The sequence below is a fragment of the Mustelus asterias genome, chromosome 9, assembly GCF_964213995.1.
Source record: "Mustelus asterias chromosome 9, sMusAst1.hap1.1, whole genome shotgun sequence".
Lineage (NCBI taxonomy): Eukaryota > Metazoa > Chordata > Chondrichthyes > Carcharhiniformes > Triakidae > Mustelus > Mustelus asterias.
In genome coordinates, this window is record NC_135809.1 from 48,724,721 (window position 1) to 48,984,776 (window position 260,056).

At 43.0% G+C, this 260,056-nt stretch overlaps 5 protein-coding genes across 10 annotated transcripts; 1 reads left to right on the forward strand and 4 right to left on the reverse strand.

The window, feature by feature from the left end:
* Positions 1-65,729: 65,729 nt before the first annotated feature.
* LOC144498676 (V-type proton ATPase subunit S1-like) lies at positions 65,730-115,442 on the reverse strand. The gene is made up of 10 exons (XM_078220149.1): positions 115,333-115,442; positions 105,859-105,985; positions 105,696-105,764; positions 99,164-99,345; positions 94,957-94,997; positions 92,491-92,576; positions 81,449-81,690; positions 74,908-74,970; positions 69,225-69,462; positions 65,730-65,939 (listed from the first exon to the last, which is right to left on the reverse strand). The coding sequence occupies exons 1-10, from the start codon at positions 115,440-115,442 to the stop codon at positions 65,730-65,732; spliced, it is 1,368 nt and encodes a 455-aa protein (XP_078076275.1).
* A 2,990-nt stretch (positions 115,443-118,432) lies between these two features.
* iqub (IQ motif and ubiquitin domain containing) lies at positions 118,433-167,104 on the reverse strand. Of its 4 annotated transcripts, none has more exons than XM_078220146.1 (18): positions 166,918-167,104; positions 164,836-164,964; positions 162,744-162,854; positions 159,527-159,646; positions 156,156-156,239; positions 148,401-148,535; positions 146,245-146,379; positions 145,619-145,753; positions 141,793-141,960; positions 138,716-138,891; positions 137,320-137,475; positions 134,227-134,437; positions 133,218-133,393; positions 130,989-131,159; positions 123,999-124,175; positions 120,442-120,690; positions 119,447-119,632; positions 118,433-119,057 (listed from the first exon to the last, which is right to left on the reverse strand). In XM_078220146.1, exons 1-18 carry the CDS (start codon positions 167,102-167,104, stop codon positions 118,884-118,886), a joined length of 2,880 nt encoding a protein of 959 aa, XP_078076272.1. In that variant the 3' UTR covers positions 118,433-118,883. The 4 variants fall into 4 exon arrangements, with proteins under 4 accessions (XP_078076272.1, XP_078076271.1, XP_078076273.1 ...); XM_078220145.1 differs by having other exon boundaries at positions 156,156-156,242; XM_078220147.1 differs by lacking the exon at positions 159,527-159,646 and having other exon boundaries at positions 156,156-156,242.
* A 9,944-nt stretch (positions 167,105-177,048) lies between these two features.
* ndufa5 (NADH:ubiquinone oxidoreductase subunit A5) lies at positions 177,049-185,456 on the reverse strand. 2 transcript variants are annotated; one of them, XR_013498742.1, is made up of 5 exons: positions 185,059-185,456; positions 184,142-184,186; positions 180,609-180,725; positions 179,323-180,160; positions 177,049-177,249 (listed from the first exon to the last, which is right to left on the reverse strand). XR_013498742.1 is itself a non-coding variant. In XM_078220153.1 (5 exons), the coding sequence occupies exons 1-5, from the start codon at positions 185,077-185,079 to the stop codon at positions 177,148-177,150; spliced, it is 351 nt and encodes a 116-aa protein (XP_078076279.1). In that variant the 5' UTR covers positions 185,080-185,456; the 3' UTR covers positions 177,049-177,147. The 2 variants fall into 2 exon arrangements, 1 of the variants encoding a protein (XP_078076279.1); XM_078220153.1 differs by having other exon boundaries at positions 179,323-179,388.
* On the forward strand, positions 185,156-219,247 carry asb15a (ankyrin repeat and SOCS box containing 15a). 2 transcript variants are annotated; one of them, XM_078220151.1, is made up of 10 exons: positions 185,156-185,240; positions 190,584-190,728; positions 192,358-192,410; positions 192,577-192,708; positions 194,288-194,446; positions 199,585-199,830; positions 200,569-200,740; positions 205,420-205,963; positions 213,682-213,835; positions 216,963-219,247. In XM_078220151.1, the coding sequence occupies exons 2-10, from the start codon at positions 190,616-190,618 to the stop codon at positions 217,133-217,135; spliced, it is 1,746 nt and encodes a 581-aa protein (XP_078076277.1). In that variant the 5' UTR covers positions 185,156-185,240; positions 190,584-190,615; the 3' UTR covers positions 217,136-219,247. The 2 variants fall into 2 exon arrangements, with proteins under 2 accessions (XP_078076277.1, XP_078076278.1); XM_078220152.1 differs by lacking the exon at positions 199,585-199,830 and having other exon boundaries at positions 185,162-185,240.
* A 29,606-nt stretch (positions 219,248-248,853) lies between these two features.
* On the reverse strand, positions 248,854-257,538 carry lmod2a (leiomodin 2 (cardiac) a). Its single transcript, XM_078221194.1, has 3 exons — positions 257,067-257,538; positions 251,327-252,718; positions 248,854-250,014 (listed from the first exon to the last, which is right to left on the reverse strand). Exons 1-3 carry the CDS (start codon positions 257,340-257,342, stop codon positions 249,988-249,990), a joined length of 1,695 nt encoding a protein of 564 aa, XP_078077320.1. The 5' UTR covers positions 257,343-257,538; the 3' UTR covers positions 248,854-249,987.
* Positions 257,539-260,056: the final 2,518 nt, after the last annotated feature.

The window sequence follows — 260,056 nt, forward strand, 5'->3', positions numbered from 1 at the left end:
TTAGGATAAATGGGTCTTTCTCCAAATGGTGATCTGTAACTAATGGGATCCCGCAGCGTTCAGTTCTCAGACCACAACTACTTACAATCTATACCAATGATCTACAAGCAGGGATAAAGTGTAACATAGCAAAATTTGCTGACGACACAAAAATAGGTGGAAAAGCAGGCTGTGATGAGGAGAATAAAAGTTTACAAATGGACATTGACAGGCTAGGGAAATGGGCCAGAATCTGGCAGATGGAGTTTAATGTGGATAAATGTGAGGTTATCCATTCTAGCTAGAAAAATTAAGGGGCAAATTGCTATTTAAATGGGAAACAGATTCAAAAGGTGTCTGTGGGGAGGTATCTGGGTGTCCTTATGAGTCTCAGAAAGTGGGTATGCAGGAGCAGAATGTTATAAGGAAGGGAAATGGAATCTTGGCATTTATTGCAAAGGGTCTCGAGTATAAAAGTAGAGAAGTGTTGTTACAATCGTATAAGGCATTGGCGAAACCACACTTGGAGTACTGTGTTCAGTTTTGGTCACCTTCTTTGAGGAAGGATGTGATGGCACATCCTTTAAGATTCTCCATAAAACCCACACCTTTCACAACTGAAGGAACATAAATTAAATATTGAAGTTTTTAATCACTCCTCTTGTCATCACGGTCTTTAGCTTAGCATCCATTTTTGCCAATTCTATGCCTGTCCAGCCCAGGGAGTTTAGGCAGGCAAGGCTATGCCTGATCCTAATTTTGCCTGAACATCCCATTTTTTGTCCAGTGGGAATGCCAGCTGTCAAGACGGAGACCTGTCTGAAAATTTGGAGTGAAAAGTGGTGCAATAACATGACTACCAGTCTCTTTATTTTGGTCCCATTATTTTTCCATTTCTAAGCACAAGTAGAATAGCAAAGACAAAAAATTCACCCTCTTGCATAGGCAGAGACAGACCAAAACAGCAAAAACAAGGAAAACATTGTTGGTGGAGAGAACCAGAAGTCCAAAGTCACCTGATTCTCCAAAACATGTCACATGTACCATTTCAGTTCTCAAATTACTGATACTGAGGCATAGAGTCACACAGTGCTGAAGAGACCCTTCATTCATCAAGTCTGCTCCGACAAAACTACAGCTGGAATTCTCTGACTTTGTCCATGACGGGGATCCTCCGGCTCCGCTGCAGTCACCGGAGATTTGGCTAAGCACCAAATTCTCCGTTCTCGCTGGCAACAGTGGCGGGGCAAACAGCATCGGAAAATTCCAGCCTACACCACTCCCACGTTCCAGCCCACAGCCTTGAATGTTATGACGTGTCGGCTGCTCATCCATGTACTTGTTAAAGGTTGTCAGGCTTCCTGCCTCTACTGCCCTCCCACACTGTGCTGACATACTGAATCCCAAAATGGCCGTGATTCTCCCATCGCGACCCGCAACTTTCCTGGCGGGTCGCGGTGGGAGATGCGCATCGCCGGCCTTGTTCCGGTATTGCATGCGCATCTCCCAGAGCCAGCAAACAGTCACCAGTCAGACCATGCTGGAAACCGGCGGGAAGGCAGGTAAGTCATTTGAACCTTTTAAAAATGTATTCTAAGTATGTTTAGCAGTTCATTATCGGGAACATTCAGGTCCCGATTGAATCTCCCATCCCACCAGGAGTACTTCATTCCAGTGGGGTTTACACTAGCTCCCCACGTTCAGGGAACTAGTGGACGACCCCGCCGGAATGAAGGGGGGGCAATATCTGGGCTCGCCAGGGTTTGGGCGGTGGGGGGGTGGTGCCCCCTGGTCATGGGCACCCTGGCAGTGCCAGCCTGTGCCCCCTGGCACTGCCCAATGGGCAAAGTGCCCATACCAAGGGCTCACCTTGGCACTGCCCATTGGGCATCAGGCAGTGCCAAGGGGGAGGGGCCTATTGTGGGTGGGACCTAAGGTGATCGATAGGGTTGGGAGGTCCCGCTGCCATTCTGCAGACAGGATTGGTCTGGGATGGAGGGTGGACAGCGATTGGGGCAGACTGGGGGGAGAGGGGGTGGTCTGCCGGGGGTGCTGCCTTTGGGAAGGAGGGGTCTGACCCCAGGGGGGAGTCAGCGGGGGATGGTCTGCCAGGGTGAGGGGGTTGGGGATCGCCACTGCTGGGGGGGAAGGGCTGTGCAACGCAGCGCTCCGGGATGGGGTGGGGGTCAGGGCTGGCCCTGGAATTATTGTGAGGGCTGTGAACGGGCCGTGGGGGGGTGGCTGGAGGGGCAGCACTGCAAGGGTCCTGGGCTGGCCAGCGATTGAGCTGGCCAGCAAATGGGGAGACTGACAGTTCGGGGCCTCTGTGCATGGGCAGAGTTCCAGAACTGTCAGACTCCGGTGTGAATAGACCCCGCACCCCTGGGTTTTTAATGAGATTACCGATTGGGACCTCTGCATTGCACAGAGTGCAGAGATTTGGGTGAGAAGCTGAACTGACAAAACAGTTGGGATTTAAAACAGTTTTCCCACCAATTCAGCACTTTCGGGAGAATTGCGGCCATTATTCTTGGAAAGAAAAGCGATCCAATTTGCATTGAATTAATCAACTGTTCCATAGATTAGCCATTCTGTCACTGATTGTTTTCACCAAATAAGTTTTACATTTATCCCTCTTCAAGCACAGGCCATATCTTCTGATTTTACTGTTCGAGACAACACGTCTCTCAATGTATCACACAGTTATGTGAGAGTCAAAAGAGTACTCAAGATCACATTGAAACCGAGGAACTCCTACAGCACCTCCCAGAGGTATCACAGGAAATGGGATTTGCTTTGAAATTTTTAACACTAATATAGACATAATTTCATGTATAACATGTAATTTGAGTGTTTCCAGAAGGGTTATGCCACATTACTCCTGTCATGCTTGGTGAGGTTTGAATCTCCATGCAGAGTAACCTTTCAGTTTTTTTCACTTACCATTCTGTATCCCTCGGGTAAAGAATGGCCTTCGCATGTTGCTTATGTCCCCTGGCACGAGGTTCTCACCAAAAGGTTTTTTTTAGTTTACTTATTAGTGTCACAAGTAGGCTTACATTCACACATCAATGAAGTTACTCTGAAAATCCCCTAGTCGCCACACTCCGGCACCTACTCAGGTACACTGAAGGAGAATTTATCATGGCCAATCCACCTAACCTGCATGTCTTTGGACTGTGGGAGGAAACCGGAGCACCTGGAGGAAACCCACGCAGACACAGGAAGAATGTGCAAACTCCACACAGAGAGTGATCCGAGGACAGGAATCGAAACAGGGTCCCTGGCACTGTGAGGCAGCAGTGCTAACCACTGCGCCACGGATAGAAAAGCTTAAAGAGGCAAGAAGAAAGGGGAAAAAAAGAGAAAGGAAGAGAAGAGGGAGCAAAGAAAAGGGAAAGAGGAAGGAGGCGAGAGAGGAAGGAGGGAAAATAGAAGCAAACAAGTTGAAGAGTAAAAGGAGAGAATGAGAAAATGAGTCTTCTGACTTACGACGAACATTTCCAACTGAGACAGAAATATCTAAAAAATCACACACACACTTAATTCCGGTTTTATTGATGATCACTTAGTGTGCACAGTTTTCCTCCATTTTATTCAAGCATATAGTCTCCTACCATAAACAACATCAAAAATACATTAACCGTTTCTTTCTCTCTGCTGTTTGTATGATTGCTGTGAACAAATGTGACTGGCATGTTTCCTACATAAAATCAATAAGTACTCTTTGAAGTAATTTGTTGCATGAGAGAATTTCTGGGAGACAAGATATAGCAGAAAATCATTTATGTCTTTCCCTCCTTACAACTGACAGGCTTATAAAATTCAAGCTTTCATATCATCTCAGCATCATTTCCTGATTTACTCTTCTTTTCTCTCCAATTCTTTTCAAATTTGGTGACGTGCGCAATATAAGCTTAGGCCCATCGAGTAAATTTCTCAATTAAAAGTAAATTCTTAGCTCGCACCTTTGTAGTTGGTGTAGGCAAACCTTGGGAATACCTCTCTTCCAATACCCCTACAACTTGTAAACCGGTTACTGTAAATGGGTTCCCTGTATTTTATCAGACTTTAAAATCAAACCAAAAAACTGTTGGAAATCTGTGAACACAAAACAGAATAAGTTGGGATTGGCAGTCAGGAAACATCTGTGGAGAAATAGGAGTCAGCCAGGCACCATTTCAACCAGCACAATTACATTTCTGCCTTTATTATTTTTTTGGACTTGGATGAATTGGAATCTTCCTACAACATAGGAGCCACTGTCTTCTGTCAGGAATGTAATGACAGCATCCGTCACATACAGGGTTAATGTGAGACTGAGTACAGGACCACCCACACAATGATGTAAGAAGGCACATGACCCGGACTTAGGGCAAGATTTTCTGGCCGCACTTGCCCCAAGACTGGAAAATCCTGCCGGAGGTCAACGGACATTTGCATGGTCTGTGTCCCGCCCACTGTGATTCCCGTGGCGGATGGGATGAGAAAATTCAGATTCTAGGGTCAATATAATGTTGAGCAGAGGTGTGTAAAGACACTGTTACGATCTCAGTTGGTGTTACGACTGGACAGGAAGATTCCAGAATGAAATCCTGGTTCAAAAGATTGTAACTTTTACTTTATTTAGGAAACGTGGAGGGCCAGAGTCACATGACTGCTAATTAGTTTTAACAAGAAGAAAACATTTATTAAACATGAAAAGCTTGACGATGATACAATAATCCTTTATTCTCCTCTTAACTTCCCAAATGTATACAGTTTTCAAAGAAAAGACTTCACTTTGAACTAAATGGCTGATGCCACTCAACCGGTATTCCGTGGATTTCTTTCACAAACATTTCAGATGAGGGTTTCTAAACTCCATCCCCAAAAAAGATACACTTTAAAATCTTCTTTGAAACAATGCTTTCCTTCAACAGTTTGCATTAAGAATCCATTCCAGGTTTTCCAAATTATCTTTCCAAATAAAGTTCCGACTCCACTGTTAACAAGGAACTCAGCACCAGATTTGCTACCTCTTCTTTTGGGTTTCATTTGTCTTAAATGCCTCTACACAAATTCTGGTACTCAGTCCCCAACAGAATATTAATGCATCAAATAAGGACACCCAACCTTATGATTGCTTCAGATATGTGGCTAGTTTGTAGCAAACCTCTGACTTTAACTTTCATAAGTAGTATCTTGCTCTCAAAATGCTCTTTGTTCCTTTAACTTCAGACTTTGTGAAACCTTTGCTTCACTTCTCTAGTTTCCTTAATTGCTGCTCTTTAGATCTCTGCACTTGTTTTCTTAACCATTCCTTCATGGTATGGCTTTTCTCCTAGCAAAACTGAGAGAGATGTTCACCCTCTAGCTTTTTAAGACCAACTACTTCCAGCAGAGCTGTGAGAGCTGCTATCTCTCTCACTATCAAGCTCCAACTGTTATATACCCAGCTAAAACCAAACTCTAAAAGCCTTCCTACAGTAAAAGTGCCCCCGGTTGCTAAGCAATGTCTTTATACTTCTCCTTGCTTGTTTCACTTTTCACACCATAACCCTCTCTAAGCACAATGGAAGCACAATGTTATCTGAAACTAAAAATTGCCAGATGCAAACACCTTTGTCTGGAGTGAATCTAACTATAGGTTCATCCTTCCTAACACCGAGACACTAAATGTAACCCACTTAAAGCTACAGCTCATTTCTAATATTTAATAATGGAAATATAGATCAAGTAAAACTATCTCTCTGTTTTCCTGACAACACATATGTGGAGATAACTCCAATAGCTCCATGCTTGTCCCCTTTACTGTATATGTGTAGTTACAAATAGTTAGTAACAACTTGCTATTAACCTACTGAAGATTACAAAGACTTGTTTAAGAGATACAATGCTGTAACCAACTCCCTCACAACAAGGAAAGGATGTAGTAGACAATTCCAATGACTACAACACTCTGTTTTATGAAATCCTTCCTTCTGAAGGTTTTCCAGTACTTGCCCAAGTACTGTCTCCAGAAAATTGCGGTCACACTGTCCATACATCGTATGGTCAATTCCAGATAATTTTACTCTGGATAGCTGAGAGTTCTCTGCTTTGTTCTCAAAATGTATCTGCTCTTTTTGATGCTATGTATTAGGACTGTCTGCAATCTTTTATAATTTGAATCATAATCCATTCCCACATAATCCTATCATCACCCCAATCTGTTCTAAATGTGAAGAGCTTGGGCCACATGAGGTCCACCCTATGTTTGAGAGGCAGTGCCAACTTTTGGAACAAGAACAAACACAGACCACAACTTCCTTGTTTTAACACAGTGTTTTTAACAAGTCAGGCACATTTGCGGCAAAGTAATACGTTCACTCTACCAGAAACCCATCAATACAACTTGCGACATGATCAAAACTCTCTGAATTCAGAAGCCAGTTGGTCAGTTGGGCAGTCGTTTGTGTGAATTGTCCACATGCAAATGTTTTGGCTGAGAACACCAAACAGAGCAAATTGTAATGGAACATATTTGAGAGCTTTGCTGGAAGTAACAATATCTAACAATATGGCCCAATTCTTGATGTTATCCTGCATTGGACATATTCTATATTAAAACATATTTCTGAAAGATAGTGCTGGAATTATCCAGATTCCTTTCATTAGAGTAAATATGCAGCCTGTGATAGATAGCCTGCTGGGATTTATGCAATATACTCACATTCTTAGAGCTCCAGTTACCATGGGAATTTATTCAAGTGAAGTTGGTCTATGCAGTAAGCAACTGATGACAAAATAATTCTCCTGCAAAATAGCTGACTTGTTTGGATTAAGAAATGTGTGCCTCGGAGTTGTCTGTGGTACCTTGAAGACACGGTCACTCTGGGACATATTTAACTATAATTTCATGAGCATTCATTCAAAGGGGTACAAGAACAAACAACAATGATTAAATCCTTATTGTCTATCTTTGTATTTCCGCTGGCGTCTGCTTTTACGAAGATTTAGCAATTTATCGAAAATGTTCCATTTTTACAAGGTGAGCATCTACTGTGGCCATTAGTCCCAGCAGCTAAGTAACTGGGATATGAAATCAGAACCGAACCTTTGAAAATAAAAACAAAGTACCGTAGATGCTGGATATTGGAAATGCACAGTGGCACAGCGGTTATCACTGCTGTGTCACAGCACCAGGGACGGGGGTCCGATTCCTGGTTTCGGTCACTGTGCGGAGTTTGCACGTTCTCCCCATGTCTGTGTGAGTTTCCTTCGGTTTCCTCCCACAGTCCAGCACGTGCTGGTGAGGTGCATTGGCCATGCTAAATTCTCCTTCAGTGTACCCGAACTGGCGCCGGAGTGTGGCGCCTTGGGGATTTTCACAGTAACTTACTTCATTGCAGTGTGAAGCCTTGTGACACTAATAAATAAACTTAAACTTAAAATAGAAAGTGCTGGAAATGCTCAGCGGGTCTAACAGCAATGCTGGAATGAGAAGCAGAGTTAACATTTTACATCGAATGAATTCTTCAGAGCCCGAGACCTGCTGAGTATTTCCTGAACTTCTACTTTTATTTCAAAAACTTTGAAAATACCCTTTTGATAAATCATTCAGCTAGGTTTAATGCTGTGTACCTGTACAATATGCCATCCTCACACCAGCTTCTTTTGAGTTAACATTTTATATCTCCACCACTACAGCTGAAATACAGGCACTACAATAGCATTACAAAGGAGATCACAAGATGTAGAGGGATCTACATATCTCAACATGCAGTGGAATGCATTGCCACAGAAAACACAAATTTATCTTTTAAGCTTGAAATTAAAAATGCTCGCTGGTTATTGGTATTTTGATGAACAGTCCAGAGATTTTGTTGGAAAGCTAAACATCTTAGAATAGGTAGCCCACACTTAGGCCACCAACCCCATCACAGCCTTGATTTTGAGTTTTAGGTTCTGCTGTGTGTACTACATTCAGCATCTCATTAAAAGATGTAGATGGTACAAACTAATTCAGCAAAGTGGCAGAGTTCCCAGTATCAGAAACATAGAGAGAAAATGCTGGAAAATCTCAGCAGGTCTGGCAGCATCTGTAAGGAGAGAAAAGAGCTGATGTTTTGAGTCCAGATGACCCTTTGTCAAAGCTGTATCAGGAACATAGAGTCCTCACAAGAGAAGCAAACAAATGACTTTGCTTCCAGTTTCCTGTCTTAGAGAAATGTATTTCTTCTTCTGTGTTCCTAAGTTCACTGCTCCTGGTGTCAAAACTGAAGTTAGGAGTTCAGTTTGGAAAATAAAATTAAGGATCAAGTTTAACTCTCCATAGAAAAGTGAGTTTGAAATTATTTATAAAATACTTTTTTTATTTTCGATGATGTATTTTAGCTACAGCTACATTTCTGGAGACATGCACGCAGTGAAAGAAATGCAAGACAATAAAAAAACTAATAGAATATTTCTTTGGTAAATTATCTGTGGCACCATCAAGTGACAGATCTTTTCTATACAAGATGGTTACAGAGCTGGGAGAGACACCTGCTACATGGTGCCACTGAGTGGCCAGAGGCTGTAATTACATCTTGTCCATTGACATAAGTAAACGTGGGCAGAAAAGCATGGCCAAAAATTGTGCAGATTAGGTGGATTGGACAAGATAAGTTCCCCCTAGTGTCAGGGGGATGAACGGTAAATACGTGGAGTTATGGGGATAGGGCCTGGGTGGGATAGTTGTAGGTCAGATGCTCCTTTGGGGAGTCAATGCAGACTCGATGGGCTGAATGGCCTCCTTCTGAACTGCATCGATTCTATGATGACATGAAATTTGTGGACAGAAGTACAGACAATACACAATAATAATTAATATGCAAAGAGAGGATACATCTTATTTTGAAAAATGGCTGATCTGTCCCTATTTCCTTTTTGAAATTTCCCCACACTATGCACCTTTTCCCAGTTAGGATATTATGTTCAAGATTACAAATAACCATGAACAGCAGACTAGAGAATGGGCTCACAGTGAGTTTAGAGTCATAGGGCCCTATTTTACCATTTTGATTCCAGATGCTGGGCGGACTTGAAACTGGGAGTGTTTCAGACCTGACTTTTAGACCCGTTCTCAGGCGCCCACATACGCACTCTGCCTGAAAAAATTTCAGCATTTTGCGTTGCAGAAGCCTGTGGGCGGGGCATAACACACCCAAAACCCTGCAGCTCCAATCGGCGCCTCCAACTGCGCATGTGCAGAAAAGAAATGATAGAAGGCAGAGTGGCAGCGAACCCCCCGTCACCCACCCCACAATCTTAAGCAGAGAGCCGTCGGACCCACCTTCCCCCCGGCCTCATGCCCGACTTTACCAAGTTTTCGCGCCCGAAAACAGGTGTAACTTGATGGCAGAATTGGGCCCATAGAGTCCCTACAGTGCAGAAGGAGGCCATTCAGCCCATCGGGCCTGCACCGTCAATAGTCCCACTGAGGCCCTATCCCTGTAACCCCACGCACTTACCCTGCGAATCTCCCTGACATTAAGGGACAATTTAGCATAGCCAATCCACCTAACCTGCACATCTTTGGACTATTGGAGGAAAACTGGAGTTCCCGAAGGAAACCCATGCAGACATGGGGAGAATGTACAAAATCCACACAGTCACCCAAGGCTGGAATTGAACCCGGGTCCCTGGTGCTGTGAGGCAGCAGTGCTAATCACTGTGCCACTGTGCTGCCCCGGTTGCTCTCCAATCATTTCGCATGGCCCGAAAAGAAACAGTTAGTATCTTCTCAGTCCCCATCAGGCTGCAATATTGTCAGCATATTGTGTAATCGCAAGTGTGAACCTGCCAACTCTTCTTCACAGTACTGTTTGTTGAAGTACAACACATTGTACCAACTACCATCTAAAAAGCAAGAAAGAATTTGCAGTTCTGTAGCACGTTGTATGATTTCTTAAGTCCCAGAGTACAAAACTCACAGCAAATAATGGTCTCTTCAGTTAAGTCACTTCATGTATTAAATACATTTTCTGGCAAAATGTGCCAGGGTTAATCAGCAACAACTTGGGCTGGAATTCTCCAACTCACCTGCAGCTGGGATTCTCCAGTCTTACTGTAGTGAATGGAGATTTAGCTGAGCATTAATGTCTCTGTTCTCACTGGCAGCTCACCACCACCTTCTCAAAGGCAATTAGGAATGAACAATCAAAGCTGGCCCAGCCAGCGATACCCATAAATGAATTTTAAAAGTTTACAGTGCAAAAAGAGGCCACTTGGCCCATCATATCTGTGCCACCTTTGACTGAAGCATTGTCAAACATTCCAATTCAAAGGGAAAGACATCTGATTTTGATACTGAATCTCACCACATACATTACATTACTTGCTCAAATATTGACTGCAATTAATAAGATTGGACGTACTGGCAGGAATTATCCATTTGATTGGCTTATTTCTTCAAATTCTCCTCTTCAAAAGGTGGTGACTCAATCACTGTGGCAAAAAATCCTTATTGGTCTTACACTTCTCTCCCTCTGCATCTTCCTCCCACACAGTGGCTCAATGTTCTAACTTATCCCTCAGCCTTTTTGAATCTAGACTACCAGCAGAACCGTCATCTGTTACAGCCATTCAGTCCAAAATTACTTTCTGAAAATGATCTGTCTAGCTAGATCTTGCTCCAATTTCCAAACACCTCCTCAAAACCTACCTCCATAACATTGGTCACGCCTCCTAAATGTTCCACATTGGGCATGATCTTATGAAAAAAATTCTAAGTGCTGTACCAGCGAGAAATGAGACAGTTTGGCCAGCTGTGGGGTGCATTCTTCTGGTAATTAGTGCCAGGACATGATTCTCGCCAGTGGGGGATGGAGGGGGGTGGGCAGTGGAACCTAAGCTCACCGGTGAAGCCAGCCTCTGAGCTCTTGGGGTACCATTGCGTGGACATCCAGTATACTGAGTGGTGATATTGGGGATTTTAATTATCCAAATATTGACTGGGATAATGTTAGAGTAACAGGTAAGGAGGGAGAGGAATTTCTGAACCATGTTTAGGAGAACTTCCTTAATCAGCATGTTCTTGGTCCAACTACAAAGGAGGCATTGCTGGATCTGGTAATGGGAAATGAGATGGATCAAGTGCCTGTGGAGGAACACTTGGGTAGGAATGATCATTGTATCCTAAGGTTCAGACTAATAATGCAGAAGGGCAAGGAACTATCTAAAGTAATACATCTCTACTGGAGAAGGGCTAATTTCAGTGCAATGCGAAGCGATTTGACCCATGTAAAATGGAATCAAAGACTGACAGGAAAAAGTTTAATGGAACAATGAATGATCTTTATGAAAGAGATGCTTCAGCCACAGGCTTGATCCATCCAGTAAGGGCAAAGGTTAGGGGAACAAAAAACAGGGGTTTTTTGGGTGCCATGGGAGATAGAGATTATAATGGAACAAAAAGAGAGGGTGTATGATATACGTCAGGCAAATTCTTCAACTGAGATCCAGATTCAATACAACAGTTTGAGAGGGGAAATAAAATGGAAAATGAGACTGGCAAAGAGAGAGTATGAGAACAGAATGGCAGTCAACATCAAAGAGAACTCCAAAATCCTCTATCAGCATTTAACTAGTAAGCAGATAGTAAGACGTGGGATGAGTCCTATTAAGAATATATGCTTAGAGGCGTATGGTAAGGCTAGAATACTTAATGAATTATTTGTAACGGTGTTTGCTAAGGAAGGGGAATATGACAAAATATCTGTAGAAGTGGAGATAGCAGAGGCAACGAATAGGGTGAAAACTGAGAAGGAGGTGGTATGGAAACTCTGGTTATACCTGGAATAGATACATCACATGGTTTGGATGACTTGCATCCCAGCTAGTGGGGGTGGAGATACTGGATGGGCTTGTCTGAACCTTCCCACTTTCCCTAGATATGGAAGGGGTGCCAGAGGGTTGTAGAGTGTGTAAAAGCAGTCCTAGCAATGACAGGCCAGTCAGTTTAACATCAGACTGGGTTAGGTTTTATAAACTATAATTGGATTTGTAAAATGCAGATCCTTCTTGACCAATTTAATAGATTATTTTCACAAAGTAACAAAAAAGATTGATGAAGAGAATGTGGTAGATATTGTTGATGCGCGTTATCACACACGAGGCTTGAGATGCTCAGGAAATAAAGGCTTTTATTTACTGTTACAACGAAGCTACCATGTATAGTACACGATCCCAGACTGAGGGGTCCCAGACAGAGCAGTGATCTTTATACCTCTCCCAGGAGGCGGAGCCCGACTGGGATGTACCATAATAACTATAATACAGGTGTAACAGCCCAACCCTAACCCCAACAGCAACAAGTAGAACAACCCATCCCGAACCCCAACAGCAACATATGTACATACTTGTAGTACTGGCCAGACCCTGGCTCAGTACTATCCAGTGGGAACCAACGATGGTTCACCACATTCACCCCTCCTTTGAAGACAAAGGCCGGCGGGGTACAAAAAAAACAGAATAATTTGTCATCAGTCTATAAGTTCAGACGGTCAGGGGGACCGCACCGTCGTTGTGACCTCCTCAACACCGGTGATGACACCGGAGTAGGCACTCGCGGTGGCGTTCTCCCCAAGGCGATGTCCAACGGTTCCTCCACAGTCTCACGGGCCAGTTGACCCCGAGGTGATGATAATCCGTTGAGTTCCGACACGCCCTGAAGTGGCGACCATCCCCTGGACTCAGGCAAGCTGTACATGGGAGTAAAAGGGTTAAGTAATGGTCCCAATGCTGCCCGCGCCGTGTCCGGAGGGGAAACAATAGTTGGGGGGTTTCTAACAGGGGGTACGGGAGCGGCAGGGGTTTCTACATCCCCTGCTGGCGCCAGGTCTCGGATCGAGACCGTGTCCTCTCGCCCGTCAGGGTATGCCACATAGGCATACTGAGGGTTGGCGTGGAGGAGATGGACCTGTTCGACCAACGGGTCGGACTTGTGGGCCCTTACATGTCGCCGCAGGAGGACAGGTCCTGAGTACGTCAACCAAGACGGTAATGAGGTCCCAGAGGAAGACTTCCGAGGGAATGAAAACAGCCTTTCATGGGGAGTAGCGTTGGTTGCCATACACAGGAGTGAGCGTATGGAATGGAGCGCATCAGGGAGCACCTCTTGCCAACGGGGGACTGGAAGGCTTTTTGACTTCAACGCCAGTACGACAGCCTTCCAGACTGTAGCATTCTCACGTTCCACCTGTCCGTTACCCCTAGGGTTGTAGCTCGTGGTTCTACTAGAGGCAATCCCGTATGAGAGCAGGTATTGCCTCAAGTCATCGCTCATGAACGACGAGCCCCTATTGCTGTGAATGTAGCAGGGGTACCCGAACAGGGTGAAAAGATCACGGAATGCCTTGATAACCGTGGCAGCGGATGTATCAGAGCAGGGGATAACAAAAGGGAATCTCGAGTACTCATCAATGATGTTGAGGAAGTACACATTCCGATCTGTTGAGGGAAGGGGGCCCTTAAAGTCGACACTCAGTCTTTCGAAGGGACGAGTGGCCTTGACTAGTTGTGCCCGGTCAGGTCGGTAAAAGTGTGGTTTGCATTCCGCGCATACCCGGCAGCTTCTGGTTATGGACCTGACATCCTCCACCGAGTAGGGCAGATTGCGGGCTTTTACAAAGTGGTAGAGCCGAGTGACCCCAGGATGACATAGGTCATTATGGAGAGCCTGCAAACGGTCCTCCTGTATACTGGCGCATGTTCCACGCGACAGGGCATCCGAGGGCTCATTGAGTTTCCCTGGACGATACATGATGTCGTAATTATAGGTGGAGAGTTCGATTCTCCACCTCACGATCTTGTCGTTCTTGATCTTGCCCCGCAGTGTGTTATTGAACATGAACGCCACGGACCGCTGGTCCGTGATCAGGGTGAACCATTTTCCCACCAAGTAATGGCGCCAATGCCTGACGGCCTCCACAATGGCCTGGGCCTCCTTTTCCACCGCTGAATGTCGAATTTCGGGGCCTTGGAGGGTGCGGGAAAAAAAGGCGACGGGTCTGCCCGCCTGGTTAAGTGTGGCGGCCAGGGCGAAATCAGATGCATCGCTCTCCACCTGAAAGGGGATGGACTCATCAACAGCATGCATCGTGGCTTTCGCGATGTCGGCTTTTAGTTTATCAAAGGCCAATCGAGCCTCTGGTGTTAGGGGAAAAGAGGTGGACTTGATGAGCGGACGGGCTTTGTCCGCGTAATTGGGAACCCACTGTGCATAGTAAGAGAAGAAGCCTAAGCATCTTCTCAGTGCTTTTGCACTAGTGGGCAGGAGAAGTTCAAAGAGGGGATGCATACGGTCTGGATCAGGGCCAATGACCTCGTTTTCCACCATGTATCCGAGGATGGCTAAATGGCGCGTACGAAATACACACTTCTCCCTGTTGTAGGTCAGATTCAGGCGAGATGCAGTGCGTAGGAACTTCAGGAGATTTGTGTCGTGGTCCTGCTGGTCATGGCCGCAGATGGTGACGTTATCCAGGTACGGGAAGGTAGCCCGCAGCCCGTTCTGGTCCACCATTTGGTCCATAGCACGCTGGAAGACCGAGACCCCATTGGTGTCACCAAAAGGAACCCTGAGAAAGTGATACAAGCGACCATCCGCCTCAAAAGCCGTGCATTGTTGGTCCTCTGGGTGAATGGGGAGTTGGTGGTAGGCAGACTTGAGGTCTATGGTGGAGAACACCCGGTACTGCGCAATCTGGTTGACCATGTCAGATATGCGCGGGAGGGGATACGCATCCAGCTGTGTGTATCTATTAATGGTCTGACTATAGTCAATGACCATCCGGGGTTTGTTCCCACTCTTGACCACCACGACCTGCGCTCTCCATGGACTAGCACTAGATTGTATGATCCTTTCCTTGAGGAGCCGCTGAACTTCAGATCGAATGAAGATCCGATCCTCAGCGCTGTAACGCCTACTCTTAGTCGCGATGGGCTTGCAGCCTGGCACAAGATTCTGGAACAGGGAGGGTGTGGTAATCTTCAGCGTCGAGAGGCTACAGGCGTTGGGCAATTTGGAAGCTGCTGTTCTCCCACTGAAAGCGGAGGGAGTGGCCCACCGTACTGTAGGGTTACACTCTTCAAGTGGACCATGAAATTTAGTCCGAGGAGTATTGGCGCGCAAAGGTGCGCCAATACCAGGAGCTTGAAGTGCTCGTAAACCGTGCCTTGCATCGTTAAATTTACCACGCAACTCCCTAGCATGGTGACAGACCGGGACCTTGATGCCATAGAAATTGTCTGTTTGACAGGTTGGATCTGGAGGCCACACCGTTTCACAGCGTCTGGGTGAATAAAACTCTCAGTGCTCCCGCTGTCAAACAGACAATAAATCAAGTGGTTGTTTACCTGAATGTCCATCATAGACTTGTCGAGTCTGTGAGGCTTGGCCTGGTCCAGGATGATCGACGCCACCGTTGGTTCGTGAGTGCCACTGCAGGCAGCTGAGATAGACGAAGACGACCCCTGGTGGTCACGCATCTCCGACTCCGTCGACTGTAATGGCGTCGTCCTGGCCTCGCACGTGGACGAAACCCTCGACGATGCCGACGACGAAGAACCGGGCTCCGGGGAGTCGCAGGCCGCACTGCTGTTCCTGGAAGTAAGTTTAGATCGGCATACTTTCGAATAGTGCCCCTTCTTACCGCAGGCGGAGCACAACACAGCTTTAGCGGGACACCGTTGCCGAGTATGCTTCGCTCCCCCACAGAAGTAACACTGCGGGCCGCCCGGAGCTGCTGCCGTCGTCAGGCCCGAGTGTGGGCACGCCATCATGCAGCTTTTCGAACCCGAGGGACGAGGAGGGATCAGCGACTGCTCCTGCCACGTTGTCTCCACGTGGTCTTCAGGATACAATACTAGGCTTTTGGAGGCCGTCTCCAACGTATCCGCTAGTTCTATCGACTTAGTGAGGTCAAGATTACCTTGCTCCAGCAGTCTGAGTCGGATATAAGATGATCCGATTCCCGCCACAAACGCATCTCGAGCGAGGTCGTTCATATTCTGGTCTGCCGACACTGCTTTGCAGTTACAGCCCCTGGCTAGCTGTAGGAGCTCATTCGCGTATTCTTCTGTCGTTTCGCCGGGCTGCCGTCGTCGAGTGGCTAAGAGGTATCGAGCATGCATTTCGTTTGGCGGTTTAATGTAACGCTTCTTAAGAAGCTCGAGGGCCCTTGTGTAGTCGGTGGCCGCACGGATCGCGAGGTATACGGTGTCGCTTACCCTCGCGTGGAGGACCCGGAGTCTGTCATCGTCTGTGGTGACCGCTGTGGAGGCTGCCAGGTAGTCCTCAAAACATTTCAACCAGTGGTCGAAGGTGTTAGAGGCGCCCGCCGCACGTGGATCCAGTGTAAGACGTTCAGGTTTTAACATCTGCTCCATACTCTCTGTATCGTTTTCTTTTTTTTACGATGAGAGTTTACTTAACAGTAAATAAAATTGATGCGCGTTATCACACACGAGGCTTGAGATGCTCAGGAAATAAAGGCTTTTATTTACTGTTACAACGAAGCTACCATGTATAGTACACGATCCCAGACTGAGGGGTCCCAGACAGAGCAGTGACCTTTATACCTCTCCCAGGAGGCGGAGCCCGACTGGGATGTACCATAATAACTATAATACAGGTGTAACAGCCCAACCCTAACCCCAACAGCAACAAGTAGAACAACCCATCCCTAACCCCAACAGCAACATATATACATACTTGTAGTACTGGCCAGACCCTGGCTCAGTACTATCTAGTGGGAACCAACGATGGTTCACCACAATTGTCTATTGTGAAATTCTCAGAAAATATTTGACATGGTACTGCACAAAACGTTGGTTAACAAAATTGAAGCTCACTGAATAAGGGAATCAGTGACAAATTGGATAAAAAAATTGACTTAAGGATAGAAAACAGCAAGTCGTGGCGGATGATTGTTTTTTGGATTGAAGGATGGTAGAAAGAGATGTTCCCCAGAGTCAGTGCTTGGACTGCTGTGATTTGTGCTATGTATTTGGATCTTGGAATACAGAGTAACTTGGATCTTGGAATACAGAGTAACTTGGATCTTGGAATACAGAGTAACATTTCAAAATTTGAAAATGATACAAAACTTGAAGGAGTTGCAAATTGCCTGCAACGGGACATAGATAGGTGAATAGAATAGGCAGTTAAATGGCAGACAGAATTTAATGTAAGAAATTTAAGGTGATATATTTTGGCAGAAGGGATAGGGAAAGGCAATCCCCTCCAACCTCCTTTAAATGTTAATGACTCACACCTTGTGCTAAATTGAGTGCAGTCGCATATTCACCATGGTTCACTATGATCTTGTTCAATATTAGAACTCAGTAAGTATGCAAGTCCTTTAAACTGTCCAATCTATATCGCAGGCAAATCATGTTAGTACGAACGTGACTGCTGTGGTGCGGACGGTATTTACAGTGCTCACACAACATCAGCATTGTTCTGACTGTTTAAACTGTGGGTTATGGTCTCATCTGCTGTTTTTAGTCCAGCCCTTCATATTCTTTCAATCATCTGCTTTTGTCTAGTAACAGAAAATACAGTTGTCAGCCGATGCAGAAAGAATTTATACGCTGCTTTTTACATCCTCAAGATGTTGCAGCCAATAAATTACTTTAGCAGTACAGTCACTCCTGTGACGCAGTACAGTCACTCCTGTGACGCAGTACAGTCACTCCTGTGATGCAGTACAGTCACTCCTGTGACGCAGTACAGTCACTCCTGTGACGCAGTACAGTCACTCCTGTGACGCAGTACAGTCACTCCTGTGACGCAGTACAGTCACTCCTGTGACGCAGTACAGTCACTCCTGTGACGCAGTACAGTCACTCCTGTGACGCAGTACAGTCACTCCTGTGACGCAGTACAGTCACTCCTGTGACGCAGTACAGTCACTCCTGTGACGCAGTACAGTCACTCCTGTGACGCAGTACAGTCACTCCTGTGACGCAGTACAGTCACTCCTGTGACGCAGTACAGTCACTCCTGTGACGCAGTACAGTCACTCCTGTGACGCAGTACAGTCACTCCTGTGACGCAGTACAGTCACTCCTGTGACGCAGTACAGTCACTCCTGTGACGCAGTACAGTCACTCCTGTGACGCAGTACAGTCACTCCTGTGACGCAGTACAGTCACTCCTGTGACGCAGTACAGTCACTCCTGTGATGCAGTACAGTCACTCCTGTGATGCAGTACAGTCACTCCTGTGACGCAGTACAGTCACTCCTGTGACGCAGTACAGTCACTCCTGTGATGCAGTACAGTCACTCCTGTGATGCAGTACAGTCACTCCTGTGATGCAGTACAGTCACTCCTGTGATGCAGTACAGTCACTCCTGTGATGCAGTACAGTCACTCCTGTGACGCAGTACAGTCACTCCTGTGACGCAGTACAGTCACTCCTGTGATGCAGTACAGTCACTCCTGTGACGCAGTACAGTCACTCCTGTGATGCAGTACAGTCACTCCTGTGATGCAGTACAGTCACTCCTGTGACGCAGTACAGTCACTCCTGTGATGCAGTACAGTCACTCCTGTGACGCAGTACAGTCACTCCTGTGACGCAGTACAGTCACTCCTGTGATGCAGTACAGTCACTCCTGTGACGCAAGCAAACACAGCCGGCAGTTTGAGCTCAGCACAGCACCGCAAACAAGAATGGGAGAAATCACTCGTTATTTGTTTTGCTGATGTTGTTTAAGGGATGAATGTTGACCAGGACATTGGGAGAACTCCACCATTCTTCTTGGAATAATGTCATAGGACTTTTTACATCTGCTTAATTTGGAAAATGGGATAATGGGGTCTCTGCTCAGGGTAACTAACTATCAGGGGCGGCACGGTAGCACAGTGGTTAGCACTGCTGCTTCACAGCTCCAGGGACCTGGGTTCGATTCCCGGCTTGGGTCACTGTCTGTGTGGAGTTTGCACATTCTCCTCGTGTCTGCGTGGGTTTCCTCCGGGTGCTCCGGTTTCCTCCCACAGTCCAAAGATGTGTGGGTTAGGTTGATTGGCCATGCTAAAATTGCCCCTTAGTGTCCTGGGATGCGTAGATTAGAGGGATTAGTGGATAAAATATGTTGGGATATGGGGGTAGGGCCTGGGTGGGATTGTGGTCGGTGCAGACTCGATGGGCCGAATGGCCTCTTTCTGTACTGTTGGGTTTCTATGAAATGAAGGGATGGGAACAGGGCTGCAAGGTGAGTGCTGGGGAGCCTGTAAGGGCTGGAGTGTGGGGACGTGAGGGGTGGTGGAGGGGGGACGTGAGGGGTGGTGGAGGGGGGACGGAAGGGAGTGAGCCTGCAAGAGCTAGAGAGTGGGGTGGGAGGTGGGGGAGTGAGCCTGTAAGAGCAAGAGAGTGGGGGGGAGGGGAGTGAGCCTGTAAGGGCAGGAGTGTGGTGTGGGGGAGGCAGGGAGTGAGCCTGTGAAAGCAGGCCAGCAGGAGGAGCAGTACCTGAGAGCTGCAATGGAGGAGGCGTGTAGTATAATGGATTAATAATGATGGTAGAGACTTAGCGATGTGTATCATGATGTAACAGAGACATCAGCAGTCATGTGCTAGAGACTGCAGAATCACTTGTTCTCAAGAGAGATGTGCCTAATTAGTGGCTTGTCATGTATACAGTTCACAGAGTGTAAATAAAGTAGTTTGAACTAACTACCTGAGTCAGACCAGATTTACCGAAGATAATGTGGGACTAACATACAAATGAGTCACGCACATCGAATCTGATTCTGTCTGTTTGCAACCTGCCCCTCCAATCACTGGTAGGGCATCCCAGACTCAAAAACTCAAGCCACATGTGCCAAGCCCGATGTATATGCAGAATCAGAGCTTCCGGTGAGGGAGGAAATCCACGGCAAAACACATCCTGTGGAGGCCTGACCCGGGACACAGGACAAAAAGCCAAATTATGGGACAGTCCCAGAAAATCCAGGAGGTTTAACATCCAAAATACGGCATCTCCCTCCGTACCACACTGAAGCATCAGCCAAGTCCTTGTATGGGGCTTGACCCATACCTTTTTGACTTTCTGAAGGTGCTGTCTCTGAGCCAAGTTGGAATGATAATGCAATATGCAAGCAAGGACCCATCTGGTAGATATGCTTGTCAAGCAGGCAGTGTGATAATTCATTTATAATATGCATTCAAGGTTGAAAGGTATATTAGTACATGGTGATCTTCTGATAGAGAGATCATCTGTCTGGGGTTATAGATCACTGGATTTTCATTCTATTGATCTCAACAATTTTGAAAGTGAAAGTTTATGAATTTATGCATAATGGCAGTTTATTATTTGGTCTTCCTGCAGAAATGGCATTACAAATTGTTCAAAAACCTTAGTGATTATCAGTCACCATTAATTTCTGCTGCTTCGTTTACCAGACATGTCAATTGTGTGACCTCAATAACTGTGCAAAAGCACAGCTGGACAATAGCGAAATTTTTGAGTAATGTAAGAATATAACAGGAAGTCACAGAAAATTATTTCAGGGCTATTCAAGGACATCATTAGAGCTTCTACTCTTATTCTTTTACAGAAAAAACATGTGGTACATTAGGGGGTGATTCCACCAGCTGCAAAAGCAGCGCAGTGGACCAGGAGGCCATTTAGTGAGTGCCCCGCTGGGCGCCACGGGTCCGTGAGTCTCCGGCAGAAATTGGCATGGAGCTGTATAACTTATTCAAATCGTTGTTTAAGTATATTTTACATCTGATTAGCGGGCCTGGGACTGAAGACTCCGGGCCCGCTAGCCTCTTCACACCCCCCCTCCTTTCACTCCAGCAGAGTTTACAACTGCTCCCCGCTTGCAGGGAGCTGGCGGCCTGACCCTACTGGAGTGAAGGAGGGCCATCAAGGCCCCCCAGGAGGTTGGGGGTGAGGGGGGTGCCCTCTGGGCATTGCCAGCTTGGCAGTGCCAGCCTGGCCCCCTGGCACTGCCCAAGAGGCAAAGTGCCAATGCCCACATGGGTATCTTGGTACTGCCCACCAGGCATCAGGCAGTGCCAAGGGGGTCGGATCTAATTGGAGTGGGGCCTAATGAGAATGGGGCCTCGGGAGGGGGCAGTTGGTAAGGTTGGGAGGTCTCGCTGCCACCCTGCACTCGGCGGTGACAGAGGAAGGGAGGCCAGCGATCGGGGCTGGCCATCTGGGTTGGGGGGGTGGGGAGTTGGCCTGCTAGGGGGGATTGGGATTGTGGTAGGGGGCGGAGTGGGGTCAGGGCTGCCGGTGGGGGGGGGCGGTTGAGGGGGGAGATCGGGGCTGCGAGGGTGGATCAGGAGATTAGGGCAGGCAAGAGGGGAGGGTCAAGGCTGGTCGGACATGTTCAAAGGGCCATTGATTGGGTCTTGGGTGGGGTGGGGGGGGAGGGTCGGGGGGGGGAGGGGAGGTCGGAGGGGCTGGCGATGTGGGGTCATGGGGCTGGCCGGCGATCAAGCTGGCCAGCGATTGGGAGGCCAGCACTGCGCATGTACCGATCTCGGTGCTGACAGATTGGTGCATGTGCAGTGGCCCACTTAGTGCTATGCTGCTGGTCTCTTCAGCGGGAATTAGCCCTGCCCACTGATTTCCGATATGATTCATGCAAGTGCATTCTGCAGTGCACAGTGTGTAGGAGATTCATTTTGAACATCCCGCTGAAAAAAAACAGCGGAATTTACTCCAGTGTTTATGCAAATTCGACACTTAGAATTTTTTTGGCAGAATCACCCCTGTAGACTGTATTGCTTCAGAAGCCTCTACCAGGGCAAAACCACCACCAACAAGCACCTTTCATTTCCCAAGGCATGCACGACTGGAACTCTTTCTAGGTAATAAGTGTAGTGTGTCCTTTCATTCCTGTAAAAGGATCAGAGGCAGGTCGCAAAAGACATGGAAAAATCTTGATATGTCAGCTAACACATGCATTCCGTGACAATAGCCTGGTTTAAAACCCATTGCTATAGATACGTTACAAATTGAAATGCCAAACTATCTTTTCTAAAAAGCAAGGTTTCTCTTTGATTTTGTACAATGCCCACCCCTCACCTGCCTTGTCCCTTTCCCAACTGCCTCATGTTCACAGATGACAAATCTCAGTAGATTTCTATCACCTGTCTCAGTAGCTCTCAAAGATAATGGGTGAGATTTTGTGGCTGTTAAACCTGCCAGCGGGGAGTGGATTCAATGGGAAATCCTACTGACAGTGGCGGGACCCAAATATCCCATTGTCAGCCAATGGCGGATCGCCACCTGCCACCAAGAAACATGCAGTGGGGGGTGGGGGGATGGGGGGTGGGGGTGGGGGGCTTGGGGGGGCTGGGGGGGAGGAAGAGGGGGTACAGAAAATCCAGTCCAATGGATTTTGATTTTGACTGGACCGCTTCAGGAAATTTGCACACATGACTTGTGTATAAAGTATGTCAAAAGTTCCTCCTTCTGTGTTTAACTGTTCTTTGAGGCTCTCATGTCTATTCTAGGAAAGCAAGACATAAAATGCTTAAGAGAAAAGCTGAAAGACTACTTGAACTCAGAAATAAAGACGATTGGCATAGCACATTGCAACATGAAGTGCTTAATATGAGCTACATCATGGGATGTGTTGAGTGATAGTTAAGCGTGGGAAGGGAGTAGAAAGATAAAGGCGGTATTATGTACTTCTTCGATCTTTCTAATACTATATCCAGTACACACACTGCATTGACATTGTAACAAGTCATGTGCTTCACTCATGTATGAATAACCTAAACACCCTCAGAACCATTTTCCAAAAGCAAGAACCTTCAACGTAAACAAACAGACATTCAGATGAGAATAAAATTCATGAATAAATTAATCGATAAAATACTTACGAAGAAATAAAAAGGCCCATTGTAACTTTCATTGTTCAAATACACAACATTTGTGGATGAAAGGAATGGGAAGGAAGGTATCATCAGGAAAAGGCACCTGTCTCAATTCATGAGATTTTCAACTTTAAATTGTCCTTGTTACTCAGTGATTCTGAATTCCCCTCAGATGAAAATAGCTAAAATAAAGAAATGTTCTCACTTCTCATTCTTTACAATGCCCCCTCCCCCTACAATATTCAGTGTATTGTAACTGTTGGCATTGCCAAGAAGGAACTGTAGTATTCAGCAGTTTAGAAAGCAATTAAGTCTGCTTTATAGGGTTTCAAAATGCTTCCTCTCTGATGTTAAGGTCACAATTGGTAATAATAACAAATGATTATGTCATTATATAGCGGTCTACTTTAAACTGTTACAGTTCATGCAATCATTGAAACCTACAGCACAGAACGAAGGCCTATTGTGCCTGTACGGGCTCTTTGAGAGAGCAATCCAATTAATCCCACTCCCCTGCTGCTCTTCCATGCCCCTGTAAATCTCTCCTTTTCAAATATATAATGAATTCCCTTTGAAAAGTCACCATTGTATCTCCTTCTACCATCCTTTCAGGCAGCGCACTCCAGATTATGACAACTCGCTATATATAAGAATTTCTCCTCATCTCGCCAGTTCTTTTGCCAATTATCTCAATCCATGTCCTCTGGTTCTTGATCCAGCAGAAACAGTTTCTTCCTTTGCAACATTTGTGGGGTGGTGGGGGGGGGGTTGGGGGGAGGAGGTGGGGGAGGAGGGGGGAGAGGAGAGGAATGTGCTATTGTGGTGATTGGGGGTGGTGACAAGGAGAGTCTGCAAATGGGGACATGGGGGAGAGCGGGAGTATGGACATGCAATCTGGGGGAGGGGGGAGTGTGGGCATGCAATTGGGAAGATGGGGGAGAGGGGGGGTGTGGACATGCAATTGGGACATGGGGACATGGGGGAGAAGGGGGAATGTGGACATGCAATTGAGACATGGGGGAGAGGGGAGAGTGTGGACATGCAATTGGGATATGAGGGTGAGGGGGCAGTGTGGAGATGCAATTGGGGAAGGGGGTGAGTATGGATATGCAATTGGAGGGAGGGGGAGAGGGTCATTCTAGTCATTCTACAATCAGCAGGTGGGGGGGACAAGAGGGAGAGTGTGTGAGGGTGGTATTCCGGGGGTCCATGGGGGGAGGTGGGGGTTGAGAATGTGGAGGAGGGTCCTTGATGGCCACAGAGGGAAGGGGGAGGCTGTGTCCACTGTGGGGCCGGGGGGTGGGGGGTGGGGGGGGGGGGGGGGGGGGGGGGGGGTTGCCGGCAGGAGAGCTGCCATTTTGCTGCTTTCTGCACGCATGCGTATTTCGAACCTAATCCGAGCTGTGGCTTGCGGGTGATTTAAGCCCCTCCCCCTCCCCTACTGGCGAGAAATGGTTTGAAGGTTATTTTCATACAGTGAGTGCATAAGATTTGAACTCGCCCAAAAAACAGATCAGAAACTTTCCCGTTTACGCGCTCATCCTGGGCATAGAACATTTTCCATAAGATCGCACCCCCCATCCATTGTCTTTAAATCCCATCATGCATTTTCTCCTTGTATTGCTAAAACCTTCTCCACTGTTACAATCCCCTGCCATCCAGCCATCGCACCCTCACCTTATCACCCAAGTTGTAAACAAAATATTCTCCGTGTCCACACTTATGATGAATTACCTTTTTCATTCCTCTTCTATTCCTCCAGTTTATAACATTGTCATTATGAATAGGATCCCTAAGGAACATCATCACTGACAGAATTGAATGGAAAATAACAAAAGACCATTAATGATGCTGTACTGGAGAGACAAAATATACTTGCACAAATCTTTCTTCAACTTCATTTTGACCATGTGTTTTCCCACTTTACATCTCACAGAAGATGCATAATACATTTGAAATTTCTTTGCCGAGATTAACCAATCCCGCCATAGATTCCTCTTGTGACAACCACTAATATTACTCCATGTTTTGTTATTAGGAGATGCATTTGATCATTGAGTACACTTACTAATTTTCCAACCCTTCATAATACAGATTGCCTTCTTATTTTATGCAGCAACACTGTTCCCAGGACTGCCAATGAATTTCAATGACAGGCAGAACTGCGAATTTAATTTGTGGCTATGACTAACTAGTGCGCAAAACAGGGAAGCAGAAACTCTACCATCTGGGTGAACAGCCCTTATGCCTGTTCATTACTGACAGACTGCCCAGTGTAACAACTTTTTCATAAACGCACATTTCAGTTCATCAACATTCATTTATACTATACTGTACAGTCTGTACTAAACATCAAATAACTTAAGATTGAGAAGAGGAGCTTTATGGATGCTGGAGGTTTGCTTGCTATGTCAACCCAATTAAATATCAATCATCTATTTTATTCCTACATTAATAAATATTGAGAAAAGTCAATCCTCTCACTATAAAGGACAGATTCCTGAGCATTATTCCTCTCCAAAGTTTTCTTGGAAGGGGAGTTCTCACTAAGACAGAAATAGTTTACTTCCCAACAGAATCATGCAACATGTTGTGCCAATTGCTTTTTTGCAATGGTTCTGTGAGATGTGGCATACTGATCTTGGTGAATGACTTAAGGTATTATTCTACCTTCACAAGAACAATTTCTCACAGGTTAAGCATTGATTCTATCGAAACATATGAATATACAAACAAGCAAATTAGATGCAGGATTAGGCCATTCGGTCCCTCCAGCCTGCTCCTGATTCAACTCCATATTCCTCCTATACCCGATATCCTTTGATTGTCTTCTTAGTCAAGAATTTATCTACCTCTGCATTAAAAATATTCATTGACCCTACCTCCACTGTTTTCTCAGAAACAGAATTCCAAAGATTCAGAGGGAGAGAATTTCTGCTCATCTCTGTCTCAAATGGGATAAACACAGTAAGAAGTCTCACAACACCAGGTTAAAGTACAATAAGTTTATTTGGTAGCACAAGCCACTAGCTTTCGGAGCACTGCCCCTTCATCAGGCAAGTGGGAGTTCTGTTCACAAACAGGGCATATAAAGCCACAAACGCAATTCACAAAATAATGGTTGGAATGCGAGTCTTTACAGGTAATCAAGTCTGTTCCGACACGCCACAGCGAAAAACTGCACTGACCTCCTCAAAAGACAAACATGGGACACGGGACACGATGGACAGAGTACCCTTTGTCGTCCAGTACTTCCCCGGAGCGGACAAGCTATGACATCTTCTCCGGAGCCTTGTGAGTGGAGAGGCGGTTAAGCACAGGTTAAAGAGATGTGTATTGTCTCCAGCCAGGACAGTTAGTGAGATTTTGCAACCCCAGGCAAGTCGTGGGGGTTACAGATAGTGTGACATGAACCCAAGATCCCGGTTGAAGCCGTCCTCATGTGTGCGGAACTTGGCTATCAGCCTCTGCTCAGCGACTCTGCACTGTCGTGTGTCATGAAGGCTGCCTTGGAGAACGCTTACCCGAAGATCAAAGGCTGAATGCCCGTGACCGCTGAAGTGTTCCCCAACAGGAAGAGAACACTCTTGCCTGGTGATTGTCAAGCAGTGTTCCTTCATCATAGCATCTGCATGGTCTCCCCAATGTATCATGCCTTGGGACATCCTTTCCTGCAGCGTATCAGGTAGACAACATTGGCCGAGTTGCACGTGTATGTACCGTGTACCTGGTGGATGGTGTTCTCACGTGAGATGATGGCATCTGTGTCGATGATCCGGCACGTCTTGCAGAGGTTGCTGTGGTAGGGTCGTGTGGTGTCGTGGTCACTGTTCTCCTAAAGGCTGGGTAGTTTGCTGCGGACAATAGTCTGTTTGAGGTTGTGCGGTTGTTTGAAGGCAAGAGTGGGAGTGGGGGATGGCCTTGGCAAGATGTTCGTCTTCATCAATGACATGTTGAATGCTCCGGAGAAGATGCCATAGCTTCTCCGCTCCAGGGAAGTCCTGGACGACGAAGGGTACTCTGTCCACTGTGTCCCGTGTTTGTCTTCTGAGAAGGTCGATGCGGTTTTTTGCTGTGGTGCGTCGGAACAGTTGATTGATGAGTCGAGCGCCATATCCTGTTCTTATGAGGGCATCTTTCAGCGTCTGGAGGTGTCTGTTGCGATCCTCCTCATCTGAGCAGATCCTGTGTATAAGGAGGGCTTTTCCGTAGGGGATGGCTTCTTTAACGTGTTTAGGGTGGAAGCTGGAGAAGTGGAGCATCGTGAGGTTATCCGTGGGCTTGCGGTACAGTGAAGTGCTGAGTTGACCGTCCTTGATGGAGATGCATGTGTCCAAGAATGCAACCGATTCCGGAGAGAAGTCCATGGTGAGTCTGATGGTGGGATGGAACTTGTTGATGTCATCATATAGTTGTTTCAGTGATTGTTCACCATGAGTCCAAAGGAAGAAAATGTCATCGATGTATCTAGTGTATAATATCGGTTGAAGGTCCTGTGCGGTGAAGAGGTCTTGTTCGAACCAGTGCATGAAGATGTTGCATATTGAGGTGCGGATTTGGTCCCCATGGCTGTTCCGTGTGTCTGGATGAAGAACTGGTTGTTGAAGGTGAAGACATTGTGGTCCAGGATGAAGCGGATGAGTTGTAAAATTACATCTGGAGATTGGCAGTTGTCGGCGTTGAGTACTGAGGCAGTCGCAGCAATGCCATCGTTGTTTGGGATGCTGGAGTAGAGTGCCGAGACATCCATTGTGATGAGGAGTGCTCCTGGCTCAACTGCTCCATGTGTGCTGAGTTTCTGTAGGAAGTCCGTAGTGTCACGACAAAAGCTGGGGGTTCTTTGTATAGTGGGTTTCAGGATGCCCTCGATGTAGCCGGAGAGGTTCTCGCACAGGGTCCCATTGCCCGATACGATGGGACGGCCGGGTGTGTTTGCCTTGTGTATCTTCGGGAGGCAGTAGAGATCTTCAACGCGGGAAGTACGTGGGATGAGAGCACGGAGGGTGCTCTGAAGGTCCGGATCAAAGGTCTTGATCAGTCTGTTGAGTTGACGGGTATGTTCTTTGGTCGGATCTGCGGGTAACTGTCTGTAGTGTTCCTCGTTGTTTAGTTGTCGGTACACTTCTTTGCAGTAATCCGTTCTGTTCAGTATGACGATGGCCCCTCCTTTGTCTGCTGGTTTGATGACAATGTTGCGGTTGGTCTTGAGAGCGTGGATGGCGTTACGTTGTGCTTGGGTGATGTTCGGGGCTGTCTTGTGAGTGCGGCTGATGAATCTGGTATTGACGCACCTCCTGATGGCTTGGGAATACATGTCAAGTCGAGGGCAGCGGCTTTCCGGAGGAGTCCAATTCGACTCTTTCCTCTTCGGTTGCTGCACCGCGGATCTCTCTGTCGGATGTTCCGGTTCATTGGCTGTCTCATTGTGTTCGCTGTTGGTCTCTTGGGATTTGTGGAAGAACTCCCGCAGCCTCATTCGTGTGATGAATTCCTCTGTGTCTGCTGCGAGACTGATGGGGTCCATTTTGGTGGTGGGATAGAAATTGAGCCCTCGGCTGAGAACTTCGATTTCATCTGGTTGAAGGGTGTAGTCCGACAAGTTGACAATGGACTTCCCTGCAGTGGTATTGTTTTCTACTATGGTATCAGGGGAGGCTTGGTTGCTGCTGGTGGTGATGCCGAGTTTCTCAAGTTGCTTGTTCTTGGTGCGCATGTAGATGGCGTAGTTCCTTTGTCTCATTCTGCTTGGCAGAGTTTTGCAGCTGGTCTGCATCCTGAGCGCAAGTTGAGAATATGGACTCTATCTTGGTTTCCAGGATTCGGCATTTGCTGTAGAGCTAGTGCATGGGGTGGCTGAGGAGTGTGAGAGAGGTGCATTGGTGCAGAGGTGAGAGAGGTACATTGTCTGTACCTTTAAGACTTGATTACCTGTAAAGACTCGCATTCGAACCATTATTATGTAAATTGAGTTTGTGTCTTTATATGCCCTGTTTGTGAACAGAACTCCCACTCGCCTGACGAAGTGGCAGCGCTCCGAAAGCTAGTGGCTTGTGCTACCAAATAAACCAGTTGGACTTTACCTGGTGTTGCGAGATTCTCACTATGTTTACCCCAGTTCAACGCCGGCATCTCCACATCAAAAGAGATACCCCTTATAGTGACCCGTTGTTCGAGTCTCTCCCACAGGGGAAACATCCTTTCAGCATTCACCCTGTCAAGTCCCCTCAGGATCTTACATGTTTCAATAAGACCCCCTCTCATTCTTCTAAATTCCAATGGATACAGGCCCAGTTTGTCCAACCTGTCCCCAGAAGATAACCCCACCCCCCACTACAGATATTATATAACCATGTAGCCAAGCCCTGCAAGCTAAAATGGTGTTTACAGTAATATCCAAAATGGCTTCAATGGTTACACTCTGAGAAGTTGGGTCATTCATATGATCTCAGATCCTTACCCATAGAATTCAACTGCCTAGGGAGGATATCAATGCAAAGCATTGTACTATTGTTGACTCCAAGAAATGTTGAAGAACTAGTATTAATCTGGGCCTGTGTTTAGAAATCAGTGTGTGTCTCTATATTCCTTGGGGTGGCACGATAGCAAGCACTGCTGTCTCACAACACCAGGGGCCCAGGTTTCATTGAGTGGGTGTGTGGAGTTTGCATGTTCTGTCCATGTCTGCATAGGTTTCCTCCAAGGCCTCTTTCTGCACTGTAGGGATTCTATGATTCTATGACTCCATAGATATCAATAACAATTAAAAAGAAATTCTAACTTCCAGTTAATAGCTAAAAGGATTACAAAAGATTTTGCATGTTAAGACTTTTACTGTGACACAAGACCAAAAGCACTATTGACTAAACACTATTTTGTAGGTAACTTGTACTTTAAGCCATGGAACAGAACTTCTCCATTTTAGCGCAACTGAAAAGCACATACTTCATAGGCACACTTTACAGTCCTCAGTCCTTTTAAGTAAACATTCAATTCTCCTATAATTAGTCCAGAATGACTCTTAGCTTCCTTTCCCATTGAACCTTTTAACTCCAGAAATGTCTTCCATGGTGCAAATTTGCCTGGAGACGTTTCCCTCAAGTTAATTTTCCAGCCTCATTTTAACTACTTATTAATCTGGTCCTCTCGATCAGAGCACAATTTCCTACCCATATCCTTGCGCAGGAGCTGCTTTTTCTCTCTGGATCCTGGCAAACTAATCTTGTCTATGATTTTTCAAATCTTAAAACTTCTCCCTCTCAAAGCCCATCTCCATGGCAACATGCACCACCTGAGCCTTGAATCCAGATAGAAAATGTGATTATCTATGTTTGAAATGCCAAGTCTCTTTTAACTTGGAAATAAATGGATAGCTTAAAGCACAACAACTGTTAAAAGCTGGCATTGTCAATACTTTACTGGGACTTTGGAGACTCATAGTCTATCCATTGTTAGCACACAGGCTTTGGCCATTATCTCCAACTATAAATATCATGCACCTTCTGACCAGTGAAACAATCTGCACCCGCCCCCCCTCCCTGCCCCCCCGCCCCCCTTTAACAATCAAACCACTCAAGTTTGTTGTTATACAGACTTCAGGATAGCTCCCTTTACCTCCTTCATTTTAACATAAATTAAAGACACAGTCCCAAAATGTAACAATTTTGTAAACCTCATAATTCCAGCAGTGTGCAGTTATTAGCATCCTACATCATGGGAAAGTTTATAATTGCTGTAAACCTCTCCATCTACTCCTCTCTGTATTGGAAGCCTCAGCGGCCATCCTTACGCAGCTTTGCCCTTCAAATTGCCAAGACATTATTAATGTTTTTAACAAGAGCCTGGAAAGAACCAGCTGCCTAAAGATTCACAGCCACAGTCACCTTTACAACCAGTGGTGCTTGCCTGACCCTGAGGTTAGAGTGTGTCCCCAGATTTCAGTGATGAGCTCCTCAGTGAATTACAGGAATCACAAACCATGGGTTGTCCCTGTTGTTCAGATGTGGAGATGCCGGCATTGGACTGGGGTAAGCACAGTAAGAAGTACTGAAGAAGGAGTGACACTCCGAAAGCTTGTGCTACAAAATAAACCTGTTGGACTTTAACCTGGTGTTGTGAGACTTCTTACTGTATTGTAGTTCAGGCCAGAGAATTGTTCCCTAGTTACCCTGCGTGGATATGGCCTCCTACTCAGAGTCCTTCTCCCACTCCTCCTTCTCACTTTTCTAACAGTATATCTATGGGGCCTCTGCTCATTCATCCAGTCCAGAGGAAGGCCACGTCTGGGAGAAATTGGCTTGCGTAGAAACCTTAAAGTCAATGAGAAAGGACTTCAGAACCTGCCACATCACTGACTGTAGATTTTTGAAAGTTTGACCAAAATATGTAGTGTTGCCATAACAGCCTGAAGAAATAAACTAGCGACCAAACTGTAAGTAGTTGACAATTAAATAGAGCTGCTTAGCATTGTGTTCAGTTGTGTGTCTTTGAGTTGGAGTGTGAAGCTCCAAAATGTCAGCGTGCACGTCAGATCAGAGTTGTTTACCTCTTGATGTCATGATCCTCCTGCTCTTACTTCTGATGTCTGCTAACCTCTTTACCAACCTGGCATCCAGTGAATTTCATTTCAATCGTGCATGTCTGTGTGTGTGTAAACCACGATTGCTATTTTGGAACTTGAATGATGCTTGTAGCTTAGGCGCCACCAAGCCTGACTTCATCTCCAGTGAATTGAGTTGGATTTGAGAAAATATGGAAACAAAACTCAAACTAAAATGTAAAACAAAGCAAATAAATCAGAAAAGAGGACATTTATTTCCAGGAGAAAACAAATGAGAAACATGAATGTTGAAAATGTGTTCAATCGGGTATTAATGAGCTTTTAAATATTGACCGTCCTTCATCCCTTTCATTTCTTGCTTTGTGTCTACTCTGTAAAACATTTCTCTGCCCAGAGGAATGCAGGAAGTGGGGGTTGAAAGTTTGATTGATTCAGTGGTCAGAGGTTAAAGATAATAGGTAGGATTTTCCGTGCCTCGCGCTGTGCGTTTCACAGGTCTTCCATTGGCCGGTGACGGAATCTTCTGGTCTCCCTGTTGTTAATGGGCCTCCGGTTCTATGCGACAACAGTTGCCATGGTCACCTCTGTAGCCACTGGTTTCAGCCCTAGGGGAGTCCAACGTTGATAAAGTGCTGCCAGTCTACTTCGATCACAGCCCCCGCCAAGCACCAAGCTTAGAAAGGTGAAGACAAGGGTATGTCCTGACACCCCATGGAAGCACACACAGTCAGTAGATTATGATGTCAAGCAGAGATTAATGCTGATTTAGCACCTGACTTACAATATTGGACTTTGCAGGTTCTGCCAACGTCTTCCCTGAAACATGCATTCGGCTGCACATGGGACACTACTCCCTTACCACACTACCACCACTAATGCTTTGCAAAAAGGATCATTATGCATCTTTCAGATTTTTAACTGTCTTCTAGACGGCACGGTGGCATGGTGGTTAGCACTACAGTGGTTGCCACTGAGCACAATGACTGTCCTCAGTGTTAGGGCTGTGGTTGGAATCCTGTTTTAACTACAGCACAACAGAGAAATGGAGCAGAGAAAGGACAATCTGTGCAGAGAAAGAATTGACCTATCAATGGAAGGTCATAACCAGCTCCAATATTCAGAGATCACCTCGATCCCACAGAATCATTGCAGTGCAAAAGGAAGTCATTTGTCCCATCGTGTCTGCAACTGCTCTTCAAATTAGCACTTCGCTTTTCTCCTGTTGTCTCCTCATAACCCCACACAAATAATAGTCTAGTTCCCCTTTGAAAGGCTCAACTGAACATGCCTCCACCAAACTCTCAGGCAATGCAATTTGGACAATAACCACTTGCTAAAGGTTTTCCTTCCATCATTTTTGTTTCTTTTACAAATTACTTTAAATCTGTGTCCTCTCATTCTCGGCCCTTTCACAAGTGGGGGCAGTTTATCCCTCCTGACTCTGTCCAGACCCCTTATGATTTTGAATAGCTCTATCAGATTTCCTCTGAACCTCCTCTTCTCTATGAAAAGCAGACCTAACTTCTCCAATCTTTCTTCCGAACATAAGCTCTTCATCCCTGGACTATTCTTGTGGATCTTTTCTGCATTCTGTCCAATGATTTCACATCCTTCCTAATGTGCGGTGCCCAGAACAGGTTGTAGATCTCAGCAGAGGCTAAACTACTGTCTTATACAAATTCAACATAACCTCCTTACTCTTGTACTTTGTGCCCCTATTAATAAAGCCAGGACACTGTATTCTCCAATAACTGAACTCTCAACATATCCTGCCACCTTCAATGGCTTATATAAATATATACCCAAATCAGCCTGCTTCTACAACCCCTTAAGAGTAGTTGTACCCTTTATGTTATATAGAGGGGAAGTTTCCCGTCCCGCCCACCACGGGAATCGTAGCGGGCGGGGAGCGGACCATGCAAAGATTCTCACCATGCAAAGGTCCGTTGACCTCGGGCGGGATTTTCTGGTTTTGGGGCGAGCATGGCTGGAAAATCCTGCCCAGTGTCTCTCCATGTTCTTCCTCCGCTTTGAACTTCACCCTGCTACCTATCCACCCATTCCAGCAACTTCTCTATGTCCTTTTGAGGTCTACATTATCCTCCTCACAGTTCACAATGCTTTCAAGTTTTGTATCATCCGCAAGTTTTGAAATGGAACCCTGTACACCAGTCTTGATTACCAACAAATGACCTCTCTGACCGTGAAAGTTAGATTTTACTGGGATTGAGTCTCATATATATAAAATGTAATTACTGTTGGAGATTTAAAACAAATGGAGAGTTAAAATAAATTACAAAGTTTTAAAAAAAACCTTATTCACTTCGCATAATCCCATCTTTCTCTTCCTCTCTTCATTTCACTTTTTTGTGCAAAGTTTTATATTGAATTCAATTCCTGGCACTTAGCTTCAGGCAATAAGTTGCAGTCCCTCTTCTGGCCATTACAGGGCTCTTCCCGGGTTGGCTGGAGAGCTGCCAGGCAGTTTGACTGACGGCAGCTTTCCAAGGTGGGGCTGATGCACATCAATTTTGACACAAGGCTCGAGGCTTCAGTAAATGAAGGCTTTTATTTACTATTAATGAAGCTATCAGAACTTATGTACACTATCCCAGACTGAAGGGGTCCCGGCCAGAGCAGGGACTCTTATACCTCTCCCAGGAGGCGGAGCCCGACTGGGATGTGCCACAACAGTAACATACACAGGTGTAACAACCCCACCCTAACCCAACAGCAACAATAGCACAATCCAACAGTAACATATGTACATCCTTGTAGTCCTGGCCAGCCCCTGGCTCAGCACTATCCAGTGGGAACCAACGATGGTTCACCACATTCACCCCTCCTTTGAAAACAAAGGCCGGCGGGGTACAAAAACCAGAATAAAATGTCATCAGTCTATAAGTTCAGATGGTCAGGGGGACCGCACTGTCGTTGTGACCTCCTCAATACCGGCGGTGACACCGGAGTAGGCACTTGCAGTGGCGTTCTCCCCAAAACGGCGTCCAGCTGTTCTTCCACGGACTCACAGGCCAGTTGACCCTGGGGTGACGGTGGTGCAGGGGATCCTGACACGCCCTGCGGTGGCGACCATCCTCTGGGCTCAGGCAAGCTGTACATGGGAGTAAAATTGTCAAGCAATGGTCCCGATGCTGCCCGCGCCGTGTCCGGGGAAGAAATGAGAGATAATGGGTTTGTTACTGGGGGTATGGGAGCGACAGGGGTTGCTACGACCCCTGCTGGCGCCAGATCTCGGATCGAGACCGTGTCCTCTCGCCCGTCAGGGTATGCCACATAGGCATACTGAGGGTTGGCGTGGAGGAGATGGACCTGTTCGACCAAGGGGTCGGACTTGCGGGCCCTTACATGTCGCCGCAGGAGGATGGGTCCTGGGTACGTCAACCAAGACGGTAAAGATATCCCCGAGGAAGACTTCCGAGGGAATGAGAACATCCTCTCGTGGGGAGTAGCATTGGTTGCCGTACACAGGAGGGAGCGAATAGAGTGAAGCGCATCAGGGAGGACCTCCTGCCAACGGGAGACTGGAAGACCTTTGGATTTCAACGCCAATAAGACAGCCTTCCAGACTGTAGCATTCTCTCGTTCCTCCTGTCCATTACCCCTAGGGTTGTAACTCGTGGTCCTACTAGAGGCAATCCTGTATGAGAGCAGGAATTGCCTCAAGTCATCGCTCATGAACGACGAGCCCCTGTCGCTATGGATGTAGCTGGGGTACCCGAACAGGGTAAAAAGATCACGGAATGCCTTGATCACCGTGGCAGCAGATGTATCCGAGCAGGGAACAACAAAAGGGAACCGGGAGTACTCATCGATGATGTTTAGAAAGTACACGTTCCGATCTGTTGAGGGAAGGGGGCCCTTAAAATCAACACTCAGTCGCTCGAAGGGACGAGTGGCTTTGACCAAATGTGCCCGGTCAGGTCGGTAAAAGTGCGGTTTGCATTCCGCGCAAATCCGACAGCTCCTTGTTACCGACCTGACGTCCTCCACCGAGTAAGGCAGGTTGCGGGCTTTTACAAAGTGGTAGAGCCGAGTGACCCCAGGATGGCACAGATCATTATGGAGGGCGTTCAAACGATCCTCCTGAATACTAGCGCATGTTCCACGCGAGAGGGCATCCGAGGGCTCATTGAGTTTCCCTGGACGATACATGATATCGTAGTTATAGGTGGAGAGTTCAATTCTCCACCGCAAGATCTTGTCATTCTTGATCTTGCCCCTCTGTGTGTTGTTAAACATGAACGCCACGGACCGCTGGTCCGTGATCAGGGTGAACCGTTTTCCCACCAAGTAATGGCGCCAGTGTCTGACGGCCTCCACAATGGCCTGGGCCTCCTTTTCCACTGCTGAATGCCGAATTTCGGGGCCTTGGAGGGTGCGGGAAAAAAATGCAACGGGCCTGCCCGCCTGGTTAAGTGTGGCGGCCAGGGCGAAATCAGATGCATTGTTTTCCACCTGAAAGGGGATGGACTCGTCTACCGCGTGCATCGTAGCTTTTGCGATGTCGTCTTTCAATTTCTTGAAGGCCAATTGGGCCTCTGGCGTTAGGGGAAAAGTCGTGGACTTAATAAGCGGACGGGCTTTGTCCGCGTAGTTGGGAACCCACTGCGCATAATATGAGAAGAAGCCTAGGCATCTTCTCAGTGCTTTTGCACTAGCAGTCAAGGGAAGTTCAGCAAGGGGGCGCATACGGTCTGGATCAGGGCCAATGATCCCGTTTTCCACCACGTATCCCAGGATGGCTAAACGGCGCGTACGGAACACGCACTTCTCCCTGTTGTAGGTCAAGTTCAGGCGAGATGCAGTGCGTAAGAAGTTCTGGAGGTTTGTGTCATGGTCCTGCTGATCATGGCCGCAGATGGTGACATTATCCAGGTACGGGAAGGTAGCCCACAGCCTTTTCTGGTCCACCATTCGGTCCATAGAACGCTTGGAAGACCGAGACCCCATTGGTGACACCAAAGGGAACCCTAAGAAAATGGTACAAGCGACCATCCGCCTCAAAAGCCGAGTATTGTCGGTCCTCTGGGCGAATGGGGAGTTGGTGGTAGGTGGACTTGAGGTCTATGGTGGAGAACACCGGTACTGCGCAATCTGATTGACCATATCAGATATGCGCGGGAGAGGATACGCATCCAGCTGCGTATATCGGTTAATGGTCTGACTGTAGTCAATGACCATCCGGGGTTTGTTCCCACTCTTGACCACCACAACCTGTGCTCTCCACGGACTAACACTGGGTTGTATGATCCCTTCTTTGAGGAGCCGCTGAACCTCAGATCTAATGAAGATCCGATCCTCAGTGCTGTAACGCCTACTTTTAGTAGCGATGGGCTTGCAGCCTGGTACCAGATTTTGAAATAAGGAGGGTGTGGTGATCTTTAACGTCGAGAGGTTGCAGGCGGGGCGCATTGGGCAATTTGGAGACTGCTGCTGTTCTCCTACTGCCAGCGAAGGGAGTGGCCCACCGTACTGTAGGATTACACTCCTCAAGTGGACCATGAAGTTTAGTCCGAGAAGTATTGGCGCGCAAAGATACGGCAACACAAGGAGCTTGAAGCGCTCATAAACTGTGCCTTGTACTTTCAAGGTTACCACGCAACTCCCTAGCAGGTCAACAGACCAGGACCTTAATGCAATAGAGATTGTCTGTTTGGCAGCTTGAATCTGGAGTCCACACCTCTTCACAGTGTCTGGGTGGATAAAGCTCTCAGTGCTCCCGCTGTCAAACAGACAATAAAGCACATGATTGTTTACCTGGATATCCATCATTGAACGATCGAGCCTATGAGGCTTGGCCTGGTCCAGGATGATCGATGCCACCGTTGGTTCATGAACGCCACTGCAGGCAGCTGAAATCGATGCGGAGGACCCCTGCTGGTCGTTCGTGGTCAGTGTCGACCAACATGGCTGCCCCCATGAATCGCACGTGGGTGAGGGCGCCAAACTCAGCGACCCCTGGTGGTCATACTCCTCCGACTCTGTCGACCGTAATGGCGTCGTCCTGGACTCACACGTGGACGAACCCCGCGACGACTTCGACGATGATGATGATGATCCAAGCTCCGAAGAATCGCAGGCCGCACTGCCGTTCCTGGGTTTCAATCGGCACACCTTTGCATAATGCCCTTTTTTACCGCATGCGGTGCAGATTACCGCTTTAGCGGGACACTTTTGTCGGGTATGTTTTGCTCCTCCACAGAAATAGCACCGCGGGCCACACGGGGCTGCCGCCGTCGTCTGGCCCGAATGGGAGCACGCCATAAGACAGCATTTCGAACCCGAGGGGCGAGGAGGGATTTGCGACTGCTCCTGCCACGTTGTCTCCACGTGGTCCTCTGGATATAAGACTAAGCTCTTTGAAGCCGACTCGAGCATTTCTGCTAATTCGATGGCCTGGGTAAGATTAAGGTTACCCTTTTCCAGCAGTTTGAGACGGATGTATGATGATCCGACCCCGGCCACAAACGCATCTCGGGCGAGATCGTACATGCTCTGCTCAGCCGACACAGCTTTGCAGTTACAGCCCCTGGCTAGCTGCAGGAGCTCGTTCGCATATTCCTCCACCGTTTCGCCCGACTGCCGTCGTCGTGTGGCTAGGAGGTAACAAGCGTGTATCTCGTTAGGTGGTTTTGTATAGCGCTTCTTTAGAAGCTCGAGGGCCTTAGGGTAATTAGTGGCCGCACGGATCGCGAGGTAGACTGTGTCGCTTACCCTCGCATGGAGGACCCGGAGTCTGTCATCATCTGTAGTGACCGCTGTGGAGGCTGCTAGGTAATCTTCGAAACACTTCAGCCAGTGGTCGAAGGTGTTAGAAGCGCCCACCGCACGTGGATCTAGCGTCAGACGTTCTGGCTTGAGAATTTGCTCCATACTCTCTCTTCTTTTTTTTTTCTCAGTCGAGAGTTTAATAATAGTAAATAAAATTGATGCACATCAATTTAGACACGAGGCTCGAAGCGCAGTAAATGAAGGCTTTTATTTACTATTAATGAAGCTATCAGAACTTATGTACACTATCCCAGACTGAAGGGGTCCCGGCCAGAGCAGGGACTCTTATACCTCTCCCAGGAGGCGGAGCCCGACTGGGATGTGCCACAACAGTAACATACACAGGTGTAACAACCCCACCCTAACCCAACAGCAACAATAGCACAATCCAACAGTAACATATGTACATCCTTGTAGTCCTGGCCAGCCCCTGGCTCAGCACTATCCAGTGGGAACCAACGATGGTTCACCACAGGGGCGTCCTCATGACGACCAGTGAAAGTCTCGTCTGTCAATCAATGATTGTTAGAGTGTGAAACGTCATCAGGCCTGCTGGAGTCAGCAGGGCCCTCATCATTCTGGAAATTCAGGCCAGATCAGCACTAGTCCGTTATTATTATCAAAAAAAGACATTCAGTTGGCTAAAAAAATCTACAAAACAAAACAAAAAATGGGATAGGCTTAATATTGTGTTTAGTTTCATAACTCATGATTATTCAGGGGCTGAGGAGGTTCTATTAACGGTGGGACACAGAAAAGAAGAATCCTCTAGTACATTTGCCATCCTTTTGGCAGTTTATATCATATTATATTTAGGAACCTTCAACCGCTCCATGATTTCCTATTATAAAGTTTATTTATTAATGTCACAAGTAGGCTTATATTAACACTGCAATGAAGTTACTGTGAAAATCCCCTAGTCGCCACACTCCGCCGCCTGTTTGGGTACACTGAGGGAGAATTTAGCATGGCCAATGCATCTAACCACCACATCTTTTTGACTGTGGGAGGAAACCGGAGCACCCAGAGGAAACCCACGCAGACATGGGGAGAACGTACAGACTCTGCACAGACAGTGACCCAAGCAGGGAATCGACCCCGGGTCCCTGGTGCTGTGAGACAGCAGTGCTGAGCACTGTGCCACCATGCCGCTGTGAAACATTTACACAAATGGCTTAATATTTCTTTTAATATTCCATTACATCATTGCCTACTAGCCTATTTAACTCTTTAAATTACTTTCTTAATCTACCCTATCTTTTTTGTGTGCACCACAGTTCACCATAGCACCAGAAATTTTATGTAGTAGAAATATCTGTTTTATGCCCTTATTTCTTGCAAAATGTCAACTGTTGACCATTTAGGATCTTTGCATTGTAAATATTCTTCCTTTGTGGTTTATATCTACTTTGCATTCTGTGTACAGTCGTTTTCAACATGATTCAATTCCTTTCATGCTTTTCCGCTTTAATAGTGCTGTCCAGTCTAATTTCCTTTGTGCGTATCTCATTGCCTCAATATCTGCCATTTTATTGTCCTTATTCTCCTTTCTACCATAAATCAAACCTCCAGCTGCATTCACCTAGTTAGCAACAACATAGCTTCAAAAAATAATTGATTAGCTATGAAATGCATAGAGATCTCCTGAGGATGTGAAAGGTGCTATGTAGATTAAATTTCTTTCTTTTTGTTCCAATGTTCCACTATCTTTGTGTCAGTATTCAATTCCTGAGCTATGCCATAAAAACATGCCAGCTTTTTCTCCATGATTTAGACCACTTCTATCTTATTTTCTCAGTTTTACCTCAGTGAAATGGTACACTGCAGCACTGATTGAATTGGACATTATTCATTATTAATATGTAATAATAAAATCTAAGCACTGCTGAGACATATTCACTGAGGGTTACATTTTACCTTCTATTTCCAGACTCCAACACAAGACTAATTTTGGGGACTGGCTCTTCAGTTTTTCCGAAGTTGGCTTCTTAAGTGGCCGCTTCTGGGCTTGGCATCAAATTAAGGAGAGAGGTGCGATATGGAGGTTGCCTGCCCAATCAGAGAGTGAGGTGTTTTTGCAATAGTTGTTAATACTGAAGCCAATTCTCTATGGAGAGGGGAGGAGGAGGTGGCGTAGGAATGGTGGGGTGGGGGGAATGCCGAACGGATGTGGACTACAGGTGAGGATTGGACTGGATAGGGTCCAACCTCGGCGGTGAATAACTTGACAAAATTCAGCCTCCGGCCTTGCACATGAGGAGTGACCTTTTTGAGAAAGTTACTGAATGCGCCTGTAACCATTGAACCAAATGCCAGATTGAGCACCTTAGGGAGAGGAGGGAGTGTTTCAACACACAGGCTATCAGATAAAGAGTTTATTTATTAGTCACAAGTAGGCTTACATTAACACTGCAATGAAGTTACTGTGAAAATCCCCTAGTCGCCACACTCTGGTGCCTGTTCGGGTACATGGAGGGAGAATTTAGCATGGCCAATGATCCTAACCAGCATGTCTTTTGGACTGTGGGAGGAAACCGGAACACCTGGAGGAAGCCCACGCAGACATGGGGAGAACGTGCAGACTCCACACAGACAGTGACACAAGCCGGGAATCGAACCCAGGTCCCTGGCATTGTGAGGCAGCAGTGCTAACCACTGTGCCACCCTGCTGGGGTAAAAATAAAACCAACAAGGTTGCATTTATATACTTTAAAATGTAAAATGAAAAGAGCTTCTGCAACAAAATTGGATTGTACATGATTTTAGCTTTAAGTTAAAGAGCATTATAATAATAAAATGATTTACCTCTTCAGATTCTATTTTGTGTTCACAAATGTCTGCATCAATGTAACAGCTGGATATAAATGTGACTTGTGATGCAGATATTACCTGCAGTAGTGTGGTGCTCCACATGGCTGACCTTCAGCCGCTCCATGATTTCCTATTATAAAGTTTATTTATTAGTGTCACAAGTAGGCTTACATTAACACTGCAATGAAGTTACTATGACTCTAAATCATCAGCTGTTAATTCTGGTGTTAGGTTGAATTTCAGCTTCAGTAGGCATGTAGAATTGGCCATGAATGTGTGACAACCACAGCACATCATTGGCTTTGCTGACTGAAAAACTCACAGGCCACAGTAATTACATTTCCCTTCTGCCTCCACAAGTGGAAATTAATGAAATGTCGTGGATTTTCACTTGGCATGTTTTCTCACATAATACAAATTATCAAGTTAATGGAAGGAGAATGGAAACAAAGAAGGAAGATCTCTATTGAACTCCAGTGTTATCTCACCATTAAAACACAAGTAACCAAACCAAGGAATCACCACGAAGGTGAAATGTAAAGGCGGGATTTTCTGGTGCCCCCAACAACTCCTCCCCCACCTGTTTCCGTTGAGAAGAGCAACTTTCAGTCACATAATGATAAAAATAACTTCAAAACCCAATGCTGAAATCCAACTTTACAGTAAGCACCACTGATTCTGAATGGTGTCAAGGAATTTCAGATCAACTTCAAAATGATAGTTATCAGTTGGTAAAATTTTACCACAGCAATTGGTCATCAGAACCTTGACAAGCTTAAACTCAAATTCTATGAAATCTCAGTAGGGTTGACTGGATGAATATTTTCAGAACTGACGTGGGGCTGGTCATAGAATCATAGAATCATATAGTGCAGAAGAGGCCCTTCAGCCCATCATGTCTGCACTGACATGTGGAAAAACACCTGACCTCCCACCTAATCCCATTTACTAGCACTTGGCCCATAGCCTTGAATGTTGGGTCATGCCAAGTGCTCATGAGGTGCTTTTTAAAGGATGTGAAGCAACTCGCCTCTATCACCCTCCCAGGCAGCGCATTCCAGACCGTCACCACCGTAAACCTCCTGCCCTCACCTTGAACCTATGTCTCCTTGTGACTGACCCTTCAACTAAGGGGAACAGCTGCTCCTTTTCCACCCTGTCTCATAGGTCCGCTGCCACTCTACCAGGTTAAATATGTGCGGTTGTGGGAATAGGGCCTGGGTGGGATTGTACTCGGTGCAGACTCAATGGGCCGAATGGCCTTCTTCTATGATTCATTACTCTCTGTCTCCTACAATTGAGCCAATTTTAAATCCACCTTATCAAATGGCCTGTATCCCATGTACATTCGCCTTCTTTATGAGCCCGATTTTACCATCAAGTTGCGCCCGTTTTTGGGTGAGAAAATTTAGTAAAGTCGGGCATGAGGCGAGTAGTGTGATCCGGGGGAGTCGGGGGGAGGGAGGGGCGGTGTAGAGGGGGAGGTGGGGCATCTGCTGCCAATCTGCCTGCGATCAGTGGAGGGGAAGGGGGGTCAACTGCCACTCTACCTGAGATCAGTGGGGGGAAGGGGGAGTCCGCTGCCACTTTGCCTGAGATCAGTGGAGGGGAAGGGGGGGTCCGCTGCCACTCTACCTGAGATTAGTGGGGGGAAGGGGGGGGGTCTGCTGCCTGAGATCAGTGGGGGGGAGGGAGAGGGTGGATCAATGAGGATGAGATCAGTGGGGGGGAAGGGGGGAAGTGGGGGAGGAGCCCATGATCGGTCTGGGTGGCAGGGGGATTGGGGGGATAAGGGGGTCGGTAATGTTGTGGGGGTGGGGCAATATCTGTGGGGGCCAGGGCAAGGCATTATCTGGCCCAGGAGGGATGTGGCAGGGGCCTAGCATTCTATCATGTTTTTTTGTGCATGCGCAGTTGGAGGCGCCAATCGGAGCTGCAGGGTTTCGAGTGTGTTAAGCCCCGCCCACAGGCTTCTGCAGCACGATTTAGACTCGCTGATATTTTTGCAGGCAGAGTGTGTATGGGGGTGCCTCAGAACGGGTCTAAAAGTCAGATCTGAAACATTCCCAATCCGCCCAGCACTTAGAATCAAAATGGTAAAATAGGGCCCCATAAGTTTTCCATGTGGGACCTTGCTGAAGGCTTTGCTGCATCAACTGTACTGTCCTCATTTACACACCCGGTCACCTCCTCAGAAAAATACTTAATGACTCTCACCATTTGAAATTTTGAACTTAGGAAAGTTCTTGATGCCAAAGGTATGATAAACAAAGGCAATCTGTTGATTTTGGGTTGTGCTATTTTTGTAGCGCGATTATCATAAGACCAGTCTAACATCAAACACTCATGCCTTTTTTCTCTCAAAGTCTTTACATTTTAGGATTAACTCCCATCTTCAGAGCTATTCTCTTATGTAGATTCCATTTTTTTTTAAAAGATGTGCCAAGCAAATAACTCCAATTAACAAAAGGTAGAAACCTTTGAAGGAGGTAGGAGCAACCTGAAAGCATTGAACAGTGATTTTAAATAATGATGTAGAGAAAACTCTGTCTGTCTATGTGAAATGTGCAAACATGACTGCTTGGGCAGGATTTAATGTGATTCCATGAGGGAATGGGAAATGCATGTTGCTTTCATGGGCAAGGTCCAAAATTATTAAGTGCTCGTCAGGCACTTAACTGGCCAGCCAGCGTCAAGCCTTCCCCAGGATTTAGGCCCCTGTTGGTGGAACACCCGCTTGCTTAGCGCGGCCAGTCAATCAGAGGAAGGGTTTGCATTACTGGTTGCAATGGCTGCTGCTGATAGTGCTCCAGGGACTAGAGCAGGGATGGTCACGAGATCCCTGGACTCAGGTGAGTGAGGGCAGGATGGGGTCGTGGGGAGAGGATTGTGGGAGTTGGATAAGGGAATCAGAAGCAAGGCAGGGTGGCTCTCAGCATGTTCCTCCTTCCCAATGCTGAGTCCCTCTATCGGGCTCAGAATGCCTGACAATGAACAACATCCCCTGCCTGTCACGGCCGACTGCTGGCACACCTGGTGGACTACCCAGCAAACCCCTCAGAAGGCACGGGAAACCTTGCACCACCCATTAATCCCTGAACCATCATTAAATTCCAGTGGACTCAGTGATAATTGGTGTCAATTTGTTCATTAATGAGCCGAATTGACATCCCAAAATCATTCTCACATTTTCCCCCCAGAAGACTGAATTGTGTCATTTCCTGCGGTTAAATTAGAAAGGTTGCCATGTTTCGTGCCATGAATGGATTAATTTTCACCCATTATTTTTTTACTATAGTGCAAAAGTGAACAAAACTGGAGTGTATGCCAACTTCAATTTTTACTCATTAAACAAACTGTGTGTACACACAGTGGGCCCTATTTTACCATTTTAATTCTAAGTGCTGGGCGGACTTAAAACTGGGAGTGCTTCAGATCCGACTTTTAGACTCATTCTCAGGCGCCTCCATATGCAATATGCAAAAATATCAGTGATTCTGAATCGCTCTGCACAAGCCTGTGGGCGGGGCTTATCGCACTCGAAACCCTGCAGCATGTGCAGAAAAAAAATGATAGAATGCTGCTCCCCTGCCACATCCCTCCTGGGCTGGATAATGCCTCCCCCGGCCCCACAGACATTGTCCCACCCCCCCCAACATTCCTGACCCTCTTATGCCCCCGACCCCCACCGCCATTCAGATCGATCGCGGGCCCCTCCCCCCTTCCCCCTCACTGGTCTCAGGCAGAGTGGCAGCGGACACCCCCTTCCCCCTCACTGATCTCAGGCAGAGTGGCAGCGGACACCCCCTTCCCCTTCATTGATCTCAGGCAGAGTGGCAGCGGACACCCCTTTCCCCCCTCAGTGATCACAGGAAGAATGGCAGTGGACCCCCTTTCGCCCCCCCCCCACCAATCACAGACCTAGAGTGGCAGCGGACCCACCTTCCACCCTCCCCTCCCCCCCCACCCCCCCACCCCCCACCGATCTTAAGCAGAGAGCTGTTGGATGCTTGGCACTTACCACCTCACTAACCTTCACTGACAGAGTGCCCGAATTGGACTTATATGGAGCATGTCTGTTTCGCGCCAATTCCGGATGGGTGAACACGGTGGTAAAGGGGGAAGTGCCGGTAAGTTTGGCCATGCAGCCCATTAAGTCAATTTAAATGCATGCAAATGCATGGTCCCAATCGTGGCCATTTTCGGGCCTTGGTAAAGGGGGAAGCGGCACGGAGGTGGGCACTGATCGCACTACTCGCCTCATGCCCGACTTTACCAAGTTTTCACATCTGAAAACAGGCGTAACTTGATGGTAAAATCGGGCCCAGTGTGTACACTGCTCATTTTCATGAAAGCTGTAACATTTTACTTATTCGGAGCGCCTGATGCCAAAGAGACAAAATATGAGTGCTGGGAGAAAAGCTGTGATGAAAGAGACATTAGTCCATGAGCCAATATATTGCCACCTCAAGCATCGTGTATGCACACTGATTCCCATTGACCAGAAGAGAAAACAAGTCATATCCTCATTCAAAGCATATAAAGATGCATTAAATTTGATCCTTCATGTTCAAAGGCCGCTGAGAATTTCCTGAGGCGTTCTACCCATCGACTGCAGTCATTTCAGCAGAGGATTTGCAGAAATTATATTTAGCTGTCCTCCAGATATTACTTTTAAATTGAACTTACTCCCAATCAATTTCTACTGTGCTGGAGTAGCTTTGCCTGATTTTCAACTTCCTACACTAAGTTCTAATGCTGTTGTAAAACCACCTCCCGAATGACCACATCAGATATCGGTTCCACTTTTCACATGTACACAAAATATTTGTTCGATGCTGAATGTACTAACACCAAATTGACAATATTTCACTCGAAAATGGTATAACATAAACTTGTTCAAGATATTAATTTACGGAAATCATGAGAGTTTATTATTTGCTCCTTTTTCCTTTCAAATGTTATATTTCAGATTTTGGTGTAACGATTTCCATGGGGGAACTAAACCAAAATAATCAAATTTACTAAACAGCCCCCAAATGAAGAAATTGCCGGAAATATCTCACTTCATGTAACTTTTACTTTAACGTGAATCAGAACCAATGCAACTGAACACAAATTAACAGGCAAATGATACTTGAAATTAAAAAGATAAATTTCACTTTAGTTAGTCAAAACAACAAATATACATTTACGCAACCATGTGAACTTGTATCCCTCCTCACAGGCATTGGAACTATGGAGCTGCACAGACCCACAATGTGCTATTCTTTATTCACACAGGGTAGGTCAGGAGAGCATCTGACAACAGCTTTCACCTTCAAGTTGCACAGGTATTATTTTCATTGCAAGGTAGACTTCTATAAACCCACTCTCCCTCAGGTCACAACAGTCCTGTTGGTATAGCTTTCCAGAGTCCCTTTACAACCAACCAATCAATCAGTTCACCTCAGTTCATGGATTGGTCATTTCTGGGAAAATGTCCTAACAATGTTAGGGGTTGTGAATTTTAATAGAAAAAGAAAAGACTTTGTTTGCACACATAGGGCCCGATTTTACCAAACGGGCGCGAAAATGTGGTAAAGTCGGGCGTGAGGCCATTAATGCGATCTAATTAACAACTAATGTATTACGTTATATAGTTAAGAACAATTATACATGATATTTATAAACCAAACATCATTACATGCAGTGTTATTTGACAACTTTATAAAACCCAATACATTCACCTGGCTTAAGGCATTGTTACCATTCTTTGTTCTTTATTCTCAACAGGGCATCTGCAATTAATTGTTTCAACTTGCAACATGCACATTTTCTAGTGTAAATTGCTGCAGCCTCAAACTCCAATGAAACAACCTCTTGGTTCATGGTTTTAAACTGTTTTATGGACACCAGAGTTATGGTTTGCACAAACTAGTACATTGGTTTTGTACTTATCATGTTTTCTTAATGTTTGTATTGGATTGTGTACAGTCTAGACCCAGGGATAGTATTTGTGATGGGCTGAAAGGTTTTACAATGGATCTAGTCTGAATAATAGCCAAGAACAGCATTGCTGATTGTTGGCAAATGATTTAGCCTCTGGGTGCTGGTGGTTGTAAATTGGAATCCAAGGAGAAATCCCTTGTCATGTTGCTTATTACCTTCAGGATTCAGCAATTTTATTTGTTCTCCTATCAAGCTAGATGTTAAATTGTCATCAAGGTTTCCAATGTTTGAAATAGACTCTGAATCACTCTGTTCAGTCTTTAACTACTGAGCTCCATTTTCTTCTGTGCCTGTATGTTCCTTAATGCAGTAAGAAGTTTAACAACACCAGGTTAAAGTCCAACAGGTTTATTTGGTAGCAAAAGCCACACAAGCTTTCGGAGCTCTAAGCCCCTTCTTCAGGTGAGTGGGAATTCTGTTCACAAACAGAGCTTGTTTGTGAACAGAATTCCCACTCACCTGAAGAAGGGGCTTAGAGCTCCGAAAGCTTGTGTGGCTTTTGCTACCAAATAAACCTGTTGGACTTTAACCTGGTGTTGTTAAACTTCTTACTGTGTTTACCCCAGTCCAACGCCGGCATCTCCACATCATGTTCCTTAATGTCCAAGTCTTGGGGAAAAATATTTCAAGAAACCAAACATCCAAGTTGTTCTTTATAACAATTGAATTCACCTCATCCTTTTTAAATTCATGATCCTTCTTAACCTTAAGTTCTTCGCCATGATTCAACATTTCAGTTCCTTTTCCACCAGATGCAGGTTTAGCACAGCCTCTTTTGTACAAGGAAAGTGGTCATTTTTCTGCTGAGTGAAATTCTTTTTAGCTGCTTTAAGAACTTCATTCAGTTTTTGTTGATGTTCAGCTAAACGCTTGGGTAATCTTTTCTGTTTACTTAACTCATTTTCTTAGATTGTTTTTGCTTTTCAACTTCCCACAACTTTCATGCTTTGTCTAATTATTTTCTAGCTAGAGCAATTGCTTTTTTGTTAGAAGTTTTAATTTGCATACAATAACACTTATCCTTCCTTGCAGCTCTATAGTGTCAGCACTGGACTCAGATTTTTAACTCTCCTGCAAATCGTGTTTTCCCTCTGCTTCATCATTAGCTTTGATTCTGGTTGCCATTTGCTTTGCCTCATTTTGCTCATTCTTTTTCTGCATTTTTAATTCCGATGGCTTTCATTTTTGTCCAATTAAACACTACCTTTTTCTTTTCATCCTAATACGCCAATGTCCTTTAAAATTAATAGCCTGAGTGTCTGATGTTTGGTCACATCTTTAATCAAAACATTATTTTGCACAGCAGAATTACAGCAAGTTATTGATTCTATCAAATCAATTGACTTTTACTTCCCAATTTAGGATCAACAGCCTCAATGGGCTTTCCTGAAACCATTAGACAGAGATATATAAATTATCCCTAACCATGTTGTTTCCAAATAAGAAATCAACACTTTCAACAGGTAAACTAGGAGTGACACCCACAGTAACAGGACCACTAACTAAGCCAAATTGTAAGTTAACAATATACAAAGAACCAGGCAAATAATTTCCATCCATATCCCACATCAATACACACACTTTTATTCAATAAATCTTTGGAGCTTCTTGTCAGCTGCCAACATCAATGACTCTGTTGATTCTTTAAAGATAGTCATCAATTTGATTGCTTCAACAATGAACATGGGGATACTTGACCCTTGAGGAAAAAATGTCAATAGTTTTCTTTCACCAAATTTATTCTTTCAGTGAATGTGGGGGAGACTCCTTGCTTGTTGTCAGCTTTTCCAGCCAGGACAGTATCACCTGGAGGAGCACCAACTAACTGGACAAATGTAACAGGCTTTGTTTTTAACTTCCAACATTCAGTCTTCACGTGCCCTTTTTTTGTGACTTGAATGTTCCACATCTCTGACACATAGGCCGGAACTCTGCCACCTTGCCTGCCGTGGAATCGAGGCGGGCGAGGATCCGACAACGGAAATCTCCATTGACCTCGGGCAGGAATTTTCAGTCTCACCCAAGTGAGGCTGTAAAATCACGCATATTATCCTGTTTGATCACTTCAAACTTAGCTTTTGTAACAGTCACATAACAAGATATAAATAAAAATATTTGGAAGGGAAAGTGCTGTAGTCATTAAGTTACGATGTGGAGATGCCGGAGTTGGACTGGGGTAAACACAGTAAGAGTTTTAACAACACCAGGTAAAAGTCCAACAGGTTTATTTGGTAGCAAATGCCATTAGCTTTCGGAGCACTGCTCCTTCGTCAGATGGAGTGGATATCTGCTCTCAAACAGGGCACACAGTGACACAAAATCAAGTTACAGAATACTGATTAGAATGCGAATCGCTACAGCCAACCAGGTCTTAAAGATACAGACAATGTGAGTTGCTCCCACTCACATTGTCTGTATCTTTAAGACCTGGTTGGCTGTAGAGATTCGCATTCTAATCAGTATTCTGTAACTTGATTTTGTGTCTCTGTGCCCTGTTTGAGAGCAGATTTCCACTCCATCTGACGAAGGAGCAGCGCTCCGAAAGCCAGTGGCATTTGCTACCAAATAAACCTGTTGGACTTTAACCTGGTGTTGTTAAAACTCTTACTGTCATTAAGTTAGACAGCGCAGAGTTGGAGCCCTGAATACGTACTCAGCACCAAAGGTTTAGCAAAAGGACATAGGTACTTAGTTACCAAAAGCAGGAAATATTTGCGAGAAGAGTGCCATTGATACTTAGAGTGTGTCATCTGATTTTTATTCAGTTTATTAAATCAGAACCCCAGAGGAAGAAAGATTACTTTGAAAAGCCTCATAATTTTCAATATCTTCAGAAACCAGATATTTTCTCTGACACATTTCCCGTGTTCTGCTTTTATTTATGTGCCATATTAGATGAAAATGCTTCAATTTTAGAAATGTTGCAAAATGGAAAGAAAGTGCATAAAAATAACGAAATCTCATTCTCCTTGGTTTGACATTGTTATTCCTACTTAAATAACTGACTGACTAGCTGATCTTGATTTTGAGATGAATGTGTATGGAAAGCCCTACTCGAATAATATTATCTATTGTATTTGATGACAACAGACAGGCCAGAATTAGTGTCTTGCAGGCAACATAACATCATGGAAAAAAATTGTCTAACTGTACAACTGCTTTAAAATTGACTACAAATTGATTGACTCCAGATTGCTTTAATATAATGTTCAGGCAGTAAGATTTTTGGAAATTATTTTAATATGATCAGTTTTTTGAACATTTGTTTCTCTGTAACATGGTACATATCTTTGTAGCCCCATCATCTTCTTTGAATAACTTAGGGAATACAACATTTAATTTTGTAGGGTATTTTGTTATTGTTTTGTTTTGCATTTCACAAACTAGAACAATGGAAAACTTGCCTTAAAACAACTGAACATGGATAAATAATAAAAGTTTTTAGATTCAAGGAGAAGGAGAATAAAATCAAGTAAAAATCATTGACATTATCAACTGAGTAAGTGTTGCCAATCTGTATGTAGAAAAGACAATGTAACATATGCAACTAAAGTGGCAGTATCATGCTAAGTATATAGAACTGGTTTACAAAAAAGTCAGGAAAAATAATACATAACTATCCAGCCTAGCCAACATTTCAGTAACAAATCACTTATTTACTACAGTTATGAAAGCCCACCAACACCTCTAATTTCTTAGGAGACTCAGGAAATGTGGCAGGGCCACTACAATTCTCACCAACCTTTACAGATGCACTATAGAAAGCATTCTTTCTGGTTGTATCACAGCTTGGTATGGCTCCTGCTCCGCCCAAAACCGCAAGAAACTACAAAGGATCGTGAATGTAGCCCAGTCCATCACATAAACCTGTCTCGTATCCATTGACACAGTCTACACTTCTCACTGCCTCGGCAAAGCAGCCAGCATAATTAAGGACCCCACACACTCTGGTCATACTCTTTTCCACCTCCTTCCATCGGGAAAAAGATACAAAAGTCTGGGGACACGTATCAACGAACTCAAGAACAGCTTCTTCCCTGCTGCGATCAGACTTTTGAATGGACCTACCTCACATTAAGTTGATCTTTCTCTAGACCCTAGCTATGACTGTAACACTACATTCTGCACTCCTTTCCTTCTTTATGGACGGTATGCTTTGTCTGTATAGTGTGCAAGAAACAATACTTTTCACTGTACGTTAATACATGTGACAATAATAAATCAAATCAAATCAAATTATATCAAATAAAGTGGCAGTATCGTGTTAAGTACATAGAACTGGTTAACAAAAAAGTCAGGAAAAACAATACATAACTATCTAGCCAAGCCAACATTTCAGTAACAAATCTCTTATTTTAGTCTTGAGAATGAGAGGCAGTGGTAGGAGCAACAGTGGAGTCAGTAAAATGATTATCAATCTCTGATAGCATCGGAGATTCTTGAGAAAATCCATTGCTCAAGGTGAATTGACAACTCTATATCTGCCTCTGATCCATTGGCTCTCCACAAGATTAAATAGTCCTCCACAAGTCAATCTTTAAGGAACATCTCACTATTAGTTGGCTCAGCGACAAATAGCAGAACTTGATCCTACAGCAAGTTGAAAATCAATCCTTGCTGCCTCAGATGGCGAAAGCCAATTTCTGCAATGAATGGCTGATTCCTCCATCACTAATGCAACTGAGCTTTGGCATCATATCTTTCACATTGTTTACTGGAATAGATAACACTGAGCTGCCTCGAAACGCTAGATTTTAAATTCTCCAACATTTATTTTCTTGCTCTGTGCAGCTGGGTGCTGGAGAGTGTCAGATGCGTTAACTCATCCTTTGACTGTCCCTCCCTCTCCTATAGTAAAGCCCCCACTGCATGAAGGCCACACGTGAAAATAACTGTCATGTTAACTTCAATTACCTGTGATGGTTAGAAAGGAATAAGAAATGATCATTGAGCCCAGTTAGGCATAAAGCTGTACCTGCACAGCAATTCTTTTATTGTTGTACTCTCGATTTTAACTGCCCATGATTCCTACCATCCCATTATCTTGTACTCACTGAGACAGGCTCTGAATTGTGCAGCCTCTTTGTTGGATTTGATTCCCATCTTAAGTTCAAAGCTAATATCCCATCCATCACCAAGTCTGCCGAATTGCATTGAAGCTATATTTTCTTCTTGGATGTCTAACATTCCAGCCCTGCTCCACTGCTGAAATCCTTATTCATGTCTATTACTTAAAGTCTTGACTTTGCCCATCCTCTCCTGTGCAACTCCCTAAGTTCTAGATATATCAACTCCAATTCATACAAAATTCTATTGCCCATGTACTGTCCTGTTGGAAATCTCAATCCCTTATTCAACTTTTCCAAATCAGCCTGTGTTAGCTTCCCACCCCATATGTTGAAATGTAAATTCTTGCACTCATCTACAAATTGCTCTCAGTCATACCCTGCTACTTCTCTGTAACCTCTTTCAGTTCCAGAACATTCCCCATCTTCTTTGTTGCACTTCCCCCTTACCGTACTCTACCTGTGGTAGTGGACCAATTACCCATCCCTTTGAGAAATTCATCTTTAAAGGCCCCTGCTTTGCTGCCTCTCTCGTCATCTTGAAATGTCTCCTCAAAACTTGACTTGTCTTCAGCCACCTCTCCTAATTCTTTGGTTACTGCTTGGTGTCTACTTTGCCTCTGAAAAGCCCCTTGAGATTTTAATGGCACAATATACATGTATGATGGGGTAAAATTTGATGCAAATTTCTTATAAAAATAACAAATTTGCTCGGTGCTGAAGGAGCAGGTCTTTTGTCATTGGCATGCTTGGGAGTATTGTGTAGAAGGAGTGAGTCCTTCTCAATAAGAATGATTTGCTAAAGTTCCTGGCTTGGGACCCATTTTTCTTACATACATATGTGAAATAAGCTGGAGCTAAAGGGAGTATAATAAATTCAAGTTGTTTTTGCTGAGTTACGTGGTCTTGACCAGGTTGATGGCAGGAACACTACAACTGGTATGAATGTTCCTCTGTTACGTGGGGAAAATCTGCTGTGGATCCAGCTCTTGGTCATCAAAGCCACTCATTCGTGATTCATTTCTGAAGAAGTCACACTGGACTCAAATGCCGGAACTCTACCACCTCGTCCGCCATGGAATCGAAGCAGGTGAGTGGCCGCCAGTGGAAATGTCCGTTAACCTCGGGTGGGAATTTTCGGTCTCGCATGAGCAAGGCTGTAAAATCCCACCCAAAATGATAAATCTTCCCACAGATGCTGCCAGACCTGCGAGGTGTTTCCAGCACTTTCTGTTTTTATTACCACTGATAGATGGGGCTTGATTTTCAATCCAGGGTCAGGAACCCAACAAGATAATTTACAGTTCCCAACTCCACACTGCAAGCTTAGCCCTTAATTGAACTGGAGGAGAAATCAACACCCAATTTGTGATGCTGGGCACTTCTTAGAGGAAAAAAACAAGTTCTGGAGTGTAATGCTCAAGGGCAGGTGGCAATCTGCAAAGCAATCTGCTTTGCAGGTTGGAACAGGCAAAAGAGCAGACAGCCAACAACTTCAGGGAGCAGACAATTGTCCAAATGTTAATCACACAGCACTGCTGCTTCACAACAGTGCCAGGGATATGGATTCGATTCCCAGCTTGGGTTACTGTTTGTGCGGAGTCTGCACGGTGTCCCCATGTCTGCGTGGGTTTCCTCCAGGTGCTCCAGTTTCCTCCCACAGTCCGAGAGACGTGCTGGTTAGGTGCATTGGCCATGCTAAATTGTCCCTCAGTGTACCTGAACAGGCACCGGACTGTGGCAACTAAGGGACTTTCACAGTAACCTCATTGTAGTGTTAATGTAAGCCTACTTGTGACATGAATAAAAAATAAACTTATTAAAAAATATATAAATAAACAAGTTACCCAACCCGCTCTGTTCAGGTGATGGCAATTTGGTGTCATCACTTGAGTTCTTCTATTTCAATAACCATTTTTTCCAACACTCTAATTCAGCAGGAGCAGCACATGGCTGTAAATTGGGAGGTGGAAGAGTGTAGCGGGACCTGGGTTTCTTTGTGCACCAGTCGCTGAAGGTAAGCATGCAGGTGCAGCAGGTGGTAAAGAAGGCAAATGGCATGTTGGCCTTCATTGCGACAGGAGCAGGGATGTGTTGTTGCAATTATACAGGGCCTTGGTGAGGCCACATCTAGAGTATTGTGTGCAGTTTTGGTCTCCTTTTCTGAGGAAGAATGTTCTTGCTCTCGAGGAAATGCAGCGAAGGTTTACCAGGCTGATTCCGGGGATGGTGGGACGGATGTATGAGGAGAGACTGACTAGGTTAGAATTGTTTTTGCTAGAGTTCAGACGAATGATGGGGGGATCTCATAGAGACTCATAAAGTTCTAACAGGACTAGATAGGGTAGATGCAGGGAGAATATTCCCGATGGTGAGGGAGTCCAGAACCAGGGGTCACAATCTGAGGATTCAGGATAGACCATATAGGACGGAGGTGAGGAGACATTTCTTTACCCAAAGAGTGATGAGCCTGTGGAATTCATTACCACAGGAAGTAATTGATGCCAAAATATTGAATGTATTCAAGAGGCGGCTGGATATAGCTGGATATGGGGAAAAAGCAGGATTAGGCTATTGAATTGGATGATCAGCCATGATCGTAATGAATGGCGGAGCAGGTTCGAAGGGCCAAATGGCCTCCTCCTGTTCCTATTTTCTATGTTTCTATGTCACATTATGTGTCCCCGCAGTCCTGCAGTCAGGCATGCATTAAGGTGCACCAGACCATTCGTTCCTCTCAGTCACCATTTTGAAAATTTCCATCCAGCCCTCTCCAGGTCATTAATAGACTTTTCAAGGGCTTAACAGTCAATTATTTAGAGGCAAGCAAGTCAGTGGCTCCCCCTTCCCCTTCTTTCAAAATGGCAGCTCATTCTGGAAGCATCGGAACCTGGCACGTCTTCCGGGAACACAATTTTCAAATCACACCCACACCTGACCTCACTCCTCCGGGCGTTCGAATATCTGGTCCATGGTGATTGAAAGGGGGTAACTCCTGTCTAAATGCCACTGGTGGTATAAGGAAAATCACAGATCTATATAGTGCATGCTCACAGATTTCTAATGCTGGAAATCTGAAATTAAAACAGAAAGTGCTGGAAATACTCAGCAGGTCAGGCAGCTTCTGTGGAGGGAGAAACACTTCAGGTCAATGACTCTTGTTCAGAACTGAGGAAAGATAGAAACGTAAGAGGCTTTGAGCAAGTGGAAGGGAGGAGGGGAGGCCGATGATAGGGTTTACATTTAATCACTCCTGCTCTCCACTCTATCACAAACCTTCCTCCACCTCCAAACTTTCACTTGCCATTCACAACTTAGAATACTTGACATGGTGACATTGTTTCTTCTCTAACCAGGGACCATAGAAATATCATAGAAACCCTACAGTACAGAAAGAGGCCATTCGGCCCATCGAGTCTGCACAGACCACAATCCCACCCAGGCCCTACCCCCATATCCACCCACTAATCCCTCTAACCTACACATCTCAGGACACTAAGGGCAATTTTTAGCATGGCCAATCAACCTAACCCGCACATCTTTGGACTGTGGGAGGAAACCGGAGCACCCGGAGGAAACCCACGCAGACACGAGGAGAATGTGCAAACTCCACACAGACAGTGACCCAAGCCAGGAATCGAACCCAGGCCCCTGGAGCTATGAAGCAGCAGTGCTAACCATTGTGCTACCGTGCGTTATTTAAAGACACTGTAACAACGTGCCTTCACACAGCTTCGAAGCTCCCCTTCAGGGAATTGAACCCCGGTCTCCCCCATGACAGGCAGGGATACTAACCACTAAACAAACGAGGGACTGCATTCCATTTGCAGTTATTGGTCCCAGCGGCAGCAGGCCCTTAAATATTAATTAACCTCAATTAAGGGCCTCAATTGGTGCCAGGACAGGATGATTGATCATGGGTCTTCCCATCCAGAACTGAATTCTGCTGGAAGTGATAAGGGTTGAGTTACACCACCACCCTGTCTAATTACATGCTCTTCCTGCTCACAAGTGCACCACCAGTAGGACCAGGAGATTCCAGCCAGGAACTCCAGCCGCGATTCTCCCAAAGCACTGAATTGGTGGGATAATTGTTCTGGATCTCGACTGTTTTGTCAATTCAGCTTCTCACCTGAATCTCCACATTCTGTGCACTGAAGTGGTCCCAGTCATGAATATCATTAAAAACCTAGGGGGGCAGGGCCTATTCGCGCTGGAGTCTGACAGTTCTGGAACTCTGTGCATGCGCAGTGGCACTGATCTGTCAGTCTCCACATTTGTTAGCCAGCTCAATCGCTGGCCAGCCCGGGACACCCGCAGTGCTGCTCCTCCAGCCGCCCCCCCCCCCCCCCCCCATGGCCCAATCGCGGCCCCCACAGCAATTCCTGGGCCAGCCCTGACCCCCTCTGTCCTGATGTACAGCCTACTCCCCCGAGCAGTGGTGATACCCCCACCCCCCTCACCCCAGCAGACCCACCCCCCGCTCCCCACTGATACCCCCCAGGGTCAGACCCCCCCCAGAGGCAGGCCCCCCCTCCGGCAGACCACCCCTCCCCCCAGTTGCTGCCCTCCCTCCATCCCAGACCGATCCCTGTCTGCAGAGTGGCAGCGTGACCCCCCAACCCCACCGATCACCCCAAGGCCCCACCCACAATAGGCCCCATCCCCTTGGCACTGCCCGCTGCCCGATGGGCAATTCCAGGGGCACAGGCTGGCACTGCCAGGGTGCCCATGCCCAGGGGGCACCACCCCCTGCCGCCCGACCCCCTCGAGGACCCCGATTGCCCCCCCTTCATTCAGACGGGGTCTCCTGCTAGTTCCCCAAACGTGGGGAACTAGTCTAAATGCCGCCGGAATTAAGTACTCCTGGTGGGGTGGGAGATTCAATCAGGACCGGAAAGTTCCCGGTAATTAGATTGAAAACATATTTAAAATACATTTTAAAAAGATTCAAATTACTTAACTGCCTTGCTGCCGGTTTCCAGCGTGGTCTGGCCTGTGACTGTTCACCGGCTCTGGGACATGTGCATGTGTTCCCAGCGCATGCGCAAATCCTGGAACAAGGCCGGCGACGCGCATCTCCCACCTCGACCCACCAGAAAAGTTGCAGGTCGCAATGGGAGAATCGCGGCCTCTATTTCTCACTACAGGTGCTGCCTGCTGAGTATTTCCAGCCTTCTCTAATTTGATTCCATTCAGCAAAGTTGTGTTTTCATTGCAAGTTGCTATTATCACTTTTGAACCATGTTTAGTTTTAGTTTGTTTTTTTATTAGTGTCACAAGTAGGCTTACATTAACATTGCAATGAAGTTACTGTGAAAATCCCCTTGTCGCCACACTCCGGCACCTGTTCGGGTACACCGAGGGAGAATTTAGCATGGCCAATGCATCTAATCAGCAAGTCTTTCTGACTGTGGGAGGAAACCAGAGCACTCGGAGGAAACCCACACAGACACAGGGAGAATGTACAGACTCCGTACACAGAGTGACCCAAGCCAGGAATCAAATGCGGGTCCCAGGCACTGTGATGTAGCAGTGCTAACCATTGTGCCACCGTGCTGACGGACAATGATAATGTTCAATTTATAAGTTGGACCTTCAGTTTCTCATGACTGGATAAATCAATTTAGATGGCAATCTGAGATTGCTACTGAAGACTTGATATTCCGTAATTCCATTTTCTTTTCCCATGAAAATTCATCAGTAGTCTGGCTGTATTGGACCTTGTTTTGTTTCATTCCCCCAACAAGGAATAACCTGTTCACTGTCAAGGGTCACATATGGATTAATTACCTCCAGACTGTGGAATCTTACCCCAGTGAGGAGTTGATGCATTGAGCTGAAGGGACAAATTTGGTGCAAAACGTATTGTTGACAATCACTGTGACAGACAGGATGCACGAAGCAACTTTCGCCTTTTTTAACTTCACCCCGACACAAGTAGGTAGTGCGAGCATGGTCACAACTGTGAGCACAGTGCGAGCATTATGTGCTTTGCTGCCTAAGAAAGCCTCTTAATTTTCGGCACAATGCATTCTTGTGGAACATAAGTCATCCCTGAAATAAAATATATCGCAAGGTCAATAGGAGCTTCTTTCAAGGGGAATTTTTCAACAAGATACAGTTTGAGACTAAATGCAGAGAAGGTTTACCAGGATGTTGCCTGGTGTGGAGGGACTTAGCTATGAGGAGAGATTGGGTAAACTGGGCTTGTTCTCCCTGGAAAGACGGAGAATGAGGGGAGGCCTAATAGAGATGTACAAAATTATGAAGGGTATAGATAGGGTGAACAGTTGTAAGCTTTTTCCCAGGTCGGAGGTGACGATCACGAGAGGTCACGGGCTCAAGCTGAGAGGGGCGAGGTTTAACTCAGAGATCAGAGGGACGTTTTTTACACAGAGGGTGGTGGGGGCCTGGAATGCGCTGCCAAGTAGGGTGGTGGAGGCAGACACGCTGGCATCGTTTAAGACTTACCTGGATAGTCACATGAGCAGCCTGGGAATGGAGGGATACAAACGAATGGTCTAGTTGGACCAATGAGTGGCACAGGCTTGGAGGGCCCAAGGTCCTGTTTCCTGTGCTGTACTGTTCTTTGTTCTTTGATTTTTTTCCCGCAATCATCTTCACATTTCACAAAAGAATAGCATTTGCTAGGATCTGAAATCTGAACTGATAAGTCTGAGGAGCATTTCAGAACTTTGCAGAATTGTCTAATCTGTGGAACAGTCTTGAACCAAGACTGGCCACAATTTCCAGCCGCGTTGTGCCTGGTGCAGATTGCAATAATCCGGGAAAATTGCGTGCGAGCTCAAGGATGGGTTTTACGCCTGCCGCCAAATGGTTTGAGATCTTCCCGGTCTCTTTCTGCTGCCGCAAACTGGATCTCGCTCAGAAAGGGCATGAGGCTGATTAGCATGAGATTGACTTGATTTCTATCTCATTAGAGAGTTGGGCACGTGATCATCCCCCCTCCCGGAATATTCCCACCCCCCACCTCCCCCCACCCTCCAGTGGGAAGTCACACAGGTTGCAAATCACTACTGGTCCCTTGAAGTGTGGTCCAGGTGCCATGGATTGCAAGGGCAAGTGAGGAGGTGATTACTGCTTAGCACTAACCTCCAGGGTGAAGAAGGGCACGTCAGCTGCTGCCACAGTGCAGGATGGCATGGGGGGGGCCTTCAAGGCTGCAGGACTTGGCGGGGCTGGACGTCCGCAAGTTGAGGCACACCCCTGGGTTGGGGCTTGTGTAGTGAATATTCTCAGTGGCTGCTGAGAGATCCTTGAGGGACTGCCTATGATGCCAATTGCAAAGCCCACTAATGTGCCCTCCACAACCTTGAGCATCAGCCCGGCGACATTCTGGAGGAGGACCATACGTATCCCTCGGAGGTGGAGGTGGACCAGGAGGAAGTGAAGGGAGAGCCAGAGGAGGACTTGAGGATAGAGGACAGGCATTGGCAAGGGTCCAGCATGCCAGGAGGACCAAGGAGACCGTGATTGCCACCAGATGCTCCGATTAGGAGGCTTGGTATCCAGCAGCTCCATCAGTCCGCCCGCCCACCACCCCCCCTGCCTCCCACCAACCAGTAGGACCTGCAATCCCAACCCACTTCCAAGAGCCCTGTGTAACCTTCCAAGACCCTCACCAGAAGCCTTGTCCACACTCCCCAGAATAGCACTTCCCCCTCTTCCCCTCACCCCTGGGGGTCTCCTTGACATTACACATGGCATTCTTTGACATTACACCATGGTTGTAGTTGTGCCACTCTGTTCAACCCACTGCCCTCGAGATGTACTGGTGTTACAAAGAGGGGATTCAGAAGGGCTGGAGAATGCCAGGTGGAAGGACTCAGGATGGCCTCCAGTGTTTCCACCTCCCATGGGGAGCTCCTGGGCCACTGGGCACTCCATGGGCTGGGCTGGATTGAGATCCAGAAGCCTCAATGTTGCCTGGCACTGCCAGTCCTGGAGGCTCAACATTGTCTACACTGTGGTGTGCGAACCCTCAGCAATAACCCTCTGAGTCTGGACCAAATCCTGGAGCCCCTCTACAATTGCCCACTGTGTCTGGAGCATGCTTCCCGGTCCTTCAGCCATGGTCCTCGGAGATTCAGCCATGCCTTGGACCCTGCTACCCATGGCTACAAATTCCTGCCCCGGGCTTTCCACTGTAGTCATCACTCTTGCAGTGTTGGCTTGGGTGCCACAGTGCCATTTAATGCAAAACTTTCAATACAAAATGCTGACCTATCTACACTAGTGCCTATATTCACCTGTGCCCACCAAGTACCCAAGCTTTCTTAATCTTCCTCACCCTCACACCAATCTAGGTGTATCCCATGATCCACAGCTGTGGTTGAGGCAGCCTGCAGACTTCCTACTGCCTGAGATGAGCTTGGCAGACATCCCCTGGCGGGTTGGGACCTGGGAGAGTGCAAGCCTACTTTTGTGCAGCACGGATGTTTGACTGCTACCCTCTTTGGTGTCAGGAGTGTGCCGCTCACAGGAAGGGGGGCATCATATGGACTGGGGATGTCCAAGGTCCTCTGGCTGGAGGGCCCCTGAGCTATACTCCTGTTGATCCTCTTCCCATTGGGTTCGCGGGGGCTCCTGGGCTCCTCCATGTAATGGAGGGGCAGCTGAAGTGAGATCCAGATGCCCCGCCATCCTTTGGCACTGATACTCATGGATTCCCACCAGTGCCTGTACCATGCAGTCGAAGCGCAGCACTATGGAGCTCACACCCCCAGACATGGAGGTCATGAGCTGAGCCACGATACGGGCATCTCCTGCCATGGAATGCAAGTCCTGCGCCAAGGTCTCCGCGGTGGACATCACACATGCAAATTAATTTTATAAAGGGTTTCAGAAGGTATGCATAATAGAGAGAAGGGAGGCTACATTCAATTTCATTCTTAGATTAAGACAGTATAATGTTCTAGAGACAGTTTTCTTTTGGTTTCCTTGCAAATAATTTCTTAAGATAGTACGTGCTGTGAATGTGGAAGTCAATGCCACACAGAGTGATTGAAGCAAATAGCTCCGACATACTTAAGTGGAATCTTAGCTTTTGCATATGAGAGGATCAAATCGAGGGACAATGGGGTTAGGGTGGTATGATGAAATTAGCAGTGTAGGAAACTCACGTGAAACATAAACATCGACACAGACCAATTGAGCCAATTGACATATTTTTGTTCTGTACACTCTTTGCAATTCCACGTGTTTGCAATGATCAGGTTCCATCTGCACAATCACTTTAATAAAGAACAGATATAGATCCTGGGAAGAGACAATGTCGCGAGGTCAGCACACACACTCGTATTCTCAAATAAACTCATAGGAAAGCAGAGAATGAAAATTTGGAACTGGATTGGCTCTGCATCAGCAAAATGGTAAATCCATTTGCTTTCAGGCAGCCGGGGAGTGGGGGGGGGGGGGGGGGGGGTGAGATTTTTGGTCTTTTTGTTATCTTAGAAATGGGCAGTGTTCAAGTTGTATTTAACAAAGGATAAAGACATGGATATGTGACTGGATTAATAATCGAGAAAACAAGAGTTCAAATCCCACCATGGCTGTTTGAGTACATGAATTCAGTTTAAAGAATCTGAAAATAAGAAGTCGGTAAAATAATCACAGAGCTCTTAGATGGTTATAAGAGTTGGTTGTTGTTTCTTTTCCAGCACCCAGTGATGCACAAGGCATACTTCCCCAGCTGTTACCATGGCGAAGTTTTTCCTGCAACAGGTTGCTAGAGACTCGGTTGCCAGAGACTTAGAACCTGAGAAGCACCAATCCACATCAAGCATGGCTGACCAGGAGTTTTCAGCTGTCATTGGCGTGTGTTGGGAGGATTTTACAGGTTGATATTCAACCTGTGTGGCCATGTTGTGAACGCACCTTTGGCCATCAAGTTGTGGAGTGGGACTCAAACCCGGAGCTTCTGGCTCAGAGGCTGGGATGTAACCATTTCACCACAAGGCCTCCCAGCAACAGCTGAACAAGTTCCTTAAGGGAAGGAAACCTTCCACATTCTGTATATATCTATTGATATGAGTTTTAACCCACCTGGCAACTAGAGATGATCAGTACATGCTGGCCTTGCTCATGAAGAACATCTCAAGAATTAATTTTAAAAATGTACTTACAATTAACATGGTTTTCTGAATAAATAAGGTATCAATGGGTCAATGTCAGTCAAGGTTAATGTCAGTTCTGGAAATGACTGAATTTGTCCTCTGATGCTCACACCTTATTCAACTGATAGCAATGCAGTTCAGCTGATACCACAAATTGCGGAGAAAAAATAAATGATGTCTGCAATTATTAATATTTTCAATCGTGACTTCCACTTTTTAAAATTATGAAAGAACTCATCTGGCAATAGAATGATTTGGAAACCGGAATGTTCGATTTTATTTGTCATATTTTAACTCAAGTCACGTAAGTTGTTTCCACTGTGAATAAATTCCTGCACATTTATAGATTACCAGTCAAAGCGAGGGTCACATAATTGTGAGTTGACATGACAATCCAAGTATGTTTCAGCTTCTGATTCCATCACCATCAGTTTTAATTTCCCAACAGAAACACAGGAGGTTGCACCAGCATTGAGCTTTAACTGCCTCTTGCAGCCCAGTCCCATGATCAGGACACAGTAGTATGTAGATGCACCCCCGGTTTACTACTTGCAAAAGTAACAAGATGTTGAGGAAAGCCCAGTGGGACAAACCTCTTTCAAATTTGGCTGCGGAGGTAGACAGAGTGAAGAGGAACTTGTTAGAGTCTATTTTTTTTACTCCAGTTTAGTGCAGTGACAATGGAGGCAGCGCATCAGGGCTCTATTATACAGGAGTTACATTTATACCAGACTTGTAAAACAGACACCAGCTTTTATCATGTTTGCTCTATTCTCACGTAATGAAGATGCAGAGTGGCTAAGTCTTACATTCTATGGGTGGGATTTTATGGCCTCATTCGTCCTGAGACTGTAAAATCCTGTCTGAGGTCCATGGTTCGCCCCTCGCCCGCTCCAATTCCCGTGGCAGGTGGGCCGGTAAAATTCCGGCCATATGATCACCTGAGCAAAATCAGCGAATTGAGATTATTCTGTGTCTAATTTTGCAGTCAGATTAACAAATGGAGACATGAATGTGATGTGTCTGCACAGATTATTGTGTTAACGTCACTACCAAAGACAAAACAGATGGGCAAATGTTTTATTTGTGCTTCAGAATTGTTGCAAAGTGGCCTCCGCAGCTCTGGGTTGCCTTTTAGAGTCAGCGACCCTCGCCAATTCAAATCTGTAACAGGTTAGATTTACAAACAATATAATGCTGGACTATAATCAGACGTTGCAGCCAATGATGCTTTTCTTTCTGAGCAAGGTTAAAGTAAAATAATTTTGCCAGGCGGTCCTCCAGCTAAATCTACATTGTCATTTTAAAACCTGTGCAAATAGCCCCTAAAAAAATTAAAATAAATCCATGTGGTAGCATTCCACCCCATACTATGTTATAGTACCCAGTGCCTGTACTAAATTTCTAATAATAGCCACTCAATTAAATTAGCTTTTATCTAAATAGATTAGTAGCATTTAAATTTACATAAATATATTCACCATTTAGCGCTCTCAATTCAACATTCTCAATTGGAGGCAAATAAGATGATTTAGCCAAGCTACATTATTTAAGGAGTACTTGCCAAGATCATAGAATCCTACAATGCAGGAGGCCATTTGGCCCATTGAGTCTGCACCGACCACAATCCCACCCAGGCCCTATCCCCATAACCCAATGCATTTACCCTAGCTAGTACCGCTGACACTAGGGGCAATTTAGCATGGCCAATCCACCTAACCCGCACATCTTTGGACTGTGGGATGAAACCGGAGCACCCGGGGGAAACCCACGCTGACACGGGGAGAATGTGCAAACTCCGCACAGACAGTGACCCAAGCCAGGAATTAAACCCTGGTCCCTGGCACTGTGAGGCAGCAGTGCTAACCACTGTGCCACTGTGCTGCCCTGTTGTACCACTGTGCCAACCTGTGGCAAAAATATTGGAGAAAAACAGACAATTTAACCAGGGTACCATACCAAATTGCCAAGATGGCACGAACATTAGAGAAAAAATATTCTATTTAGACTCAGTAACACAATGTAAGAATTCCAATACTTGGCTGACCATTCACCATTAAATATGGAAGGGCACAGTCCACTGCAGCAGTGAATGTTCACCTCCCACTATTGTTTCCCTAATTTCTGTTATTGATAGTCTTCCATATTGTAGACGCACATTAATATGTATTCAGAGAGCCTTGGGCTATTAAATTTTACCTGCTGGTAACAGGATTTTACCTGAAAAAATTCAGTGCTGCTTAAGGCCATTGTAGAATAAAGTTCTAATTTCACCTGTTTGTAATTGATGTGAACCCAACTTACAATATAGCAGTAACACTGGCCGGAACTCTACCACCTCGCCCGTCATGGAATTGGCGCGAGCGAAGGGCTGACAATGGAAATCTCTGTTGACCTTGGGCAGTAATTTCCGGTCTCGCCTGAGCGAGGCCATAAAATCCTGCCCAGAGCATCTGTCAATGCAAATGAATTAATTGTACAAGTGGAATGTGGATGACAGATTTAATGGTTCCATCTTATTAGTCAAACCATTCCCAATCTGGCTTCATATTTTGAAATGTTTTATTTCAATTTTCTTTCTGAAAATAAGTTTCCCCTGACTATACCATCTCTTATACCATCATCATGGTTAGTTTAAATTTAAATTAATTTAAGTTTAATTAAGTTTAACTTGTATCAACAAAAATGCACAGTAATCAGTGCTTTGTATAAAACAATTCATCATACCACTAGTATTGATCAGTTGTTCTGTATTGTTTTTTGAAAAATTACTTTTTCCTCATCCTATGTCTGAGGGCTTGTAACACAGTGGGTAATGTCCCTACCTCTGAACCAGGAGCTCTGGGTTTTAGTCCCACTCCAGGATTTGATGGCCAAGGGAGGCGCATTCATAATGCGGTCAAACAGGTTGCATGTGTCAACCTTCAAATCTTTCCAACACGCTAATGGCTGGCAGAAAGAGCAGGAGATCTCCAGGTCAGCAACACTTGATGAGGTACCCTTCAAGCTATAAGCCCCTGACAACAGCCGAGCAACATGTTCTGGGAATTACTAGCTATGTAAATAGACAAAAGTCTTAGTGCACCACGAGGTGCGGGAAGAGAATTGTGAAATTCCCTGTGTACATATGAAACAAGATAAGACTTTGGGCTCTTTTCGTTACTGCAGACCCAAATTAGCTTCAACAAACACATTTCATTTGCATTTGTTCGTGTAATTTTATCCTCTATCTTCTCCCTACTTTCTTGCTCTGTCAAAAGGTCTTACTACACCCGTGAACATTTTTACAGCTGTTCTTATTCCTACTCTTTGATAGTTTGAACGCCAGTGATTGAGAAATTTGCGTGGTGTTTCCTCTGGTCAATTTTGCCCTGAGTTTCCTGAAGGTCCAGTACAAATATACCTTCAGACTGAGTCTATGACTAATATCATCACACTGTGAAGGATGAAATCTGCAAAACAATATGTGGTGTGAATTTGATTCGGGTAATGGAAAAGACTATTAAAGGAGATACAATGGATTTGGTCAAATCACAAACTTAATCAGTCTGGGGGACTGTTAGAGCCAGGCCTTTGGGATCATCAAAACGGTCATTGGTTGTCAACTGCATGATCATATGGATGCCATAGGTAAGGATGTACAAAAGAACTAGCGATGTCATCAGGGCCATCCAGATTGCACGAGTGAAGAAGGATGTGCAGTCATTTGCATAAGCAAATATGTCGTTCTCCACATTGAAACCCTGAATCTGTTGACAGAAAAATAAAGATATAAAGACAAGAACATTCAAAGCACCGATCAGTATTTCAGTCAAGACCAAATATACTGTACATTACAATGCATCAAACTTTGCAATCTGTTTTTTTTTATTCGTTCATGGGATGTTTGCGTCACTGGCTGGGTCAACATTTATTGCCCAACTCTGAGGGCATTTAAAAGTCAACCACATTGCTGTGGATCTGGACTCACATGTAGGCCAGACCATGTGAGGATGGCAGATTTCCTTCCGTAAAGGACATTAGTGAACCAGATGGGTTTTTTTACAACAATGGCTTCATGGTCATCATTAGACTTTTAATTCCAGATTTTTATTGAATTCAAATTTCACCATCTGCCATGGTGGGATTCGAACCTGTTGCACAGAGCGTTACCCTGGATTACTAGTCCAGCAGCAGTACCACAACGCTATTGCCTCCCCTTCACTCGGAAGCATGAAGCTCAGAATAGGCTTCACCCAAGGTGCTTCCATAACAAACTTCAGGCTTTCATCACCAGATGTAGTGTAAAATTAGATACAAGGAAGAAACTATAAGAACAGCAAAGTACTGCAGGTGGAAATCTGAAACAAAAGTAGAAAATGCTGTAAAAACTGAGCCGGTCAGGCTGTAACTGTGGAAAGAGGAATGGGGTTAACATTTCCACCGACTTGAAATGTTAACCCTGTTTCACTTCCTATAGATCCTACCCGGCCTGCTGAGTATTTCCAGCATTTGTGTTTCCAAGACTTTTTGGTACACCAATCCCTAAAGCACTTTTTTATTCTGAGGCAGACCAATGCTATGTGAACAAAATAATACTTATGAGCTGGCCTTTCACAGATCTAGTTTCACTGGCCACCGTTCAATTTTGACCAGTTAGACATCAGTTTTAGCTCAATGGAAACACTCAGCTCTGAGTCAGACAGTTGTAGGTACAAGACTGCTTCCAGAGATTGAAGTACATAATTGAAGTGGACAGTTCAATACAGTACTAAAGGTACCCCCTGCACTGGCGGAGATGTCACTTTTCCAATGGCATGTAAAATTGAGGCTCAATTGCTCTCTCAAGTTGACCTTAAAAATCCTCAGGCACTATTCAAACAACAATGGGAGAGTTCTCTTGTTATCCTGTTCTCCATGGCAAACGTTTTTCTCTCAACCAACATTACTAAAAGAAACAGATCATTATTTGTATCATTGATGTTAGTGGGACGTTGCTGTTTGCAAATTGGATGTCTCATTTCCATCAATACAACGGTCACTATGTTTCAAGTACTTTCTTAACTGTGATATGTTTTGGGACACATCCTGAGGTTGTGAGGTGTGCTATATAAATTTATCTCTTTATAATTAAAGAGCTACTTCTTCAATTCTTCTTAATTACCAGGAACCAAATGCAGACAGACACCAGTGAGATGTGCCTCACTCATGCATTAGAAAACACAATCTGCCATTTTCTACTGGAGATGTAATGGCAGCTTCTGTTCACCTCTTGACGTGAAAGTCTCAGTAATGGACTCACAGGTGGATGAAGCAATATCACTACACCTTTTGTTGAAGGTGGTTTAAAGGATCATTGTTCAGAGTACAGTTTACAGTTTCTCTGGTAACAAAGGGAAAACTCTGAAACTTGATGCGACCATTTGATGGCAGTGATGCAACCCGATCTTTATTGCCCTCTCATACCATCCAAAACTATTGTGAAACTAAGATTTCAACTAGTGTTTCCAACGGAAACTGTTGACAATGCCAAATATATACCATTGTGCTGTTGGGACTTGACCATCAGGTTGCTATTCTGGTTCAGACCACAGAGGAACTAGGCTAAATCAATTGCTAATTTTAAAACTGAGACAGATCGACCTTTGTTTGGCAAAGGTAAAAAATTAAAGTTTATTTATTCATCACAAATAAGCTTATATTAGCACTGCAATTAAGTTACTGTGAAAATCCTCTAATCGCCACACTCTGGCGCTGTTTGGGTACACTGAGGGAGAATTTAGCATGGCCAATGCACCTAATCAGCATGTCTTTCAGACCACGATACCAAGTCATATGGGGCAAAGGTGGATAAATTGAGTTAGATTGCATATCAACCATAAACTCATTAGCCGGAATTTTGCCACCATGCTCACCCTGGAATCGGGGCGGGCGCGGTTCACAGAATGAAATTCTCTGTTGGCCTCAGGTGGGATTTCATGAACCTCACCCGAGCAAGGTCATAAAATACCGGCCATTATATGGTGGAGCGGGATTATGGAGCTAAATGGCCTAATCATGTTTCTGTGTTGATAAGCAAAATCTCTCAGTCCCTGCAGAAGAAAAATGCATTGCTCCTGTTGTTGTTAAATCTGCCCTGGGCCCAAACATGGAAACTGAGTCAAGAACTGAGTTGCCAACCCTCCCAGATTTGTTCTGGAGTTTCACAAATTGAGGTCTGATTCCTGGGAGATGGGCAGCAATGAAAAGAGGCATTGCTTTGGTGGGTCAGTGCTGAGGACAGTCCTCAGCAGGGTTGATTCAATACATTTTGGGCCAGGCCATGAGGATGGCAGTTATCCAACCTGGTTGGGACTTAATATAACCAAACAAGCTGATTGGTTCATCCTCACCACCTGGCAATGGATGAGAAGTAGGATTTATCAACTGTGGAAAATGGTAAAATCATCAGCAATGAAATTAGCTCTTGGACATAACTCACACGCTTCAGATCCTGAAAGTCCACTAATTTGGTTAAAATTGCTACCACATCTGCCCGATAGGTAGGTTTTGCTTATTAAACAGATAGTTTTGTATAGAATCGCACGTTTGAAAAATAGATTCACCGAACCCAATTTGACACATCTCAGGACAATAATACAGAACAGAATTAAACAGAGACAAAAGGAAAAGTATCAAAACATTGGTTTTCACACCTCTCACAGAGGTGTGAAAAATCACATTGAAATGGCAAGCTCGCAAGCCAGAGATTCCAAACATATAGCCCTTAGTATGCTGAGAATTTAAATCATAATGTTTCTGGATCAATTTTCTACTTTGCTTTCAAAAGAGGTATGAATATTGTAAGTTCCGAAGAGTTTTTTCCCACAGATAGACCTGCTAACATTTTCATTTCAGATTTTGAGCATCCGCAATATCTTACTGCTATTTATATAATGTACAGTTTGGTAGAAAGTAACTACTTTTGCATTTCTCACATCGATCATTAAATCAACAGTTGCATTTGTTAATATCAAGAGTTGCACAGGTTCATTTGTTCAATGTCGCCTATTTACCTGAAATTCAGAAATGGTGATGGTCCAGGCTTCAGCTGCCTTGTTAGCAGGAATAAATGTTGCACCATAAAGCCGACTGGTCCCCACTAACTGACAGTGGAAGGAATACTCCTGTGGTGCTGAGATACTGGAGACATTAAACATTGCGACATTTTGCTTGTCCTGCACAATTTCAACAAAATCCAACCTGAACCAGTTTCGAGCCGATCCAACATAGAACTTGTTCCTCATTAAAAACCTTTGAAGGAAAACAAAACATTCAAACTGCTTTATTTTTGCAATGTCTTATCGCTTGGTAAATTATTTGTTTTTAAAAGAATTCAGTTTGTCTGGAATATGCCACAAAAAATATCTTGCTCAAGTGACAGATTCAACGCTGGATTGTTAGGCCCTCATGACAAATTTTCATCTAATGACAATGCAAACAGTAAATAAATTAGCATATTAGAAACAGTCCTGGGTGAGGAGCAGAGGAAAGACAGAGAAATATCAGCAAAAAGACACAAACAATAGTTTAAAAAGGACCACATTCATCGATTTACTATGTACAATGCTGTGACACTGAACAGTAATGATATGAAATTAAAGTAATATATAAAATTAGGGTCAAAATAAATGACTTCAAAATTGGGACAGAGTAATCATAGAGCCATAGAATCCTTACAGGGCAGAAGGAGGACATTTGGCCCATTGTGTCTGCACTGACTCTCCAGAGAATCCCACACAGGCCCTATCCCTGTAGCCCCATGTACTTAGCCCACTAATCCCCCTAACCTACGCATCTTGGGACACTAAGGAGCAATTCAGCATGGTCGACCCATCCAACCTGCACATCTTCGGACTGTGGGATCAAACTGGAGGAAACCCACGCAGACACAGGGAGAACATGCGAACTCCAAATAGAGGGTCGTATTTTACCATTTTGATTCTAAGTGCTGGGCGGACCTGAAACTGGGAGTGTTTCAGATCTGGCTTTTAGACCCGTTCTTAGGTGTCCCCATACACACTCTGCCTGCAAAAATATCAGCAATTTCGAATCGCGCTGCACAAGGTGGGCGGGGCATAATGCACCCGAAACCCTGCAGCTCCGATTGGCGCCTCCAACTGCACATGCGTAGAAAACAAATGATAGAATGCTGCTCCCCTGCCACATCCCTCCCGGGCTGGATAATGCCTCCCCCTGGCCCCCACAAACATTGCCCCACTCTCACAACATTACTGAGCCCCTTATCCCCTACCCCCTGCCAACCAGACCGATCGTGGGCCCCTCCCCCCTTCCCCCCACCGATCTCAGGCAGAGTGGCAGTGGACCCCCCCTTTCCCCCCCCACTGATCTCAGGCAGAATGGCAGCAGACCCCCCCCCGTTACCCCCCCCCCACTGATCTTAAGCAGAGTGGCAGCGGACTCCCCTTGTCCCCTTTCTCCCTCCCGTCCCCCTCCACCAATCCCAAGCAGAGAGTCATCGGACGCTAAGCACCTACCTCCCCACTAACTGGAGTGCCCGAATCGGACTTTTGTGGAGCATGTCTGTTTCACACTGATTCTGGATGGGCGAACGTGGTGGTAAAGAGGGAAGTGCCGGTAAGGTTGGACATGCAGCCCATTAAGTCAATTCAAACACATGCAAATGCATTTAAATGGCCGTTGTGCCCATTTTGGGCACAGTCCTGATCGTGGCCATTTTCGGGCCTTGGTAAAGAGGGAACCGGCACGGAGGTGGGCATGGATTGCACTACTCGCCTCAAGCCTGACTTTACCAAGTTTTTGCACCTGAAAACGGGTGCAAAGCGATGGTAAAATCGGGCCCAGAAAGTTACCAGAGGTCAGAATTGAACCCGGGTGCCTGGCGCTGTGAGGCAGCAGTGCTAACTACCGTGCCATCGGTTTATGTTGACACGTTTTGGTACCATTATTTCCTGGCCTTTAATCCCATTGTACTTAAGAGTAACATTTAGACTTCATGATCTATGAATAACATGGGAGGTCAGCAAGTAAAATATTAAACATTTTAACATAATTCCTGGTCATTTCTTGCACCATAAATTTTCTATGTCCACATTTATAATTGGAACTGTCCTATAAAATTTTTAACTTGTAAATGCACATCCTCCCAGTGTCAGATAATACCAAACAATCCTCTATTCTCCCCATAACAATTTTTTTTTAAATTGTGCTCTAAAAATTTGCTTCTTTCTGCTCCAGACATCAGTTCCTGTTATTTAAGAGTTGCTACTGTGGACAATGCAGAGTCACACGATTCAGGGTAGTTCCTTTCTAACCAGTTCTGGCAGAGGTGGGATCTGTACAAATTGTACGAGCTTTCAGATAAAGTGACCTTATGCTAGTTTTTGTACCTTCATTTTGAATTCTAACACTTCCATTAATAACATCTCCTGAGTTCTCGTTCCTTTTAACTTTTTTCCTGATTTTTGATATAGTTGGAACCTTCTCCCCACATTTTGTCCTTGCTCCCTCCTTCTCCTTACTATTTCTAGGCGTAGTTTATAGGCCAACAAATAATAACATCATGGTGGGGTGAGAAATAAACAAAGAAATAAGTGATGCATGTAAAAATGGTACAGCAATTATCATGGGGGATTTTAATCTACATATCAATTGTAGATCGGTCAAGGCAGCCTTGAGGAGGAGTTATAGAATGTATCTGCGATAGCTTCCTTGAACAGTATGTAATGAAACCTACAAGGGAGCAAGCTATCCTAGATCTGGTCCTGTGTAATGAGACAGGAAAAATTAATGATCTTACAATTAGGGACCCTCTCGGAAGAAGCGATCACAGTATGGTTGAATTTAAAATACAGATGGAGCATGCGAAGATAAAATCCAATACCAGTGTCTTGTGCTTAAACAAAGGAGACTACAAAGGGATAAGGGAGGCGCTGGCTAAGGTAGACTGGGAGCAAAAGCTTTATGGTGGGACAATTGAGGAACAGTGGAGGACTTTCAAAGCGATCTTTCACAGTGCTCAGCAAAAGTATATACCAGTGATAAGGAAGGACTGTAGAAAAAGAGATAATCAGCCATGGATATCTAAGGAAATAAAGGAGGATATCAAATTAAAGAAAAGGCATACAAAGTGGCAAAGATTAGTGGGAAACTAGAGGATTGGGAAATCTTTAAATGTCAACAGAAAGCTATGAAAAAAGCTACAAAGAAAAGTAAGATGGATTATGAGAGTAAACTAGCTCAGAATATAAAAACAGATAGCAAAAGTTTCTACAAATATATAAAACAAAAAAGAGTGGCTAAAGTAAACATTGGTCCTTTAGAGGATGAGAAGGGGGATGTAATAACTGGAAATGAGAAAATGGCTGAGACATTGAACAGGTATTTTGTGTCGGTCTTCATAGTGGAAGACACAAATAACATGCCAAAAATTGATGACAGGAAGGTTATGGCAGGTGAGGACCTAAAAACTATCATTATCATGAAAGAGGTAGTGTTGGGCAAGCTAATGGGGCTAAAGGTAGACAAGTCTCCTGGTCCTGATCGAATGCATCCCAGGGTACTAAAAGAGATGGCGGGGGAAATAGCAAATGCACTAATGGTAATTTACCAAAATTCGCTGGACTCCAATCATTGCAGATTGGAAAAAGCAAATGTGACGCCACTGTTTAAAAAAGGAGGTAGACAAAAGGTGGGTAACTATAGGCCAGTTAGCTTAACTTCTGTAAATAGGGAAAATGCTTGAATCTATCATCAAGGAAGAAATAGTGAGAGATCTGGATATAACTTGTCCCATTGGTAAGACGTAGCATGGGTTCATGAAGGGAAGGTCATGTTTGACTAATTTGGTGCAATTCTTTGAGAACATTACATGAGCAGTGAACCATGGAGAACCTGTGGATGTGGTGTATCTGGATTTTCAGAAGGCATTTGACAAGGTGCCGCACCAAAGACTGCTGCATAAGATAAAGGTGCACCGTGTTATGGGCGATGTATTAGCATGGATAGAGGATTGGTTAACTAACAGAAAGCAAAGAGTGGGAAAAAGGGTATTTTTATGGTTGGCGATAAGTGACTAGTGGTGTGCCTCAGGGATCAATGTTGAGACCGCAATTGTTTACGATTTACATAGATGATTTGGAGTTGAGGACCAAGTGTAGTGTGTCAAAATTCGCAGATGACACTAAGATGAGTGGCAGGGCAAAGTGTGCAGAGGATGCTGAAAGTCTGCAAAGGGATATAAATAGTCTAAGTGAGTGGGCGAGGGTCTGGCAGATGGAGTACAATGTTGGTAAATGCGAGGTCATCCACTTTGGTAGGAATAACAGCAAAATGGACTATTATTTAAATGGTAAAAAATTGCAGCATGCTGCTGTGCAGAGGGACCTGGGTGTCCTTGTGCAAGAATCACAAGGAGTTGGTTTGCAGGTGCAGCAGGTAATTAAGAAGGCAAATGGAATTTTGTCCTTCATTGCTAGAGGGATGGAATTTAAAAACAGCTAGTTTATGTTGCAGCTGTATAGGGTGCTGGTGAGGCCACGCCTGGAGTACTGTGTACAGTTTTGGTCTCCTTACTTGAGAAAGGATATACTGGCACTGGAGGAGCTACAGAGGAGATTCACTGGGTTGATTCTGGAGTTGAAAGGGTTGGCTTATGAGACAAGACTGAGTAGACTGGGGCTATACTCATTGGAATTCAGAAGAATGAGGGGAGATCTGATAGAAACATATAAGATTATGAAAGGAATAGATAAGATAGAAGTAGGGAAGTTGTTTCCATTGGCGGGTGAAACTAAAACGAGGGGGCATGGCCTCAAAATAAGGGGAAGCAGATTTAGGACTGAGTTGAGGAGGAACTTCTTCACACAAAGGGATGTGAGTCTGTGGAATTCCCTGCCCAGTGAAGCAGTTGAGGCTACCTCATTGAATGTTTTTAAGGCAAGGATAGATAAATTTTTGAACAGTAAAGGAATTAAGGGTTATGGTGAGCGGGCAGGTAAGTGGAGCTGAGTCCACGAAAAGATCAGCCATGAAGAATGGCGGAGCAGGCTCGAGGGACCAGATGGCCTACTCCTGCTCTTAGTTCTAATGTTCTTATGTTCTTATTAACCTGTCCACCTTCCTGCTGCTCAAGATGTGTTATTTAGGTTGTGGGAATTGGCTCCAGTTCAGCCTCACTCTCTTAACGCTGTTTCTTCTCCCACTTCAGGTTCCAAAGCATTTTTAGCCTCATTCTCCTCCTGACTGTCTCCAGTTGGATCACTTATTGCTCACTTGATTAATTGCCTTATCCTCTTAAAGGCCTCCACAAAGAAGGTACTTCTCAGCCTCTAATGGGTGGAAATCCTGATTAGTTTGGCCCAGCTCCACTCCTTGCTTCTCAGAATTGCCATTTAGGCCATGTCTCCCACTTATAGAGATTTGCATTGGTGCAATCAGCATGCTCCATGTCTCCCAACTGAAATCTGTTCCACCGTCTTTGGGGCCTACACTTTTTCTCAGTTGCTTCCACACAGCCTGTCCTTTGCTACTCAACTCCCCAGAAGCGCAGCTGAATCAGGAAGACAGGAAGCATTAATATTAGTAGCCAAGATCCCACTTTAGGTCTGGTGTCAGCCTAGTTTAAAGGCTGTTCCTATATTAAAGAGTTTTTGAAAACCTTTTGATTGTATTAAAGTAAATCTCTGTCACTTAATCAGAATCAGTAGCTAAGCTTACCTGATTTCCAAAGTGTTAACATGGATACTTGGATTTTTTTGTAGTGAATACTTGAGGGATAACCTAAAGTAAGGTACATAAAAATATGAAGTGTCGTTATTAAAGCAAAGTTTAAAATTGAAGTTCAAGAATCTGAGCCCAAATTTGAAAGCACAAGACAATACAGCTTGGATGACTCGAGAATGACGAATGAAAACAGTAATAGGAAATTAGAATAGAAATATTATTGAAAAGTCATATTGGTGCAGTTATATGTGTTCAAGCCTCTCTTCAGGACTTGAGAACATAAAATCTAGTCTTACACTTCAGTTCAGACCTAAGAAAGTACAGGAATGATATTTACAACAATTTACACAGTGCCCAGGAAGAATCATAGAATCATAAAAACTCTACAGTGCAGAAGGAGGCCATTTGGCCCATCGAATCTGCACTGACCACAATCGTACCCAGGCCCTATTCCTGTAACCCCACATATTTTCTCTGCTAATCCCCCTGACACTAGGGTCAATTTAGCATGGCCAATCAACCTAACTCGCACTTCTTTAGACTGTGGGAGGAAACCGGAGCACCCGGAGGAAACCCACTCAGACACGGGGAGAATGTGCAAACTCTGCACAGACAGTGACCCGAGGCCGGAATTGAACCCGGGTCCCTGGTGCTGTGAGACAGCAGTGCTAACCACAGTGCCACCGTACTGCCCTCGTTGCCGAACATAAACATTCCTGATCATTTATAAAAAGAAAAAGCTAACATGGTCACTGTGATATTATGCACCAAATTCAGAGTAAAATGTAGTTCAGGAGCACTGCAAGCCAACATTAAAAAGCAATGCACACACATTACCACATTTACCTCACCATCCTTGTGCATGTGAGAAATGTGTTCCTGGTTTATAGCCAGATTCTGAGAGTAGGTAAGACGGTATTCCACTGTTAATTCCTGCTGTGCTGGTGCTGCTCTTTGTTGCAGGGCAGCCATCACCCCCAAAATAATCCTCTCTTTGTGGGATATAATTCAGCTGGACTTCCAAACTTATGAAACAAATTGTGTCAGTTCCTCCCTTTGTCCGTTTCCCACTTTGTGCTGGATAACTTTACAGGTGATCGGTGATCCTTTTAGTACCACTGGCATCCATTCAATAGTTTTTCACTTTGTAATACTCCCAATGTTTGTGCTCTAGGATGGTCGAGTATATAGTGAGCTACCCTCACACTACAGAGCAAGTTAAGAAGTCTCACAAAACCAGGTTAAAGTCCAATAGGTTTATTTGGTAGCACAAGCTTTCGGAGCGCTGCTCCTTCATCAGCTGAGTGGGAGTTGTGTTCACAAACAGGGCATATATAGACACAAACTCAATTACAAGAAATGGATGGAATGCGAGTCTTAACAGGTAATCAAGTCTTTACAGGTACAGACAACGTGAGTGGAGAGAGGGTTAAGCACAGGTTAAAGAGATGTGAATTGTCTCCAGCCAGGACAGTTAGTGAGATTTTGCAAGCCAGGTAAGTCGTGAGGCTTACAGATAGTGTGGCATGAACTCAAGAACCCGGTTGAGGCCGTCCTCATGTGTGCGGAATTTCAGCTATCAGTTTCTGCTTGGCAATTCTGTGTTGTCGTGTGTTTTGAAGGCCGCCTTGAAAAACATTTACCCGAAGATCAGAGGCTGAATGCCCTTGACTGCTGAAGAATTCCCCGACAGGAAGGGAACACTCCTACCTGATGATTGTCGAGCGGTGTCCATTCATCCATTGTCATAGCGTCTGCATGGTCTCGCCAATGTACCATGCCTCGGGACATCCTTTCCTGCAGCACATCAGGTAGACAACATTGGCCGAGTCTCAAGAGTATGTACCGTGTACCTGGTGGATGGTGTTCTTACGTGAGATGATGGCATTTGTGTCGATGATCAGGCACATCTTGCAGAGGTTGCTATGGCAGGGTTGTGTTGTGTCGTGGTCACTGTTCTCCTGAAGGCTGGGTAGTTTGCTGTGTACAATGATCTGTTTGAGTTTGCGCGGTTGTTTGAAGGCAAGTAGTGGGGATGTGGGGATGGTTTGATGAAACGTTCATCTTCATCGATGACATGTTGAAGGCTCCGGAAAAGATGTCGTAGCTTCTCCTCTCAGGGAAGTATTGGACGACGAAGGGCACGCTGTCCGCCGTGTTCTGTGTTTGTCTTCTGAGGAGGTCGATGCGGTTTTTCACTGTGGTGCGTCGGAACTGTCGATCGATGAGTCAAGCGCCATATCCTGTTCTTATGAGGGAGTCTTTCAGCATCTGTAGGTGTCTGCTGTGATCCTCCTCATCTGAGCAGATCCTGTGTATACGGAGGGCTTGTCCGTAGGGGATGGCTTCTTTAACGTGTTTAGGGTGGAAGCTGGAGAAGTGGAGCATCATGAAGTTATCTGTGGGCTTGCGGTACAGTGAAGTGCTGAAGTGACCATCCTTGATGGAGATGTGTGTGTCCAAGAATGCAACCGATTCCGGAGAGTAGTCCATGGTGAGTCTGATGGTGGGATGGAACTTGTTGATGACATCAGATAGTTGTTTCAGTGATTGTTCGCCGTGAGTCCAAAGGAAGAAAATGTCATTGATGTATCTAGTATATAGCGTAGGTTGAAGGTCCTGTGCGGTGAAGAGGTCTTGTTCGAACTGTGCATGAAGGTGTTGGCATATTGAGGTGCAAATTTGGTCCCCATGGCTGTTCCGTGTGTCTGGATGAAGAACTGGTTGTTGAAGGTGAAGACATTGTGGTCCAGGATGAAGCTGATGAGTTGTAGAATTGCATCTGGAGTTTGGCAGTTGTCGGCATTGAGTACTGAGGCAGTTGCAGCAATGCTGTCATCTTGGGGGATGCTGGTAAAGGGTGCCAAGACATGCATTGTGACGAGGAGTGCTCCTGGTTCGATTGCTCCATGGGTGTTGAGTTTCTATAAGAAGCCCGTAGTGTCACGACAGAAGCTGGGGGTTTTTCGTACGATGGGTTTCAGGATGCCCTTGACATAGCCAGAGAGGTTCTCACACTGGGTCCCATTGCCTGATACGATGGGACGGCCGGGTATGTTGGCCTGGTGTATCTTTGGAAGGCAGTAGAGGTCTCCAACGTGGGGAGTATGTGGGATGAGAGCATGGAGGTGCTCTGAAGGTCCGGATCAAAGGTCTTGATCAGTCTGTTGAGTTGATAGGTGTGTTCCTTGGTCAGATCTGCAGGTAACTGTCTGTAGTGTTCTTCATTGTTCAGTTGTCGGGACACTTCTTTGCAGTAATCCGTTCTGTTCAGTATGACAGTGGCCCCTCCTTTGTCTGCTGGGGTTGGTCTTGAGAGTGCGGATGGCATTGCGTTGTGCTTGGATGACGTTTGGGGCTGTCTTGTGAGTGTGGCTGATGAATCTGGCATTGACGCACCTCCTGACGGCTTGGGCATACATGTCGCCTCGAGGGCAGCGGCCTTCCGGAGGAGCCTAATTCAACTCTTTCCTCTTCGGTTGCTCTGTCAGCTGTTCCAGTTCATTGGCTGTCTCACTGGGTTCGCTGTTGGCCTCTTGGGGTTTGTGGAAGAACTCTCAGAGCCTCATTCGCCTGATGAATTCCTCTGTGTTCGCTGTGTGACTGATGGGGTCCATTTTGGTGGTGGGTAGAAATTGAGCCCTCAGCTGAGGATTTCGATCTCGTCTGGTTGAAGTATGTAGTCCGACAAGTTGACAATGGACTTCCCTGCAGTGGTACTGTTTTCTACTGTGGTACCGGGGGAGGCGTGGTTGCTGGTGGTGATGCCGAGTTTCTCAAGTTTCCTGTTTTTGGTGTGCATGTAGACGGCGTAGTTCCGTTATCTCATCTGCTTGGCAGTGTTTCGCAGCTGGTCTGCGTCCTGAGCGCAAGTTGAGAATATGGACCCTATCTTGGTTTCCAGGTTGCGGCGTCTGCTGTAGAGCTGGTGTATGAGGTGGTTGAGGAGTGTGAGAGAGGTGCGATGGCAAAGTCTTTCAGCACAGTCTGTGTTATAGGTTGACCTGAGTGGGATAAAAGGTTCTTTCTCAGAATGGCAACCGGTGACAAGTGGTGTCCCGCAGGGTTCAGTGTTGGGGCCACAGCTGTTCTCTTTATATATTAACGATCTAGATGACGGGACTGGGGGCATTCTGGCCAAGTTTGCCGATGATACAAAGATAGGTGGAGGGGCAGGTAGTATTGAGGAGGTGGGGAGGCTGCAGAAAGATTTAGACAGTTTAGGAGAGTGGTCCAAGAAGTGGCTGATGAAATTCAACGTGGGCAAGTGCGAGGTCTTGCACTTTGGAAAAAAGAATAGAGGCATGGACTATTTTCTAAACGGTGACAAAATTCATAATGCTAAAGTGCAAAGGGACTTGGGAGTCCTGGTCCAGGATTCTCTAAAGGTAAACTTGCAGGTTGAGTCCGTAATTAAGAAAACAAATGTAATGTTGTCATTTATCTCAAGAGGCTTGGAATACAAAAGCAGGGATGTACTTCTGAGGGTTTATAAAGCACTGGTTAGGCCCCATTTGGAGTACTGTGAGCAATTTTGGGCCCCACACCTCAGGAAGGACATACTGGCACTGGAGCGGGTCCAGCGGAGATTCACACGGATGATCCCGGGAATGGTAGGCCTGACATACGATGAACGTCTGAGGATCGTGGGATTGTATTCATTGGAGTTTAGGAGGTTGAGGGGAGATCTAATAGAAACTTACAAGATAATGAACGGCTTAGATAGGATGGACGTAGGGAAGTTGTTTCCATTAGCAGGGGAGACTAGGACGCGGGGGCACAGCCTTAGAATAAAAGGGAGTCACTTTAGAACAGAGATGAGGAGAAATTTCTTCAGCCAGAGAGTGGTAGGTCTGTGGAATTCATTGCCACAGAGGGCTGTGGAGGCCGAGACGTTGAGCGTCTTCAAGACAGAAATTGATAAATTCTTGATTTCTCGAGGAATTAAGGGCTATGGGGAGAGAGCGGGTAAATGGAGTTGAAATCAACCATGATTGAATGGTGGAGTGGACTCGATGGGCCGAATGGCCTTACTTCCACTCCTATGTCTTATGGTCTTATGGTCTTATGGTTTGTGATCTGTAGTCCTTTTGATATCTTGTCTGCTTTCTTTGTAGAAACTTGATATCTGTGTTGATATGCGTGATTTTCTTGGAGATCCTCTCCACTTTTATTCTCTCCACATATAGAGCAAGGTGAGCCTATGGCTCCACAGGCATTCAGAATGCCTGTGCACACTCTGAATGCCTGTGGAGCCATTGGCCTGTGCACTGGTGCCATGGTGTGAGGTGTGTATTATCTATCCAAAAAAAGTGAATAACAATTGCACTTCATCTATTACTTATTATCATTTTGCTGGTGTCATGATTGGGGCAGCATGGTGGCACAGTGGTTAGCACTGCTGCCTCACAGCAGCAGGGACCCAGGTTTGATTCCCAGCTTGGGTCACTGTCTGTGTGGAGTTTGCACATTCTCCCTGTGTCTGCGTGGGTTTCCTCCGAGTGCTCCGGTTTCCTCCCACAGCCCGAAGATGTGCGGGTTAGGTGGGTTGGCCATGCTAAATTGCCCCTTAGTGTCAGGAGGACTAGCTAGGGTAAATGCATGGGTTTGTGGGGATAGGGCCTGGGTGGGTTGTGGTTGGTGCAGTCTTAATGGGCCAAATGGTCTCCTTCTGCACTGTATGATTCCATCCTATGATCCCCTTGTTTGAATTATAAAGACTTAATTTTTAAATTCCTGACGTCACATGAAAAATACCCTACATTTACGAAGTAAGTTGGATTTTTAACTACAATGATTACCAAAGGTTTCTTGGATGAAGGATCTTAGCCTCAAGGTTAGGTTTGAGAAGCTGGGGTGCTTCACCTTGGATCAAAGGGGATTGATGAGAGATCTGATTGAGGTGCACAAGATGTTGATAGGTTTGCATTAGTAGACAAGGAAAAGCTGTTCCCATTAGCTGATGGTACAAGGACCAGGGGGGCACAGATTTAAGGTTTTGGGCAAGAGATGCAGAGGGGATGTGAGGAAGGATTTTTTTACACAGCAGGTGGTAATGACCTTGAATTCACCACTCATGAGGGTAGTAGAAGCAGAAATAATCAATGGGAAATTGGATAGACACTTGAAGGAAATAAACTTGCAAGGCTAAGGGTATAAAACAGAGGATAAGACTGACTGGATAGCTCCACAGAGAGTCAGCATTGGTTTGAAGGGCTGATTGGCCTCCATCTGTGCTATAAAGGATTCAACGTTACAATATGAGGTCTATGTGCAGAGGAAGAGTTATACCTTAGAGTTATTACCAAAACATGAGATGCAATGTAAAATAAATAAGATAGCTGGAATCTTCTCTCATTCCACTCATTTCATTAATCTATATCCATGCAGGTAAACATAAGTCAGTTACAAAGTTAATCAGGAACATGTCTCTAAACGTGTATATGGCTTTACGTTGCAAAATGTTTGGGGGGAGAAAATCAGCTGCTCAGGCTGAAAAAGCTTTAACTTTAGTATTGCCATTTCTTCAACTTACGTGGTGTTAGTGGTTGAACATACGGAGCTACTGGAATCCACTGAATTGGAAATAAAAGTTTCATTGGTCAAGTCGATTAATGTTCCATTGGCTTTTAGCTGCAGGCTGGTAGCATAAAAGAGAATGCAGGTGTTCGTGCCATTTGTTACATTCAGGGGTGGGTATGGGACAGAGCTGGTTGAATCTGTGGTCATTAATCGCCGTCCAGTTTGAATCAGACCATCATTAGACTTTCTATTAACCTGAAAGAGTAAAGAGACCGTATCTGATAAAGCACTTTGATGACAAATATTGGCAACCATTGACCCTGGCAAATGACCCACTCTCTTGGACCAAGGAGGGGCACAGGCTTGGAGGGCCGAAGGCCTGTTTCCTGTGCTGTACTGTTCTTTGTTCTTTGTTCTTTGAAGGGGGGGAGGTTTAACACAGATATCAGAAGGACATATTTCACACAGAGGGTCGTGGGGGCCTGGAATGTGTTGCCGGGCAAGGTGGTGGAGGCGGACACACTGGGAACGTTTAAGACTTATCTAGACAGCTATATGACCGGAGTGGGAATGGAGGGATACAAAAGAGTGGTCTAGTTTGGACCAGGGAGCGGCGCGGGCTAATTGTTCCTTGTTTCTCGTTTCAAGGCTTCATTCTATGATCATCTTGCTGGTGCCAGTACAGAGCGAGACTGCGGATAGTTGGGAACCTGTCTCGGGGGCAGGGAATTCATATGGTGTTCATGGAAGTGGAAATGACTAGGGTTGGGAAGCATTTTCCGATCAGGGCCATTGTGATCTCCTGGACTCGTTTCGATCGCCTCAGGGGGTCGGAGAGGAATTTCCCAGATTTTTTTTTTCCCCATATTGGCCCTGGGGTTTTTCACTCTGGGTTTTCGCCTCTCCCTGGGGATCACATGGTCTGGAATGGGGGGGTGGGGGTGAGTTAATAGGTTGTAATGAACAAAGCATCGTAGCTGTGAGGGACAGCTCGGTGGATAGGATATTGGTATGTAGATAGGCTGGAAAATTGGGCGGGGATCCTGGATTCAGGATTCAATCCTGGACCGGGGAGCGGCGCGGGCTTGGAGGGCCGAAGGGCCTGTTCCTGTGCTGTATTGTTCTTTGTTCTTTGTTCTTCTGCACCAGCTATCTGTATCTGGATCCTTACTTTGGCTAAATAAACTATCGATGCCATGGTGCATAGGCTTACTAAATAGTCCATGTGGTGAAATTTGTGGCCCCTCTGCTGGCATATCCGAAGGGGGTGTGGTACATAAAATAAAACAGGTGGCCAACCTGCCATATTCCCCACCTTAGGGTCTCAATCCACTTCCATCACATTTCTTTGGTCTGTAGGGGAATGATGAACAGCTCAGCAGCTTCAGCTGCCTGAGCTATTGGTAGACAGGAAGGGCTAGTACTTCCTTTGGGGGTGTCCCCTGTGTCCGGCGGGCACACGCTTTAAGGTAATTTCTCCCTCCACTTTATCCAACCACCATCCACCCCATCCCCCCAACTAATAAAACCCGACCCCCACACCTCCCCCCCTTGCCTGGTTTACCAGGCTGACCAAAATCCCTGGACAGACCTCAATCAAACAATGACTAGGCAGGGTACAGGAAAGAGATCGACAATCTAGTGAAATGGTGCAACGACAATATTCTCTTCCTCAATGTCAGTAAAATGAAGGAGATAGTCATCAATTTCAGGAAGCATAGTGGACAAAATGCCTCTGTCTACATCAACGGGGATGAAGTGAAAATGGTCAAGAGCGTCAGGTTTCTAGGTGTCCAGATCACCAACAACCTGTCCTGGTCTCTCCATGCCAACCCTCTAGTTAAGAAAGCTCACCAATGCTTCTACATTCTCAGAAGGCTACGGAAATTTGGCATGTCAGCTACAGCTCTCACTAATTTTTTCAGATGCACCATAGAAAGCATTCTTTCAGGTTGTATCACAGCTTGGTATGGCTCCTGCTCTGACCAAAACCGCAAGAAATTACACAAAGCTGTGAAAGTAGCCCAGTCCATCACGCAAACCAGCCTCCCATCCGTTGACTCCGTCGACACTTCCTGCTGCCTCAGAAAAGCAGCCAGCATAATCAAGGACCTCACACAGCCCGGGCATACTCTTTTCCACCTTCTTCCATTAGGAAAATGATACACAAGCTGAGATCGCGCACCAACTGACTGAAGAACAGCTTCTTCTCTGCTGCCATCAGACTTTTGAATTGACTTACCTTATATTAAGTTAATCTTTCTCTACGCCCTAGTTATGACTGCAACACTACATTCTGCACCCTCTCCTTTCCTTCTCTCCTATGTTCTCCATGAATGGAATGCTTTGTCTGTATAGCGCAAGAAACAATACTTTTCACTGTATACCAATACATGCGACAGTAATATATCAAATAAAAAAAACTCCAGAAACTACTGCATTTTGTCTTCAGGGACTGCCTATAGTGCCAGCATTAGCCACTACTAAGTCGAGTGCTGCTGAGACAACAGATAAATGTCATAAATGTCACCATTGCCAATGGCCGTCATCATTTATGCACAATGACTGTAAGGAATAGGGAACAAGAGTACTTGAGTTCATGAGTACAATATTAACAAGTCAAAACTAGGTAAGAAAATAGAAAGGAGCGGAAATGTGTGAATAGATGCAAGTAACAAGCAATTAGTCCTGCTCTGATTCCTTTAATGTACAACTGATTGAACGTCTGGCACAGGATGAGATTACAGGTTGCAAGTTTTGTCATAGATGCTCTGAAACTACAAAAAATACAATAGATCCTGTGCTGCTGAAAATATTAATGATGGTTTTTGAATGGAGGGTGCATTATTAGATTGTTACAGGATAGGTCACTCGCTCATGAATCAAGGCGAAACTTCACAAATTCACTGCTTTGGAAGTTTCACTGTGATTATTCAGAGTCATAGGTGGGACACAATCCATGACATAGTAAACCTTTCATGGTTCCTGGTTCCCTTGATGGAATGAAGGGACTTTTCTTATTCTGTACTTCATATCTGTGTGCTCTCTCTGAGCAGGTTACCTGGCTGGCTGATCTGCGGAGTGTGCTGTTAAATACGCAGTGTAAGCTGGACGCATTAACTTTAAATGTATATAGAAGGCCAGGAAAAAACATGCTAAATTTATGACTGTGAGAGCAGATGTTTATGGAGATTGTGTGATTGAAGGGAACAATGAGACAGATCTTCCAGTCTCTAGATCATCGTACCCTAGATGGACCCCAGAAAATGCACTGAGGGACCCCTCAGAAGACCCAATGCAAGGACTCTGTAGGAATTGCCCAGAAATTTCAATTTCCAATGGGCAATTTCCCAGCTTCTGGAACCCCTCTGAAAAACTCTCCAACTCTGAGTTACCGTCAGAGATGTCAGAGGGTTCTGACTCACTTCCCTGGATAGTTAACCAGGAAATATTAGACAAGAAGAAACCCATAACTAACTGTAGTTAATAAAACTAACACCCCTGATTCCCCACTGACACTGCTGCCCCTCACCCCCCCACCGCAATTCTCCAACACCCACCGACCCTCTGCCTATCCCCAATTCAAAATGATGCAATCTCAACACCCTGCCATCTAACTCACCCTACCACCCTGTGACCCCACCACTCTAACTACTCACTCACCCTCATTTAGTAACACAGCGAAAAGCTATTTAAATGTTCTAAAGCTTTTCACTGTGTTAGTGAATGAAGAATTACCAAAATATGGCAGCTAGTGCTGTAAAAAGAGGGTTTGGCTTGGCTTGGCTTCCCCCAAGAAGCCCTACGAAGAAGGTCTCCGAGAACACGGAACTGGGAGCGGCACAGTGGCACAATGGTTAGCACTGCTGCCTCACGGCACCAGGGACCAATTCCGGCCTTGGGTGCCTGTCTGTGTAGAGTTTGCACATTCTCCCCATGTCTGTGTGGGTTTCCTCGGGGTGCTGGTTTCCCCCCACAGTCCAAAGATGTGTGGATTAGGCAGATTGACCTAAATTAGTGTCCATAGATGTGTAAATTACGGGATTACTGGGATAAATGTGGGGGGTAGGGTGGAGGGAAGGCAAAACAAAGAAACAGTTACCCTCCTCATTTCTGAAGAGGCTCGGTTGGGAAGTCCAGGCCAGAAATGCAGAGCTCTGACAGTGGTTGCCATTCCTTGGAGGATTCAGCCCAAGGTTGTGGATTTTAATCTGTCATATGCTTCAGATTTCTGAAACAGATGTTGAATTTTAATTTCTCCCATTTGTGAGCGTTTTCTCTAAAGATGCTGAGGTTTCAGTAAGTGCAGGGAAGGTGGTAAAAGAGGGGGAGGTGTGGCATTGTTAGTCAAGGACAGTATTACGGTGGCAGAAAGGACATTTGATGAGGACTCGTCTACTGAGGTAGTTTGGGCTGAGGTTAGAAACAGGAAAAGAGAGGTCACCCTGTTGGGAGTTTTTTATAGACCTCTGAAAAGTTCCAGAGATGTAGAGGAAAAGATTGCAAAGATGATTCTGAATAGGAGCGAAAGTAACAGGGTAGTTGTTATGGGGGACTTTAACTTTACAAATATTGACTGGAAAAGCTATAGTTCGAGTACTTTAGAGGGGTCGGTTTTTGTCCAGTGTGTGCAGGAAGGCTTCCTGACGCAGTATGTAGATAGACTAACAAGAGGCGAGGCCACATTGGATTTGGTACTGGGTAATGAACCAGGCCAGGTGTTAGATTTGGAGGTAGGTGAGCACTTTGGTGACAGTGACCACAATTCGATTACGTTTACTTTAGCAATGGAAAAGGATAGGTATATACCAAAGGGCAAGAGTTATAGCTGGGGGAAAGGAAATTATGATGCGATTAGGCGAGATTTAGCTGGCATAGGTTGGGGAAGGAAACTGCAGGGGATGGGCACAATTGTAATGTGGAACTTGTTCAAGGAACAGCTACTATGCGTCCTTGATAAATATGTACCTGTCAGGCAGGGAGGAAGCAGACGTGTGAGGGAACTGTGGTTTACTAAGGAGGTTGAATCTCTTGTGAAGAGGAAGAAGGAGACTTATGTTAAGATGAGACGTGAAGGCTCAGTTAGGGCGCTTGAGAGTTACAAGTTAGCCAGGAAGGACCTAAAGAAAGAGTTAAGAAGAGCCAGGAGGGGACATGAGAAGTCTTTGGCGGGTAGGATCAAGGAAAACCCTAAAGCTTTCTATAGGTATGTCAGGAGTAAAAGAATGACTAGGGTAAGATTAGGGCCAGTCAAGGACAGGAGTGGGAAGTTGTGCGTGGAGTCTGAAGAGATAGGAGAGGCACTAAATGAATATTTTTCGTCGGTATTCACACTGGAGAGGGACAGTGTTGTTGAGGGGAGTACTGAGATGCAGTCTGTTGGACTGGATGGTATTGATGTTCATGAGGAGGAGGTGTTAGCAATTCTGGAAAGGGAAAAAATAGATAGGTCCCCTGGGCCGGATGGGATTTATCCTAGGATTCTCTGGGAGGCTAGAGAGGAGATTGCAGAGCCTTTGGCTTTGATCTTTGTGTCGTCATTGTCTACAGGAACAGTACCAGAAGACTGGAGGATAGCAAATGTTGTCCCCTTGTTCAAGAAGGGGAGTAGGGACAACCCTGGTAATTATAGACCGGTGAGCCTTACTTCTGTTGTGGGCAAAGTATTGGAAAGGATTATAAGAGTTAGGATTTATAATCACCTAGAAAGGAATAATTTGATTAGGGATAGTCAGCACGGTTTTGTGAAGGATAGGTCGTGCCTCACAAACCTTCTTGAATTCTTTGAGAAGGTGACCAAAGAGGTGGATGAGGGTAAAGCGGTTGATGTGGTGTATATGGATTTCAGCAAAGCATTTGATAAGGTTCCCCATGGTAAGCTTTTGCAGAAAATACGGACACATGGGATTGAGGGTGATTTAGTGGTTTGGATCAGGAATTGGCTAGCTGTAAGAAAACAAAGGGTGGTGGTTGATGGGAAATATTCATCCTGGAGTTCAGTTACTAGTGGTGTACCGCAAGGATCTGTTTTGGGGCCATGCTGTTTGTCATTTTTATTAATGACTTGGATGAGGGCGTGGAAGGATGGATTAGTAAATTTGCGGATGACACTAACGTCGGTGGAGTTGTAGACAGTGCGGAGGGAAGTGGCAGGTTACAGAGGGACATAGATAAGCTGCAGAGCTGGGCTGAGAGGTGGCAAATGGAGTTTAATGCGGAAAAGTGTGAGGTGATTCACTTTGGAAGGAGTAACAGGAATACAGAGTACTGGGCTAATGGTAAGATACTTGGTAGTGTGGATGAACAGAGGGATCTGGGTGTCCATGTGCATAGATCCCTGAAAGTTGGCACCCAGGTTGATAGGGTTGTTAAGAAGGCGTACGGTGTGTTAGCTTTTATTGGTAGAGGGATTGAGTTTCGGAGCCAGGAGGTCATGCTGCAACTGTACAAAACTCTGGTGCGGCCGCACTTGGAGTATTGCGTACAGTTCTGGTCATCGCATTATAGGAAAGATGTGGAAGTGTTGGAAAGGGTGCAGAGGAGATTTACCAGGATGTTGCCTGGTATGGTGGGAAAATCGTATGAGGAAAGGCTGAGGGGCTTGAGGTTGTTTTCGTTAGAGAGAAGAAGGTTAAGAGGTGACTTAATAGAGGCATACAAGATGATCAGAGGATTAGATAGGGTGCATAGTGAGAGCCTTTTTCCTCGGATGGTGTTGGCTAGCACGAGGGGACATAGCTTTAAATTGAGGGGTGAGAGATATAGGACAGATGTTAGAGGTAGGTTCTTTACTCAGAGAGTAGTAAGGGCGTAGAATGCCCTGCCTGCAGCAGTGGTGGACTCGTCAACGTTGAGAGTGTTCAAGTGGTTATTGGATAAACATATGGATGATATTGGAATAGTGTAGATTAGAGGGGTTTTAGATTGGTACCACTGGTCGGCGCAACATCGAGGGCCGAAGGGCCTGTACTGCGCTGTAATGTTCTATGTTCTATGTACACGATAGTCTGTTGGATATCTGTCAAATTGGAAGCTGAAAAAGGCCAATGCCAATGATCATTAGCTCTCATTGTGCTCACTCTGGATAAGTAATTCATTATGGTTTCAAACTAGAACTCAAAAACCAAGACCAGGATAAATGCTGGTGACAGATGATAAAGGAAGGATTATATTTTTAATGGGATGTCTGATCTACATTTGTACAGTGTGTTAAGTTATAGCTGTAGCATTTCTGCTTTTGGGTAAAAATGTCATGTGGGCCCAAGCAGCTTTTGTTATGGGTTCCAATACTTGCAAGGTAGATTGCATTGGTAACATAACGCTATTGGACACTGATAACCAATAAAAGCAATTTTGAATTTAAAATGTGTGGATGATGCAATAACCAGCGGTGAGGCTGCTTCCCAGGGTTGATGGACTGAGTTCGAAGAAAACATCAGGAACTTGGCCTCTTCAGCCTTGAAAGGACATGACTGAGAGGGCATCTTTACTGGTGGTAAGTAGGGTAGAAAAGGTCAAACCTGTACCCTACTTCAAAAGGATATAGGTTGAAAATGATAACAAAATGATAACAAATAAAAGCAGGAGAAGGCAATTTGACACAATGAACCTGTTCCACCATTCGATAAGATCACAGCTGATTTGATTCTACCAATAACTCCACTTTCTTGTCTGTCTCCCCAACTCTTAATTCACTTGTTGATAAAATTGCCCAACACAACCTTGAATACGCACTTATTTTTATTTGTGCGAACACTTTATCCGTCTTGTAAGGAATGCTGCAATGCATTCCAGATAAAAAGCCTTAAGTTCTGTCTTTTAACTATTTTTCCCTACTCTGTCGTTATTTGCTGGTGCACTCTTATGTTTCTACACTCTGTCCCTTCCTGGCACGCCCTGGTTATCATTACCCTCATTGTCACCCTGCACTTATTATTGCCTTATTCTATCACCTTAGGTTTCCAAATTTCCTCTCACATGAGCACCACCCCCCAACCCCAGCCTCTAATTCAGCTATTCAGTTTAAAGAACTCTCTACAGTCCCAGTTATATAATTCGCCAATACACCAGTCCCAGTGTGGTTCAGGTGGAGGCCTCCCTCTTTTCCCATTACTATTGCGAGCACCACATGAATCAAAATCCAGTCCTCCCGCACCAATCTTTAAACCACACATTCAACTCTGATCTTATTTAGCCTTTGACAATTAGTACTTGGCTCAGGTAGTAATCCAGAGATTACCAGCTTTGTGGTTCTGCTTTTTAATTTAACCTCTAGCTGCACATACTCCCTCATCTGAATTTCTTTCTTAATCCTCCCTATATCGTTTTTACTACATGGACTCTGACAACTGGATCCTTTCCCAGCTACTCCAAGTTCTTCTCTAGCCCAGAGGAGATCAAACCATAGAACCATAGAAAAGTTACAGCACAGAAGGAGGCCATTTGACCTTTCTTGTCCATGTCAGCTCAAGGACACCCAGGTGCCCTTTCTAATCCCACCTTCCTGCGCCCAGCCCATAGCCCTGTAGCTTACAACCCTTAAGGTGCAGATCCAGGTACTTGAGTTTAGGGTTTCTGCCTCCACCACCAACTCAGGCAGTGAATTGTAACCTAAAGCTTTCCTCCTTGATATTTACCATGCCACCAATTTTCATGTCATCTGCGAAGTTACTGATGCCTCCTACTTTCACGTCCAGATTGTTAATGTACACCACAAACAACAAAGCACCCAGCACCAATCCCTGCAGTACACCACTGGAAGAAGTTTAACAACACCAGGTTAAAGTCCAACAGGTTTATTTGGTAGCAAAAGCCACACAAGCTTTCGGAGCTCCAAGCCCCTTCTTCAGGTGAGTGGGAATTCTGTGCACAAACAGGGCATATAAAGACACAGACTCAATTTACATGAATAATGGTTGGAATGCAAATACTTACAACTAATCAAGTCTTTAAGATACAAACAACGTGAGTGGAGAGAGCACCAAGACAGGCTAAAAAGATGTGTATTGTCTCCAGACAAGACAGCCAGTGAAACTCTGCAGGTCCAGGCAGGCTGTGGGGGTTACAAATAGTGTGACATGAACCCAATATCCCGGTTGAGGCCGTCCTCGTGTGTGCGGAACTTGGCTATCAGTTTCTGCTCAGCGACTCTGCGCCGTCGTGTGTCGTGAAGGCCGCCTTGGAGAACGCTTACCCGAATATCAGAGGCCGAATGCCCGTGACCGCTGAAGTGCTCCCCAACAGGAAGAGAACAGTCTTGCCTGGCGATTGACAATCAGGAAGACTGTTCTCTTCCTGTTGGGGAGCACTTCAGCGGTCACGGGCATTCGGCCTCTGATATTCGGGTAAGCGTTCTCCAAGGCGGCCTTCACGACACACGACGGCGCAGAGTCGCTGAGCAGAAACTGATAGCCAAGTTCCGCACGCACGAGGACGGCCTCAACCGGGATATTGGGTTCATGTCACACTATTTGTAACCCCCACAGCCTGCCTGGACCTGCAGAGTTTCACTGGCTGTCTTGTCTGGAGACAATACACATCTTTTTAGCCTGTCTTGATGCTCTCTCCACTCACGTTGTTTGTATCTTAAAGACTTGATTAGCTGTAAGTATTCGCATTCCAACCATTATTCATGTAAATTGAGTCTGTGTCTTTATATGCCCTGTTTGTGAACAGAATTCCCACTCACCTGAAGAAGGGGCTTGGAGCTCCGAAAGCTTGTGTGGCTTTTGCTACCAAATAAACCTGTTGGACTTTAACCTGGTGTTGTTAAACTTCTTACTGTGTTTACCCCAGTCCAACGCCGGCATCTCCACATCATGTACACCACTGGACACAGGCTTCCAATCATAAAAGCAAGCTTTGACCATCGCCCTCTGCCTCCTGCCACTAAGCCAATCTTGGATCCAATCTTCCAGATTGCTTTGGATCCAATGGACTCTTATCTTCTCGATCAGTCTCTCATGTGGGACCTTGTCAGAAGCCTTACTGAAGTTTATGTAGACTACATCAATTGCACTGCCCTCATCTACACATCTAGTTACCGCCTCGAAAAATTAAATTAAATTTGTTAGACATGATCTCACCCTGGCAAAGCCATGCTGACTATCTTTGATTAATCCTTGCCTCTTCAAGTGGAGATTAATTCTGTCCCTCAGAATTCTTTCCAATAATTTCCCTACCACTAATGTCAGACTCACTGGCCTGCAATTATCTGTTTCTTACCTACTTCCCTTCTTGAATAATAGTACTACATTAGCTGTCCTCCAGTCCTCTCGCACCCCTCCTGTGGCCACAGAAGATTTGAAAATTATCATCCGAGTCCTTGCAATGTCCTCCCTTGTCTCACACAGCAGCCTGGGATACATCACATCTAGGCCTGAAAATTTATCCACTTTTTTGTCCACTAAAACCATTAATACCTCCTATCTCCCTCTGCTAATCTGTTCAATTATATCATAGTCCGCCTCCCTGATTTTTATATCTACATCATCCTTCTGTATCATGAACACAGATGCAAGAATCTCATTTAAAACTTCACCTTCGTCTTTCGGCTCCATACACAGGGGGCGGAATTTTCCCGTTCCACCTGCCTCGGGAATCGTAGCGGATGGGTCACGGACCATGCAAACGTCCATTGACCTCTGGTGGGATTTTCCAGCCTTCGGGCGAGCGCGGCTGGAAATTCCCGCCCAGATTGTCACTTTGGTCCCTAATGGGTCCTACTATATTCCCGGTAATGTAACAAATGCTTAGATGAGTTTACAATTGCTGCCAATAGTTTTGTACTTTCAACCTATTAGCTAGTTCTTTCAACATAATGTAATATGTCTGAGAATGACTACATTCTTAAATGGGGTACCAAGTCGAATCAAGATTGGGAGAGGATAAAAATATTTAGATACAGCGTTGGCATAGAGAGTTGAGACATTTCTTGAAACTCAAGTGCTCATTACTTATGTTAGCATATGAATGGCTAATGGGTTAATGCTACATGTGAAAGAATTTCCAGCCATAATTGGAACACCAAAGTCTTGTTTCTGTGTTATTACTCACCACACTAGGTCTCAGAGCTGTATAAATGACAGAAAAGTGTAGTCGTTTCTTCCTCAAAGTACTAGTTGCCATCCCAATTAGGTTATCTAGAAATGGAATTTAAATGATTTGTGAAATTCAGAACGTACACATTTAAACACAAAAATAGGTCAGTCAATGCTAGCATCGTTGAAATGCATTTCGTTTATCAACATGATGTGAATGAATACCGGCCTGGCTTTCTGAATGAATCTTCATCTGAAATGAGATATTGGACTGAGTTTTCACTTGTAAATGTTGATACAGATAAGTTCCCAAATATAATTGGTTAAAATTCACAATTTTGCAGTCAAGCCCATGACATTGTATTGTATTTTACCCAATTTTTAAACATGTTGAATGAGAACAACTAGAATGGTTGTACCCCTATACACTGATGAGTTAATCATTCCGACAACACGTTAGTGTAATGGTTTTGAGAATTAACACCTTCTTTGCTTGGACACTTAAAATATTGAACTGAGGGGTGGTGTGTTTGGGTAGAGAGAGAAGACAATGCAACATTGAGATCTTGTCAGCAAATCTATCAAGACAACTGCCATCTTGCCAGCAGAAGAGACCCAGCTAGAGAATGAAATGGGATAGCAAGCTTTAAACTTACATGTGATTTTAGTTATTACTTTTTTTGGAGGAGATCAGCGATGACGGGGGTGGAGAGTATGGGTGGTGGTGGGTGAATAAACAGTGGTGAGAGTTGCAAGCAATGTTGATGGTAAAATTTTGTCTAATTTACATCACAGTCTCACTGAAATTTGCTTCCAGAATGCTATGGAATGAAGCAAGCAAAAATGCACTCCACTCCTTGCTTTATTCATTTAAGAGTACCCATATCACACCTTACACAAGTACAGTGCAAAGTGGAAAGGTGATGCAAGTCTATCCCATCTTTCAGCGACCCAATTTATCCTGGAATGCAGCTTAAAATTAAGCTCTGAGAAAGCAGTTGAAACCAGTTCCAATTTGTGTTTTAAACTTGCTCAGAGTTCTGAATTACAGCAAAATACATTTGCAAGGTATCAAATGGAACAATAATACTGATTTACTAGTCAATTATAAACAAACGTTGTAATTAGATAATGTAATCTTCAGTAGACAATAGCTCACCTATTTATCTTTGGACTGGAAGATCATGTTAAGGATTTACATTGTGAAGAAAGCAGCTTCTTAATAAGTAGTTAACTATGACATAATTTATACAAAATTAAACACATTTGAATATTTATTTCTTTTGGTTTGAGAGAACATTTGGAGTCATGTGAAATTATGCCATAATTCATGTAAATAACAGGGCCATTGATATCAAGAGATGTATAATCATTATTCATCAGACTCTGAAAACATTACATTTCCTTCCCAAAAACTTTTGATTCATTTATTTTTATAAAAAGTAATTAATTCTTTCTTGCAAACCTCAATATCTAACCATTTGTTTTCCAAAGCAACTACACATACATGAGATGCACCTCCCGTTCCCTCAATCCTATTCCCATTAAACTGTTAATCATTCGACTTCCCCTCCTGGTTTCCCATGTTAGCCAATATTGTTAACAATTCTGTCTCTTCAAGTGTTGTTCTCGACATGTTTAACAGCACATTACCTAGACAGCTATTGAAAAGGATCTACCTTTAAACATTGACCATGATTGGCTACGACAGGATGCCAGGTGGCAGTGCCAGGGCACTTCACTGCCATGTCCCTAACCACCTGGGGGCTACACTGGCCTCAGTATCCCCGCCCTGGTCATCTCGACTGCTGGAGAACAGTTGTGATTCCTGCCGGCGTGATGTCACATTGGAGGGGGAGGGGAATTATCTGATGTCCCCAGAAGATAAGTGTTAAATACATTTAAATTGATGGTAATCAGGTTTATGCCCCATCGCAGTGGGAGCGTGAAGAACATCTCATTCTAATATTTCCCAAGTGCAAATCTGGTTATTTATTCATTTATTAGTGTCACGAGTAGGCTTACATTAACACTGCAATAAAGTTACTGTGGAAATTCTCTAGTCGCCACATTCCGGCGCCTGTTCAGATACACTGAGGAAGAATTTAGCATGGCCAATGCATCTAACCAGCACATCTTTCAGACTGTGGGAGGAAACCAGAGCACCCGCAGGAAACCCACGCAGACATGGGAGAATCTGCAGGCTCTGCACAGACAGTGACCCAAGCCGGGAATCGAACCCAGGCCCCTGGTGCTGTGAGGCAGCAGTGCTAACCACTGTGCCACCGTGCCACTCACATCTTCACTATTACCTCTGTCATATTACCTTCTATAGCAAAACCCTCCTCCCTCCTAGCTTTGCTTGTGCATTAATGATTGTGCTTTGTGCACTGTTTATGTACATCTCTCAAAACTCATTGGGGTGGCGGTAAATGTATATTCAGTCTTTAACATTTCTAAACTTAGAAAAAATCAATCTTACCATTGTCAACTAGAGTCTGTGCCAATTTCAAATCAATTGTCCTGTCAATTAAGACATTGGTTAATATCATTGTGTAACAGTGATAATTATTAAAATATAAGTATAATTCAATTACTTGCACTCTTTGAGGTTGATGTTTCAAAATGCATTCATGGCTGCCTGAAGCTGAACTCTGGGTGTGAGGGAAGGGTAGCATCTTTTACAGGTGAGCTGACTACAGTTTTATGAAATGGCTCAATCTGTATTGGTCCTCACCTTCATCCAGCCCCACCTGTGAATCCAAGTAGTTTTTGGTGTGTGACAGCAGCCATACCCTGGTAAACTGCTTTGATGGCAGGTCACACCAGGTTGGGTGTCCTAACCTCAGTGATTTAGAGACTTATCTACCTTGGCACACAAATACTTTTAAAAAATTCATTAATGGAATGTGGGCTTCGCTGGCGAGGTCAGCATTTATTGCCCATTCCTAGTTGCCCTTGAGAAGGTGGTGGTGAGCTGCCTTCTTGAACTGCTCCAGTCTCTGACTTGGGCAGATGGGACCAAATTAAGATCCAATGACTGTGAAGGCAAGTCAGCACTGTGCTGTGGAACGCATAAAGCTTGATATGACGCAAAAGATGTCCTGATCATCTGCTGCATCCGCTGCATCTATCTTCAGCCATCTAGATTCATCTTGTCACAGGACCAACAGAAGTTAGATTGAGAGAGTGAGACTGCTGAAAATCCAATTCACATGCAAGTCATGTTCATCATCTGTCGCCTAACAGCTATCTGTCACAAGTCCTGTGGTGCTGGGCAAGCGATGTAGCATCAGCTGTGGATTCACAGGGGACTGCAGATGTGAAACTGCATACAAATGGTTCAAGCCATATGGACATTTTTCACTGAAGGAAAACAGAAATGGAATGCGGAAGCTCTGGCAGGTCAGCTCAAGGATATTGATACTGGTTACACATTCTTCTATAATAGGCACAAAAAGAAGACTGGCAGGAGACTGGTTTAATGACATGAACCATCCTGTGACACTAATAAATAAACTTTAAACTTTAAAGTCAAGAATAAATTCTGCAATAACCTCCACTCAGACAAGCTAATCATTCTTGTTGACATCAAAGAAAGAGCTTGTGCCAATCACTAGGCATGGAAAGGGGTCATCAAAAAAAGAAAATGGGGTTGACAGTTGCAACAGCAATGGTTTTCCCTTGTTGAAGACGTGTTAAACATGAGTTCTTAATCATCAATAAGTTTTCCATAATCATAACAAGACGTCTTGGATGCACACTTGTTTAACATATTGGCATCTAATTGACTATGCCATCCTCAGACAGAGGATCTGGCAGGATGTGTAACAAATGCCTTGTGTGGCGCTGACAGTTGGACTGACCTCTGTTGTATAATATCAAAGCTAACCATCAAGATTTATCCTCTGGGATATTCCCAGGACATACTGGTCCTCCGGGGACATGGTGGTGTCATGGCATTGTTACTGGACTAGTAATCCAGACACCCAAGGTAATAATCTATGTTGAAATCCATCTGGTTCACTGATGCCCTTTAGGGCAGGAAATCTGCCACCCTTACCTGGTCTGGTCTATGTGTGATTTTTAAATGCCCTCTGAAATGAACTAGCAAGCCATTCAGTTCAAGGGCAATTAGGGATGGACAATAAATGCTGGCCCAGCCAGCGACACCCACATACTGAAGACTTTTTAAAAAATGTACCTCAATGTCTCCAGCCTCAAGCAGGCAGTCAAGAAGAAATCTCTCTCGGCGAAACTTGAGAGATGGCAGTGCAGAGAAGAATGGACACTCACTGCACTAAGGATGGGTGCAAGGGTACCCTGATGCCTTCCATGGTAGTGATCCTTAATATCGCATGGACAGGGAGCTACTCAATCAGAGATGACTAAAAGCAAAGACAAAGGTCTCCAAGGACATATTTTGTGATTTTTTTAATGTGTCAATTACCTGCTGGTTCAGAGCTGGACGCTGCCAGAACTTTACTGCCATGCCCTGGAATTGGGGCAGGTGAGGCTTGCAGAACAGAATTCTCCGTTGGCCTCGGGCGGGATTTTACGAGCCTTGCCCAAGCAAGGTTGTAAAATTCCAGCATGCCCAACACATGGGACTTCAGCCTGACCATCAGCACAAAGAAAAGTGAAGTAAAGTACCAGCCTACTCAGGAAAGCTCTATCTCCAGCCAAGGTTTCAGTCCATGGCCAGAGACTGTCAGCTATGGATAAGTTCACTTATCTCGACAGCACACTGTCACGAGCTGTCTATATTGACAATGAAACACTGAAGGGTTTTTTGTTGGATCCTGGAAATTAAGTTATGTTTCTTCTATAGATTGAAAATTAATAAGTAAAACTTCAGCTCCATAATAAATACATATCTGCTGGAAACATTATTCCCTCAGCTCTGGAAACTGGAAATATCAGGAAAAGTATAAAATTTTAGAAAATATCACAATAATTTGCTCCTTTGTTAAGAAAACTCAGAGGCATTATTCAAATTACCAAAATATTCTACATTAATTTCCATGTTTAAGGTAAGAGTTTGACTCAGAGGGCAGATTAGTTTCCCATTTATAAAAATCATAGAATCCCTACAGTGCAGAAAGAGGCCATCCAGCCCATCGTGCCGGCACCGACAATAATCGTACCCAGGCCCTATCCCCTTAACTCCTTGTATTTACCCTGTTTGTGCCCCTAACACGAAGGGGTAATTGAGTGTGGCCAATCCACCTAATCCGCATATCTTTGGAGTGCAGGAGCAAACTGGAGCACCAGGAGGAAACTCACGCAGACACGAGGAGAACGTGCAAACTCCACACATACAGTCACTCGAGGCCAGAATTGAATCCGAGTCCCTGGCACTGTGAGGCAGCAGTGCTAAGCACTGTGCTACTGTGCCGCTTTGTGCTGCATTGTTTGCACCCGCCTCTGGGGATCCCGTGGTGGGGGGGGTCACCGTTGGTGGGACCGGAAGATTCTGTTGGCCGGAACAGCCAGAAAATCCCGTCCGAATCTTTCTCCAGATTGTATTATGTGGGGTGGTGTGTTCCAGCCGTCCCCGCCAGCGGGATCTTCCAGTCCTGACGATGGCTACCCCCTGTCATGGGTTCCCTGATGACAGAGGGTTTGAACAACAGGAAACCCCGTTGACAGTGGCAGGACTAGAAAATCCCACTACCACAAAACGCATTGTGTTCCCACTTGTTGCGATTGATGTTGGGGGCCTTCCAGTTTCTTTTGACAGCATCCTTGAGGTGGAGCTTTGGACACCCTGCCCTGTTGGCATTGTCTACCTCCCCGCATAGCATTTCCTTGGTTATGCAGTCATCTTCATTCTGCATTCCAATGCAGATACCAGCTCTGCAAACAAGGCATTGGCAGGGATCATCTCAAATTACTGGCAAAAACCAACCTCGTATGACACTTTTGACAGATTTACCTTTCCAGAATCACATTTCCAGCCATCAAAAATATACAGAAGCCGACCTCGCCAAAGTTCTGAGGCTGCAATCCCATCAACTCTCACAGATGGAAAGATATCAACCTATTACAGACTGAATAAATATGAAGTACTTATAGATTAGACAGGGACTTAATTAAGAAGTGATGCTTTCTCTATTCTGTTCCAACAATGTGTCTTTGATAGAACTTCAGAACCTTATATTTGGAGAATGCAGTGCAGGATTTCATGTCCTTCTCCTCATTGGGATAGCCCCCCTCTGGCTCCAAGTCCTCTCACATTATCGACTAATGGACACAAAACTAGGAACCAAATAATGAATGAACTAAGTGTATTTACTGTACGTCATCAGGTTCAACACTTTAGAAATCTAGTGATGAGCATGTCTATTTAATAACTTAACATTTACTTTCAGTGATAATTAAAGGATCAAAGACGAACACTTACTGGAATTTATTGAAGGAATTTTCACAGTACTGGAGGAAATTGTTGAGCTGGGACATTGACAACATTTAAAAGGCGTTTGGACAGATACATGGATAGGAAAGGCTTAGAGGGATATGGGCCAAATGCAGGCAAATGGGGTTAGTTTAGATGGGTATTTTGGTTGGCATGGACCAGTTTGGGCTGAAGGGCCTGTCTCCATACCATAGATTCTATGATTTTATATTGAGTCACAATTCAAAAGATAAGTGCCTATATATATAAGGTTCGGAATTTAAACACATACCTGTTGACTGGTCTTAAATTTATGATGATTAAGTTTGGTTTTGAAGGATCTATATCCAGGTCAGTCTCTTCAAAATGGTCAATTTGAACTTTGGTCCAATTTTGATTTTCCTGCAGATGTTTCACAGCCTTCCAATCAACAGCTGGCAGAACCAGGGATGAGTTTGAGGATTCAAGCAATTGCTGGAAAAAAAAATATTCCACTAATCAGATTTCAAGAATAAATGTCACAAATCCATTAGCCTGTAAAGGGGAACATTCAAAGAACCTGATAATATACAAAACCTCACTCAGCAAAGCACATCACTTACATCTTTTAATTCATTTTGGAGTATAACTTTCTCTGCTTGTTTATGGATCTAGAAGTACACAGACTGAACAGATATTTATTCCTTTATTACTAGTCATATTAATTCTGCACCTAATCTAAAGCTGGTGCAATATCTGGTAAGGCCTTTGTTAAGAAACATTTAAAGATTTATGCTTGGAGGGGAATTAAACAGAAAATATCTCCTAAACCTAAGAACATAACATTAAAAAGTAGGAGAAGGAGTAGGCAATTCAGCCCCTCAGGTCTGCCCCGCCACTCAATATGATCATGGTTGATCTCATCTCGGCCTCATCTCTACCTTCCTGCCTGCTCCCCATAACCCTTCAACCCTCTACTAATCAAAAACCAATCAATCTCCTCCTCAAATTTGTTTAGCGTTCCAGCTCCACTGCACTCTGGAGTAAAGAATACCACTGAATTTCCATTTCAAAAATTAGGATGGAGTAATGGAGTAGGGCGGCACGGTTGCATAATGGTTTAGCACTGCTGCCTCACAGCGCCAGGGATCCGGGTTCAATTCCTGCCTTGGGTGACTGTCTGTGCGGAGTTTGCACATTCTCCCCATGTCTGCGTGGGTTTCCTCTGGGTGGTCTGGTTACCTCCCACAGTACAAAGATGTGCAGGTTAGGTGGATTTGCCATGCTAAATTGCCCCTTAGTGTCAGGGGATTAGAAGGGTAAATAAGTGGGGTTACAGGGATAAGGCCTGGGTGGGATTGTGGTCAGTGCAGGCTCGATGGGCCGAATGGCCTTCTTCTGCACTGTAGGGACTCTAAGATCTTTCTATGATCTTCCTATGAATGTAAAGGAAAGCCAAGTAGGTTTCCGCTCAGTTGGTCTGCCCTGCTGCTGAGGGTTGTATGACATGCATTTGCATATACTTCCCCTACTCTACTACAATCTCATAGCAGTTCTCTGTGTAATGCTGCGCTCCATATTTCAGAACAGTTGGGTTTGGAAGACCCTGGAAGAAATGCAGAGCAGCATTGGGTTGGGAAAATTTCCGGATGCAGTGCCAATCCGACAATGACTGCTGCTCTTTGGAAGATCCAGACCACTACCTGAAATGGTGGTGGAGGTGGATTCCATAGAAACTTTCAAAAGGTAAATTGACGGGTACTTGAAGCCAGCTAATTTGTAGGATTCTGGGGAAAAGCTTGGGCCTCGGGCTAGACTGAATAGCTCTTTCAAACTGATAGCACTGGGCTGAATGGCCTCCTTAGGTGTTTAAAATTCTATGATTCTATATTTTCACATCTTACAATCTGCTTACGCAGTCCAAGTATTACAATATGCATTTAATAATACTTTACAGCAAAGCAAAAGTTATGGAAGCTCACAGTGGTGCCTTTCCTCCACAGTTTTCAACAATACCACAAAAGTATAGTTGAGAATATGATCAATACCGGTTTCACTGGCAATGCGGAGAATTCTCTTCACTTAAAGGGTTAGGAATCTTTGGAACTCTCTGTCCGCGAGAGCTGTGAGTGTTCATTCATTGAATATATTCAGTGAAGAGGTTGGTAGAGTGTTGGTTCTTAAGGGACTTGTGGACAGTGCAGGGAGATAGTGTTGAACTGTAATCTTTTTGAATAGCAGAAGGGCCAAATAGCCGACTGCAACTTTTATTTCCAAGTTCTGTTGTGTTAAATCATTGATTGTAGACATCCACAGGTTGCACACCTGGGGCTAATTTCCCTGACATTTAATATGCTCTACAAGTTTTTCCTCAATTTCTTGCATACCAGGCTGTAAACTATAACATAACATTAAGCTCTGGACAGAAAATTTACGATGTGGAGATGCCGGCGTTGGACTGGGGTAAACACAGTAAGAGTTTTAACAACACCAGGTTAAAGTCCAACAGGTTTATTTGGTAGCAAATACCATTAGCTTTCGGAGTGCTGCTCCTTCGTCAGATGGAGTGGAAATCTGCTCTCAAACAGGACACAGAGACACAAAATCAAGTTACAGAATACTGATTAGAATGCGAATCCCTACAGCCAACCAGGTCTTAAAGAGACAGATAATGTGAGTGGAGGGAGCATTAAGCACATTAAGCACAACCTGTGCTTAATGCTCCCTCCACTCACATTATCTGTCTCTTTAAGACCTGGTTGGTTGTAGGGATTCGCATTCTAATCAGTATTCTGTAACTTGATTTTGTGTCTCTGTGTCCTGTTTGAGAGCAGATTTCCACTCCATCTGACGAAGGAGCAGCGCTCCAAAAGCTAATGGTATTTGCTACCAAATAAACCTGTTGGACTTTAACCCGGTGTTGTTAAAACTCTTACAGAAAATTTACAGCATTACAGACATAAATGTTATTAATTCACAATCTTTACAACTAATGAGTTGAATATACTGAGTCTAAGGATAAAGGACAAATCAAAATCTTAGTTCCCATCTTCCAGTAGGTAACACAGAACAAAGATTTTTGAAGATAAACAAATGGTTGATCACAATTGTTCAGCTAACAGTCCTGAGATTCTCCATTCTTCCATATTTCCTGTGAAGGTTAAGCCTTGGGATTGATCAGTTGTTTGACCCTCTAAATGAAATAAATAATTCAAAATGACACATTAATTAAGGCAATTCCAACATAAACTAAATTATTTAAAAGTTAAGCTGTCAGTGTTATCAGATTTCCAGCCTTCACATGTCCTTCTTACCATATTTTGGCTATTTGGGGTGATTTTTCTTACTCTCGTTCCCATAATTGAGTGTGTGCACCACAACTTCAATCGCAGGGAAATTACTGCCAGCTCAGATTTTGAATGTCCATTTCTATAGTTTCATTTAAAAAGAAGAACTTTTCTTCCTCTTTGTTTCCCCTTCAAAACGAGTCAGTCATTTTGTCTTGAAGAAGCGTCAGGTTGAGCAATGCTAACAAAAGCCATCAAGTAAATTCTATTCGCGATGACTAGCTGCAAGCCACTTCAGGAGTATAAATGAGCATGGTATTTCCCATTGTTTTTCGTTGTTTCCCATTTGCCACAGGAGCTAGCTCCCTTTTATTCGGCATAATGCTGTTTGGTGACATTTTGCGAGTTTTAATTTCTCGGCTTGGAGAAAGGTCACCTTGAAGCAATGGGTTCAGTCACACCTCATTAAACAACTGGAACTCAACTCAAGAACAGGTGCCCTCAGTTATCTGTGCTGTCAATATCAGGAATAATTCTCCTGGCTTGAAGCTGATTTAGTGGTTTGCGGTAGGTTAGACAGTTAACTGAAACAGCATTCAGCAGTTTATGATTAACCTCTTCAGTCACTTCTAACCTATGTTTACTCATAGGTTAATTGTGAGGAATCAATTATCTTGTCCTGTGTTGCCAATGACACTTGGTTTATCAATGACTTGAACTTTGTAATCAAGTCACAGCAGCGTACTATCATTCTTATTGACCATTTATATTAAAATCCATGATCATAGCAGAGGTTTTATGCTGATAAGTGTACATTCTTTTGGAACCATCATGGACAGTAGTTTGAGGCTGATGTTGTTGGTCCATCCTGACTTAATAATTGCGAGGTAACCTGCAGTTGTTTGCGGCACAGTGGCACAGTGTTTAGCACTGCTGCCTCACAGCTCTAGGGACCCAGGTTCGATTCTGGCCTCGGGTGACTGTCTGTGTGGAGTTTATACGTTCTCCCCATGTCTGCGTGGGTTTCCTCAGGGTGCTCTGGTTTCCTCCCACAATCCAAAGATGTGCAGGTTCAGGATTGGCCATGTTAAATTGCCCCTTTGTGTCCAAAGATGTGTAGGTTATGTGGATTGGCTATGCTAAGTTATCCCGTAGTGTCCAAAGACGTTTGGGTTAGGTGTATTAGCCATAGTAAATGCGTGGGGTTACGGGGATAAGGCGGTGGGGTGGCCTTGGTAAGATTCTCTTTCAGCTAGTCAGTGCAGACTCAATGGGTTGAAAAGCCCCCTTCTGCACTGTAAGGATTCTATGGCCATTTCAATTAGATATGCAGTGATTAGTTGTTAGCATGCCATACTGAATTGTCCAAATCTCGCTTGTTAAGAGAAGAATTAGCTCATTCTGGCTTAATTAGATGTGTTTTACTTAAAAAAGGAAGGATCAGTGCACTTGAAATCAACCATGCTCTCACTGATCAAGAATCTCACTCCAAACATTGTTGTTGAGTGCATGTATACTACATGGGAGGAATAATGAGCTGTAACCCCCAATCCTCAATTACATACATTATCTTGGGCATACAGAATATCTGGCCTGCAGGAAGGTGGTGCATGCAGTATTTTTAGACCTCATCAGTATCTGAGGATTTCAGAACAGCATGAAAAAAAACTGAAGAGAGTTGCAGATGGCTGAGGCTCTTGTAGTTGTAGTTCAGATAGGGTATTGATGAGGAGAAAGCCACGAATGATGAATTTATCAAAGCAGTTGATATACACTTCAATCTGAGAAAGAATACCATTGTTGAACAGAATAAATTTAACAAACATACCAAAAGACAAGATGAAAATGTTGATGCATTTATAAATGACTTGTATTGGCTTGCAGAGAACTGTGGGCATGGCAACTAAAAGATGAGTTGAGCAGAGACAACATGACCATGGGAGTGTGGGATGATTCCATGTCTGACCATTTACAGTTGAGAGGTGATCTAACCTTAGCAAAGGCAATTCAACCGAACAGGTAAGCTGAGATCAGGGAACAGAATCGATGTGTGAACTGACGTGACAAGGCAAACCTGTCTCAAAAGCAGCTGACTCAATAGAATATGTCAAATTTAAAAACAGCGAAACTGTCGTAAAGAGGCAGGGGAGACAAGAAGAGCATCCATCAACAGCCCCAGCTAACTACAACTGGTATGGCAGGATAAACACAGGTGTGAAAACTGTCCTGCCAAAGAGGCTGAATGACACTTATGCAGAAAGATGGGCCATTTCCAGGCTGTGTGCTGTAGCAAAAAGCCTGTGCAGGATGTGTACAAAGGGAAGCCTTCGAATGGTGGCAAGATTCATGAAGTAGATGGTATCCGTGATAGTGAGGTGCATTTCCCTGGAGAGATCCAGGAACCACGTGGAAGCTACTGGAGTGATATCCTAGTTGAAGGAAGCAAGATACACTTTAAGTTAGATACGGGGGGCAGCAGAGTCTGTTCTTTCTGATGCGGGACCGTGGTTAGAGGAAAGCTCTTTTCAGCCATTGTGCAAAATCTATATGGACCGCGACGGATAGGACTCATTGTCATGGGAGAACTGAGGAAAATCCTCCAACATCGAGAGGAAAAAGAACTCACAGAAATATTGTATATGATTCAGAACCAGAGTTGAGCTGTTGAGCATGTACTGTCTTGCACCTGATTTGCAGATCGGAGGAACTGGATAGCCAATTAGATCAGCCCAATGACTTCGGAGCTGAATTTCCACAGCTGTTGGCAGGACTAGGAAAGCTGGAGACAGCATGACAGTATTCTCATGCAGTTAAAACAAATAATTCAATTAAAATATAAATACTTGTTAATTCACAGAAAAGTGAACTCATTTGCATGCTTTGTGTGGCTATTACCCAGAAGAATTTTTTTATTGTAACTCTAAAATCAGATGCATGTGTGAAATAAAGTCAAAATATTACATTAACATTTTTCTTAAGTTTTTACTCTTTCTTCTAATTATAACTATATTGCAAGACTCAAAGTTGATCATCCAGGAACGAAGCCAGTAGGTGGAATTTTACCACCCCACCCGCCATAAAAATCAGAGCGGGCGAGGAATGGAGTATGGAAGGGTCTGTCGACCTCAGGTGGGGCTTTACAGTTTCAGGATGAGCAAGGCCGTAACATTCTGCCTAGTGAGTCTATTTGTACTCAGAAAAGTTCCTCATCCACACTAGCCAAAAGTGAAGAAGGAAATTGACTTGATTTTGAAGAATGGACTTATTTCACCTTTGACAGAACCAATGAGCTGGTGTGTGAGGATGGCTCAGGTGCCAAAATCCAATTGCTTGATGAAACCTTGCATGGATCTTAGGCAGCTGAATAAAGCACTTGAAGATGAACGTGCATCCTCTGTTACCTTGGCACGACAACTTTACAAAATTGAGACAGTGTTCAATTTTCTAAATGACCTTGGTCACCAATATTGAACCAAATGCATGGAAATGCAATCATAGATCTCACTTAACTTATTTCAGATTCCTGTGTAGCAGGATGTGTGACCTAACTGTACTTACCTGGATATTGCAAAACATTTCTGTGCCTTCATAACCAGGACCATAACGTGTGAAGTCTTCGACACTAAGCTGAGGAACAAATGAAAAAGGTGAAGGAGTACACATCAGAAATCATTTAACAAAGATTGATTCATGAACTATGGTCAAAATGGCTATTACTAACCTCATTCTGAAGAAAGAGAACAACATTCTGAGAGCCCTGGTTAAAAACTGGTTTCAGGAATGTGAGCATCTCGTGCTTTTTAACGATATGACCTTCATGTGTTGCACTTTTCATATTCCATAAAGAGCTGAAAATGAATCGCAATACATTTCAAAGAGGGTTGGTGTAAGTATTCTCATGCAGTTAAAACAAATAATTCAATTAAAATATAAATACTTGTTAATTCACAGAAAAGTGAACTCATTTGCATGCTTTATGTGGCTATTACCCAGAAGATTTTTTTTATTGTAACTCTAAAATCAGATGCATCTGTGAAATAAAATCAAAATATTACATTAACATTTTTCTTAAGTTTTTATTCTTCTAATTATAACTATATTGCAAGACTCAAAGTTGATCTGACCTTGAAAATTGTAGTTCTGAAATATGACTGCTTCCTTGACAAAACAACAATCCTGGCAGTGCCAAAATTATACCACAGCCTCAATATTTCTCTATATTTTAATACGCAGGACAGTGGTGAATGTGCATGAATTATATTTAGAAGGCTTGAAATTTTAATTTTCACATAAAAGAATAGAATATTTGGTTATGAGCTTGGTGCTTTCCTGAAGTCCTAATTATTCATACTGAAATGCTAATGCACACTTTTACATTCTGGTTGGCAGGAATTTGGAGTATAAGTAAACATTGACAAAATGGGTACATGATGGGGCATAATTTCAGGCATAACTTTGCGATTACATCTCCATAGCAACTTTCATTCCCATAAAATCTACACCGGGAGGCTATTTTTTATATAATTTACAAAGTGGCGGGAACGACTTCACATATTCAAAACAATTGTATGAAGCAATTCCATGATTATTATAATCTGCAGGCATTTGGGCAGCACGGTAGCACAGTGGTTAGCACTGCTGCCTCACAGTGCCAGGGACCCGGGTTCGATTCCCGGCTTGGGTCACTATCTACCCGTGTCTGCTTGGGTTTCCTCCGGGTGCTCTGGTTTCCTCCCACATTCTGAAAGATGTGCTGGTTAGGTGCATTGACCCGAACTGGTGCTGGACTGTGGCGACTAGGGAAATTTCACAGTAACTTCATTGCAGTGTTAAAGTAAGCCTTACTTGTGACTAATAAATAAACTTTAACTTTGAATCATGCAACTATGCAGATCCATGGCATCCCAGATTTTCCAATGATAAGCATTTAGAGATTCTTCAACAATGCTCCACTAGTCAATTAGATAGTTTTAAAAAGAATTCATTCACAGAATGTCGGCTCTGCTGGCTAGGCCAACATTTATTGCCCATCTCTAATTGCCCTTGAGAAGGTGGTGGTGAGTTGACTCCTTGAGCACTACATGCCCTGTGGTGTAGGTACACCCATAGTGCTATTAGGGAGGGAGTTCCAGGATTTTAACTCAATGATAGTGAAGGATCAGTGATAAATTTCCAAGTCAGGATGGTGAGTGGCTTGGAGGGGAATTTCCAGTTGGTGGTGTTTCCAGGTGTCTGCTGCTCTTGTCCTTCTCGATGGTAGTAGTAATGGGTTTGGGAGGTGCTACCTAAGGAGCCTTGTTGAGTTCCTGCAGTCCATCTTGTAGATGGTATGGACCTCTGCTACTATGCATCAAAGGTGGAGGAAGTAAATGTTTGTGGAAGAGGCATCAATCAAGTAGGTTGCTTTGTCCTGGATGATGTTGAGCACCTTGAGTGTAGTTGGAGCTGCATTCATCCAGGCAAGGGGTGGCTATTACATTACACTCCTGACTTGTGCCTTATTGATGGTGGACAGACTTTGGAGAGTCAGAAGGTGAGTTATTCACCACTAGATGAACAGGTGAAGGAGTAAGGGATAAAAAGATATGCTGGTAAGGTGAGATGATGAGGGATGATAGGGGGCTTGTGAAATATAAACATCAGCACTCTCTGTTTCTGTGCTGTTAATGCTATGTTTTTGCACGTGATCCCTCTTTAAATCTCAGCTCCTTGACCTATTGCTGACCTCTTTAACATCTCCTCCTCCGGCTCTGTGCTCACTGTTTTGACGAAACAGCATTAAAGGTGCTATATAAATGTTAGCAGCCATGGGTGTGGTGAACCATCATTGGTTCCCACTGGATAGTACTGGGCCAGGGCTGGCCAGCACTATGGGAATGTATATAGGTTACTGTGGGATTGTACTAATGTTGTTGTTGGGCTAGGGTGGGATTGATACACCTGTGGTTGTTACTGTTGTGGCACATCCCAGTCGGGCTCCGCCTCCTGGGAGAGGTATAAGACCCCCTGCTCGGACGGGACCCCTTCAGTCTGGGATAGTGTGTTAAAGTTCTGATAGTTCCATTGTTAGTTAATAAAAGCCTTCTTTTACCGAAGCTTTGAGCCTCGTGTCCAATTGATGCGCATCAATGGGTATTAACTTTTGTAGGTGATACATTCAATTTGCCTCGTCATCTGGAAAGGTTTGAACGCATTTTAAAATCTGTTTTAAGTCTAGTTTAAGGGTTTAGTCCTGCCTAGATATACCTTTTTGTGGAGGAGGCAAATTTATCATCATCTGGACACTCCTATCTCTGAGAGCATGAAGGAATGTGTTCGAGTATTTAGGTCAGGTATGCCAAATATCTGGAAAAGGAGATTAGGCAAGGGTTTGTGCGTGAAGCTTTAACTTATTCCAGATTTGTCCCTACAAAGGACCTATCTTTATTAAATTCTACTTAGTTTACAGTTGTCAAACTTAAACATTTCAAGAAAAGGTTCAACACGAAAGGAGGTTGCAAGTTTAATACTTTGAGAAGTACCGTGACAATTGACTTGAGGCAATTCCTGCTCTCATACGGGATTGCCTCTAGTAGGACCACGAGTTACAACCCTAGGGGTAATGGACAGGTGGAACGAGAGAATGCTACAGTCTGGAAGGCTGTCCTATTGGAATACCTGTTACTATTGGAACCTCGGATCCATGATGATGCTCATATCACACGTTCAATTTCAGCAGAACGACAGGGAATGTTGTGGTTAAATAGTGGGGTAGAATTTCTGTTTTCAAAATGTGCTTGAAATTGCAGGGGTTAGCTGACAGTTCAAGTTGCTGATAGAGGTTGTTTGCATAAGCACAAGAAGTGAAATAGTTCCTGAGCCAGTGCAATCAGACATTGTAATAGAATGCAATCATTTACTTGATTTTTCATGCCATTGAAAACACTCCTTGATGTATCTAAGAAAATTGGTGCAGTTTTAACAATACGGCTGAAAATGGGGTCAGCGCTGAAAAGTATTTTTAGCAAGCAAGTCCACTCCTCCAACAGTGAGAAACCTGGTTTAAAACCATTCAAAATCATTAGAAGAAAAGCTATACCAAACCGTAGTCAGTTACTTTTAGTAACTTAATCACTTTTTTGTATGAAAAACATTTTGAAATGGAGTTTGAGCCCAGTTTGAGGAACCTTCCTGAACCAACACAATCTTGCAATGTCAAACTGGGAAAATGCCAACTTTGTTGTTGGGGCTTGCTCCAGGAAAGTTGAATCAACCTATCACAAAAGATAGCAGAAAACATAACACGGGTGGTTTTGAGCCTAACTCAACTTAAGAGACAGTAACCATTACCTAGAAGAGTGGGCAAAGAGGACACGGAGGCAGTGACCATCACTGAGAAAAATGATAGAGCCATTAGAATCCATTAACAGTGAGAGAGAAGCAACAAGGCCACTAACAGTGAGAGTGGAGCAATAAGGCCACAAACAGTGAGAGAGGAGCAACAAGGTCATTAACAGTGGGAGAGGAGCAACAAGGCTATTAACAGTGAGAGAGGGGCGGTGAGTCTGTTAACAGGGAAGTAAGACTTTTGAAAATAGTAACAGGTATTCATCAGAAAGGATTTGAAAGGAAGAGCCTTGAGAACAAGGTAAAACAGAGGCAAAAATATTTCACTAACAAAATAATTGTTGAAGAGAAATGAAGTGAAAGGAAAGACAGTCAGAGACCACACAAGAGGTAAAGGGGGGAACAGTTGCCTTCATAAGCTATTCAGAAAAATTCATTCCCCGAACATTACCACTATGTATATTCAAGATATATGTTTGCATCAAGTCATAGCCATGCTTACGAAGGTCATCTAATTGTTCTGTTTGACCTTCATGCCTGGTTCTTGTGCAGGGTTTAGGGTAGTAGAAGCAGTTACTCTACACATTTACTCTCTGTAACCGGTTACTTAACTGAAACAACCACACTGAACAGGAAAGGATCTTCCTTCAACTAGATACAGACATGTTTACAATTCAAACACAACTTGAGCATTAAATGTATGTATTCCTGTTTGTGTAGGGATGGTATTGGTTGCAGAACACACCTATTAAAAAATATTAACAACAAGTCTTTATTAACTACTTGTAACTATATACAATTATGGAGTAAAAGGGTAGGGAGCTACACCATCCTATGTCTTAACACATCACTGGTCAACACCATACTGACCCTAGGTCTAAGTCATGTGCCTTCTTACCTCACTGTAGGCAGTACAACACTCAGTCCTATATTAACCCTGTACATGCCAGACCCTTCTACGACAGTTAGCACTGAGACAAAGGGTAATTAAAGTTAATTAGCATTCTATAAGTTATGTCATGGATAATGGTTTACAAGATGGGGTACATGAGATTGGTTACTTTGGACAGCACTATGCTTCCCGTGAAGCTCACCCCTAACTAAGAATAAAACGGACAATACTGACAACACCCAGTGGTTCTGCCAGTATCCATGAGGAGAGAAACAAAGTTAATGTTTCAGGTTAATGACCTTCCATCAAAACTGGGAAAAGTTAGAGATGTAATGGTTTAGGAAGTAAAATGGGGGAAGGTGGGAATAGGTTTATTCCAACTTTTCCCTCTTTAACCTTGTCCTTAGCAAAAGTCTCAGCTTCATTCCCTTATGATCCACCCGAATGAATTTTAAGCTCAGCATGACACTGATTCTGTGTTCCGTCACCTTCGGCCCTGCACCCACTTCTTTGGCCAGGAGTCTTCCTCATATGACAGTCCTGCCATCCCAGGAATCAATCTGGTAAGCCCTTGCTGCACTCCCTCTATAGCAAGGACATCCTTCCTCAGATAAAGACACCAAAACTGCACACAGTACTCCAGATGTGGCCTCACCAATGACCTATACAATTGCAAGAAAATATCCCTATCTCTATTCCTATACTCAAATCCTCTTGCTATGAGGGTCAACATACCATCTGCCTTCTTTACTGCCTGCTGTACTTGCATGCTCACTTTCAGTAACTGATGCATGAGGAAACCAAGGTCTTGCTGAGTATCCACCTCTTTCAATTTATACCCATTCAAATAGTAATTTGCCTTCCTATTTTTGCTCCTGAAGTGGATAACTTCACATTATACTGCCATCTGCCATGCATATGCCCACTCACTCAGCCTGTCCAAATCATGCTGAAGCATCTCTGCATCCTCCTCACAACTAATCCTCCACCCAATTTTGCATCATCTGCTAATTTGGAGTTAATACATTTAGTTCCCTCCTCCAAATCATTATTATATGAACAGTTGGGGTCCTAGCACAGATCCCTGCAGTTTCCCACTTGTCACTGCCTGCCAATCAAAAAAAAACACATTTATGCCAACTCTTTGTTTCCTGTCTGCTAACCAGCTTTTTATCCATCTCAAGACACTACCCCAATCACATGTGCTTTAACTTTACACAGTAATCTGCTATACGAGACCTTGTCGAAAGCCTTCTGAAAGTCTAGATAAACAACATCCACTGGTTCTCTCTGGTCAACTCTACCAGTTACAAGCTCAAAAAATTCTAGTCGATCATGACTTCCCTTTCATAAGTCCATGCTGACTTTGTCTGATAACACCACTACCTTCCAAATGCTGTGCTATGAAATCCTTGATAATGGACCCCAGTAACTTCCCTCCTACCAACATTAACCTTACTGGTTGATAGTTCCCTTTTTTTCTCTTTAGCTCCCTTTTTGAATAGTGGACTTACCTTAGCTAGCCTCCAACCTGTAGGAACCATTCCAGGGTCCAAAGAATTTTGGAGAATGACCACCAATGGATCTATTATTTCTAGGGTCACTTCCTTAAGTACTCTGGGATGAAGATTATCAGGCCCTGGAGATTTATCCACCTACAATCCCATCAATTTCCCAAAAATCATTTCTCTACTAATGCTGATTTCCTTCAGCTTCTCACTGAAACTTGTGTTTTTCAGAACTTCTGGTACATTATTCTTCCTTTGTGAAGACAGAAACAAAGTATAAATTTAGTTCCTCAGCCATTTCTTTGTTCGCTGTTATGAATTCCCCTGTTTCTAACTGTAAAGGTCTTATATTTTATTTTGTCAATCTTTGTCTCTTTACATACCTATATAAACATTTACGGTCAGTTTTTATGTTCCCTGCTAGTTTACTTTCATACTCTATTTCTCCCTTCTTAATCAATCTCTTGGTCCATCTTTGCTGAAATTTGAACTGTTCCCAATCCTGAGGTCTATTGCTTTTTCTTGCCAATTTGTATGTTTCTTCTTTGAACCTAATATGATCTCTAATTTCCCTTGTTAGCAATGGTTTGGCCACAGTTAACTTTCCACTCTTGCACCAAAATAAGAATAAACAACTTTTGGAGTTCACGTATTTGTTTCTAGAGTGCCTGCCGTTGCCTGCCCACTCTCCTTCCTTTCAGTAATGTTTCCCAGTCCATCAGAACCAACTCATGCCTCATACCATCATCTTTATTGAGATTCGGGACACTGGTCACAAAATCAACTACCTTACTATCCACCTTGGTAAGGAATTATATCATATGATGGCCACTCATCCCCAAGGGTTCTCTCACAACCAATCCTTTCACATTCCACAATACCCAGTCCAAGATGGCCTGTTCTCTTGTTGGTTTCTCAATGTATTGGTCCGGAAAATCATCCCGTATACACCCTTCTCTCTTGTACTGTGACTAATTTGCTTCATTCAATTTATATGCAGATTAAAGTCATTCTTAATTGCAGATGTTCCTTTATCACATGCATCTCTGATTTCCTGTCTAATGCTATTCCCAAAATTACCACAACAGTTTGATGATCTGTATACCACACCCACAAATGTTTTTTGCCCCTTGGTGTTTCTTTACTCTACCCATACAGATTCCACATCATCTGTGCTAATATTGTTTCTCAATATTATATCAATATCTTCTTTAATCAACAATGCAACTCCACCATCTTTTCCTTTCATTCTCTTCTTCCTAAACACTGAATAGTCCTCAATGTTTAGTTCCCATCCTTGGTCACTTTGGAACCATGTCTCCATGGTCTCAACTATTATCATAATCCTTTACATCTATCTGTGCAACAAATTCATCCATTTTATTTTAAATGCTCCAAGCGTTCAGGTACAAAACCTTAAGTTTTAAAGCTAAAGTTTATTTATTAGTGTCACCAGTAGGCTTACATTAACACTGCAATTAAGTTACAGTGAAAATCCCCGAGTTGCCAAACTCCAGAGCCTGCTCGGGTACACTGAGGGAGAATTTAGCATGACCAATACACCCAAGCTTTCAGACTGTGGGCGGAAACCAGAGCACCCAGAGGAAACCCACACAGACATGGGGAGACTCCGCAGAGACAGTGACCCAAGCTGGGAATTGAACCAGGGTCCCTGGCGCTGTGAGACAGCAGTGCTACCCACTGTGCCACTGTCCCCCCCCCCCCAAGGCTAGTCCTTTTCATGGTCTTTGTTAATACTTGCACTTTCCCCAAAGGAAATTAGCTCATATTTACACAATCTTCATGATAAAAGTCTTGGATTTTCTTTAGAATCATAAAATTCCTGCAGTGCAGAAAGAGTTCATTCGGCCTAACAAGTCTGCACTAACAACAATCCCACCAAGTGAAGGCAGGAAATGATGTCCAAAAGTTATAGTCCCAATTAGACTGATAAGGATTGATAGAGTTCCTGGTATAAAAAAGAGTAGAGACACAAACTGTTGCCTTTTAATGGCTACTTTGGGTATGGCCAAGGGTCAATGGGGTAAATTGTAGTAGGGCTCCCAGGGAGTTTGGGCCGCAGCAAAATAGGAAAGAACGGAAAGGGTTAAACAGGCAGCCTGGCTGTAGTGTCAAAACTCACTGCAGGTAGACACATGACAAATTACAAATAACTACCTCCCAGATTGCACTGGACAGTCACACCCCAGGTGATACTCTTCAGAGGTTACAGCAACATTAAAGAATCAATACCAGTTATCATGACCCCACAATGTCTAGAGAAGACGTATAAATTCCATTGTGCCTCTGGAAAACCAATCAAGTAGAGAGAGATGGTGACAATTGACGTACACAGTTGAAATTTGCATTCTAGAAGGAAACTGCAGGGCTTCGATATTACAACAAGGTAGACAGGATACGTGCAAAATAATGACTAAAGATAAAAGCACACAGGACAATAGAGCAGCAATATGGGACAAAAAACAGAACTTCAACAAGTTTAAAGTAACAAGGCGATAACCTAATCAAAATCTCGCATGTAACACATTGTAACATGAAAAAGTATAATAATGTGTAAGTATAATTATGAGCAGAGTAGCTCATAAACAAGCTCGAATTACAGCTCCGAGTGCTGCTCTCCCTCATACATGTTGAAACTCTACGCAGTCTCGTAGACTGTTCGTTCAATTCCTCCAACATAGCCCTATCCCTGTAACCCCACACATTTAGCCTGCTAGTTCCCCTGACACTAATAGGCATTTTAACATGGCCAATCAACCTAATCCACACAGTTTTGGAGTGTGGGAGGATACCGGAGCACCCAGAGGAAATTCATGTGGACACAGAGAGAACATGCAAACTCCTCACAGTCACCCAAGGTCGGAATTGAATCTGGGTCTCTGGCACTGTGAGGCAGCAGTGCTAACCACTGTGCCACCTGCTACCTTTTCCTGGCACCATTTGGAATCTTTTACAAAAATAAATTTACATTTTCTGATTTAATTTTACAGCAGAATGCTAACCTTTGAAAGATTGCTGGAACATAATAAACTTACAACCTAGTAATTTTTCTGACTTTCATAGAAATCATCATAGAAACCCTACAGTACAGAAAGAGGCCATTCAGCCCATCGAGTCTGCACCGACCACAATCCCACCCAGGCCCTATCCCCATATCCCTACATATTTTACCCGCTAATCCCTCTAATCTACACATCCCAGGACACTAAGGGGCAATTTTAGCATGGCCAATCAACCTAACCCACACATCTTTAGACTGTGGGAGGAAACCGGAGCACCCGGAGGAAACCCACGCAGACACAAGGAGAATGTGCAAACTCCACACAGACAGTGACCCAAGCTGGGAATCGAACCCAGGTCCCTGGAGCTGTGAAGCAGCAGTGCTAACCACTGTGCTACTGTGCCGCTCAAATTACTTTGTTTCCATATAAGATGGTCTCAGACTTACCTGAAGGTCGACCACATCAGCATGGGGACGTGATCCACAGCAAAAATGCCCTGGAGAATGATGGCTAAAGTACAGCAAAGCAGCAGCTGCAAACAATGGTTTCGAGCCATGGTGTTTTCAGGGGGACTCAGCTCTGATTAGAACACACTGAAAATAAAAACATTTATGTATTTTTAAAAGAAGCCAACCCTCTTGGTCAGATCTCTGTAATTCTGGAACTAACCAGGCTTGTTTGGTATCCTCTGTTTTGGAGAAAACACTGATCAAGAAAGTGGGCAGGAAACAAGTAATGAAAGGTCATTTAGGAGAAAGAAAAGATACAAAAGTATCTTTTCTTAATGTGTCATGAAGCGATTACCCAAGGGGTGTGAGTGATTTTGTAATCAGCAATGAGTATGCAAACTGTTTAACTCTAAAATCGCCAAGTAGCTACAATCTTTAAAAGTAAGTGGCCCTTCTATTTTGAATGTTTTATTTCTAAACTGGATTTCTGGTACAAAGGAGAGTAGAGAGATCCACAAATCCATAACAAATATATAATATTTTTAGAATAACTCAGGTTAAATATTTCAGAGGTGAGGATTAACTCTGCGTGCCATATGTAACTCAATTATAACTCTGTACTTCATAAACAGTTTGTAATTTTATTGTACAGCACACAGAGGAATCCACTGGTCAGGGCATTTCTGATTTGAAGTAAAGTTTATTTATTAGTGTCACAAGTAGGCTTTCATTAACACTGCAATGAAGTTACTGTGAAAATCCCCTAGTCGCCACACTCCGGCATCTGTTCGGGTACACTGAGGGAGAATTTAACATGGCAATGCACCGAACCAGCACGTCTTTCGGACTGTGGGAGGAAACCCAAGCAGACATGGGGAGAACGTGCCGACTCCGCACAGACAGTGACCCAAGTTGAGAATTGAATCGGGGTCCCTGAAGCTGTGAGGGAGCAGTGCTAACCACTGTGCCACCGTGTTGCCCATGGGTGCAGAAAATGGTTATTTATAATATTGTTCCAATATTAGCCGCCATAAGAAATACACAAAAATGGTGGACAGGAATTGATTTTCTCGACTTCAAGCATGCTCTACGCAGAAATAATGGGGGAGATTTTGAGCCCTCACTCTCCATCCGCAGGAATGGCGGCACATGCTCAAATTCTGAGAGAGACTCGGAAAACGCGATTTGCACCGAAAGTTTGAGTTCTGATCTTCCAACCCTCTCATCGACGGAGTAGTGTGAAATGCGCCACAGGATCCTAGAAACCACATTTTAACACATTACCATGTCATTAGCGAGCATGGTAGCACAGTGATTAGCACTGCTGCCTCATAGCGCCAGGGGCCCGGGTTCAATTCCAGTCTTGGGTCACTATCTATGTGGAGTTCGCAAGTTCTCCCCGTGTCTGCGTGGGTTTCCTCCGGGTGCTTTGGTTTACTTCCACAGTCCAAAGATGTGCAGGTCAGGTTGATTGGATACTAAATTGCCCCTTAGTGTCAGGGAAACTAGCAGAGTAAATACATGGGGTTACGGGGATAGGGCTTGTGTGGGAAAGTTCTCAGTGCAGGCTCGATGGACAGAATGGCCAGCTTCTGCACTGTAGGGATTAAATGATTGTATGACACTTGGCTGAACAGCCTTCCCTCACTAGTGGTTATGAAAATAAATGCTGTGCAGCCAAACAGCACTGCCATTTAGTGGAGGCCATCTTTTAAACTTTGCAATCATATGTCTCAGGTATTGAGCTGACATTCCTGAAAAGGCTGAAAAATCGCAGATAATGTTGATGTGCTCCCCTATGAAGGTGTGGTGGTGATGTATATCATCATGCACCCCATTTGAAGTCATGATGGGGGTGCATTGATGAGGTATCCCCGTCAGAATGCAAACATTGTTCACATGCAGCCACTCAACTGCCCGCTAACGTGATGCCAAGTTTCTTTGGGTGTGCTTGGGAGCTGGAGGAATGTGAATGTTTGATGCCACTGAGACTCTGGTGGGCCCACGCGCTGCATCCTGCTGGAGTTGACAGGGACCAACGTGGTGAAGAGGCTATAGTGTCCAAATGAAGGGTGTGGGCAATGGCGTGGATGCATCTACTGAGTGTGCTGCCATTGGATGGTATTTCCAGAGGAATTGAGGGAGAAGGGTCAGGACTCTCTCACTAACCCTTTTATCTCACTGTAGTGTTCTCTTCTTCACAGTGCATGGACTGGAGGATCTTGGAGTCTGTCGAGTTGGCTATCCTACTTACTGGCATTGAGCAGTGGCAGAGACACTGACGTGCTGTGGCACCTAGCCAGGACCAGCACTCTGCAGAGGAGGAAGTGGCTGGGCCTGTCATTGTTCTGGGAGCAGCTCCACAGATGCATCCACTTTGAGGGTAACTGGCTGAGGGTATTCTGACATCAGTCATCATACCTGCAGATGTCAGAGATGTAATGCTCTGGAAGGCTATGTTTGTGCCAGGGCAACACATCTGACAGACCCTGCAAGAGCTGGCACCACATGGAATGGAGGGACACCCACTGCCCGTGGCCCTTAAACTCTCAGTTGCTCTGAATTTCTGTGGTTTTATATATTTCTTTTGTTTTTATCTTCAATTAAACATTAGAGCTGATTTGGCAATCCCATACATCCAGCAGGAAGCTGCAATTCTTGCATTTTGGAAAACCAAGGGAATACAACTGGTGATTTTCTATCCAATAAAATTAATGAATGGAGAAATCACAGACTGCACACTCAATTTCCCCAGATGTGCTCACAGTTAGAACTGTCGCATAATAGGATCATCCTTATAACATATAGGGATAGATGAATACTGAAGTGGCTGGCATTAAAATGAGAACTATGTTTTTCCCTGAGACCAACAGCTCAGAATAAAGGCAAGCTATTTGGTTCATCACAGAACTTAATGTCACAATCAACGTGATATGATTTGTATCTTTGAGCTGATCTTTGATTGATAGTGTTGTATCCGGACATTCATCAGCTTGAGAAATACGATAAGCTTTCAATGGTTCTTTACCATTAAGTGACGTGACTCCATAAGTGAGCATCATGAACAACAAAGTTAAGGACCACATTGACAATATTTGCTTTGATACATTTATTGAGAAATAAAATTATATCTTGTACACTTTTGTTAACACTGAGCTGAAGTGTAGTGTTTTTCACCAATTTGAAGACATCTGGAATACATGGTGGGTAGTCCACACTATTTTTGTGCATACCAAACTGTTTTACCTGTGAGAACATCATCCCAGATACTGTGTGCCTGTGAAAATTACCCTTGTAATCAAGGATATAGTGGGATTGAATACTATTATGTTACGTTGAAGAAAGCTTCATACAAAAAGGATTTAAAATTTGATTCCAGTTATATTTAGTTCATTTCTCTTTGAGTCTAAGAGCCTGAAACAATATAATCAAGCTATCAATTAGAAAGTTTTGTTAATAATCTATGATGATGGAATAGCATTCCAACATTTTCAGCAAATTTGCAATTTTTATTTGAAATCAAACATTGAAACATGGTTATCTAACAACTACGACTTTTGTTGAGCACGCAATGAACTTGTAACTAAGAGGTCATTCTTGGAAGTCAAGTCTTGCATCAAGCAAGTGTGCGCATAATTCACTATTTCAGGAATCCGAGAAAAGTAGATCTTTCCCAAAGTGTGTCGGTGCTTGATCTTGCGAATAAATGTGGCTTCATAATCCTGCATGGTGAATAACAACATAAACCTGTGTTAGTCCCTGTGATTTCAAGTTGAAGGTTAACAGATGAGGTTTTCTTTGACATATTCTAAATATATATCTACTTTTTTTTATTTGGTCCATGGACATTAAAAGTCCTGAAGCTTCCAAATTTTGTCCAAGAAAAATAAGGGACGCCACAGCTTGAAAGGACAATGAATGCATCAGAATGAAAGTAACAAAAATATGATCTAGGTCTAAATCTAGAAGGAACACAAATTAACCAAGAGAAAAGGCAAAGGATTAGAGGGTGCAACTGTAAGGGACTATAAACTAAGAACAATAATTAGTAAATATTAAAATATTGAATGAAAAGCAGATTTTTAAAAAGTAGGGAGATGAGCTTCGGTACCTTTTCAATGTTGTTAATTTTAAGGTGTGTCACAGCTTCCTCTTCTGTCAGGAGGATGCAGTTCCAAGGCGACCACTCAAACCTTTTATCCCACCTTATCATTGTTAGGTCTTTCAAATTGTTTGAAGCGCTCAGCGCAGACTGTGTACCCCAAATACTGTCAACCAGATGTTTCAAATCTTGTTCCTGCCAATATAACACTTGGTTTGTAACTCCATTTAAAAACAGTTGTTCAAAATAATGATTCAAAAATATTAAAGCATAATCTTCACTTAAAAAAGACAAATAACTAATTTTATTATGGAGGCATTAGTCAAATGGGAACTCTTGGTCTGGCTAATATTCCAGTATAAATAAACAGATAACTGTCACATTCATCTCTCTCTGCTTTTTGTAGCATACAATGTACTGTGAAAAATTATATGTTAACTTTTATAACAACAGTCATTACAAGTTTTACTGCATGTGAAGTATTTGAGAAGTGTTAAGGTGTTTTATAAATACAGTCCTTTAGGGTATGAGACGTAACACCAGAAATTGATAGACACACCCAGTAGGTCAGTCAGCATTTGCCTCACCCATTGAATAGTTCCAGTAAGTTCTGTTTTTAGTTCAGATTTCCAATATTAGCATATTTTGTTTTTTTAGACATACAACCATTAACTGGAAATACTGCCGTACTTCCCTCCAGCACTGGGAATAATTTCCTCTATGTTTTGAAATTATAAAACAGGTTGAGAGAGAACATAAAGCAAGCATACCAGCTTTATAATCTCTCACTTTCTTGTCAATATTGGGTGGAGATAATGTACCCAAGAGAGTTTGTTTAAAATTTACTGCAGTTATAAAAGGTAAAGTCGCCATAGTCCCAGATGACCATACGGGGCTCCCTTTTAAGTGGGAGAGCTGACTGGTGGTGATAACCTGAGGATCACACTTTAGGCAGAGGGCAAGGTTGAAAAGGCGGGGCCTTCATCAATAACCTTATATTGTACCTGTAATAAGAAGGCCAGCTGTGAGCCATCTTCAAAATTGGCCTCAGTTTTTCTCAGCCGCTTGAGAATCATTTTGTACATGGTTGCTTCTTCACGGCGACGAGCTTCATTATTCAGCTTAAAGCATTGGCGACAGATTCGAAGAGCCTGTGAAGTTAGCGACAAGGGGAACTCTGTGGATGGTAAATAACTTCCACAACTTGAACAGAAGTAAATGTTTTTGCGCAATTGCATTGGATCCTGTGGAACCTATAAATGAGATGAAAAGTTCATTTTACAGAGTTAAAAAAATCTTCAACTGCTCCCACTGTACACAAGTCAAAATTCATTGCTATTCTTTACACAGCAACATCAAGGAAGTTGATCAAATTTACCCTCCAACAAAAATGAAAAACTACTACAAGTCTCCAATATCAAATTGAAGTTACGTTAGGATTTTTACATTGCATTTATGTACACGCCAGTGCAAAAGTGTTGTAAAACTCTTTGCACAATAATCAAACTGTCACAGTGTTGATTCTAGTTAATATATTCCAGTATGCTTAATCACAATATAATAACTAACACACTGTTAGAGCCAGTAAATTAGAAATCAAGGTGGTGCAGCAATGTTCCTAGAAGTGCATCACAGTCCAATACTTAGATGTTCTCACGGCACTGTCCCAAATTTCAGTTGATCAGGATTGATAATTCATTCGGGCTGTGCCCAGTGCTTGCAGTGATACATCCATCAACAGTGGACTCTCGGAGTGGCACCTTACTCCTCCAAGAGGGGGAGCAGTGTGTTAATATAAATTAAAGTCAGCATTTGTAGGTTCACATCCAATCAGAATTTCACTAGAGAACCCACTTTCATCCCAGAATGTTATCTGAGTCTGCTTTCAGCAGCTATGTCATGTTAGGTGATCAGATTTGCAGGATAACTCAGGAATGCACCAAAACTGCTGTCAGGTCTAACCGAAACCAACAGAAGTAGCACCTTCTGTTTTGCACCTTGAGGTAGAATTTGTTGTGCAGGGCATAAAGGACAAGATTTTTGTGTGTCTGAATCTCGTGGCATTTCTGACCCCATCAATTGCCCCAGCTCGAACTCCACCATTTGTGAGACAAAAACAGAGGTCTAATTAATAATCTGGGTCAGTGCAACTAATCCAAGTGCTGCAAATGATATTGATAGATCATTATATTTTATGATCTATTTGCACTGTTGATGTGGACAATATCAATTCTGTTATATTGTTAATATGTTAATAGGTTTTGACTAGATGGATGCCCTGCTACAAATTAATTCTAGGGAACAACTCAATCTCACATGAAAACTATTAGATCTGCAGAAATTGGTATGGACCAAATTCAAATGGAATTAGCACCTTGAGTTACTTCCATCCATTCGTACCAGGTATTAAAGGCAAGCTGCATCAATATTTTAAATATTAACTAAAAATATCAATTTTTAAAAATATTTTAGGGAGATTGTATTTTTAGCTTATTCTTTCTTATATCAGTAGATAAGGAGCTGATTTATTGTTTCCAAGGTGAAATGATGAAGCTCAATGTGGAGAAGTGCGAGGTGATATATTTTGGTCGGATGAATATAGACAGTCAATAGAAAATAAGGGGGACAATTCTTAAGAGGGTACAGGAGCAGATGTACATGTGCATAAATCAAAAAAGGTGGCAGGATGGGTGGAGAGAACAGGTAATAAAGCATACAGTATACTAGGTTTTATTAATAGGGGCATAAAATACAAGTTACAAGGAAGTTATGCTGAATTTATACAACACTAGTTAGGCCTCAGCTGGAATATTGTGTACAATTCTGGGTGCCACACTATAGAAAGGATGTGAACGCATTGGAGAGAGTGCAGAAGAGGTTTACAAGAATGGTCCCAGGGATGAGAAACTTCAGTTGTGAGGATAGATTGGAGAAGTTGGGATTGTTTTCCTTGGAGAAAAGGCGGCTACGAGGAGATTTGACAGAAATACTCAAAATCATGAGGGGCTAGACAGATTGAATAGGGAGAAACTATTCCCACTTGGAAAAGGATCGAGAATGAGAAGGTACAGATTTAACGTGATTTGCAAAAGAAGCAAATGTGATGTGAGAAAAAACACTTTAACACAACGAGTGGTTCAGGACTGCAATGCACTGCCTGCGTGGTGGAGACAGGTTCAATCAGGGCATCCAAGAGTGTATTAGATGATTATTTGGATAGAAACAATGTGCAAGGGTACAGGGAAAAACCAGGAGAAAGACACTGAGTCATGATGCTCATTCGGAGACTCAGTGTAGACACGATGGACTGAATGGCCTCCTTCTGCTCTGTAACAATTCTGTGACCAGCTGCTACCGTGATTACAAGATATCAGAAGAACAGGAAAACCCCGAAAGAAAAGGAGATCTGTCATTCAAGCTATTTATGCACTATGATATCCTATTAAACGTTTTCAGTCAGATCCTAACACTTTACCATTTTTGACAACAATCTGCCATATGTTTCATTTGGAATAATGCAAAACAGATAATTTGTTTGACACCTTAATGTACGTACACAGGACAAAAAAATTCTGAATGAAGAAAGAAATTAAATTCAATTTGTCTTCTTTCAAGTAATCAGTTTTTTATACCTTTGTCACTATGGTTAATTTCTTAATCCTGTGCTCCTTCTTGGTGTTTCCCAAGTAGCAAGCCTTTTGGAATCAAGGTACCCATGTCCCCAGTTTTTTTTGATTACTGCTTGTGCCTGTGCACTAGTTTGCTTTTTATTGATTTTTGAACACACAAATGTCTTTGCCCCTCCACAGTTCCTAGTCTCTCAGCAACAAGAAAGTATGATTTGTGTATCTTGGATTCAAACTGAAGGCCTCACACAAAATTTCATCTTCCAACATTTTGATCATTCCCATACTGAGCTTATGAAACTTGCTGCTCCCATCTGCACAACTTACTGTGCTTCATAACTAACTGGCATGAAACGTGAATATAGAATTCAATTCTTCCACCCAGGTTATTGATTTTTTAATGGTGCAATTCTGAAGCCTGAGTATGATCCCTGGCAAGCACTACTGGTTACATTCTGTCAATCAGAGAATGTTCCCTTTATCTCTACCCTTTGTAACCTACCTCCCAACCAATTACCAACTCATGTCACAAGGTAACATTCAATTCCATGTGCTTTTATTTTTGTGAATAACTTGTTGGGTGGAATGTTGCAAAAGGTTTTCTGGAAGAAAACTTCAATAGTTGCTCTCTTATCCATTATGTTAGTTATCTCCACACAAAAAAATAGCTGGATTAGTGAGACATGATCTGTCGTTCATAAATTCACGCTGACTCTCTCCAAAAGCTCGCTATGCATGTATATTGAAACCTGATACAGAATCAGCAGGTGCACGCAACTCTGCAAAAACCCAGTGTATAAGATTCTTGCTTCTCGCCGGACAGTGGAAAGTGCAGCAAATGGAATCATTTTTGTAACGATACGAGACACCAAGTGCAGAAAAGTTCACATCTGAATTGACCCCTGCTGATTAAAAACAAATTGGACTTTTTATACCTGAAGGAATCTAGCAACTTCTGGGTTAAATGTTGGTGTTTTGATATACTGAAGAAAAAGTGTTGATATTCTCTGTCTGAGTCCTTCAAGGTAAGATTCCTTTACTTGTCTCATGAGAAGATCTGCCTCTCTGTCAATCAATTCCACAATCTCTTGTGTTAGCTTACAGTCATGTTCCTGTACAGAAAAATAATAATTTGTTTTTAAGGCTTGACTGATTTGTTTTTAAGGCTTGACTGTAAAAATCAAATTATGTAAGCATAAACAAGGTAAAGATTTCAAAGATTCAAACAGAAATATTTTACAAATTAATTCAGACTGTGCCATGAGAATGCAATATAATTAACATAATACCTTTACTCAAGCAGGAAGACAAGAATAAACCAAACAGAAAGCACTTGCATTCAATTATATCTTCACGAAAGCCAATGTAATATTTTTAAATGTAATCACTCTTGTAATGGTGGCCAATTTATGCACTGCCAGATCCCAATAAATTGAGTGAACTTTTAGATGTGCATGGGTAAATCAAAGACAATCAGTACAATTTGTTAAAGAAAGTAGTGCTTGATAAATTTTGATAAGACTTATTTTTGAAGAGGTGACTAACTGGATAAAGGGGATGTATTGAACATGGCGTTCAACAAACATTCGTTTGTTAGTGAAAATGAAAATGCATAGTCTTTGAAGAAATGCAGCAGCATGGGTGAAAAATTCCTGGGTGGTTAGAAGGCAAATATCAAGGGCAAATGAGTGTTGCCTTATATGATTTGTAGTTTTGGGAACAGAGTAAATCTCTCAACTTGCTGAAGACACAGAAGTTGAGGTCTTGGCAAACAGTGAAGAGGATTATTTGTAAAATGCGTACTGGAAGGTTCTTTGGAACAGTATGTAGATAGCCCGACTAGAGAGGGGGCTATACTGGACATAGTTCTGGGAAATGAGCCCGGTCAGGTCGTCAAAGTTTCGGTAGGGGAACATGTGGCAAATAGTGACCACAACTCTGTTAACTTTAGGATAGTAATGGACAAGGATGAGTGCTGTCCTACGGGCAGGGTGCTAAATTGGGGGAAGGCTGACTATAGCCAGATTAGGCAGGAATTGGTGGATGTTGATTGGGAGAGGATGTTCGAGGGTAAGTCCGCGTCTGGCATGTGGGAGTCTTTTAAGGAACTATTGATAAGGCTGAAGGATAGGCATGTGCCTGTAAAAAGGAAAGATAGGAAAGGTAGGATTCGAGAGCCGTGGATAACCAGGGAAATTGAGGATCTGATTAAAATGAAAAGGGAGGCGTACGTTAAGTCCAGGCAACTGAAAACAGATGGAGCTCTGGAGGAATACAGAGAGAGTAGGAAAGATCTCAAACGGGGAGTTAGAAGGGCAAAAAGAGGTCACGAGATGTTCTTGGCAGGCAGGATTAAGGAGAATCCTAAGGCATTCTATTCATACGTTAGGAACAAAAGAGTTGTCAGGGAGAAAATCGGACCTCTCAGGGACAAAGGAGGGGAATTATGCTTAGAACCCAAGGGAATAGGGGAGATCCTAAATGAATACTTTGCATCGGTATTCACGAAGGAGAGGGGCGTGTTAACCGGGAGTGTCTCGGAGGGAGGTGTTGACCCGTTAGAGAAAATCTCCATTACAAGAGAGGAAGTGTTAGGTTTTTTAGGGAACATTAAAACTGACAAAGCCCCAGGGCCTGATGGCATCTATCCTCGACTGCTCAGGGAGACGAGAGGTGAAATTGCTGGGCCTCTGACGGAAATCTTTGTCGCTTCTTTGGACACGGGTGAGGTCCCTGAGGATTGGAGGATAGCGAATGTGGTCCCATTGTTTAAGAAGGGTAGCAGGGATAACCCAGGAAATTATAGGCCGGTGAGCTTGACGTCCGTGGTAGGGAAGTTGTTGGAGAGGATTCTTAGAGACAGGATGTATGTGCATTTAGAACGGAACAATCTCATTAGTGACAGACAGCATGGTTTTGTAAGAGGGAGGTCGTGCCTTACAAATTTGGTGGAGTTTTTTGAGGAAGTGACAAAAACGGTTGATGAAGGAAGGGCCGTGGATGTCGTCTATATGGATTTCAGTAAGGCATTTGACAAAATCCCACATGGCAGGTTGGTTAAGAAGGTTAAGGCTCATGGGATACAAGGAGAAGTGGCTAGATGGGTGGAGAACTGGCTTGGCCATAGGAGACAGAGGGTAGTGATCGAAGGGTCTTTTTCCGGCTAGAGGTCTGTGACCAGTGGTGTTCCGCAGGGCTCTGTACTGGGACCTCTGCTATTTGTGATATATATAAATTATTTGGAAGAAGGTGTAACTGGTGTAATCAGCAAGTTTGCGGATGACACGAAGATGGCTGGAATTGCGGATAACCAAGAGCATTGTCGGGCAATACAGCAGGATATAGATAGGCTGGAAAATTGGGCGGAGAGATGGCAGATGGAATTTAATCCGGATAAATGCGAAGTGATGCATTTTGGAAGAAATAATGTAGGGAGGAGTTATACAATAAATGGCAGAGTCATCAGGAGTATAGAAACACAGAGGGACCTAGGTGTGCAAGTCCACAAATCCTTGAAGGTGGCAACACAGGTGGAGAAGGTGGTGAAGAAGGCATATGGTATGCTTGCCTTTATAGGACGGGGTATAGAGTATAAAAGCTGGAGTCTGATGATGCAGCTGTATAGAATGCTGGTTAGGCCACATTTGGAGTACTGCGTCCAGTTCTGGTCGCCGCACTACCAGAAGGACGTGGAGGCATTGGAGAGAGTGCAGAGAAGGTTTACCAGGATGTTGCCTGGTATGGAGGGTCTTAGCTATGAGGAGAGATTGGGTAGACTGGGGTTGTTCTCCTTGGAAAGACGGAGAATGAGGGGAGATCTAATAGAGGTATACAAGATTATGAAGGGTATAGATAGGGTGAACAGTGGGAAGCTTTTTCCCAGGTCGGAGGTGACGATCACGAGGGGTCACGGGCTCAAGCTGAGAGGGGTGAAGTATAACTCAGACATCAGAGGGACGTTTTTTACACAGAGGGTGGTGGGGGCCTGGAATGCGCTGCCAAGTAGAGTGGTGGAGGCAGGCACGCTGACATCGTTTAAGACTTACCTGGATAGTCACATGAGCAGCCTGGGAATGGAGGGATACAAACGATTGGTCTAGTTGGACCAAGGAGCGGCACAGGCTTGGAGGGCCGAAGGACCTGTTTCCTGTGCTGTACTGTTCTTTGTTCTTTGTTCTTTGATTGTGAAGGATTTCAGGAGAGCAGGTAGTTTAGTTGTGGTGATTGTCCCTTTAGGACAACACAGCAGAGTAAGGGTCACATGGCCTGTGTTGCCCTTAAAAGGGACAATCACCACATTAGTGGAATGGGCAAGTGGGAAAATCCAATTCTGGTAGTAAGAATAGAAAAGTGGATAAGGTGTGAAACATGTAAATGCTGATGTTCAGAGGGCTTGGTACAATGTTCCTCTAAGCAATGCACCAATGCAGTCGCACAACAGTCTGTTGAGTGCAACACACTTCAGTATTACAGCCACACACATTCCTGCCAGTCATGGCCCTGCAGCCATTAAATGCCTTGAGGAGCATTAATAGCCTGGAGACAGGACTTCTGCCCTTCACTCAGCAGGAAGTTGTGCATCAGAAAGCTGCTGACCAATGTGACTGGTCAACAGATCAGTCGCCCCAGCAGCAATGACCAGAGACTAGGACTACAATCAGTTCCCAGATTCTAAATCCCAGGACCTGACAAGTGCAGGGCTGTCTCACAACGGGTAAAGGAAGTAAGGCCTGGAGATGATGGTGGAAAATGACAGAGAGGCAGAGGGGAAAGATCCTAGGAGGGGTATTATGACCATAACAGCTAATTGCTGAGCAAACCAAATTGCAGAGGGAAAATTGGCTTATAGGCCATATCCTTTCTTTTGTATTCTGAAAACTAGATGAAAACATACTGATCACAGCAGCAAGAAGTCCAGGAAAACGTTTGGGATATAAAAAATTAAAAGTAAAAGATTTATTAACAAGAGGAAAGGAAAGCTCAAGTAAACAAAGTTACAGTTACACAGCTCAAAGCAGTCTTACCAAACATTCCCCTCAAAAGACTCTCTACTTGGTCAGACCCACAAGTAAACACATTCCAGGCAACACTCCCTTATAGATAGTTGACTGTAAAAATCCAGTAATATTACCCAAGGAAAAACTGCTGTTGCCTTAATAACAGCAAACCAGAGAACCTCTCAACCTCACCTTCAGTTTATCAGCTGAAAAAATGAAGGCCCTCTCTATCTCCGAATGCAAATTTCAAAGTTTTACTTATTTTCCTATAAAACCCCTTCATCATAGTTTCATCACAAATGCATGCATTTAAAATTTTCATTCCTTTCATCCCTCAATGCTCCCAGACAAGTGGTCTCCATTAACCTTTCCCCATATATACACGTGTGCACATGCACACACATTTCTTTACAGAATAACACAATATTTCCCCAAAATATTTTGTAAAAACATCATTCTCACAGGGGGCACATGATTAGAAAAAGGGCCATCCCTAAGGTCCTTGCAGGATGACTTGCCAGGTCTCCCCCTGCCCTGAACTCCTCCAAGTGCACTAGGCATCACCCACACTACTATAAAAATGCCTATAGCTTGGGGGTGGACGGGAGGTCCACATATTGAATTTAATGGGCCCTCTGCCTGCAAACCTGCCACCGGGGGCTGTAAAATTCTGCCCCTCAAATCCTCAGAATTTTTATAGGATGGGCTCTCGAGTCGAATTGCGATCGTTAGACTTGATTTAATTATTTTTGAATGCAATTTTCTCCCAAAGCCTGTTATTATGCACTGTTTGGAGAATTTACAGAGTTGTGTGGCTGTGGCTAATTAATTGCATTGAAACGCAAGACTGAAAGGGCAAATGGCTATCCAACACACTTCTGATTGTACAGCATAGTCGGGTCAATGATGTAGATCTGTATCACAATTACCAACATTATTCAATAACATAAATAGAGAGTTACCCTGAAGAGCCTCTATCTTCCACAGAAAGTATCTAAGGACAAATAAAGACTGATTGAGAGAGGTGTGATGAGAGCTTGCAGGTTGCTGCTAGTGGGGGATGGAGGACTGCAAGGCCATTCACAGTGGGAAGTGAAAAGGCTGGGGTAGGGGTTGCTGTGAGATTTGGTGATCATTTCAGAACATGGAGATCATTAGCTGGCTTTGAGGGCAAAGCGTGGAACAGATGTGAAATTTACCAGAGAATGAGAGTTGATAGCTTCCCCCACTATGATCTTGGCAGCTAGCCCCTTCAGGACCCTGTCACCCACACACATTGATCAACAGCAATCTCTTGGCTCCTTTTCTGCTGTGAGGGACATTATCACACATGTTGCAGATTCCTGCTCTGTACATTAACGTTTTGTCGTGTTCATTTTAAAAAATTTGATTTCATATTAAATAAACATCTTAAGCATTGCGACTTACTAATTACCCCGTGTTTTAATATTTTTCTACTTCTTGCATATACATGGTAACTTTTTAAAAATTTATGAAATATAGATTATTTAAATTCAATTGGAGGCACACATTTGTACAATACCTTGATATCGGTGCACATAACAAAATTTATTCTGCACACGGATGGAAAAGAATTAGAGGGAGCACAGCTGGGTGTACACATGCAAGGAACGCAAAGTTACAGCAAGCAATTAGGAAGATAAATGGCATGTTGCTTTTCATTGGGAGGGAATTGGAGTACAAGAATAATGATGCCTTTCTCCAATTGTACAGGGCTTTGGTAAGATCACACCTAAAATATTGTATGCAGTTTTGGTCTCCATATTTAAGGCAGGATATACTTACATTGTAAGTTATACAGCAAAGATTCACTAGATTAGTTCCTGGGATGAGAGGCCTGTCCTATTACATGAGAGTGAGTAAATTGGGCCTATATTCTCTGGAGTTTAGGAGAACAACAGGTGATCTCATTGAAACATAAAAGATTCTGATGGGGTTGACAGAGTGGACAGTGAGTTTGGGAAGGGAAGGCAGGGGAATCTAGAACACGGGGGCACAGTTTCTGGATAAGGGGCTGATCATTTAGGACTGAGATGTGGAGGAATTTCTTCAGTCAGAGGGTTGTGAATCTTTTGAACTCTCTATCCCAGAGGGTTGTGATTGTTTCATAAGTGAATATATTTAAAGCCGAGACAAATAGATTTTTGGCCTCGCTCATCCCAAAACCATAAAATCCCAACAGAGGTCAACAGACTTTCCCATTGTCTGCCCCTCGCCCGCTCTGATTCCCGTGGCGGGCGGGGTGGTAAAATTCCGGCGCTGGTCTCTCAGGGAATCAAGGAATATGAAGCAGGCTCAATAGTCCGTATACTCCTGCTCCTACTTCTTATGTTCTTCTGTACAAAGCGAATATTTAAGAAATGAGTTTTCAGAGAGTGAATAGGAGAAGATTATTTCTTCTGGTTGGCAGCAGTTCAGTAAAGATGTAGCACAATTGCATTTAATGTTAGATCAGAACAAAGAACATTAAAAGCTGAATACAATTATGTGGGCAGGCTTCTTTGGCTTTCGTATCTTTGAAAAAGAACATGTAAATAATTTTCATGTTTGCACTTATTTCTAAATTGCATAAAATCAATTAGTAGCATAAAAGTAATAAAGCCCGTTGCAGTGCATTTAGCTCTAAACTGAGTCTAAGGTAAAACCACTTTAAACATCTGCACTTATTTCCAGCCTGATGTTCAGTATATATCTCTGAGAAATGACAATAATTTCAATCATCCAGTTCTACAGCCATTCGTTTTTTTTAAAAGTCATTTCAACCTCATCCTATCTGTTCATTCCTGGAAAGAAAAACGCAGGTTTGCCTTTAGTTTTTAATTGAGAAAGAATGCCCAATATCTGTAGTTTAATGTCTGTTAGGCACCAACATAACCAGTTCTGCACTTATTTTGAGCACTTCAGTACCTTGACTGTGTGTTTTAATGTTAAAAGAGCATCCAGTCTCTCATCCTGGGTCAGATATTTCATATTAATACTGTTGTAAATATCGCGTAGCTCTCTGGCCCGGATGGTAAATGGTGTGTCCATCTCAGTGACTCTTCCATCATATGCTTTCCACCTTATGGGGTCTGCGCACTGCAACAGTTAAATATATCAAAAACAATTTTCACAGCTTACACAGAAGTACTTTTATTAAAAAAATCCACATATAAAACATTGAAAACAGCCAATTTGGTGACACCTTGTGGTCAATAAGATGCATACCATCACATCATTTTAATGATTTCAATGAGAGTAGTGCAATTAGTTTATTGGTAGAGAAATAAATACGTGATATAATTTCTTTCATGTAAATTCCGAATTAAACAATAGCAATGTTTTGAGGCTGAAAGGTGAAAATGCTGAAGGTTATTTCAATAATCAACAATAAATTTGCAAAAACTTCACCTGAAACAAACAAACTAAAGTAACAAAAGTTTGATAAGGAAGGAAGATTGAAAGTAACAAAAGACCAGGTCCTTATTAAGATAGTAGGTAATGAAAAATTCAGCATTATTTCCACATTGTAGTTGCTGTAAAGGTGAAGATCTCAGCTTTCTCAACACTTTCCCACATCTGTTAAAAGTTTATTTATTAGTGTCACAAGTAGGCTTACATTAACACTGCAATGAAGTTACTGTGAAAATCCTCTAGTCGCCACACTCCGGCGCCTGTTCGGGTACACTGAGGGAGAATTTAGAATGGCCAATGCACCTAACCAGCACGTCTTTCAGACTGTGGGAGAAAACCGGAGCACCTGGAGAAAACCCACGCAGACACAGGGAGAATGTGCAAACTCCGCACAGGCAGTGACCCAAGCCAGGATTCGAACCCGAGTCCCTGGCACTGTGAGGCAGCGGTATTAACCACTGTGCCATCATGCCGCAAGGCTGGAAAGGTGATTGGCTGACATCGTAAAAAATTAATAAATTTTTTGCAAGATTAATGCAAGGGTAGATGTCAGCACCACTTCAGCCTGATTAAACTGGAACATCATTACTTTTCAAAATTTTTGGAATGTGAATCTGACTATTTTTCACAAGTATTATGGATAAAATAAATTTCATTACAAGAATTGAACCATATTTCTAACCTGAGGTAGTATGAACTGTGCCACTTAACCAGTTCACTCAATTTGCATACTTGGGGATTTTTACTTTAAATATTGCGTTCATAACCACACAGTGCTCTTGTGGAATTTGGACTTCAATGGCAGGATTTTGTGTTTTAGGTTGGAACTGCCGCCAAGGTTAAATGGAGGCCATGACCCTGCGCTGGCCAATTCTAGAAAAGTCACTGATTAGTGGCCAGAAGACATGGTTGCTTTCAAATTAGGAGAGGCAGGTCATTCCTCAAAACAGAGGTCCAATCATAGGCCTGCAGTTCAAGGGAGAGAGAAAAGGTGCCTTGAGGCACCCTCACTCCAATTTCAATTTAAAAAATGACCTCAGCAGCTGGGCCACCATTGTGGAGGGGAAATCCTCCAAAATAGCGGAGAGGCCTTCATAGCCTACCTGGACCGCTGTCCCCAGTCTGCCACCAGCAGGCCATCTCTGGGCAGCTGGCCTGGTCCCTGAACCACAGGGAACCAGTTGGCTTCTGAGAATAGAACTCAATTGGCTTTAAACTCCCCTTAATTGGGTGTACTTGCCACTTACCATTTGTGACCCCCATCCTGCATCTAGGAAAATGACCTGTAGATAGGATGGTGACATGAAACTGATGCATTGGCTAGCGATGTGAGTTTTCCTGCCCAGCTCCGTACTCACCCCATACGAGGGCAAAAATTCAGTGCAATGTGTAATAACTGGTTGCTGCTAGTGCAGGATGTTTTGGAGGAACTGAACTGGGAAGCCAATTCGCAAAGTGTAATTTTCCCATAAATTAATATGTTTGAACTACTTTAGTACACGACCATAGGTCCTGCAAACAAGAACAAGAGTTCTAGATAAAATAAAACAGTGTAATCATCTTTTCCTCTTGCTATTTGCTATTATATTGTTCCATCAAGGGGTACCAAAGGTAGAGTTCAGTAAATATCTAATTTCCATACACCTACTCCTGACCAATAATTCACTGCTTTAATTGATCAAAGAAATACAAATAAAATGTGGTTATGCATTAAATTATTTAACATATTAAAATAACATTGACCTTATTCAAAAGATTCTGAATTAGCTTTGGTCCAGTTTCCTTAGCAGCATCAAATTTGTGCCGAGAAATTGATGCAATGAGCTGTGCTTCTTGTTCCAGGAGTGTGTACAGAGCTGCTTTTCTCTCCGGTCCAGTAAGGGTACGGTTTATGTTACTCAGCTCCTCTTGTTTCCAAACTAAATACACATAGACAGAGCACATAAAGACAATCTCATTTTTCAGTCTCACTGCAAGCATGAGCACCAGCAACAAATAATCAAATAAAATAATCAGAACAAGTATGTAAAATAACAAAAACAGAGCTAGAATTTTGAACTGAAAATGAATGCCGCCTCTGAATTGAGACAAAGGGCAAGATTTTCCTGGAAATTAGCAGCAGGCCGGCACTGTGCAGGAAAAGCAGCATTGAAGCCGCCAACAGCAACTGCGACTTTCTCTGCTGTATATTGCAGGACTGGGAAAAAAACATCAAGCGGCAGGCGCCACAGTGTATTGCTGAGGGAGCGGCCTCTGATTTGCCTGTCCTACCAGCAGCTCAGTAACACAAAGATCGGGGGCCCCTATTTTAAAGGCCACCGAAGTGCAAAGAAGTTCACCCCGGCACCACCCTCTGACACTGACAGGGGCAGAGCCCAGGAAGTGCCAGGGCATGACCCTCTCCCGCAATGATGCACTCACTTGAACTTCCCTGTGAAGTCTGCGTGCCAGGTGCACGCATTGGGAAACCAGTCTGCATTTCACGCCAACATGCATGGAGTTTCTGTCTGGGAGGGGATGATTCAGGCATAGCTGCCTATTAATGACCGTAAATAATGTTCCCAATGTTCCCTGACGTGGGGAGGGGACAATATTTTCCACTCTCCATCGCCCAACCTACCCGACGTGATCATGGATGGAAAATCCCAGCCAAATGTTTTGAATTTAAGCATACATAACATTTATAACAAAAAAAGATGATGCATATACTACAGGTGGCATGATCAATGCCTACCTTGAAGCCACAACATACCTTCCAATGCATGAAAAAGGAGATCAAAATCTTCTTTTGTCTTCGGATTCATCCTTCTTTCATACTGCCTCTTTATGTAATTTTGCTTTTCCAATTTAATTTTCAATTCTTGTTCCTGTTCCCATTGCACCCTCCTATTCTTTTGCATTCTCAGTTGCTGAACATAATTCTTCGCAGCCCAGCGTCTAAAGTAGGTCTGCAGCACAATTGTCTAAATAAAGAGAAACAAATATAGCTAAGCATCAGATTGTATATCAGCAAATTGTAGGTTTCCATTAATGCTGGCATCTCCTAGAATAAGGATTTTGTAAAGGTTTATTTCGATACTGCTATCATAACAACTCATCAGTTGTCACAATTCCGTACAAAATCATAGAAAGTTAAGCTACTGAGAAAATTATTAAATTGTTTAATAATTTTCTCAGTAGCTTAACTTTCTATGATTTTGGAGCAGAAGAGCAACGTTTTGAGAGAACAATTAATACTCGAACACAATTAATAGTACAAATAACACATTAACTTCTCCCCTTCAAATCAAAACTCAAATATAATTTCACTCTAGAATTTCTCTCTGGTGCCACATTAAAATATAATCCCCCTAATTCATTGAAACAAATCTTCTGAATCAATTTGAATGTAATATATTAAAATGACATAGAGGTACTGAATAAAGTTCAAAAGGGTTGGTATCAGAACTGGGAGATCATAGCTATTGGGATAGATTAAAAAGGTTGAAGTTTGTTTCTTTCGGAAAGACTTGGTGATGCCAGAAGAGGCCTTTAAAATTATGAATGGGTTTGGACAGGGTCGATCTGGAGAGAATGTTTCCAACAGTGGCAGCATGAATATAAGAATGTTAGTAATAAATCCAATAGGGAATAAAGAGATATTTCTTAACTCAGAGTGGTCAGAGTTTGCACTTTCTACCTGGTTGAAATAAACAACTTAACTGCTTTCTGAAGGAAACTGGACAATGTAAGAGAAATGGGAGTAGAAAGAAATTCTGACTAGTGAGAGGCGTATTAAATAGGAGTGGATTCAGAAAGGGTATATTAAGTTTGCATTAAGCCTTGGTTAAACAAATGTTGAACAGTTCTGGGCTCCATATTATAAAAAGAACATTGAGGCACAGGAGAAGGTGTAAAAAAGATTTACTAGAATTATATCAAAACAGAGAGCTTATAGCTATCAATAAAGGTCAAATAGGCTGGGACACTTTTTTTAGAATAGGTAAGACTGAGGGTGACCTGATGGAGGTGTTTAAGCTTAATAAAAGGTTTGATAGCATAGATACAGAGAAAATGCTTCCATTTGGAGGCATTTGGGTGGGATTTTCTGGCTGTGCTCGCTCTAAAACCGGAAAATCCTGCCTGAGGTCAACAGACCTTTGCATGATCCGCCCCGCTACGATTCCTGTGACGGAAGGGTTGGGAAAATTCCCCCCATTTGTGTTCTTCTGTAAGGCCAGAGCTAAGTGCCATAAATTTTAGATAGTAACACAAATAAATCCAATCGGGAATGCAGGAGAAACCTCTTTACCCAGGCAGTGGTTAGAATCTGGAACCTGCTATCATAGGCAGTAGACTAGCATTGGTGCATTTAAAAGGAGGCTACGTAAACAATTAAGGGAGAAAGGAATAGAAAGGCATGTTGATGGAGTTAGATGACGGAGCTGGAAGGAGGCTCATGTGGAGTATAAACATCAGTGTAAATTTGTTGGATTAAATAGCCTCTTTCTGTGCAGCTTACTTATGTAATTCTATGTAATATTTAGCAAAGGAACATGAGTAGGTAATTTGACAATTTTAGATTGGGATCTTCTGGTTTTGAACACTCAGAACAGAAAGTTAGTAGCATGCATGCACCACATAATCCAGAACACACATTGTATAAACTCAAAAGCATATCCTGCCCCTTTGTCTGCTTTTCACAATGTAAATACATTCAGAACTTGGGATTTAACTCCTAGAATTCGCTCTCTCATTCTAATCTGAACCTTTTGCCACCTATTAATTTTCTGTAAAAATGATCTCTGAACCATACATGCTCCATTGCAAATATGTCTTTACCGGTGATTTATCCATATTTAGAATAACTTGTTTTGCTTTATGGAAGGAAATTTCCCAAGAATGTGCTGGTATCAAGGAACCAGCAGCACCTATGGATAAACATCCTCTAGTTCCATTAGCCTTTGTTTCCTTGATGAGTTTCACATATGGAACTTTACAAGAAGTCTTTTGAACTCCAATTGGTTATTATTCACTGGATTATGAAATATTGCCCCTTAAGTCCTTCAGATCAACATGGCAGCACACCATATAATGTTGCGAAGTATCTCTTCCACAAATGCTGCAAAGGTAACTGGACTTAATCTTTGCATTCATGGCTGCAATGTTTCTGGGGTTTTTTAAAACCATTTTTTCTAAAGAATGAAGTTGGAATAAGATTTACTTTTAGTAATGGCTTTTAAAAAGCTATACAGGCATTATCACGTGTTTAAATAAAAAAGAGGTACGCAGATAAAGGATGGTTAACCTGCTGTTTGAAAGTTGCTTTTCCCAATAGCTGCTTTTCCCAATAGCTGATCAATAAATGATCCAATAGTTTTCTTGGCTATTTGAAAATCTACCTTTCAGTGTTGTGTTGGAGATCTCTTAACCTGTGAAAGTGACAAGCTTTTAATACAGATCGAGGGGCGTTTATGATAAGAACTCAAGCACCTGAGAAGGCGGTCAGGCATTTGGAAACAGGCTGCTGCACTGAGACTCAGGCAGCAAAACACAAAGAGCTGCACAGATAATTGCAGTGGGCACTGATCTCTCCATCCCTGTGCTCTTAGTTTTTGCTTGATATTTCGCTACATAGACTATTGTTGGCACACTGTGACACAGCACGTTAGAGTATTAACACCCAGAAAACATGTTAAATATAATTTGTGTAACTATTATCCATGAGGGTTACTTGGTGCAACGAAAACAACAAATTGATATTTTCTTGTCATCTGTGGGACTAGATAAACTAGGAAGTTAGGTATCTGATCTTGAAATTTAGAAGTCGCTTACAATGTAGCCAGTAAACGTAATTAAAACTCACCGCTTTCAACCTACAGGCATGGTATTCTGCAGCAGTGAAATACTTTCCTGGAGTAATCAATTTATCTGTGACATTGGACACATAACAACCAATTTTGGTCATCTGTGTGGAGGTGTGATTTGTTGTTTGTTGACATTGTTTCTTGTTAGAAATTGTCTAAATAGAAAAGGTAACATTTATTGTGAAATTTGCAAAAAGGTGAAAATAAACATTTATTACAAGAAGTGAAATTTATGGAGAACAAAATCATGAATCCACTTTTTCTTTTCTCATTAACAGATTACATCTTTGCATATTTCGGCCATTATTAATTATGTTCGTTTATTCTGGAAACAATAGAGCCAATTTCCCAAGACTGTCAAGCAGCCAGCATATTAATAGTCAAAAGCACACCAAAGAAGAACAAGAGCAACAATTTATATTTATATGACATCTTTAATGTACTAAAACATCCCAAAGAACTTCCCAGGACCATTACAAAGCAAAATATGACCAGAGTCACATAAGGTAATATTAGAGCAGACTAGTTAAAGAGATAGATGTTAAGGAATGTCCTAACGGAGGAAATAGAGGTAGAAAGCTTTATGGAGGGAATCCCAGAACTTAAGAAAAATTACTTTTGCTACAGACCAATAAAAGTATCAATAAATGGACCATTTAAAGTCAAGTCATTGCTTGTCTGGTGTGACGCTACTGTGCCTTTAAGAAAGATATTTTAATCATGTCCTCTGCAGTTATAAATAGCCTTGTTTTTTTCTTTTCATTGTGGTACTGAGCTGACCTTGGAGTTTCTGACCTGGATTATAACATTAGGAATCAACATAGATCAATGAGTACAGGGGAGATGGGTGACGAGAAGTGGTTCAGATTGGGGCATGGGCAGCAATGTTTGAATTACCTTAAGTTTCCCAAAAGTAGATATAGGAGGCTGGCCGGGGGTGCATTAAAGTAACACAGTCTAGAAATATAGTCTAGAGGCAAGGACAAAGTCGATGATATTACAAAAGGAGAATAAGGTGGTAGGAAGCTCATCGTGTCAAATTAAAATGACAAAGCCTCCTGTCACCTTATCTATTCCAGTAGGGCAAAAAGCTCTCAACATTTTATTTGCTGGACTTGCACTGGAATACAGCATTTTATCTAGGGAATGGAAAATTTTAAAACAAATGCCCTCACTACTTTATGTGAATTTCTTGCCACTATTTTAAAAAAGTGTTGAAATTAGCATTGAAACTGCATGCCCATTCCCAAAGAGATTCCTGATAGGAAAATACTTTTGTAAAGGATGTGGAATTTTTCCTAAAAGTAGGAAACTTTTTACAAAACAAATTGATAAATAAAAGCTTTTCCATTTTTTTAAAAAAATCAAACATTTTACACAAGTGCTCCATTCTACCTGTGTCTCCCTGCAGAACATCTCTACACGACAGTTTGTTCTCCTTTTGCGTGGAGTCTGTGTTCCAGCGTGATGGAATTCTGTTCCTGTAAGTTTGTGTTTGAAGCCACCTAGAAAAGGCTTGTGATAGGGAGGTCTTTCAATTTCTACCACCACACAGTAACACATCCCGTCATCTACAAGAAATCCATGTTACATTTTTCTTGAAAAGAAGAATTTCCGAATATCCATTTGTTTGCAAATAATCCTTTTTAACCAGTGTGTTTTTCTCCAATAATTTGGTTTAATGACGTTTGAAAAATAGACATAGTGACTGTATAGTCACTAGGCACCTTAGTTTCTTGTTTTAACTGTAATAAATACCTCACTACAAATGAAGAACATAAACATACACAAGATTAATTAAGTTCAACACTTGTGCTGTTCATGAAGTCTGAGGGATTGGATCCAGGAGCTGTTGCTCCCATCAGTTATGAGCTTCATTTCAGAAACAAATACAAAATGGATAAAGGGCAATTCTTTCCTTGGAAGGGGGGAGGGTGGAGTTAGCCCATCCAAATACGGTTTCTGTCACCTGATATATTATCCCCCACTTGCATAATAACACACCTAGTTACGTAAGTGGCCCCACGTGCTCATGTTTCATAACCACAGTTAGAATCATAGCATCATAGAATCCCTACAGTGCAGAAGGAGGCCATTCGGCCCATCGAGTCTGCACCGACCACAATCCCACCCAGGCCCTATTCCCATAACCCCACATATTTACCATGCTAATCCCCCTGACACTAGTGTCAGTTTAGCATGGCTAGTCAACCTAACCTGAACATCTTTTGAGTGGGAGAGGAAACCAAAGCACCCCGAGGAAACCCATGCAGACACGGGGAGAATGTGCAAACTCCACACGGATAGTGACCCAAGGCCAGAATTGAACACGGTCCCTGGCGCTGTGAGGCAGCAGTGCTAACCACTGTGCCACCGTGCCACCCTATAAAAGTTCTATAAAATAAATTAAAATATTTGGTATTCAATGAATTATATTAACCAAGTACTAGCATTGCAATTTTCGATCTTCTCCCAAGTTTTTTGTTGGTGCGGCTTGTAGAGTAAAAACTTAACACCTTATGCTGATATAACTATGATGCAATGTTACATGATTAATAACAGAGATATGGAGGGAATGGATAGAATGGATTTTCGGAGTCTTTTTCCCAGGGTAGAAATAGCAATTACTAGGGGACATAGGTTTAAGGTAAAAGGGGTTAAGTTTAAAGGAAATGTGAGGGGCAAATTTTATTTTTACAGAGGGTGGTAAGTGACTGGAATGCACTGCCAGAGGAGGTGGTAGAAGCAGATATAATAACAATATTTAAGAGACAGCTTGACATACACATAAATAGGCAGGGAATAGAGGGATACGGGTGGCATAGAGGCAAAAGGTCTTTAGTTTAGAAAGGTGTCATGTGTCGGCACTGGCCTGGTGGGCTGAAGGGCCTGTTCCAATGCTGTACTGTTTTTGTACATCAGTGGTTCTCTCTCCAGTACCCATACAGACAAAGTGGTGTTCTGGAATGGTCAGAGTCCTAAAGCCTAGTGAGTCAATTCAAATCTGTGTTTGAATTGATTCAATTAAACAAATCTGTGGAACATGAGATCCATTCGATGGCAAGAGTGCATGAGTGCCTTGCCAAATTAGCTAAAAGTATCCTATTTATCAAATTAGATATCAACAGCAGCTTTTGGCAGTTGTCTCTAGACAAAGAATGCAGACTATTGACCACTTCTTTCATGCCATTTGGTCATTATTGCTTTCATAGATCATCAGTCAGAATTTCTCTGCACCAGAAATATTCCACAGCACAATATTTCAGACCCTAGAAGGCACAGAGGGAGTAATATGCATTTGGACAGCATACTTGTACATGGTTCCTCAAGTGGAGAACATGACCGAAGAGTGAAAGCTGTCCTCATAGTTTTACAGGATGCAGGTTTGACATTGAATGAGAAATGTGAATTTGCAAAGCCTATGATTAAATTCTAGGGCACACTGTACTTGTTTCAGGAATAAGAGTTTACCCATAGAAAAGTAAGGTGATTAGAGAGTTAACACCCTCTGTGAAGTCTTGGACTTTGTGGGGAGTTGTAAGAGATGTATACAATTGGCATAAGAACTTGTGGGAGATATAGAGTCAAGGGTTAACATCAGAAGCACCTGATACTGATGTAACCATGGTGCAATGTCACATGATTAAGTAACAGCCTGGAGGGAAGGAGAAGTCCGACCTCATGCAGAGTTACTGAGATGCACATGGAGTTGAAAAATAATGGTAATTTAAACAAACTTCAGTCTTAATTAGTCTTCTTAGGGAAACAGACAAGCCCGAAAGAACACCATCTAGATCCTGAACAGAAGATGAAGCGCAGCTTGAGCAGGTAAGCGAAACCTATATTTTGATTTTCCCTCACCATTCTTCCCTTCAAAAACCAAATGACAATTCAGCTGAGAATGAAAGTTTGAGTGAGAAATTGCAGTACATCTCCTACTATTCCTCAGTACAGCATGTTTGTACACGAAAACAGCATATGATTGGTTGTTCAAAGACCTTAAGATATCTTTGTGAGACAAAGTGTGCTAACAACCATGGTTCTGAGGCTTCTGGTTCCAAAATCTACTTTTACTTATACCTGGTCAGATACTTCTGAGCCAGTAACATGGAACAAGCTGTCCACACAGCTTGAATGGAAATGGAGCCAGCAGGTCATCATTATAATTTTCAACTCTTTAACAAGAATACTTGCATGAAAATGTGATTGCCCTTTGTAATTAAAATATGGCCTAGTCACAGAATTATTCTCTGTATGCATCAAGAATCAAATAAACACAAAACTGATCATATGCCTGCAGTGTCCAGGGTTAAAAAGATACAAAAGGTCAAGAATGAAACAAAAGGTAAATTTTCTCATGAATTCCTCAAGGATCCTAATTCTTCCATTAAAACATTAATTGCTGTTCAGTTTTGCATTCTTGTACAAATCTAAATCGATTTATCAGGTCTCTAATATCCCTTTTGCATTACCTGTATGAACTCTGACAGTTATCACATCAGAGGTGGCAGATTCCCGCTGTGGTCTAATTAGTTTGATTGGGAATTTTTCAGGTTCAGTAGATGCCAGTTCAATCTGAATAGAGCCATGCGGTCTGACTCCTAAATCTACAAGCGTTTCAGAATCCTTAGCCGTTCTGCCTAAAACATAAGAAAATCAACACTCAAATTTTCATTAGATGCTGAAGCCTTAGGAATATGTATCAATATGAGGTTCAAAACTTCTGGCATTCATTCAAAATGAAAATTGCACAACATTCCTAATATAATTAAGAAATGCAAATCCAAATCTTCATGACATTTTAAAAAGTATACGGTTTAACAACTTGTATTTATATAGCACCTTTAACATAATCAAGCATCCCAAGGTGCTTCACAGCAGTATTTTAAAGCAAAATTTGACACCATGACACATATGGTGATATGAAGGAGAATGGTCAAAAGCTTGGTCAAAGAGGTAAGTTTCAAGGAGCACCTTAAAGGAGGAGAGTGGATGAGAGGTTTAGGGAGGAAATTCTGAGCTTAGGGCTTAGGCTGCTGAAGGCAAAGCCACCAATGATACAGTCATTAAAATTAGGAATAATATTGGCCTGAATTAGAGGAATGTAGGTATCTCAGAGGATTGTGGGCTAGAGAAGTTTGGAATTCTGATATGTCATTATCTCCAAATAATTTAAGATCATAACATTAAGTCTTTCTAAAGCTTCAGGTTACAAGACCTGTTCCTGTTTGTCTGTAACATGAGAAAGAAGAAATATATACTTCAGCCTTCTTCCAGTTATGCCAAGTTTCTTGCACAACAATTTGGCTCTTCAATCAACATATCTCTCAGATTTCTCTGGATACTGGGGGGCGGGATTTTACAGCCTCATTCATTCTGAAACCGTAAAATCACGCTTGAGGTCAACGGGCCTTCTCATTTTCTGCTCCTCGCCTGCTCCGATTCCCGTGGTAGGCGGGGCGGTAAAATTCCGGCCCAGGTATCCAAGAATAAAATTGTAGACTTCAACTCTCTAAGCAGTGAAACAGGCATTGGCCTCCGCAACTTCAAACAATCAATATCCTGAGCAGAGCTCCATCACAAAACCATCGGTAGGGCAGGCGGGCAAATACTGCCCTGCCAGCAACTCCGAACATTCTTGTACATAAGGTTTACAAGATTATGAAAACATCCCACAATAAAGGTAATACTGGGAGGCTGATGGTGCCCATTAGTCAGTATGCCCTCTCCCCACAACAGTGGAGTAACAATCTCTCAAAGGACTCATTGCAAACTGCTTCAGATCAGATTAAAAAGGCCTCGTTGAAACAGGTAAGCTTCATCCATAAATACATTAAAGAAATCGGGCAGATTTTTATGAGATTTTTTCTAAGTGTCCGGCTAGCATGAGAACAAGAGAGTTGTTAATCCATTTTTTGGGCGAGTTTTCACTCCCAATTTTATGCACTTAGTATCTGAACATATTGGCTAGTCTGTTTCTAGCCACTAGAGGCTGTGAACGGGGCCTAATTCATCAGATAGCCAGCATCTCAGATCAGAGTCACGAACAAACTGCGCTTGCACAGAAAAAGCTCAAAAAAGCAGCTCTGCTGAGAGAACACCCCCAGGCCAGATACAGTCTCATCCTCCCACCCCCCCCCCCCCCCTCCCACAGACATTGGAGGCTCTCCCCCAACATTACTGACCCCCTTACCCACTCCCCCCCCACCCTGGACCGCCTTGCACAAGGCCCCATCATCATCCCCCGGCCCAGATGGCTGACAACCCCCTGCCCCACCACCCACCCATCAGTAAACCTGCAAATGCTGACTTGGCTTCATGGTTACAAGGCATGACTGCTTTTAACTCGCTGGAATGCTCTAACGGGCACCTGACTTGCCCAAACTGTCTGCAGCTGATCTGCCCTAACAAGAGACAGCTCCATAAAAACCCCAAGAATGAACAGGCAGTGCAGGAAGAAATGATCTCCAGGAAGACACCTCCCCAGTTTCCAGATGCGGATCTGGCCAGGTTGATGGAGGCAGTGGAGGCAAGGAAGGAAACCCTCTTCCCCCGCCATCCCAGGGGAAGGGATGGAAATGCAACCTGGGAGGTGGTAGCAGCATGTGTTAGTGCCAGGGCACTGGCCAGGAGAACCGGGAAGCAGTGCTGCAATAAACTGAATGTCCTAATCATGGCAGCAAGGGTGAGTGTTTTGCCTCATCTAGCATCTTACCCCTAAATGATCCCCCCCACCCCAGCACCCTGCATGCATTCAGCCCCTGACCCCTCCAAGCACCTCCCCTCTCCCAGCCAAGAGTATCACAACCCTTGCCCTCTGAGGGCCAGCCCCTGAAATCCTGCAGGACTCGTGCCATCAGATTTTACATGGCTCCTTTTGTCCCGATGTGGAGATACCGGCGTTGGACTGGGGTAAACACAGTAAGAAGTTTAACAACACCAGGTTAAAGTCCAACAGGTTTATTTGGTAGCAAATGCCACTAGCTTTCGGAACAGGCTGTCCCTTCATCAGATGGAGTGGAGAAATGCTCACAAACTGTTCGTGAGAATTTCCACTCCATCTGACATTTCCACTCCATCTGACGAAGGAGCAGCGCTCCGAAAGCTAATGGTATTTGCTACCAAATAAACCTGTCGGACTTTAACCTGGTGTGGTTAAAACTCTTACTGTGTTCACCCCAGTCCAATGCCGGCATCTCCACATCATCCTGTCGCTGACAGCTTGGAGGACTCCCCGGAGGAAGCGGATGAAGAGACCTCCGAGACCGGTGCCAGTTTTACGTCAGCTTCTACCTCACAACTCACCATCACAGAGACTCTCACATCGGTGGGTCAAGTTAGTGGTGAGGCATCTGGGTCACTCTCTGGTGAGCACGACACATGTGCTGATGTACATTGGGTGGAAACGGGAACGTCCGAAGCCTCTGGCATGCGGAGGCCTGCCAGATGCGAGGACTCAGCTGGCCCCAGGCTACATGCTGGGCCTCTGAGATCACTTCTCCCTCAGCTGCTGGAGATGCAGCAGCAGAGCCAAGGAATGTAGGAGGGGCAGACAGCAACACTGGCTGTTGGGAGGAGTGCCAAAGTTTTCAGGTAGACCAGCTATTGCCTGGATGGTTCCCAGGCCAACACTGCAAGGGTGGCGTCTGTGGTGAAAAGCCTGGGGCAGGAGATCCTCACCATGAGAGCAGGCTCCAAGCAATGGCCGAGTCACAGAGGGCCACAGCCCAGTCACAGTGGACCACAGCTGAGGGCATCAACAGGCTTCTCAAGATTCTGCGGCCCATGGCTGAGAGGCACATGGACTTCAGGGGTTAGATATTTCTCCACCGGTGCATGAAAGGTTTGGTTACTGAACTGATAAAAGGCATTGAGAAAATAAAAGGCTAATCTGAAGGCTGATAATGAGAGAGCACAGACTTGAGGTAATCACAGAAATAATTCAATGGAAAGTTAAGAAAATCAGGTACTTGGAATGTGGAATTCTCTGTCACAAACTGCTATTCCAACACAGTACGTGAGTACTTTCAAAAAGTTTGAAATAATGGGTGGGATTTTTCTCCCTCTCCGTGGTGTGTTTTGCGGAGGTGGGAGATTGGCAGCAAGATTTTAGCGAGTGTAGTACTCAGAATGCTGGTACAGTAAGTAGTAGTGGGCTTAGAGAAGGCATATGCCAATAAAAACATTGGCACAAAACCGATGGGGCAAAATGACCAATCTCACAATACCTTTGATAACAATTCAGTAAACACACACACCATTTCTTTCACACAATTTCTTTAATTGCTTCAGACTTACTATCGCATGTTATTTGCAATTTTTGCGCTGGCACTTTCAGCTCCTTTCCAAATTGCTGTTTTAGCTTTCCCGCTGTAAGGCAGATGGGGAGTGCCACGGTCATGACATCACCAGATGGAAGCAGGGCGACTTTAACTAAATTTAAAAAAATACACAAAAATTAGTTTGAGCACCTAAAAAAAATCTGGTAGTGTTTTATTGAATTGCAACTCAAATTACCTATTTATGGTCATTTTGTGTTTATAAACAGTTAATGGTTAATACCAACGCTCCCTCCAAAGATTTGCATATTTAAGAAAAATGTTTTGGTATCAATATTAACTGGAAGGGCACTTCTGTAGAATTCAAAATTCTTCTCTGTAAATTTTGATCATTGCTTATCAGCTTTCTGATGTGCAGAAGTACAAACAACTTATGAATATTCAGTAGTTCAATGCAAATTCTAAATTTTGACAAATTTTTCAAACCATTACATACCATTCTGTAGCCAAACATAATACTGGTTAAAATTGTGAAATACAATTATAACTCTTACTGTCAAATCAGTTGATTTTATAAAACACATAAATTGAACCACACAACATTTTTCTGGTAATTCGTCAGATCAACCATTTGGCAGTCATTACCTGTGGCTGTACTACTTGCAATGTCTGGTGTTGGGGTCTTTGGTAGTGGAGGATATGACTGCAGTACTGATCTCTTTTTTAAGTCTCTGTCAGAAGCACTTGGCAGAGTTGGATAAACTAAGCAGTCAGCAGTTCCTAAACAGCAAGAGGGAGAAAATTTTAGAAGAATGTAATATTTAAAAGATAAGAAGAAACACACAGTTGGTGCAATACAGAGAGATGGGCTCCTTTGATTCACATCCTATCTGTTTAGAATCACAGAATCCTACAGTGCAGAAGGAAGCCATTCGGCCCATCAAGTCTGCACCAAGCACAATCACACCCAGACCTATCCCCATCACCCCATGCATTTACCCTAGCTAGTACCCTTACACTAAGGGGAAATTTAGCATGGCCAATCTACCTAACCTACACACCTTTGGACTGTGGGAGGAAACTGGGGCACCCGGAGGAATCCCACGCAGACACGGGGAGAATGTGCAAACTCCACACAGACAGTGACCCAAGTCAGGAATCGAACCCGGGACTCCGCGCAGTGAGACAGCAGTGCCACCATGCCACTGTGCCACATGCCACTCGAAGTTTGTATGTCCAAAGATTGTTAGGTATGTGTTGTTTACAACAATCAATTCATACATGTGTCCTTTCAAATTTTAATTGACTGAAATGAATACAAAACCAAGTTCCATTGTATTTGTGTCTTTCTCCTCTCCTGTTTTAGTGAAAGATGTTTTATTAGCTATAGTTGACCCCTTGCTGGGTTCTATGTGCACTAGTCACCAACTTCAAATATTGGTACATGAGTCTTGATTAAAAGTTTCAAATGTGCTATTTAACTATGGGAGAGAACATGGCTGTGCCTTATACTGGCCTCACCAGATTTTCACATTGTGATCATTGGAAGCCCCAACAGATGCAGGAATCCTGGCTGAATTTCCCTATTTTTAACCCAGGATTCTATGGACAATTGTAGTGCTTCCGCCATTGGCCTGACTGAAGGTAACTAATGGTAGTCATGATGTGGAGATGCCGGCGTTGGACTGGGGTAAACACAGTAAGAAGTTTAACAACACCAGGTTAAAGTCCAACAGGTTTATTTGGTAGCAAAAGCCACACAAGCTTTCGGAGCTCTTAGCCCCTTCTTCAGAGCCAGGGGCAATCTCACCTGAAGAAGGGGCTAAGAGCTCCGAAAGCTTGTGTGGCTTTTGCTACCAAATAAACCTGTTGGACTTTAACCTGGTGTTGTTAAACTTCTTACTGAAGGTGACTAAATCAGGAAGGATCAGGGGATCAAACCTGGTACCTCTGGTTTGCAAAAATCAGCTGCTCATTAGACCAGTAAAGGCAACACATTTATTTTGCATTCTTAATGATAAAAAAAATTAAACTTTCACTTGGTTAAGAGCAACTACTAAAAAATGTTGAAATTTAATAGCTATTTCATAATTTGCTTTGAGGCGGACACACAAATTGCTATCAGATGCCAAACTGGCCAGTTCTGATGCATTATTCAACCTTTCCTCCCACTTGTACTGTACATAAAGCCTGGCTGCAAATTTTCCAATAAAAATAGAACAAGCTTTGAAAAATCAGGCGTTTTGACAAAACATCTCACTCATCGTTTTTTACCAATGGCGAGCGAAGTATACATTGGTAAATGTACTGTAATGGGCCAAAGTAACATCATCTACATAAATTTCACTCAATAATGCTTTCATAGACTGTGATTCAAAAGGGACAGATTAAAAATTCCCTCCCAGAACTACAGCTGTTGTGATTTCTTAACTAATGTGTCAATTTGCAATCTAACAAAAGCATGCACTTCAGGAGCAGGTTGAATAAAGCAGGACTGACATTCATTTTTGAAAAACTAGTCTGCATGTGCCAAGCTGCTGTGAAGCAGGAGGAAACTGGTTTACATCCACAAGCTAACAAGTGAACAAAAAACAATTTGTTTGATAATTCTATTCTTTGACATTGCCAGAATGCAGAATAGACTTTGGAATAGGTTACATGCTAACTAATTCATTAGAAAATGATGTGTGTATTAGCTAGTTCTAAAAAGAACTTGAAACATGGCGATAAAAATGACTAATGAGCAAAATACTGTTGAGTTGATGTGCAGTAAATTAAAATACTTGAGTCATTTACTTCACCTGTTCCTTTGGAAACTACTTTCTCAGGCTTTTCAGGTTCACTTTTACCGTGCAGTGCCTCTATGGCAGCTATATGTGTTTCTAGTTTCTCTCTCAATTCTTCACAAGTCAATGAAGGTTCAGTTACCAGGTCTTCTGCAGGGCAAAATAGTAGATGATAATATAATGTAACATAGTTTTAATGAAATTTAACAAAAGGAAGGCAAAGCTAATAGTTGACAATGTAACTAATTTGAGGAACATGGACAAATACAGGAAACCAAAGCAATCCAGCATGTTTATCCAAAGAGATGGGTTAACAGATAATATAAAAAAGACCAAAGTCCACCACGGTGTATCAAATCTTACCCAACCAAACAGAGGTATCCTCTAATGCTTTATAGTCCGACCATCTCTATTACTCACAAATGACCTAACTGCACTCGTCCAATGTCTTCAGCATTTTAAAACCAACAATCATATCTGCTCTACAACTGGGTTTCTCTAAAGCAAATACACCTAAACTTTGAAGTCAATAATTATAAATAAGAGCCATAAACTAAGTGTCATTCTAGTCATTCCCCTCTGCATCTTTACCAAAACCTATTACCATTCTAGGAGTTGGATCTTTGTGCACCAAATCAGGGTGGGTGACCCAAAAACATGGTGCCGATGTCCTGCCTTCATTCTCACAATCACAGAATTATTGCAGCACAAAAGGATGCAATTTGGCCCATCGAGTCTGCACCTGCTCTTAAAATGAGTGATTCATCTAGTGCCATTCCCCTGTCTTCTCCATGTAAATTCTGTCTTTTCAGTTAACAATCTAATTCCCTTTTGAATTCTTCAATTGAATCCACCTCCACCAGAGTTTTAGGCGGACATTCCAGACTATAACTTCAATTGTATGATCTGATAGATACAGGGTTAATGTGGGACGAGTACAGTACCGTCCACACAGTGATGTAAGGAGGCACATGACCCAGAGCCAGGCTAAAGATGTATAACAGCTTAGGATAGACTCATCTCCATACCTGTACCTTCCACTGTATATATTTATATAGTTATCAATTGTTCATAATAAAGACCTGCTGTTAATATACTCAACACCACTTCAGGGTGTTTTTTTTATTCATTCATGGGACATGGGCATCGCTGGCTGCCCAGCATATATTGCTCATCCCTAGTTGCCCTTGAGAAGGTGGTGGTAAGCCACCTTCTTGAATCACTGCAGTCCACTGCTGTGGGTTGATCCAAAATGCCGGGGAGGGAATTCCAGGAATGGCGATATATTTCGAAGTCAGGATAGTGAGTGGCTTGGAGGGAAACTTACAGGTGGTGATGTTCCCATGCGTCTGCTGCCCTTGTCCTTCTAGAAGGAAGTGGTCATGGATTTGGAAGATGCTGTCTAAGGATCTTTGGTGAATTGCTGCAGTGCATCTTGTAGATAGTATACACTGCTGCTACTGAGTGTCGGTAGTGGAGGGAGTGGATGTTTCTAGATGTGGTGCCAATCATGCAGGCTGCTTTTTCCTAGATGGTGTCAAGCCTCTTGAGTGCTTTGGAGCTGCACCCATCCAGGCAAATGAGGAATATTCCATCACACTCCTGACTTGTGCCTTGTAAATGGTGGATAGGCTTTGGGGAGTCTGGAGGTGAGTTACTCGCTGCAGTATTCCTAGCCTCTGACCTGCTCTTGTAGCCATGGTGCTTATGTGGTGAGTCCAGTTTAGTTTCTGGTCAATGGTAACCCCAAAGATGTTGACAGTAGGGATTCAGTGATGGTAACATCTTGAATGTCAAGGGCGGTGGTTAGAGTGTCTCTTATTGGTGATGGTCATTGCCTGGCATTTATGTGACGCGAATATTACTTGCCACTTGTCAGCCCAAGTCTGGATATTGTCCAGGTCTTGTTGCATTTGAACATGGACTGACGGTTTCAGTATCTGAGGAGTTGCGAATGGTGCTGAACATTGTGCAATCATCGGCAACCATTTCCACTTCTGACCTTATGACGGAGGGAAGGTCATTGATGAAGCAGCTGAAGATGGTTGGGACTAGGACACTACCCTGAGGGATTCCTGCAGAGATGTCCTGGAGCTGAGATGACTGACCCTCCACAACCCCAACCATCTTCCTATATACCAGGTATGACTCCAACCAGCAGAGAGTTTGCCCCCTGATACCCATTGATTCCAGTTTTGCTAGGGCTCCTTGGTCGAATGTGGCCTTGATGTCAAGGGCTGTCACTCTCACCTCTCTTCAGGGCGTCCGAAGCAGGATTCTTCAGGGTGGCAGTATCCGGATCAAAAACCCTTATCGTCACAAGGATTTGATTTGATTTACTATTGTCACATGTATTAGCATACAGTGAAAAGTATTATTTCTTGTGCACTAAACAGACAGAGCATAACGTTCATAGAGAAGGAAACGAGAGAGTGCAGAATGTAGTGTTACAGTCATAACTAAGGTGTAGAGAAAGATTAACTTAATGCAAGGTAGGTCCATTCAAAAGCCTGATGGCAACAGGGAAGAAGCTGTTCTTGAGTGGTTGGTACATGACCTGAGACTTTTGTATCTTTTTCCCGACGGAAGAAGATGGAAGAGAGAATGTCCGGGGTGCGTGGGGTCCTTAATTATGCTGGCTGCTTTGCCGAGGCAACGGGAAGTGTAGACAGAGTCAGTGGATGGGAGGCTGGTTTGCATGATGGATTGGGCTACATTCATGACCTTTTGTAGTTTCTTGCGGTCTTGGGCAGAGCAGGAGCAATACCAAGCTGAGATACAGCCAGAAGGAATGCTTTCTATGGTGCATTTGTAAAAGTTGATGAGAGTCGTAGCTGACATGCCAAATTTCCTTAGTGTTCTGAGAAGGTAGAGGCGTTGGTGGGCTTTCTTAACTATAGTGTCAGCATGGGGGGACCAGGACAGGGTATTGATGATCTGGACACCTAAAAACCTAAAGCTCTCGACCCTTTCCACTTCATCCCTGTTGATGTAGACAGGGGCATGTTCTCCTCTACGCTTCCTGAAGTGACAGGGGGATGTTCTCCTCTACGCTTCCTGAAGTCGATGACAATCTCCTTCGTTTTGTTGACAAAAGCAGAAAACCTAAGAAAAAGGAGACCTTCAATGGATTCTGAATTGAAACAAACTCCCAACTGAAGTTACAGATGAGCTGAAAATTCACTAGAAAGAAAAAGTGCCAGAGAGAGAAAAGTCTGGAAGCAAAAAGTAAAAGTTTTACTCTTGCATAAAGACTTCATTGAATTTTCCTTGGAAGTCCAGCTTCAGCACAAGCCCGCAACGGTGAGATTTATTTTTAAATTGCAGGCCAACCAGTTCTGAGAAACCCTTTTTTACTCAGTCAGAAGTGTCATTTGAAAGACATCTGACTCTAAATCAGATCCCAGACTCCAAAGGGGTAACTTTCCCACCCGTCCACCACGGGAATTGTAGCGGGCTGGGACTGGACCATGCAAAGGCCTGTTGACCACGGGATGGATTTTCTGGTTTTGGGGAGCGTGGCCAGAAAATCCTGCCAAAAGTCTCACTATCTGGCTCCTGAGTTTGGCAAATAATATAATAATAATTTGGTCTACTTTGGATATTTTGCAATCATCCAACTTCCTAAACAGCAAACCTGCGGTTCTTCTCTACACATCCAAATTCACAACATTATACTGCTAATTAAATTGAGTTGCCAGCCAGCTGACCCATGCAACCATTGCAGACCCTCCTTCAGGCAGGAGCATACCACCATTTTGAAAAGCCCACCAAAAACTGTCAAGCATGGGAAGATCCATTTTCAGCAACGAATGGCAACACCATCTTGGAAGCTTTTAATCTCAAAGTTTTACCCACACTTTGGGGTAAAAGTTCCAGTCCGGCCTGCCATGGGAATTTTTGAAGGCTGGATGGAAAGTTTGATGGGCCAAAGTCCTTGACCTTGGGTGGGAATTTCCGGAAAATCCCGCCCTTTTAAAAATCTTCAAAATGGATCACAATTCCACATTTCCAGCTCCACTGGGATTCACCCATGATCCAGACCAGCTAACTGCAAGCTTAAGATGATCTGACCTGGCCTAGACAAAGCACCCCAACTGGGTAGGCTCTACACGAACAACACAGGACGATCCTAAGGGGAAAAAACACTAATTGGGGCAGAAACCCTAAAATAACCTCAGTCTCATAAACCACAGAAACACAGGGACCATCCAAATCAAGAAAAGCAACATCTGAACTGCCCAGCAGAGCAACCTTGCCAGCGCTGTAATGCAAAGTACCCTCACAAGGAAGAAGATCCTGCAAGCACTGCCTAATGTTTCTGCTGCAACCAAGCGGGACATTTTGGAAGACCGTGCAAGTCAAAACCCCAGCACTGCACAAACATCGCAAGGGTAATCCTTGAGGTCGAGACCCAAGTTCTGAAGACATACAGCCATGTTTATTGGATGTCTTCAGAGAATGCGGTTCTTCATTTTGGAATGTTGACATCCTGGTAAATGGTTAGCTAACAAGTTTTTAATTAAATCAGGTGCCAGTGACACAGTCCTATCAGTTGAGGAACCATGGCTCTCAAAGCCCTTGAATTCAAACAATGGACACTCCATTTTATGGAGCAGTGTCGACATGATCCTTGAACCATTGAATTATAACAACAAAGATCTTTGAGCTGAGATACGTTGTCCAGAATCAAATTTTCTCTCTTCTGAGCAAAGATACATGCGCAGTCCTAGATCTCCTCCAGAAGCAGAAAGATGTCATGATTACCCCTGTTGTTAGATAGCCAGAACAGCACGGTTCCAAGTCCTCAGACTCTGATTTCACTCTTCTCTTTTTGTGGAAAAAAATCATCCATCTTCATTCAGGTCCTGGAAAATCCCCCATGGTCAGACCAACCTACCACAAACGAGATTACCATAGCGCCACTGGTGGAAATGATACCAGAGAAGGATCAACAGTGTGAAGAGCCAACCACTGTGCACACATAACAACCTCCAGCCAGCGTGCTGGAACCCCACACCAGTCTCACACCATCAACAACGAAAAACAGAGGTGAACATGCTATTCAATCTTCCTGCTACAGGAACACCTTTCCTCAGCATTGGAGAGCTTTCTGATGGCCTAAATGCAAAAAGGTCTTTTTCTGATTGGCATTCAGCGACTAGTGGGGTTCCACAGGGAATCTGTGCTAGGACCCCAACTGTTCACATTATATTAATGATTTGGAAGAGGGAACTGAATGTATTATCTCCAAATTTGCAGATGATACAAAGTTGGGTGGGAGGGTGAGCTATGAAGAGGATGCAGAGATGCTTCAGCGTGATCTGGACAGGCTGAGTGTGTGGGCATCTGCATGGCAGATGCAGTATAATGTGGATAAATGTGAGGTTATCCACTTTGGTAGCAATAATAGGAAGCCAGATTATTACTTGAATTATTACTTGAATGAGTGAAAATTGGATATTCGTGCCTCAGTCGCTGAATGTAAGTGCGCAGGTACAGCAGGCAGTAAAGACAGCAAATTGTATGTTGGCCTTCATAGCGAGAGGATTTGAGTATAGGGATAGGGATGTTTTGCTGCAACTGTATAGGGCATTGGTGAGGCACACTTGGAGTATTGCATGCAGTTTTGGTGTCCTTATCTGACGAAGGATGTCCTTGCTATAGAGGGAATACAGTGAAGGTTTACCAGGCTGATTACTGATTTACTGGGCTGCATGGTGGCACAGTGGTTAGCACTACTGCCCCACAGCTCTAGAGACCCGGGTTCCATTCCTGGCTTGGGTCACTGTCTGTGAGTAGTTTGAACGTTCTCCCCGCGTCTGCGTGGGTTTCCTCCGGGAGCTCCAGTTTCCTCCCACAGTCTGAAAGACGGGCTGGTTAGATGGATTGCCCCAAACAGGTGCCGGAGTGTGGCGACTAGGGGAATTTCACAATAACTTCATTGCAGTGTTAATGTAAGCCTTACTTGTGACTAATAAGTAAACTCTTTTCTTAACTTTGGGATGGCAGGTCTGACATATGAGGAGAGACTAAGTCAGTTAGGATTATATTCACTGGAGTTTAGAAGAGTAAGAGGGTATCTCATAGAAACTTATATAATTCTAACAGGGTTAGACAGGATAGATTCAGAAAGAATATTCCCAATGGTGGGGGTCTAGAACTAGGGGTCATAGTTTGAGGATAAGGGGTAAACCTTCTAGAACGGAGGTAAGGAGAAATTTCTTCACCCAGGGGGTGGTGAATGTGTGGAATTCACTACCACAGAATGTAGTTGAAGCCAAAGCGTTGTCTGATTTCAAGAAGAAATTAGATATAGCTCCTGGGCTAAAGGGATCAAGGGATATGGAAGGAAGGAAGGAGGGATCAGGATATTGAATTCGATGATCAGCCATGATTAAATGAATGGCGGAGCTGGCTCGAAGGGCCGAATGTCCTACTCCTGCTTCTAGTTTCTATGTTACCACCAAATAGGTAATTTTCGTTCACAGTACAAGGAATAATCAAGAGTAACAACAACCATACATCGCCAAAGCAGCTAGACCAACCAGACTTGGCTTAACATCAAGCAATGGAAGAAACTGATATGAAACCAAACCTAAATGCCAGTCCAACCTCCAAGCCAACAACAACAGCCAGAGCCACCAGAGCCTACCACTTTCCTGACAGAACGGTGAACAAGATGTGGAAGGGTTGTAAGGCTTCTAGACCACCTGAGCTGCTCTTAATTTAAGGACTTGAAAGGGGAGTTAGAGGAGTGAGAATGTTGCTAATGTTAATATTGTAATAACAAATAATGCTGGAATAGCATTATGGTAAATGCCCAAGACTTATAACAATATAATACAGACTTGACATAAACTGAAGTAACTCTATATTCATGGGGTAAAGATTCTGGGGGAGGTGTTGCGGGTACTGAGACCCTGGGACTGAGTACACAATCATCCACATGTAAGATGGCACGTGACACAGAGCCTATAGAAGTCTAGAGAATCTAAAATGAGAGTCACAATTCATCTGACCTGCCTTCGTTCTTGTCTCCACTGGTTCTAATTGAACAGGAAATCCATTTGCATATCAGTTAAGTGCTTGCTGTGGCCAAGTGGCCAATAGCCTGAGAAACACTCAGTATGTCATTAATAGTTAAATCGGCTTCACGCCCTTTCCAGGCACGAAGTCGATTCCGCCAGCAAAATGGGACCAGTACAATTGCAAGCAGCGAAAGTCATGTGAAGCTGATTTTTGGCCTCCCTCAATCTTACTGGTTTATCGCACCAATCAACCTCAGTCACTTTTTGGGAAAATTCCACTCGATAGTTAAAGGATGAATTTTTAAATAAAATATAATAGAAATTCAGTTACAGACTAGGTTTTTTGCGAAAGTACACGGTTAAGAATATTGAGCAGATGATAGTGTTTGAAAGGTTTATTTAACAGGCTTCAGCTTCCTTTTATAACAAGTTATAAATAATTTAATTTGGCAAATCTCAACTTCCTAGCCACTAGAGGTCATCTTCTCCAAGCAACGGAATAGTGTGCATTTTCATCACTGCAGGAAGTGATGTAGTGCTTGTAAGTTGAATCCTAAAGTAAACTTGTTTGTTGAGCTCTCCTGTAAATTACATATATCATGTCTTCAAATAAAAGAGTGTACATTTTTGTTCACCAGGCTGTGTACGATTGGTGAGTTTGTGTGCAGAAAACATTTATCGCAACAGTACCTAATGAACTCAAGAAAATAGCTTGCCTTTAATTAGTATTGTACTTTACCTTTTGACTTCTCACTTGATACCACTGGTATAGAGCTTTCTGTTGCACTATACTTAGAACAGTCCAAAATTATAATGTCTTTGTCTGCTGTCAGAGTGCAATAGGAAAAAAATGTTAATTAAAAATAAATGTTCAATAAATTGCTGTTTCAATGTGGTTGTCTTTTATGGACCTGGATATAGCAATGTGATGTCATATCACGAATAAATGGGCTAATACACTGAGACAAATTATTTTTTCTTTCCCCCTACATTTATATATCCACTGATCTTTTAATTTCATTGGGCTAGCCATAATAGCCGATTTGAGACCAGAGGGAAAGTTAACAAGTGATCTGCATTGTGCCATTCCTGTACAACATTTCTGGAAAATACAGATAGACATCTGACAAAGAATTGGTGCATGGCCAAAGTGGAATTTCTAAAGCATAAGGCAAAACATAAATCAGAAAACCATCAAAAAAATCCATAAAAGAAACCGATGGACATTTCTAAGAACTCAACAATTATTAACATTTATTTAGCACCTTTAACAGAACTCAACTTCCTAACGTGCTATATAAACTGCAGGAACAGTATGAGCAAAAAGTATTTCAAAAACGATTTGACCAAAATACAACATACAAAATACAACTGTAGATAAGGGGCGGCACGGTAGCACAGTGGTTAGCACTGCTGCTTCACAGCTCCAGGGTCCCGGGTTCGATTCCCGGCACGGGTCACTGTCTGTGTGGAGTTTGCACATTCTCCTCGTGTCTGCGTGGGTTTCCTCCGGGTGCTCCGGTTTCCTCCCACAGTCCAAAGATGTGCGGGTTAGGTTGATTGGCCAGGTTAAAAATTGCCCCTTAGAGTCCTGGGATGTGTAGGTTAGAGGGATTAGCGGGTAAAATATGTGGGGGTAGGGCCTGGGTGGGATTGTGGTCGGTGCAGACTCGATGGGCCGAATGGCCTCCTTCTGCACTGTAGGGTTTCTATGATTTCTTTCTATGAACATGCATAATTAGTTTTACAACTAATTAAATGCGACCACTAAAACTAAGTGATTCAATTATATTTTGCTAACATATGTACTGAATTGTAAATACAAACGCTTCAGTTGGCCAACTCTACCTCCTGTTTCAGAAACTGTATTAAGAATGAGTGACTTTTGGCTCATTATTTGTGGGAGAAAAAAGGAGACGTTTGATTTGATTTGGTTTATTTTTGTCACATGTACTGAGATACAGTGAAAAGTATTGTTTCCTGCTTGCTATACAGACAAAACATATCGCTCATAGAGAAGGGAAGGAAAGGGTGCAGAATGTAGTGTTACAGTCAGAGCTTGGGTGTAGATAAGGTAGGTCCATTCAAAAGTCTGATGGCAGCAGGGAAGAAGCTGTTCTTGAGTCGGTTGGTATGTGACCTCAGACTTTTGTATCTTTTTCTCGATGGAATTTGATTTGATTTATTATTGTCACATGTATTAGTATACAGTAAAAAGTATTGTTTCTTGCGCGCTATACAAAGCATACCGTTCGTAGAGAAGGAAAGGAGGGAGTGCCGAATGTAGTGTTACAGTCATTGCTAGGGTGTAGGAAAAGATCAACTTAATGCAAGGTAGGTCCATTCAAAAGTCTGATGGCAGCAGGGAAGAAGCTGTTCTTGAGTCGGTTGGTACGTGACCTCAGACCTTTGTATCTTTTTCCCGAAGGAAGAAGGTGGAAGAGAGAATGTCCGGGGTGCGTGGAGTCCTTAATTATGCTGGCTGCTTTGCTGAGGCAGCAGGAAGTGTAGACAGAGTCAATGGATGGGAGGCTGGTTTCCGTGATAGATTGGGCTACATTCATGACCTTTTGTAGTTTCTTGCAGTCTTGGGCAGAGCAGGAGCCATAGCAAGCTGTGATACAACCAGAAAGAATGCTTGAATGCCAGAAAGATGCAGTGGTCGGGAAGTTTTGTGGGTTTGAACTCAGTATTTGCAGTTTCCAAGAGGTCCTCTTTAAATTTCTAGGTTTCTTTTTCCCGGCTCGCAGACAGCCAGATTAAAATATTTAAATATCGGGCCCATTTCTGGAGATGTGGATGCACTGAACGTGGGTTGGGCTCCAGCTTCCCTTTTTTGAATTTTAAACCATTCCCCTTGCCTGCTCATGGTGAAGGTTAAAAAAAATCTTCCTCATCACTCTTCCACATGACTGTCTGCTATTCCTACCATAACATGTAATACTTTGATTGAAAGCAGCTGTGCTTCCGGTTGCTCTCTCACTTCTATGAAAATAATAAAAGGTTCAATTTAGTGGATGTTCCTCACGGTAAAATAGTCGGTTGGATATTAGCATGGTATCAATAAAAACTAACAGAAGGAAGGGAAAGGCCATAGTTGTCAGTGTAAATAATTTGAGTAACCTGGACAAACACAGTGAACCAAGGAAATCGGGAGTGTAGTGTCTTCATCCTAACAAGTGTATTCATAGATAAATAAATATATTAAAAAGGGCAAGTAAAGACTTAAAGTCTATCAAACCTGACCATTAACACAACTTTACACCTTCTAGTTCCACAGTCCCTATTCATCTTAAATAAACCAACTCCACTAAATCTAATCACTTTGGCATTTTAAAACTTTAATCGTATCTGCTCTAAGCATTTTTTAAAAATCCTTAGTAAATAAGCCAAACCCTTGAGGCTGATGTGCATCAGAGCGAGCCCAGAGGTTGGGTGTCGTTCTGGACATTCCTCTTTGCATCATCTCCAAAGCTTTAAGATGCACACATTACCACTTTAGGTCTTGAGCATGTTTTGAGCAATGGGGGAAGAGCAAGTCTAAGAAGTCATTCGATGCAGGATGAAAATGAAAATTGCTAGCTAAACCCCTCAATAACTCTCTTGAATCCTCAGCAGCACTCGCACAAAACTGGCCAGAAGCTGGGGAACAGAAAGAAATGCCTTATTTTTCCTGTTAAAAGCATTTTAAGATACTTCAGATGCAATGAATTCCATTGTCATAGACTGATGTAAGCAAACTGCTTTTTAGAGCGCAGCAAAATCTCACCAACAGCCTGAAATGACTGAAGAATTAACCTGTCTCTGGTTGCTGATGTTGGCAAGGGAAGAATGTTGGCCAAGTCACTCATCTCAGAAAATGTAATAAAATCTTTATAACCCAATAGATCTGGCAAAATAATATGAATGGGATTCAAGAGTTGACAATAAAGGAACATAAGTTATAAGTTTTATGTTTGGAACAAAAAAAGTTGAACAGTTGTGACTCAACATAAAGTGCTCACTGCAGACACAAGCTCGCAATTCTTATAAATCTTGGCTAATAATTTGAACTGTACTGAAACTGAACAACTTAAAAACACTTAGCTACCAAATAAAATTTTACATTACCTTCTGCCTTCTCATTTGATTGATCAGGAATAGCTGGCAAAGGGCTTTCTGAACTTTGAGTGCCCTCTCCCACATCAATTTTGCTACACTCAATAATAATAAGTCCTTCTCTTGCCGTGTCTTTATTCGCATTCATTGGTTCAAATGAGTTCAACAAGAATAAAAAGGGTCAAATGAAAATATTACTTAAAAATAAATGTTGACGAGATACATTTCTGTCAGGATACAGTAAATTCTGATAAACCTGGATCTCCATTGAAAACTGATGTGATGTGGCAATGTCACAGATTAATGGGCTGATAGGCTAGTCTGCAAATCATTGATCCCACACTCCATGTTTACTGAGGCTTTTCATCTTATTTGGGCTTCATTAATATTAGCCAAATTCAAACCAGGTGATTTTTTAAAAAACACAGGGAAGGAAGGAAAATCAAGGAATGATCTAAATGGTGCCATTCTTACACACCACTTGGGAGATAATTTCGTGATAATATAGGTTGATGGTAATACATGACACCTGACAAGAGAATGGTAAATGAATTAAATGGAATTGCTAAACCACAAGGGAAGAAGATTTTGCGACACAGTGGGTAGTGTTCCTCAGAGCCAGAAGTTCCAAGTTTAAGGTCCACGCCAGGACGTGATGGCCAAGGAAGGTGCATTTCTAATGTGGTCAAACAGGGTTTAAGATGCTAACTTGCAAATCCTTCCAAACACACCAATAGCTGGTAGTAAGAGGGGAGAGATTCTTGGTCAGCCTGCTTGATGTGGAGTGGCGTCCTTCAAGTTACAAGCTTCTGATGGCAGACTAGAGACCTGTTCCAGGAATTACCAGCTATGGAAACAGATGCAAGTCTGCCTTAGTGTGCCACAAGGTGCGGGAAATGAATGGGAATGGAAAACACAAGGAAACATAAGTAAAGCATCCAAGGGTTTCACAACAGGAACATGCAGTGGTGTGGGGACACTGACTACACTTACTATTAAAGGTCCATAGATAATTTAATGAATCTAGAAAGATTACTTCACCACCATTATGGTTAAAAATATATATCAAATAAATATACATCATTAATTGTTCAGCTTCAGGCAATCTGGCTAATAACTTATGAGGTTAGGCATCAGTAACACAGAGCTAGCAAAGATAATTCTTCTGGAAGCTGCTGCAAGTGTTAGAATCCTTCAAAATGGTTTGCATAATTCAGACACCATTTTTAATACTCTCTTGAGCACCATAAAACTTCTGGTATAGTTTATTTCTTTGTGTCTTGACAAGTGCACAGTCCTTGGGCCAGGAAAGCAGTGCATTCACCTTAATTAAGAATGGCTGACTGACTCGAATCTTAAACAGTTGGTCAAATAGTCTATTCAACACAATGTTCTGACTGGGTTGAAAGCAATCTGATACAGCAGTAACTCTTCAAAGGCTGTAGCATCAATATAATAGCAAAATTATCTCTTAGTGTCAGGAAATCATTTGAGTTTCTGATATGAAAAATACAATGCTCACAATGGATTTGCATTTATTAACACATTTCGTGAACAAAAGGAAATATGCCCTGTTTGCCAGAGGATGGCAATTTTGTTTCCCTCACTTACCCACAGGATAACTAAAGTTGAAAAGTGTCAACACAAAGATCAATATTAATCAGGACTGAATGCAGATGAAGAACTAGTTCGCCAGTTTCAGAACATCTGCCATGGTAAGGATACTGAGAATTTACCTGCACAAAGTTGATGACAGTTTCCTCTCAACTTGTTGCATCCTTATCAAGGCCATGTAAAAAGCACCTTTTTCATTGTTCACATGCACCTTCACTCTTCAGCAAGGTGTACTTGTTAATTGCAAATTTGAATGGGAACTATTGGTACCTAAGCACCCGTACAGTTAAGCTCACAAAGGAACCTTTCATCAATATCTAGTGTCATGATGCAAGTTCATTTGCTCTTGCACTCACTGGGATACATTTGGGACTCAGTTGAGTGGCACTTTCAGCACCTTATCACTACTTTTCTGCTTGTAGGACAAGGTAGCACAAAACAGGAGGGAGGAAGCCTGCAATGGCTATGGAACTTCAAACATTTAAGTTTATTCAAAACTAAATTTTTGGAAGAGCATGGGGATAGCAAAGCCAGAGGCTTCCCTCAAGCTCAAGGCTGGTAACTATCCTTTTCTTATTAAACACAAGTTTCTCAAGTGTCCAAAGGTGATCGTCAGGAATGACCAACAAAATTGAAGCAAGTTAGCACCTATAGCAGCTTCCATCACCCACTTCACTTGTTGGCTTGATGACTCGAACTATGCTATTAAAAAATGGACACCTTGCATACAATAATCACAATATATACTGTTGCACGAACTGCAACATTGTATTTTGTATGAATTATTATACATTTCAAAGTTAAAACTAAAATTGACTTTGTGATGCCATAACGATTTTGCAGCACACTGGCATAGAAGTGTTGACCATTATTTGTATAAATAATTATTAGTTGTCATAATTTATAATATTTGTGGATGACTGTGCACTTGCAAAATCATTGTGGCATGATGAAGCCAAAATATTTTAAAAGCTTAAAATGTACAATAACTCATGCAAAATGTAATTTTGCAGTTTATGCTACTGCATATATTGTGATTGGTCCCTCATTTCCTTGTGGCTTAATGACGTCAAAAACAAAAACTGATTTGCCCCAAATTTACCTTCATCTTTTAAGGAGTGGGCGATGGTTTTAAATTATTTCTACTGATATTTGGAATGACTCCAACAAGGCTCAAGGTTGGGCTCTTGGAGTATGAGCTCCCTGATTGAGGGTAATGGTTGCCTGCCCAATCAGGGAGTCTCACCCTGAGGAGTGTCAGGTCCACTGGCATTCCTGATTTTGACTTTGTACCTGAAGCATCTAGGAGTGGAACAGAGATTGTAAATAAAGGGAATCTGCTGAAGGGACACTGGCCTCTGAGGAGCTATTTCAATATTTTCCTGATGATGCTAATAAAATGATACACCCACCCCCAAAAATAAACAGGATTTTAAAATCAGCAATAAGAAGCAATTGAAAAGATTGTAAAATATATTGTACTCAATACAAAGACAATAGCATGTGCTCTTTGTTACTTAAATGTCACCAGTAATTTGAAAGATAATGAGCAACCTGGAAATTGCATTTTTATAGACATGAACACCATGTTACATTGCGAAGATGTCAGCATTACCTGGTGACAGTGCCTCTTGTGTTGCAACATCCTTTACTCTCTCTGTTTCATCCATTGTGGCTTCAGCAGTTGGACCTTCCCTTACATCGTAGCCTACAGTTTCAGAATCTTCTGTTCCAAGTGAATGAGAACAATTAGATTGTAGTAAATATAGAATAAATGCTGGTTGTTGAAAGCCATTGAGATCAAACATAATCTAACTAAATAAAACCAGACTGATTGGCATGCTGAGTTGTTGAGCACCTTGTCACAGAAATTAAGAGGATTACATACTTCCCTATTGATTTGTCAGGTACCTTTGTGTCCACAAATCTCTCCATGCTGATTTGCCAATCAGATTTCTCTCACATGAAATATGCTTGATTCACTTTTGTGCACATTTTACTTTGCAGCTGCATAAAGGAAGCAAGTCACCTCATTGCTATGTCATTTGAGAGATAAGAGTGCCCACCCCTGTTCACCTCAACTCTTTGCTTGTCGTATGAGGAACGGTTGAGGACTCTGGGTCTGTACTTGTTGGAATTTAGAAGGATGAGGGGGGATCTTATTGAAACTTACAGGATACTGCGAGGCCTGGATAGAGCGAATGTGGAGAGGATGTTTCCACTAGTAGGAAAAACTAGAATCAGAGGGTACAATCTCAGACTAAAGGGATGATCCTTTAAAACAAAGATGAGGAGGAATTTCTTAGCCAGAGAGTGGTCAATCTGTGGAACTCTTTGCCGCAGAAGGCTGTGGAGGCCAGTTCATTGAGTGCCTTTAAGACAGAGATAAATAGATTCTTGATTAATAAGGGGATCGGGGTTATGGGGAAAAGGCAGGAGAATGGGAATGAGAAAAATATCTGCCGTGATTGAATGGCGGAGCAGACTTGATGGCAGAGTGGCCTATTTCTGCTCCTGTGTCTTATACCCCTCCTTACTGGTTCTTTCTAATCCCAGCCCCCTCTGCCCCTCCCATTATCCTGCTGGGAACTCCATTTACTTTGTAACCTGGAGGTAGGGGATAGAGGAGGTAGATTGTCTCACATCATCAATCTAAAAGAAACCTATCATATAGGGGTTAGGGTGCAGTGGATTGACATGCACATACCCAGATTGACTCCTTTGCTGGTTTCCTTGCCAGCCTTCCCACCTACAGCCTTCATAAATCTCAGCAAATCCAGAACAGCCCAGCTTGTGTCTCTTACTGCATTAACCCTATAAACCCTTCATTCTATGTCATCAATGGCAGTCTGCACCAAGATAATTTCAGAATCTTCTGCTCCACCAAGTTAATTTGGAAAAAAATCAGGATCCTTGCACAGTTATAGCTCTGCTGCCCTCAATCTGAAACTTTTCCAGCCATATATTCCTGTTAAATCCTCCTCTTTGATGTGTTAGGCTGTCCTCTGTACCTCTTTTCTATCAAAGGGCATTGCACTTTTAGTGATAATATCTTTGCCCTCTAAGTGGATCCCAGTCAAACAATAGTATATTTCTTTTAGCAAAGAACTCAGAAATAATTCTCAACCAAAGTTACTCCCTCAGATAAGAACTCAGCCTTTGAATTGGTGTTAGGAAAAAAAAAACCTATCCCTTCAAACATGACTGAAATATAGCGCAACCTCATCTCAGATAAAAATTATTGAATGATGGCAGTAAAATCAATTGACAATCAATTACACAGCTCCATTCAGTGTCATAGATTTGAGTCCACAATTCACACAAACTTCTCGTGGACCAACACATTAGGGAGGAAATAGTCGCAAGAGAGGCCTACAATCTGCCAAAAATAAGGTGAGCTACTTTGAGATGCATCTACCGCAGTTAGCTACTATGTAGTAAGGAAAATATCCTGCAAACAGCACACTTATCCAGTATCAAATGCGAGTAATGCAAGATATGTGGACTGCAAAAGGATGCAGTGGAAAAAAGTACAAAATGCTGAGAAAATATTAATAATAACCATTTCCACGGCAATGCCACATATCTGCAATTAGTACCGATGTATCAACCCACAATCTTAAAATTGAAATGTCAGCAGTAATTTGAAAAGCAAAACTTTACTAGTTCATGAACAGTAGTTTTATTCTATTAACGAACAACAATACCTGTTGGACCACCAGCAACATCCAGTGACACAGTTTCTGGTGAGATTTTATTTGCTGATTCTTCATCATTCAGAGTAGTTACAGATACAGATGTTTCTCCCACATTATATTTTTCCAATTCAGAACTTTCTATTCCAGCAAATCGATGCATTTATGTGGTCGCATTGGGCATGAAAAGGAAAAATAAAATTGGTTATCATACACACACATAGGGTGAAATTTATGACTTTTGAAATATATTTGGGAGAAAAATTGCCCATCCACATAAGAACAAAAAGTTTACTTGTATACTTGGATTGTGTACATACTGTTGGTGGAGTGGCAATATATTATTTATATTTACATACATATGTGTGTGTTCAAATTCACTATAATGTCAAATTTCTTATCTCAGGATGAATGTAAAGAAATTTAATATAAATATAGCTGCTAGAACATTAAGAGGTAGACCAATAATCTCCTGGTGCTGAAATTCAACGGTTCTACAAAAATTGGACTATGGTGTGAGAATTTTCATGCGACATTTCAATATCACATTTAGGGATTCCACAGTTTTTGAACTTGATATCCCTAGAGTTCATTATCAAAAATCACTAATGATCCAAAGTGTTCTTTTGTTCTGCATAATATGTAGTTAAACAATTGCATGGTTCACAGAACAAAACAAAGAATGCTTACTTTGGAACACTGGCTACTAAAATATGACACATGCCAGCATATAAATTCTTCCTTCTTTATAGATGTGGATTTTATACAAACTCTATTGAGATGAGGCATAACATTTGGAACCATGTCTAATTAATGTAAAATACAGAAAAATTATCTGTTTTACAGTTTTCAAAGTGAGAACATAAATATTCTTACACATCTTGATTTATTAAAACTATAAAAATATAATTTTCTTTCTCTTTAAACATATTAAATGCTCTTAGGACAAAAGACCAATCATTCTACCTTGATCTTTTGGTGCTATGTTTGCCCTGGCTTTTTCTGCTGGTCTTAAAATTACAAAAAATAAACACAGGAAGACTAATTTTGTAAAATCTTCCCTTAAATCTATGAGGGGGAGACTTTGTCCACTGGCCTTTCAATCAAAGTGGATTCCAGTCAACCAACATTACAGTTCTTTTAGCAAAGAATTCAGAAATAATTCTCAACCAAAGTTATTCCCTCAGATAAGAATCCAGCCTTTGAACTGGTGTCAGGAAGCTCCCAAATGTTTGCTTAGCTAAGCCCTGTACTGTGCCAATGAGATAGATTGACATGCTGGACTATCGATTATTGCTAGAAGCCATCATTCCGTCCACCTAATGTCACTAAAAACAGCAACTCAGAAACTTGCCCAATTGTAATAAAACAAGGTTCTACTTTTCTCACATAGCTTTCCTTTGTGGATCTCGTGTACCTCCTAGAGGATGAGAAATGGTATATTTGCTTCTGTCCTGAGTCAGGGAATGATATATTGCATCAAATGGCCAAAAGGAGAGTGAGGAGAAATTACTTGAGAAATAAAAATGAAGGTTCATATCAATTAAGAAAAAGAATCTGTCACTACTCCAAAACAATACTTGTGGACACATTAGCACTTATATTATTAATATTCTATCTGGTGGCATGAAGCTAAATAAATTGGTAGTTTTCTATTGTTGCGCACTGAATTAAATTCCTTTTGCATTCTTTTCTGAGCAGAAGGGTACATGTTTTCACCTATGATTTGCTAAGCTATCGATGGGTAAAGGTGCAATGTGTCGCAGTCAATTGTTCCCACAGGTTCATTATTAAAGAGGAAAAGAATAGGAAAGTAAAAAACTTAGCGAATGATCTGCAGGTTGCATTATGTAGAAATGTAGGAACATAAGCAGCACATTTTGCTTTGTCAAATTTGTTAAGTTTTGGAAGATCTATCCTTTTAATCCCATCTGCAAACCCATTTCCATTTTTCAAGTATCTATCTCACTTTTAAACACTTGAATTGATTCCGCGCAGCAGTGAAATAAAATACTTTATCTATCCTAAAAAAAACAGTGAGCTTTAAGTAATAAGTAAAAGTTAAGTTTTAAGATATTTTATAGTCATTTTTACCTGAAGGCGACTTAACAATATAATACTTCATTGATCCTGTATCGGCTATTCCATCTGCTGGCTCTTCAGGAGGATGCTCTTCTGTCACTTCATGAGCTTCTGTGGTTTGATCAGATGGGTGCTCCTCTTTCTCAGATGCATCACTTTGTTCTTTAGTTTCCTGGGTGTTGCTTTCATTTTCGTCCATTTGTCTGCATAAAATAGGTTAAATCCTTAAGACAACCCTTAAATATTGAGTGCAACCCCATTTTATTTTATTCACTCAGAGTGTGGACATTTCTGTTTACCCACTCTTAATTGCTTTTCAGGAACTGATGGTGAGTCAGCTTCTTTAACCGCTGTACTTTCTGTGGCAAAGATACACCCACAGTCCTATCAGGGATGAAGCTCCAGAAGTTTGATCCAGTTACAGTGAAGTATCACTAATATATTTCCAAGTTAGGATGGTGTGTGAGTTGGAGGTGAACCTGCAGGTGGTGGTGTTCCCATGTGCCTTTTGACTTTGTTCTTCCAAGTGGTAGAGGTTGCAGGTTTGGAATGTCCTGTCGAAGAAGCTTGGCAAGTTACAATGACGCATCTGAAAGATTTACACACTGCAGCCATAGTGCGTCAATGGTAGAGGGAAGTGAGTGTTTAAGTTGGTGGATGGGGTACTGATCAAGTGATATACTTTGTTCTGGATGGTGTCAAGCCTTGCTAGTTTTATTGGAGCTGCACTCACCCAGGCAAAGGAGAGTATTTCACCTTAACCCTGATTTGGAATAAACGTGTCAATTCACCTAATGGTACAATACTTTTAAAATGTAGAAACCAGGAATGAGATAGAGAATCTGGTGAACTGGTGCGGCAACAATAATCTCTCCCTCAATGTCAACAAAACAAAGGAGATTGTCATTGACTTCAGGAAGCGTAAAGGAGAACATGCCCCTGTCTACATCAATGGGGACGAAGTAGAAAGGGTCAAGAGCTTCAAGTTTTTAAGTGTCCAGATCGCCAATAATCTGTCCTGGTCCCCCCATGCTGACACTATAGTTAAGAAAGCCCACCAACGCCTCTACTTTCTGAGGAGACTAAGGAAATTTGGCATGTCAGCTACGACTCTCACCAACTTTTACAGATGCATCATAGAAAGCATTCTTTCTCATTGTATCACAGCTTCATATGGCTCCTGCTCTGCCCAAGACCGCAAGGAACTGCGAAAGGTCGTGAATGTAGCCCAATCCATCATGCAAACCAGCCTCCCATCCATTGACTCTATCTATACTTCCTGTTGCCTCGGCAAAGCAGCCAGCATAATTAAGGACCCCATGCCCCCCCGACATTCTCTCTTCCACCTTCTTCCTTCGGGAAAAAGATACAAATGTCTGAGGTGGACATTTTGAATGGACTTACCTTGCATTAAGTTGATCTTTCTCTACACCCCAGCTATGACTGTAACACTACATTCTGCACTCTCTCATTTCCTTCTCTATGAATGGTAGGTTTTGTCTGTATAGCGCGCAAGAAACAATACTTTTCACTGCTTGTTAATACATGTGACAATAATAAATCAAATCCAGGAATAACTTCCCCAATCCAAACATCTTTAATCATATATTTTCACTGGAATGAAGTCCTACAAGGTCTATTCCAAGGAAGAATCTTCTCCACGTGTTTTGTATATTACAACAGTGATTATACTTCAAGAGTGCATCATTAAAGTACTTCATTTATTTTGGTAAAGTGCTTTGGGTCACTCTTGAGGTCATGAAAATTATATAAATGCAAGTTATTTTCTTTGTTAAATCTTTTCAAAGTTAATGGATTTAGTAGCATTGCTATCTCAAGTTAGCATGCAGGTGTGTCACCAGTGCTAGGATCACTGCATAGGAGGAGCCATGAAAGCTCCAAATGACACATCTGACCAGACTAACATGCTTACCACATACACAAGATGTTTTTCTTCTTAAAAACTCTGCTTTTAGGGATCTTCATAGTCTTTTAGGCAAGCCTCCCATTTGGGTTAAGACACGAGTTTCCTCTTTACTTTGTAAAGGGCAGGGAGATAGCTCTAAAATCAGGAATTTGACAGCAATGACTAGAAGATTCCATAACCAAGGATCTGCTTGGATAGGAGTGAAAGCATAACTTCTGGCTTTTCTTTAGCTGAGCTGCCATTCACCCAGGCCTTCTCAATGGTGAGGATTTCCACTGCAAACCTAATGCCATTTTTTTGGCAAACCCTCAAGACTGCATACCTCATGGCCACAAGTCCAGGAAAAACATGTCAAGGAAAGTCCTTTATCTACACATCATCGTCGTTGGGCCTGCACCTACTGCAGGGGCGGCATGGTGGCACAGTGGTTAGCACTGCTGTGTCACAGCGCCAAGGACCCAGTTTTGATTCTGATCTTGGATAATGTCTGTGGAGTTTGCACATTCTCCCTGTATCTGCATGGGTTTCCTCTCACAGTCCCAAGATGTATAGATTAGGGGGATTTGTGGGGTAATATGTGAGGTTACGGGGATAGGGTGTGGGTAAGATGCTCTGTCGAAGAGTCAGTGCAGACTCAATGGGCCAGATTGCCTCCTTCTGCACTGTAGGGTTTGTATGCAGACATACCCCCAGCTCTGTCTCCAGATAAGCTCAAGAAATGATGTGGCAAGACAACGGGGGTCAGAGAATCCTTGTTATTGGAATCTTCAACCTTACTCATAAAAGGGAAAGACATTCCCCAGGGAATAAAGTTAGGAAGCTTAATTATTGTTTAACAGCTGCAATATAGTTTGGGTTTTAGACATCCCAATGTTTGTCTTCACATAACCCTGATGCCGCACAGCATTTAGCTATCACATTCATAAAATGATACAACACAAAAGGAACGCATTTGGCCCATCATACTTCTACCAGATCTTTCAGAAAGATATCCAATTCGACCATTCCACTATCCTTTCCCCATAGGCCTTCAAATTATTCTCCTTTGCATATATATGCAATTCCCTTTTGAAAGCTATTGTTGAATCAGCTTCCACCACCTTTTCAAGCAGTACATTCCAGATCATAACTCATTGCATTAAAAAATCCACAAATTGTCTTCAGTTCTTTTGTCAATAACTTTAAATCAGTGTCCTCTGGTTACTGACTCGCTACATCAAAACCGTTTTCGATTTTAAACACCTATGTTAAATCTTCCCTGCTCTAAAGGAGAACAATCACAGCTTCTCTAGTCTCCCCATCCTGCATCCTGGTGCTGTTCCAGTAAATTTCTTCTATATCTTCTCTCTAGTTTTGACATCCTTCCGAAGAAGTGCGGTATCTAGAATTGGATATAATACTTGAACTGGAGTCTAACCAATTATTTATAAAGATGAAAATGAAAAAATAATTTGCCTAAGTTTCTTAATTATTCTACTCCATGGTTATATTTATAAAGCTAAAGATTCCATATGTTTTTTGACAATCTTCTTACCTTGTCCTGCCATCTAAGATTCGTGAATTTATGCCCCAGGTATGCATTCCTGCACTACCTTTGAAATTGTGTCATTTAGTTCATATTGCCTCGCCTCATTCTTCTTACCAAAATGAATCACTTCACAGTTCCCCATGTTAAATTTCATCTACCATGTGTCTCTTCATTTCAACAATTTATCTATGGCATCCTGAAGTATGTTACTACTCTCCTCACTACATTTCTGAGATCCTTGGCATCAGCAAACTTTGAAATTATGCCCTGTACACCCAAGTCCTGGATATCAATAAATAGCTAAAATAGTCATTATCCCAATAATAACTCCTCAGGGATTCCTCTGTTTACATCCCTTCAGTGTGAAAAACACCTCATCACCGCTAGTCTGTTTTCCGTCTCTTAATCAATTTGCTATGCATATTGTCTCTACCCATGAATCTCAGACTTTAGCTTTGCTAATATTACAATGAAAGAAAGTATTAGAGAAATTAGTTAAACTAGAGGAGGACATGGTGGCAGAACCTGATTGGATACATCTGAAATCCTTGAAAGCGAGGGGGATGAAACATAGAAGGCCCTAGAGGTTTGATTTCAGAGTGGATGTACACTCAATTATTTGAGAGTGACAAACATTTTACTGATTTGCAAAAGGGAGACAGAGCTAATCTAGATAATATATGAGCTGTTTGCTTTAACGTCAATGGATACTAATTTTCAAATCTGTAATTAAATATCAAAATGGATGAAGTATATAGCCTGTCATTATTTTTAACACAGTGAGACTATGCTGCTGTCCTGTTTTATTGGCTTGTGTCCTTCCCAACCATCTTGACCCCAACATTTGATTACCCCATTGGATCCTAACGATGGTCCCACCTCCAACATAGTTCTAATCCCCTCCAAATCACTCAGACCTGACCTCAGCCAAGGCCATTTTATTTTTCTTAAAGTGCTAAAGTCAGCTTATATTAATATTTTCACTGAATGTTTGTTGCCCAGATAGCTGACTTTATGGGATCAGATCAGTGCACTGCTGAACATAAAGCCAACTTATCAACAAGAGATATCTAGCCCGCAATATTGACATCCTTTGTGACTCTGGTGGTTGGGCCTCTTCCTTGCAGCCACATATTTATTGCAACCTAAGCTCCCTGGCTGCTGACTTAGCTCAAAACCGATGGCACTAAAAGCAGATACTGCACCCTTTGATTTATTGGCAGCCCAGATGATAGACAGCATAGATCACAAAGCAACAAATGACAGGTTGACTGTTCACTAAGACTGGTCCAGGTGGACCAGTGACTGGTACACAACCCAGGGCCATGGAAACCAAAATACACCTCGAACCCTAGGTGGTGCAATCCACAGCTCCCTGGATTCCTGAGTGACATAAACCCAGGTCCCAAATTTTCCTGGATTCCTGCGTAACACAGCCCTAGACAAAATATATTCCTGGAGCCTTGAGTGTACAACCCCATCCAGGTCATTGATATCCCTGGATCTCTGAGTGAGAGAGTCCCAGATATCCCTGGATCTTTGATTGGGAGAGTCCCAGATATCCCTGGATCTTTGAGTGGGAGAGTCCCAGGTATCCCTGGATCTTTGAGTGAGAGAGTCCCAGATATCCCTGGATCTTTGAGTGGGAGAGTCCCAGATATCCCTGGATCTTTGAGTAGGAGAGTCCCAGTTATCCCTGGATCTTTGAGTGGGAGAGTCCCAGATATCCCTGGATCTTTGAGTGGGACAACGCCAGATATCCCTGAGATGAGACAATCCCAAAGCAGCGACCAAACCACAAAGACTGAATGAACTAGCCTGGGGAGGATATTTCCCGCAGTGTTGCTGATCTCGGCCTCCTCTCTGCAGCCGCCGCCGGCCTCGCCTCTCCCGGACCTCAGCTGTTGTCAGTGGAACCATGGCAACCGGCACGGCACTAGTGCGCGTGCGCCGAGCAGCTGCGCCTGCGCTCTGCTGACACGTGTCCCATTATGAAGGTGCTGGTCTGAGCGCATGTTTGCACAGGGGGCAGCCCAGGGGACAATGTCACTGTCCCTCTGCACTCCCAATTTGCCTCATCGAGTCACAGCACTGAGGGTGGCAATGCAGAGCACAATATCCCTTTGCACTCCCAACTACAACTGACAAGCTACCTCAGAATCACATAGCACACAGGGTGTCTGTGCAAACTCTCCCAAAGAAACAACTTGCCCTTAGTTTAAAATTTATTTATTAATGTCACAAGTGGGCTTACATTAACACTACAATGAAGTTACTGTGAAAATCCCCTAGCCACCACACTCCAATGTTCAGGTACACTGAGGGAGAATTTAGCATGGCCAATGCACCTAACCAGCATATCTTTTGGGCTGTGGAAGGAAACTGGGGCACCCAGAGGAAACACACGCAGACACAGAAAGAATTCCGCACATACAGTGACCCAAGCCAGGGATTGAACCCGGGTCCCTGGCGCGATGAGGCAGCAGTACTAACCACTGTGCCACCATGCTGCCCATCGAGCCCCTCAACACTGTGCAATTAAGTCTATATTGCCACTCGCTGGTGCATGGTCTACTGAGGGCTGAGAGTTTACAATTTTGAAACACTTCAGTCCCACATTACATCCCCTATAACTGCATATTAATGCTCCCATGTCCAGTTGCTCTCAAATTTCTTTGTGAACTAATTCCACCACCCTTTCAAGTCACTTGGCCCTAATACTAACAGCTGCATTAAGAAATATCTCACTTCCCCCTCTTAATTCTTTTGCTAATTATTTTAAAACTATAATCTCAGGTTTACCAACCCACTTTTTTTTTCATGGGATATGAGCATTGCTGGCAAGCAATGGCGGACTTGCACTTTGTGGGACCCTGCACTCACCTTAATTTCTGCCCCCTGCCCAATGACATTTGCATTTCAAATGCAAAATAGTTATTGGTCTTACTATAGTCAATGTTCACCCCAGCTGTGAACAAATGATGCCAGAATATTAAAAGAGAATTTAGTACATACCCTCAATGAAGGTCCTTTTTAAGTTAATAAGCAACAGTGATCGAACATACCTAATTTCATTAGATAGTAAATGCTAGTGTAAAATGATATTGTGATCCTATACAAAATGCAGCCTGCAGGCAGCTTTTCAGTACCGTAACATAATCAACAGTAATAATATTCTGAGAGTTTGTCTAATATATCACCAGAGAACACTTGAGCCATAGGGTGGCCACTCATTTACTTAACTTGCCCTGAAAGTAACGAGATTGGCACAAAAAGCCTCTATCAGGATTATATGCAATTAGCTGGTTCTTTCCTCTGTACCACAAACACTAATCCCCAAGAAATACAATGCAGAGAACTGAGGAAAAATAAAATGCTATTCAGTTTCTATCCACTCTTGCATTAAGACACATTTTAGAGTTACAAGTCAATGCAAACCTAAAATAATCTTTTATCGTTTGCAAATAAAATGGAAAGCCAGGGCGACCTCCTGAAAGATTTCAAACCAGATCATTCTCTACTTGCGCCACCAAGCCATGAATCTTGCATCACCGCCACTATCACCCACCCCCCGCCATCTTTGTTTCATCACATTGTTACCCGGGCGACGGCACAGTTGGCTCAGAGTTTTGCCCTGTATTTTTTTAAAAATTCAATCCAGAGCTTGATGCAGTGCTGGTACACACTTTAGATCACAATCAACTGAACTTTTGCGCACAAAATATCTCCCAAACATATGCTGAAACTCTTCCCCCACACACACAATCGTCTCAATCTCTCTCCCTCACATACATACTCTTTCATACCCACACAGGCTCCTCAACAGCTTTCATAGTTACTCGCGTACACACACTTATTCCTCCATTTCCCTCACGCACGCTCACACAACCTCAATCTCTGAACCTCACAAACACACACCTCAGTCACTCGCACACTTCTCTCAATCTCTATCCCTAACTCAGTTTTTATCGTGAAATCTCTTGGACATTACTCAAACTGTTAAAACACTCCAACAAAGCATTGATCCTTAATGAAGTACGCACAGTTAGAAGTCTCACAACACCAGGTTAAAGTCTGACAGGTTTATTTTGAATCACAAGCTTTTGGAGCGCTGCTCCTTCATTGAAGAATAATCTTTTATTCTCTCCATGTTCGGGTGAGCTTCCTCCAGGTGTTCCGGTTTCCTCCCATAGTCCAATGATGTGCAGGTTAGGTTGATTGGCTATGGTAAATTGCCCCTTAGTGTCAGGGGGATTAGCAGGGCAAATGTATGGGGTTACAGGGATAGGGCCTGGGTGGAATTATTGTCAGTGCAGGCTGGATGGGCTGAATGGCCTCCTTTTGCACTGTAGGGATTCTATGAATAATCCTAGCTTCTTCAGTCTCACCAAATACTGACCTCCCTCATCCTCAGCATCATCTTGGTAAACCTGCCTTGTACCCTTACCAGAGACTTGACATTCTTCCTGAAATGTGGTGCTCTGTTATACACAATACTCCAGCTGAACCCTTCGGGACTTGTAAAGGTTTAACAGGACTTCCTTGTTTTTGCATTCAATGCCCCTCTTTACAAAGCTAAGTATCCCATACACTTTCTTACCCACCTCAGCTAGCCCTACCACCTTTAAAGTTGTATATGCACCCACAGACTCCTTAGTCCTTGCATTACCTCAAAAAACTATTGAGATATTTTCTACCAGCCCCTTTTCCAAAATATCATAAATGCTACCCACCATTGAGCAACACACCTTATAAATGAAAAGCAAAATGCAGCAGATGCTGGAAATAGGAGAAAACAAATTATAAATAAAAACCAGATTTTTTAGCATACTTTGCAGATAATTGTTTTCTTTACATTTTATCAAAAATTGATGTGGAGAAAATAAAGATTGTAATGTTAAGAGGCACCATAATAAACTGAAACACATGTAACCCTAAAAATAATTGGGCAGTAGTTTTTGGAAAGACACATGCAATGACAAAATTCCCTTCACCTCTATTCCAGAGCAAAAACTTATTTTGTCAGCCTTGTCAAGTTTAGTCAAGAGTTTTGCTAGTTTGAGGTATCAGAACTTTGAGCAAATGTCCATGGCTCTAATTTCAATTGGGGTGCATTTTGAACGAATTAAGCTCATACGTTTATAATGCCACAATCTCTATGGGGTTTTCTAAAATGTTTTATAGCCAATGGATTATTTTTGGAAGTACTTAAGTAAAAATGACTGCAAATCTGGATATAGTAACAGTCCACAAGAATTCAACCAAGCAAATTCACAGCAGATTGCACTAATGTGATAGAAGTAAAACTCCAGGGAGCACCGCTTTTATAACCAGTGTGATCAGCCTTCTGCAGTTTCTGTTCAAAATTGCATAATAGGCATCCATCCTAAACTAAGGGTGTTCTAAGATATAGTCAAGGGCTAGGTCCAGTACAAGATCTTCGAACAGAAAGCCCTTATTGTTCTTTCTTCACAGCATGCCCATGTATATGTTCTGCAGCCTATTTGGGTATGAACAATTAAAAATGAGCTTGGTTTCCATTTTTCTGCATCCTTTCCACTCTTGAATGATTTGAACTGTGGAATCTTGCACCATTGCTTTTCAGGAAATGATTTATGTATGCTAGTCTAGACTTCCCCATAGCCCAATCAGTCTAAGCAGCAAGTAGCGGAATCATACAGATCGAGATGTTTTAATGTTTGCTCCTTCATCTGTAGACAGTTGGATGGCCTCAAGTAGGCTTGTGGTATGACACCTATAACTGCACTCAAGCCAGAATAGAAGAATGATGCCACATTGCACTTTCTTTGTTTGCAAAATGAATAAGAGAGGGGATGGAATTTCCAGAATGACCAGTGTACCCAATTTGCTCCATAGATGCATCAACTGTCAGCGGAAACCATTTAAAACAAGCTAACTCCTTAATATGCTAATCGGGGCTTAATACCCCAAAGTCAAACTGGGTGCAGAAGGACAAGGCAGGCTTTTTGGTTTTCACTTACCTTCATCTGCAGTTAGAAAGGGACAGATTCCCATTGTTCCACAGCAATTTTTTTCCCTTCATGTTATCTCCACCACTTTCCCAGGAAATATCTGCAGGACAGTGCAACATCCAAGCTAAATGATGTTGAGGAGACCCATTACAGTACACGGTTTTGAAAGCCCAGTTGGTGTCTGTAGCTCACTGGTATTATTGAAATACAGTCCAATTTGGAGCAGGCCATGGAACCCCAACCTTTAGGTCTATATTTCAACACGTCACAAATTTAGGGCTGATTCCCCAAAATAGCCCCCAGCAGCCCTGAGTTTGAGAAAAAAGGGAAGTCAGAAAAATTCTGAACAGTATTTAGCATTTAAGTGCACCCAGGTACTGTCGAGTGAGAGCAGGATTTGGTTCATGTGCAATGCCCTCCATGGTTACCAACAGCAAAAACCCTGCTCACTGTCAACAAAGGAATGACAACTTGGGCAAAATACCAGAGGGGAAAGTGATATCTATATTTATCCAGCTAGAGGTCAATGCCTTCCTTCATTAGTTAGGAGAGAGGGCAAGGGGAACAAATTTGCTGAAAGGAAAATGCTGCTTCGTTGTCAAGATGATTATTTTGCAATGTACACAGGAATAAAAAGGTGCATTTATCATTCACATCAGACATTGTGGCATAGAAAAAAATAAAACTAAGTGAAGAATGGTTCTGAGATTCATTTTAATAACATCAATACAGGTTAGAATTGACAGAACAGACAATATGGTTTGCCAAACAAAGCAATGTAATTTACATAAAGTTTAAAGTGGCCATTTCCATTGATTGTGAGGGGCTTCTTCTATTAATGGTTCCCAAGGTTTCCAGTTGACCATTTTATATGCCAGAGAAAGTTCACTCTCAGCCTGAAATTGAAATATTAATCAGTGTCCAAAGATATTCTAATGTCATTCCAAACACAACATTTTAGTATTTCAATTGAGCTTTGCTTTTCAACTCCTGCCCAAATAATTAAGACTAACTGTTCACAATCACTACTTAAAAATGATAAGCCTAGAAAGATTTCAGGGATTATGATTAAATTATTTACTATCACCCTCCAGAAGTATTTACAACATATTTAGCCATTCACAAGTCAGATCTGATAAGGATACTTCTTATTTGAAGCTTCCCAAACAAAAAATAAATGTTCTGCTCCAGCCTAGCAGCTTTTAAAAGCTACTTCACCAAGATTAATAACTCAATCTCAAAAAAGCATCACAATGTTGAATAACATTTAAATTATTTTTTCTTTGATCCTGTAATATCTTGCCATTGTAAGGGGAAAATGGAAGGAAAGCACACTTTAAAATGGCTGCCTGGCACATAAAGAGTTAACTGGGAAAGGAACCATAAAGCAGACACTGGCTTCCACTTATATAAAGATCACTTCAAATCAAACCTAACAGACAAGCCATTTCTAAATCACAGACAGTGACTTGAAGTAAACAAACACCTCAGGAAGCCAAGCCAAGGATCGAGACATCTTTTAGATAAGGAAAAACCCGAGACAAAGGGAATAGATTAGTCATAGGAAGAGCGGGAAAATATGAATGCAGGGAAACCGATTAGCACCTGAATGAGCCGAAACCAACCATTGATAGCCACAGACATAGGAAATGTACCCATTCATAAGAACAATACTATGTTAAATGTCTGTATCTGTTTGTATCTGCCTATAACGATGTGATAATGTTCAAATCACTGGTCCATCTATTGTGTAAAAAGTATAAAGATAGAGCGTTCCCGACATTTTACTGAGAGAAGGTTTGCTACAGACATGTGCCTTGTCTCCCGGAGCTCCGTTGAATAAATTGTGTTTTTGAATCTCGAGATCTGACTACTAGTGGATTTTTCCCACAACACCATTAATAATGAACCTGTGCAGTATGAAGTTAAAAAGGGGCACAGTTGGGTAAGTGGTTACAAACTAATATGAGGAAATAAGTATTTTGTATTATCAGCTTCCAACATTTTACTGCAATGGTCGTTTTGGTTATTCTGAATGGGACAGAATTTGCACGTCACACATATACCACGTATTTCCCTTTAACATGGATTCATGAATAAACCTCAAGTGATGCCATCAGTCAACAATTCTGTATCATTGTATATAAAGAGTGTTGAATATTTGACCAGCACTGTCACCTCAATACATTACGGAAATAGTTTTTTAAAAAATTTGATTTGGACATGGACTGCTTCAGTTACTATGTTGTTGTGAATGGTGCTGAACATTGTGCCATCATCAGTGAACATTCCCACTCTTGACTTTATGATGGAAGGAAGATGGAGTGGTAATATGTTCTTTCCGAGAGTTGTTGAGACTCGATTAGCCGAATGGCCTCTTTCTGCACTGTAGGAATTCTATGGATTCTATGTTAAAAATTGTGTGTGGGCTAGACAGAGTAGATAAGGAGAAACTCCTTGCAAAAGGATCGAGGACGAGAGGGTACAGATTTAAAGTGATTTACAAGAGAAGCATGTGATGAGAGAAAAACCCTTTTTACACGAGTGGTTTGTATTCGGAATGCGCTGCCTGGAAGTCTGGTGGTGGCAGGTTCAATCAAGGCATTCAAGAGGCCATTGGATGATTGTAGAAACAATGTGCAAGGATCCGAGGAAAAGGCAGGAGAATGGCACTGAGTCATACTGCTCGTTGGAGAGCCGGTGCTGACGTGATGGGCCAAATGGGTAGGTTGCAAATGTTACAGAATATGTAGTTATATAATCCAAACAGAACTCTACAAACAAAATCTGGACTAAATAATTGTAGACAATGAACATGAGATGCAGGATGACAATGATATTGTAGGATGGAGTCCTCTCCATTTTGAGGGGAAATTCGTAACATGGTAATTCCTTTTGTTGCTAGAATTCTGTATTAAATACATTCCTTATTTTCATCTAGAGCTTTAAATACTTCAGCAGTGACATACCTGTGAAATGACTTCCTCTATCTGCCCACAGTTGATTTTGTCTTCTAATTTTTGAACATCACGCTCCTGCAATATATAACACAGAACACTTGTGTACAGGGCCTCACTTCCCGTAGGTATACCAACAGTGCTGTTAGGAAAGATGTTCCAGGATTTTAATCTAGTGATAGTGAGGGAATGGTAATATAGATCCAAGTCAGGATGGTGTGAGACTTGAAGGACAACTTGTAGGTGATAGTGCTCCCATGCATTTGCTGCCCATGTTCTTGTCGGTGGTAGAGATCACAAGTTTGGAAGGTGTTGTTGAAGGAGGTTTGGCAAATTGCTGCAGTACATCTTATAAATGGTGCCCACTGCTGCCATTGTCCATCGGAGTTGGTGGGGAATGTTTAATGTGGTGGATGGAGTGTTGGTCAAGGAGCTTGTTTTCTCCTCCAAATTCTTGAATGTTTTTGGAGCTACACACATTCAGGCAAGAGAAGAGTATTTCATCACACCCCTGACTTATGCACTGTGGTTGGTGGTGGGGTTTGGGAAGTCAGGAGGTGAGTTACCACAAAATTCCAAGCTTCAGATCTTTTGTAGTCATAGTATTTATATAGCTGGTCCAGCTAAGTTTCTGGTCAATGTCAACCACCAGAATGCTGAAGGTTGGAGAATTCAGCAATGGCAATGCCATTCAACATTAAGGGAAAATTGAGAGATTCTCTCTTGTTGCAGATGGTTATTGCCTGGCACTTGTGTGGTGAGAATATGAATTGTTACTTAACAGCATAAGGCTGAATGTTGTCTTGGTCTTGCACATGTTTGGCTGCTGGGGAATGAAATAAATCTGAACCTATCACAGAGTGTAAAACAAGACAAGCTAAGTAAAGAAATTCAGAGTGGCTCAGCAAATCACTTACACATATAAAGTATATTTCCAGTAAAATTAGCATTACTATTATGGAAAAACGTTCCTTAAATATCTTTAGATATAGTTTTCAGTATCACTTTATTAACCTTGATCTCTACAGTTGTCCAAAAGGTATATGCAATATTCAAATGTTTTCTCCCGTTAAACATTGAAAAAATGCTTTTCATTTGCTGCACAACATGCATTTTCAACTATTTTAATGCCATAAGCTAAGTGATATATCACATTTTTAAAATCAATTCTGTAAAACTTAAGATTTAAGGGCAGGATTACAGGTCTTGAAAAATACTCAAATGAAACATAACCAATCCACTTGGCAAACAATACACTATCCATTAAAAACATAGTCAGTTAAATCAAACTACCTTACCGATTTTACCAAGTTAAACCGTTCATTGATGGTCTGCTCAGTGTACTTCCTATAGGCTGCATCCTGAGGGATGGATTGCAGGACAGTAAGAATTCTGGAGTACAAAATTCTCAATGTCTGAAAGTAAACAACACAAAAAACATTGGAGCATTCACTCTCACGTGACTTATTTCCCTTTCGGTCTTCCCAAACTTTCACTGGCAAGCATGACAGGCTGCAGGGAAGTTCCTGCCAGTCTCATCAGATAGCTGTTTACATCGTTCACTAGTCTCCAGTTTTCCCTTTTGCCAAGAAACATTCATCTCCTACCTGCTGCCTCCCAGTTTCTGTACCTGTTTGAAATTAGGGGCTATTCCAGTCATATAATTAAGTTTAAAACTAGTGGCAGCAATAGATTCTATTTAGGTGTGCAAGTTAAAAGTAAGTAAAGCAAAGTTTATTTATTAGTCACAAGTAAAGCTTACATTAACACTGCAATGAAGCCACCACAAAATTACCCTAGTTGCCACACTATGGCGCCTGCTCGGGTACACTGAGGGAGAATTCAGCATGGCCAATCCACCCAACTGGCACGACTTTCAGACTGTGGGAGGAAACCAGAGCACCTGGAGGAAACACACGCAGACACGGGGAGAACATGCAAACTCCACACAGACAGTGACCCAAGCTGGGAATCGAAACCGGGTCCCTGGAGCTGTGAGGCAGCAGTGCTAACCACTGTGCGGAAGGGAAAACAATGCGGTATGAGAATAAAATATGAAAAGAGGATGAGGTTAACTGTTAGGAAGTACTTTTTTCAGCGTTATCCATTACTGGGGCAGCACGGTGGTGGCACAGTGGTTAGCACTGCTGCATTACAGCGCCAGGGACCCAGGTTCGATTCCTGGCTTGGGTCACTGCCTGTCTGGAGTTTACACATTCTGTCTGTGTCTGCGTAGGATTCCTCCGGGTGCTCTGGTTACTTCCCACAGAAAGATGTGCTGGTTAGGTGCATTGGCCATGCTAAATTTTCCCTCAGTGTACGCAAACAGGCACCAGAGTGTGGCGACTAGGGAATTTTCACAGTAACTCCTTTGCAGCGTTAGTGTAAGCCTTCTTGTGACACTAATAAATAAACTTAAAAAAAAACGGTAAGTATGAACTCACTGCAATCGTTCTAAAAGGAATTGGAAAGGTTCCTGACAGTTGAGGAGATCCCCAGTTACGGATGATAAATGGAGAGGTAGCTGTAATTTCGCAGTTATTTTGAAATAAATTAGCTTACAGTGTCGTTAACAGGCGAGTATGAAAAATAGCGTTCACAAATTTACGTCTTACCACATTGACACTGCTGCTCTAACGCATTGTGTCTCTATTGGAGACATTTTCTTTAAAGTCTTAATGAAGGGGCAGCTGCCTTGAATTAAATCCCAAACATTGCCAGTTGAAACCCCAAAATGAAAGCACTCAAACAATTAATGTAGTAACACCAAGGAATATATTCCAGATACAACAGAACGTTTTCTTGGTAGGGCAGAGCTCCAACATCCAAGCTACCTTACCGTGGCATGCACTAGCTTTTGAATATCATATAAATATCAGTCTTTAACTGGGAAGCACACCACTAATTATTCAACAACAGAATTTGGAAAAAAACGAATCCCAATTTCTCACCAACTGCAAAGTCATCTCACTATGTTTATCCCATGGACAATCTCTCAGAAAAATTAAATTACAGAATAAATACTTCTTGAAAGTCTCAATGTTAATTTACTGCAAGTCTAACCGCCTAGATTAGTTTTTTCCTCCAGCATTATTCTGACCAGAAAGTCCAGTCATTTTCAGTACATCAGAAAAGGTTGTTTTCTCTCTTTCTCTTTAGTCAACACTAAAGAAATATACTTTTCAAAAGGGAGCTGATGTTTGAATTCCAATCATAGAACATAGAACAGTACAGCACAGAACAGGCCCTTCAGCCCACAATGTTGTGCCGAGCTTTATCTGAAACCAAGATCAAGCTATCCCACTCCCTATCATCCTGGTGTGCTCCATGTGCCTATCCAATAACCGCTTAAATGTTCCTAAAGTGTCTGACTCCACTATCACTGCAGGCAGTCCATTCCACACCCCAACCACTCTCTGCGTAAAGAACCTACCTCTGATATCCTTCCTGTATCTCCCACCACGAACCCTATAGTTATGCCCCCTTGTAATAGCTCCATCCACCCGAGGAAATAGTCTTTGAACGTTCACTCTATCTATCCCCTTCATCATTTTATAAACCTCTATTAAGTCTCCCCTCAGCCTCCTCCGCTCCAGAGAGAACAGCCCTAGCTCCCTCAACCTTTCCTCATAAGACCTACCCTCCAAACCAGGCAGCATCCTGGTAAATCTCCTCTGCACTCTTTCCAGCGCTTCCACATCCTTCTTATCGTGAGGTGACCAGAACTGCACACAATATTCCAAATGTGGTCTCACCAAGGTCCTGTACAGTTGCAGCATAACCCCACGGCTCTTAAACTCCAACCCCCTGTTAATAAAAGCTAACACACTATAGGCCTTCTTCACAGCTCTATCCACTTGAGTGGCAACCTTTAGAGATCTGTGGATATGAACCCCAAGATCTCTCTGTTCCTCCACAGTCTTCAGAACCCTACCTTTGACCCTGTAATCCACATTTAAATTAGTCCTACCAAAATGAATCACCTCACATTTATCAGGGTTAAACTCCATTTGCCATTGCAATAACAAAAGACACCGAATTGTGGTCACTATCTCCAAAGTGCTCTCCCACAACCAAATCTAACACTTGGCCCGGTTCATTTCCCAGTACCAAACCCAATGTGGCCTCACCTCTTGTCGGCCTATCCACATATTGTGTCAGGAAACCCTCCTGCACACACTGCACAAAAACTGCCCCATCCGAACTATTTGACCTACAAAGGTTCCAATCAATATTTGGAAAGTTAAAGTCCCCCATGACAACTACCCTGTGACCCCCACACATATCCATAATCTGCTTAGCAATTTCTTCCTCCACATCTCTATTACTATTTGGGGGCCTATAGTAAACTCCTAACAACGTGACCGCTTCTTTCCTATTTCTAACCTCAGCCCATATTACCTCAGTGTGCAGATCCCCCTCGAAGTGCCTTTCCGCAGCCGTTAAACTATCCTTGATTAACAATGCCACTCCTCCACCTCTTTTACCAGCTTCCCTACACTTACTGAAACATCTATACCCCGGAACGTCCAACAACCATTCCTGTCCTTGTTCTACCCACGTCTCCGTAATGGCCACAACATCGTAGTCCCAAGTACCAATCCACGCCCCAAGTTCATCTACCTTGTTCCGGATGCTCCTTGCATTGAAATAGACACACTTCAACCCACCTTCCTGTCATATTTGTCTTCTTACATGGGATTTATAGTAAAGAATTTAACATTGACAAATACTGTACTAGATCATACCTCAATCCATACATATACATTTTACAACACATAGAATCGTACATGGTACAGAACTCAAGACAAAAAAAATAACAAAAACACACCTCATGAGGATTCTGGGCCACAGCAAGACCCACCAACCCAGTCGTCTGCAGAAAAGAAAACAAATAAGATTAATAGAATCTGATTCCAGAGTCATATTGGACTCGAAACATTAACTATTTCTCTCTCCACAGATTCTGCGAGACAGTTTTTCCAACATTTGCAGAACTTTATTTTTATTTTAAAATGAATGCAATGTTTCCTCAAAGATATTTTGGCCTCCAAAACATTCCCCATATTTCGCTGTCACCTTCGTCCTACACGTTTCTCTCTCCCATATCCATCTCTCTCCCTCTCTTGCTTTTCTCAATATCTTTCTCTGTCATTCCCACCTCTCGCTCTGCGCCCTTTATATCTCTTTCCCTTGTTTATTTCCCCTGACTTGTTGCTCCCCTTATATTGCGATCATTTCCCCTATATTTATCCCTTTTTCCCCTCAATCTCCATGTTTTTCTTTGCTATATTGTTTTCAAGCTCTCATTCTTCTATATCATTATTCTTGCTTCACAAAAATATATTCTGCTGCTGTCGTTCCAAAATATTTTTATTGCTCTATAATTTTCTCTGTCTATCCCCTATGTGTTTATTCCCCCAGATATTCATCACTCTGTCCATCTATCTCCTGCATATTTATTTCTATCCCAATTTTTCCCTTGTATATTTCTCTCCCCTTCTCTTTCCATTGTATATTTCTATTCCCCTCTCTCTTTCCTCTCCACATTCCCCCTTTATCTCTCTCCCCCTCTCCATATTTTCTTCTCTATCTATATTTCTTTATATGTATATATTTCAGTGTGTTTCTCTCCCTCTCTGTATTTCTCTCTCCCTTTGTGCCTTTTTCCCTATAAATATTTCTCTCTCTATCCTGCCCTCTCCCTATATCCATCTATAAATATTTCTCTCCTTGACCTCCACTCACTTTCTTCAGGACGCCGGCCATTGCTGCCGCGGTGCACTGTGGGATCGCCTCCAGGCCGGTGAATTGAACACCGAGTTACATCGCGAGATCCAGACTCAATCAGAGGAGCTGGGAGCGCTGGAGGAGGATCAGCGTCACCGCGCGCGGATCAGAGCTGGAGCAGCGGTGGGGGAGAGGAAGCGGCAAGTGGATCAGAGCCCGAGGCCCGCGGTGCTCAGCGCTCGCTAATCAGCCGCACAGTCTGTCAGACATTGGCAGCAGGAGGAGGCCATTCAGCCCCTCGATCCTGCTCCGATATTCAATAACCGCATGGCGGAGCTGATGGTGGCCTCAGCTCCACATTCTGCTGGAACGCTTCAAAAATCTATCTACCTCTGCTCAGTGTACCAGAGACAGGGGGCGCGGCCCTGGGGAAGCGGGGGCGGGGTCTCGAAGATAGGGAGGCCTGGCAGAGGAGAGGCCCTGGGAGATAGAGGCGGGGCCTCGGAGAGAGGGGGCGGGCCCTGGGAGATAGGGGCGGGGCCTCGGAGGGAGGGGGCGGGCCCTAGGAGATAGGGGCGGGGCCTCGGAGGGAGGGGCGGGGCCCTAGGAGATAGGGGCGGGCCCTCAGCGGGGGCGGGGCCTTGGGAGATAGAGGCGGGCCTCGGAGGGAGGGGCGGGGCCCTGGGAGATAGAGGCGGGGCCTCGGAGAGAGAGTGGGGTCTGGGAAGATTGGCCCTGGGAGAAAGAGGGTGGGGCCCTGGGAGAAAGGGGGTGGGGCCCTGGGAGATGGGGGGTCCGGGGTGTGGAGCCAAGGTCAGTGAGGGGGCAAGGTCCAGAGGGTAGGAGAGGGGTGGGCAAGGTGGGTGTTGAAGGTTTGGTGTGATGGACAATGTACAATGTCTGGTGGGGAGAACAATGGACTAAGACTGAACCTGTCTTTTGCCTCCAATGCCCCTGACATGTCAGTAACACTGTCTCTGATAGAGGTGCCCCTTAGTGATTGAACCACCCTAGTGCAAACCCTACCTACCTCAAACACATCTGACCAGGGCCTCCAGTGAACCTACCTGGTTCTGGCTGAGCTTCCAGAAGAATGTGGCTGACCTTTCTACCCTCTCTTGTGGTTTGTGCAGGAACCTGCGTGAGCTTTTTATTGCTTCTGTGACACCTAAGACACCTAATTTCCCACGTTCCCCAGTGCTTCGTTAATACATTACTACTTTCACAGATGTCAAACATAAGCATTTTATAGCCTTCCTTTCCTTGCTCCAGCAGTGTTTTCCTAACCCAAATTAACGCACAGTATTTGTTCCTTAACAGCCTGATGTATTTTTTGTTAAAGACTCCCTGTACTTCCTTGCATTCTTGGTGTTTTGCAAATGTCTCAAAATGTGCACTGATACAGAGCTTGTGAATGAAGCAATGAATGAATCACAAAGTCTTGTGCATGCTGAGAATTTGTGGGCCTGCATGGAAAACACCAATGTACATTTGTGTGTTAATGTTAATTGATCTGCTCACTATTTTGACTTCTAATGTTAGAAACTTTGAAAGTCAATTGCAAGTTGTAAGATCATCTTTCTGTTCATATTAAAATATGCATTATCTTACAAAATAAACTAGTTGTGGCTACAAAGGTTAATCATCTGTAAGTTAAAAATATGCATTCATGTAGCAACTTTCACAGCCTCCAGATATCTCAGGGGTTTGCTAATTAATTTGTACTTTTGAATTTGAGAATAACAAAATCCCACAAACGGAACTGAGATACATTGCGAGATTATCTATTTTGCTGACATTGGTATTGACAACAACACCAATTGACTTGTTCTTTTCCCTTCCCTTGGTTATTTAAAGATGATATTAAAGAACTTGGCACGTTCACTTCATTATATTGAATCAGAGATTAATTTATTTGAAAACGCAGAAAAGGTTAGCAGGTGCTAAAACACTTTCCCATTGCCATCAATTGATATAGATGCATTTACAAATAGGAACACCAAATCTGAAGAGCAGAAACATCACACAGCACATTCTCCAAAGGGAACTACATGCAGTTCATAAAGACTACATCTACTTTAAACAAAAGAGAAAATGTTGGAAAATCTCAGCAGGTCTGGCAGCATCTGTAAGGAGAGAAAAGAGCTGATGTTTCAAGAGCTGATGTTTCAAGACCAGATGACCCTTTGTCAAAGGGTGCCTATCACAACAGACAATGTTAATGAGCCTGACTTCCCTAATTAGGCACAGTTTTGTTTTGCAAATACTTAAGTCTCATAAGGATAGTGATGCCTAGTGTTAGTATCCCAAAGGATGTTTGTTGTGGGATGGCATTTTGTTAATTGATTATTTGTTTATGTTAAGAATCTCTTAAATAAGGGCATTCATCCATTGTGTAAAGCCAAAACCAGTCTGAAGAACAAAATTTACACAAAATCTATACATAAAATGACAATTAACTATCACAGTTTGCTAAGAATCAGAAGTGATGCAGAATTGCTTCCCTACTCTCACTACATATTGTCGGAATTGGAAGGCTTGTGAAAGTGCACAACAAGATCGTGACACAAAACGTTTGCACTTCAAAAGAGCAAAGTAAAGTGATAAAATGTGATTTTAAAAGTTAGCTAACACATAGTGGTCATGACAGCAGAAGGGTAGAAATTAAGACAATATTGGTGAGACTACAGTTGAAATTCATGCTGGCTAAGCTAAAACAAAATAAAATGGGGATCAGTCGTCATCACAGCGAAACTGCCATCATTCTCTCACCTGTGAAACTGACAGCAACTTCTGACATCAGCACAAATGGAATTAAGCACAGAACATAGAAGCTGTTGTCAGTGCTGCCTTGCTCCTCCGCAGGAAGTGCTGTTGAAGTCTCCATATACATTTTTAGAAGTAATTTAACTGACAAATACATCTCCTTATGTGTTGTAATATTGCTATTTTTAAAATCCTGTAAAAGTTATGCCTTAATAATGAGAATTACCATGTCTCAACTATTACTAAGTGACCCCTGTGGCCCTGGAAAACTGATTCTATATTTGTGGAATGATAAATTTCTCAATTATGATAATTCCATCTTTTTTAATGTAACTTTTAAAAGTTCCTTTATGGCATTTCAGTTACAAATATGTTCCAATCTTTATTTTGCTCTCTAATATTTATTTGAAAAAATGAAGGATAATCAGTATATTTTACTTCTTGGTTTGTTGTCTATGAGAATACTTCAATGTGATTGGTTTCTTACACTGGTGGGCTCACTGTTTCTGGATGTCAGGAGAACCCATTGACTTGGCACCAGATTCAAATTAAGGTCAAGAAAGATGAAATCCATGCCACAGATATCTTTGTGACTTGTCTCTTTGAGGCTACTGACAAATTTCTTTGCCATGGACTGCAAAATCTAGGATGATGTTTAGTAGGATTGTAAATAATATTAAAGATAGACACAAATTTTGAAAATAAAATCGAGAAATCCAGTAGGCAGCAGTCTTGAGAGAAGATTGACTGAAGGTTTGCTGGAAATACCTTGAATAAGATTAATATTTTTTTCAAATTGATGCACAGTAGCACAAGTGTTAGTCCTTTTGAAAATGACTGGGTTGCTGAAGTCTTGGAACAATAAACTAACAAAGTTATCAAATAATTACTTCATAATCCTCAACCCAGGAGGCGGAAAATGAAAAATCAGATTCCCAGGAAAGGCAGAATGGAAAAAGGAGAGCAGTAGCAAATAACCTATTTTTGATGGACCAAGCTTCTGTGTCCATCAGGTGATGAAGGAGCAACACTCTGAAAGCTCATGATTCCAAATAAACCTGTTGGACTTTAACCTGATGTTGTGAGACTGCTTACTGAGTAAATAGAGACAGTGGAGGGATTGAGGTAGATAATAAAGAGATAGGGCCAGTTATTTTGAGAATACATTTGGTATTGATCACAAATCCGTGGACGATATCAGCATGGGCAGTATTTGGACAAGGAAGAGGAGGGGGCAGAAATAGATAGTTGGGGGAGCTCCTAATGAAAAGGTTGCAAAGAGATGGAACTGTTTTGGGTACAATCTGATAGATAAACATGGAATCATGCAAGGGATAGCCCCACTAAGTTGGGTAACATAGGAGAGGCTGTGAAGGAGGATAGTTTGGTTTTTCATGTCAAAGGTTACAGAGAGGAGAGATAATGCCCATGATTACAATCACAGAGGCTGCAATTTTTGACTGAGTGCCTTTTCAGTAATGTGACAAAGGCAGAAAGCTCATTGGAGAGATTCATTTGTGGAGTTGAGGAAAAATGGGACATGGATTTGGGAGAGGCCAGCATGTTCAAGAATTTTGGAGAAATAATGGAAATTGGAGATGAGGGTAGTTTTCAAGAACCAAGGGAGTTAGACTGGAGTTTCTGAGGAACTGGTTATGATGGCATTTTTTAACATGGGAGAGGGGGTGCAACACCTGAATTCAGGAAATAACTTACAATATTAGCTTCAAGAGAGGAAACAGGTAGTCAGCAGTTTAGTATAAATAGAGTCAAGGGAGCAGGGGAGTAAATCACAAGAGAGTGGGCAGAGGAGAAATGGAAACAAAATAGATTCAGAACTAGGGCAAGTGGCAGTCTAGAAGAAGGGTTTTGTGGGGAAGAAACAGAAGCAGAAAATTGGATGAATGGATGTGTTAAACTTAGTAACAAATTTATTCCATCAGCTCTTTGCACTTTTGGAAGGGTCTGGGACAGGGTTTATTACTTAAAACTCTGTCTGTCAAAAGCCTCCTCAATGTGTAACTCTTTAACCAACTTATCAGTCATGTTCCATAACTCGTGTTCAATCAATACTTATCCAGTTATTTTAATTTCTGTTTTGTGCTTTGGAGCATGTTAATATATTAGATGGATATCATTACTGTAAGAAAGGACATCATATAAAACTTTTTAAAGCGAACTTAAGTTTAAATTGAAGCAGACAGACAGAGGTTCAAAGAACGCTTGAAGAAATTAGGCACAGCTCTTGGGGCTAAAGGGATCAAGGGATATGGAGGGAAGCCGGGATCAGGAGATAAAATTTAATGATCAAATCATAAAGAAAATGAATAGTGGAGCTGGCTCAAAGGGCCGAATGGCCTTCTCCTGCTTCTATATTCTGTAGAATCACAAAGTCTTGAATCACAAACCCACTCACCTGATGAAGGAGCAGTGCTCCAAAAGCTTGTGATACCAAATAAACCTGTTGGACTTTAACCCGGTGTTGTGAGACTGCTTATGTGCCCACCCCAGTCCAATGCCGGCATTTCCACATCATCTATATTCTATGTTTCTTGGGAGAGAAATTTGGTGAGAAAGTGAGCTAAGTTTATTCTTAACAAATACAGGCTTATGTAAGCCAAATGGTCTCTTGTTGCTAAAACGTTCTTATTCTAAATGGCCATTTATGATGTCAGACGACTCCTCAATTGAATTCTAGTTTCATAACTCAATACAGCCATCAATTTACTGATACATAAGTTGACCATTACTCTCTTATTTTATCCCTTGCCTGATAGGTCTTAGTGCAGATTCTCCAATTCGCAAGATAATGGATGCAAATACTGATTCAGTCAATGAGCAACTGACACAATATGCAATCCAGCTGAGTATTGAAGAGAGTATTGAAGCCAATAATAACTCAACATCTCAGTATCATGAAAGGTAATTGATGCAGAGCAGAATGTGACAAATGACTTCATTTCTCTCTCCAGGTACCACGATCTAAGAAGATGTTAGTGACAATGAACTTCCATATATTGGTCCATGGTTATGCTTGGCAAAGTGCAGCAGTGGTCTGCCATTGCCTTCCACATGTGGCTGGTCAGGATTCTCTCCTGCTGTTACCACCTGCCACAGGCATGCATTGGCAGGATTTACAAGTTGATATTCAATCTGTTTGGCCATAGTAACAATGCATCTTCCTTAGCCATTAAGTCTTGGAGTTGGACAAATACCTAGAGCTTTTGACTCAGAGGCAGGGACACTGCCACAAGACTTCATTTCATTTATCTTAAAAATGTAAAGTAGCGAGTAAGGGTGAGTGATAGTTATCCAGGTTGGAGAAAGATAGAAAGCAGTGCTCCACAAGAGTAAATATTGGATCCACTATTATTCCTAATTTACATTAGTGATTCAGATTTAGCAATAAGCTGCTCAATATTAAAAATTGCAGATATTACCAAACTTGAGGGTGTGGCAAACACTGAGGAAGAAAGCAACATAATACAAAAATATATCAGAAAACTCGTAGATTGGGCTGGGCAGCTAACTGTCAAATGGAGCATTAATATAGGTAAATGGGAGCTGGTTATCTTTGGGGAAACCTAAATCAAATCTTGGAAAATAAAATAAGAGACTGAATGAGTAGAAGACCAAAGGGATCTCGGGATCCGGTGAAGCAATCGTTAAAAACAGGTCAGAAGATGCCAGTATAGAATTCAAAAGAAGTGAAGTTTTGTTAAACTTGTGTAGAATCACGGTCAAGTGGCATGTAAGAGTACTGTGCACAGTTCTGCTTTCCATACTATAAAAAAGGACGTAGAAGCATTGGAGAAAGCGTAAACAATTAAGAATGGGACCAGAACTGAGAGAATACAGTTTTTTGAAGGCTTGAACAGATTAGTGGATTGTTCTTTGGAAAAGAGAAGAAGACTTAAACAAGAGATCCTAAAAATCATACATTGGGTGGACAGGATAGAAAGAGAGAGCGTTTTGGAGAGTTCAAGGCGAGAGACCATAAATATAGGATAGTTACTAATAATTCAACAGGGAAATAAGGAGGAATTATTTTACTCAGAAAGATTTGAATATGGAACTGGCTACCACAGGTAGTGGGTGAGGCAAATTTCTTAAAAACCTTTTTGAAAGGAAAGCAGACATGTACATGAAAAGAGGGATTGAAAGATAAGCTGAAAGGCAAAAATGAGATGGATGGAATGGAAGGAGAATTGAATGGAGTTTTATTACCAGCAGAGACTAGTTGGGCTGAATGGCTTGCTTCTCTCTTGTAAATTCTATGGCCAGAATTCTCTGGCTGTTCACATCAGCAAGATTCTCTGGTCTTGCCGGTGGGACACCCCCAGCCATGGGTTTCCCGGCAGAGTGGGGTGGCTTCAATGGAAATTCCCATTGACAGTGGTGGGACCAGAAGATCCCGCTGCCAGTGAACGGCACGCCACCTCCCACTGCCAAGAGAAACGCTGAGGGGAAGCCAGAGAATCTTGCCCTCTGTAACCATTTTTATCAATCCAGAAACAGGACCTCACTCATCTTGTGCCATTTCATTTATAGGTTTTTGCCACCCAGCCAAGAAAACAGACAAATAGTGGAATCAATCAGGCAAGGTACAGTGTCTGGCCCACACACCATGCATATTTGTAGTATTGTAGTTCTCGATAATATGAACATATGAATGAGGAGCAGGAGTAGGCCTTTTGAGCCTTTGAGCCTGCTGCACCATTCCATATGATCATGACTAACAGTAAAAGCTTTGTGATTAATTTTTTCTAGGAGAAATCTTCACTCTACAACAGTTGATAAAACATAAATTCGCTTTTGATGAAGCAGATGAGAAGGGATGGTTTCCATTGCATGAAGCTGCTGTCCAACCCATTCAACAAGTGCTTGAAATTGTACTGGACTGTGAGTTAACATTAGAAACCAGACCATAATGTTTTAATAGAAAGACATTGATAAATGTCTTTCTATTAAAGTAAAATACAATTCTCATCACACTGCCCTCCCTCCCCCAGCCAATTTCTTGAATCTGATCCCATGGATTGTGATCATCCTTCAGTTTCTTCATCCAATTGGCCGTTATTGATGTGTGACCCTTGGCAGTGACAACAGGGTATCATGCTATAGAGACCATTGCAGCTTACCTAATCCCAAATGCAATGGATACCCATGCACCCTCACTTCAAACAAGGGATGCTAGTTATGATTGTGGAGTAGAATTTGCATCAGTTTTTCCAAGGGATGTTGAGGCCGATTACAATACTAACATTGAGTCCAAAACACATATAGAAACATAGAAACATAGAAACCTACAGCACAAAACAGGCCCTTCGGCCCCATAAGTTGTGCCGAACATATCCTTACCTTTTAGGCCTACCTATAACCCTCCATCCTATTAAGCTCCATGTATTCATCCAGGAGTCTCTTAAAAGACCCTATTGAGTTTGCCTCCACCACCACTGACAGCAGCCGATTCCACTTGCCCACCACCCTCTGTGTGAAAAACTTCCCCCTAACATTTCCCCTATACCTACACCCCAGCACCTTAAACCTATACAGCCTATTCAACTGATCTGCATCAATGTCTAAGATCCCCACAAGCCTCCTTCCATCATAGAATTTCATAGAATTATAGAATGCCGACAGTGCAGAAAGAGGCCATTTGGCCCATCGGGCCTGCAGCGACAATCCCACCCAAGCCCTATCCCCGAAACCCTACGTATTTACCCTGCTAATCTCCCTGACACTAAGGGACAATTTAGCATGACCAATCAACCTAACCCGCACATCTTCAGGCTGTGGGGGGAAACCGGAGCACCCAGAGGAAGGCCACACAGACACAAGGAGATGCAAACTCTGCACAGACAGTTACCCAAGGCCCGAATTGAACCTGGGTCCCTGGCGCTGTGAGGCAGCAGTGGTGATCACTTGCCACCCTCCTTCTTCATCTACCCCAATCAGCATAACCTCCTATCCCTTTCTCCCTCGTGTGCTTATCTAGCTTCCCTTTAGCTTATGGTATTCACCTTAACTACTCAATAATAGATTAACAACTGCCCAGCTAGCAATAAAGTCAACCAGCATGAGAAAGGATTGAGCTTGGGAATGCTGTTCATTACCTGGCTCACGGATCATATTCTACCTCTGAAAAAAAAACACAATTTTAATTTAAATGTGACATTTTCCAATCAATTGGGATATCATTATTTGACACCTCTAATTGCACATATCTGTAACTGTCACCCCTATCAATTTGCTGTGAGTATCATAAATGCTGTGGTGTCGTTTTTACTGGTATTACATAGAGGTCAAAGTCATTGCTAAATCATGGTAGTTGAGTCTGTTCTGTGAATGTTCTTTATTGTACATTCGTTCCCACTCAAGCTGATATGAGTCTATACTCATCAGTGGGAATTGTGGTTAGATGAAATGGCAGTTCAGTGTATAAATGTATCTATTTATGTTTCTAAATCGTTAATTGTAGCATCGTATAAAACAATTTGGCAACAGAGGACCGAAGATGGGAATACCCCACTTACTTTGGCTGCTACTGCTGGAATATTAGGGAATGTGCAAGCTCTTTTGGAGAAGCGGATCTGTCCCAATGTCACTAACGACCGGGGAGAAACACCGCTACTGATTGGTAAGTAGATTTTTATCCCTTTTGAATCTTAGTTTGTTGCTTCCCATCCCCTTCTCTCCTGACGCCTTGCTGGGGTATGGATTAAATGCTCAGAGAGGGACACTTCAAACTCTAACCTGATTGTGTTCTCACCTAACATCCACGCATGAGCACTGCTGGCAGGACAGTAAGGTTGATTTACCTTTTAATTAAAGCTGACAAGAATACCCACCAGAATTAATATCTACAAATTGGGAGGCAAAAAACACAGTCATTTTATTCTTTCACTGAAGTAGGAACTCCATAGAAAAAGTACAAATGGTCATTTGCATTGCTTCAATAGAGTTTCCTGCTAATCTTCTGTCCAAATCAGATCATGAGAAGCCCCATGAAGTTAAAGTTTATTTCTTACTGTCAGAAGTAGACTTACATTTACACTGCGATGAAGTTACTGTGAAAATCCCTGAGTCGCCACACTTCGGTGCCTGTTCGGGTAAGCTGAGGGAGAATTTAGCATGGCCAATGCACCTAACCAGCACATCTTTTGGACTGTGGAGGAAAGCGGAGTGCCCGGAGGAAACCCACGCAGACATAGGGAGAATGTGCAGACTCCACACAGACAATGACCCAAGCCAGGAATCAAACCCAGGTCCCTGGTGCTGTGAGGCATTAATGCTAACCATTGTGTCACCAATCACGAGAAGCTCCACTAAATTCCAGGTGGAAGTAGGGAGCCAACATTTCCTAAACATTTCCATTGAGGCGAAGTGGATTTACAAAGAGCCCAGGGATCCAGTTGACCCTGGACTGTGTGAGCACTGTATAAAGCAGGTTTGACCCTACACTGAGTTTATGATTAATGTGACGTCAAGCCAAAATGTGTTGAGATAACTTCTTTCTGTGACCGGGCTCTGACACTTGAATCACACTACCATTATGGACCTGCAATCACTTCACACCAGTATTAAACTTTGAATGCAAAAACGCTCTTATGTGAAAAACTTATTTCTAATGTTAAGGCTAACCACCTTAATAAAAAATATATCTCCAACAACCTATGTCAGTACAGATCAAGATTGTTATCAGGACACTAGCACCTTATCATGTGTCGTAACATTCACCCAAGAAAAATAACAAATGGATCATTATTTTGGCTTTATCAAGAATGAGCTTGCAGTCGGTTACAATTCAAATTCTCTGTTCCAGGCATGTATGTACTAAAATAATACCATCAGCAATTGCTGTGCTGAAATTTATTCCATGTGCTGTGCCATTTGAAATCCCACGGGATTTAAATGCAGCTGCTAGTTTTTGAATGGAGACCCTGTTCTAAAGATGCGGTGTTGTATTATTGCACCTGTCCACCTCAGAACATGATATTGAACAACTTTGGCTGAGGGATCATAAACTATTGACATACTGTGAAGACAGTTTAGAATATGACAACTGGAAAAGACTTACCAACTGCGGAACAATAATAAGTGTAAAGGATAGCATTAACTCTCCATGCTTATTCTCAAACCTGCCACAATTATGACAAAGTACAGTTAAAAGGGTTAACTTAGTGGAGAGATTTCTGGCAGGTTTGGATTCTGGGAAAGCCTGATGTCTTGAACTTGAGGGATAATTTGCAGACCAAATCCACAAGTACCTCAGATAGCATTGCTTAAATTTTTGCATTTGATTTTGTTTTTTATTTTCATATTAGTTTTAAAACAAATTTAATGAAAATTGTCAGACAGCATCAGTGACGCAAATCACACAACACACGTTTTCCGTGTAGAAATATTTTTGTCAGAGAGTTCAGTTTGCAATCATCTATCATTAAATGGTTGATGTGAGGCTTTTTGCCTCTTTGTTTTCTTTAAGGTAAAATGCTCGTGATGTCGTGGAGGGTTGTGGAAAGTCATTTAGTGGATCATACAGCATTAAACCCATTGAGGGAATTCAGTGACCATGCAATGTAAATGCGAAACTCAAACATGATTGAAAATGAGGTGGCACGGTGGCACAGTGGTTAGCACCGCTGCCTCACAGCGCCAGGGACCCGGCTTCAATTCCAGCCTCAGGTCACTGTCTGCGTGGAGTTTGCACGTTCTCCCTGTGTCTGTGTGGGTTTCCTCCGGGTGCTCCGGTTTCCTCCGGGTGTTCCGGTTTCCTCCCACACTCCAAAGATGCGTGAGTTAGGTTGATTGGCCATGCTAAATTGTCCCTTAGTGTCAGGGGGATTAGCAGGGCAAATACGTTGGGCCCGGGTGAGATTGTGGTCGGTGCAGGCTCAAAGGGCCAAATGGCCTCCTTCTGCACTGTAGGGATTCTATTGATTCTATTCTATGAAAATGGGATTGCATCAGAAATCGCACATCAAACCACCTGCTGATAATTACTTGCATCCAATGTCTCAACTAATTTCTTGAAAAACTCCTTTTCTTTCTAATGCACTGGCCTCTTCCGTTGTGCAGGAAACGTTTGAACACTGTGTTGCAGAGACTAAAAAGTGACTTGAATCTTTGACTCTGGACCGGAAGCACTTTGCTCGGTGCCTGAACTGGAAGTGTTACCATCCTTCCTCCCCAACAGGTTACAGTGGAATGAATTGCTATTCATTGAATCTATTTTTGAGACTTTGCATGGTCCACAGAAAATTATGGATCATAACTTATGGATTTATTATTCATGTAATCATTGATTGGAATAGGTCCTGCAGAGAGTTTTGGAAATTAGAAAACCCTTTCTTTCAGGGTAAATCTCCTGCCTGGTGGAATGGAGCCTTGAATGACAAAAGTCATTCCTTGTGTTCAGCTGTTCTAACTCATAACTCTTCAATTGATGTGTTCTTACTTATTTATAACCATTCCTACAACCTTGTATTTGCATTGGAGTCACCATAAGAGATCACTAAAGTGAATTTGTAAATCACCCAATAGAGGGCAATCTAGTACAATAGTTTCAATCTCCAGCCTCTGTCTATGGATATCACCATCATCTAAACCCCATATAAATTAAAGCACTCAGAGCTAAGTAAGGAATCGAGCTATCTCCTTTTCTCATAAGGTACGTCATTGGCAAGCCCTCAATATGGAGTAAGATTGTTTCTCAATATAACATTTGAGATTTAAGATTTGCCATGCCTTTGAACATTTAGACAATTTAAAGCAACAGCCACAAAGCCAGCTAACACATAAAAAGCAAATTGATTCTACTTTCAGCCTCTTCCTTATCAATAACCATCAATGGAATAATTTTAGACAGAATGGAGACTACTTTGCATACCTATTTGGGCAGCATGGTGGCACAGTGGTTAACACTGCTGCCTCACAGCGCCAGGGACCTGGGTTCAATTCCTGGCTCGGATCACTGTCTATCACTGTGGAGTTCGCACATTCTCCCCGTGTCTGTGTGGATTTCCCCCGGGTGCTTCGGTTTCCTCCCACAGTCCAAAGATGTGCGGGCTAGGTAGATTGGCCATGCTGAATTGCCCCTTAGTGTTAGGGGGATTAGCTAGGGTAAATGCATGGGGTTATGGAGGTAGGACCTGGGTGGGATTGCGGTCGGTGCAGACTCGATGGGCCAAATGGCCTCCTTCTGCACTGTAGGATTCTATGATTCTATTTCATAAAGTAAAAAAATGCAACATTGGCAAACATAGAATATCAAACTGAAACTGAGAGCTTGGGTTGGTTGTATTCAGACTTGTACTAAAAACAACTAGGATATATATGATTATTCCACATCACATCTTAACATCCCCTTTGACAAAGATTTTAAGGCACAATTAAGTGCTGTCATCACACTAAGTACTCAACGAGAATATTTGGGATTGGGATGAGTATTCACTGGTCCTTTAAGACTATGCTCATGGAGATTACGTTTCAAAGTCTATATGAAAGATAATTTGAGGGAGGAATGCAATAAAAAGATGAATAACGGCCTCAATCGTGACTGGGGCTGATTTTGTAAACAAGGTGGGGGAAGAGATTTGGTCTGTGCAATTTTAATATTGCAGTATTTGTCTTTTTTCCAGCACATTCCCTGCCTAGAAGCCAGCCTGATTCACAGGGATGGTTCCCTAATGTCTGGAGAATGCCACAGACCAGGAGGAAGTTGAGGAACTATAGCTGAGTTAGTGGGAGGATGGTGTGGGAGTGGGACGAGCCCAGAAATTGAGGGTGGTCAGTGACCCTGGGGCAGGGGAGAGTCTCATCGTGGAGGGGATTAATGGTCACAGGGAGTGCGGCTCAGTGGTGGTCAGGGAAAGGGATAAGCTTAGTGAGCTGGGAGGAAGCATTCCTGCTGCACCTGGCCCACAGAGTATTCCTACTCTCCCTTCAGGTCCTGGTTTGCAGCCAACCAGGGTTAAACCCGGACAATAGATTACATCAGAAACAGGCAGCCTAATATCAATATTTGATGACCAAACCATTTCATGAGGGAGCCTATAGGAGGATGAAGGGTGAACTTATAGAGATTTATAAAATCATGAGGGGCATAGATAAGGTGAATAGCCAAGGTAGGGAGTCCAAAACTAGAGGGCATAAGTTTAAGTTGAGAGGGGAAAGATTTCAAAGGGACTTGAGGGGCAACTTTTTCACATAGAGGGTGTTGGGTATATGGAATAAGCTGCCAGAGGATGTTGAGGAGCTGGGTACAATTACAAAGACATTTGGACAGGTACATGGATGGAGAAGATTTAGAAGGATATGGGCCAAATGCAGGCAAATGGAACTCGTTCAGTTTAGGAAACCTGGTAGGCATGGACGAGTTGGGCCAAAGGGCCTGTTTCCGTGTTGTATATCTCTATGATTCTATGACTCTAAATTGGAAGCTTTGTCACCATCCTACCTCAGTTAAAATCTCAGAGATTCTCTTAAAATTTTCACTCCTTATCTGACCCAAATTAACTCATTTTTTGGATGGCTAATATTCTCCCCAGTGTCTGTGAGTGTATTAGAGCACCTTGGGCTTCCAGTTACCGTCATTAACCGCAGGCTTTGCTGTCACTGCTTCTTACCTCATCAAGCCTCCTGAAGTGTGATGTGACCTTGCACCATCTGTTCATCTGTTAGGAATCCTCTATATATTTATTCCGTTTCCACTTCTCTTTCAAAAAAGAAGTTTACACTTCTTGTTGTGTTTCTTGTCTGCTCTTTATTTCTAAGCTGTGAGGAAGAATTCCCTCGACATGGTATCATTGCTGCTACAACATGGGGCGCTTATAAACCGGCCCTGTGTTAGGAGGTGGACAGCAATGCATGAAGCAGCCAAACAAGGACATGATGACATGGTAGCACTGCTGCTGAGGAACAGTGGGAGTGTTAATCAGAAGGATGGGTATGGAGTAACTCCTGTTGCCATTGCTGCTGCATTTGGGCACTGCAGTGTATTGGAGCATCTCATTCATAAAGGTACCATCAGAAAAACGCACTTCATTAATATGATCTACAGAGGAATGTAAGGTGACATTCATCCCCTTGAGCTTGCACTGCCACTCAATAAGACTGTGGCATATTTTCAACTCTACTTTCCCACTCTATCCCCTTATCTCTCAATCGCCTCATATTATTGAAAAAGTATTGATCTCTGTCTTAACAATGGTCAACAAACTGAACACTCATCCCTCTGGGGTAGAAAAAAATCAAAATCCACAAACTTCTGGATGAGGGAATGTCCCTGTAATGATGCACGCTACAGACTTCATCAGGAATGCCAAGGGTATTTATTAACAAGGAAAAACTGTACAGAGGCCAGCAACCTCCCACCCCCATCTTCTGGCTAGAGAGAACTCTACCCTCTGGGGTGATCACCCATTCTCAGTCCCAATTGGTCCTTCAAGCCAGTTGACCCGTTGACCCTCTTCTGCTGTGCTGCCCTTAAGGAATCAATCACCACAGTCCCCTGACTTCAGTACTAAATGGTTGATCCCTTATCCTGAACTCTCCAGCCAGAAGAAGCAATCTTTCAGTTTCTACCCTGTTGAGTTCTCTGAGAGTTTCAATGAGATCACCTCTCATTCTTCTAAATCACCAGAAGCTATAGGCTGAGTAACCCTTTACATCCCTGAAATTAATCTAGTGAGCTTGAAGGAAGTGTGACTTTTATTCAAGTTGTTTATTTCAACATGGAATGCCTTCTTTTGTTTGCAGGAGGCGATGTGCTTGCTCAGGCGGATGACGGTGCCTCCATACTGTTTGAAGCAGCTGAAGGTGGGAATCCAGATTGTATCACCGTTCTGCTAGAGTATGGAGCCAATCCCAATGAACCTGACAATGCAGGTCACCTTCCAATCCACAGAGCAGCACAGAAGGGCCACTACTTGTGAGTAATATAGCAACTCATCAAATCGCCAGGCACTGAAAACAATACCCTGATTTGGCTTGGCTGGTTACTGGTCATTATGAAGACTTAGTGGGTCTTACCTCTGATGGCTCAATGAGTTCATTCAGTCAGTAGCTAGGCCATGCAGATTCGGAAGATTCCAGGCTTGGTTTGTGCTTGGTAAACAGGGTAGAAGGCCTATTTGGCCTCTTCTCACTTGTGCTAACGAGCTGTAATTTAGCACAACCTCCCACTTTTGGTCGCTAACTAATCACGCCTGTTGCAATTGCACTTGGCAGGTGAAGTCAATGTGAAGCCTGACTTGATGCCCTATATTCGAGTAGCTTGTTGCAACTCAACATCAAAGCTCACATTTAATAACTGATCACTGGGCAAAGTACCATGAGGACAAAAAAAAACTAGACGGAAGCTAGGTGACACATTCAGCAGAGGCAAATGTGTAGAAGCTAGCAAAGAGAAGCTAAATTCATGGATTAGTGAGCTATGTGAACAAGAATCCTAACTGTATCACTGGTTGATGACTATCATTGATAAGTAAAGTGTCCATAGAGCTTGTTTGTACAATAAAAAACATTAGTAATAGGAAAATGTATGATCCAGTTCCTTGTATTCGATCATTTATCTTTTTATTCCATTAATATTTGAAGAAACTGCTTTTGGTTTTTGATCTAAAAATGAGCCAGAGCCAGCTTGCACCATTTTTGATGCAATAATATCATATAACTCTCAAATGCATTTCAGGGGATATCTCTAATTATGTCATGGGAAACAAGGATAAAACAATTTGCTAAACCCTTTATTTTATAAAAAACCATATGTTGTTTGTTCGCTTCTCCTTCACCTTCTAAAAAGCGCTTTGAATCCAAGTTAAGAATCAAACTAATTTGATCGCCAGATTGTATCTGAGACTGTGAATCCTTCAGCAGAAGGCTGCTCAGCAGGTCAGGAGCTTGTAACACTGGACGCTATGGACTGAGAGCAGCCAAGGACATCAGATTGGAGGTCAGCATGTACACCTATCACTAATTTCTTGAGAAACAATAATCATGAGTAACATACATTTATTTACATCTTCATTTTACAGTGCATTACATGTTTCACATCGCAAAGGAAATTGAGCAACAAAAGGTTTAAAATTCTTCCCTCCCGACATGTTGGGATAATTTTAATTCAACCCACTGGATGCAAAGTCCACGAGATTGGATTGGATCCTGGTTTTATATCTCACCTGGTATTGATTCGTTCACCCAAATCTTGATGCCATTCATGCTGTCAGGATCTTATGGTCCTGCCAATGGTGCACCCCTGCCGTGGGTTTCTCAGCAGTGAGGGGTGCATTCAACAGGAAACCCCATTCACAACAGCGAGATCATAAGATCTCACTGTCAGCGAGCGGTGCATCTCCCACCACCGTGAAACACACCACGGAGAGGGAGGAAAATCCCACCTATTGACTTCAATAGAGAGTAAAATCAGACAGCACTCAACTCAAACCCATTTGTTTCCTGACAGATGTGTGAGGTTAAAATTTGCTTGCATACTACTTGAGACAGGATTTGATGGTTGTTGGCTCCCTGACTCCCTGATCTATTGATCTCAATGGATTTGGAGCCTTTGCTCATCCCACAGAAAAAGACCTGAGACAGGGTCAAGCACCGTTGGCACAATAATCTTAATCATCAACACCAATAATACCAACACATCTTTTTAAGTATGTTATAATCCTGGACCAGATTCCCCCAAGATTTTGGTGTGATCTGGTTAGGGACCAATAACTTGTTGGTTAAAATAGTTTGAGACCCAAGGCACTTGCTCAGAGAATCAAGTTACAGGATTCCATGGGTTTTGAACATAAAATAAACTATACACAGCCAATTAACATATCCATTTTGTACTCTAACATTCAGGATTAATATTGCTACATAAGACTTAACAGGCAAACTCTGGTTGAACATACTCTGGTTGAATAAATGGAAGATGCAACCAAAACAGAGCAGATTTCTCAGCAACATATCCAGATGTCAGTAAACACTGAGTCAATCAATCTCATTGAAACTCTTGGGGGAATTTTCCCATCCCACCCACCACAGGAATCGTAGCAGGCTGGAGGCAGACCACGCAAAGATCCGTTGACCTCCGGCGGGATTTTCCGGTTTTGGGGCAAAAAATCCCATCCTCTGTCTGTCTTAAGAAGGATTCCAGTCTTCACCTTTCAAAGATGTAGCCTTGAAGATCTCTCTAAAAGTTGCTCCCACTCGAGTTGCCAAAATAACTGCACACTTCCCGGGATTCAGTCTTATCTCCTGAGACTCTGTTCCCCTGGATATCCATGTCTGCACTCCAGCAGACTAAGCAACACACACTAAGCAAAACACTACTGCTCCAAAAGATTACTGATGCTGCAGTGGCCTGAACTTTCTGCTGCCTTCTCAAATCTCCAGGGCACCTCCCAAGCCCTGCTTACTTAAAACCTGCCAGTTACAGTACTTCTGCATGGACCCTCTCTGTTTGCTTCTCTCCCTGGTGGTCTCCACCAGTCTCCTCCTACCAGTAGCTCATTCTCTGGTTCTCTCACTTTAACTGGGATCCCTCCCTGTCCCCTCTCCCTGGGTTCTCCTCTTGGGTTCCCTCTTTAGGACCTCTCCCTGTCTAGGACTCTTCTAGGACTCTAGAACTCTTCTGGAGTTCTCGAAGAGTGTCTAGAACTCTTCTCTGATGTGACCCAAGAGCAGGGTGGTTTTTTGCACTTTTTTTTCCTTTCTTCATGCGGGTGTACTGGACCCTTCTCCTCAACCCAAACAACTACAAAGCATATGCATATGCACTGAAACTCCCAAGGCCTTTTGGAACTCAGAATTCCCAATCTCTGCCCAATGACAAGATAAGTTTGGATCTCATAACATGAGATATTGCAAAGAGAAGAAAATAAAGCAACAGAAACATCAACCTTTTGATATAAAAGAATGGATGCCTGGGCATAGTCATAAGACAGTAATCCTGTTAACTGGCATCAGATGACCTGTCTTGTGTGTTTATATCTGTCACTTGATCTCTAAGTTAAAATTAAAATCATATTATACTAAAGCATCCTTTCTTCAAAAAAATCAATTGTCCCTTTTGACAAATGGTTTATTTGTTTTGGGGTTAATTTCTGTTCTAACAGCGATTAGTAAGGGGGCATGGACTGTTTGTGAGATGCATGTTATTGGTGAGTAATAGTGTTCACAAAAAAACAATTGATGCAACACTGCAGGCCAGCGAAATAAATTCTAATAAAGCACTGAGATTTCTTTCTAGGGGTATCTAAAAGGACTGATGTTATATTAGATTTATATAGCTCTCTGGTCAGGCCATGCTTAGGATAGTATGCACAGTTCTGGTCTGCATACTATAAAGAAAAGGACATATGAAGCACTGCAGTGCAAAAGAGATTGCAATGACTCAGGAAGCCTGACTGGAAAGGAACTTAGTTTATTACAGAATGCAAAGTAAAACCACTGCCATGGTGTACACACACTAATCCCTGCCTGAGACTACAGTTCAGAAGGCCCAGTCCTGGGCCTGCCTTATAAAAGCCTCAGGTAATGAATTCCAGCTGCCTGTTAGTCATTGCCTGTTACCAGGGGAACTCATACTCAATGAGCCCCACGGGGAGATCAATCACTGATTGCCCATGGACATCCTGGGGGTTATCGCAGAGATTTACAAGAATGGTACCAGGACTGAGAGCTTATAGCTTTTGGGAATGATGGAAAAGGTTGAGTGTTTTTTTTCTTCAGAGGAGACATGATGGAGATTTTAAAAATTATGAATGGAATGTCCAAGGTAGATGTGGAGAGAATGTTTCTGCTTGTGAGAGAATCCAAAGCTAGGGGTCATAAATACGAGATAGTTACTAATAAATCAGTAGGGAAATAAGGAAAAATGTATTTTCTCAGTGAGTGAGTAAAACATGGAACTCACTATCACAGGAAGTGTTTAATGTAAATAAGTTAGAGGTGAATTAATTTCAAAAGGAAACAAGGTTAGCCTATGACAGAAAGGGGAACAGAAAGACTGAGATGAAGTCAATGGAACAGGAGGAGACATGTGTCAAGTATAAACATTAGCACGGTCTTGGGCTGAATGGCCTGTTTCTGTGCTGTATATTCTATATAATCTAAATATCATTGAGACATCATAGGGGCGACACGGTGGCACAGTGGTAGGGGTGGCACGGGTGGCACAGTGGTTAGCAATGCTGCCTCACAGTGCCAGGGACCTGGGTTCAATTCTGGCCTCGGGTCACTGTCTGTGTGGAGTTTGCACATTCTCCCCGTGTCAGCGTGGGTTTCCTCTGGGTGCTCCAGTTTCCTCCCACGGTCCAAAGATGTGAGGGTTAGGTTGATTGGCCATGCTAAATTGATCCTAGTGTCAGGGGATTAGCAGGGTAAATATGTGGGGTTATGGGAATAGGACCTGGGTGGGATTGTGGATGGTGCAGACTTGATGGGCCGAATGGCCTCCTTCTGCACTGTAGGGATTCTATGAAATCATTTGCAGTCAGTTGTCAGGAAATTCCGTTGATATTGAAAAGTTTAATTCCTCAATTCTTTCTGCACAGATCTAAATTTAATTCCTTTATAAATCCGTGTTTGATGCTTTATTTCTATCTGCAGGGCTCTGAAACTTCTCATTCTAATAACTCGGAAATCAGCAATAAAGAAAAGTGGGATAAATCCAATCCATTCAGCTGCTGATAGTGGCAGTGCCCAATGCCTTGAATTACTGATTGAAAGTGGATTCGACGTTAATGCACTTTTAGATGAAGAAATAGCCGCAAGCTATGATGACAAGCGGAGAACCGCCCTGTTTATTGCTGTTTCCAATAATGATATCGCGTGCACTGAACTCCTGCTGAAGGCAGGGGCAATACCCAACAGAGATCCATTGTCCTGTCTCCTTGTGGCAGTAAGAGCGGGGAATCATGAACTGGTGCGCTTGCTTCTACATCATGGTGCCAATGTGAACAGCTACTTCTTGCTGGTTAATGACACCTACTTTCCCACTGCTATCCAGTATGCCATAAATGATGAGATGATGCTGAGACTCTTGCTCAATAATGGCTACAATGTGCAGATTTGCTTTGACTGCGTGCACTCTGAGAGCTCTGGGAGGTTTCTTCCCTGGTCTATGATTGAACCAAGGTCCTACATCACCTCCGTAAGTGACCCACTCCTGGTTCGTAATGCATTCAAAAGGAATTATAGAAGATTCTTTCAGAATGAATTGGTTTTGCAATGCGTCTACATACAATGACACCAGTCGCTGGATTTCAAAGTAATTTGGTGCACATGGAGTGTTTGAAAAGTTCCTAACAACAGGATAAGTTTTAAGTTTATTTATTAGTCACAAGCAGGCTTACATTAACACTGCAATTAAGTTACTGTGAAAATCCCTAGTTCCCACAGTCCAGCGCCTGTTCAGGTACACTGTTCAGGCACGGCTTTGGACTGTGGGGGGAAACTGGAGCACCCGGAGGAAACACACGCAGACACGCAGATGTGCAAACATAACACAGACAGCTGGGAATCGAACGCGGGTCCCTGGCACTGTGAGGCGGCAGTGCTAACCACTCTGCCACAAGGTGAAAGAAAGAAAAATTAACTTGCATTCATAATACATCTTTCATGACCGAGAATGTCCCAAAGTACTATACAGTAAATTAAGTGCTTTAGAATCATTGTCACTACTGTTATAAAGGAAAACACAACTGCCAATTTGCATAACCTGCAATTAGATAAATATTGGTTTAATATTTTAACGGTGGTTATTGAGATTTAATAGTTGGCAAGTCACCAGGAAAATTCCCCCACTCTTATAATAGTGCTGCAGGTTCCTTATATCCACCTGAAAGGGAAGAGAGGTATCTTATCTAAAAGGCAACACCTCTGACGGTGCAATACAGCTTCAGCACTGCACTGTCAGTCGGGAATATATGCTGAATTCTCTGGAGTCAGAACTTGAACCCACAACCTTCTTTCTGACTCAGGTGAGAGTTTGAGCACTGAGCCAGGGCTGACAACTGATGAATTTGCTTGTCTAGGCAATAATGCACTGCAGGTGAACTGATGTTGTTAATATTCCCTGGGGATGGCTTGGAATGAGCTGGTTCAGGATTATGCTGCTAGTCTTGGGTGGCTTCAGATTAGCATCCCCGGTGAAGCAATGTTTGTGAAAGCAGATTTCCCCAGACATTCTCAAATAGATGTTACCAATGCATAGGTGAGGATAGCTGTTGTCAGAATGCATTGTGCAATTAACTTCCCTCATTTCCTCTATCATATACATCATCTTCTGTCGTGTAATGGGACAGGAATGATGAATAATCCTATAGTAAAGGATTCTCTGGGGATGAGCGATCATAATATTCGGGAATTTCAGAGTGATAAATTTGAAACTAGGGTCATAAGTTTAAACCAAGCCAGTAAGAGAGTTCAAGTTTGCAGAGGAAGATTGGGAAATTAAATTCAATTTAGCGCTCACTGCTTAAAGCTAGTCTGCACCTCTTAGTTATAGGTCCATTTACCTGGGACAGGTGCTGGAAGTGACTGGGGAAGAATATGCGACTTCAGGAAGAGTGGCTGAAGTGCAACAAAGGAGAGAGCAGGCTCTGACGCAGCAGCGAAGGCCTTGGTGCAGAAGATGGAGCAAGGTCCACTATTCACAGTGTGACACTAGGCCCTCCATACTGACACTGCGAAGGCATGGGAGCAGATAGCTTGTCACAGTCAATGTCAGCTGTGTAGCCTCAAGGACCTGGATGCAGTACTGTAAGAAGTTCAACAAGTTCACCCAAGTAGTAAAGGTCAGTGAATTCCAGATCTCACCAACTGGGTCACTGACCTCACATTCTATTCATACACACTCCCATCACTCACCTATCAATAATCTCAATCAGGACCCAGAACACACTTCACCTCATCCTCACACATTTAACATTGCTCCAAGCCTCACACCCACATCTCAGAACTGTCAACCATGACAGTCACATCACCCAAACACATTGCACTACATTCACTGGCACACTGCTTTATCTCTTGCAGGACAATGTGTCAGGTAACCAGAGGAGCTGCGGCTAACCAGTAGGTAACAGACCTACTCTTCACCTAAATGGAGGATATGGTACTGGCCATCAGTGGAGCAGCCATGATGGAGGCTATGATCAGCATCAGGGCTGAAAGCATGGAAAATTAGAGTACGTTCATACCTAATGTTCCTTCTCACATTCCACTCACCCTGACCCAACAATCTCCTGATTTAGAAGCTGGAGATACTGCCTCCTCTTCCAAAAAAAAACCCCACCCCCTCCCTCATCCCACCCACACACACACACACCACAACCTTACCCTTGTGGACAAGCAAAAGTAGAAGAACAAGAGGTGGAAGAGCAGAAAGACCGCGATGAAGATGAAACTGCACCATTAGCTCTGATGTTCACTGTACAGAGAATGGCACTTTAGAAGCTAGCTTAGAGGATAGGTTAGAGTTGGTGAGCACATGGTGAGACACCGGGCACAAGTGACCTGCATCTGGGACAAGGGGCAAGTCTAATATAGATACCAACTTGACAGAGGGTGAGGTTGCACACAAGGTTTGCTCCAGAGGACTCAGATGAGGATTCTGATGTGGTGGCAGACAGAGAAAAGCTAATGGGTGTGCATGGGTGGGCTTGGTACATTGCCAGGACTGCCAGAAAGCCTGTGGCTGCTATCAAAGAGCGGAAAGGAATCTGACACCAATTCTGCATAGGATTTTGTGTAGAGCTTGGAGCTCATCCTCTGCAGCATTGAAGTGGTGGATAACTCCAGTACTACATTTATGGAATCTATCGTGTTGTACCATCTCATGATCGCTGGTTCAGCATGCATTGCCGCACAAGCAGAAACCATCCAAAGTAAGAGTGTTGCCATGGAAGCTCTGATTGCTGCAATGCAATGGCAGCCTCCTAAATACTAAGAATGCTGCCCTCACGGTGGCACGTACCAGTCTTCAAAAGGGCTTGCAGTGTTTCACAGCAATCCAACAATCCGTCCTCCAACCTATTGCTAAGATTGTTAAAGTGTGCCGGAGGGACTGGCTCAGCTTTTGTAGAGCCGGTCTCTGCTGTTCTCTCTCAGGATGACAGTATTTGTCCTCCAATTAGTGCCGCTTTGCCAGGATCCCACTGTTGCCTGTGTGCCAGCTCAGACGGCTGCCACACATGCCATGGTAGTGCAGTCTGAAGCCAGGCCTTCTAGGGCTGGAGGTGCGTGAGGTCAACCTGGAAGGCCACCTACTGCAGAATGGATGTTTAGCTGTGAGATTGAGACAGGGCCTCAGCTGGGACGTTTAGATCAAAAAATACACTCTGAGTCAAATCAGCACACTGACTGACATCATTATTTTTTACCCTGGATACTTCTGCCACTCACTCCCAGCACCTGCACTAACACCCTCACCAAAATGATGTCTGGCACAGCAAGCACCAGAAAAGTGCATGTGCAGCAAGAGATATTTTAAACCCAAAATGACACCTGCAATGCTGAAAATATTGCAAATGAACTTTGTCAAAAGAACATAAGAAAAATTGTGGGGAAGGGTCTGAAAGTGAGGAACTTGAAATAATACTCGTTTAAAAAAAATGTTGAAAAAATTCATGGAACTAAAACCAATAAGTCCCTGGACTTTACGGTCTTCAAATTAGGGTTTTCAAAGAGACGATTGAGGAGAAAATGACTGTGTTGTTTTTGATCTTCCTGAATTGCCCGTGGATTGGAAGGTTGCAAATACAACCCTGCTTTTAAAAAAGGAAGGAGAGAGGAAACAGGGAACTCTAAGCCAGTTAGCTTGACATCAGTATAGGAAAATGCAAAAACATATTATTCATTAAGGACATGATAACAGGACACTAGTAAAATCATAATATGATAAGGCAGGGTCAACAGATTTTATGAAAGGGAAATGCTGTTTGATAAATCTGTTATAGAGTTTATTGAGAATGTATCAAACAAGATAAATAAGGGATGTAGGATAATTAAATTTTCAGAAGGGATTTGATAAGGTTCCACACAAAAGGTTCTTACATAGATTAAGGATTGATGGTAATATGTTAGCCTGGGCTGAGGATTGGTTACTGGCTAGAAAACAGTAAATAAGAATAAACGGGTCATTTTCAGGATGGTGAGGCCTAACTTGTAGAATCACAGGTCTCAACTGTGTACAATGTGTATTATTGACATAGATGAGGAGACTGGATGTCGGATATCTAAGTTTGTGACTATATAAAACTAGGGAAAGTAAGCCAGTAAGAAAGCAGTAAAGTAAAGTCGCCATAGCCCCAGATGACCATAGACTACTCTCGCCTTTGAAGGGGAGAGCTGACTGATGGTGATTTAGCTTGAGGATCACCACACCTCAGGCAAGGTTGAGAATAACCCAGCTGGTATGGGAATTGAATCCACACCATTACCTTTGCTCTATATCACTAACTAGCTATCCAGCTAACTGAGCTAACCGACCCCCAAAGGAGATAATAAGGCTGCAAAGGGATATAGATGGATTAAGTGATTGGTCAAGAAGCTGGCAGTTGGGGAAGTGTGAAATGATCCACTTTTACAGGAGGAATGGAGATAGAATATCATTTATTAGGCAAGAGGCTAGTAAATGTTAAGGTTCAGAGGGACTTATGGGTTCTTACACACAAATCACAGAAAATTAATATACACGTATAGCAATTGATTAGAAAGCAAACAATCTACTAGCTTTTATTGCAAGAAGGTTTCAGTAGTAGAATGAGGAAACCTTGCTGCAATTATATAGAGTTTTGATGAGAACACATCCTGAGTACTGTGTGTAGTTTTGGGCTGCTGACGAAGGAAAGATATACTGGTCTCACAAGGGATGCAACGGAAAAAGATCGAGTAGAATGGGCTTATTTTCTCATGCTTTTAGAAGAATGAGAGGTGATTTGGTTCAAATATCTCACATTCTTTGCGGGGTAGATACCTGTTCCTCAGCCTGGAGAGTATGCAATTAGGGGTCATTACGAAGAATGAGATCTCAGCCACTTAGAATGGAGATGAAGAATTTTCCCACTCAGAGCGTTGTAGGTCCTTGAGATTGCCTACCCCGAGGGCTATGGATGCTCATCCAATGTTCAAATCTGTTGATTTTGGGCATTAGGAAAGAAAGGAACATGGGGATCAGGTAGGAAAGTGAAATTGATGTAAAAATTCAATGGATGTGATCTCACCAGCTGTTCACACCACGCTCCTACTGCAGCGAGGTCAGCAAGGTCAGCGGGTGGCATGGTGGCACAGTGGTTAGCACTGCTGCCTCACAGTGCCAGGTACTCTGGTTTGATTCCCAGCTTGAGCGGAGTCTGCACGTGATCCCCATGTCTGAGTGTGTTTCCTCCGGGTGCTCCGGTTTCCTCCCACACTCCGAAAGACGTACTAGTTAGGTGGATTGGCCATGCTAAATTCTCCCTCAGTGTACCCAAACAGGCGCCGGAGTCTGGCGATTAGGGGATTTTCACAGTAACTTCATTGTTAATGTAAGCCTACTTGTGACACTAATAAATAAACTTTAAAGAATTTGGTGCCCAGCCAAATCTCCATTCACTCAGCGGGATGGGAAAACCCCGCTGGCGTGAATGGTCGTAAGATTCCGGCAATGTATTGAAAGGGGCATCATACCTATTCATGCATCTACATTTCAAATTCTTCCTTCTCCTCTAAAGAATAGAGTGGAATTTCAACTGGAATTCAGATGTCCAAAATTTGGATTGTAATAATGATAAACCTCACTGGCAAAATTCTGGGTTAGAACAACACCCCAAAAATAACAAAACTGTCACAAACAACCATTGAAAGTTCAGATGTCACAAACTATTTTAATGTATGATCCAAATATATCCCCTTAAATGAACATTTCCTCTGTTCAGGACTTGCCTGATCCAGGTTATGTATGTGCTAATTTCCATGTGATTTCATAGAATCATAGAATCCTTCAGTGCAGAAAGAGGCCATTTGACCCATCGAGTCTGCACCAACCACAATCCCACCCAGGCCCCATCCCCATATCCCTACACATTTACCCACTAATCCCTCTAACCTATGCATCCCGGGACACGAAGGGACAATTTAGAATGGCCAATCAACCCAGCCCGCACATCTTTGGACTGTTGGAGGAAACCGGAGCACCCGAAGGAAACCCACGCAGCCACGGGAGAATGTGCAAACTCCACACAGACAGTGACCCAAGCTGGGATTCGAATCCAGGTCCCTGGAGCTGTGAAGCAGCAGTGCTAACCACTGTGCCACTGTGCCGTCCATAACATACTTGTGTTATATTTTCATATCAATGTTATGTTGTTGCTTGTTTTTGAAGGGAATACCAGAACCTGGACAGAGGCCATTGAGCAGAATTTATTGTGCCCTCCCAGGGATGGATTCGGAGGGGGCCGGGGGAAGTGGGGTGGGGGGGTGGGGGATGGAGGGGTGTGCAATGTGAACAAGTGGGAGGATGCAGGGTGGAGATCCTGCCCCCTTCCCACCTCTTTCTGATTCAGTCCAAGGCGGAGAATCTTGGCAATCAGAGGCCAATTGAGGCCCTTAAATGGACACTAAAGGGCCTCATCAAGCTGATGCTGGTATTTAACCCCCAATGGATGGGAGACTTGCCATCCAGGAGGCTACTCAGCAAACCCTGTGACCTTCTGGGGGGTTGGAAGCCTCAATCTCAGGCACTCTCTGCCCAATCTAGGGACCCGGCATCAGGCAAGTAGGAACCCGCAGGAAGCCAACCCTGCCCTCGGTGTTGACCTCCCACCCCGACTTGGCTGGCGCCTCCCTTCCCTGGCATTCCATACAACCCCACTTACCTGACTCCAGAGAATCCTTTGCTCATCCTCTATGTAGGCCCCAGTGCAGTATTGACATTGGCCATCGCTTCTGGTGGCACTGCCAGTATTGTAGGTCTTTGATTAGTCAGCAGCTCTCAGGAATGAGAGATTTCTCCCCTCATGGGGCCTTAATTCATTGCGAGGCCTGATTGCAGTGAAATAGTATCAGGTCTCCCATGGAAAAATGACACCCAGCTTCAATAGTTCTCCAAACAGTGGGCAGGGACCACTCCCCACCCCTGCCGTCACTACTACTAAATTCCACCCTTTGCCTTTCTCTCTGCAGCAAAGTTTGCTCCCTCGCCACCGATTAAATCACCAGTCCACTCTCTCAAGCTGCACCAACCTGTTTGTGACCTCCATTTTGTGAGCTGAGCTTTCTACTCCATATCCTGTCCATCACAAAGACTGCCTACCTCCACTTCCATAAAATCGCCTGGCTCCAGCCCTTCCTCAGCCCACACTTATGCTTCTTTTTGCCTCAAGATTTTACTATTCCAGTGCTCTCTTGACCGCCTTGCATAAAGTTGAGCTCATTAACAACTCTGTCCGGTTCCTATAATTTGCCTCAAATTCCACTCATTGAATTGCATTTGTTTTCGGTCTACCAGTGCCTCAATTTTAAGATTATCATCCTTGAGTTCAAATCTATCTGTGGCCTTGCTCCCTCCCTATCTCTGTAATTTCTTTCAGACCCACAGCCCTCTGAGAACTCATCATCCCACCAATTCTAGTGTCTAATGCGCCTTGCCCAACCCATTAGTGTCAAACTGTCTTCAGCAGTTTTGAGCCCTCAACTTTTGAATTCCCTCCCTAAAGGTCTCTGTCTCTGCATCTCTCTCTTCTCCTTTTAGACCCTCCTGAAAACTTTCCTCCTTGACCAAATTTTTAGTCTGATGCCCTAATATCTCCATTCTCAGCTCAATGCCTAAATTTATCTGGTTAATGTGCTAACATGCTCTTGATGTTCTCCTATTCTCAAATTTGTTTGTAGTTCTGCGAATTCATCACCGTTTCCTGGTTAAGTCATTTGGTCGGCAGGGTGGTGCGTGTGCTGATCGATTACGTGGATTACGTTTCCTTCTGCGTGAAATTAAAACCCATTCTTGAGAAGCAAAAGGAGTGGCCTGAGATCTGTGATATCATCGGTAAATCTGCCTTCATTCACTTTTCTTGTTAGAAAACTGCAGTGTAGTGACACGGTGGTTAGCACTAATGCCTCACAGCACCAGGGACCCGGGTTCAATTCCGGCCTTGGGTCATTGTCTGGGTGGAGTTTGCATGTTCTTCCCGTGTCTGCCTGGGTTTTCTCCAGGTGCTTCGGTTTTCTCCCACAGCCCAAAGATGTGCTGGTTAGGTTTATTGGCCATGCTAAATTGCCTCTTAGTGAAAGGGAGATTAGCAGGGTAAATACATGGGGTACGGGGAAAGGGCCTGGGTGGGATTGTTGGTGCAGGTTTGATGGGCTGATTGGCCTCTTTCTGCACTGTCAGGATTCTATGATAGGAGGAGGCTCGTGGGGATCTAAGACGTTGGTGCAGACCAGTTGAGTTGTGGAGTTTGCACGTTCTCCCTTTATCTGCATGGGTTTCCTCCAAATGCTCCAGTTTCCTCTCACACTCCAAAGATGTGCAGGTTAGGTGGATTAGCCATGCTAAATTGCCCCTCAGTGCCCCTAGGTGTGTAGGTTAGAGGTAAATACGAGGTAAATACGTGGGATATAGGGCCTGGGTAAGATGCTCTGTCGGAGAGTTGGTACAGTGCCGAATGGCTCCTTCTGCATTGTAGGGATTCTATGATAAACTGAAAAAAAAGAAACACAATTTGCAAAAGAGCACAAAACAAATTAATCTCATGAGTTAAACTATGCTTCAAAACTTATTTTTACAGCAAGCTCTCCACCTGAGACAATAACTTATTTATTAGCATCACAAGTAGGTTTACATTAACACTACAATGAATTAACTGTAAAAATCCCTCGTCACCACACTCTGGCACCTGTTCAGGTACACTGAGGGAGAATTTAGTATGGCCAACGCACCTAACCAGCACGTCTTTCAGACTGTGGGAGGAAACCAGAGCACCCGGAGGAAATCCATGCAGACATGGGGAGGATGTGCAAACTCCGCACAGAGAGTGATCCAAGCCGGGAATCGAACCTGGGTCCCTGGTGTTGTGAGGCAGCAGTGCTAACCACTGTGCCGCCCCCACCTTCCATATTGCTTTCAGATGCTGACTGAGCATGCTGCGCTTTCATGCATTTCCAGTTTGAAATTAATGCTTTAAATATTTATATTTCCTTTTCATTTAAGAATGTATTGCTCAGGCTAGTGTATGGCAGCACTATTAACCCTTTGATAACTGGAAATACTTTACGGCAAAAATAAAGAATAGAACAAGGGAACAGATTTTAGCTTGAGTTTACCAAGTGAATATATGCCATGTTATTGTGGATCTGTATAGTTCCTTGATTGTGTTTTATACTGGACAAGCATTATATTGGATCACACCTGGATTAATGTGAGCAGTTCTATGCACCACCTTAGGAAGGATACATTGACCTTTGAGGGAACGCAGCATATATTTATTGTACCTGCATTACAAGGGTTGATCTACTAGGACAGACTACAGAAAAGAGGGTGGTATTCCCTGGAATTTTAGGCAGTTCAGGGATGATTTAATCAAAAGTTTCAAAATATTAAGGGGAAAAGAGAGAGTAAGTAGAAAGGTGGCACAATGGTGAGTGAGCACTTCTGCCTCACAGCTCCAGGGACCCGGGTTAATTTCCAGCCATGGGTGACTGCGTGGAGTTTACACATGCATTCTCCCGTGTCTGCGTGGGTTTCCTCCAGGTACTCCGGTTTCCTCACACAGTCCAAACAATGTGCAAGTTAGGTGGATTGGCCATGCTAAATTGCCCCTTAGTGTCCCAAGATGTGTAGGTTAGATGGATTAGCCATGGGAAATGTGTGGGGTTAACAGGGATAGGGTGGGGGAGAGGGCCTGGGTAAAATACTCTGTCAGAAAGTCATACATACTTGATGGGCCGAATGGCCTCTTCTGCGCTGTTGGGACTCTATGATCTCTTTCCATTGGTTGAGAAGTCTAGAGCTAGGAATATAGACTGGGATTTCTGGGTTTTGCCCATGGTGGGTACAGCGAGCCATTGGCTGCCAGCAGGATCTCTTGGTCCCACCAAAGTTGACCGGCTTTTGCATGGCTTACTCTCTTTGCCAACGGGGAACCCATTGTTGACTTCAGACCAGAAGATCTTGCCAGCAGGAAGGGCTGGAAAATCCCGCCCATGTCTAAAAAAGAGTCAGACCTTTCCAGAGTGAAATCTGGAAACACTTGTACATGCAAAGTTTGGAACTCTCTTCCACAAACAATAATTCATGGTAGACCAATTGTTAATTTTAAAACTGTGATTGATAGATTTTTGGTAACCAAGAGATATTGGGAAAAGTTGGGCATATGGAGTTAGATCTCAGATCAGCCATGAAATATGTTAGAACAGACTTATTTCTGTATAATTTTATGTTATTTCTCTTGGCATTAGCAGTCAATGGCTAAACAAAATTGTTCAAATTAATTACTCTTTGCACCAAGGTACTTGCTGCAAGAATAAAGACAGAAACCTTCAATAACATTTGTATCTGTGAGAGGCTTTATTCAACTGATCTCAAAATGTCTGCCTCTGTGTGGCATGATCACATGACTACGGAAAGCCCAAGGTGTCAATCAGGCTGGTTACATTTCAAAACCCAAATGGTACTGATAGTGAGAATCATTTCTACCTACCACCTTTCCTGGAGGCACAGGATATGGTTCAACGGATAATGGCAGCTCTCTCTAATATTTAGTCCAGGTACTTATTCCAGCAGCCCTACTGATGATATTGCTAAGACCAACAAAAACAAAGCACAACAGGAATTAAATATAAGGCCAATGTTCAGAGATATCTTTACTACTTAAAGCCATTAAACAGCCTTAACTCTCTTTAAGATAATTTTAAGATATATTTTTAACTTGTAATATCACTGTGGTCTGCTTTGCCAAATCAGATTCAATGGCTGCTCTTGAATTTGCTTTCAAAGCTATGCAAAGACTATTTTGCTATCTTACAATGATGACAATACAGCTAGCTCTGATTTCGGTCTGTATTTTTGGACCCTCAGTGGCACTTTTAATCCATTATTTATTCATACTAATGGAGGTCCAGTTAAAATTCACTGATTGGAAAAATAAAATCGAAAAATTTTGACTTTCTCGCAGAAAACCCCCGTCGTTTGAAGCACTTGTGTCGACTGAAAATACGTAAACACATGGGGCAAAGACGACTGCAAGATCTTACATGCTTAGCGTTGCTTCCTCTGCCTCCATTACTGATGGATTACATCTTGTACAAGGAATATGATCTCTATGGAAGAGGTCTTGACTCACAGTAAAGTGAACAGCAATCATTTGTGTGTTGATATCACTATTGTAAAATGCTGAGGTTTACATTCATTGTTAAATTTAGGAAAGCATTTGTCATAAAGTGAATGGTTTACCAACTCCAGTAACTGGTGAATGATCATCTTGCTGAATAAACTAACACAGTGCAAAAAAAATGACATCCCCACAGCTTGAAATGTTGGAGGACTTCTGGCTAAACAGCTTTGCAATTAAAATATTTGCAAGTCTTGCACAAGATTAAAAACACAGAGCTTTCCAAATGCAAATTGATCATGCCAAGAGCTTTTTTTAAACAGTAAGTCATGCATGTCCAACAGAAAAAAAACTTCCACCAGTACTTTTGCAGTATTGAATGTTGACGAGATGCCATAGCTTGAGTTCATTGCTTCATTATAAACATTATTCTGTCAATTCCATTCATTTGGTGAAAGTTTTTGGTGGGTCTTTTTTTATTTTGATGCGGTTTTCAAAGTTAGCTTTATGTGTGACAGCTCAAGTACAGAAATTGTATCTTCGAGTAATTGGCTCTCCATTCCTATTCTGCTTCCAATTTTCTTCCTATATTTGCCGAAAACAATACTACGAGAGCTGTAATGCAGTCCTAAATGTTGCTGTTGCCCTCTGACACTTTGTCTAAATGTGTGAGGTGTGCTAGTGATTATTGGCAGACTAATAACAGGAATGCAGGGGACCAGATGTTCACACACAACCACTTTAAACTTTAGGATAATGATTAAAAAAGTGATGAGGGTTAGTTTGCATTCATAGGGAACTGGTTAGAGTGATATGAGGTGCGAAATATAACTTGAGTCTGCAAGACCCCTATATTGACATTGGTGTGAGAGTGGTGCCAATAGTGGTGATTGCATTTCAGGAGTACTTAATTACTGTAAGGTGTTTTGGGGTGTCCTGGGGTCATGAAAGGCACTATATAAGTGCAAGATTGTATTTAGCAATATATATAAATAACAAGGCCTTAATGATACTCAATTACTGATGTTGGTGAACAACATGGATTTCCCATGCATGAATGCCATTTTTTACTGATTGATGTAAAAAAACAAGATTGTGCCTTTCCATGCTGGTAGATGACTGGAATTTGACTGACTTACCCCTCTAACCAAGAATAGCTGAGTCTCACCCATGAACGGGGAAAACATTCAAGCTGGTAGGGAAGCCAAGTGCTCAAACAGTGCAGTCACTGGGATGCCATGCTGAAACTATATCTTGTGGTTCATTTAGTTCCTTCATTCAACAGGTCCCCTAATAGCAGCATGGTCCCAACAAATCACTCCTCACTTTGCCATTTGCGTCATGTTGCGATACTAATAGTCTACAGAAACTATTAGTCTCTTCATATTATAGTAAAGTTAAAGTTTATTTATTAGTCACAAGTAAGGCTAACATTAACACCACAATGAAGTTACTGTGAAAATCCCCTAGTCGCCACACTTCGGCGCCTGTTCGGATCATATACAAGATATCCACAATCTTTGATGAAATGTTTAGAAAGGCAAGATATGTCTTTTTAAGCACTGCTTCTGGAGAAAAAGATTTTTTTTTTAAAGTTGCTTTGATCTATTCAAAGAATCGTGTTAAAGTCTTGCTCCATAGCTCTGTATAATTACAATTATTGATTCTAGTCAAGAAGTATATGTAGAAAATCTCTGAAAATAAATTATCCATTTTATGCTAAAAGACCTTTATTTTCTGATTTTTTTCCCCCAAAGTCACCAATTGTTAGTTCTGGTAGGCAATGAGCTGATGTGTTGATTTGCCTTTATTATTGTGTCCATTTCCCTGTGAAAACTGGAGATTTAAATCAATAACTAATTTGTCAGGTTCCTTCTTGCCTCGATCAGCATTTCTGCAGATTGCAAACAAAGCCCATTAAAACAAAATCAAGATAAGCACTTATCAAAACAACTGGTTTCCATTGAAGTGGCTAGACTTTTAAAGTATGCTGTGTCATGCCAGTGAAATTTCTATTACTCACATTGAACCTGAAATAATAAACAGGAGAGGTGATTTACAGCACACAATTTCTTCCATTTGTTGAACATTGTTATTATCCAATGCATAAACAACATAATGGCATTCTCAAGTTGGGATTTGTCTTTGGTATAATTGTGTTAAGAAATATATTTTATCGTTCAATTATTTCCCTGACACTCCTAGGTTCTCCATTTTGAAATAAGGATAGTTATGCACTTGGCACATTGCAAAATAGGTGAATATCCTCTGGATTTCGCTCTCCTAACTGTTAGAAATTTAGCCAAAATGCCATTCTGCCAAGTATATTTGGTTTTCTTTTGCATTAAGATGCTTGCCTCACCTGGAATATTGCATACAGTTTTGGGCGACTTAACTTAAAAAGGATATAATAATATTGGAGGCAGTCCAAAAGAGATTCACCAAGCTAATTCCTGGGATGAGATCATTGTCCTATCATGGCATGGTGGCACAGTGGTTAGCACTGCTGCCTCACAGCGCCAAGGACCTGGGTTCGATTCCCGGCTTGGGTCACTGTCTGTGTGGAGTTTCCACGTTCTCCCCATGTCTGCATGAGTTTCCTTCGGGTGCTCTAGTTTCCTCCCACACTCCAAAGGTATGCGGGTTAGGTGGATTGGCCAGGCTAAATTGCCCTTTGATGTCAGGGGGACTAGCAGGGTAAATATGTGAGGTTATGGGGATAGGGTCTTAGTGGAATTGTTGTTGGTGCAGACTCAGTGGGCAGAATGGCCTCCTTTTGCACTGTAAGGATTCTACGATTCTAAGGAAAACAAAATAGTCTGGGTCTGTATTCCTTGAAGTTTAGTAGAGTGAGGGATGACCTCATTCATACATATAGGGCAGGGTTTTATGGCCTTGCTTTTCCCAAAACTGTAAAATCCCACCAAAGGTCAATAGACCTTCTCACTCTGATTCCCGTGGCGGGCAGAATGGTAAAACTCCGGCTATAAAATCCTGAGGGGGGCTTGACAGGGTAGACAGTGAGATGTTTTCACTGGTGGGACAGTCTCGAACAAGGGGACATAGCAACAAGATAAAGGGCCAGTCATCTAAAACTGTGGTGCGTAGAAATTTATTCTCGCAGAGGTGGTGAATCTCTAGAATTTTTTGCCGCAAAGGATATGGAGGCTGGATCATTAGAATAATTTAAAGTGGAGGTAGATAAATATTTGATAGATCAAGACATGGAGGGCTCTGGGGAAAGGAGACAGAAAAGGAGTTCAGGCTGCATAGATAAGCTATGATCATATTGAATGGCGGGGCAGGCTTGAAGGGCCTGGTGGCTTATTCCTGCTTCTATTTCTTGTGTCCTTGTGTGAATTCATTCCATTTTTCTCCTGTGTTTGTTAAATCCCTGTCTAGTAGCATTGTCATAGCTCACCTCAACAAATCTAGCCCTTCTGAGGTCTGGTGCTCGCATTGTATTTTTAGCAGCTTTAGTGTGGATGATCAAATTGTATCTAATTATATTGTACCCACCCACTGTTATCCAGGTATTCCTCCACATCAATGCCCAACACAGCATTGGTGTCAAGTTAAATTCAGTGTCTGATTAGCCTTTGTTTATTAACTAACATTCTGTGTAAGGAAACAATCATCTATTACATCTTCAAATCGTCCAGATGTTCCATATAGGCTATTTGGCACAGAAACAGACCATTCGGCCCAACCATTCCATTCTGGTGTTTATGCTCCAGTCAAGTGACCTCCCATCTTTCCTCATTTAAACCTATAGTCCCTTCTCCCTCATTTACTTGTCAACTTCCTCTTAAATGCACCTATATTATTTATTTCAAACATTCCGTGATAGTGAGTTCCATACGCTCACCATTCTTAGGGTGAAGAAATTTTTTTTCTGAATTCCCTATTGGATTTCTTGGTAACTATTTTATATTGATGGGCTCTAGTTATGCTTCTCCCCACAAGAAGAAACATTCTCTCTGTGTCCAAACTCTCAGAACCTTCTATAACCATACATCCTACGTATATTTTAAATGACCTGAATGCTTTTTCCACTTACTTTGCTGGTGGATTATAAGAAACACATGGTGATGGTGGTGGAGGGGGTGGCGGGGGTGATTTTCAGCTTGTGCCCGCCACGGGCAAAAATGGCAATGCCGGTGGAAAATCCCGTGCAACCGCAGGAATGAGAATTCCAGTGACAAGATCTCATTCTGAGATTATACCTGTCCATCACTGGTGATGCAATGGGCAGGAAACTCATTTAAATAAATTCAAATGTATTTAAAGGTCTTCTCTCCACCACCTGATCCCCCAGCAGGGAATTCTCCCCTTATCGACTTGACATCACCTGATCGAAGTTTACAACAGCTATTACAAAAAGGGAGGCTGTCTAGGAGAACTCATCAGGGGGCACAAAGGTATGTATAGCCCCCAAAGGGTTGAGAGGCATGCCTAGGCAGTGTGCCAACTCTGCCCCCTGACAGTGCCATCTTGGCAGCACCAACCTGGCAGTATCACCCTGATGGTGCCACTCCGGGCAGTACTAACCTGCCAGGTTGGCAGTGCCAGTGGCTGTGCCAGGGACAGGCCTTTTAGGGAGGGCCTTGGTAGGGGGGAGGGTTCCCCTAGTGTGGTTGGGGGTTGTTCCGGTGCTTGCAAGGGGGGAGGGAGTTGGCAAGAGTTTCCCCGTGCTTGTGTGGGTTCCCCAGTGTCCATGGGGGGGTGTTGGAGTTTCTTTCTAAGGCAGATTGAGACACCTTTTAGAAATGGCGCTCCGATCTCTGTGGAGCCAGCTCTATCAGGCCCCACCCTGCCAGAATGACAGCGGAAACCACAACCCCAGATTCTGTGGAGAGTGTCAGAGAATCTGGAGAGAAAACACAGCTCTACAGCTGGAGAGATACACATCAGTTTTCTCACAGAAACCAAAACTTAAAATTATGGGAAAACTCTGCCCATATTTTATGACTATGAAAAGTCTCTGAGACTGTTCTGAAAGTGTTTCTATATTTTCACACCTTCTCTGTGAGGTGATGAAGTAAGCACTATGTTATTCAATAGATAGTGATGAAATATATTTCAATTCTATTATGCTACAGGTTGACTTTAGTTGTTTCTGTTGACACTCTGGGCACGATCTCCCGGCTCTTCACACCGGCATGTTCTTCTGGTCCGGCTTCTGGCGCACTCCCACCCGTGTTTCCTGGCGGAGTGGGGTAGAATCAATTGGAAATCCCATTGGCAGCAGTAGGACCAGAAGATCCGGCATTGGCCAAAAACGTGTCGCCTCCTGCTGTTGAGAATGCCGCAGGGAGGTCAGAGAATCTCGGCGTCTGTCATTGACAGCATTTTACAAAGCCCTACAAATCTGCATTGAAAATGACAACACATGCTTGTTGTGCCTTTTACAGATCTTGATGACAGGTGAGAACATAAGGCCTCATTTTAACTGCCCGGGTCATTGGACCAAACTCGTGACAGTAACATGTGTCCTGACCTTTGATTTAAACTTGACTGAGTTTTATTCTAATGGTGCTCAAACTGTTGTGTAAATGCATGCCTAAACTTTGGAACAAAGCACAACCGCATTCCTCTGAGTACGAAGAGATATCTCGGTGGCCTTTTCACACAAAGTACCTTTAATTGATAGAATTGCCAAAGCACTCAAGAAAACAAAATAAAAATAGAAAATTGGCAATACTCAGCAGTTCAGGCAGCATCTAAGGAGAGAGAAATAGAACTTTGACAGTCATCAATCTGAAATGTTGATGCTGTTTCTCTGTGTCAACAGGTACTGTTTGACCTGCCAAGAATGTCCAGCCTTTTCTGTTTTTATTTCAGATTTCTAGCGGCTGCAGTGTTTTGCTTTTGTGTTAGTGTTTAATTCACTGTCACTTCTGTTCCAGGAATATGCACCGTAAAGAAATGTTGCTGTTCTCTCTGTTTGAATTTATATTTGTCTATTTTATCTTGTTCACCTTCATTGCATTTTGTTGCCCTTGTGTTTTGATTGGGTATCTACCAAAACTCTGTCACAGCCACCACTTTCCTCAGCAAGTGTCTCCAGCTCCGACTTGGTCCACACGGATCATAGAATCATAGAATCACTCAGTGCAGAGGAGGCCCTTCGGTCCATCGAGTCTGCACCAACTGAATTCCAACTGAAGTTCCACCCTTCAGGTTTTGCTTCCACCCACGATTACCGATATCTTCTAGGCAATTTGGCATTCTTCAAACTGCTGTTCTAGCCAATTCCTGAGATCGACACTCAACGCTCTGCACAGCCACATACACATTCTTGGCCTCTCTTCAGCATCACTGGCTCACTCTCGATCAAAGCTGTCCTGACCACAGTTTCATTTCACCCTTCATCCCATCCAGTCTTTGAACAAAATACCTTTTTTTTGCCTCTTTTCGATTCGCAAGTTTTAACAGTTCACAGTGACCAACACTCTTCTGGATCCTTCTTCCCTTCACTTCCCTCTGACTCCAACTCTTCTTCCACTATCACACCTTGCTATGTTTTCACTATGTTTTCCTGTCTGACGCTTGGTAATTCTGTATTAATTGTGTTTAGTTTAATGCAGGCAATGGGCATTAATTGATTATTCCTTTAGAGACATTTATTGAGACTATGGTGAGGTTAATTTGAGGTTGTACACTTGCACGGTGGAATTTTCCTGTCTCACCCACCACGGGAATCGGAGTGGGCGGGGGATGGGGGGGGGGGGGGTGGGGGGGGGAGGGGCAGACCATGCAAAGCTCCATTGACCTCGGGCGGGATTTTTCGGTCTTGGGGCGAGTGTGACCGGAAAATCCCGCCCGTAATGCTCAATTTTTTTACACAATGTAAGACTGAGAAAAGATTGGCTCCAGTACTATATTTCATTGAAGCTTGCCTTCTCTGATCATGAATGGTCAGTCCTTAGCAAAGTTTCAGCTTCTTTCCTCTCATCAATACTGCAATAAATTTTAAGCCTGGCGCGATGCTGAGCTACTCCTCTGTTGCTATTCCTGCCGTGCAAACTTTTTTGTAAGAATTTAGACTTCTTACTGTGTTTACCCCAGCCCAACGCCGGCATCTCCACATCAAACTTTTTTGACCAGAGGTCTTTCCGAGACAGCGGGGACTCTTTATCCCATCTCAGAATTGAGTGGCATTCTCCCTCCACCCCTGCTAGACCCTTTCATTGACAATTGCCAGTGTGACATTTGCCATCTCAATTTCTCTACTCCTCTCACCTATATCCTTCTGACCTTACAACCCTCCATTCTTTCAAATCCAACATTATCATCAAACCTGCTGACAAGCACGCTGCGGCTATTGTTTAGTAAACCAAATTTCACCTAGCAGAGTCTGAATGCCAACCCTTCGACACTTCCTCTTACATCCCCCTGGACTCTGATCCCACCACTGAGCGTCAAACCATAATTTCCAACATTGTGACTGACCTTATGTCCTCTGGAGATCTTCGCTCTGCAGCCAAAAAAAAGCATTTGTTCTGGTGAAAGATCATCAACCTGAAACATTGGCTCTGTTTCTCTTTCCATGGATGCTGCCTGACCTGCTGAGTAAAAAAATAATATTTTTTATTTCTGATTTCCGTCATCTGCAGTATTTTATTTCTGTGTTCAAGAAGAGGTTTAAAAACAGTTCACCAAAATTCTTCCACTGGCAAATAAATAGTTTTGCTGTGGTGGTTACTTCCATGGAATCAAACACAAAGAACAAGCTTAAATGTGGGCCATCTATTTCTAAACCACACATTCCAAATATTTCATTCCATAATTGGAAGGGAGTACAGAGAATCTTGGTTAATGCTTCAGTAAGCTCAGCAGAAAAAGCATTTGAATATACTGGACATGCATGTTCCTTATCACTCCTCAGTTTTGCTTCCCATCCTCTGAAGGCTGAGGTACCAAAGCCTGACCCTATCCTCTTATTGCCTTTGAAAGTTTTCTGAGTTTGGAACCACGTGCAGGTGATCTTACCAGAGGCGTCCAATCAAGAGGCTGCCTCTTAGAGCACCGTTCAATAAGAACAGCGATTAGAATAGGCACTGAGCCAATGGAAGGGCGTACAGCAATGTTCTGCTGGCAATCCCAGCAGGAGAGGTGGCTGCTGCTGTAGCAGGCAGGAATACATGAGGATTCTTCAAGATGTAGACTGTCTTGGAGGGTAAATGAAATTATTAAAATTCGGGCAGAATAGCAGCAGATGCCACAGATGCCCCGGGCCATCATTATGAAGGGGAATACCTCCTCCCCCCCCCCCCCCCCCCCCCCCCCCGCCTTCCCAGACCACCCAACAGATAGCTTGCAGCTCCAACTGTGGCTAAATAAAGGATATCCCGTTTGCCTGGCCTACCACCCAGAGACCTCCTCCAGGAACCTACTAGATGGGTACTCATTTCTGTTGTTCACCAGTCTCCAAGAAGGATGTCTGGAGATGGAAACACATCAAACCTTCATCCTTAGAAACTTTCTTCCCAGTTCCACCTCCAGCCCAACCTTCACCAGTTTCATAAAGTTCTATCCATATGTTACAGGAGCATGATCACTGGATGCTAATGAGTTGTGAAAACGCTGTATCCAGTCAGGGATAAGAACATCAGTTGAAATTAGCTAATGCAGCACGGTCTAGAAACCTTGCTGGTATGAATGGCTCAGTAATAGAACAAAACACATCAACGGGACCAATCAGTGCCTTTTTTCTATTTGTTGTCCCCAAGCACTCTAATTTGATGAACACTATACAGTTCTATGTGTTTTTCACACCCTGCTATCGGGTGGGTCTCTACCAGCCAGCATCACAGGCAGCAGTCCTTCATCAACATGGTGAGGAAGGTTTAGATTGTACATCTTCACTCATGTCTCAGTGTGTGTCTCCCATTATGGTGGTGTGGAAGTTGGAACCAGCCGTTAGCAGGTGAAGGGTCTTAGTCTGTTTTGCAGCATGAGTGGGTCCTTGAGAAAACACAGAAGGCCCAATTTTACCATTGCTTTTGGGTGCAAAAATGTGGTAAAGTCGGGCGTGAGGTGAATAGTGCGATCTGCACCCCCTCCACACCGGTTCCCCCTTTACCAAGGCCCGAAAATGATCGTGATTGAGACTGCGCCCGAAACGGACGCGACAGCCATTTAACTGCATTTGTATGCATTTAAATTGACTTAATGGGCTGCATGCCCAACCTTACCGGCACTTCCCCCTTTACCACCGTGTTCGCCCACCCAGAATCAGCGCCAAAAAAACATGCTCCATATAAGCCCGATTCAGGCATTCCAGTTAGTGAGGAGGTAAGTGCCTAGTATCCGACCTCTCTCTGCCTGAGATCGTTGGGGGGACAAGGGGGGTCTGCTGCCACTCTGCCTGAGATCAGTGGGGGACAAGGGGGGTCTGCTGCCATTCTGCCTGAGATCAGTGCAGGGAAGGGGCAGGGTGGATCACTCTGCCTGAGATTGGTGGGGGGAGGCGGAGGGGAGAGGGGGGAGGGGCCACAATCGGTCTGGATGGTGATGGGGTGGGGGATAAGATGATCAGTAATGTTGTGGGGGTGGGGCAACGTCTGTGGGGACCAGGGGGAGGTATTATCCGGCCCGGGAGGGATGTGGCAGGGAAGCAGCATTCTACCATTTTTTTCTGCACATGCGCAGTTGGAGGCTCTGATTGGAGCTGCAGGGTTTCGGGTGCGTTAAGCCCCACCCACAGGCTTGTGCAGCGCGATTCAGAATCTCTGATATTTTTGTAGGCAGAGTATGTATGGGGGCGCCTGAGAACAGGTCTAAAAGTCAGATCTAAAACCCTCCCAGTTTCAAGTTCACCCAGCACTTAGAATCAAAATGGTAAAATCGAGCCCAGAATGTTCCAAGTGCTGATTGTGCTTGAAGGAAGTTGGATGTTTATTGAACACTGCCTGCTAAAAATGTCAAGGATTCTGTGCAGCTTGTGCATGAGTAATAAGGATGCAAATAAAGGATTGAAATGGTGCTAATTTCTATTGGTTGAAAGTGCACAACAAACTATAAGGCTTTAACTGGCATGTTCTCTCTCATTGGCTAAAAGGTGCTACAACTGACACTGTTTGCGGAACTCTGTTAGAACATCAGAGTGAAATTCACTGTGTCTGTTCTCCTTGCTAGCAAGTAATAGAAGTTGAGGAGATTTGAATACTCACCGTGCATTGTCTGGTTAACTGTGATAATCAGTAACTATTGAGAACGTCAAGACATTAAATCTGGACTTGCAGAAAATAGCATGTACCTGATAAGCACTAAATTGAAAGGAAGGGCATAATGAGAGCAGACAGTTTGAAGAAGGGGTAGGATAGTATATTGGAGAGGTTGCAAACAGGGTGAGGAAGCTTATAGTAGAGATAAAGGAGGTTAAAGGAATGATATGAAGGAAATCAAGGAAAATTTAGCGAAGGTACTAAAAGAAATAAAGTAGCTATAGAACTGATGAAATAAAACTACATGATTCAGTGTTTTCTTCCACATCCTCTAGATGCAGATCTATCCCCAGCATAATTCTTCAGGCAGTAACTGCTGATGAGGTTCTACATTCTCAACTGGTGGAATTTCATTTTGATGGAGAATGGATTGTGGCCATGCTCAGGATCAGGATGATTCATGACATTGCCCTCACTGTGATCCTTATGTGAAGTTCCAGTTATCTGCCCTGATAACATTCCGGCATTAGTACTGAAGACTTGGGTCCCAGAACTGGCTGTGTCCATACCTAAGCTGTTCCAGTACAGCTACAACACTGGCATTTCCCAGCAATGTGGAAAATTACCCAGGTACATTCTGTTCACAAAAAGCAGGACAACTTCAGTCCGGCCAATTACTGCCCCATCAGCCCACTTTCGATCATCAACAAAATGGAGCTGCTAGCAAGCAGTATTTACTCTGCAATAACCTGCTCACTGACGCTCAGTTTGGGTTCCACCAGAGCCACCCAGCTCCTAAGCACCCTTACAGCCTTAGTTCAAACATGGATAAAAAAGTTGAATTCATGAAGTGAGGTGAGAGTGACAGCCCTTAACACCAAGGCAACATTTGACTGAGTGTGGCATTAAGGAGCCCTGGTAGAACTGAAGCCAATGGCAATCAGTGAGAAAACTCTCAACTAATTGGAGTCATACTTAGCCCAAAGGAAGATGGATTTGGTTGTTGGAGACCAATCTTTTCAGTCTCAGGACATCACTGCAAGAGTCCCTCAGGGTAATGTCTTAGGCCCAACCATCTTCAACTGCTGCACCAATGACCTTCTCGCCATCATGAGGTCAGAAGTGGGGATAATCGCTAATGATTGCACAATGTTCAGCACCATTCGCAATTCCTCAGGGGCCGATGCAGTCCATGCCCATATGTAGCAAGACCTGGACTACATTCAGAGTTGGGCTGATAAATGGCAAGTAACATTTGTGCCATACAAGTGCCAGGCAATGACCATCTTCAACAAGAGAGAATCTAACCATCATCCTTTAACATTCAATAGCATTACCATCTCTGAATCCCCCAGTGTCAACATCCTGGGGACTTACCATTGACCAGAAATTGAACTGGACTATCTACATAAATACCATGGCTACAAGAGCAGGTCAGAGGATTGGAATTCTGTGACATGTAACTTACTTCCTGACTCCCAAAGCCAGACTGTCACCAGGCACAAGTCAAGAGTGTGATGGGATATTCTCCACTTTCCTGGAGCTTCAAGAAGCTTGACAACATCCAGGATAAAGCAGCCCACTTGACTGGCATCCACCATCTTCAACATTCACTCTCTCCAACACAGACGCACAGTGGCAACAGGGTGTACCATCTACAAGATGCACAACAGCAACTTGTCAAGGCTCTGTCAACAGCACCTTCCAAACCTGTGACCACTAGAAGGATAAGGGCAGCAGACACATGGGAACATCAACTCATGCAAGTTCCCCTCCATGCCACATACCATAAAGACTTGCAAATAGATTGCCGTTCCTCCACTGTTGCTGGGTGAAGAACCTGGAACTCCCTAACAGCACTGTGGGTGTAGCTACACTACATGGACTGCAGCAGTTCAGGAATGCAAGTCACCATCACCTTCTCAAGGGCAATCTTACTGATCTGTAAATGGTGCTAGCATAGTCAGTGGCATCCACCTCCTGTGAAAGAACAGAAATATATATACACATGTATACTGTTGAAAATGTTTATGTTCAAACACTTCAATATCATTTTGATATAATCCTCAAAGAAATAATGAACAAAGGGCTCAAAGTATTGCATTTGTGAGCTTTAGTCTAATATCTGACAATCCTTAAGAATAAAAAGTAAAGATAAATATTTTAAGTGTTACATTTAACCTCGAAATGATCGCCTCCTAGACTTGTAGATTTAAATACAAAATATTAATATAAGAGTGGCGCGGTTCAGTGGCACAGTGGTTAGCACTGCTGCCTCACAGCTCCAGGGACCTGGATTCGATTCCCGACTTGGGTCACTGCCTGTGCGGAGTTTGCACATTATCCCCGTGTCTGCGTGGGTTTCCTCCGGGCGCTCCAGTTTCCTCCTACAGTCCAAAGATCTGCAGGTTAGGTTGATTGGACATGCTAAATTAACCTTAGTATCCCAGGATGTGATAGGTTAGAGGGATTAGCAGGGTAGCTAGGCGGGAATAGGACCTAGGTGGGATTGTTGTCGGTGCAGACTCAATGGGCCGAATGGCCTCTTTCTGCACTGTAGAGATTCTATGGATTTCAAACTTATACCTGAGCCACTTCTTTATGTGTTGCTTGACATACTTCTATAAAATTCTGTTGGTATCATGTTAATGATGATGTTTGTTATATTTCAATAAGCCAGTTGGTGAAGAATGATGATGGTGCCAATCCATACTCAGTCTTATATTTATTTTACAGAGTGAAATATTACAAATGTGCACCCCAGGCTCGAGGGGCCAAATGGCCTACTGCTGTTCCTTGTCTGTGAGTTTCTAACTCAATCACTCCACAGTTTTCGTTAGTGTCTCTTTCTATGTGTTTAAGTGAAACCCCATTTAATCTCCTCCACCCACATATAATTAAGCACAATTGATACTCAATTAACAAATTTAACTATTTCATTTTAAATAGGTTAACTACTGTGTTGAAAAAAATTATATTTACAAAAATGGTATGAATTTTGGTTCAGCTTTCCTTTCATGAACAGTATTATTTCAAACCCTCGATTTTTAACCTAAGAACTTTGCTGATATGAAGCTAAAGCTCACAGCTAATGCCTTCAAAGGTGAGGTAAAATCCAATTTATAAAATAATCTGCCTGATCCTTCTACAATTGCACCTCCTTTAAACAGAAGAAGCAGATTCTCTGTGGCTTTTGAGACATTTATTTAAAGCCTAACAGAGCAAGTGTTATAAAATATTCCTTTAAAAAGATTAGTCTCACAATACAAAACATCTTGCTGTTTTATTTTGCCTGACTAGTCTTTGCCCTGTAAGTTCAATATTAAGTCCACGATGTATTATCACGTTGTCAAGGATACAACAGACAACAAAGTAATCTCAGCATTTCCCAGGGCTGTACATTGATCTGGGCAATGAAATCAAAGTATCTGCCTCTCAGTTTTGAAATTCCAAACGGGTAGGCTGTGACTATTTGTGTGCTGACGTGTGTTCTGTGACATGTCAGTATTGCCAAAATCATGAACAAACTATTTTTCTTGACCATATGTTTTTTTTCCAAACTTCTTTTTCTAAACCTCTTTGATAATTTTCCATTCATTTTTTTTTATTTCTACGGTAATGAGTGAAATTTTATTCAGTTCATGTATTTGTTCTGAGTTGTAAAATATGAAATAGTTCAACTGAAGCACTCCCACATTAACACACAAGTGGTGTCTTCAGTGTGCTCTAAATCTACAGAGGATTTACATATTAATGACACACCAGGACAATCTGTCTTTCTAACTTTATCACCAAATCTGTTGCCAATTTCCCTAATTTTCCATCCCATATCTGTATAAGAATTCCCACAGATACATGAATATAACAAATTCTCTTGTACCATCCTCCCATCCATTGACTCTGTCTACACTTCCAGCTGCCTCAGAAAAGCAGCCAGCATAATCAAGGATCCCACGCACCCCAGACATTCTCTCTTCCACCTTTTTCCGTCGGGAAAACGATACACAAGTCTGAGGTCACGTACCAACCAACTTCTTCCCTGCTGCCGTCAGACTTTTGAATGGACCTACCTCATATTAAGTTGATCTTTCTCTACACCCTAGCTATGACTGTAACACTACATTCTGCACTCTCTCCTTTCCTTCTCCTCTATGTACTCTATGAACAGTATGCTTTGTCTGTATTGCACGCAACAAACAATACTTTTCACTAATATATGTGACAAAAATAAATCAAATCAAATCAAATCAGGACTTGGCTCTATATGACAGAAAGAGAATAGCCTATAAATTTATTCATGCAGTCCCTTCTCTCTCTCTCTCTCTCGAGTATCTTCATCCCGTACTGTTTTTTTCTCCTTTGGGGAAAGAAGGGTAATTGTTGGATGTATTTCTGGCTGATTATCAGCTCATTGAACCATATTGAAAGGTGGCACTAGGCTTGAACCTGGAGCTTTTGGCCCAGTGGTAGGGGCCTCACAAGGCCTCCTCATGCATCCCACGAAAAGACATTACTTTGCACTAAATGATTTTGCAGAACGTGGAGCATTCCTCTTATCCACTGGATCCTCTCTAAATATTCACTGCTACAGTGAAAGCTCTGTAAATGATGGCCTGGCTGTGGTCAGAAGATATACACACAAGACTATCTATGTCAAGACTGAATGCTTAAGTAAAAAGGTTACATTTTGTGTGACAAAGAATTATTCTATAAGACCATAAGATGTAGGAGTAGAAGTAAGTCATTTAGCCTATTGAGTCTGCTTCACCTTTCAATGAGATCATGAATGATCTGATAATCCTCAACTCCACTTTCCTGTCTTTTCCCAATAACCCTTGATTCCCTTACTGATTAAAAATCTGCCTATCTCGGCCTTGAACATATTTAATGACCCAGCCTCTACAGCTCTCTGGGATAAAGAATTCCACAGACTTACCACTCTCTGAGAGAAGACGTTCCTCCTCATCTCTGTCTTAAATGGGTGACCCCCTCACGCTGAGATTATATTCTCTGGTCCTAGGCTCACCAAAGCCTCTCAGCATCTACTCTGTCAAGCCCCCTGAGAATCCTCTGGGGGTGATTTTCAGCCCGTGTTAGCTTCAGATAAAATGGTGATGGCGACGGTAAGTACGGTGATAATTGGGAAACATGATTCTCACCAGCGAGTGAGACTGCACTTCCCAATTTTCCACACCCCTCGCCGCTGACATCACAAGATTTATGCTCATAAAGGGTGAGAACCTGATTTTAATATTTTGAACACATTTCAATGTAATTACCAAAACACTCCCTTCGCCCGCAAATGATGCCCTCACTGAATATTCAAAGCTCACCGATGTGACGATGTGATGTCAAGGTTTACAACAACTTTTTTAAAACGTGAATCAGTCAAGGGGATCCCAAGGGCTCAAAGGCAAGTAACGCCCCTGAGGAAGAGTGACATGCCAGCTTGGTTCATGTTGGCACTGGTGGGTTGGCACTGGCAGATTGGAGTGCCAAACTGGCAGTGCCAATCTGTGCCAAGGAGCAGTGCTGGAGGCAGTGCTGGGTAGGCTCTCTGGGGAGTCCCATGCATTGGAGGGGGGGGGGACAGATTTCCCATTATGTGTAAAGAGTGGGGGGGGGGGGAGCACAGCAAAGCCTTTGCGTGAGGAACTTTCAGGCATAGGGGTGGGGGAGGGTGGGGGTGGAGCCCTGAAATCTCCATGGTGGGGAGTGGGGGGGAGTTGAACTTTAGCACTGACTTCAGCCCTTTAAAGATTGTCCCCCAATACCTGTGGGACTGGTCTTGCTGGCTCCAACAGGCCCCATCCCACCAGGCATGGTGGCAAAAAATCTTGCCCACTTTTTTTCAAAGAGGATCAAGATGTGGACTAAAAACTCGGCAGTACAGTTGGAGAGTTCCACGCCAGTTTTCAGTCTAGAGCCTAACACTTTGAAAGAATATGGGAAAATTCTGCCCTGTATGTCTCAATAAGGTCACCTCTCATTCTTCTAAACCTCAGTGAGTACAGACCCAACCTACTCAAACTTTCCTCATCAGAAAATCCTTCCACACTTGGGATCAACCTGGTGAACCGTCTCTGGACTGCTGCCAAAGCAGGTACATCTTTCAGAGGAATGTACAGAAGCTAGAACATCTGTGTGCACCCAATGGTGTGGGGGTACTGGCCAAGTGGCCTCTACGTATCTCTGGTGCACCCTTACGAGCCTGGATTTCTTTTCCTGCAGGAAGCCAGGGTAAAAGGAAACTTTAGAAGGGAACTCCATTGTGACTTAACTGAGGGGGACCGGGAGGGGGGAGCATCACAGCAGGTGACAGAAAGAGAAGTGGTAAAGCAGTTAGGAGGTGCAATCTGACAGACACATAAAGATTGCTTCCAACACCTAACAAATCTGGATGCCTTATATATACTCGCATGATTCCCACTGAGTACACGTGAGGTGCTAATGACAGGGAAATATCTCGGCCACCATTTTAGGATGGACACCCCTTCTGTCTGCCAGACAGGACTAGAGAATTGGAAAGACATTAACGTGAGCAAATAAACACAGCAGCAAATCTCTACCTCATTTGTTGCCCCTGTCTGCCACCCAAATGTCATCTGTTTCTCACGCGGTAAGAGGAGGAAAGTCTCGGTTCCGGTCTTAATGACAAAATCATTGGCAGCCTATTTTTTACTGGAAAAAAACCCAGAACAGCCCTGAATTGTTTTTATAACATGGTGTACACAGGTAATGCAGTGGTGCTTTCCTGCATGATTTACAGTAGCGCACAAACAAAATAACAGGTGGGAAAATCACTGATTCATGAAGATGGCCGCTGACTTGCTATCACCCCTCGTCCTACTTACTGTCCAGTTTCACCCCCCCGGGTCCCTGAAATAGAAATATTCCATCCCCCAGCACTAATCCCTTAACTCAAAGACCACAAAGTCGCCAAGATATATACACACTCCATCACTTAGATCTTAATGCCACTCTGGGGGTGTTTGGTGTGAGGGGTGCAAAATTACAGGCTCCCTACTTAACATTTTTTTTCCTCAGAAATCAGTGGGCCTTAGTTTCACTGGAAAGTTGGCTTGTGCTGCTGAGTAAACATGTCGAGTGAAGGAATGTAACACTCGGTTCTGTCAACAGGAATGACAGCTGCTGACTGGCTCCAGCAAGCTGCTGCCACACACAGAACAAAGACAAAGTCAAGGTCAGAAATGGAACACACTGCCAGGGATCTACATGCTGTAGAAATAAATCAGAATTATTGAAGATTAGATTCTTCCTCCAGTTGGTAGAGTAACCGATATATCAGAATTCCCATATGAACAATTGATTCATTATCTACTATAATTCACTTCGTGGTTGCAAAACTCGATTCCATGGCCCACTGGATTTGATGCTATTAGAGCCAACTGAGGCAGAAATAGCAGAGGATCCATTCCTGACATAGAAACATAGAAAATAGGAGCAGGGAAGAGGCCATTCGGCCCTTTGAACCTGCTCCGCCATTCATTATGATCATGGCTGATCTTCCAACTCAATCGCCTGATTCCCCCCATACCCTTTGATTCCCTTCATCTCAGATGCTACACCTAACTGCTTCTTGGAAACATTCAGGCCACAATCTTATCAGCTCTTATCATTTTCCTACCAGTTGATTGACAAAGTGAGCCGGTAAGATAGGCCGAGAGGATCCTGCTCGGTTTTTCTCCTCTTGTGACCTTAATGGCACTGATTTGCTGGCAAAATCAGCTTTATGTCCAGAAAGGGCACAAAGCTGATTTAAATATTTATGACATTATTTAAATGTCATTCGTGAGTTCCACTTACGATCGTCCAGGCTCACTAGGACTTACCCCCTCACTGGTCATGGTGCTCGCTGGTGAGAACCACATATGGTCCCCACCATCCAGCATCAGATGTGATGGCCTCGCCAGGGGGATCGGAGGCAATTGAAGCCCCCTGGGTGGTCGGTGGCAGGGCTGGCAGTGCCCCTTGGGCAGTGCCAGCCCAGCAGTGCCCGCTTGGCACCCTGGCACTGCCCACCGGGGATCCTGGCAGTGCCGGGGCAGTGCTAAGTAGGTGGGACCTGATGGGGGTGGGACATGAGGGGGAGAACTGAGAAGATTGGAGTTATGATGGGGGTGGAGACACCAGGGAGCGCCACAGGGAGGGAGGAAGGGGATAACTCTGCAGGGGGGATTTGATTGGTGGCGATGGGGATCAGGAGGGTATTGATCATTGGGACCAGTGATTGGTGGGGTTGATTGGTGGGGGCAGCGATTGGTGGCAGGGGGGGGGATGATGTTCATGGGGTGTGGGGAACTCTGTAGGATGGTGACTGGGGAGTGGGGGGAAATCTCTCCAGCGGCGGCGATCGGGGGAGTGGGTGGAAGTCTGCAGAGGCGGCAATTGGAGTGGTGGGGGAAACTCTGCAGCGAATGTGATCAGGTTGGTGGGGGGAACTCTGTGATGGGGGCGATCATGGGGGATGTTGGGGGATATAATATACACCAATGGTCTGCTCCATATGTTCCAAATTGCAGCATGGTTCTCATTGTAGGAGTGCTGGCCACATGTGGTCAGCCACATGTACAGTGAATAGCCCTTGTAGCTAAACAGTTACATTTTGATTTGATGTACTGCTCAAAGAAGGTAGCAACTGTGTGTAATAGCACAGGGTAAAAGCCTCATGGCTGCTGCTAGGATACGGAACGTTCACCAACACCTGTTCTGGGCATCCCTGCACAACAACTTCAAATAACCAATGGCTGTCAAGACAACTGTGGCTCTCAATTTCTACGTCAATAGATCCTTCCATATTGGAGCAGGCAACATCACCAACACTTCACAGTTTGCTATCCATCATTATATCTGAGTGGTCAAAGAAGTCATAGAATCATAGAATCCCTTCAGTGCAGAAGGAGACCATTTGGCCCATCAAGTCTGCACCGACCGCAATCCCACCCAGGCCCTATCCCCATAACCCCACATAGTTACCATGCTAATCCCCTGACACTAGGGTCAATTTAGCATGGACAATCAACCTAACCCACATATCTTTGGACTGTGGGAGGAAACCGGAGCACCCGAAGGAAACCCATGCAGACATGGGGAGAATGTGCAGACTCCGCACAGACAGCGAGCTGAGGCCAGAATTAAACCTGGGTCCCTGTCACTGTGAGGCAGCAGTGCTAACCACTGTACCACCCTGCCGCCCCTTACCGGTCTTGTAAAACAGAAGAGGGGACTTCCCTGTCGTGCCTGTAATTAGAGAGAAGTAAGAGAAATGTGCATGTGGCTTTGCCAGGATAGCAGGGAGCCATCAGCTGCTCGCATGTGGCATTGTATGATCCGCATCTGAATAGAGAGATATACTGAAACTACAAAGGGGCCTACTCAATTAATTTGGAGGGTTCAGTGCTCACTGGAGTGTGTGCCCTGATTTGTGGTTTTTGCAATCTCCACAACCTGACCATCATGAATGTACCGCCCTACCCAGCAGGGCTTTGAGGGCTACCTCAGGAGAAGGAAGAAAAGAGAGGAGTGAGGAGGGAGTTGGCACATCTACAGTCCAGAGACACTATGCATGAATCTGTCACTTGAGTCTAAATTGTAATTCCTTTTGACAGAAATTCTCTATCTCTGTGAAGGATTCCAGACTACAATAGGAATAGATGCCGGAATTTTACCGAATGGCATTCTCCGTTGGCCTCGGGCGGGATCTTACGAGCCTCGGATGGGCGAGGCGGTAAAATTCCAACAAGGGTCTTGAACTTGAGAGAGAAGGGAGAGAGAGAAAAGAGAGTATAAATTCTCAACTGGCAGGTTGCTGAAGACTTCTATCCATGAGCATCTCATCAGACTCTGGTTTCCCTAAATAAATCCAAAGATTCCCCCTTGCTCAACACATTCCCATCTTGCCAGCCCTGTGTTACCAACCATCCCAGTATTCTCAGACACAATCCTGAAATAAAAAGACAACACAAAGCAACCATTCAATCTAAGCTTTATCCTACAACAGTTCCAATAATCCCTCCAATATCCAATGATTCATCCTTGTGCATTCCATTGTGTCTATCTTCAACTGTGTTTGCATGTCTTGAGGGACAAGTTTCAGAACCCTTTTTGGCATAGTGGCAGCAGTCTGCACTGGCTGGATAAGGGCACTGGCCAAGTGGCAGTAATGGGCGCACCAATGCCGTAATCCTGAGAGAGGATAGTAGATTTGTGCAACACAGCCGCTCCCTGGGGTGACATGTTGTAATATTTTAAAGGATAGATTGCTGGACTATGTGACTCCAAGCCCCTCTGAGAACTGGCACCTGCAACCATGAAGTTACCAGTCTGGGATGGCATAGTGCCAATCCGGCTTATATTACAATAGGCAGGGATCTCATAATCTCAGTCCCTTCCACTACAGTGATCAGATGTTGGGTAGCTTCTCAGTGTGCTGCGATGGAAGGTGCCATGAGGACATGTGTCAAGACGCGTCCTTTCTTTCCCACTCCTTGACTGATCGTAACAGATTTTCTTATCAATTATAAGGATGAAGTTATTCATTTAATGTTTGCGTTTCACCATTTATGTGATGATTGGAAAAAAGTCAGTCTGACAAACATTCTTGACTTTAAAAACAAAGGGGTTATTTTGCTAAAAACTCACCCAGGTAAGGATATAAAGATATTTTAAAAAGGTAAACTCGTGTCCCAACCTTCACAACACACACACAAGCATGCAAAATTACGAGTTACTTTTTGGCAGAATTAAAATTCAATCGTAAAAGGCAAAAAATAATAAGTTCATTTTTTATGAATCTGTCACTTGAGTTTAAGGCTGAGGCAAATCTTTTCTATAGTGGTCTTGATGTAAATTGCAATTTCTGAAGACAGTCTCCTTTTTAAATGTAATCTATCTTTTTCAGGAGTTGATTTTGCACCTGTAATTCCTTTTGACAGAAATTCTCTATCTCTGTGAAGGATTCCAGACTACAATAGGAATAGATGCCGGAATTTTACCGAATGGCATTCTCCGTTGGCCTCGGGCGGGATCTTACGAGCCTCGGATGGGCGAGGCGGTAAAATTCCAACAAGGGTCTTGAACTTGAGAGAGAAGGGAGAGAGAGAAAAGAGAGTATAAATTCTCAACTGGCAGGTTGCTGAAGACTTCTATCTCACAATTGTTCCATTAGACCTGAAAGATACCTTTATAGAAATGCGAATCGTGAGAGCCAGTACAGTTTCAGTTCATCTTGGAATTCTTGACACCAGCAGGTATGAAATTCCATAGCAGGCTGTCTTGGCATGTCCTAATTGTAATCCAAGTTGAAAACTTCCAGAAGATAACCAACTTGTAATACCATACACGTCAGGTGACTTGTGGCAGCCATTTTAAATCAGTGTTTTTGTTCATTTTAAAACGTCCTGTTCAAGAAATTCAATATATATTTGGCCAGTGATGTAATTAAAGGTTAATATCATACATGCACAAATCGTATATCCTCATGACAAATCATATCATGATCCCTGTGCTGGTTAATGGACCTTATCTCATGTTTAGCCCTGTATAATTTTAGCTTTCGGTCAATTACCCCTGACTTTGTAAGTTGCTATGTGCTTAATGACTAATCCGATCGACGGGGCCGTCCATCCTGACTGTCTGCCCCTCTACCGCGGCTATATTCGCGGCCAGGTGTCCCTGGAGAGGGAGCATGCGGTGTCCACGAGTGCAGTTGACGCCTTCCGCGACCGCTGGGCACCGCAGGGGCTGGGGTGTATTATCGACCCTGATAATCACCTTTTAGTTTGATGTTTTAAGTTTCCTTTCGACTTTGTTTTTGGTTTGGGCTGTTCCCCCTTCCTTTTGGGGAGCTACCCCTTTTAATTTGTCCTTAAGTTAATTTGAGTTTGTTTATTTTGTTGGTGTTGAAAGAGATGCTTAATGACTAATCAGAGGTACGGAGGTCCTAACTGTCATTTATTTTTCTGGATTATTCCTGAATTACCTTAATTGTATTACAGCCCAAACTAAGGCCCAATAAAAATGAAGTATTATCTCTGATTCAGTCACATATACTAATTTTAGGTCAATATTTTGACACTTCTAAGTGTTGAGATTTCAGTTTTGAGGAATGCAATGGAATATGCAGATATAGCATGCACAGAAAATGTTCACTTGTTATTAACAATGTGATTGATTGGCCTTGGAGGGTGTGAAGTGCAGATTCATCAAAATGATACCAGGGCTAAAAAAGTTAAATTATAAGTACAGAGGGAATAGACTAGGATGGTATTCCCTTGAGTAAAGAAATTAATTTAATTTCTTTAATTGAGGTCTTTAATCTTCTAATTGAGGTGATTAAAGTTATTAAAGGATTTGACAGGATATATAAAAACTATTTCTTCTAGTGGGAGAGTCCAGAACAAGGGGCCATAACCTTAAAATTAGGGCTAGGCTGTTCAAGGGTGAGTCAATAAGCACATTTTCGTGCATTTCGGATGGATCCTAGAACACACTCGTTTAAAAACTGTTGAGATAAGGTCAATTGAAATTTCAAATACTTGCTGGATTTTTGTTGGGCAGGAAGGATAATTTTTCTATGGATTCTATGGAACTGAGTCAAATAAATTACTTTCAGGTATAGATAACTATGATCTAATTGAATGACAATGCAAGCTTAACTGCCTGAATGGCCTGCTCTGGCTCTTAGGTGATTTAATCTAAACCTCATAAAACACCCTATTGTATTAGCATAACACTCCTCTTTTCCAAGCTAGCCAACCTTGTGACCTCTCTGAGAAAAACAGGGTAGTTTTAATGTTGCCCAATCAGAGAGCAACCACGGACTCTTACGACTAATGTAAGAGGCATCACAACATCAGTTTGTGACGGCCTTTCAACCCATTTAATCTTACCTTTCCAGAGTACTGATCCAGGATCCTTCTATTTCCTTTCAATTGTTTATTTAATTAGTCTTGATTTCTGAACTCAATTACTCATTTCAGTGACCCGGTTCAGTTACTGAAGCCCTCCACACCACCCAGTAATGCAAGGAAATATTTCCTGGGGTCCGTCTGAACCCTGCTCTTCATCCTAGCAGTCTGGGCGAGGCTTCAAACTGGCCATGAATGTGAACGGATTGAGTTACTTATCCACTAGTTCACCCACTCCCTCCCTCTTTCTTTTGTAATAAAGGTCCTTTTCCAAAATATTCTTTCATATTAGCAATAACATAAGTATTGTGCTGAAAAGAGTGGAATACCAAGAGAAATAATCTTGTGAATTAAGTTAAAGAATTTACAATGTGGTATCTGACAAAGGTGGAGAAATCTGCATCTTATTAAAGTATTTTAGGCCAGTATAAAGAAACTGTTATGTACTGGTTAGACCTGTGCGGTTAATCTGTTTCATAAAAGCTTGTTACACAAGAGTTCAATATAAAGGCATGCAGTGACAAAAGGAGACAGTTATGGAAGGTTTGTCTTCATCTAATCCATGGCCAATAGAAGCACAACATACCATTTCACTTACTAACAGTACCTATAATTGAATTCAGTACAGATAAAGAAGATATTTCTGTTTAGTGATGACATAGTTCTTCACTTACAGTTATTACTGACCAGTCAGAGACTGTATGCCACTCAGAGAATATTTTAATTTGCCCAAACTAGGAAGCTAATGGAAAATCCACACACTAACTTCAAGTATTAACTCAGTTTACATCCATTCAATTTTTGTCCATTTTGGAACAGATGCAGATGGATTTTGGAGGGTGTACTTCCAAGTAACAGACATGCATCGCATGGTAGATTAACAGCAAGCTTCTCTTTCAGTAACGTCAAGAGTTTCTAATTTGATCAGAATTATCTCAACCATGTTTCAGGATAAGCTGGAATGGGGACAACCACTGCACTATGCTACTGTTGCATTTGTAAAGCACCAGTAATGTGACATAAAAGCACCATTTGATTCCAGTCTTACAATTGAATTAATGGCATGGAATTTCCCTACTGAAATAGTATGAGAGGAGTGGGAAATCAGGCATGTTCCACTTCACCAGGTCCTTGCTCAATTTTTACTGTATGTGATCTTCTGGCACGTTTTTTAGGGATATCAAAAGCACTCTTATTTCTCTTCAAAGTAACCATGATAATATGGATTTTAGTTTAAACTGTATTTAAATGACATGAGTTCCTGAGCTTCTCCTTGGGAATGTGTGGTGCACTCTGCTACCCTTTCTTAAACGTGTGACAAGGGCCCAGAGATGTGCTGGCCTTCAGGAAGTGACTGCTCAAAACTCAACTGCTGAATTTTCATTGTTGCGAGCCAAATTCGTCAACTGTGTTGTAAGGCTTTGATCAGTTGGTCTCACAAAGAGGTTCAGAGGCTTGTAAGGTTGAACAGTATTTATTTATTAGTAAAGCATAACTATATACATACGCACAAAGTATAGCCCAGGCTATGAGCTACCTCCATGCTTACTTCAACACAAGTCTCTAGATCATGTCTGCTCTGTGTGCAGGTCTCTTGTCATGTGATTCTTTACATCACACAGTGGGCGATACTGTTCTCCAGTCCCACATTAACCCTTACTATGCCAAACATCTTTATGCTACAAACTGAGTGCTGGATTGAATGTTCCTCTCATGTCTTTATGGAGGTGGAAGTAAACGTATGTGAGGCAGGTTTACTTCCCTCACTGGAGGACTAACCACTACCATTCTTACTCACACGGTAAAGAGTAGAATCAGGCCTGGCTGAGGACAACTGTGCTATCCAAGGAGGCAGTGGCTTAGTTGTGGCATCTGCTGGAATCTGACTGGCAAGTTTCAACAACAGTAGTGTCAGTGGTTGTGATGGTTACACAACACTAAACATTGTGACTGAAATCAAATGAAACATTAGTCAACCTGGAGCAAACAGATATCAAAGAGATCAACTGATGTCCACCAGCCTTCATAAGAGCCTTCATTGCTTTTGTCATGGATAATTGATGGGAAAATGTGAGGGCATAGTCATTCTTCCATATTAGGAGATTACAAAGTCCTGAGCATTATTGGCATTAATTTGGCTATCCATGTTCCTACACATTTTGTCATGGTTTTCTGCAAAACTGCAATATATTCAATATTAATGGACAGAATGGCCTACTTCTGCTCCTAATTTGAATATTTGTATGTTAACTCCATCAACATTAAGGTGATCAGTAATCCAAGAGGCTGAAGGTCAGTGCCTACCTCTCAGGTAGAAGTTAGAATTGCTTTAAATTAGGATTGCCTTTTCTGCCTGGGTAATTTGATTCAGAAGGCACCCTGGAAGGATGACTTCTAAGTTTCCAAGAGACTCAGACTATACTCTTCAGTCATAGAAATCATAGAAACCCTACAGTGCAGAAGGAGGCCATTCGGCCCATCGAGTCTGCACCGACCACAATCCCACCCAGGCCCTACCCCTACATATTTTACCCGCTAATGTACGCATCTCAGGACTCTAAGGGGCAATTTTTTTTTAACCTGGCCAATCAACCTACCCGCACATCTTTGGACTGTGGGAGGAAACCGGAGCACCCGGAGGAAACCCACGCAGACACGAGGAGAATGTGCAAACTCCACACAGACAGTGACCCGAGCCGGGAATCGAACCCGGGACCCTGGAGCTGTGAAGCAGCAGTGCTAACCACTGTGCTACCGTGCTGCCCTTGCCTAACAGATGTAACTAAAGCAAATGTTGGAAATCTGAAATAACAAAGCCAACCAGAATCATAGCATAGCATACTAGGAGACAGCGTTTCTGATGCATAGACAGATCAGACTTCATATACTCATAGAATCCCTACAGTGCAGAACGAGGCCATTCGGCCTGTTGAGTCTGCACAACAACAATCCCAGCAAGGCCCTATCCCCGTAACCCCACATATTTACCCTGCTAATCCCCCTGACACTAAGGGACAATTTAGCATGGTCAATCAACCTAACCTGCACAGCTTTGGAGGAAACCAGAGGACCCTGAGGAAACCCACACAGACACGGGGGGAATGTGCAGACTCCACACCGACAGTCATCCAAGGCCGGAGTTGAACCCGGATCCCAGGAACTGTGAGGCAGCAGTGCTAACCACTTGTATTACATTTTTGTACCATAAGGGTCTGCAAAGGCATAGTTACCTCCTTCATGAGACATAACTTTGTGAAACTTTACCTGATGAGAAAAACCCATAAACATAAGCACTGACTGTTGGAGGTAGAGAATTCCAAAGATTCACAACCCTCAGAGTTAAGAAATATTTCCTCATCTCCATCAGAAATGACCATCCCCTTAGATTTTGTTGCAATTCAGCTTTGTGAGCCCACTTAAATTTTGATTTGATTTGATTTATTGTGGTCACATGTATTAGCATACAGTGAAAAGTATAGTTTCCTTCGCGCTATACAGATAAAACATACCAATCATAGAGAAGGAAAGGAGAGAGTGAAGAATGTAGTGTTATAGTCATAGCTAGGGTGCAGAGAAAGATCAACTTAGTGTGAGGTAGGTCCATTCAAAAGTCTGATGGCAACAGGGAAAAAACTGTTCTTGAGTCGGTTGGTACGTGATCTCAGATTTTTGTATTGTTTTCCTGACGGCAGAAGGTGGAAGAGAGAATGTCCGGGGTGCATGGGGTCCTTAATTATGCTGGCTGCTTTGCCGAGGCAGCAAGAAGTGTAGACAGAGTCAATGGATGGGAGGCTGGTTTGCGTGATGGACTGGGCTACACTCAAGCCCAGTCCATCACGGACTAAAATGACAAGTTCCAGTTGTAAATTGTCAGTTTGGTCAGATAGCTTTGAAAGCATTGTAAGGGTATACATAAGTTTCAATAAAAGTATACCAGATAGAAAGGAAACTCTTCGAAATGCCTACGTGACCTTTCTGCTTTATACAAGTAAGAGCTAGGCAACCACTTTGCAGACTCTTTGAAGTTAGACGTAAACCCTTCTGATAGTTTGATGTTGTAGTGATCCTTGCTATCATAAGTGAATTTATCTCCTGTGGGTAAGATATCCTGTTGAGATCCATCTTCTTTATGTCCACATCCTTCATAGCTGTATTAGTAAACAGTAGGGTTCCCTGCTATTCCTGAACCGCTGCTTCATTATAACAGATTTGAAGGCTTTGCCTTTCTTGCTACCTTCAGACAGCTGTTCCATTAGCATAGAAACTGTTGCAATGTACTTTTCAGGGGGATGTGCAGATATTAGAAATAAAAAGATAAAGTAATGGAGACTGACCATAGTGGAAGATTTCGGAGCTTCCAGGATGTCTGATAACTAACTGCACAACGTGCACACATGTGCATTCATTAAAGAAACCCAGAGGCTTTGTTGAAAGGATCCCAAATGGACATATGAGTTCCATTAATTAAACCCTACACTTGTGGGAATGTAGCTACCCTGAAAAAACGCTGAGCCCTCTCCTGCTGAAATCGATTAGCGTTGGCAAATAAAGTATCAGTGATCTGATGTGTTACGATCTCCGTAGAGGCTGATAATTTTAAAATAAATTTGAACTTCCAGTGAATGACTGTAAAGATCAAACAAGATTTCAAGTCTTAAGACTTTTACTGTAACAAACAAACTAAAAGCAACATTGCCTAAACTTTATTCCAGTAGGCAACTAAGTATAAACTACAGAAAAGATCCCTCTTTTAACTTTTACAACTAAAAATCAACCTGCCACTCAAGTCCATTTTACTCAAGTGGACATTTAATTCTCCAGAGGCCAGTCTAAATCTATTCTCAGCTCCCATTGGCTTGCTTCCTTTTTTCCTTTTACACCCAGGTAACTTCTGCTCCCTGAAATGGCTCTCATAATGAGATACAAGTTGGAGAGTCCTCCCTCTAGCCAAAGGTAGGTGAATCTTCCAGCTTCATATAAATCCTCATGAATCCAGTTTCTTCAATATCCTGTGGGGTGAACAATAAAGACTCGCTGTCTCTGTCTCCCTACTTCCTCTCAGATTATTGAAGATTTCTGTCAAGTCCAGTGGTATTTCAGGAAAACTTGCCACCTGATTCCACAATGGTTTCCTATGGACATTTCCCCTCTCAAAGCCCAGCTCCATGGTGATGTGAATCACATGGGTCTTTTACTAATTAGCTATCCTCGAGACCCCAAACTTCATTCCATCTTTGAATTTAATGCACGGTTAAAAGTAAAACCACTTACAAAACCTGACATTTCTAACACCTGTGAGTCTTGGAGACTAACAGCCTATCCACAATCAGCACAGCTGCACTGGTCATTGTTTACAGGTGTGAATATGTCACACCTTATTCCCAGTAAAACTTCCTGCACCGCCCCCGCCCCCCGCCCCCCCTTAACAATTAGCAACCAAGCCAGACTTGTTGCCAGCAAAATTCAAAACAGATCACATGACCCCCTTCTTTTATCCATCTTACCCTGCATTAAAGACAAGGGGTGGGATTTTCCACACAACCTGCCATGTGTTTCCCGGTGGTGGATGCAGCCCACCATTGGCTGGCAGTGGGACCTTCTGGCTCCACCATTGTCGATGTGGTTTCTCGTTGAATGCACCTTTTGCCACTGCAAAGCCCATGGTGGGGGTACGCCATTGGCAGGACCGGAAGATCCCACTAGTGTACGTGGCTGGAAAATTCCGGCCACAGTCCCAAAACATAACAATCTAACAAACTTTGTATTTTGACAGTATATTTAGCAGAATGCTGCAGGACTGCCTGATCTTACAGATGTTATTCGATATAATTTGTGTGGGCTAAGTCATGTATGGGTTCAAGGGAGGGGTGACATGGAACCATCCTGATACTAGGTGAGGTTGGCAGATTGAATATGATTTATGAAGTTGTAAATGAGGTCAGATGTGGGTGTTGGCTGTGAAATCAGCAGAGCCTGGCTATAAAACTGCCAACTGTGGGTGTAAATGTCCTCCAACACAGACTACTCCAACAAAGGAACATGTCTTCCCTTTGACACCTCAGATGTATTTTTACATATAATTTTAAGATAAAGTATTACATAAAATTCAAATGAAAGCTCTCACAATGTATCTTACTTTGTGAGGAATACTGGATGGTCTTAAACAAAAGAGCTACATAAATGAGTTGGAGGCCCTGTCAAAACTGGCCTGGCTTTCCACTGACATGCACAACACTGTTGACTCAACCTCATGTATCATTTGATGTGTTAAGTGAAAGCCAGTCTGCTCATGTTCACTCAGATATTTAAATTATTGGAGTCCACTCAAAGCTAGAATGGCTATCATTTTCTTGATATCAGAAGAAACACCTCCCCAAATTAAAGTGGAATGTAATGCAGTGAATCACCTCTGATTTGTGGAAAATCCATGCAAGTTCACATGAATGAAAAGATTTACAATATAAAAGTATTGAGAAAGAGAAATCTCAAATTGTCCATAGACCGGGTGGCACGGTGGCACAGTGGTTAGCACTGCTGCTTCACAGCTCCAGGGACCTGAGTTCGATTTCTGGCTTGGGTGACTGTCTGTGTGGAGTTTGCACATTCTCCTCGTGTCTGCGTGGGTTTCCTCCGGGTGCTCCGGTTTCCTCCCACAGTCCAAAGATGTGCAGGTTAGGTTGATTGGCCATGCTAAAATTGCCCCTTAGTGTCCTGAGATGTGTAGGTTAGAGGGATTAGCGGGTAAATATGTAGGGATATGGGGATAGGGCCTGGGTGGGATTGTGGTCGGTGCAGACTCGATGGGCCCAATGGCCTCTTTCTGCACTGTAGGGTTTCTATGATTTCTATGACTTTAACCACTGGACCAGTGCAACACAATGGGTTTGAATATTAACACAGGGAGGTACTGGAATGGAAAGGCTGATCAGGAACCAGAAAATCAGGCAGCGATCATCTTAATTAGAACTCCATCAGCTGTGTACCATGTGTCAGCCCTTAACACTGGCCTAAATTGCTTTTGTCCCAGTTGGTTGCAGCTTCTTCTCAATATGAAAATGAATGATAATACTGTCAAAATGAGCGCAAACACAATTCCCTGATTTCTTCACGGGTAATGAGTTGATATTATTGATGAGCAGGATCAGGGATCTTCTGTCTGAGGATGTGACTTGCTTGAGCACTAGTATCTCACTTAGATCAAATATTTAAAAATGGATTTGAATTTTGTGTTTGTCACAGTTGAATTGGTTGATGTAATGCTTATTTTTCAAAAGTTTTGCCTTTTAAATTTATGATTACAGCAAATTAATTTCTGTGTATGAGAATTCAAACTGTGATTCGCCTCTTTCTGTGTTAGTTGGGGGAGGGAGAGAGGTGAGAAATGTAAAGTAAGGTTGACTGCACCAGGTAAGGACTGTTCTTACTTATGCAACTCATTTTTAGTTCAAGTTCTAATTTACGACAATGTCAGTGGCAGCACTGTGTCACCCGCACAGGTTTCTAAGAAAAGATGAGTTACAAATACCATACTTGTATCGGACAATTCCTGCTTCCCAGGCAGGAAATATGATGCCGTTAACAGAAGGCAATCTTCCTATTTGAAGAGGAAGGCAGCACTCACATGTAACACCACTGGGACATATAGCAGCAGATAATAGACACAATGGGGGCAATTATCTGATCTGATCTGATCGCTCAGGGGCAGATCGTGAGGGCAGGAACCAGATTCGCATAAATATTCACATTGCCTATTTATCCAGTTACTGGATGGAGGCTGGGGAAAGTGATACACTTTAAAGGCTATCTAAATAAATATTCATTTAGATATGCTCCCAGTATTCTCCGACCCTCGGGCACAACGGGAACCCAGCACAAATCACTACTGGTCTCCACAAATGAAGACCAGGCATGATAGCCATGCATGGGGGCCTGGAAGCCATTGAAGCCCCTTGGTGGTCAGGGACATACCAAGGTACTGCCAGGTTGCGTGCCAGGAGCAGTGCCAAGGGGGTGGAGCCTGAATGGGGACCAATTGAGAGGGCCCCAATGTGGGCGATCTATGTTCGGGGCAGGGGAGATTAGGCCAGCGATCTATGTTGGTGGAGAGAAAACATGCCTTCAATGAGGTGGGTGGTGGGGGTCTTCAATTTCATTCTGAGACCGGGGCGCCCTTTAAAATGGGCACCTCGATCTCTGTGTAGCCAGGCTTGTGGCGTGTCAAGACCCCGCCCTCCATGAACCAGTGCAAAAGTCCCGAAAAATGACTAAGTGCAGGAAGATCATGATCCGATTTGCGCTGGCACCATTTTCTTATCCAAACTGGCACTTGTCATTTTTGGGAAAATTCCATCCAATGAGTCTCATGCATTCACCAGAATTATTATCCAATACATTGTGTACACATCTGGAATTAGAACTTCAACTGTCTAGACAAGTTGAGAACATTTTATGGCATTGTTCTACCAGTGTCTCCAATAAATGTTGCAGTTTTACTACTCAGAGAGGCCTAACAACAGAGCAGGTAGAATAAGAAGTTCATAACAGCCCAGAGCAGAGCAAGGCATTGACTCAGTCAGAAGATATGCTGAAATGCTGCTGTAGTTAACAAGAACCATACATGTTGGTTTTAAATTTTATTCATAATGTTAGTGGCAAACAGTCAATAACCCACAATGACTGCAGTCAAATGGCCGGTTGAGAGTATAATTCTAGACAGATGACAGCTTTTGTTTTAAAATTTGAAATGCGTGCAATGAAGCAGGATTAAAGTCAGTTATTGTTCCATTTTAAAATTATATTCATTCCTTTAAAGTGTATGACTGTCCCCAGCCTCCATCCAAATAACTGGATACATGGGCAACATGAGAAAGCATGGTGTCGGCTCCTAATGGTCTGGCTTGCTTAAACCGTTGCACTGCCACAGGTTAGTTACTTCCAGATGATATTAAATTGCACAAGAGTGGTTCTGCGGCAGTTCATTCTGGAGTAACAAAATGGGTTTTGACCAAAACGGTGTTATGCTGGACTTTGTCCTCTTCTGAATTGTTGGACAAACTACGTCATTTACTGCTTAGGCGCACATGCCCAGAAAAACCCTTTAGATGAGGTACCCGAGGGTTGGGGGAGTTTTCGGTCAAACCACTGTCTGAACCAACATCTGTAGTGCGACAAAAGGACAAATCTTGCAATACTTCAATGACACATCAAAACTAGGTATTTCGATCGCTTTCATACACCTTTATTATTGCCTAGTATTTAACAAAAGCAAGAAAATGAATTTTAAATTACGTATTCCATGTTTATCACAAGATCTTTCTACAGGCAGCATAAGTGGAACTACTTTTATAACAGCACTTAAAGTTTTAACATCTAAAAGTCACTGATGTAGCTTACATTTAATTCTTTAAAGCAATTGCCAAACATTTTCCTTCATCTACCACAACAGTATATGAAAATTGTCTACTTAAATAGAAAATTATTCTGTTTACATATTTACATATAAATACAATTACTCTATGATAGTCATTCATTCATTAAGACGCTTTTTTGCATCCATTGACTAATGCTAAAGAAAGAACTCAATGTTCAATTCACACGCCAGAATACTCAGCACTTGCACATTTGAAAGTGTACATTATATGTTACTGAGCTTCCGAGCAGATCAGAGTAGGCATTTATTTAACGACAGCAGCCATTCCTACGTTTGCAGGGTCCACCTTTAAATGGATTTGTATCAATCCTTCTTGACAAAAGAAACAAATGATACTTTCATCGAAGACATTCTGGAACTTTGACCTATAAAATAATATGCATCATTACTATTCTTAGCAAAATATAGATGATTACATTTATATTACTTCAGGCAATATGTATTCATTATTATGGTGCAGTTAAAATGAATTTTGTTTCTGATGTTTCTTTTTGAATGACCTTGGGTTGCTGATGTGGGAAACAGAAAGTTCCTGTTGGTGCAGTGTGCGATGCTTTTCTGAGGCTGGGGCTAACGCACATTTTTTGCGCAACAGTGGATCAAAGAATTTCACATAAGTGCATTAATATGTTCATTACTAACATGGCAAAGTGCACTTGGAACCCCCTACTGATTTTTCAATTAATTGCATGCCTCTCTGGTTGGATGCAACCCTATTTCGTAAAAATACATATTAAATGGTTTTCTTTAGAAATTAATGTTGTGGTGGCTGAGCACAGAACAGAAGTCATCCGTCAATTTAGCAATAACTTGCAACCAAAACTTGGTGGCCTTACTTCAAGCTACGAATAACATCATAGCCTTGTTCAGCTGGCATAAGTATGCAAAGGCTCATTTTAATTATTTGTGTAAAACACAATGTTAACTGACTGTGGAATTTAGTGACAATGATTTGGTTAAATAAATGAATGTAGCGTAATGATATTTAGACAAGCAAGTACCCCCTTTTATTTTCATACTTTTTAAAAATTCATTTGTGAGACATGGATGTCGCTGGCTGGCCAGCATTTATTGCCCTTGAACTTAGTGGCTTGCTAGGCCATTTCAGAGGACAGTTGAGAGTCAACCACATTGCTGTGGCTCTGGAGTCACATGTAGACCAGACCGGGTAAGGACGGCAGATTTCCTTCCCTAAAGGACATTAGTGAACTAGATGGGTTTTCCGACAATCGACAATGGTTTCATGGTCATCAGTAAAGTCTTAATTCTAGATTTTTTTTTATTGAATTCAAATTCCACCATCTACCATGGTGGGATTTGAACCTGGGTCTCCAAAACATTAGCCGAGTTTCTGGATTAATAGTTCAGCGAATATACTACCAGGCCACCATCTTTCCTAACTTGATCAACAATTACTAGTTGAAGTAAATTTAAATAATTTTAAATGATCTATTTCGATATGATAGGCGTTTTAAAAAATCTTAAACATTACTGTAATAAAAATGTTTTAAAATCCCTGTACAGTGATGCTAGAAGAATCAGATTGTATTACAAATTCTTTGATATCATACTGAAGTACAGCACTTTCAACTGTGCATGCACAACAATTCAATTCTATAAATCTGTCTGGTGAATTTTCTCTGCACATTTTTAATTTTCCGACTTGTTATAACTTACTTGTCTTAGCTGTTTTATATTGCTTGACCGGATAGCTGACATAAGTTCATCATGGAATGTCCTTTGAGGAGTTGCTGGTCTTGATCCATTCTCTGATCTTTGGTCTGAAGTTGGTCTTAATGAGTTTTTGAGCTCCTTCAAAATATGATTTTCTCTGTTTAGTTTCTTGTTTTTGCTTTTGGTTTTCTTGACTTTGGCATTTTGGTGGATATTTTGCAAGTTTGTCTTGGACAGTTGTTGAAGCTTAATGGCCTCTGCTATGTTTCTGCTGGGGGTTGGCTGTATTGGTAGTGGAGGAGGAGGTGGTGGCTCAGGAAGCACAAATTTCTGTGGAAGAGGTGGAGGGGGTGGCGGAGGAGGAATGGCAGATTTCTGAGAATTGATTTTTTTGACCACTTTAGGAGATGACCAGGGTGAGTTCTTTGGAGAGGCACATGGGGAGGACCATGGTGAATTCTTCTGTAAGGCAAATGTCCTTCGGTTCGTTGGCTCCACAATGCCAAGCAGTTTGTCCATTTCCTGCTGCTGTTTTTGTTCCTGGAGGCGCTTTTGCCTTAGTTTGTCCAGGTTCCTGGTTAGGATACTTGTCATCGCCATCCGTGGTCCTGGCAATTCAAAATGGTAGCCTAATTTCATCAGTGTTGTGTTTTCTTTAAGAAGTTTAGCTATTTCCATTTCAACTTGCCCTCCACATATATGTCTTTGATTGTGGAATCTGAGTTCTGTTAATATACCATTATACTGTATGGCTTTTATGATGGCCAAGATTCCTTTGCCTGTGATATAGTTTGAATCAACATTAAGGTTGGTGATGCTTCGGTTAACTTGCAACATGTCAGCTAGTGCACATGCCACATGGTCATCAGCATGAGTGTTGGCCAAACTCAAACTTTTAACAACCGTATTACATTTCAGAGCTTCTGCAATGAGTGTGAATGTTGCAATACTTATGTTCTCAATATTGTTCAGATTGATTTCTGTTCTTTCAGAATCGTTATTCTTAATGCTGTCTAGAACATCTTCAATAAAAGTTGAGTTTCCACTGGGTGAGCTGGTAGTAGCTTTGAGATTTGGATCATCTTCTGTTGGTTTCTCTTTGTTGTGCTGCATAACATTGTTGAGGTTTGGCTGGTCATCAACGTGCCCATTGCATGAGTGTGATCCATTCTGTCCATTACTGCCAATTGACCTGGTACCTAAAGTTCTTTCATCTTCCTCTTGTGCATTCTCTTGCTCAGCCTCCTCTTCCTCTTCTGATACAATGTCATCTTCATCTTCAGTTCCTTCAGATATACATTCTTCTATGTCTACTTCATTCTCCGATTGGTCCTCTTCACTTTCTGTTTCATAGTCATCTTCAGTATTTTCTTTCCTAGCTTCAGTGATTTGTGACTGAAATTAACATTGAAAGATAAGAACCGTAAGTAAAACATGAAACATAGAAACTAGAAGCAGGAGTAGGCCATTCGGCTCTTTGAGCCTGCTCTGCCATTCATTTTGATTATGGCTAATCACCGAATTTAATATCCTGATTCTCCCGTCTCCCCATATCCCTTGATCCCTTTAGCGCATACACTTATATCTAATTTCTTCTTGAAATTAGACAACATTTTGGCCTCAACTAACTTCTGTGGTAGTGACTTCCACACATTCATTACCTTCTGGGTGAAGAAATTTCTCCTCACCTAAATTCTAAAAGGTTTACCTCACCCTTAGCCTCAAACTATGACCCCCTAGTCTGGACTACCCCACCATTGGAACATTCTTTCAGAATCTACCCTACTATGAGATAGAACATAGAACATAGAACATTACAGCGCAGAACAGGCCCTTCGGCCCACGATGTTGCACCGACCAGTTAAAAACTCCATTGAATATAATCCTAACCGACTTAGTCTCTCCTCATGACAGGCCTGCCATCCCAGGGATCAGCCTGGTAAACCTTTGCTGTACTCCCTCTATAGAAAGGACATCCTTCCTCAGATAAGGATGCCAAAACTGCACACAATACTCCAGGTGTGGCCTCACCAACACCCTATACAGCTAAAGTAAAACATCCCTATCCCTATACTCAAATCCTCTCGCTATGAAGGCCAACATACCGTTTGCCTTCTTTACTGCCTGCTGTACGTACGCGCTTACTTTCAGCGACTGGCGCACAAGGACACCAAGGTCTCGCTGAGTATCCACCTCTTTCAATTTACACCCATTCAAGTAATAATCTGACTTCCTATTATTGCTACCAAAGTGGATAATCTCACTTCTATCCACATTATACACATTGCTTCAGTCCAGCCTCCCATTCATTAACTTTGTCTACACTTCCCGCTGCCTGGGAAAAGCAGCCAGCATAATCAAGGACCCCACGCACTCCGGACATACTCTCTTCCACTTTCTTCTGTCGGGAAAAAGTTACAAAAGTCTGAGATCACGTACCAACCAACTCAAGAACAGCTTCTTCCCTGCTGCTGTCAGACTTTTGAGTGGCCCTACCATTTATGAAGCTGATCTTTCTCTACACCCTAGCTGTGACTATAACACTATATTCTGCCCCTCTCCTTTCCTTCTATCCTATGTACTCTATGACAGTAAGTTTTGTCTGTATAGCGCAGGAACAATATTTTTTACTGTATCCCAATAAATGTGGCAATAATAAATCAAAGCGAATCAGCCAGTCTATTGATTGTAATTTAAAATTAATGTCAGTTTTCTCCCATTGGTATCGATTTATAAATTCTCTAATTATTTCTAACTTTTCCCTATTCTGTTATAATTATGGATTATGAACTATTGGAGAAGGAGATAGTGTTTAGCTGTGGTAATAATAGAAACTACTTTTCCAATGGAATTTATGGTCAGGATATTATGGACTGCACCAGGCCTTTGAAGGATTCTTCAGAATAGATTTGGATGGACTCCCAAGATATGATAGAGGATTAAATGACTGCTTTGTATGAGTCTTCACTACTGAAGATGAATCCTGAGTTGCCAATAATAGTGTAAGATTGCTATTAAAATTGATAGTCCTCAAACACACACAGATATTGTCTTCGATAGATGAAGGGATCTTAAAACAGCTTGGGTTGCTAACCTTGACAGCATTTAACCAAGGGTGCTCAAAGAAATGGCTGATGTGCTCTTCAAACTCCTTGATCATATCTTGAACCGTTCATTAGAGACTACAATTTGGGGAAGGACAATATGGTAGCAAAGATTGACAGGGACAATTATTCAAACCCATAGGTTTGATTTCAGTTTTAGGCAAAAATGCTAGAAGGGATAGATTAGATGAGTACTCTGATATAAAAAAAAGGGTTATCAGGGAACCCCAACATGACTTTGAGTTGCAACTATAGAACCAGTAAGCTAGCGTGTCCAGTGAGTGGAAATAAGCATTCATAAAGGAGTGGGATGAAGTCCTGAGTGAAGCCACCTAAAGAAGGTTACTGGATACTGTTGTATGTGTCTTTCAGTTATTGTGGGCTTCTGGAATTTTTTTGATTTTTCAGGTTGTGAGAGAAGTTAGCATTTTTTTCCCTAAATTAGTCAAATTCCTTTTCAATTTTTTTTGCCACTTAGGAGGCTGGAAGGCAGATAAGGATCACGACATGCAAAAGGTACAGCTAATCCAACTGTTCTTTTGTGTTATTATATGCATGTATTGAATTTCTGGCTTCAGTCATTCTACATATAAATAGAACAACAGTCAAGTTTGGTATCATTTATAACTAGGCGTTACATAGTAGTACATCCAATTGGACTCAACCCTATCAATGGTGTTTTGCAAAAATGTGGTAAATGTATATGGAGTAACAATTAGCAATAGCAATTATAGATTACTCCTAAAAGGGCATGTATCAAATTGAAAGATTTAACCTATTATTATTCACATTTTTTGTTGCCTTCATGTAAGCAACCTCTTCAATTATAAACTAAAGTTTGACAATAGTGATAATTGTACAGGTTCGTATTTGCAGATTAATCAGCAATGCATTTTGAGGTGCACAACGCACGTAAATACCTGATCCTCAACCATGAAACACATGATCAAGTTCAAAGCCCTCTGCCCTGCACTTTCACGTGAGGATCTCAAAGATTTGTCCACCAGATTTCTCATTTTTTCTGCATAAGTTAGAAACAAGTTAGAATTATAGAATCCCCACAGTACAGAAAGAGGCACATTGGCTCATCGAGCCTGCACCATCAACAATCCCACCCAGGCCCTATCCCCGTAACCCCACACATTAACCCTGTTAATCTCCCTGACACTAAGGGGCAATTTAACTTGGCCAATCGATCTAACCCACACATCTTTGGACTGTTAGTCTGCTGTTCTTTGTTAACAGAACATGTTTCCTGCAGTGACATATTGGATTCTTCAAGGTAGCTAACACCGGCTTTTGGAAATTAAAGCAGGGATTTCCTTTGGGGGACTTTCACCCGTTTTTACAGGTTCTTCCACATTGAGAGAATTGACAGAGCAATCCCTTCCACAGCCATAACACAATGTGCATAGTACTTTTACTATATAAGATATCCACAGTGCTTTACAAAAAGTAAGATAAAGGAATGGTGAACCGTGGGTGAGAAGTGAAGAGAGGTGATTTTAAAATTGAGTTTTCAAAAAGATTTTTAAAGAAAGACACAGTATATATGAACAAGAAGGGTGATGGCACAGATATGATTTTTTAAAACAATTTCATGGAATATATCAGTCTAGCAGCATAATGCTAAAAATCACAGAGATCCTCTAATTATTACATGGACACGTAGTTCAAACAAGAACTGTTCTGTTTGCTTTTTACATTTAAGCAAAAAGTTGTGCATTTTCCAAACACTGTCTGAATTTATCCAATTGTTTAATTGGGATTCTATATTAATTGATAACAAGGATTTGGAATGTAGGGTCTTGTTAGCATAAATGAAGAGAAGCTTTTCCACTGGGAATAGGATCAGTAACTAAAGGGCACAGATTTAAGACAATTGGCAAAAGAACCACAAGGAAGATGAGCAGAACATTATTCACGTGGTGATGTTAATAATCTGTAATTCGCTGCCTAAAAGGGCCGTGGTAGCAGACACAATCAGGAAGGATTAAAACTGAAAATGCTGGAAAATCTCAGCAGGTGTGGCAGCATCTGTGGAGACAGAAATTGAATAAAGTTTCCAATCCCTATGACTCTTCTAAAGAGCTGAGTGAGAAGAGTGTGGGTTCAAGCCCGACTTGGAATACAAAATAAAGGCTGACATTCCATTGCAGTACTGAGGGAGTGCAACACTGTCAGCGACGCAGTATTTTCTACAAGATGTTAAATCCTTTTAGTGCTTTAGTGTGTTTTATTGTTTTGAAGCCACTGCTTAAATGCTGTTAAGTACTGAAGAAGTCATATCGGACTTGAAACATTGGGTGGGATCTTCTCGGCCCTCCGATGGCACACCCCCACCGCAGGTTTCTCGGCGATGGGGGAAGGGTGTGGATTCAATGGGAAATCTCATTGACATTGGCAGGACCAGAAGTTGCCACCACCGGTCAATGACAGGCTGCCTCCTGTTGCTGAGAAACACGCTACAAGGGGGCCACAGAATAACGGTTGGGAACATCTACAGGACTCTGGGGAGGGAACTGGGACAGTTTTGATAGCCTTCTGCTCAGGCACAATGGGCCGAGTGGCTACCTCTGGTGCGGTGGGATTCTGGATTTGATGCTGTGGTCATGTCAACGTCTGGATTCGGAGCTCACCTGGTTTAGTTCGGCCGAAAGTCTCTCACTGTCCAACAGTTTCTGTGTTTCGTGTTCCCAGTACGCCATCAAGGCCTCCCTGCTGAAGGTCCCTTGGGGGGTTTTATCCGTCTGGTCTTTCTGCCTCAGCCCAATGGGGACGAACTCATTCGGCTCCATGTCTTCCAACTCCTTCTCCAACTCCTTCAGCTCGTCCGAAGTCAGGGAAGCAAGGAGTTCATCCTCGTCGATGTCCTCGTACTTCTGCAGTTCTCTCCTGTAACCGAACTGCGACATTTTTTTTGAAGAGAAAAATCGAAAACTTTGTGAAGGAAGGTAAGTTTTCCAACTTATCCAACTTATCCAACGCAGCCGTTCCCCTAACCGGTCAACTTGGGCTGCACCGAGCGGCGGGATGATGTCTCCCGCTTCCTGCAAGGTAACTTTTAAAGCGGGGCGGCTGCTGGGCGCAGATCATCATCATGCGCTCGCCACTCTAACAATGTGTGAAAGCATGTTCCCTTTTCAGTAACACACGTCAGCCCCCAAACACTTCAAACAAGAGGAAAGAAAGAGCTGCCATCCTGTTCGGGGGAGGGGGAGTGGGGGTGGGTCGCGGACTAACATTCTCCATTCCCCTTGACCAAATAGAGAGTTGCTCGCAACTTCCAAAGGGACTCTTCACCTGAACTCCCCCCCCCCCCCCCCAGACAGACCCCATTAGAAAAACAATAACACTACCTTTGGCTCATTTCCACACTAAATTTCTACTTTTAAATTTCGGTTTAAAATTTTTGGTCAGCTTTAATGAAATTATGAAACCAGAAACAAATGAGACCGTAATTAAGAAATTCAAAGTGAGAAATTTATTTTAAATTTTAATCTTTTTTTAAAAAGCCCCCCCCCCCCCCCCCGGTGATGAATGAGACGAAAGGGACAAAATATAATGGACAGCAGTGATTTTGAAAGCTGAGCCACATCGATGCAGACAATAGGAAGTTGGCATCGTCAGATCATTGCAACTCCCACTATTTATAGATACATTGCAACCGCACTATTTATAAACCTGTACATTAAAGCCCTCCCGTTTATAGATTTCGCATCACACACTCGCTATGAATGAATTTTACAAATTGTATCGCCACTCCTGTAGATCCACTGCATTGCAGCCACATATTGGGAGATTTAAAATATAAGTGTGGCCCTTGCCAGTCCTGATCATGGCTAAACCTCTACTTTCCTGCCTTATTCCCATATCCTTTCGATCTCTGTTGAAAATACTCAAGGATTAGCAGCCGGAGCTCACCGGGGTAGAGATCAGCATTGTGTACATTATTTACTGCTGAGACCTCGTACCACACATTCGCAACAAGCAACGGTGGAAAAAAAAGTTCTTTTTTTTGGGATCGATGCACAATGTTGGGAAATACCATGTCATAAGATATAAAGAACACCCCAAAGTAGGAAGGAGACAGCAATTCAAATTCTGACAGATATACGACAGTTTTGGAAAGATGCAGGCGGCAATGTAATGGATCACATGGGCTGGATTTGGAACTGGACTGGACTGTGTTGTATGTCTGGATGGAAGAAAGGGGTTTGTTACTCTTCTCATCTGATACTATGAGGCGCAGAGGCTGCAAAAAAAAGTTTTAAGCTGGCGAGTGAAGCAATGAGTGAGCTGTGAAGCAACGTGGCAACTACAGAAACTGGAAAAAGTTAACTTAATCTGAAATAGGAAACTGCTCTGGAATCGTTACAAGCACTTTATGGTCGACGCCTGTAAAGTGCAGTATTTCTATCCCGTCTTTTTACTTTGCAAATAAAGTATTGTTAAAGATGATCTCGCAATGTATACATCATTTTTGATTAAATTCATTTAAAGTTTGGGTTTATTCTTCCAACTGTATATGGAACTCTATGCCTGAAGGAGTCCAAATGATCTTTAGCCTTCCTGGTGGTTACAATTCGCCATTTAAATAGTTTAAGATTGTGTGTTTGGGAAAGGTGGCTTACGAAATATTAAACAACACGGGCCGTTTTCCTAATACATGAGACAGATTTGGAGGTTGTGCATTGGAGGATGCAGTCTTCCAGAGCAGTCGCTCCAGAGATACTCCACAGTATGGATAAGGTGCTGACTTTGAAGACTGGAAATGACTAATAGCCTTTTGCTAATCGAGAACTTTAAAATGAAGCATTGGATTTGACCTTCAAGAGGTCGACCATAAGTCATCAAACAACGATACTGGAGGCAAAACAGTCTCATTCTTGCAACGCACAAAATGCAAAGATAGACTACACAGTTGTGAGCAAATCAATGGGCTGTTAAATCTGAAAGATACAAAATGAGGGGGGAAATCATAATCCTACCATGAAAGCTATGAGTGTTGACACACTGATTACTGTTCTGAATATTAACCAGTTACGAAGGCTTCCAGTATTATCAAGCAAATCTGTTGGGCCAAGTTAATGACAAAATTTAGGAATTTGCATTACAGAGCAGTCCAAATGAGAACATTACAGAAGAAAAATGAAATGAGTATGTCAGTGTTTACTCGAAGATGTGAAATTGCAACAATTCCATAATCTTCAGAAAGTGAAAATAGAGAATTAACAGACACCCCTGAGGCTAAACCTACAATTGAGCGTGCATGGTGAATGGGAGCAGTACATTTCAGGATGTATGTATATATGTAACAAAGATTTTACCGGATCGAGTACAAGATTCCATTACATTAGAAGATTTAGAACTGGTTAAATATCAGTTACAAAAGTCAATCTTTGTAACAGGAATCTATCAAATCAGATGTATTTACAAGGAGTTTCTTACAGAAGCAGGCGATAGAGGCAAGAAATTAAATGATACAGTGAGGATGTCTAGAGAATGTGCAAATAAACTGGTCTCTTTTCCACTTCTGCTGTCCTTGCAGATTTTGAAACAAAATGCCTGGCACAAAGAATATACGATTTTGCTTTTCCTTTTCACAAACCATTTCAGATTCTGGTTA

Coding starts and splice junctions, on each gene's coding strand:
- LOC144498676 (XM_078220149.1), bottom strand. CDS start 115,442: ATGGCTCGAAACCATTGTTTGCAGCTGCTGCTTTGCTGTACTTTAGCC. Junction 94,998..99,163: donor AATTTAAGACCAGTCAACAG/GTATGTGTTTAA, acceptor CTTAATTGACAG/GACAATTGATTTGAAATTGG. Junction 81,691..92,490: donor CAGCTCTGAGACCTAGTGTG/GTGAGTAATAAC, acceptor TTACTCTTTCAG/GTTAATAGAAAGTCTAATGA.
- iqub (XM_078220145.1), bottom strand. CDS start 167,104: ATGGACGAAAATGAAAGCAACACCCAGGAAACTAAAGAACAAAGTGAT. Junction 133,394..134,226: donor CCTTTTTCATGCATTGGAAG/GTATGTTGTGGC, acceptor ATGTGTATTTAG/TTTGGAAACAAGAGGAGCTG. Junction 124,176..130,988: donor CATTAAAACACACAGTCAAG/GTACTGAAGTGC, acceptor TTTTCTGTACAG/GAACATGACTGTAAGCTAAC.
- ndufa5 (XM_078220153.1), bottom strand. CDS start 185,079: ATGGCCGGCGTCCTGAAGAAA. Junction 184,187..185,058: donor TGGCCGGCGTCCTGAAGAAA/GTGAGTGGAGGT, acceptor TCTTTTCTGCAG/ACGACTGGGTTGGTGGGTCT. Junction 179,389..180,608: donor GGTTTAACTTGGTAAAATCG/GTAAGGTAGTTT, acceptor TATATATTGCAG/GAGCGTGATGTTCAAAAATT.
- asb15a (XM_078220151.1), top strand. CDS start 190,616: ATGGATGCAAATACTGATTCAGTCAATGAGCAACTGACACAATATGCA. Junction 194,447..199,584: donor AGAAACACCGCTACTGATTG/GTAAGTAGATTT, acceptor TTTATTTCTAAG/CTGTGAGGAAGAATTCCCTC. Junction 213,836..216,962: donor TGAGATCTGTGATATCATCG/GTAAATCTGCCT, acceptor ACTTTCTCGCAG/AAAACCCCCGTCGTTTGAAG.
- lmod2a (XM_078221194.1), bottom strand. CDS start 257,342: ATGTCGCAGTTCGGTTACAGGAGAGAACTGCAGAAGTACGAGGACATC. Junction 252,719..257,066: donor TTTCGGCCGAACTAAACCAG/GTGAGCTCCGAA, acceptor TGTTAATTTCAG/TCACAAATCACTGAAGCTAG. Junction 250,015..251,326: donor ATATAAAACAGCTAAGACAA/GTAAGTTATAAC, acceptor ATTATTTTATAG/GTCAAAGTTCCAGAATGTCT.